The sequence below is a fragment of the Amphiura filiformis genome, chromosome 4, assembly GCF_039555335.1.
Source record: "Amphiura filiformis chromosome 4, Afil_fr2py, whole genome shotgun sequence".
In the NCBI taxonomy this organism is placed as follows: domain Eukaryota; kingdom Metazoa; phylum Echinodermata; class Ophiuroidea; order Amphilepidida; family Amphiuridae; genus Amphiura; species Amphiura filiformis.
Genome location: NC_092631.1, coordinates 18,246,225 through 18,523,092, shown reverse-complemented (window position 1 = coordinate 18,523,092; position 276,868 = coordinate 18,246,225). Strand labels below are relative to the sequence as shown.

General features: G+C 37.5%; 7 protein-coding genes and 2 long non-coding RNA genes across 9 annotated transcripts; 7 read left to right on the top strand and 2 right to left on the bottom strand.

The window, feature by feature from the left end:
- The first annotated feature begins 11,987 nt into the window (after positions 1 to 11,987).
- LOC140150639 (uncharacterized) lies at positions 11,988 to 14,760 on the top strand. The gene is made up of 2 exons (XR_011858826.1): positions 11,988 to 12,286; positions 13,626 to 14,760. It is a non-coding gene; the product is annotated as an uncharacterized lncRNA (long non-coding RNA).
- A 1,703-nt stretch (positions 14,761 to 16,463) lies between these two features.
- On the bottom strand, positions 16,464 to 22,478 carry LOC140150638 (uncharacterized). Its single transcript, XR_011858825.1, has 3 exons — positions 22,353 to 22,478; positions 18,963 to 19,092; positions 16,464 to 17,155 (listed from the first exon to the last, which is right to left on the bottom strand). It is a non-coding gene; the product is annotated as an uncharacterized lncRNA (long non-coding RNA).
- Positions 22,479 to 40,107: 17,629 nt separating this feature from the next.
- On the bottom strand, positions 40,108 to 217,683 carry LOC140150021 (germinal-center associated nuclear protein-like). The gene is made up of 32 exons (XM_072172025.1): positions 217,506 to 217,683; positions 209,512 to 209,662; positions 207,551 to 208,316; positions 204,020 to 204,273; positions 199,768 to 200,070; positions 198,325 to 198,545; positions 197,259 to 197,373; positions 196,676 to 196,795; positions 195,329 to 195,409; positions 193,524 to 193,663; positions 191,966 to 192,016; positions 191,252 to 191,463; positions 189,805 to 190,011; positions 106,134 to 106,247; positions 104,787 to 104,946; positions 103,492 to 103,641; positions 95,954 to 96,083; positions 95,055 to 95,161; positions 90,010 to 90,254; positions 87,675 to 87,854; positions 86,768 to 86,971; positions 84,694 to 84,873; positions 82,185 to 82,494; positions 79,985 to 80,158; positions 79,137 to 79,418; positions 77,866 to 78,154; positions 47,981 to 48,082; positions 46,572 to 46,662; positions 43,331 to 43,503; positions 42,548 to 42,665; positions 41,259 to 41,456; positions 40,108 to 40,544 (listed from the first exon to the last, which is right to left on the bottom strand). Exons 1-32 carry the CDS (start codon positions 217,533 to 217,535, stop codon positions 40,241 to 40,243), a joined length of 6,162 nt encoding a protein of 2,053 aa, XP_072028126.1. The 5' UTR covers positions 217,536 to 217,683; the 3' UTR covers positions 40,108 to 40,240.
- On the top strand, positions 68,330 to 77,478 carry LOC140150636 (monocarboxylate transporter 6-like). Its single transcript, XM_072172696.1, has 4 exons — positions 68,330 to 68,722; positions 73,135 to 73,275; positions 75,066 to 75,857; positions 76,557 to 77,478. Exons 1-4 carry the CDS (start codon positions 68,536 to 68,538, stop codon positions 76,670 to 76,672), a joined length of 1,236 nt encoding a protein of 411 aa, XP_072028797.1. The 5' UTR covers positions 68,330 to 68,535; the 3' UTR covers positions 76,673 to 77,478.
- LOC140150635 (uncharacterized) lies at positions 112,961 to 119,197 on the top strand. The gene is made up of 2 exons (XM_072172695.1): positions 112,961 to 113,315; positions 117,194 to 119,197. Exon 2 carries the CDS (start codon positions 117,227 to 117,229, stop codon positions 119,117 to 119,119), a length of 1,893 nt encoding a protein of 630 aa, XP_072028796.1. The 5' UTR covers positions 112,961 to 113,315; positions 117,194 to 117,226; the 3' UTR covers positions 119,120 to 119,197.
- On the top strand, positions 177,646 to 182,000 carry LOC140150634 (uncharacterized). The gene is made up of 2 exons (XM_072172694.1): positions 177,646 to 177,664; positions 178,213 to 182,000. The coding sequence occupies exon 2, from the start codon at positions 178,262 to 178,264 to the stop codon at positions 180,374 to 180,376; it is 2,115 nt and encodes a 704-aa protein (XP_072028795.1). The 5' UTR covers positions 177,646 to 177,664; positions 178,213 to 178,261; the 3' UTR covers positions 180,377 to 182,000.
- Positions 217,684 to 217,917: 234 nt separating the features above from the next.
- Positions 217,918 to 230,419, top strand: LOC140150633 (uncharacterized). Its single transcript, XM_072172693.1, has 5 exons — positions 217,918 to 218,081; positions 223,895 to 224,046; positions 224,640 to 224,761; positions 225,932 to 226,038; positions 228,200 to 230,419. The coding sequence occupies exons 1-5, from the start codon at positions 217,924 to 217,926 to the stop codon at positions 228,363 to 228,365; spliced, it is 705 nt and encodes a 234-aa protein (XP_072028794.1). The 5' UTR covers positions 217,918 to 217,923; the 3' UTR covers positions 228,366 to 230,419.
- Positions 230,420 to 231,998: 1,579 nt separating this feature from the next.
- LOC140150019 (uncharacterized) lies at positions 231,999 to 245,419 on the top strand. The gene is made up of 4 exons (XM_072172024.1): positions 231,999 to 232,041; positions 240,283 to 240,606; positions 241,041 to 243,403; positions 244,976 to 245,419. The coding sequence occupies exons 1-4, from the start codon at positions 231,999 to 232,001 to the stop codon at positions 245,228 to 245,230; spliced, it is 2,985 nt and encodes a 994-aa protein (XP_072028125.1). The 3' UTR covers positions 245,231 to 245,419.
- A 13,124-nt stretch (positions 245,420 to 258,543) lies between these two features.
- LOC140150632 (uncharacterized) lies at positions 258,544 to 271,391 on the top strand. The gene is made up of 5 exons (XM_072172692.1): positions 258,544 to 258,943; positions 264,704 to 265,063; positions 265,890 to 266,213; positions 267,704 to 270,060; positions 270,728 to 271,391. The coding sequence occupies exons 1-5, from the start codon at positions 258,835 to 258,837 to the stop codon at positions 271,055 to 271,057; spliced, it is 3,480 nt and encodes a 1,159-aa protein (XP_072028793.1). The 5' UTR covers positions 258,544 to 258,834; the 3' UTR covers positions 271,058 to 271,391.
- The last annotated feature ends 5,477 nt before the right edge of the window (positions 271,392 to 276,868 follow it).

Genomic DNA, 276,868 nt, shown 5'->3' with positions numbered 1-276,868 from the left:
GTTTATTAGATTTGCTATGACATAAAGAGCAGCCTATGTTATATTGTTGCAACAGATTTTCAATAAACATTTATTCCTTTGTTATAGAAAAGAAAGAACACGTTTCTAATTTGTTTTTGTTTTAAAATGATATGCATACAGAAATCATTATTATTATTAAAATAGGTCTTTGCGCCCAGCAGTTATTTCAATTAATGGTATTTTTGGCTCCTGATCAACTTGAGTCAGCTGCATGGTCGTGATATTGTGGATTGATACGAGAAGGATTAAAATAAAAGGATGAAAAAGATAGCAGTATCATGATGGAGCTAGGTTTTCTGGGTTATGATAGGTCTACGTGAGAAGTAACAATAGGCAAACTGCATAAACATTGACCTTTAGCAACATTTGTCATGTTACCGGTACCGTGCTCATGATACTGATAATTCATCACTCCTTTGTTTGATTATCAAAGATATTAAAGTCACGCTATATCATGATGATAAAAATTACAGTGCCTACACGCATAATGAAGACACGCACCCTCCTATGCATTATTTTGCAGTTAAGTCAATAATTTGCGCATCTCAGATAAACGGGGACGGTCTCTGGTTGCAGTGACGTCAACGGCTGGAATCTAAAGTTTCATAAAAACGTTCACGTTCACATACGCCTCGGCCTCCTCATAATATATATTACCCCCCCCCACACACACACCCCAACACCAATATATTGATAGTTGCTAATTGAAGTGAGGCACTTTCAATTGAAGGTGTTCCTCATGGCACAGTCGTTGGCCCCTTTTCTCATTCGATTCAACTTCCAAACCACTGTGAATCTTGCTGTCCTCTTTGAAATTTTCATTTCTGCATCAACATAAACACTAAATAACTACAAAACTCAGGTGTTAAAGGTAACACCGGTTGGAGTCAATAGAGGACCGCACCCAGGGGTCAGAGGATGATTTAAGGAAGCCCCATCATGCACTGTAAAAGTGTTATCACTAGAGTTTCAACTGCCACTTTACTTTTCAAATCCCATTGAACTCTGTGCAAAAGATGTTGTTTTAGAATTGCCCGTGTGTCATATTATTACTTGGTCGATTTCACATCTAAAGTGATGTATGCATGAAGGATAATTCACACCTTCTGTAGATAACATAAAATGTGAAATCGACCAACTTTTGAAGGTGTTTTTATTGTAAATATATCTGTCCAAATTCAAATTTAACCATGCACGTGTGTATGCAGTGGGCGGGCATGTTCACTCACACAGCTGTTGTCTAACCGCAAGACTTGCTGGGAAGTGCTTAAATCATCCTCTGCCCAGGGGTAGTGTTGTTTTGTAACACTTTTGGTGTTGAAAATGACACCAAGAGTATAAAAAGAGTGTCAAAATGACACAAAGAGTATAAAAATAACAACCAAAAGCGTTAAAAAGTAACACCCCTGGGTGCGGTCCTCTATTGACTCCAACCGGTGTTTCTTTTACAGCTTTTTAATATACCCGAGTTTTTGCAGTGTGATAGGCCTAACTGATGTTAAATTTTGAAATTGTCCTCTTTGTCTAGAAATGAAACTATAGACATACAAGATAATATTTTGAAAGTTATAGACTAAAAATAAACTAATGTTTGCATTTCATGTTGATCAAATTTATGAACTTTCTATTTTCATCCTAAAATACAAACACCGTGTGATATTTTTGAGCTAAGGGTGATGGGGTGGTGATGTTACATCACCCACACGGTGCTTATAAATACTAGTAACCAGGATCTGTGTATATTGATGGGCTATTATAGAAAATAAATGCACACCCCCTGTAGAGGAGTAACTTTTCAATCAATGATTAAAAGTCTGGATTTCCAGGTTAGCTTCCTGAACATGACTAGAATCAATTCAGTTGCAAATGTTTCTGGAAAAAGCTTGAAAATGCAATAAAATATATAAACAATCACGGAATTGTCCAAATGGGCACCCTCAAATTCAGGATTTTCGATAATGAATTATTTTTTGTTGGATTTTTTCTTATTTAGACACTTTGAAAGTTTGGATTTCCAATTAACTGGTCAAAAGTCTGGATATCCGAACTCCTCTATAGGGGGTGTGCATCTATTTTTTGGAATAGCCAAATAACATCATGGCATGACAGATAAAAGCTGATACGGAGACGGGTGTAAATAAACCTTTGGTCTCTGATAAACTATAATTGTGCAAACAGGAAAAACAATACTGGGTCCATGCCAGTTTAAACATTGTCATCAGTTAAATTTCCCAAAATAACTAGAGCTTTTAATAACAATAACAACAATATCAAATGTTGACGTTCTATATATATATCTTGTTTTGGTTTGAAAAAATAACAAAGTTATTGTTGATAAGTATAAACATGTGGGCCCTGATTTACACAATAGTTGGTAACACATATGAAGCGAAAGGAAAACTAATAATAATTATTATAACTATCAACATGTTCTGTGTATGCGTCAAGTTACAAATATAGTCGATATTGGTCAAGAATTGTAACACAATGTCACAGTTCCAAAGAATCCCAATTGAACCATACCCTAAAACGAAGATGCTAGAATCAAAAATGCTCCTTTAAATTAAGTCGTGTTAGCCACTGATTTCAATATTACTTGGAATTTTTACAAGGATAATATGTACCACCCCTTCCTGACCATCCCCCCACCTCATCGTATCATCACCATGATCACTTGGAGGCCCGATCATCATCATCATCATCATTGTCATCATCATCATCATCAATCACTTTTGTTGAATTTGACGGAACTGAGGAAAGTGTCTGCCTTTTAGGAAAACACTACAGAACTTCACTACCGCATATTTTCACGATTTACCACCATACCTATTGTATGAACAATCGGTTTTGAGCCGCCTTCAAAATGTTTATAAACACTCTTGAGTCACTGGCAAGTCTTAGCTCGATTCCATGGAAGAGCGAAAAAGTTTCAGCTATTTTGAAATAGTAAATATTTTTATCCCAGGGTAAAATAATGTTTACTACATCTCAAATTTTTATTGTGAAATATAATTCACAACTATTCAACATGTTTAATGTAGGTATTTATCTTTATGATGACGCATGGCGATGATGTAAGTAGGTTTTGTTGAAAATCGTTGCAATTTGTAAACACATTCCCAGGGAAAGTGCATACATTTAACTTCTTGTTATTGAAATTGTAAAAATAATAACAAAAGAAACATTCTGAAGGATACAGGCTTGAAGTTGTTAAGTGTTGCAGAGGTGTAAAGCAGTATACAGACTTTTTATTGTACGTACAATATTGTATGTACAATATGTACGTTATTTAATCTATTGCCATTCTATTTCCAGTAATGTTTAAGTTCTAACGAATGTTTGATGACGTAAAATCGATAATATATTTCTGCTAGATATTGTATGTAACATATTATCGATTTTTCGTCATCAAACATTCGTTAGAACTTAAACATTACTGGAAATAGAATGGCAATAGATTAAATAACGTACATATTGTACATACAATATTGTACGTACACTCGGAGTCTGAAGCGCGCTTAAGCTTCTTCTGGGATTTAAAAGACAACTACAGTCAAACCTACCCGCAAATAGGTTTTTTACCAACATAAAGTTCACTTGAAAAACAGAAGAGCGGCTGTATTGAACTATACACAAGATCAATAGTGTTTTTGGCAATTTTATTTTTAGGTAACAAATCAAAAGATCGATTAGGGGAGGGGGTAAGAATGTCAATTATATTTTCTCGTTTAACTTCAAAAATATCCATTTTAATTTTACCATAGGTTTTGAAAATCTATGCTTTTATGTTTTGTTTAACAAGGGGAAGGGAGGAAGGGTAAGCTTTATAACAAAACTAGTTACATTTATAGCACTTCATCGACCTTTTGGTTTGCTCCCTTACCTGGTTGTATAATTAGTTGATACAGGTCATTAGCCTCAAGGTCCAGACAACAGAATTTTAAAGTGACCAACCTTTGCTTATGACCCTATTGATAAAACCTCAAAACAACAATTCATAATAATAAATAAAGAATTTAGAGATAGCAATTCCAACATATACTTTACTGTAGACCTAAATAATCTCACATGTCATTCTAGTGGCAGAGAGGAGAGCAGTGTCGGCACTAGGGAGGGGGTACTTTTCTTGCCCCCCACACTTTTAAGGCCAATTGTCAGCCTTAATATATATATATATATATACCGTAAACATTCGCCTAATGGCGCTTTTGGATTCTTAGAAATGTGAGAGCGCCATCCTTGTAAAATCTCAACAGCATTAAGGATACGTGTATGTTAAATTGAGCAACCTGGACATAATGTCTCGGAAAAAAATATCGTGACATGACCCAATACTTTATATCACTAGGTTATGTTTGGGGTTTCTTTAGGTATTCTTTCTCAAAGTGCCATTGGACTTAATTTGTAAATCGATTCATACGTTATACCTAACTCATTTTGGTCAATCTTTTTATAACATTGTAATATCTTCATATTTGTTTAATATTCTTCAGTTCAAAATTACACCCTTCTATTGTCTGACCCGTTAGCTCAGTCGGTAGAGGGTGCGCCTTGAATGGTGAATGGTTCTTGCTCGAATCTTGATTTCTGCCCCCACTTTTATGTGAAGAAGGGTCAAGAAATGTTTTTGGATTTTGTCCCCATTTTACGAACGAATATTGTGAATTTTTTTTAATTTTATTTTAATTTTCTTATTTTTTGTAGATAAATAGGCACTGCGAACAAACGGCAACAAAAACCGCTGACAAAATTTGCTCCCCCTGCTACCTATCAATGCGTGATATATTCCACTACATTTAACAGTTAAATGACCTTTGAAAAATAGAACGGCCTCAATGTTTCAAATTGTGTAACTACATTACTTTATTCATTTATGCATTATAAATGATCAGCTATTTTTCTTTTCTTAAAAGGATCGAACCCAAGTAGATCAGACCATTGATCATATAACTATCAGACCACGAAGTAGTTACGTAACTCCGTGATGGTATCGGAACCAAGCACTGTTTGTATGGCGATCATTACGATCACGCTATTTTGGTATGCCTTTTTGTGTGCTGATTGTTTCGATCGTGGTTCATTACTTAAGCGCGTGATCCCGTTGACATAGTAACATTACGTAACTTCGATACCGGGCTTCGATACTGAATAGTTGTTGAGTGCACATAATATGGAAAGCCATTGGGGTATAATTGTGTGCCTTCCAAAGCGCTTTATAACATGTTCTCATTGAGCGTGTTTATAGTGAGCCAGATTATCCGGTATTTAGCGTATAAGTACATCTAATACGGTATTGGTCGCCACTATAAACAGACCAATAGCGCTATTTGCCGCACATATTATACGGAACTGATATCCTTCGATATCGATGGATATTGCAGTATATTTATTCCGAATACGGCCACTATAAACAGACAGGGATTAACGATACCGTTATTCAAGGAAGTGGAGCAGGGTTTATATAACTCTCCCAGCTCAAATTTGTCACTGTAATAACACATCACCTATAAAATATGGTACCGGTACGGTACTGTGGCAAAAATGTTAAAAGATATAGGCCGGTATCGTTTCGACGGCAAACTGTTTGAAATTGGCACCATATCCGGGTCTCCCACATTGCATTGCGGTGACCTCGAACACGCTGAGTTCAACCACCTCGGATTCAGAATAGCGCTATTGATTGCCACTATAAACAGCCGAGATAACGGATAAGTCACATTCCATCCTAATCCCATAATGCGTATAAGGATACCGTATAAATACCGTACACCACTATAAACACGCTCATTGTGTTGTGGAATCCTAGCCAGTATTCAATGATAGCTATGGATAGCTATAGAGGCCTTGCGTTTATCGATTGGCTCCAAACAAAGGATTTGAATCGGTTTCTTCCCCCGGGGGGGCCAGTCAAATATAATGATGTAAGCATGCGTGACCAAAAAAACGCGTGAAAAGGGGTGTTTTTTCTTGGTTGGGCACGTTACGCGCGTGACGCGTTAAGGGGGCAAAAAACTGTGATTTTCATGAAAAGGGGTAGTTTTAAAATCGTTTGTAACGCATTTAGGGTACCATTTTAATCCGCTTTTCAAATATATTTCATGACGTGTTACATGTGCTTTAACCATGGCCTCGTACTTCTATGTAAAATACCGTTTAGATTAAAAAACGTGCATATTAATTAATGACGTCATATAAATGTTGATTGAATTATGATGTGTATAGTTCAGTGGAAAAACGGGGAGACGAAAATACCCTATCATGTATTTCAAAAAGATTTTCAGGACCTCTATAGCGGGCTCTATAGATTCCTCACATTATTTACTACTCCTGCTGGTAGATTTGTGAGTTTTCCCTTCTCTGGATTACTTTAGGAAATTATATTTGCAGTAGAAAGCATGAAAAGGGCACATGATATCGGGACTCGATAATCAACTTTAGGTGCCGAATTCGGAACCAAATACGATGTGAATACTGCTTAACGTTGCTTCTGATTACATTCATTCTGAATAACTGAATTCATCGTGTCATTATTTATATTTAATTAAAGTGGTATGACAAGTTAGTAGACCTACAAAAATTGTTCAATTTGTCAAAATCCATCAAAACTTGTAAAGTGGGTCAAATTTAGACAAAAACTTGTTTAGGCCAAGGTGTCAAAATTAGACACTTGTTTAGGGGGTCAAAATTAGACAAAAACTTGTTTAGGGGGTCAAATATTTGGGGAAAGCGCGCTAAAAACTTGCTTAGGGGGTCATTTTGCTCACAGAGGAAAACTTGTTTAGGGGGTGTTCGAAAAAAATTTGGTCACGCATGCGTACACTCTCATATTTGAGTGGCCCCCCCGGGTTTCTTCCCCGTAATCATGGCGCAGTGCAGTCCATTCAATCAAATTATGTTGTCATCAACCTATTTGATCGTAGTGCATTTTGTTATGTGTGTGAAGCTGTGTTCACACATGCACTTATTACCGGTAATATTTTATCTAGGCTTATGTCCGATCGAATTAAATATATCCGCTAATCCCTTAGCGCGTCCACATTTGTCGGCAATAGCGCTATACGCTGTCGAAGTTACGTAATAATCGGATTAACTACCATAGCAATAGGTGAATCATGATGATTACTTGCACCTGTACGATTAGTATCTTTGAAAAGACCAGTATTGTATTCAATCTATATGTTCAAAATTGTTTTCATCTATTGCTATGGTAATTAATCCGATAAATTGCGTAACTTCGCCAGCGTATGTTCGACGTGTTATGTCCGATATAGCCTATTACCGGTCATAAATCCCTATTACCGGTCATAAAATTTATCCCGATTTTAAATTTTTTTCACTTTCAATTAACGCCCCTCTTTAGAAAAAATTACAGACCATGCGGTAGGTATGTCATGTAAGAAAAATGCAAATTCAAAAGTTCCAAAATTCAGACCAATTTTGTATTTATGTAGGTTCTATTATTATTATTATTATTATTATTATTATTATTATTATTATTATTATTATTATTATTATTATTATTATTATTATTATTATTATTATTTTAGTTTGACAAAGTAGTCCCAATTTACAGTAGACTTAGCTCTATATCGCATTTTATACATGTAGGCCCTACATGGTGGACATCTTTGAAAAATGACAAAAATAAAAAATAACAATGACTCCCATCATCATGCTATCTTTTTTCTTGGGGGGGTGTCCCAAATTTACAAAAGTGGGCTTCAATAAAATTGCGACCTCCCTATTTCGTCAGCAAAGATTTTATGCCCCCCCCCCCCCCGTTTGCACCCCCCCCCAAACAGGCATCAGTCTTTTGGAATAAAATAAACACACTATCTGTAGTCATGTTGTGTTGTGACTCCCTACATTTTGGTCATCAAAAATATTTTATGACACTCCTATTTTTCTTTCCGTATTTGGGACCCCTAATCATCTTATAAAATCCAATTACATGCCTTTCTGTTATCATGCTTATGGCTTAATAAATGTCATCTCCATCTACTTCCAGGGCCATACTGCCCCCCTCCCCCCCCCCCCCACCACCACCACTGAGCCCTCTGGAGGGTTTACATTTGCTATCCCCCCTAATAAGGATGGTCAATTGCTCCTGCGCCTGAACTTTTTACCCGATCATGGAGGGTGCGATGGAGAGTTTTCAGCCGGTGCCTTTATCTTCGCATGTACCTGCTCCCCCAACCGTATGGGGAATCCCCCCTTGTCATGTAATAGCGTGGCTATCTCCTCCCAAAGTTTTTTTTTTTTATCCCAGAAATACTTTCCGTGTCTCTCCAAATTTTGAGGATAGCCAATGTTTCCTTGTCATTCCAATTGACCCCTCTATTGCGTTTATTTATATTAACATTTGTAGCTGCAGCCATGATGACATCACGCAGTAAATTACTCTGCTCAGTGGCGTAGATTTCTTTTTGTTTGACATTGGGGGGGATGGAGTTGGGAAAAAAAATCAAGTATAGTCAGTCCAGCACCTTTTGGCGACAGAATAAGTTTCTGGTTCAATTGTGCGCGAAGCGCGAGAAAAATTTTGCTATTTTGAAGCTAAACTGATGAAATAATGGTGTAAAAGTAGAATAAATGCGCGCGAAGCGCGTGAAAATTTCACTTTGGGGGCAAAAAATGGGCAAATATGAGGTTAATTTGGTCAGAAACCCATTATCAGGCGTCAACATGGGGGGGGGGTGATTGTATGGACCATCCCCCCTTGGCAAAATATTGGGGATTTATCCCCTCCCCATCCCCCCGGGATCTACGCCTATGACTCTGCTTAAAATTTTGCGCGAGTGATATACTCCCAGTTATATCCGACAGCCCAATAGTGCTGCATGTCCACATGTAATTACTATTACCGGACGTAACGTTTCGATCGGTCTTAACAGCTCTTAACCCTGGATATCTTCAGCCTTAAATTTTCGGATTTAAAGCACATTACGTCGGATATAGTAATTTTTTTATATCCGACGCTCATTCACACTGCCACTTATATCCGATACTATTACCGACGTAATTTAAGTCCGACTGTGTGAACAAATTGTCGGATTTAAAGCACATTACGTCGGATATAGTAATTTTTTTATATCCGACGCTAATTCACACTGCCACTTATATCCGATACTATTACCGACGTAATTTAAGACCGGTAATAAGTGATTTAAGTCCGACTGTGTGAACACGACTTGAGACGAACTGTCGCGGTAGATGCAATCATGCTTTTGTTGAATGCATTTGAGTAGTCCGCCATATTTACGGGATGATACGTCATATGCACAGCCTCTATTCAGTTGGTCGTTGTATGATTTTGTTCGTTACATCCTCCGTGGAACAGTTTCAAACAAATATAGCTAGGGATTATTGGGGCAGAGGTTATTTTTTGAATCCTCTTAGAGGGCTATAATTTTTTTTTCGGAAGGGGGTCTCAAATTTACAAAAAGTCTGCGTCAATAAAATTGCGCACCCCCTATTTCGGCAACAAAAATGTTATGATTCCAAACCCCAAAATTGTATTGAAATCAGTCTTTTTGAATAAAATAACACACTTTCTGTGGTCATCGTGTGACTCCCTACATTTTGGTCATAAAACATTTTATGACCCACTCCTATTATTCTTTCCAAGACTTTATGACCCCCGTATATTTGGGACCCCACCCTTCGAATAAAATGATATACCTCTTATGACCACTGATGCATAGGCAAGGACACTCGCACGAATTGAAAGACTTGTCGTCTCACACACATAACAAATGCCTACACAATCAAATAGGTTCATTACAACATTTGATTGAACGGATTGAGTTACTTTAAAATGAAACGATAAAAACAAAGAATCATGAAAAAAGACACATACTAGATAAAATAATAAAATTATATAAACAATGTTAAAGATAAAATTAAGAAAATAGAGAATAAAATTTCCTCAAATCAGAAAAAGAAAAAAAAAATTGACAGACATCATAATCTGTCAGAAATTACTGCATGAGATTCGAACCATCAATCTTCTCCACAAGTTCTCTTTATCCTCTCACTAATGCTCTGCTCACTGGGCCACAACGTATCAGGTGAATGATTACCGTATTATCTTGAACAAGTTTGTTCGATCTTGTTCATAATTGTATGTGTCGATAGGTTTCACCCTTTAACTACACGTACCCTTAATGATCAGTGATAATAGTCGGCTTTTACAGGGATGGCGCTCTCTCATTTCCATGAACTCCATAGCGCCATTAGGCGAACGTTTACGGTTTCAGGCATATATTCCCCTCGCATCAAGGATTCCACCCACCAAGTTTGAGCCCGATCGGACAAAGTTTGAAATTTGACCCCTCCGTAATGACCTTTGACCTCGGTTGACCTCAATTTTATTTCGGGCATATATTCGCCTCGTATCAAGGATCCCACCTACCAAGTTTGGGCCCGATCGGACAAAGTTGAAATTTTGACCTTTGACCTTGACCTCCGATGACCTTTCAAACTACCCCATAAACGTGGAATGCCCGATACCTATCTATATCCGAAATATCGGAGCGATGTGTCGAAGCGCGGCGAAACGCATTGCCGGACAGACAGACAGACACACAGAGCTTACGATTTTATTAGTACTAGTGCACCTGCGGCTATGAGAGCCCAGATGCTGTGAGAGCACTGGCATGATAGCGATACTGTTTGACCCCAGATGACCTTTGAACTTGGATGACTTTGGTGCAATTTTTTTCATGCTCCCCTGAGTCTTAAGCCCAATAGGGCAAAGTTTAAATTTAGCCCCTACATGACCTTTGACCTCGGTTGACCTCAATTTTGTTTTGCGCATATATTTCCCTCGTAGCAAGGATTGCACCCACCAAGTTTGAACCCGATAGGACAAAGTTTGAAATCCATGACCTTTGACCTCGGATGACCTCCATATAATGTGTTTCATGCTCCCCTTATATGAAGGTTTCGACCCACCAAGTTTGAACCCGATCGGACAAAGTTTGCAATTTGACCCCTCCGTAATGACCTTTGACTTCGGTTGACCTCGCTTTTATTTTGGACATACATTTCCCTCCTATTAAGGATCCCACCCACCAAGTTTGGGCCCGATCGGACAAAGTTTGAAATCTGTGACCTTTGACCTTGACCTCCGATGACCTTCAAAACTACCCGGTAAACAGCGCACGCCCGGTACCCATCTATGTCCGAAATATCGGAATGATGCGTCGAAGCGGAGAAAGCGCATTGCCATCGAACACACAGAGCTCATTATTTTCTTAATGCTAGTGCACCTGTAGCTTTGCAGCAATGCATTCTGGGTAGACATTACAGTGCATTTCAAATTGGGCAAACAGCCAAAAGCTGAATGAAACTTGTCCAGAGTTGCCCATTACACATCTTTGTATCCACTTGCTGCTGCTTTTGCTATCCAGTTGGGGTATTTTCCCCTAGATGACCTTTGACCTCGAGGGGCCCTTGAAAAACCACCGGTTAACTTGCTTTTCCGTCACCTATCCATATCCGAAATTTCGGCTCGATCGTCGAAGCGGCGGAACGCATAAGCGGACAGACAGACAGATAGATAGATAGATACACAGATACACAGACAGATAGAGACCGCTTATTATTTTATTAGTACTAGTGCACCTGCAGCTGTGAGAGCCCTGATGCTGTGAGAGCACTGGCATGATAGCGATACTGTTTGACCCCAGATGACCGATGACCTCAGTGTAATTTTTTTCATGCTCTCCTCATACGAAGGATTCCACCTATCAAGTTTAAGCCCAATAGGGCAAAGTCTAAATTTAGCCCCTACATGACCCTTGACCTCGGTTGACCTCAATTTTGTTTTGCGCATATATTCCCCTCATATCAAGGATTCCACCCACGAAGTTTGAGCCCGATAGGACAAAGTTTGAAATCCATGACCTTTGACCTTTGACCTCGGATGACCTCCATATGTTTTTCATGCTCCCCTCATACCACACCACTAGCGAACAAAAAGGCGATTTTTCCCTAAACCTGCCTAAACTGACATTGGACGCGCCCCACGACACAAGTCGCACGCGTGCATATGTAAATTGCAGTTGATTGACAGGTTCAGCTTCAGTGCGGTAATTTTAAAGGATGTAAACAAACCAGTCAATGCGGCGTAAAACGACATTAGATCGTCAAAGACAACTTTGCTGTGTGGAAATAAGAGCAAAAATAAGGATTTAACGTGATGGCAGACACCGGGATACAACAAACATGACAAATACTTGGTTTTAGCTCAAATAATGAAGTGAGTATATTAATCATGATAATAAAAGCCTCAGCTTCAAGGCTCTAATTCACGAGTCTCAGTGAGTAAATAAAAGCTTGCTTCCCGGGCGCATGTCGGGGAAGTAAGCTTACGAAAGCATTAGTCCGAATAATCAGACCCAGAACAAAATATTAATTTCTGACATGATCGTGATCTGGGTCTGAACTGTTTTCATATGAAATATTGATGCCAAATTGGATGGCTCTTGAAAATAGAGAGAAAAACCTGTTATTTCTTGTCTAAGGGTGTTGAATTCGGCAACCATGGTAACAAAATATGCCAAATTTTACTAAGTATGTGTGCATATTTTTGGGCCGTACACTACAGACCACTCTAGATGTGTTTATTAGCCTCTAAAACACACCCAGAACATATTTCATCAAATTCAGCGCTGTTTTTGAATGGCACGTTTTAACCCTTGCGCAATTTGAGGACTGTTACAATTAGCATAGTAAAACTATTTTCTAAAAGCTTTTGATGTGGGAAATGCAAAAATGGAGTCTGTTTTGATGTAGGGTATTAAAGGCATTTTAAAAATAGGACCACTTGATCTTTGGCAATTTGGCAAAAAATTCCCTCTATAACTATATATTTCTTAGCATTGCCCCTACATCAGAAATAACTGCATTTTGGATTCCTCATGAAATTTCCTTTCAAAATATGTATACTTTGCCTATAGTAGCATGTACTGGTACTGAAATAATTAATTCTAAACAAAAAATGGTGCGATTTCCCAAAAATATGCAATGTCCGGCAAAAATCCCCCAACTCAAAACGCATGGCCAGAGGATAGTAAAAAAAAATTCCTATCGCTTTTTCTCATTCTTTAATAATTATTATTATTATTACTAAACACTGTTTTATTTACCAAAAAATAACTTACCGTCATGAAAACTCCCCTTTTTCTGAAATGAATGAAACTTGTTTGTAAACTGTTTTAGTTGCACTTGCACGTACTACGATCTTGTTTGCGTATTATTATAGAATGCGCTACATATTCGTGGGAACGTTCATCACACCGTACGTAGCTCGTCACACTACAGTACTGTGCAGCTGTGTTCATACAATAACTCAATTTAGCAACAAATGGGGTTGTGTGATTATATAATTATTGCGCTCAACCCGCTGATATTTACACTGTACATTGTAGTCCTGTACTCCTGTGTTCATGGTTACAAAATATTTTGTGGACATTGTCAACCAGCATGTAACCAGTGGATCATCCGCCCCTCATTTTCCGGGATCATTTTACAATAAAAACTTGTTCAACTTGAAACAATAAAAATATTTGATATTCTGTTTCTGTTAAAATTTACAGGTTGATGTGGTAAGGCAAGTGGTGAACCAAGCCCTTGAAGAAAAGCAAGCATCTTGGGAATCGGCGATATAAAGTCCCACATTGTGCATTTAATGGAGCCAAGAGCCAAGAATCATTCATTTGTGTATTGTAGTCAAGTTGGCAAACTGAATGGCATCACTCCAGAAACTCAATCTAAGCAGTGGACTGTGAAAACACATGTTTAAGGGTTAATATCATGCAGTTTGTTCGATTGGATAGACACCAGGATGAGAGCAAAATTTGTTTGATTAGATAGACAACAGGAGAGCAAAATCTGCTCAAAGTTAAAAACCCCAGGAAGAACAATACCAGTACCCCACTTCACTTGTGACTTGTGTTTAACTGTTTGTTTTTGCATGCAAATATCCACTTTCATACCATAAAATATACACCAGGGATGGGCAACCTTTTTAATTCTGCGGGCAAGAAATAAGCAACGAAATATTACTTGGGTTGCATTTTGGATTTTAGGACACACTAAGAAAGTGAGGTGCAGGTTTGGGAGTCCGTTCAAGTCGCACCATATATCACATGTCTGCCAAACAGTCAATAATAACCTTGACAGGAAATTTTGTTCTTCAGAACAAAGGGTGCTATTTGTTTCTACTAAAGTAGTAAATAAAAGAGCGCAATGTGCAAAATTGACATTAACAATTAAATAGAGAATGACTTCAATCAGACTTTGTTGAAAATGACCATGCTATATAAAAAACATTTTATTCAGCCTCTTTTACTGGTATTTAAAGATTCACATACATGTATACTTTAGATTATTGAAGGAAAATGACATTTTCTGTCAACTTGAATCTGATTACATGCACTGTAAAAGTGGAAATTTTAGCACAATACATTTTCAGGTTTTGCTAATTTTGAACTGTTCCCTGTTTTTTAAATTTGCGATTTTAAGTTTCCTTACATTGGCCTATGCCCTATATACACAAGGAATATTTTTGTGATAGCAACTTGGAATGCAAAAATAAATGTAGCGTGATAATTTCCACTTTTACAGTATTGCATAGTTGATATTACTACTTTAACACAAACAGTGGTAGTTGTTTTAATCTTGCCTAAGTTGTTAAACAATGAAAACAATAATAAATTACAAAGTACATCATTATTTTGCTTGAATTTGCTTCTGTGTTGAAATTTGAAAATGAATGCAAGTTTATACATGCAAGGCAAGGAAGGAAGGAAATAGCATGTATACAGGACCAGACCAGCGATACACCCCCACCCCCAATCGGAGGCGCATAGCAACAACAGGACTGGTTGATTCTAAGGGGCTGTGCAATAATTATGTATACCCCCGTTGTGGTGAATTATCAAAGTGGTCTGCCAAAAATTGCTTGCCCCCGGCAAAAAATCTTTGCCCTCCCCGTTTTGATGTGCCAAAAAACCTTTGCCCCCCCTTTTTTAATATTTGAAAGTGTTCCTAATGTTTTCCTAGTACACCTTTTTAGGGTGTAATATAGAAATGGTGCCCAAAATATTTGTGCCCAAAATTGCTTGACCCCCCTTTTGACCTGCCAAAAATTGCTTGACCCCCCCCTTTCGACCTGCCAAAAAAGCTTGCCCCCCCCTTTGGCCTGCCAAAAAATCTTTACCCCCACTTGCCACCCTGGGGTACACATAATTATTGCATAACCCTCTCATGTGTGAGATTTTAACCTTGGTATGATATTTACTACATATAACTTGGTGTATGTGTGATGTTATTACCTTGGTGTGAGAGTGGGAGAAAGCTGGTGCCAGAATGTGTGAGTCTCTATCAGGTAGCCTAGCCCTGCCCCTGTCTGAACAAAGGATACCCTTTGACCTATACTGCATTAATTAGGCATCCTAGAGATATAATTGTGACATCAGTTCGGGGGCACTCGTAATAAACGGACATCTCTGATTTCAAAGACGGGTCAGTGATATCACATACGTCGAGCTTTGTTGACAGCTCGGCACTCGATGCAGCACATCGGAACGAAGCTGAGTGTATTAGAATAAGATTTCCTATGTTTAGCAAATATCTACCTGTGCAAAAATTATATCTATCTGTGCAAATTCTGGCAAATGGTCCCAGAACACACTTAGATTGCAATGGCCAAAATTAAGTAAAAAAATCCCAATTTTACTATCCATTTCATTAATTGGATAGTAAAATTAGCAGGCACTCAACATGTGACATGACGCTTCAAGAGTATTTGATATCAGAGACGTCTTTGAATCAGCAGTGCCCCCGAACTGACATGGAATATGATCAGAAAGAGACACTTTTGGGCAAGTTATCAATTTGAGTGTCTTACAGTACAGATATTTTGCTCCACAACACCGTTTTCCACAATGGACATTCCTAAGCGAAGATATTGAGTTCGTAAGTGGTATTATAAAATTGAAAATTGAGATATCGGCCTTTAAAAATATTGTTGACAATGTTGAGAGTAGGAATGACCTTGAAAGATATCTGGGGTTAATACAAAATGCCAGTTATATTCCGGTCTGAAATTATGAGACAGTATTTAAACATTAATAACATCACCAATTTGGGTACAATTACCGAATAGGGTACAACTTGCTAGACTTGAGTCCAGTCCTCGTTTACGGAGTTTAGGGTTAGGGTTTAGGGTTGGGCAGTCTTGTAATAAGACTAGTAGAGTTACACCCTATTCGGCAATCGCTCCATTTTGCAACAAACCCAAATTGTGAAAAAATCGCCCCTATTTCTCCATTTACGATCCCGCCCAGTCTCCTTTCGATATACCACGTCACAATGACTATTTCCTTTTTACTCCTTGGGACCAGAGGAACAACTTGATTAAAAAGTACCTTTGATCTTAAGGGGGTACTACACCCCTTGCCAATTGTGTGTATATTATAGCACATTGGTGACAATTAAGATATGCATGTTGTAGGGGCAAGGACTACAACTATTGCTCTGAAAATTCAGCAACTCAATGCAAGTAGTTGTTGATTTATTGATCAAATACTGTTTTTCCCTCATTTTTGACTGCAACTCCACAACTGCTGTCTGTGCCGAAATAAAATTTCCAGTGGAGTAGTTGTAGTCCTTGCCCTTATAATATACATATCTTACTTGTCACCAATACGCTATAATTTTTGAGAAAAATGCAAAAATAGACACAAAATTGGACAGGGGTGTAGTCTGAGACTAATATACCTCGTCTCAGGGTGTAGTACCCCCTTAATGACTCAATTTGCCTACAAACCCTTCTCCATCACTTTTGAAGCAAAAAACATGAATTGGTACACAACTTCATGTTCATGGTCATACTGGGTCCTCAATGATCTGTCTGTATCCTTGATTATACTTGCTGAAGTTAGTATCAATTCTCGAATGCTGGTACGCACTTTATTAATTAATACCATTATTGAAAGTTGAATTGTTTATGACAAATACATTGGTTGAAAAGTCCATTGAATAATCAACAAGAATATGTATGGTATGTTCTCATCTTTCGATTCAAATTAACAGGTCCATTTCCAAATCATCATGCACGCCCCTGTAAAACAAAAAAATAATAACAAAAATAAATATATTACAAATCTTAAATTAAATAGAAAATATGTTGACATGTTTTTAAATAGGTCTGATCAAAACTGCCAACATGAATTTACTCAGTGTGGTCATATGTGTAGATCATGACATTCAGCGGCGTAGCCAGCCTTTCACAATCAGTGTGAAGGGACAGTCCCCATTTGTCAATTTTTAGCCATTTTAATGACACTTTACTCTTTGTCATCCCGATTTTATCCCTAAATCCCGAAAATTATCTGGGGCAAGGCCCCCTGGCTATGCCGCTGATGACACACATCATTTTGGATTGTAACACTAATTTAAATTTAACATTTGTGCAATAATATACCTAAATATGTAATTGCCCCAATGTGTCGGAGGAGACACACCTTGAAGTGATGGGGCGGGGGCTCTAATTGGGCGCTTTAAGGACACTTTTGCCCAAATCCCTCCTCCAAACCATGGCACATACCGGTATACAGGGTGTCCCAGAAAAAATTACCGAGTGAATAAAATTGAACGTAAGTCGAGAACTAGAAATCAAAATCAAAATATTTAAAATGTAGCGCATAGCCTATTTTATTGTGCATTACATACGTAATTTTTGTTTGATTCGGTTGAATGGTTGCGAAGAAATTAACAATTACATAATGCGCGCATCAATGCAGTTCATTCCAAGTTTGATCAACAGGCGCTTTTTTCATACTCGCTCACCAGGGTTGTGTATCTCATTAAATTAGTCCACATTATATATTTTATAATCAGACGGTGTTATGTTATTCATGTTTTCACTGAAGATGAATAACAGTTTGTCCGAAAAACTTTGATTTCTGCAATTGGAAGCTTTCTAACTTTAATTCTTTAGGTTGTGCAAATATCTTATATTTTAACTTTCCAAAGTACATTCGAGCCAAGAATGACAATGAACAAGTGCTTACAGATTTATGTGTGATTTTTGATACCATTCAACATTAATGTTGAAGTTTTAAAAGATTCAAACTTTGCATTACAATTTCTTGGAAATATCCCAAAAACATTAATGTGTGTGAGAATTTTTTCAAAGCCAGATGGAATTCTTTATGCAACATTTATATCAACATTAACGAAAAAGATATTTACAAGTACCGAGCATCATCTTATATGCAAGCTTTCATTTTCAATGTCGTGTAGGTTTTCAAATTTGAACAAAACCTAATCAAATGTTTTGCAAGAAACAGATTATATAAAAAGAACGAAAAGGATTTCACGGTACAAAATATGAAACCCATTGACAGTTAACCACTATTGCGCATTGTGTTGAATGATCTTTCTTTCAAACTTGGAATGAAGTGAATTGACGCATGCGTTATGTAATCGATCATTTCTTCGCAATCAGTCTACCGATTCCAGTAAAATTAGGGTATAAGATGTAGAATAAGATGGGCTACACGCTGATGTTTAGATTTTTGGATTTTGATGTCTATTTCTCGACTTACGTCCAAATTCATACGCCCGGTAATTTTTTCTGGGACACCCTGTACATTACCTTCAACCCACTCCCCCCACCACTGGGGTCAAGGTTATAGCTACGCTGGTCGGGGCCAACCTGCACTAAAAGATAAGTAATTTTTTTCTCCTATTTTTTCCCACAAATGATTTAATATTCATCATAAAAAGAGTAAAAAAAACAAAAACAAAAAAAACATTTAGTGAGTATGCCTATATTCCCGATCCCTCATGTTCGCTAAAAAGATTGTGCCCCGAGTCAGCGCTCAACTTTACTATACTAGACCGGTAGACCCTGCTAAACCTACCTGCCTATGTCGAATGGTGTCCTTGAATTGTATCTTCACAGGAATCCAAGATTGAACTTATTACATCGAACCATGGAAGTATGTGATCAAACCATTTTTACACATAGATCTCCATTGATATCTTAGTCACCTGTAAACCAAACACACACAAAAACAATAAATAATGCAGGATTTGCCAGTTGCATTGAAAGCTATTAAATGGGGACTAATATATCATGTACCTGGTATACATATTACAACTGGTGGCTACACAGATTAGGTCAGTTTCTCTGATCACAACACCCTCACCCTGAGGCTCCAGGTCACACATGGGGGAAAATGGTAAATCACACATATTTAGCAGCATTTCTCATCATTTTGCACAATTTTGCAGAATTCAGCAGCCTGTTTTAACAGATTTTGTTGTTATTTTAGAAAATCTGGCTGTTTGTGTGATCTCCCATTTTCTCCTTTGCAACATGGGGTCTTGTTTCAGATCATGATTTTACATTTGAAATCACTCACCTTACGAAAAAAAAAATTCTGCAGGGAGGGGGGTAAGTAGATGGGTGGGGTGGGTGAAAATTCGAAACGTTCGAAATCGCTCATATTTTCAAGCACTGGAATCTCAAGGCCGAAAATGTGTAGGATATAGCTCAATTGTGGCTCCAACTTGTATATTTTGCATAGGGTTCAAATTCAATGTAAAATTAAAACTTCACATGCATTTTTCTGAAATTCCAAGTGCTTTTTTCCTCTGGCGTCAAAAAAATAAAACTTGATTCCGGATTAAAGTTTCTTAACAATCTTGAGCGTATATATTACTTTGCGGACTTGAGATAAAAAAAAAAAAAAAAAGCGGAAATTAAAATCAAATTTTCTCCACAGCTCCAAAGTACACAATGTGTTTACACTGTGATTTGCCAGCCTACCTGTACATGTCCGATGTGTGAAATGCAGCCAATGGGCTGTTCCAGTTAAAATACTTACACCCTCTAGATGGAGGTCATGATGTCAATCTTACACACAGGAGTGTAGATATCAAATCTAGTCACCCATTCAGGCAACTCCATTTGATATTCACACTCCCTGTGTGGAAGATGTTTTGCAGGGTGGGGAGTATGGAATTCAAATGGAATAGCCCAACAGTTCTTCTTTTGTAAGATTTGAAGGATTTCAATTTTTAGGCCCAAGGTCACATGGGGGGGAAATGGTAAATCACACATAGGCAGCATTTCTCCTCATTTTTCACAATTTTGCAGAATTCAGCAGCTTTACAGATTTTGTCATTATTTTAGGAAGTCTGGCTGTTTTTGTGTGATCTCCCGACATGGGGCCTACCCTGGAATAGGTCTACGGTGGGCGGCCCCATATGGTGGGCAAAGTACGCGCCCGACTGGCGTGTGGAATTTTGATAAGTTTCTCTATTTGGCAAGTTTAGCCTGAAGGGTCTACCTACGGATTTACCATAGGGCCAGATGGGCCCGGGCCCTCAAATTGCCCTGTGCATTGTGCATCTTCCACTTTATTTTTAGCCGAAAAACACCATGTTTTGGACCAAAATAGGCCCGGGGGATCACTCAAATATGACATTGTACGCATGCGTGACCAAATTTTTTTCAAACACCCCCTAAACGAGTTTTTCCCTACCAGCAAATTTAGCCCCTTAATAAGGTAATTTAATATAGAATTTACCCCCTTTACTTTTTTGGCCTGTAAAAATGAAAAAATGTACCCTTTTTGGACTCGTAATTTACCAAAAATATGAAAAGGTACCCTAAACAAGTTGTTCAGTTTCAGAAAACTACCCTTATTCTTGAAAATCAGTGTTTTTTAGACCCTAAATGCGTCACTCGCGTAACTCGCCTTGCCTAAAAAAAACACCCCCTTTTCCTTGTTTTTTTTGGTCACTCAATTATGTGAGTGCCCCCCCCCCCGGAAAATAGGGTACAAGCAGGTTTGTCACCAGGACCAAAAAAGTACTGGTTAAAATATTGAAGGTGAAGCGTAGCAAGCAGAGCTCTCGCGCCTCGCACTATCTTTTTAGATTTGCAAACCTTGCCCCCGGCTTGCCAAAAATTGCTTGCTCACCAAAAATGTCTTCCCCCCTCCCCAATTTTACCCTCCCACCAGGACTCATAATTATTGCACAGGTCTAGAACTAGCCCATTCCACAAACCGTGACGCCTCACTATTCGAGAGGCGTCGCAGTTTGTGGAACAGGGCTAGTTCTACGCAGGCCTGGCTTTGGCTATGCTGCACCGGCTATTTTTAGCAAAATAGAGATTGACATTCTTTTGTTCAAGTTTATTGTGGATAAATTCACCAATTAATACTAGTGTCAACTTAATTGTTTCGGGAATTGTTTCTCCACAATTTAAGTTTTCATAGCTCCAGCTTTTAAAAGCTAGTTGCTCTAGCACTAGCAGTAGCACTAAAGCCTGATCATGTTATTTGTTAATTGTTAATGATTGTGTTCATAGGGTTTACACATGCAGCTGTAGCCTAGGCTAGGCTAGGCAGAGAATATGTAATTTTCTCTGGCCTAAAGCTAAGATGCATTTTTTTTACCAAGATTAGAGACTGACTTCTGCAAAAATCATCGATGTATTGCTGAAGCTTACCAAAAAGACGCAAAAGAGAAGGTAGTCTGAATGCATGCTCACGCTTGTCATGTTGAAATTCATTCATCCATTGACTTTACCGTACGTTGGCATTGGTTGTAGGCCAATGCCGATACACACAGTACACACCCGGTTTATGCATTGCATTTACCGAAATTTAAGCTTGACTCAATCTAATTTTGGCAAAAGTCTGCGATGCACAATGTAAACTTACCATAAGGTCACCGTGTTCATTTTTCTTCACAAATGAATTTTTTATCCATATTTTCACACGGGTTTTCACCGGGTTTCACAAATCCACTATACCACACACGTAAACAATGGGCGCCAGTAATTTGCACTGCACTGCAAACTCGCTTGCCAGTCCTGTACAGTACACACCCAGTTATAAATGCATTTTTTATCGAAATTTGAGCTCGTCCTCTTCTAATTGTGACAAAAATCATCGATGCATAATGTAACTTACTAAAAAGGCACACAAGAAAAGAGGACGAGCTCATTTTTCTTTTCTATTCAACTTTTAATCCGTATTTTCACACGGGTTTTACACCGGATTTACAAATCCCCTATACCAACGCACGTAAACAAACGGCGACAGTTCCCCGGTACACACCCGGTTATGATTGCATTTTTTACCGAAATTTGAGCTTGACTCAATCCAATTTTGGCAAAAATCATCGATACACAATGTAAACATACCATAAAGTCACAAAAGTAATTGAGTCAAGCTCATTTTTCTTCACAATTGAACTTTTAATCCGTACTTCCATAAATCCCCTATACTTACACACAGTAAACGATCAGCGACAATTTGAGTTTCGTGGCCAAATCGTGGGGGCGTGTCTAATGACGGCATTATAGAATCACCGCGGTAAAAACGCCGTTTGCATTAAATCAAGTTTTGTTCGCGTGTGGTGTGCCCTCATACGAAGGTTTCAACCCACCAAGTTTGAGCCCGATCGGACAAAGTTTGAAATTTGACCCCTCCGTAATGACCTTTGACCTCGGTTGACCTCGATTTTATTTCGCGCATTATATTCTCCTCCTATCAAGGATTGCACCCACCAAGTTTGGGCCCGATCGGACAAAGTTTGAAATTTTGACCTTTGACCTTGACCTCCGATGACCTTCGAAACTACCCGGTAAACAGCGCATGCCCGATACCCATCTATGTGTGAAATATCGGAACGATGCGTCGAAGCGCGGCGGAACGCATAGCCGGACAGACACACAGACGGACAGACAGAGCTTATGATTATTATAGTACTAGTGCACCTGTAGCTTTGCAGCAATGCATTCTGGGTAGACATTACAGTGCATTTCAAATTGGGCAGACAGCCAAAAGCTGAATGAAACTTGTCCATAGTTGCCCATTACACATCTTTGTATCCACTTGCTGCTGCTTTTGCTATCCAGTTGGGGTATTTTGCCCCTAGATGACCTTTGACCTCGAGGGGCCCTTCGAAAACCACCCAGTCAACATGCTTTTCCGTCACCTACCCATATCCGAAATTTCGGCTCGATGCGTCAAAGCGGCGGAGAACGCATAGCGGACAGACAGATAGACAGATACAGCCCGCTTATTATTTTATTAGTAAAGACTAGTGCACCTGCAGCTGTGAGAGCCCTGATGCTGTGAGAGCACTGGCTGACCTCAATTTTGTATCGAGGATGCCACCCACCAAGTTTGAGCCCGGTTAGGACAAAGTTTGAAATCCATGACCTTTGACCTTTGACCTCGGATGACCTCCATATAATGTTTTTCATGCTCCCCTCATATAAAGGATTCCACCTACCAAGTTTGAGCCCGATCGGACAAAGTTTGAAATTTGACCCCTCCGTAATGACCTTTGCCCTCGGTTGACCTCGATTTTATTTCGCCCCTATATTCCCCTTGTATCAAGGGTCCCACCCACCAAATTTGGGCCCGATCGGACAAAGTTTGAAAATTTGACCTTTGACCTTGACCTCCGATGACCTTCAAAACCACACGGTCAACATGCTTTTCCCGGCACCTACCCATGTCCCAAATATCGGATCGATGCGTCGCAGCACGGCGGAACGCATAGCCGGACAGACAGACAGATAGACAGACAGAGACCGCTTATTATTTTAGTATAGTAGATAGATAGATAGATAAAAATATATATTGTAGTGTCAACAACCTGGACCCTCTCCAAACCAATGATAATAATAATAACAACAACAAACCCAAGGTAGAAAATGGCAATCAGATACAAACAATAGAAAGTCAATAAGAAAGTGCTTTTGCCTTATCAAGTTGTAAACACAACTTTCCCACAGATGTGTTGTTATGAGTGCGAAAGTTGTCCATATTTCCCAACAACCAAACAATGTATAAAAGGACATATATATCAACACTAGAATTTCATAGATAAGAATATTATCATCATTATCAACAACCTGGACCATCTCCAAAAGCAAAAATGGATCAAAATAATCAACAACCCACCCTATGGATATCAGAAGTAAAGAATACAAATTTGATCAGAATTCCTTGAAATTGCTTTTGCCATGAGCAGTGCAAGGAAAACTTTCCCGTAGATTTGTTATGAGTGAGAAAGCTGTTCAGGTGTATTACCCAAAAACAATGTATGAAACATCAAATTTTGTAGCATCATCACAGTTTCAAAATTCTCCTATACTGAGATCCAAGAGACCAGGGGAGGGGCACTCAACTTTGGAAGTGACGGTATGTGCCTGTCAACCCCTCTTTTGAAGTCAACTATACCTGATGACCCCCTTATTTGTATTGAAAATTTGGAACAAGAACAAGAATTTTGCTCCATTAAAAAATTTTTTTCTACCCGATGATCCTTTTTTGAAATCTTATACCCAATGACCCTCTTTTTGCAAAATAGTATACCCAATGACCCATTTTTCATTTTGCTTGTACATGTACCCAATGACCCCCCCCCCCTTTAAAAAAAACCAAAACATTTTGTACCTGATAGGCCCCTACTTCCTGACGCTGGTAGGCACACACCCGTCACTTCTAAAGTTGAGTGCCCACCCCAGGCCAAGAGAACAATACATTACAATATATGCAAGAGAACAATACATTAATGAAATTACTCCCATCATTCATAACTGATAATCTGGCATCGAAAGAAAGTTCACATTTTCTCATTATACCAAAGTATGTGGGAGCTAAAAGTGATATATCACCCCAAAAACAACAACCTGGTCCATCTCCAAACCAAAAAAACAGTGTTGCCAAAACTTTTCAGTGCCAAGGCGTGGCGAGTTCGTTCGCCAGGCCGCGGCGAATGACTCCACAAAGTAGCCCAATTTTTAGAATTCCCAAAAAAGTGCCCAATACAGGATATGTGGGCACTTTTACTTGAATTTAGAACGCAAACCACCAAATTGGGTGGAAAAGCACTTGCAATTTGGCACTACATACACTCAAAACCTTGACAACTTGGCTAAATTGAAAGGATATGTCAAATTACTGCTGTTGCCTATAGCCCAAGTTTAGGCAGCAGTGGCATGGGGTTTTTTGAGTAGCGGCAAGTGATCCCCAAGTAGCCCAATTGTGCATTAAGGTGCAGCATTGGCATCACTGCCAAAATAGACAACAACCCTTAGGCAATCAGATGGAAAGAATACAACTTGAATTCACTAAGAATTCCAAGAACTTGCATACACCCCCAGTTGTAAACATGCTAAACATCACTTTCCCACAGACTTTCCTCTGAGAGAGGAAGCTGGCCAAATTACCCAACAAATAATAAATGTATTCAAGGGCACATTTACATCAACACTAATCCAAAGTTACCCTACATACATGACATAATTATACTGAGATTTCATGTCAACATACTGCTGAATTCCATCTACAAGCAAATATGCCTCAACTTGAAAATTAGTGGGTTTTTTTAAAAAGAGATGAAAGGCAGACACCCTGGAGCCACAAAAACATTATCATTTGGCGCAACTATAATATATTACTGATACAGGCGGCCATACAAACAAGTATTATTGTAAGACCAATCTATTGTAGTGTTTTAGTGGAGGGTGTCTGTCGTTTGTTGATGGAATTCGACGGTACATTATGGTTTGTGTCAGAGCAATACATAACCACTTTATTTACCCCAGAAAAGTTGAGATTTTGGCAATATTCTTCTTCTCGATTACTGGCGGGACTCGAACTTTGAGCATATAAGCCAGGCATAGAAGAAAGCTAATTATTTTCTTATTTCTGCATTCCCATCCAACTGTTGCCCATTGGATTGTTAGGTAAACTCAGATAACACCTTGGTTTTTTGGCGCCCTCTACGGAGGCGCCAAAATATAGGCATGACTTTGTGATTCTTTGTGAAAAGCTTCTAATTTCACTCTTGCTAGATTGACTTCGCAATTGTTTTGCTAAAATTATGCCCAGCTCAGAAATAAAACCACAATTTGCTTGGATTTTATTTTATTATTGTTTTCTGATATGCACAGGATAAAATGGTGAGCGTATATTCTTTGTTTAAAATACAAAATAATTACGATTTATAACAAGATATGTCCTTAAAAAAGACAACGCAGTGATTAAAGGAAACATGATGGATTTGCCTCGGTTCCGGAGCCACTGATTTAAAAGTAACAGGTTTTAAAGGCCCATTCGGCGATTTGCTCATTTGGACGATCGTATCGTGAGTCATCAAAATTCAGATTTTGGTACCTTTGCATTGTCATAGATGTGCTAACATAGTAATTCAGCTGAAAGCTATGTATTTAAGACAAAATTTACTTTCGCTGGAATCACTAAAAGCACTTAACTTAAGAGAAGTATAGAATAAATAATCTTTGAATGAAAACATGTCACATCTGAGCTGAGACGAATAGTTACATTCGTCTCCGTTTAATGATTTTGTCACTGCAGGTTTGTCTTCAATGTTGTTAATTAATATTAATTGAAAGGTCAGCACAGCATAACACTCAATGCCTAACAAAACTGAGATTTTGTATGAATTGAGTTACATGTAGATGCTGTAGGCCTATTTGACTTCACTTTAGTATATTCATATAAAGACAAGTAATTGAAATAACCAAGGGCAGCGGAACCGGGGGGCAGGGGCCAGTGGCCCCTCCACTTTTTGACTGGAGGACCTGCCCCCCCACTTTTAACCCATAATGTGCTGTGTGTAACATGTCTGGGTGAACATAAATAATCAAATCTCTATTCTAGACCTTAACATGCTTAAAGAAAGTGTAAAAATTATGCACAAAATGGCTTCAATTGGACCTTCATTTTGCAAAATTTTCCAACTCCCCTGTATTAGGACACCCAACACTAAAAGCAATAATTTATACAATTATAGTGAAAACCTATCCACGAATGGCTTCAATTTGGGCCTTCATTTAACCCATTTTCGGAATTTTCAAACTAAAATTGTACACAATAATAGTGCCAGAATGGTCCACCAAATGGCTTAAATTGGGCCTTCATTTTGCAAAAGTTTCTCACTTCTGAGGGGGGCACATCCCCCCTCAGACACCCCCTGTGTCGCGCAAGCGCGACGCGGTGGCCGCTTCGCGGCCATTATTTTAATTTTTTGACATCACCCTGACTGGCCCCCCCCACTTTCAACATCGTTCCGCCGCCCCTGGAAATAAGAGGTTGCTGGAATTGAATTTGTAACAATGTGTGATATCTGGTTTAGGGCCCAAGCCGGCAAATTTGTAATTGAGATCAAGGCAAAAATATGGTGTAGGGGCCAACAAAAATAACATTGAAGAAAATGGATACTACAAATCATCAGAACTCTACTAGAACCAAGCATATTGAAGTATGGCGGTTGCCCGGTAGGCCTAGGGGTCACTCCCATTGTGGCATGTACACCATCCGCAATAATAAAAACGCGTAAAACGGGTACTTTTTGTGGGTAGGCGCGATACTCGCGTTTCGTGTTTAGGGTGTAATAAACATGAAAAATTGGGGGAAAAGGTAGCAAAATTGCAATTGCTAATACGCGGAAATGAAATTTAGGGTATGAAATTTGATACAAGGAATCCCTGTTTAGGGTGTGAAACAGGCGCGTGTTACCTGTTTAGGGTGTCGTTTTTGCCAAGGGTTAAATCCTTGTTTAGGGTGCTTTCAAAAGTTGATTATCGCGGATGGTGTACAGGCGACAATAGGAGTGCCCCCCCTCCGGGAAATGAATTGTGAAAAATGCTTCCTTTGTTCTGCATGATCAGATTGTGTCACATATTTAATACGTAACTTCTGGAATTTCACAGACTTTGTATTGGGTTCAAAGGGTTGCTTTTAAATCAGTATACACATAACTTAACGGGAATCACAAGAATGTGGTTTTTAGTTTTCTTTAAAACAGCATTTTTGGAGTTATGATACTTTTTATCTGAGTAACAGGTTTGTAAAATACTTGAAACTATAATACTAACAGTTCACATAGATGAACGCGCTTTATAAATCATGTGTGCACCGGTAATATAAATAGGCGATGCACATACTAAGTACAGTAATATATAGATTTTTGTCAACTGAAAGCATACAAGACCCTGTAAAGGTCTATAATTATGCTGAAAGCAGCATACAGAGAACGTACATGTCAAGTCCACTGTGTGAGAGAACATGCACAAGGTCATGCGAATGTTTACCTTGGTGATGCTACAAGAAGCAATTAGTGCACTTGAGCTTGGGTTCATAAAAATCTTGATAACAAACTCGCAGTATGCACTGACGTGCTGACCTGGTCAAGTCATTTCGCATGGTAACCTTCATTAACCCCACTACTCCTTTAACCCCATCACAAAATGTTACGCCAGCCGTTATTCGCTGGTTTCCGATTACATCACATATAATAATATAATTTTATTAGAACAACGCTTTTATAACAGCGGCACACGTCTACCCGACGGTGCGTTCTTACATTAATATACGAGGAAACAAACAAATTTAAACAAAAACAACAACAAAATGAACCCCAAGAATAAAAAAAAAATGATCAATGAACTTCGTTGCCGATCCATCGACCACGTCTTTCCGGCGTATTGCAGTGTTCCAAAGCAAATTGAATGAAAAAAAAAATCATTTTGGGACCCCACAATGCACCAGAAAGCGAAAATCGATGGGTCAACAATAAAGTTTTGTAACGTGACAAAAAGGGTAATCACTCGGCTGTTTCATTAAAGGCCCTTTCAGTGATTTCACAGGAACATTAAAAAAAATGGAAATTTGTCAGAGTTGCTTAGAAATAAAGAATAAGTCTACAGAATTTCATTAAACCACTTTTCCCTGAATACATCGACAAATTAGTCAAAAACAGAAGTTTTAGAAAGGTTTTCTACTTCAAGTCAGATCGACTCGAGAAAATCGAGATTTTCGTACAGTGCGCCACCAATCGACTGGAAAAACTTCCTAGTCCAGTGTTTCTAACACGGGGAAGTAGAGTCTAAATTGATTTAAAACAGACGCTTAATTTTTGTAGTAGAAAACAAAATAAGCAATTAAACGTCACCGAGGCAAACTAACGGTCAATTCAAATATGAAAAACAGTTAAAATTGTGTATTTTGTTTAAAATAGTAGCTACTGATGTAATAAGTAGTAGAAACAATACAACGCGTGTTGGTATGGTGGAGAGTGAGCTTCTTTCGATCTCGAGTCGGACTTTTTGTACTGTCAGTATCAAAAGTCCAGATTCATGTAAATGCTTTATTTTGTTTAAAATACACGGCTTTCGACCGAACCACTAGCAGGCTATGTTAGCACATCTATGCCAATTACAAAGGTACCAAAATCTGAATTTTGATGATTTTTACGATCGTCCGGATGAGCAAATCACTGAATGGGCCTTTAACGACGCCCTCTCTCCACTCAATGCAAAGATTCCATCGAATTGAAGACGCAAGAGGGCATAGAGCAATGGGATGGAATTGGTGGAGAAGATGCTCGCGGGTCATAGGAAATCAAAGGTAAAGGCGTGTTATTTGAACAACCAGAGAAGATTCTCATCTTCTCTGGAACAACCAAGTGATTATGTAAATGAGAACAAAAGTATATCTACTCTACTTGAGGCATTCACTACGATAAGACCAAGCTCGTTTAAGGAGTGATTTACAAGTTAAATCAAAATATTTAGCATACAATCAACATCGATACTATTAACATCAAACAATATTTCACTTGAAATCCCAAGCATGAGACATGTTTTTACATTTAGATCACTGCATATAAAAAATTGCCATATAAGATCTAAGCTATTTACATTAAGTTGATACTCAAGATTATAGTATTCGGCAGTTCTGATATTTTGGAGTGCTTTACATACAAACATGAAATGTCTTATATCTTCAGTTCCATTCTTACATAAAGGACAAGTACTGTCCGCTCCATTGTTCCATAAACGAGTTCTACCGTTGAGCGGTAACGTATTTGAACGTGCTTTGAACTTAAGAGATGCAGCATAAAAGTCAAAGTTACATAAAATATATTCTTCTTCACAGTGATCACACGTTGTGTATAAAACGAGAAAATAAGTTTACTCCAAACCCGGAACAACAACCGGAGACAAAGACTTTTTCAATTCACGTGTCATCCACGTGCAAGCTGACCGTTTGACATTATCTGAACGTTAACTTAATGTCCCTCCACATTAAAGCAAAATATAGTCCCATGACAAACATTTCCTCATCATTCTTCATTATCTTCTTTGAATTGATTGTCAGCTTCAGTAGACCTATACAACAATTGTATACGACAATAAAACAATTTAACATTTCCCACAATTATTATTACACGTGTCTGCAACTCCATGTGCATGTCCACGTGACTTTGATCATTTCACGTTTACTGACCTCTATAGCTCCATGTCCCTCCGCATTAAAACCATAACAAATAGTCCCATGACATAAATTCGTCATAAATGCACGGTTATTTTCGAAATTTTACTGTCACTTTCATTGACAACAATTAATACAACAGTAAAATAAAAATGTCAGCGAAAATTTTACTTGACATGCATTATTTCTCAATCTAAAACAAATCACTTTTTGATGACGTCATATCTCTATCCCTACCTTTATCGTGAATTAAGTTATCCAACTTCAACTATGCCTTGTGCGAAGTAAATTAGCGGGGCTAAACTTTTCGAACAAATACAATACACTAGGACATATTATTACGTAGTACAATATTTGCCATTTGCGACATGCCTGGACATTGTGCAGATTTACAAAAACAAATGTTTCAACAGTTTAAATATATACGCATTATATCATCAAACGCAATCGTGCAACTTCATTTTACTGGAACTCTACTATCACTAAGTACGCCACAGCCTTATCAACGAACTTATGCATATGCAAATGAGCCCAATTCTATACAAAATTGACACCACGCATGCGTCTAGCTCAGTGAAGAGGCCAGAGAGTTTCTAAAAATAGTGTGTTTCTAAAAATAGTATATTAAAATGAATGTTTTTTCCAAATTATCGTACACAAACTCAACGCATATACAACAACAATGTTACATAAGTCAATCTTGTTATACATAAAGCTACCAAACACAAAAACAATTTCCACAGTCACAATTATGTGTCAAATAATTATATTTTATCTCCAGCAAATTCCGTATTATATCCGCCTGTGGAAAAAACACCAAATAAATCCCCGGGGGGGGGGGGTACTCAAGTTTGGTTTTGGTAGGGACGTGCCGCTGAGATTTTGGAAGTAGACCCATAAATATACCAATTTTTCAAGAAATTTGGACCCATTGATATACCAAAAGTCAAAATTTTCGGCAGAATTTACCCAAAATTGTCTTAGTTTTTACAAATTTTCCCAAAATTTTGGGAAAATTTTGAAAATTTTGGCTAGATTAATGAAAAATTGGGCTGTTTTCCGAAAAAATTGAGAAAATTTTGAAAAAGGACCCATTCATATACCAAAATAGGCTTTGAAAAAGGGTCATTGATATACCAGAAGGCTGAGAATGCGAGCCATGTTTGCGGCACGTCCCCGTATGGTCATTTGTACTGAGTACCCCCAGGATAAATCCTGACCTTTGTATGGGTTCAACCAGTTTACCGTGTGCCTTAGAAACCCGATAGACGGTGACATTTGACCATACGCTAGGATCCACAACATGCTCATCTATCATGGGAACAGTTCTTAAGCCCTAATACATTTGTAGGCCCTACTTTCATCCTTTGAAAATTTGGGTACACAAACTCATACTCTGCAACTTGAGGTCAAATTTTGCACTATGATTATGTAATTGAGGTTATTGGACTATGCCATTGGGATGGGACTATTGTGGTCCATAGTGATAAGATCAATTAACGAGGACTCTACTGATGGCTTTTGTTTGCTAATTACCATAGAATCTATATAGCGGTTATTGCCAAAGTTGCAATATGGTGGCACAATTGGGCGGAAAACTGTATGCAAACAACACGGCATATTAATTATACATGTTCTACATTGTTGTATTTTAAAACACTGAAGACCAAAATTGACGTTATTGCCATGATTGGATCATGGAGGTAGTAAGCCTACTACAACTCTGGCGGAAATTCGTTGCCACACCAGGGCCACACCAGCACGTTCTGGTGTTAAAAGCACGCAATCGAAGCTAAATATGGGATAGTTCCGTACTATTTTGTATAATAGTTGCAAATGCACATTCAGATTACACTTGCCCCTTCCCCACCCCCCCCCCCCATTTTCCAATGTTGGGAGACTGTAATGTAGAAATGATGACGATTTTGTCCAAATCAACATTGCAATAGGGGAGCGGGGAAGGATGTTGGCCAATTAACGCTCAGGTGTGTCAACATCTTTCGCCAAGGTTGTAGCTATACTACCTCCATGATTGGATTAAGTAAATAACTAAATCCTGTTATCTACCCAGCAATGTTTGCTTATCATAATAATTGTAACAAACTGTAGACAGAAAAGGCAAACAGACAGAAATTTAGAGTTTTAAATTAGAGAGTTGACAGGAAGTTGTAAGAGTTAAATTGTTATGGATATGATTGGTGTAAGAACGAAAAAGTTGAATGTCAGATCATAGTCATCCGAGGTGAATTAAGTAATGTCAATCACAAATTGTTACAGGTCATTTGAGGTGGACTAAGTTTATATTTGGATTGTCAGAACACCTTCCCCAATCAGACACATTTCTCTTGTTTGGCTTGACTTTGCAAAGAGCGTCTAATTTCGGTCTTGCTATAGATTTACTTCGCAACTGTTTTGCTTAAAAGTATGCCCAGCTTAGAAATAAAACCACAATTTGCTTGGATTTTATTTTATTATTGTTTTCTGATATGTTCGGGATAAAATGTTGTGCGTATATTCTTTGTTTAAAATACAAAATTAATGGACTTCTTTCTATGCTAATATTACATTATTGTTTTAAAGAGAAAAAAAAAGTATCCAAACACTTGGGCGCCCATTCCTTTTTTAAAGGAATTTTTATTTAAGTCAACAGCACAACAGGGTACATCAAAGCACATTACAAATCAGAATTTTGACACAATTGAGGGCATCCTTTACTTTTGGTATAATCCTTTTAAACTCATTATGGTGTTTTGTTATGTTGTTTCCTGAGTTTGTGTAGGGTTTTGTGTGTGGGGTGTGTGTGTGTGAAAATGGTCTTATTCCCTATTTCAAAAAAATACAACACTAATTTTCTTGAATCAAAAAAAAAATTATCCTGTTTTACCAAATCAAACGCAGCTAAAACCTAATCCTTTGTTTGGTTCTAACTGGCAATGAAAGTCAACTTTTAATATTTGGTAAATTTTTGGAAATAAGGGCCAAAAACATGTGTTTTTAGGGTGTTTTTTGTATGCTGTGACAATGAAGCCCACAGACTTGTACAAAGACTAATTTCAACTTATGCATTCTAACTTTTGGAAAACACATTTTCTAATATTTTCCATTACCAATGATCAAAATAAAAAATAACATAAAATATTAAAATTTTGAGCTCACTCTTGGCCTAAAATCAAGATTTTGAATGCTTTAGACTTGTGCCAAGACTTAGAATTTTGTGACTAAAATTGTATGAAAACGTGCAAAAGTGCACATATTTGCCCCATTTTCCTTCAAATTGTCCAAGTATTAGAAATTAACTTTTATTGCCAGTTAGGACTAACTAAAGGATTACTATTTACATGTAGCTATGCTTCATTTGGCAAAACAAGGTAATATTTTGTTAATTTAAAATAATAAATGATTAGTGCTGTATTTTTCTGGAAGAGAGAGAGTAGATCTGGTACTAATGTTATATGCAGACTTTAAGAAATACAGACTAAACCTTTAGTAGCATATTACAAAATAGTTTATTCTTTTGCATATTTTGCAAAATCACACATTATATAATACATGAGTTTTCATGTTTACATTGAGTGCATGAAAAGAAGCAATTTGCTTATGTACCCTTTTTTCTTTCTTTTTAAGGCGAGTCAACGTCTTCAGGTCATATTTTTCTAGATTGGTTTGGTTATTTTGTTGAAATAATTATGTTCATTTCATTGATCTTAAATGAAGTAAGTCAAGGAAGCCACTGGTAACATTTATATTTCCATTGGTGTTGCAGTTATTGAGTTATGCCAATAATACGTAACAACTTAAGTTTTTGCTATTTCCTCCTTCCCAGTGAAAAACATGCACATGGGGACCCATTACAATTAGTGACGGCGCTATGGGGTATGGGGGGGGGGGCATATATTTCCCCCAGTCCCCCCACTTTTGAGGCAAAACACCCCAAATCACACAAATTTCCACTTTTTGTGGCAATTTTGTACAAAATTGATTTTTTGCACCCCTGAAATTCACTTTGCCCCCAAAAAATCCTTGTGCCGCCACTGATTACAATGAGCCTTGGGATCTCACGTATTGAACCCATACCTTTTCCTGTGAGTATGCTATTTATTTTTCTTAATAGTTGTGGTGTGATCAAGCAGAATCAGTCTGAAGTTGGTCACATTCAATTTTCAGTTTCTTGTACCATACTATTAAAAAGATATGAGCAATTAAATTGTTTCCAAAACAAAAGGAAATATTTCCTTTATTTGGCTGTATTTCAAAATCAATATTTCCGACTTCCGACTGATTTTGCTTAATCACATCACCTTTGAGCACAAATATCTCTAGCTCCAGCACCACTCTGACTTGCCTTAACAACTAAGCTATAAGGTAAAGTTTGAAGATAAAAGTTTGGCTTCCACATGTGACCTCAAACTAAAAACAAACCATGTGGTGGCAGCACCAATATATTTTTTCTGGGGCAGGTGGGGGGGGGGAGGTAACTGAGGGGTTTTCATTGATTTTGAGTTCTGATGGGAGTGGGGGAATCCCAGTTGGGGGATGCCCCCAATGCCCCTGCTGTAGCGCCATTGACAAAACCAGAACAGGGCATGTACTATATGAATAAAATGTAAGAATTGTAAATTTAAGGTATATAATTCTTGGAGACTTGGTACAAATCAAAAGAAAAACATGTTGCAAAAAGCATATGAAATCCACATATTATATTACATCACAGACTTTGACAATAATGTTTACAGTATACACAACACTATGCAATACATGACAAAGTGTAGCAATATCAATACTTGTTGCATTATCAGCGTGCCAACATTGTACCATATCAATGACTTTATTACACACATTGACCTGAAGGTGTTGTGTTCGTAACAATTCAAGTGTTGGAGTATTGTTCCTTTTAAGATTGCATTATTACATGCAAGGTTATCTATTCTATCCCAAGGTACCTATTTGCACAACTGGGCTACCAGGGTTGTCAAAAAATTTCAGCCCGGATCACAGGTCAAATAATCAAAAAGACACCAAATTCTTTTTCTTAAGCATGGCTCAGTAAACCACAAAAAGTTGTGGGAGCCAATATCAAAAGGTAGCCCAATTTTTCTCTTAAATATTGGTCTTTATTGGACAGGAAAGTGGTTGAAAGTAGAGGTGAATATTTTCAAAAGTAGCCCAATTGGGCTAAAAAGTCATGGGTCTGGTAACTTTGTTTTTTTTGTGTGGAAAATTCACTCTATTTGAGTTTCCAAAGAGTGGAATTGCTCTTTATAGTTTGATCAGCTCGTAATCGGCGGGCCTTTTAACATTGCAGATTAATATCAATATATGTTATTTTGAGAATTGTCTTGTGACATCTCGCCAAAAGCATCTCAAATTAATTTTATTAACACACAAAATATAGACCAGATAGGTCAACTATATCACATCAGTCTACTTTACGGCATAGTGGTTAAATCCTAACAATTCCCTCTAATTACAAGCTAATCAAACTATTGGTGTTTTAGGCCACTTTATTGACCAATCACAATGCAGAGGATGTTTAGTGAACAGGTGGTCTTCTGCCCAATTGTGTGATTTTTTTTCGCCAGATTCAGTAAAAGCTCCCAAATGTAGGATTTGGGTGCCTTTTCCATTAACTAGAAATTGGGTTACTTGAACAGCACTTGCCATTGCAACACCATTAGCCTGAACAAAACTGTGGGACCCTGGTAATGAGTACTATGTTGACTCTATTAAATGTCTACTGCTCTGGGTATAAAGATATCCTTTATTGTACCCTTTCAACAAATGTACAAATATGGTGTTTTCTTTCCAAATTGAGCTCTGACATAATGCAGTATACTTATTGAGTCCATAAATATATCATTTCAAGGTTGTTTATTAGCAACATTTCCTTTAAGTTAGATCCATTGAAAGCAGGTGAATCAATGCATTACAGGAAAGCATTTTCTTTCCTGTTTTTTTGATTAAGTCTAGCACATTGGGACTATTCCATCTAAAATCCACACAACCCCTGTGGAAGATTTTGGAAATATCTTTCACAGAGGGAGTATGAATTGGAATGAACATATTAGGCAGCTCCATTTGAATTCCATGCACCCTCTGAAAGAGATTCAACCTGAATCTTCCAATGAGGGAGAGCGAGTTTCAAATGGAGCTGCTAATGTGTTCAGTCCATTTGAAATTCATACTCCCCCTGTGGAAGATATTTCCAAAATCTTCCACAGAGGTAGTGCGGATTTTAAATGGAATAGCCCAATATGTATTGAAAGCCAATTAAAATCTGATGTCATTGTTCTTAAGTAGCACTTTCAATTTGATGTTCCAAGTAAGTCTTTTATTATAACATAATATTGACTTAAAATGAAAGTCCGAAATAAAGAAACTACAATCAACGAAATATGTCTTGGAACGCTTGCGTGTAAATAACGGAAAACTCTCACCCCCTCTCCCCCGTTCAATGTTGAGAAATGCCAATGTCTTCAGTGGTTTCCCGATGTGTTCCAACATTGATTGATGGGGAGAGGGGAAGGGTAAATCATTGTTGTAGATGTCGTGCTTGTTTCCAGGCAAAATGTACGTCATTTCCATGATCATATGAAATTCTGCACGGGATTTCGACAGAGTGTACCAAGCGTTCCAAGGACTTTTTTCGTAGATTGTAGTTTACATCTGATGATCTTGTCGTTCAAATCATTGGTTAGTAGTGCGTAAAATGTGGGTTGATTATTCTGGTGGTGGACAATGTCGGTACTTTTTAAGGGATAGAATAGCAATGTTTCCACAGTGTGTTTTGTGGGACATGAGAGCATACATCAAATTGCATACGAGGAATATCCTTCTGATATCAAATAACTTTGATTTTTTGAAATTCACGATATAATACAAATTTTATGCAGCAAATTATTAAAAATTTATATTTTTGACATTTAACAGTCCTTGGAGTAAACTTTATAAAAAGCATATGTAGCTGGGAGGAAAAGCTGTCCATCATTTGAAAAGTTTGACCTTTCATATTGAAGATATACATTTTTTCAGTCTTTTTGGCAACAAAAATATGAAAAGTATCAATATTTAATAATTTGCCATAAAATGTGTATTAAATTAAAAAAAAAAAAAAAATCAAAATTATTTGATACCAAAAGGTTATTCCCGTATTCAGAATGCAATTTGGTGTGTCTGATGTGCTCTCAGGTCCCACAAAAAATACTGTGCAAACATTGCTATCCAATCCCTTAACAAGGTAAAAAGCAACTTTTCTAGATATTTGTTGACAAGGTGCCTTCAGCAAAGGAAGTTTCTTATTACCAAGACCTAACTTTTTTACCAACGTCTCCTGAAATTTCACTTATCACAACAATTGTTGACACAAAATTTACACACCATATCTGAGTTGACAGGTGATTGCAGACATGAACTAGTATCTTTATTCTTTACCTAATATCTTTATTCTTTATTTCAAGTTTTGCTTTCTTCAGCTTTGGTGAGGTCAATTGTGACACATCTCTATTACTGATACGTGTATCAAAAACACAAGCACAGGTAATCCCAACCTTTTCTGGAACAAATGATGTGACACCATTTCTTCAAAGTTAGCCCACTCCCAACTGACTCCATTTCAAAATTGTTTCACATGTTCCCCCATTAGTGTTGCAACCCCACATGATAATTTGAGATAACCATTAGTTAGAAACACCTGGTCTTAGTAGGCAGCAAGGGGGTCAGGAATGGTGGAATATGTGCCCCCCCTCATCTTGGCCTTTCCCCCAGTCAAATTAAAAAATTTAAGTTTTTGGCAATCCTTCCCTTAAATTTTTTGGCCACACTTTTTTGCCTTACATGTGTGCAAAGTAACTGGGCAGTTTTTTTCGGTAAGAAAATGATATTTGGTGACCGTAATAATGATGATAATGTAGCAAAATGAAACTAGATTATATATGTTCCTGTAAAAACGCCCACTGAACTCTCTTCCAAGTTTTTTTCGGGGAATAAACATGCCCAGTAGCTACAATCAAGGAAAATAATGTTGGCATACTAATGCAGGCATCAAAGGGAGTCTTGATCCTACCCTCCTCAAGCACTTTACCTTGATTCACTCTTCGAAAATTATTTTTAGGCAAAAATTCACTTTCTGTCCAAATACATGATCTGTGAGGGCTGGTTCACATGTATAACAATATACACAAGGGCAATGATTAGTCAAAAATTCACTTTTGCGATTATTTGTTTGCTTGAAGATTCACCGCATCTGAAAACTTGTTGGCTGAAGATACACCCTATGGTTTATTCCAGTAGTATAGGGTAAAGATTAGACGTATTTTCACCAACGAATTGGTGAAATCTTGAAGAGGGTAGGGTCAAGATTCCCTTTGACTTCTGCATAGATGTAATCTGCCACTACTCTTCCCCTAATTCAATGTTGATGAAAGCACTTTGGGCTCTCCAGTCTCCCCAAACATTGATAAAGGGGGAATGGGAGAGGGAAAGCTAAAGGGGAAGGTTTGTACTTCTAATCAAACATAGTTATACTAATTATACTGAACTAGCAGAGTGGCAATCGGCTATTCCAGTTAAAATCCATACACCCCTGGAAGACATGACCTTAATCTCCCACACAGGGAGTATGAATTTCAAATGGAGTTACCCAAATGGGTAACTTAATTTGAAGCCTACACCTTTATCTGGAATGATATTAGCTGCTGACTCCTCACTATAAATATATATAAAAAAGCTGTTTTGGTAATTTACCAAAGTGGGTACATATTTACACACTGCTCTTCAGTTTTGATCTTGGTATATGGCCAAGGTGATACATGTCATTTTTGTGATACATCTGAATTTGATTCACTGTATTAACATAAACAGCCTCCACTTTTGTGGTAAATATATATACTGTCATCAGGTCATAAGCAATGTCGGAACATTCAGAAATTTTCCAATCAATACGCTCAATTACATTTCCAAATGTGACATGATCTGAACCACTCAGAACAAAGTTGAAATTTAGATATTTGAGTTATTATCGTCAGTACCTAAGTTTACTGACGATGAAATCTGTAAAAATGAGATTGTGGCACATTCTAATACAAAGTTAAGTCCGATTCAGACTCCACATCGCAGCACTGTGATCACAGAGGAGTAAGATAGACAGAGCGCGTACCACCAGTCAAAGTCCCCGTGTATTGTATGCTACCAGTTCTCGCATATTCATGAGGGCCGATTGTTCGATCGTGCTGTGTCTAACAATCACGCCAGCGCTGCGTGCCTTCGGCGATATCGCGATAGAGCGTTGCGTGCTTTCGCGATTACGCAATAGACCATGAAAATACGCGGTAATTGCGTAGCAGTCTCGCCTGTCGCATTTCATGGAACAATCGGCCCTCATTATTGGATGAGGCGGAGACTTTGACTGGTGGTACGCGCTCTGTCTATCTTACTCCTCTGTGGCTGTGATGCTTTAAAACATTACAGTATCACACGATAAAAGCATGGGGGTCTGCATCTCCTAATATGGTCATTCTGCCGACCTTGATTTTCCAGCAGCTGATCACAAGCTTGCACGGCCGCAATATCGTAGTACGATGCGAAGAAAGTTGAGCAAAGTGCAACTCTCATCGCAGACAAAATTTCCACCACGCGATGACAATTTTCACCGCCGAGCTCGTAAAAACCTGGCTCAGATTTCAGTTTTAAAAGCACCATCGCATCTCACACTGCGATGTTGAGTCTGTTTATGCATTTTCTACGTGTCCATTGTCTTATATTATTATTATTTTTTGTTATTTGTGCCTATTATCTCAATTTCAATATTGCTAACTTCGGTTTGATTGGATCAAATCATGTCACAAAAGCAGTTTTAATTAAGTGTTTCATAATCCAAGTAACTGAGCCAATCTCAACTCTTCCAATTCTTCCGCTCTCCTCTCCGTTGCAATCTGCTGCTTCAGCTTCGCCAGACGTTCTGACAATGTCTCCTCCCCTCCACCTGACGCACCCCTTGTTTCATCTCGCCTCACTGCGCTCCCATCCACTGCAGGTATTGTAGCCTTCCCATCATGCCACTGGGGTATGTGTACTGTCAGAGGGGTTCCTTCATCAATGGATTCCATGCTAGTGTTCAGGTCAATTTGGGGTGAGCCGTCACTCAACCAGGAGCTCAGAAGATCTTCGTACCTGTACAACAGAAGTAGAGAGATTGAGACTAGTGAGCACAAACTTGGTTATCTAATAACATCAATGAAACATGTTGCCACCAACCGAGTCTCTCCTCTAAAGAACTCGAATTACGCGGTTCGTAATTAAGGTGGCCCCCACACGAAGGTGTGTAAATAACAAAGGTTTGTAAATATACAAATAATATGCAAATAAGCTCATTAATATTCAGAAATATGCAGCACATCAGGGCACCATAAACTATCAAAATACCAAGTTTGATCGGTTATTGCATTTAAACTGCAGAGTGATTTAATGAAAATGTAGGCAAAATATGCAAATAAGCTCATTAAAGGAGTGTTTTGTGATCCTAGCATCTTCTTTTTATGACATTTGTCAGTAGATGTCCACGAAAAGAGTTTATTCCCAAAATTTCAGTTGATTCTGATTGTGCGTTTGCGAGTTATGAATGATTATGTGTATTACACTGCTCCATAGACAATGTGTTGTAATTTCGTTCTGGTATACCAGAACGAAATTCAAATTTCACGATATCTTTGCTAAACAAATTAATCCGCAAGAAATTTTTGGTACATAAACATTATATAGCCAGAGGTTTCCAGTGATATAAAATTCTCAACTTTTTTTGAAAGCGCTCGATAGTAAGCACATATGCTAACTGTCAAGTTTTTTACGGTAAATAAACAAACAAGAAAAAAACAGCTCTTATCCTACCTCTGAGTTTCTTGCTTCTCAGCATGGAGCCTGATTTTCAGATATTCTGCTGTGTCTTTTGCAGCAACCACTGAAGGAGGTTCATCTTCTAAGACGATCTTCGGAAAGGAACCTTCATGGGTAATGTTATCAGTGGAATGTGTTTCTGCAAGCTGAGTCTGTCTTTGTTGTACTGTCTCTAGGACTGATTGATTGAAGCTGCAGGAAGTCAAAATAGTAAATCCATTAAGAATATCAGGCAGGAAATCTTCTTTTAAGATCTTAAAAGATATATTTGAGATGTGCAAGTGACTAAAATTGCATCTGACAACAGTCTATTTATCGAATTGATTAATTCGAATTAAACAATTCATCGAGTGGCCATGGGCAGCGCCATTAGACATTTTACAAGACTACCAAATGACATGTGATGGACCGTACACACACAAAAGAAAAGGCACATTTTTGTTAATTTCCACCAAGGTTACTCAAAAATTACCTAGCTAATTTATTATACAGCAGGGGTCTCTGCCTTTTTAATATGTTATGAAAAACTTAATTAAAAACATATTTACCGACGGAAATAAAAATCCATTGACGGATAGTCTTGTTATGCTCTCACAAACTTAGAAAACAATCTGAAAAATCCAAAATTTTGGTCTAAAAATTGGCCACGGTTACTGCTGTCCCATTCAAATGCACAGGAAGACCACCTACAGCGTTGAGGTCAACTTTCTAGACTTCCTGTCTACTGGCAGTAATGGCTACTACCCACTGCTAACATCAATGAATTGTTTAATTCGAATTAATCAATTCGATATTACAGACTGGACAACGTGTCCTCTATTATTGATATAAGAATAAGTCCTTAGTGGACAGGTTAACCCCAACTGCTATTGGAAGGGAAAGAAGAAACAAAAAAGGAGAGAAGATGAACAAAGAAGTCATTTGGTATCCCCTGGATTTGAACCTCGGACTCCTCGCATGCCACGCAGAAGATTGCCGACCTGTAGCCACACGGGTGACGCTGACCAGCGATTCCCTGGGTATTATGACTTAGGCTGATTGCGTCATTGCATCACGTGCAATACATGCACAAGCAGTGGTTTTAATAGTGAGATTTAATGAGACCTGGTTCAGTTAGGATTAAAAACAAATATTTATAAATATAATTTGTGTAATATAGGTCAGCGTCCCCACTTATGTGCAGAAAATTAGAAAAAATATGTCCGCATTTGGATAGTTAGTATAAAGTCCCCATTTGCCGGCAAATAACTGTAGTGGTGTGTGGGCGAGTGTGGCGTACATACCTGTTTGGATGTGTAAAAGTATCTTCTCTGGTAGTAGTTCTTGCATGTTTCCATTCTTGAGGTGATGTGAACGAGTCAAATTCACTCTTAAAATAGTAGATGGTCACTGGATCATCATCTGTAAAATTATAAGCAAAACATTCATAAAACTTGAGGGCACTTTGTACAATCATTTAGCAATACTTATCAAGAAGTTACAAGAGTCCACAGAGGCTGATTCTTAAGGAATGGCAAGCAGAAGGATTATGTGATGCGATCAAGCAAAATCATTCGGAACTTGGAAATATTGATTTAATTTTGTTTCCTGCTGTTTTGGAGACTCTTTAATTGCTCATATCTTTGGAACTGGTTATTCAATTTCAAATTTTATATTTCTGAGTTCCAACTGATTTTGCTTGATCGCATCACATATGGGACACTCAGGGGTTAACATCCTGCTCTACATAGTACACTTAGTACAACTATAGAGTGTGTATCAAAATAAAGTAAACAGTTTGAAAAATGACACTAAATTAAAAGTATGAGATATTTGTTAAAAATTATCTATTTGATAGCTTGAATCAACATCATGTCTTCCCACAACTTTAAAATCACCATTAATTAGGACTCAGTGGTTATTTTTGTGAGCCTGGTAAGCACTCATGATCATCACAATACACACATAATCCATGTATGTGTAATGCAGGCTCCTATAATGCTTCACCATGGTATATGTCTTGCAGTAGGCTCGCAACCTGGCATGTCATAGGTCACATAAGGTCAAATGTTGATCTTATTACTTACCAGCATAGTTGTCATCTTCTGCACTCATGACAGTCACCATATGTGTAATGCATGCTTCTATGATGCTTAGCCATGGTATGTGTCTTGCAGTTGGCTCGCAACCTGGCGTGTCATAGTTCAAATAGCAAGTATTCTGGAATGATCTTCTGCTCCGATCTAGCAACCATTGTACTCTGTCAAAAACACAAGGTTTACAATAAATTTATTCACAATGTGTAATAAAATATTCAAAACTGATTTGGCAAGTTATGTAGGGCTATATTTAAGGGTATTTTTCCTACAAAAAGTGAATTATCTTTCCCTTTTTACAGTCAACTGCTTAAGGGTATTGTTGGTCAAAGCAGCCAAAAAAAATATGATTTTCATTATCTGAATCAATATTTTATTGAAAAATAACACTTTGGTGTTTTGCAAAAGTTCATTCTAACAAATCATATACTTTGAAAATTTGCTTAATTTATTGTTGTTAATGAGTTATGTACGTTTTACAAAAGTGTTGTTGTTTCAGCCCTCTTTACAACATAACTCAAGAACCACAGGACCTACAAAAGTATATCTGTGATATATGAATTCTTCTACACACTCGCTATGAATTGAGCAATGCGATTTTTGCTAAAGCTTACTACCATTTGCAAGATGCTGTGAACTACTAATTTTTTTTGCTTTTTCGACCAACAATACATCATATACCCTTAAGTTAAAGAATACAGTCTTCAACATTTGCATAGAAAACAAAAGAAGTTCTGGAGGAAATATTGGTTTTTGAAGACCAACAAGCCATCCTAACATGTTTGTATGATTCCAAATGGTAAAAATTTTAAAATCTGGAATATTTCAGAAAGTTATTGTCAACTTTATGCTCTTTTTGAAAGAGCAGGTTATTGTGAGTTATGGCTTTCTGGTTTTCAACCCTCGAAATGTAAACAAATCAACAAATCATGAATCCACATATTGTAATAAGAACATAAATAAGATTAGCTAGGGTAAATCAACTCAAAAACAACTTTGACTATATTGTTCTCAATTTGCTTGAGAGGGTCTCATCTTTTAGTCACAAGAAGTGGCCCAAATTGCCACCATATGTACATTGCACACAAACAGTATAATACACTTAAGGGAACGGGAATGAGCCTTGGCGTTTTGAGCATTCGACAGTATTTTTTGTGGGACATGAGAGCACATCAGACATATCGAATTGCATTCTGAATACGAAGAATGTCCTTCTGATATCAAATAATTTTGATTTTTGAAATTAGCAATGTAATACACATTTTATGGCAAATGATTAAAATTGATGTTTTTGATATTTAACAGTACTCGAAGTAAACTTTACAAAACATCAAAAAATTTCGGTCTTTTGGGAAAAAAAATCCATATCTTCAATATGAAAGGTCAAAATTTTCAATTGATCGTCGGCTTTTCCTCCCAGCTACATACACTTTAAGAATATATCATTAGATTTATAAAATTTACTTGAGGACTGTTATATATAAAAATGTGAAAAATATCAAATTTTAATAATTTGTCATAAAATTTGTATTATATTGTGAATTTCAAAAAATGAAAATTATTTGATATCAGAAAGACATTCTTCGTATTCAGAATGCAATTCGATAGGTGTGATGTGCTCTCATGTCCCACAAAAAATGCTGTAGAAACGCTCATCCTAGTTCCCTTAAGACAAAAGCAATTTCTTTAAGACACTAAAACTAAATTGCAAAATAAAGTAATTGATGCGATTTTATTCCCCTAAGTTATACCATTTAAATGTTGAAAGGTAAGAGTTTCAAACAACCTATCGTTATCGAGTTATCGTACAAAAACATCATTTTGGGGTAAAATGTCACTTTATTGGTTGTAACAGGGAAAAAAAATTCCAACTTCCTCCGATTTTGATAAAAGTGGTGGCAAATTGTTCGTAAAGCTGTCCGCTGACACAAATCTGTTTATATAGCTTTGCTATGTAATGTGATCACCTAATGAGATAATCTTTTGTAATGAGATACATTTTGAAATATCAACAAACAAGCAAACAAATCAACAAACAGATCTTTCTTAAAGCTTTCCAAAATGACAGGGCTCCTAAGTTCTACCATAAACCATAAAGGCAATGTATCAAAGTGTGCCCTCAATCATATCCGGAAATGTTCAGATTTCACAGATAAAACAAAAATACACTAGAGGGCTTCAAACTTAAATTGATGCATGCAGCAAGATAGTATCATAATTTCTGAAATGCCGTTTAGTACATAGTGTTATTTCCCATACCATAACTGTGTCAATGTTCTGAAAATTCCCTAAGCTGCAGACTTAAGGAATCGGATAGCAACGTTTGCACAGTATTTCTTGTGGGACCTAGGGCTGAGTTCACATAGGAGTATACTACGTATACGGTGTTCACTACACGTTATACGCTATTCGACCAGGCGTGTATAGGTCAGTTTGCCAATTTTAAAACTGAACTTTCGTCTAATCAAATGCTTGTAACTTTACTTTTTGAGGTTACATTGCATTCTTTGGCCCATGATGAAAATAGCCATTGGGATAGGCTACGCCAATATATATATCACTACTGTTCTTGAGTAGTATACTCAAGAAAACGAAGATGGAGCTTGATGTTCATGGCAAGCGACCTTGGTACTAAACTAGCCCTACCAGAAAAACAGCACCCGATCTTACCGCACTGTTCTCCAGCAGTTTAAGGACAAAGTCCGGCCGGAACATTACTCACAAATGTTCTTGAAAGACCTGGTATTAAACCTAACCTAACAAATGCCATGAACACCAAGATATGAGTAACTAGAAGGGGAAGAACGGAGCAATATCTCATCATGATGAAAACAAATGGCCAAGACATTTGAACATATTGGCCGTTCAACCTGATGGTTTCCTTCGCCCTAAAGCTGGCATGTTCAGCAACTGAGCTAGGGAGGCAGAGAGCGCTCATTCCCTCACTCTGGTAAAATACCAGCCTGCACCTGGGAGCACCCAATGGGAAATCCAACACCAGAAACAGCATATTAAACACCGATTCTTTGCAACCGGGATTGCAGGTGTTGGCAAAGGTAATTTTCAGCTCCCCGACACTGCAGCAGTGTCTCCCTTTCACTATTCTCGTTATAACACTCCTCGTATATTTCTTGATCTCTTTTGTAAATTTGGTGATATTTGGATCAAAACATGACAGAGCCTTACAATATACAACATAGCTAAAGATATGCATATTCCAAATTATAGATACCTTGATATAAGAGGTGCCTTGTCCACTTCCCTGCCTGGTAATAAGTCTAATACATAGTTGTGAAGAGACTCCCAAACAACCTTCCAATCACCTAAAAAAGAACAAAAACAAAATTCACTCCAATCATTTGAAATGGTTGATAATATGTAAATGTGTATATACGGCGACAAAAAAACCCCCCAAACCAAACCTGTTTTATGGGCAGATAAACTTTTCAAGTAGGGTTGGTCTGGATTTCTTTTTTTCGGGAGAATAAAATATCATTGAAAGCTTGAACAGTTAAAATCAATACATTTTTGCCCCAAAAGTTTTAGCAAAAGTAAAAAATTCTCCCAAAATCTGGGTCGGTTAGGCCCGTAAAGCAGGTTATGAAATCGCAACTCACTATGTAGCTTGCATCTGAAATGTTTTTCAAGCTCATTTTGACCAAGTTTAAGTCAGGGGAGAAGAGAGGAAAAACTGCATTTTGAATTTGATTTGATTGATTTGTTCTGGTTTTTGCTGGATAACCAAAAAAAAGCCTCTAATTGAAATGTATTTCCATTGGGGTCCACTTGAATCCAGGAACGGGTTAACACCCTACTCTTTTCAAAACTAGCTGCGGGATACATATACAGGTATGGCTCTCTGTATACGGGAACGACAGCTTAACATCCCCTCCGAAGGATGGAGTACTTTCATGATTCATTTACTCAGGGGTGTGAGTGACCTCTATTGAAAAGAGGAAAAGCACTGAAATATGCTCAAAATGGGCTGAAAATGAAAGAAAAAGCTAAAATTTTGCCTCAAAGAAATTTCCAAAAAAGAGGAATTCAGCTTAAAAGAGGAGATTTCACACCCCTGTTTAGTCATGTTCACATTTTGAGCTACACCAAGTGTAAATTTATTATGCTAACAGTGATAAAAATTCTACAAATATTTTCCCTACTCCACACCTCGCCTACTCTTAGCACTATGCTTACCAGTTCCACCAAGCATTTACTTCTGGTCGGCGTAAACATCGGCTACCACTTCCGGTGTTTCCATGACTTTTTCAACCACACGAAATGTAATGTCTTAGCTTCCAACCAAAAAAAGTTCAAACTTACACTGGGTGCCAGGTGTAACAGCCTTCACGATGCTTAATATGCCTGGCTGAGATTAGACCTAACAAGTCATAAATAAATCTTTAGATGTTTGCCTGGCGCAACTTGTGCAGACCATTTTCACATTGCCACTTCTCCTACCGCTACTCCTAGCAACTTGCGCCGACCAAGTTCCGCCCGGCAAAAATCCGACAATGTGAGCGGAACTATAGTCTAGTTAGTTGAGTCAGTTATGACCTCTTTTTTTTTTTTTTTAAAATATGAAACATTGTTTAAGGGAACTGTAACATAATACCAGGTCAAAGTTCACAGCGTTTCACTTACAATCTTGATGTACATGAGGCACATCAGGCAGCCGCAGTCCAAGTATTCTATCATTGAGTAGTCTCAGAACTTTGGGTAAGTTCCAGTTCGGTTTAGGCAACTCTGTAAGGTAAAAACACAGAAAAGAAATATTACTATTAATGCTCATACCACACTGACTGATTAAATGCACCCTGACACACACACTGTCCTCTGCACCCAATTTTGCAAGAAACAACATCACACCCTTATCTGGGAGTTAACATAGCACACAACATGAAGTGAAACAGTCACATCAATACTATTTCTGCTAAAGGCAATAGAAATTGGGGTTTCAACAAAAGAAACCTCAAGGCATGCACAAAAGACATCTAAAGAACTTGCATATTTCTCACTTGTTAGACCTTCATTAGAGTACTGTAGTACAGTATGGGACCCATACACATCAGAGCTTATTGAATAAGCTAGAGGCTGTCCAACGGTTAGCTGCCTGTTGCACTAAAAATATGAACGGCAGGGTAGCGTCACCAAGATGTTGCAGGACTTAAGACTGGCAAACCTTTACCACCAGGACACAAAACACCAGAAAAAAAACCTGATCGCCACTGGTGGCAAGAATTTTGGCACCACTATATATACATAAAAATTCACTTTCGAAAGGGCGAACTGTAGTTAGGATAAGTTCCTGAAGACTTTGTTATTATTATTGTTATTATCCTTTGTAACTTTCCATAATGTTGTTCTCTTTTTATTTATTTTTTTATTTATCTTTTTGATATTTCATTATCAGTTTTATTATGATGCCATATCTTTCACCATTACTCATATAAATGATTCCCATGTTCTACGTTTGTTGACTTACAATAAAAGCATGTTGACATGGCACAGGATGCCTGTAACATGGAAACATCTCCACCCCACCTTCATATATGCTTAGTCAGTAGTAGGTTGTAAGCTATATTAATTGACTTTATTATGAATTCATTATTATAATTAGTTAATTTTGATCTGTTTTGTACACATGATTGATGAATTGCATACAGGCGGTGTCTACTGTCTTTGATATTTGTCCTACTTGTGTGATGTTTTGCCTTCTGTTCCTGTGCTTCTCTTTCTCAATTTGGGTGAATTGTTAGATCTTGGTATTCATACCATACCACAAACTACAGTGCAACAGAGTGCAAGTAGGCCTATACTTCATAGACATTTCCTTAAGCTGCTCAGCCTATATTGATATCTACTGTACTTATTTATATTTGACAGTATCTTACATTACTGATGACATGTTCAGTTGATATTAATTCATGATATTGGGGCATATTGATAGGCGTGTACATACACTTCCCAATTGTTCTTTCATTATTCTATATATTTATGTTCATGACATGTTGAGTATATTGATCATGTTGAAGTATATTTCTTTGTATTAGCCAACATCCAGCCATTACCCTTTTATTATCAGTATTTACTATTATCCCAGCCCACCCCTATTCCCTCACATTTTGGTATAAGTGAGCTTGACTCATCTGTTCCAACTGTTTTAATTTACTTTTATTTCTAGATAATCCAATTCCTATTCACTTTGGATTGTATATATATACATATATATATATATAACACAAGAGTTATATCAGTTGCAGCAAAAAGTGCTCGATGCATTATTGCAGAGAAAAAAAAAAAAAAAAAATTAGGTATTTATTGCAACCATTGGTTTCACATGCGTTTGCGGCGATCATCAGGCAAAAAATTTTTGCCTGATGATCGCCGCAAACGTATGCGTGAAACCAATGGTTGCAATAAATACCTAATTTTTATATTATATATATATATATATTTTTTTTGCATTGTATATTTATTATTCGTTATGTCTACGTCTGATTTGTCCGATTTTATGTCACATGTCAAATTCAATCCATCTACTTTTGATAGCACTTTAAACCCAAATTCATCAACATCCGATCAATCATGTAATATTGACAACACCATGATTACTGATTGCAATTACTTCGACATTGAGCTTTTCAACTCAACTGATTTCAACAACACTGAAATTTCTCTTTTCCACCTCAATGCATTAAGCCTTAATAAGCGTGCCAATGATGTACCAAACTATCTTTCAGCTATTGATCATCAGTTTGATATATACGCATTCACCGAAACATGGTTTAGGTCATCTGAGGACGCGGATCTCATCGATCTCAATGATTATTCAAACAAAAATTGCATCAGGCCAGGAGGAAGAACTTGCAAAGAGATGTCTCTTTTCATTCATCCTAAATTCCATTATCGTATTAGACATGATTTAAAAATTGATTGCCCTGATTGTGATTCATTATTTATTGAAATTACCAACAACTCCCATAACACCATCGTAGGAGTAGTTTACAAACCTGATACAGTTGTTATGAATGATTTTATTATGCAATTAGACAATACACTGAACATCGTCACTAAAGAGAAAAAACCCTGTTACATCACTGGTGATTTCAACATTGATCTCCTCAAATATGATTCTAGGCCTGAAGTAAATACTTTTGTCCATCTTTTTTACTCGTACCAATTCATCCCATGTATAGATAGGCCTACACGTATTAAAACAAACAAAAATGGAATCACCCGTGTTTCCCTCATTGATAACATTTTCACCAATAACATATCACAAGTAACTAAGTCTGGTATTTTTGTTACCGACCTCTCTGACCACTTTCCAATATTTTCCCTCGTTAATAGGAATTCACGTCCATAACACATCCAAGAAAACATCATTTAAAAAGTCACGTCAAATGAAACCAGATAACATCAGAGGTTTTAAAAGTGCTCTTGCACTTGTGGATTGGTCATTCATTACAAACAACAATGACACAGAAAGTGCTTATAATGATTTCAATAACAAATTAACCACCTTGTTTGATATTCATTGTCCAATCAAAATAACTAAATTATCTAAAGAAAAATCACATCGGAAACCATGGATTACAAGTGGCCTAATAAAATCGATTAAAACTAAAGACAGACTCTATAAAAAATATATCTCTAAGCCCACTGTGGAGAATAAATTAAAATATAATAAATATAGAAACTACTTAAACTCACTGCCTCGTACCTCAAAGAAACTGCACATCACATCCGAAATTGAATTTCACAGTCATAACATGAAAAAAATGTGGCAAACTCGAAATAAACTCTTAGGTAGGAATAAAAAAACGAAATTTCCTGATTTCTTTACTGATACCGTTAACGGTCATAAAGTCACTAATAATAAAGACATTGCATTGGAATTTAATGAATTTTTCACAAATATTGGACCATTATTGGCAGAAAAATTCGGAACCCGATAATAATTCCCGTCAACCTTCAATGACTTTTCAAACAACAAAAGCCTCTTCCTTTCTCCAACATCAATTGAGGAAATTATCAAGCTCTCTTCCAAAATCAACAACACCTATAGCTCTGGTGTAGACGGAATAAGCTCCAATCTTCTAAAATCAATCATCTTGAAATAAGTATTCCTCTCACCCACATCTTCAATTCATCTTTATCATCCGGTATTGTACCCTCAAAACTAAAAATTGCTAAAGTCACACCCATTTTTAAAGCAGACGATTGTCACAATTTCTCTAATTATAGGCCTATATCAATTCTACCATCAATATCAAAACTTCTTGAAAAAGTTATTTATAATCGTATTTTAAATTTCATTTCACTTCATGATATTCTAAGTCCTCATCACATTGGTTTCCGGCCACAAAGTTCCACATATATGGCCATTAATAAGCTTTATTGCAAAATTGCAGAAAACCTTGATAAAAAGCATCATGTTGCAGGCATTTTTCTTGACCTCAGTAAGGCATTCGATACCTTAAACCACAACATCCTCTTGAACAAACTCGATCATTATGGTATCAGAGGTCTGGCCAATACATGGATTCGAAATTATCTCAGTGATAGGAAACAATGTGTGGTATTTAATGAAGCAGTTTCTCCTCTCACGAATATCACCTGCATGGAGTTCCACAGGGGTCAATTCTTGGTCCCTCCTCTTCTTATTATATATTAATGACCTTCCCTGTGTTCCAAAATCCCACATTTTATCCTTTTCGCAGATGATACCAACATACTTTTTTCGCATGAAGATCACCATCACCTCGAATCAATCATTAATGCTGAGCTTATTTTAATATCAAATTGGTTTAAATTAAATAAACTTTAAAAAAAAAAAAAAAAAACTAATTATATGCTTTTTAAAAATAAATACAATAATAAATCTGAAATCAATATAAAAGTACTAATAGATAATACAGAATTAAATCTGGTTCATACTACCAAATTTCTAGGCCTACTTATTGATGATAACCTCAGCTGGAAATCACACACTACACACATCACTAAAATTGTGTCAAAATATAATGGTATTATACGTAAAGTCCGCCCTTTTCTACCGGAGGCCTCTTTGCAAACCTTATATAATACACTTGTGCTTCCCTATTTAACTTACTGTGCAATTGTCTGGGCAGATAAAAACAACGCCAATCTGGATTCTCTTTTCTCCTACAAAAACGAGTTGTTAGGACGTGCACAAATTCTTTGTGGCTCGCCCACACTGACCCACTTTTCCACCAATTAAATGCCCTTAAGATCCATGACATATTCAAATTTCAAACAGCAATTTTTATGCATAAATTTCATTACAAAATGCTACCAAATGACCGCTGCGGCAACTTCTTTGCTTCTAATGGCGACATCCATACACACGATACCAGACATTCTAAAGACTTTCACATCCAATTATTTAATACGGTTTTTGCTAGCAACACCATCAAAACACATGGTGCTCTCCTCTGGAATGATCTTGACCAATCCCTTAAACTCACCCCGTCTCCTACCGTATTAAAAAAACATTCAAACAAAACCTCATCAATGGATATTTACATGATGATGTTTAAAGTGCTTTCTCCTGCATGATGGATTTACATGCGCTGCTTTAGTTCGCATTTTATGCTTCATTGATTTTTCGGACTTTATGTTGTCTGTCTATGGCATTCATAGAATTTGTAACCTTATAAATATCGAATATTGTATTTAAGCTATAGACTTGTCTGTAACCTTCAAATGGGTGCCACAACTTTGCACGCTTATGCGTTTCTGTGGCATCCACATCTCTCATACCACATTATTAAAATATTATTTTGTAATATTAATATTGGTATCTCAATTGTAAATTATTTGGCATTGCATTGTTACTAATTTATTACAAATGTTTCTTTCTATATCATGTTATTTATATGTATGTGTGTTGAGATGAAAATAAAACTGAACTGAACTGAACTGATAAGGACTGGTAAGAAAGTCTACTAGATGAAATCAAAAGGTCAAGCCATTCAAGAAAATAAAACTGGCGAAATGACTAGAAGAATATCAAGTAAACGTACATGTACAGCTTATGTAGCTAACGTCAACAAGGGGTCACCAGAGAAAATATTATCCTTTTATATTGGAGTAACACCACAGCTACATGATTTTTCACAATAACAGTAATGGCCAGAAAAGTGCAAATGTTCGTAGTTTATCGGAACAAATAATTTGGTCAAAAAATGACATCACAGATGTAAACATCAATCTTCTACAGTCGCCATTCCACCAGCTAGCTATTAATAGCAGTTTGTCTGAAATCTGGCAAGATTTTTGTGATAGTATGAAGATATGTATGATAGCATAAAAAGTTTTATACTGCCAATAACACTAAAATTTACCATTTTAAAGGTGATTTGGCTGATGTAGCTCATGAGCCATGTAGGTCATTCAACTGCGCTGTGATTAGTCAGCTGTGTAACTCATGAATATTCATAGCAAGTTATTAATATGCACATAGAGTGATACACATATTATATGGGAATGTTGGGCTATTCCATTTGAAATCCACATTCCCCAATCGAAGACATGACCATTAATCTTCCACACAGGGAGTATAAATTCTTAATGGAGTTAACTGAATGGGTGACTCCATTTGAAGTCTACACCTCCCTGGGTGGGAGATTAAGGTCATGTCTTCCATAAGGGGTGTATGGATTTCAACAGGAATAGCCCATTGTCTATATTTTAGTTAATACACATTCTTTTAACCAATTCACCATGAGTTTGGTACTGAGGTATGTAGCTGCGTATTTCGCTCAAGTCACAGTTGCATCCAGTAATAAAAAAAAAAAAAGTGGTACACGCCATGGCTGATAAAGACAATGCCAAGTCGTGGATAGTACTGATTGGAGTGACATTCATCGTGTTTTTCTTCTCTGGATGTATCAAAAGTTTTGGTGTGTTATTGCCAGATTTGACCGAGCAGCTTACAAGTGACACATGGATTATTGGTTCGTGCGTATCATTGATGATAGCATGGGGATACACTATTGGTAAGTGGTTTTGAAGGTTCATTATATCAAATCCAGTAGTAAAAGATAGTATATTTTTGGGTAAATAATCTATCATCTTCCTCAGACTGGTAAATATACCATCTTTTACTACTGGATTTGATATAATGAACCTTCAAAACCATTTTGATGAGTGGGTATCTGGGTAAACAATCCAGATGAGTAAAATCTATCATCTTACTCAGACTGGCAACCCATACCCTTTTGGCGAACGCCATAGTGGGCGTGGTGATGAGTTGGTCAAAGATGTTATGTAACTTGTAGGCCCCCTCGTCTTTATTGAGAATATTGTCACCTCTCCTCCTAACCCAGATAGACATGACCGTTAATCTTCCACACAGGGAGTATGAATTTCTTAATGGAGTTAACTGAATGGGTGACTCCATTTGAAGTCTACACCCCCTGTGTGGGAGATTAAAGACATGTCTTCCATAAGGGGTGTATGGATTTCAACTGGAATAGCCAATTGTCTATATTTTAGTTAATACACATTCTTTTAACCAATTCACCATGAGTTTGGTACTGAGGTATGTAGCTGCGTATTTCGCTCAAGTCACAGTTGCATCCAGTATTTTGGAAAAAAAAGTGGTACACGCCATGGCTGATAAAGACAATGCCAAGTCGTGGATAGTACTGATTGGAGTGACATTCATTGTGTTTTTCTTCTCTGGATGTATCAAAAGTTTTGGTGTGTTATTGCCAGATTTGACTGAGCAGCTTACAAGTGACACATGGATTATTGGTTCGTGCGTATCATTGATGATAGCATGGGGATACACTATTGGTAAGTGGTTTTGAAGGTTCATTATATCAAATCCAGTAGTAAAAGATGGTATATTTTTTAATCTATCATCTTCCTCAGACTGGTAAATAAATATACCATCTTTTACTACTGGATTTGATATAATGAACCTTCAAAACCATTTTGATGAGTGGGTATCTGGGTAAACAATCCAGATGAGTAAATCTATCATCTTACTCAGACTGGCAACCCATACCCTTTTGGCAAACGCCATAGGGGGCGTGGTGATGAGTTGGTCAAAGATGTTATGTAACTTGTAGGCCCCCTCGTCTTTATTGAGAATATTGTCACCTCTCCTCCTAACCCAGATAGACATGACCGGTTTTGAACCACCGACCCCTCAGGTGCCAGACACATGCACTGTTCTACCTTGCCACAGGGGTGTAGCTTTGCCGGCGAAGCTTTTGGCGAGCATATGACTAATCGCATGATGATGCAATCGCATAACGTGGGATACCTGCCTGTGCATTATATGCTTTGTGAATTGGGTTTTTTGATGTACGGTTAGGGTTAATATACACATGTAGGGGGAAATTCATGTGTTATTAACCCTAACGTCCTAGCTTCTTTATAGCGAGGGGGAAGGAAAGAAGGAAGGAAGACAGAAAGAAGAAGAGAAAACTTTTTTTCTCGGGTGCGGTTTTGAACCACCGACCCCTCAGGTGTCAGACACATGCACTGGCCTACCTTGCCAAGAAGGTGTAGCTTTGCCGGCCAAGCTTTCCGCGACCATATGACTGTTTGCATGATGATGCAATCGCATCACATGGGATACCTGCCCGTGCATATGCTTTGTGAATTGTGGTTTTGTGCGGTTTAGTACGGTTCGGGTTAGGGTTAATGAAAGAAACCCCATCTATGCGGGACGGGACTTAATATTTACATATGTCATTATGTTAAAATTGCTGTTGACAAACACAGCAAATTTGATTCCATTTAAAAACAAAAAACAATTTCATATAAATAAAATTTAACATTATGACTTTACAGGCAAATCAAGTTCAAGCAATTTTTGGCAGGCTGGGCAGTGTGGTGGGGGGGGGGGTCATGCTGTATGGATATTTTACCTGGGGGCTCATAATTATTGCACAGCTCTGATCATGGACTGCACTGGGGTAAAAACAATATAGAGTAACATTTTCAATATGAACAATATTTTTAATTTCAGGTCTTTTAACTAATGCTTTGGTAGTGAGGTTCGGTCCTCGGGTTGTAGCGGTTGGATGTGGCATAATTGCAAATGTTGGCTTGATAGTTTGCGCATGTGCACCAAATGTTTACACTTTCCTAATTGGTATACTTCTAGCAGGTAATGAATTATAGCTTACACAGAAGTAAAGACACTCCTATACAGGGTGTATCAAAATAAAGTATACAGTTTGAATTACTAGATTAAGAGTATGAGGTATTTGGTCAAAATAATTTAGTTGATAGCTGAATTAACATCTTGTCCTCATACAACTGTAAAATCACATGCGGGTGATTATTAATAACGACTCGGTGGCTATTTTTGTGAGCCGAATAAAAATGCAGTTGTGCGAAGTCAATTAAAATAAGATGAAAATCAGAGTTTCACCACTTTCTTTACAGAACAATTTGCAGATTGATTTGAAGTATCATTAAGGGGAATGGCCCCTAAGATCTCCTGATCTTACAAATCTGAATTTCAAAGGTTTTTCACAAGTCCTCCTGCAGACCTTGACGAACTCCAGAGACACATAATTACACAAGTTGACATCCCCAGGCAGGACGTCTTATCTCTCATAAGACGTGGTGTGAATGCCATGCTGAGGAGAGCTGATATCTGCATACAGAGGAATGGTGGCCATGTCCTGATGCATGCCATGTGGAAGACTATGACTGTCAATTACTGTAAAGAAAGTGGTTATACATATGATTTTCATGTTCCTTTGATTTTAATTGACTTTGCACAACTATATTTTTGTTCGGCTCGCAAAATAGCCAGCGAGTCATTATTAATGGTCACACGCCAGTGATTTTACAGTTATAGGAGGACAAGATGTTGATTCAGCTGTCAACTATGGCATTTTGATCAAATACCTCATACTTTTTTAATCTATTTTTCAAACTGTATACTTTATTTTGGTACACCCTGTAGTATCATGCAGTGTAGTAACGTATTGCACTTACAGCTTAATTTAAATTTTATATGAATGGTTTGATTAGGCCATGTTAATAGTTCGTCTCAAAGACCTACCCATGCATTTTTTAAGAGTTTATGTGGTGGAGAAAAAAAGAAAAAAAAACAGCAGAAAAAACAACTGAATAACACACAAAAAGCGGGTGATTTTACTAATGCTCACAGAGGTATTGAGACGAACTATTAAGATGGCCTAGTACCAAGAGTTTATTCAAAAGTACGATGACACCGTTTCAATGAACAGTAACATGTTGCAACGGTTCAGCTAAACAGCCAGCACAATAAATTAGGTAGCAGTTCATGAATATGACCAAATAGCCAAAGTGAAATTTCGAAAATCAAGGTGATTATAATGACCATGGCTTAACTAGGGTTGGTAGCGTCAGGGGTAAGAAAAACAATTGGCGCCCCTACCCCCCTCCCCCCCACACCCGAGAATATCTTATTCTTATATCAATTCTTGAAACAATTTTGGATAAATAAGGCCTGCCACTAATTAATTTTGGTTACTAGAAATGTTCTTTCAATTGAATTTGTGCTGAAATGCACTTTCATCGCTTGGAGGGGCGCAGAATCAATGCTGAATTGGTCAATTATTTGGTGCCCCCCTACGGGTAGCGCCCGGGGCACGTTGCCCCCTAGTTACGCCACTGTAAAGACCGCAAGGATGTTTTTTTTAAATTTGAGATATCAGTGATGGCAAATGATGCAAAAATAACCCAAGTTATCTGTATAACCTTTATGTAACATTTACAATAGTGCAACAGATGTGATATGCAGTAAAATGAACATTCATTTTCATCTGAGAATAAAGTTTTTATTATTTTATTATCATTCTTTTAGGATGAGATAAAATATGAAAAAGTAAAATTTCATGACATTTTGCTTTTAATGATCTGCTAAAATGACACAAATTAAAAGCCATAGCCATAATGTGTGGTTTGCTCCACAGCCACGCCCTCCAGTTTAGCGTAAGTCTTCCACAGAGGGAGTGTGGGTTTCCAATCGAATAGACAACTGGGTAACTTCCATTTGAAATACTTACTCCAGTTGTGGATATTGGTAAAGCCAAAATACAGGGGGAGTATGAGTTTCAAAATGATTTATTTGGTCTGCCTCAAATGAGAGGTACAGCTCAACTTACCGTACTTTTCCTAACCAGACAGTCCATGCCAAAATTGTTACTACACCTTTACATTTCATCGAATCTCTTTTTGATGTCTGTCATTTTGAACATCACACTTGAAAGATGTATGCTATGTAGAAACTTTATTTTGCAATTTCATAATTTGCATATTATTAGCATATTTGCAAGAAAAAACATGAAAATCAATAAATACCTATATTTTTCACAATTTCAATATTTTATTAGTTTGTTATGACTTGATGAATGAAGCTGTTAAACAGATTTTGATATTTTTGCTTATTTTTCCTTTTTTGCCCCAAAATGTGTAAAAATCAAAAAATTTTGGATGACCTATATTTTCTTTGAATATTTATAAAATTTCTTAATTTAGGTATAATACAGTGCAGAAAAAGATGTCAAAAAATCTGTTAAACAGATTTCCAATAAATTGTTCCATTTTCCATTTTGGGTTAAATACTCAATTTTCATGCTGGATATTTGAAACATAAAATGAAAACATGTCCAATGCACTTTTTCCTCGAGATGTCTAATAATATCAAGGTTACGGATATATTATAATCCCTTCTTATCTTCACTGATCCATCAGATACCTATTGTTATGAATGATCAATAAAAGGTTCAGAACTGGGCTACTAATGGTCTGTCAAGTATCTATAGTTATTTTCATGACTGTGTCAACTCAAAAATCATGCAAGGTCGAATGTAGGAAAAGTACGATCAGTTGAGCTGTATAAGTTATAGTTGTCACAACAAACGGATCATAACTCTTTGCCTCAGACTCAATGACAACGGAATGCTTTTATCTGTCAACAGTTCTTTGTGCATTCCAAAACATCTCCATCCTGCCTCAGACTGGTGGTGACAATAGAATGCTTTTCTTTAGGCCAAAAAAAAAGGTTTGTCTCAAAGCTCACGAGTGGTTTGAAAACAAATGCGAAATGCGATTTTTTTTTTATTCCCGACTTTTTTATGGTATTTTGAGAATTTTTTTTTTTAAATAAAAAAATTCTGCATTTCTTTTTTTTTTTCAAATCTCGCGATTTTACATATATGCGCGTGCGAGCTTTGAGACACCTTTTTTTTTGCCTGATCAACAGCTCTTTGTGCATTCCAAAACACCTCCATCCTGCCTCAGACTGGTGACAATAGAATGCTCTTCTTTATCAACAGTTCTTTGCGCAAAAGTATTTTTGTTTCTCTTTCCAGGTTTCATACTTTTGCAAGAAACTGTCATGATAGGCGTGGTGCCACAATACTTTGAAAAACACTACCAAACAGCTGTCAGCATATACTGTTGTGGAACCGCACTTGGAATCACAATCATGCCAATGTTGACGCAGATTTTCATTCAAAATTATGGCTGGCGTGGTGCACTATTACTGATCTGTGGAATTGGTCTACACACCATACCATGTAGTGCTTTGTTACATTCAGAAAAAACACAAGAACAAAACCAATTAGAAACCAAACCCTTGATTGGCATTGACGTCGGAGATTCGATGATTACAAATAGCAAAGACACAACACAAACATCACATAAAATTGTAAATTTGCTGGCAGATAAGCCAATTGCGGCTCGCGTTTTGGTGCCCGGATTTGTGTACGGGTATGTGTTTAACGGCTGGCTAATCTACATTGTGTCCTTTGCTATCGCAAACGGGGCATCTTTGAGAGATTCATCGATAGTGGCAAGCTGTGGTGGAATTGGTGTGTTTATAATTAGAATGAGTCTTCCATCCCTGAATAAGAGACTGACATATAAACATATCATGTACTCGTCATCATGTTTGGTAGCGGTGTCGTTAATTTTAACGACCATGTTCACCAGCGTTACAGGAATGAGTCTGTCTTCCATTTTGTTTGGCATCGCATCAGGCGCTCTTGGAGCTGAAATCTATATTATCAGTAAGGATGTCGCGGATGAAGACCAGTACTATAACGTGATTGCATTGTATCATTTATTCACTGGGTGTGCTTCCATTGTTAGTGGAGTCGTTACAGGTAAAATAAACACAAAAGTAACAAAACTTTGTTTCCATTGATGAACATCAAAATAAATGGTTATAATTTTCAGGTGTGGAAACCGAGATAACAGTAAAAAAATTACTGTGATAGTACGGCAAACCCACACGTTTTTCAACAGCTACGCATGGCGATTTTGTTTCAGATAGGCCAAGCGACACAGGCTAAGCATATCACTTACACAATATGAGATACCGCAGCGTTTCCATTCATACATGTTTTTACGATTGGGATGGAAAAGGGAATGGAAATGGGAGGCGGGTGGACATGAGAATTGATATGAGAATGGAGATGGAGAAGGGATATGTGAATAACAATGTTGATGGGAACAGAGATGGGAGATGGGAATGCAATTGGAAATGGAGATGGGAGATCGGGATGGAGATGGAGATGGGAATGGAGATAGAGATTGGAGATGGTTATGGGGATGGAGATGGGAATGGAGATTGGGATGACAATAATGACAATGACAGTGACAACAACGGTGATGATAATGATCGCATGATGATGACATGTAATCCTTGTTTGATCTCTTAATGATCACAACTATCCCCTTTTCATCCCTCACATACTACAGGTTTGATCTATGATGCCACTACAAGCTTCACCCTATCATTTAACATTTTAGCTGCTGTATCTTTAGTTGCTGTGATTTCACTTGGATTAGAAAGTAGCACAACATGAGTGAAAAAAAAACTGCCTGCAGAAATGGTCTTTGGATTCATGAGACAAATGAAAGGGTCAAATTCACTGAAACCAATACTGACACATTGACGGCGGTCACAGTTTAGATAAAGTTTAAAAAAAAAGACATTTCAGAATGGAAACGATGAAGAATGTGAAATTTAAGCAATGTGACAAGGTTTATCAGAGCGATTGAAGTCTTAATATAGGTGACCCCGGAGTGACGTCACAAGCCGTTGACCTCCGTTGACAACAAATCCGATTCAGAAGTCAAATTTGTAGTTTTCTGTGGTTTGTCACTTTTCAAATCGGCCAAAATACTACCATTTCTGTAACTTCTCGACATGGGGCCTCCAGCCAACAAAACAAAATAAAGACTCTCCTCTACATGTTCATGTGTTCAGCTTCACATAAAATGCAATTTTCGTCAAGTATTTAACCTTTATTTTACTGAAATCGGCCCAGAAATTAGCTTGATTCGAGTCAAAACAAAATGTAAACAGTCTGAATCAGCCTCTGCTACAAGTCTTCAACTAGTCGCACAGCTCCACGGTCTATTGTGGGTTGAAAAGCGTAAGTGTAGGCACTGTAGCATCATGTAAAATAAGTACCCGGATGGCCGGGGTCACCTATACTTCAAATCTATTGAAATCCAACATTTTATTCTATTCATAAAAAATAAAGCATAATGTAGGGTACGGGTTTGAACTACGGGTACAGGCATTTATGGCCAACCATTCATTATTCATAACCTCATGAATAAACATGATATATACGATCCAATCATATTTTATTATTGGTAAAAACGGAAACACAATATAGAGGTCATTAGTATTTCACAATTGACCGCAAAGTGTGTATTGTTCCAATCGTAAATATTAGTAACGTAACCTCCACCCGCGCTGTGTTGTGTGTCAAACAAACTGCGAGCACGCTGTTGTGATTCACACTTTTGTTATTGGTCGACCTGTTTTAAAGTACAGTGGGGGCACCGCAGGGGGGGGGACATGAGGGGCAAATTCCCCCAGTCAGAACTCTTGCCCCTACCGCATTGCCCCCAGTAAAAACACCAAATTAAGAACATTTCAAACTTTTTGCTGTAATTTTGCGCAAAATTTGTTGATTTTGCTCCCCCTGAAATTCACTTTTCCCCTCAATGCCACCCCCTGGAAAAAAAAATCTTGGCGCCGCCACTGGCAAAGTGTAAAAATTGTTTGTTTTAACAAACTTTTAAGGACAAGTTTGTGATATTTTGTAAAGTGAAGAGATGAAAGTGACGGTTATGATTGAGGTTAATAAACTTTGCATCGGGAATATATTGGGCATTGCGAAAAATCTAAACATTTTGCTTTGGACCTCCCAATATTCCTCGATTCCAAAATGTTTAGATTTTTCACAATGCCCTCCAAATAACCGATGCACAGTTATTAACCTCTAATCAGTTGGATAAATTTAGCATCCATTAATTGGAAGTTATAATTCAACATGTTCAACAGTTTATGCATTTAGAGAATTCATCAAGAGCATTCTTTAGCGAGAAATCAAAATATACGAAATAAAATTTCACTTATTACTTCCAATTAGCAGGAAATCACTTCAGCAGAAAATCACTTAATTTACAAAAAAATGCAAATCATTATCACTATATCACTTAAAGGTCGATTGACAACATCATCCCCTACTTAACCCCATCAAAATGCAGATTTTGGTATCAGGTGAAAGCTCAGGGTTGCTTGATTTAAATCATGTTGAATTAAATCACATGATTTTTGCCAAAAAAATAACTGATTTAAATCAACTTTTTCATTTTTTACCATATTTGGTGAATGCAAGTTAATTTCTTTCTTAAATTGTTTTACTTTATTTCTAATACTGCTACAACTTTTCGATACAATTAAAATACCTACATGTCATTTTATCTAGAGCTAAAAATTCATCTTCAAGGTGCAGAATTCAACAATGTTTTTTCCTATAATTTTACAATTTTTCTTTGAAATATTCACATGTAAAAGACCTCTTGATTTTTTGTACATACAGGATAATATTGCGCATAAATGTCTAGCATTCCACTCTCTTTTGACTTGATCATGGAGTATATTAGCAGTTCTTGGAATTAAATAAAAAAATCTATTTAAATAAAAAATAATCTGATTTTAAGGGCTGGGGTATGAGCGTTTGGACAGTATTTATTGTGGGACATTAGAGCACATCAGACAAAGCAAATTGCATTCTGAATATAAAGAATTTCCTTCTGATATCAAATAATTTTGATTTTTTGAAATTCGCAATGTAATACATATTTTATGGCAAATCATTAAAAATTGATATTTTTGATATTTAACAGTACTCAAAGTAAATTTTATAAATCTGATGATTTATACTTAAAGTGTATGTAGGTGGGATGAAAGGCCGACGATCAATTGAAAATTTTGACCTTTCAGTATTGAAGATATGGATTTTTTACCCAAAACACCAAACAAATTAGGTCTTTTTGGGAAAAAATCCATATCTTCAATTAGAAAGGTCAAAATGTTCAATTGATCGTCGGCTTTTCCTCCCAGCTACACACACTTGAAGAATATATCATTAGATTTATAAAATTTACTTAGAGGACTATTATATATCAATTGTATTATATCGTGAATTTCAAAAAAATGAAAATTATTGGATATCAGAAAGACATTCTTCGTATTCAGAATGCAATTTGATATGTCTGATGTGCTCTCATGTCCCACAAAAAATACTGTCGAGACGCTCAAAACGCTCATTCCAGATCCCTTAATAAAAATCCAATTTTTTTTCTTTTTTAATTTAGAAAAAAAAAAAAAATCAGCAACCCTGAGTGAACTTCATATGGTACCTGCCATAATATTCAATCAAACCCAAGAAGAGCCTTTGTTAACAAGGCCTACATGAATAACTTGTGAATAACAAGATGCAGTAGACCGTATCGAGAAATTATTGGGTTGAAAAACCCACATTGTGCACAAAAGAATGTACACTGTACATTGTACAGTAGGCCTATTAGACCATTGGCATGAGTGATTTCTGAACAGAACAGATTAATTAATGTTGAATGGATAATAAAAAGTTATAAAATAACTTGACTGCGTGCAGTTACTAGCATTATTCAGAAGCAAATTTAGAAGTCTTTTAAAAAAAAAAGGCTACTAACATACGTACAATGGCTGAAAAAGACAAAGCTAAGTCATGGCTAGTGTTAATTTGAGCATGGAAATAGTAGATGAGAAGGAATCACAACGAAATCGATCGCCTGTGACTAATCCCGCTTATCTATTCTTCATTACAAAGGAAGAGGACTCAACAAATTCCCTTTTGAGGACACTCATATTGCCGCCATCAGCGTGATTTGGTAGCATAACTGGACATTCATAGCGATAAATCTTTGCGCACAAACAAATTGTGAACCGGTTGTTGTGACCTTAGTTGATGAAGCGCACTTTTAACGTTCATTTAGACTGGAATTTATAAACATTTGCAACAGATTTTTGCATTTTCAGATGCAGAGAAGTCAAAACAATACAAATATTGGGAAATTTAATCAAAATCGTTGTATTTTCGACTAAAACGCTTTAAAAAAGTTTTACATTTTGTAAGGATAATCGTATTTTCGCTGACCCCAAATTTAATTAAAATGTAAAGGTATAAAACAAGTTGTTCCGATTGTTTCCGAAAAATGGGAACAGATTCTATCATAAGACAAGCGGAAAATCAATTCTATCAAATTGCCTTCACATGTGCCCCAGACCGCCCACATAGGTAAATTTGCCCCTAAATGTTTCAAATATATGACTTTCGACTTCCGATTTTCGTAATACATCCTTCCCACAAGGCATTATTTTTGGCTATGTTATCCCATCTGTCCCATAATGCATTCATATTTCCTGCCCTTTCCTGCTCACAAGGCCGCATTTAGTCCATAAGCTATGGTCTCTTATCTGCAGCTTTAGAATTGAAAATGTCATGTCATAGAAATGTTCGTCACCGATGACCATCGTGTTGGGATATAATCCCGAGGATTATGATATAACTATAGCGGTTGGACGTGTATAGAAAGCGTCAATGTACATGTCGGCAATGTGTTTGGAACTTTGATGATGGTTAGTTGTGATTCCTTCTCATCTACTATTTCCATGATTTGAGTAACTTTCAGTGTGTTTTTCATGATTGGATCTGTTAAAAGTTTTGGTGTGTTATTACCCGAGTTGACTGAGCAGCTTACAAGTGACGCATGGATTATTGGTTCGTGCGTATCATTGCTGGCAGCATGGGGATACACTATTGGTAAGTGTTGGCGTGAGTAACTGTTATTAATCAAGTCTTAAAGACTGTTGTGGTGGTTTAAAAGTCAAGTGACAATTAGAAACATTGTGGTTTTTAATGCGAGGCATCAATTGAAATGCTAGCAGCTAAATGTCAAACTGTATGAGTAGTAAACAAACATACCCTCAAATGACCTTTAACCTCCATATAAGACCTTGATCACCACCAATAGCAGTGGCATTAATGTGGCTGCTCCTACCCCGGGGGTGGGGGCTGGAGAAAAAGGTGCCCCTTTCAACATCCCAAAAAGGTTGACCCAATTTATTTTTTTGGTGGTTTAAAAAAGTGAAGGGCAAATAACAAACAGTGAGTACCCTAAATAAAAGAAAGTTTTTCAAACATTTTTGACAATTTTCCGCCCTTTCTTCTTTAATAACTGCATTTTTTCTTTAATAACTGTTTTTGTCGCCCTTCTTCTTCTGCCGCCCCTTCCTTTTCGCCGCCCTCCGCTTTTACCCCGGGGGCCAAAGACACCCCCAAAATACGCGCATGAATAGATGAGGGTTCTCATAGTCCAGCTATGACCCAAGATTGGTTGCATGGATTTTAACTTAAATATGAGACCAAATTTTATTTTACAAGTTGACCTCAAATGACCTTTGACTTCAGTATATGACCTTGAACACCCCCCCCCCCCAAATGAGCCAAAGTTTCTGACCATGGCCCACCTATAGCTATCCTGAAAATTTGAATCAATCCGCCTATCCATTCACAAGATACATCATCTGGAGGTACATGTATGGAAGCATGGTTCTAGCTGTAGGCCTATACCTCTTTTCTTATCATTTTTCTTATCTTTTCGTAATATCATTATGCATTTAAAGTGTATTTTGGTCAATCATACATAGTAATGTTATTCTAATTTAATTATATTGATTTAATTGTTACTGCCTAAATGTATTGAGATTTATTTATATACCAATGACTCTTGTTTACATTTAATGTTATTACTTTGTTGAGCTATTAAGCTAGCTTCAGACTCCGTGTATTATGCGTACAATATTGTATGTAACATATCTCGTTATTTAATCTATTGCCATTCTATTTCCAGTAATGTTTAAGTTCTAATGAATGTTTGATGACGAAAAATCGATAATATGTTACATGTAATATCTAGTAGAAATATAGTATCGATTTTACGTCATCAAACATTCGTTAGAACTTAAACATTACTGGAAATAGAATGGCAATAGATTAAACAACGTAGATATGTTGCATACAATATTGTACGTACAATAAAAAGTCTGAATACTGCTTTAGTATCACTTGTATATTGATGTTAATGATTGATGAAAATAAAATATGAATGAATGAATGAATCATAAATAATGTACTGCTTCTCTTGAGTCACTGAAATTCCAGTGTACTGGATTCCTTGCTCCTATAATATACATGACTTTTGCAACCAGTGTGTTATTATTTTTTGAGAAAAATGCAAAAATAGTCACAAATTTATCAAGGGGTGTAGTACACCCTTAATGACTGAAAAAAAATGAAGAGGAAGTCATTCTATATTTTTATCATCTAAATATATATTTTTATCATCTTAAACTAAATTTAATAGTCCTAAGTCTACCTGTAACATGTGTAATAAACTATATTCTTAGCTATACTGAATTTACGGGTCATTTGATCATTATGAAAATTATTCATGTGTAGGCCTATATTCATGAATCAAGTAGTCATGGAAACCTTTGAAAAAATAATGTATACATAAATCCCAGTTACAGGGTGTCCCCCCAAAAAAGAGGCCCCTCATTGCGTCTTCTTTTTCTCCTATTTCTGAAAAGTTGATCAAATATATTTTAGTATGTAAATAAACCTTGAGTCGTTAGCTTTAATAAACCAAAACAACAGGCTATGTTAGCACAGCTATGACAATTTCAAAGGTATCAAATCTGAATTTTGATGATTTTTACAATCACCCGGATGAGCAATGGGCCTTCAAGTGCTAAATGGAGTGGCAGATGATTGTACTATGTATATCCCAACATTGTTTGGAGAAAGAGAGAGAGAGAGAGAGAGAGAGAGAGGAATTTGTGGATGGGAAGGGGGCATAGTGATGACACCTCTGACAAAAGAAAAATGAAAGAGAAAAGTGCAATTCACCCGACAAAACACCCGAATGATGTGGTTCATTAATTGTGACTAACAACATACAGTAAACGGTATCAAACAAGTATTGAAATAAACCAGCTGCATTTTGCAGTTTAAGTGTACTATTAGAATGGTAATTTTCGGTACAGATATATTTTCATAATTTCCAACACAGAAGACTTTTGTGTGTGCTGATATTTTTGAGAAATTTGCGTCAAACGTTATCATTAATGTACAAAATCTCACATTTGTGTGTTGTTAAATTTGCGATAATTATAACCTCTATTTGTGAATTTCGCAAGAATAAAACTGTCACAAAAATTACAGGTCAGCATTGACATAAAAGGTCTTTCCAGTGAAAAAAGGTCATACATCAGGGTTGCCAAACATGTGATTTGGTAACCCAATTGGGTGACTTTTGAAGATTTTCCACACAACTTTTGACAATTACCTGTCCCATAACATAGATATGCCCATAAGTACCAATGGTTAAGAAAAAAATTGGTGACTTTTCAACATTGGCTCCTGCGACTTCCGGTAGTTTCGTGTGATCGTGTCCCATAGAAACCAATGGTTAAGAGAAAAATTGGGTGATTTTTTTATTATTTGACCTGCGATTTGGGCTAAAAAGTTTGGTAAACCTGTTAACAAACCAACAACTGAATTGAACAGATTAATCTGAATTGGATAACAAGCTTGTGCTTGCTTGAAATGAAATAGACTACCAACTATGGCTGAAAATCTGGTTATGCTTGACTGACTGCATGCAACTACTGGCTTGACTTTGACTGCATGGAATGGATAATACGCTTATGCTTGCCTGACTGCATGCATACAAATGCTTGCATTATTCAGAAGCAAATTTAGAAGTCTTTTCCAAATGAAAGGCTACCAACCATGGCTGAAAAGGACAATGCCAAGTCGTGGATAGTGTTAATTGGAGTAACATTCACTATCTTTTTTGTGGTTGGATCTATCAAAAGTCTAGGTGTGTTATTACCTGTGTTGACTGAGCAGCTTACACGCGACACATGGGTCATTGGCTCGTGCGTATCACTGATGGTGGCATGGGGATACACTGTTGGTAAGTGTTTGGTGTGAAAGCAGGGGCGGAATGGGGGGCACCCCGGCGCCCCCAAATTTTTGCAGACCAGCACCTGACTTTGTGTGGCCCGCGGCTTTAAGACTTTGGGGGTGGGGGTTTCTCCCAGGCTGAAGGTCACAGGATGTGCCACAGTTTTGGGGTATATTTTCAGCGATCTTGGTACATCGATGGGTGGGTTTTCAGTGAAGACCAGTTCCAAAAGTTCAGCACTACACTCCGCACACCCCTACCAACATTTCAGTTGTATATACCCCAACATGGCTTGGAGAGAGAGAGGGATTGGGGGGGGGGGAAGGGGGCAGAGTGCCCCCTCTGACTAACAAGTTGGTTCTTGAACCACAAGTCTTGCCTGCTTTTGCCACTGCTTGCTTTTAACCTTGGGTAACAAAAGGTTTACTGGACCGAACCCCCAAATTACCACAAATTGATGTTGACATTTTTGATCTTGCTTTGGTGGTCGTTCCCGCCAAATTTCATGAACCTGCAACAATCTATGGCAATTTGACCTTTGATGACTTTGACGTTTTTTTTTTTTCATTCCCAATTTTCATGCACATGTGACAATATTGCAATTTGACCCGGCACCACCCTGAATGTGTGCATATGGTTCCTTCCAACAAGTTTCACTAGCATATGCTGATGGATCTTGAGATAATCTGTCCACAAACTCTGCTGACCGTACACCACAAATGTTAAATGCTACATGTATCTCATTTTGATAACACTAGTCAAGCACAATATAGACCAGAAAGAAAAATTATATAGTTGACCGTTCTGGTTTATTCATCTCATCTTTCTGGTCTATATTGTGCATGTTGAATAAAGTAGACAAAGTATAGGACTTCAATTAATGACACCTCTGAGAAAAAAATTTAAGAGAAAAGTGCCCCTCTCCTGACAAAAAAATGAAAGAGAACTTCTGGAAGGCAAACAAAAAGAAAAGGGGAAAGGAGTCTGTTTCAACTAAAATTCACCCTTATCATGGGCTAAAATAGTGTAAAATTAACACAATTTTTGGCACTATACACACATTATATCCCACCAAAAATACCGGGTCAAAATGATGCAACCATGAAAATATTTTTGTCTTTGCCCCGCCTCCACCAAAACCAGAAAGAAAGTTTTATACCCCCCAAACAAGAAAGCTGGCTACACCCCTGTACATTGTTTCTTCTGTCAAGTGTCCCAACACATTTCGTCCAACATTGTTGCTTAATAAAAAAATGGGTCCCTCCAACATGTTTTTGTTTTCACATAAACACACATTTTGTTGTATATACCGGTAATTGACCGACTCTCCAAGCTGGTAATTTAAAACAATTGCACTATGTATTACTGAGAAAATTTGGATGGGTCACATTTGACCACCAATGAGGGTTAATACAAGATGGGCTCTTGGTGTTGGAGACTGAAAAAGAAGAAAAGCACTAGCCTGGGCAGGATCTGGAAACTGGGATGCCTTTGGAGAAGTCCATCCCTGTCAATCGAAACAAGAATCAAGCTGTTTGAGACAACCTGTGTTACTGTCATTTATTCATTCATTCATTTCATTCATTCATTCATATTTTATTTTGCTGTCTTGCTGTACGGGTGCGAGTTATGTTAAACATCAATCGTGTGGATTTGATTCCAAATGAAATAATTAAAATCTGAACAACACCACTGTACTCCACTGGTTGCCAGAGTCAAGATTCATCAACTCACATTTCGCCACCATATACTGCATCTTAAAGATGACGAGTCTGTGAAAGAATATGCCCTTTATATTCCACCACATGGGAAGAGGAAACCGGAGACGGCCATGCACACTGTACTTACAGTATGTCTAGCACCTCCTGGGAGATACTGAAGGGATGCTGCAGCCAAACAAAATTGTTACGCTTGCCCAAGATCGTAATAGTTGGAGTAAGCTTGTAGTCGCCTGCTCCGCAGCCGACTGATGATGATGCAATCCACAAATATATTGGTCAAGGCATGAGTTTTTATAAAATGTTGATTGACAAGCTAGCATAATGACATGCACTATAAATGGAGGGAAGGGAGTGCCAAGAGACTGGCTATGGGGGGGGGGGGAGCTCTGGTAGCTGGTTGATTTTGCATGATTTTTCACAAATTTGTGCATATGACTTAAAAATATGGGGGAATTGGAAGTTCGAAAGCTCCCTGTAAAAAGTCCTGCATGCGCTTGTGGAAATATAGGCCTATAGAAAGAGCAACCAACATACACAATCACAATAAATAGATACATAGTACATGTATACATAATAGTGTCATGCTTGATTTTGTTTTCACAAATAATAAAAAATACATCGGTTGTGTTTTATTATCATGAATTCATGATTATATCATATTGTCAATGCCATTGCTAACTTCATAATGTTATGCAATATGAAAACTATGATGATAAAATGCAACAGATTATTATGAACATGGGCTGAAACAACTACTGTATATGCCAATATTTTTGTGTACAGATATTTTTGCGGTTTAAGTATCACTGACAATTTCGTGAGGTATTAAATTTGCGGTTGTTGGCAACTTATATAATGAAATACATAATAAATTTCTTCATTTTAATATATTCGTGAGTTATTTTTTTTGCGGGAACATATCAATCTGCGAAATTCGCAAAAAATAAAACCACCGCGAAAATTTCAGCGTATACATCATCATCGTAGACGCTTTCCGGCTATGTTGCCATTGCGTACGCTACTACTGCTCTCCAGGCTATTCTGTCATTGGTCTGTGTAAGAGTTTGTTCATCTACTTCTTTCTGCATTTGCGCCACCCACATTGGTTTTGGGCGTCCGACAGGACGCTTAGTTTTTCTTTGAAATTCAGCTAGGGCTTGACGTGCTGGAGTTTCTTCTGGGAGTCTGTATAGATGACCCACCCAGTTTAGTCTTCTTCTTTTGATGGTTTTGCTCCATGGTTCAGCATTTGTGTTTGTATATAGATCAGCATTTGTCATTTTATCTAGTTTTGTGATGGATATTGTTCTTCTATTAAGTAGACTTCTTTGAAATACATCAAGTTTTGTTGTCAATGTCCATAATTCACTATTGTATAGAAAAATGGATCCTACATACGCATTAAAAATTCTCATTTTGTTGTAATGTTTGCTCTTTTGCTTTGCAGGAAATGTTTGAGTTGATTATATGATGCTATTGCTAGACATTTTCTCCTTTTTATATCTTTGTTAGTATCTAGTAATGTTCCTAGGTATTTACATTTTTTCCAGTCTGATGGACCATCTTTGTGTACTTTGTATTGTTCTGTTTTGTCTTGATTTTCAGCGTATACAGTATGCAATTTCCCTGATTTCTGCACAAACAAAAATAAGCTAAATTTATAAGATATTCCATAAACTTGGGGGAAGAATGAAGCCTCAAAACACTGTAGAAATTAAACATAGACCAAGAAAGAGTAAACAACAGCTTATACTAATAGGCCCACATTAAATAGTTTCATGCTTGATTTTGCATTCATATTTCTATTTTTTATTATAGAACCTATATATCAATGATTCTTTCAGTTCCAAACTGCATTTTGTTCAAATTTAGTAGTCTAAAATCTACACATAAATTTGACCAAGTTGCACATTTTTTTTCTTCAAACCATTGATTTTGACCGAGGTCAAATGTCATCCATCCAATTTTTGTTCTTTAATATATTGTCCCTACATAACCCCTTCATATACGGTGTAAATTGTGTATCTCATATTCCTGTGGGAAAGTGGTTTTCTGAAGGAGGGTCCATAGACAACCCTAATAAACACATGCGTTCATGAAAGGTCATGACCCAAGCGATCCAGTGACATTATCAGAGATACCATTCAATTAGGAGTCAGTTGGTTTCACTATGTGGGTATTCATTGTGCTGTATTCATTAGAGGTGTGACTTTACAGGTAATTGTGTAACTCTTACTCCCTCTCCCTCCCTCCCTCTTTCTTCCTTCTCCCTTCTCTCTTTCTCTCTCTCTTTCTTTTTTAAGACCCGGGGGAAGTCCTCGAATTAAGGATCTGAAGGGGCATGGCAACATTTTTAGGGCAAGTTGATAATTGCCTTGGATTTTCACTTAAAAGGCAAGGCAGCACAGCAGTGCACCGACGGCTCATTAGAGGGCATGGCAAGTGACCGCCTTGGACTTATTTTGAGGGCATTACGGCAGTGGGTAAGTGAATTCGGGCCCGGTAGGACGTCAATGAGTAGGGACCAGGGTACCCGGGTTTTGGTCACTGTCTTAGTGTTCATCATTCTATTGAAATTCTTACTGCAGACTAAATGTGTGCCCAATGAAATAATGTACTGATTGATGTCACTGACTGTATTATATATATGGAGTAAAAACATTAAGATTCAACCTTTCCAATATTATTTTTATTTTACAGGTCTGTTAACCAATACCTTAGTTGGGAGATTTGGTCCTCGTGTTGTAGCGGTTAGTTGCGCTATAATCTCAAATGTCGGCTTGATAGTTTGTGCATGTGCAGAGAATGCATACACATTTCTGTTTGGTATACTTCTTGCAGGTAATATATTTTTTAGCTTCCATAAGAGAAATATGATTCAATAATTCGCCAGCAAAGTGGTTATTACTTAACTCCCTGGTAACCGGATCACACACCTTTTGGAATTGATAGTACATGCCATAGACTTTGTGTTATGATCATTTCGATCGTGGTGCAGAACTCAAAAGCGTGATCCAGTTGACATAGTGATAATCGGATTACACGTAACAATTCGCTGGCAAAAAGAGGTTATCCACTTTACTCATGTGTGACTTATTAAAAGGCGCTGGTTCCCCTAGTCATGCTAGTATACCTCATTCAGACTAATTCAATGCACGAGTTACCTGCATGACTTTGGCGGGCTATTTTGAAACAGTCATGGTTGCATGTGCAAGTACTTCTTTTGAAAGTCCTAAACCAGGTATAGCAGTCACTGATAGGATATGCAGCTTATTGAACACAAATAACCTCTATTGTTATATATATGTGTCACATTCTGAACACTAAAAACTCTTCAAACTTTAAACAAAATTAATTTCTTAAAGACTCTTAAAACTAAATTTAGAGTATAAAGGTATTGTTTTTAGCCCCCGTAGTGCATCTTTAATTTCATATAACATGGCAACATCATTATTTTAAGTAGAACAATGAGGCAAAGTTATGTTTTACTGATGTTGACCATGTTATATGAGACAATAGATGCCTGTCACTGTCAGGATCTAAAAACAATACCTTTATTTTCAATCTAAAACACTTCAATTCAAATTGAAATATTAATCATAAGTTTACCCTTTTACCTTTATTCTCAATCTAAAACAATTCAATTCAAATAAAAATTATTAATCATAAGTTTACCCAATTTTTATCAAATTAGATCCTTTACCTACGGCTTAGAATCAATCGGTCCCATTCGCCTTCGATCAGTTCAAATTACGCATACATGTATCACATCGACACGCACAGGCTGAACCGTGTTGTATCATGTCAAATGACATGGTTAAGAACCAATAAGATTGCAGGAACTTTCTCAAGTGTTTAAGAATATACAAAATAAAGTGGTCAATATACATATGTGACCCGGCAGCACAAATGAGCCGTAAATTCCCTAAATTGTATTCTGAGTTACGATGTAAAATGTGTACGAAGGTCATATTCACCGGTAACTTAAGCTGGCCCGACATCTGTCTTATTTTGATAGTCAAAAACTAATCAATAATCCTATTGTTGAAGTGGATAATAAGCTTCTACCTTATATGGCTATAGAACTTTTAATAGCTCTGGTCTTTGTTTGCTTTTGCTAAATCCTGTTCAAGTGGTGGGTTACCAGGCATTGTATTTTGTACAGGTATGCATAACCAACAATTAACAATGAGAGAACTTTCTTAAACCTCGTTGACTTGGGGATGATTTGAAATGACCGCCAATTATGACTGTTTGATATTTATTGCCAGCAATGTGGAAAAAGAGACACATGTAAAAGCATAAAAAGCTATAATTTTGTTGAAGGAGCAAAGTTTAACAAACCATAACCCGCTTCTGGATATCGTTTGAAGTCAAATGATATACCATTTTTAAGTTTATGATGTTTATTTTTAAACACGAAATAAAACAAAATTGACCGGGAAGGAATTTACGGCTCATTCGCCGTGGACGGTCACATATGGAGAATTTTGTTCTGCATATTTTGATACCTCATTTGGCACAATGAGACTTAATTCTCCCAAATTTTGTTCTGCGTAATTTATATCTCAACTGGCAGAATGCGACTTTATTCCCCCAAGTTATACCCATTTGTTTATTTCTCTTTTCAGGTTTTCTACTTATTCAAGAAAACATCATGTTGGGTATTGTACCACACTACTTCGACAAACACTACAAAACGGCTGTTAGCATATACTGTTGTGCAACAGCATTTGCGATCACAATCATGCCGATGTTGACGCAGATGTTCCTCTCCACATACGGCTGGCGTGGTGCACTATTACTGACCTCTGGGATTGGTCTGCATACCATACCATTTAGTGCGCTATTACATTCAGAAAAAACTCAAGAACAGAACCAAATCGAAATGAAACCATTGATTCGTAAATCGGATGATTCCAAGACGAAAAACAGGGATGACACAACAAAAACGTCACACATGATTCTACGTTTGTTTGTAAATAAGCCATTCTTGGCTCGTGTTTTGGTGCCTGGATTTGTGTATGGGTATGTGTTTAACGGATGGCTAATATACATTGTGTCCTTTGCTGTTGCAAACGGAGCATCTTTAAAAGAATCATCGATAGTGGCAAGCTGTGGTGGAATTGGTGTGCTTATAATCAGAACAAGTCTTCCATCCCTGAATCATAGACTGACTTATAAACATATCATGTACTCGTCATCATGTTTGGGAGCCGTATCATTAATTTTAACGTCTCTACTCACTAGTGTTGTTGGAATGAGTCTGTCTTCCATTTTGTTTGGCATGGCAATAGGCGCTCTTGGAGCTGAAATCTATATTATCAGTAAGGATGTTGCGGATGAAGATCAGTACTATAACGTGATTGCATTGTTTCATTTATTCTGGGGGTGTGCTTCCATCGTTAGTGGAGTCGTTACAGGTAAATGGAATTTAAAGAAATAAACTTTATTTGTGTTCAGAAACTGAATCATCAGGACAACTCGTAAACAAATAGTCTCTGAGTTTGATTGACAAATGAAGGCAGACATTAACTTGTCTTTTTAATTCGGTCTCCGCTTACATCTATTTATTTCTTGTTTGAGCTCTGGCATCATTAAAAATAAGGATGAGGTGGAGGTGGAGGAGGAAGAGGAGGAGGTGGAGATGGAGGTGGAGGATGAGGAGGAGAAGAGGATGCAGAGGAGGAAGAGAGTATGATGATAGGAAGAGGAGGAGAGGAGGGAGGACAGGATGATCCTCTCTTCCTCCTCATCGTCCTCATGATGATGACGACTATGATAAGACAATGATGAGGAGGAGGAGAGAATGACAATGAGGAGGAGGAAGAGAGGAGGATGATGATGATGATGAGGAAGATGGGGAGGATGAGGATGAGGAGAAGGAAGAGGAGATGATGATGATGAGATGATTATGATGTGATGAAGTGATGATGAGGAGGGTGAAGGATGATTGTACTGTTGTCAATAATGATGACAATAATTATGATGATGACGATGACAATGGTGATTATAATGAGGATGATGATGATGATGATGATGATGATAATGATGATGATTATGATGATGAGTATAATAATGATGATGATGACCACTGATCTTCTTTTCATTCCTTACTACAGGTTCGATCTATGATGTGACTTCAAGCTTCACCCTATCATTTGACATTTTAGCTGCTGTGTTTTTAGTTCCTGCTATTTCGATTGGTTTAGAAGATTTGTGTAGTCCAAGGAAGTGAAATATGCTGATCGTAAACAGCATTGAAAAGGGTCAAATTGAACAAATCTCACTGAAGCAAAATGGTTGAATCAAACAAAATCTCTGTTGTTGAAACATTTTCTGCAAGGTACCAGTTTTAACTTAAATGCAAAGGAGGAAAATACCATATCAAACAAGACAGCCATGTCTGGTGGACAGACAGCCACACTGACAATAAAATCGATAGTCAGAGCCAGATAAGCAGGGAAATATTCTGAATAGAAACAGGCTGATAATCTAGCCTAGCTGTCTCGTCTCAAGTTGAGAGTAACATCATGTTGGATTTCACAATGGCAGATACGAATTGTGCATGCTAATCTAATCCTGTAGGGCATATATATGTACACATGCGTAGAAAGGCGTTTTGTCCGTAACCTTTTATATACTCCGATTTGAATCTGCCACTGCGAAATCTACATAGTGTTACTCTTAACTTGAAATGAGAAATACTATACCCAGCGCACAAAGCTGAATCTTGGTTACAAAGTTACCACAAAGAATTGCTTTATTCCGTGTGGTAGTAACTGGATAGTTGTCCAAGATTCTGTTTGTTGCATAGCCAGCCTGTCAGACACAGAAATAGACAGCCAGACACAGATGGTCTGTCCGATGGGAACATCTACCCAGACACACTCGCACACAAATAGAAACACAGATAGCATGACAGACAAGAACACTGAAAACACCCACTCATCATACATACACACACGCCTCTGAATGTGGATGCAGATTGTGACTATGCAAACGCGGACGTCTGAAGGTGTACTCACTCCACATACCGAGGAAATTTTTATGTGTATCAATGAGTACGTGTATAAATATGAAATTTCATAGTATGTGTTTAACATACAATAGAGGATGTATCATGCAAACCCATTATACAGGGTGTATCAAAATGATTGGTACCCCTCAGCTTTATTGCCTGATGAAATGCATGCTTCTTCCAAATTCAACATTAGATCCTCTTGAAATGAATACTATGACCTTTTAGAACAAATAATTACAAATAAGGTGGGTGTTATGTTGCATTTTGATGTGGCATTCTTGGCCATGCTTACTGGATACTGATCAATTTTGATACACCCTGTACATGCAATTGTGGAAGTTGCAGATCTCCTTGTACCGAGGACGGTCCACGGTTTGTCCTCATTTGCCAGTAAACACCCCACTTACCATTTTCTCTCTGTGCCACGCCAAACTCCATCAACGGCCACGACAAATCCATCAGACTCCGTGAGCTAGCTACAGCAGCCAGATGTGCCACAACAGAATTATACAAGGACACCACATACTGCGCATCTTGCTCTGGTAGGCCTGCTTTACGACGTAGCTTGGCATCTTCATGTAGTGGCATACTGAACATCTCCATGAGACCGGTGTCTATGTATCCTCTCACGGTGTCTTCGGTTACATGAGGAGGAGGGGGGCAGTGTGTGGCCAACCACTGGAGGCCTTCTGATAACTGAAAAAGCAAAAATTAAAATATATTTTACAAAACTATCAATTAATTGTAACAGTTGCTGAAAATCTTTGTGATTTGTCTTTGGCTCGTACCCATTCGCTACTTGCAGTTCCGCCATTATGCACTATGTGCGGGGAGAGCCTCGAACTGGCAGCATACATGAATGGGAATTGAACTAGTCATAACGTTCTGTGTAAGGTTACATAATTCTTCCTTTCATGTATGCTGCCAGTTCGAGGCTCTCCCGCACATAGTGCATAATGGCGAACCGCAAGTAGCTAATACTGCTCGTTGGCTCTCCTTCAAACCAATGGCTGTCACAGTCAACAATAACAACATTGTCAATGTCAAGACTGTGACTACTGCTCTCAAGATGTTATAGACAGCTGAATCATTTCCATTCAAGCTGGCTCCTCCATGTCAATAGACCTCGGACAACCTTGGGTCTTCAACCCAACTGGTTTTGGCCGCAAGGTTGGTGATTCCATCTAACCAAAAAGTGAGTTTTTACTGGTTGACCAGATTTAATTATAATTACAATTGAACCTTTCCCAAGATTATACATAGTGTTATAACTCAATTTTACGACTGTCACCTTTGATCTGGTTGGATCAATGACACAATGGGCTATTCCAGTTGAAATCCATACACCCCCTATGGAAGACATGACCTTAACCATCCACGCGGGTAGTGTAGATTTTAAATGGAATCACCCATTCAGGTAACCCCATTTGAAATTCACACTCCCTGTGTGGGAGATTAAGGTCATGTCTTCCACAGGGTATGTATTTCAACTGGAATAGCCCAATATTTTGTTTTTGTATTAAACTTCGTCGTGGGCAGGAAAAAAAAAACCCATGTGTCATTGGCCCCTGAACATGTTTAAAGCAAAACCCCTTATGTAACTGGTTGGCAGTTTTGTTTTACACATGTTCAGGGGCAACAAACACATAGGGGTTTTTCCTGCCCAACGATGACTTACTTCTTCACTAGCCCGAGGATCCTCAATGTCCACTGCCAGTGACATCACATGATACACTGACAACAAACCACCATGCTGAAGGTATGGTAGCCTCAGACCTTCCTCGCACAATGTCTGGACATTACTAGTATTGCACTGGTCACTCAGGATGACCACCAACACAGGGATGGGTGGGTTGACTGGCTTGGCATCAACAAGGCTGACTAGTCTCTGGTATGCTTCAGACCAATCAGTCTGAAGGATGGGGGAAAATACAGGGACGGAACTTGTTAGATGATGGATCTGATAACATTAATTTAGCATTCAGATACTCTGATCAGCTTTGATATAGAATATCATACACACAGCTTGGCGCAGCACCTACGTGAACTGCGCTTTTGTGAATTAAAGCGTGCATGAGTTAAAACTTTTTTGACTCATGTAGTAACAAAAACTCTCCCCTATTACAAGCTAATCATAGTATAGTTGCAACTATAAGATGAGTAGCAACTTTTGACAATGACCTACAGTGTCTCATCTCAAAAAACTCCCCATGTTGGATTTCACTGGCAGATTTGAATCAGTGTGTTTAAGCGGTTGCATCTCCAGCGTATGGATATTATCATCTTTCTTTGTGTTTAGATTAGATTAGTGCATGCAATTCAAATCTGCCGCTGCAAAATCCAACATTTCATTATGTTACTAAGTTTATCTGCGAGTATAATTCCATGGTATGCATAAACCAGCACAAATGTACACATATCTGAAGGGATATTGCCATTTTAAAACACTTTTTGTGCACTCCATTAAATTTAAATTAAAAGAGTGGTAGGCCTACATGCTATTAAATTTCATTGTTATTCATTTACCTCCTCTAGGTCATCTAGTACAAACAACAATGCACTCGTCCCAAGAAGTTGATTGCATCCTAATTCATAGTCCCTCACATGACCTTTGGTGACCTTAGTGCAAATGCTCATTGGATGACTCTGATGCCCCGGCTGGGTCTCCACCTCTGCTGTATACAGACTGAGGGTCTGAACCTGAAAAACAGAAATTAAAACATATTAAATAAGAAATTTTCAATACATTCTGTCATTGGCATCCAGGGATAGAAAGAAACTTTTTATAAAATTTATTAAGTTATATAAAATTTATCTACCCAAAGAAAATTGTACCCTACTGAATCTTGGGGCAACGCTTCCACATCACAGATCTCGGCCCAGGATTAAAGCCTAATCTGGATATTGTACCCCTCCGTTACTACAGTGGTCTTCTCACTCGCTTCTCACCACTGTGGCCCGGGTTCATTTCCCCGCGGTGCCACATGTGAGTTTGGTTGCCGATCCATGCTCGTCCTCGCAGGTTTTTCTCCGGGTGCTCCGGTTTTCCTACTGCTTCTAAAATCGGACCTCTTCCCATATCCCTGTCCCGTCATATCTGGAGGCATCCCTTGAATTTAGTAGCCTCTGAGCACTATTTATTGGGTTTTGCCTGGCTTTGGCCGAATGTTATAAATAAATAAATAAAATAAATAAAACTACAAAATCATGGCACAATTTACAGCATGTCCCCATTTGTCCATCAGATTGGCTGCTAATACCGTAACCACTCGGGTATAAGCCCACCCCCTAGATGGCAGATTTCACTTCAAAAATGGGGTGGGCTTGTAACCGAGGAAGAACTAGTGCTGGAATTTTAAAATAAGAACAATTATCCCTCATCTGTATATGCCCAATGTACCAGTAATTTCTATCTTTTATGTCAATTTCTTAAAATTGTAAGTGTGGAATGTTAATTATCAACTGATATGTTTTGAATTTGTTCTTAAGGTTATTAATTATTTTAAACTGTTGTGATTGAGAAGAATTAAAATATCACAGATACACTTTTATAGGTGCTGCGGTTCTTGAGTTACGTTGTAAAGAGGGCTGAAACAACAACACTTTTGTAAAACGTACATAACTCATTAACAACAATAAATTAAGCAAGTTTGCAAATTAAATAATTTGTAGAATGAACTTTTGCAAAACATCAAGGCGTTAATTTTCAATAATATATTGATATAGATAATGAAAATCGATTTTTAGGTTGCCTCGACCAACAATACCTCGTCTACCCTTAAATATGAGAGCAAAGCATTGACTTGGCCAAAATTTAGTACTGGGCTTATACCTGAGTGCACCCTTGTTCCCAGAATGTTTTGAAAAATAAGGGGTGGGCTTATAGCCGAAGGTGGGCTTATACCCGGGTGGTTACGGTACTAGTAATTCATCAAACTTTTATCTTCTAAATTTTTTGGAAAAATTATAAAAATTAGTGCAACATATGTTACTGCAGAAAGATTCACCTTGATAGGTATCAACCATGTACAATTGCCTCCACAATGAAAAGACTAAGGTCAGTGCTTGTTCTTAACGATCAACAACAAACATTGGCCACCATTTACTTCAAGGGAGTCAAACATACATATTGGGTTAACCAAGACATTGTCATATTGGACAGAGAATCACAGCGGTTTGAAAGAGGTGTGAAAGAAGCTGTGTATGTCTCTAAACAGACGAGAAGGTCTGCGCCACAACCTGGCGGGGCCTACAGTTTTGCTATTAAGAAGATCCCTTGACAACTCAATTCCTTGACCCCGTCACAGATCAATAACCAATCACCGCCGAAAAATCAGACGGCTTGGGCTTGGTAAGGAAACATCTAGAATAAGATGTGAAACTGTCAGTTCAAAATAGTATGTCCAGTTGAATAGATCATAATTTTCAATTTGATATGTTAGGTTGACCAATATTACACAGCATGATCTCTGCAAAATTGCAACTTTTCAAAGTACACCAATTTTCAAAAACCTGGGGTAAGTTTTAAATCTCTCTATTAAACAAATTGAGGTATCAAATTCAAGCTAATAAAAGTCTTGGCATATTTACATCAATTTCAATGTTGTTAATCAATCAAGCTAAGAATTCTGACCACTCATACAAGTGTGGATTTTTGTGTGTGCGTGGTATTTATAAAATTAGCCATCACTATGTCAAGACTGTTCATATTAAAAAAATGTTATACCTTTTCAGAGTCATGCAAGGTCTCTTCACAAAATCTATCTTGCAGTTTTCCTCTCTTCAGCTTGGCTTGCAACCAATCAAAACTCTCGCTCCAGTCATGTGACATCTGAGGTCCCACTTCGGGAAGTGACATCACAAGTTTCCAGTACAAGTGGTTGATTTTGAGTTGTGATGCATGCTGGGATTGATGTAGGGTGTTGCGAAGCATTGTGGGTAGGTCAAATGAAGCCCACGCTTTCTGTTTTCTAAGGCACGTAAGGTAGTGACGGCGAAGGATGGTTTTTGCGACGGTTTCCTGACTAGATAACACACTGTAGCAAAAAAACCCAAAACAAGTGAAGTAAAAGGGATCAGCCTATTTGTCTTGGATACTAAATGGGGGCATGATTGAGGCACAGTGTCCTATACTAGTGTATAGGCTCTAACTCATAATTGGAGGGTTTCGGGTTTGAAGCGCAGTGGTGGTACTATTGTGTCATGCCCTTAGACATATCAACTGTCTCTCGTTGTGATGGAGGAGTCTTGGATAATAAATGGGGGCATGGTGAAGGCACAGTGCTATACTAGTGTATGGGCTCTAACACATAATCGGAGTGTTTCGGGTTCGTAACCCGGCGGTGGTGATATCATGTCATGCCCTCGTAGTGATGGAGGAGTAGCCGACCTCCCACAACAACATTATTCCTATAGGAGTCTGGGCCAAAGTCGCTTCGAAAGAGGAATGTGCATTCGGCCTGTAAAATATAGGCATGAACATTTACGGTACAATTACTTTACCTTACTAAATAACAAGTTACAGTGTCTCTTACTTCACCCCAACGTTTGGATCTTCCAGATATTCAACAAGAAATTCATTCCACAAAATGAAAAGATTAAACATGTGGTATTTAATGAATGGGCTGCAAATTCCAAGACATTTCAATGACCAAATCACAAAATGGGCTATTCAAGTTAAAATCCATACTACCCCTGTGGAAGATTTTGGAAATAGTCTTCCACAGCACAGAGGGGGTTAGTTTTTCAAATGTAGAGTCAATCATTTCAAAACCCATATTCTCCCTGTATTATGTCTTTACCTATATCTTCCACAAGTGGAGTGAGTACAATGTATTTTAAATGGAAGTTACCTAATTTGTCTTATTCTAATCAAAATTCATATTCCTTCTGCAGAAGACTTCAGCTAAATCTTCCACAGGGGTAGTGTGGATTTTAAATGTAACAGCCCAATACGATCGATATGACAACATATTTGAAATCAGTTTCTAACCTTGCCTTCCACTTCTTTTTTTTTACACTCATTTTTTTTCTTCATATTTTGCATTAAACTTTGAATAAAGTTTTTCCTGTGACTTTTAACCTCTCTCTGGAGTTTTCATGACCGATATCAACATACTTTTGCAATTTATCAAAATTCTAAGTCTGTGGGAAACTGGAACAAAAAATGTTTATATATACATAGCTTTAAATGCAGTTTGGTAAAAATCAAAATGGAGCATTAATCTCATGCCTGTTTTAGAAAACATAGTTATTCGGACAATTATGGAGCCATTTTTCAAAAACTAGACGGACCGCGGTTCTCGGATGTCGCGGTTTTCGATGCACAGCGTCGACCGTGATGCCTCCACTAAAGGGAGTGATGTGGAATTCACAAGTTGATACAAAGCTTCAAGCCTAAAAGAGGAGACTGAATTTGACCTTAGATGACACCTGGATGACCCCAAAACAACCTTTCAATGACTCCTGGGTGACCCCTGATGACCCCAAAATTTGGCTCTAAATGTTGACTGTACCCACCAAGTTTCATGCCCATATAGTAGTTTATACTAATTTGACCTCAGATGACCCCTGGTGAGCCCAAAATGACGTTCCAAAAATTTGGCTATAAATGTTAACTGTACCCACCAAGTTTCATGCCCATACGATAGTGTTTACTAATTTTACCTCAGATGACCCCTGGTGACCCTAAAATGACCTTCCAAAAAATTGGTTCTAAATGTTGACTGTACCCACCAAGTTTCATGCCCATACGACAGTTTTTACTAATTTGACCTCAGATGACCCCTGGATGACCTCAGATGACCCCGAAATGACCTTCCAAAAATTTGGCTCTGAATATTGACTGTACCCTCTAAGTTTCATGCCCATACGACAGTTTTTACTAATTTGACCTCAGATGACCCCTGGGTGACCCCAGATGACCCCAAAATGACCTTCCAAAAATTTGGCTCTACATCTTGACTGTACCTACCAAGTTTCATGGCCATATGACTATTTTTGCTAATTTGACCTCAGATGACCCCTGCATGACCTTGAACCTCACCCAAAAAAAAGTAGCCAGAGTTTTTGACCATGACCCACCTATCCTGAAAATCTGAAGTCAATCCGCCCATCCATGCCCGAGATATCGCATCCGGACGGAAGGACGGACATTGCAAAAACAGTATGCCTCGCGGTGGAGGCATAAGAGGCATAAAAATTGAACTCAGTAAAATTTTGAATCAAACAAATACCTAAATGGTGTATCCAAGGTAATGCCACTTATTGATTCCTGTCCCCTGCCTGGCTGCTGTCTGTCTCTAGAGGGCCACAGACCTTGTAACTGATCAAGTAGCGAATGGTTTGGTGGCGCTGCAGGGAAAGTCAGCTGCGACCTCTTTAGCCGCACACGTAATGTGTAAACACGCTGCCATCTGTTGGAACAGTACAAAATACTTGTATATGTGAGACAAATATCTATCAACTTTTGTAAAGAAATAAATAAAATAATTTTTGGATACAAAAGTTTTGATCTTGAACCTTTTATTAATTATAAAATTTTATTGGGGAAACCACAAATTTAAAGATTCAACATTCAGAGTAAGGTCTATATTAAGTGTGTACGGGTTTTTTCTTTGGGGTTTATCAAATGGATGTTCATCAACAAGGTAATTTTATGTAATATTTGATATTGATTTGTAAATGTGGCACAATCTGGTCCATGAGGCCAAAGGTGACAAATTTGAAATTGTGTACAGTAATAATTATAGTAACTCAATTCCCAAAAATGCCTCATTTGACCTCCATAGACCAGATCGTGTCACAAATTTATATGTTTGTTAATTCCCTGCATGACATAAAAAACAAAACTTAATGCTTTGACATCAGCAAAACCAGAACAGAACAAAATGCCCAGAACTGCCCAGCTTATCTTATCTTATTGCTACCCCAAGTTCAATCAATTAGGAATATCCATACTGCCCTCTATACATAAATTGTTCCCAATAATTATGTGAAAGATGTGAGGGCACTAATTATATTATTGTACTCAGACAATAGTACTATATATGTGACACGATCAAAGGAAATGAGTCGGATGTCGCTAATATTGATTTTGAGATATTGGCAAAGAAAGTGTTAAAATTCTTTTGTTTTATATTGTTTTTAGTGATTGATAAATTGACGTAACTTCACGAAGAAAAGTCGTATAAACATGGTGTTTTCAGTTTCTGAAAGCTCTAAATGTCCTCTTTAGAAATCTGTGTAAAACTCATTTTCGACCAGGGCGGACATGTGACTCATTCCCCTTGATCATGTCACATATGTTTACATATGCAGTATATCTATTATATATACACATCAGTGCAAATATTATGAAAGATAAGTATGATTGAATACTAAGTCCAAATATTATTGATACATAAACATTACTCAACTGAAGTAAATATAAGATAAGATGAAGGTGTTGAGGAAGATAAATGATTGAAAGTGAAACAGAGCCTTATTATTTACTTTTGTTTTAATGTAAAGATTCCAATGTATGATTCCATTATTGAGTCAGGTTCTAAAAATAGGCGATTTGTTCTAAATCATTCGCTAACATTGATAACATTTTCCTTTTAGAATACAAACATCAATCAATTTATCTGGTACCACGTCATTGCAGCCAGTGGTGTAGCATCATCAGGGCATCCTCCAAATTGATTTGAAAATTTAGAAAACCTTTAAGAAGATTGCCGCAAAATGACTTGTGCCCTCAATCAGGCCTGGTGCCCCCCTCATCATGGGTGTTCCCCCAGGACGACTCATGCTATACCACTGATTGCAGCAGCCCAGTAATTTTTTCCAGGGGGAAAGCATTGTTTAGAGGGTACAAAAATCTCAAAATTTGCCTACCATAATTATTGGCCTAAAAGGTGAAGGTTTCACATTTCTAAATTTGACATGAAGATTCAATTGAGGAATTAAGCAGCTTATGGTATAAAGTTGTATAATTCTTCAATAGAAGATTTCTGTACTAGGCTGTTTCTGAGCTCTTTTATACAAAGGGCAATCCAACATTGGACATCTGATTTATACAATGGGGGACTGCATCGCCTTTCATTTCTGAGCCCAATGAATACTGCCTGCTGATTGGCTACAAGAAGTCTATAATTTAATGAGCCAATTTGGCAACATGGTAAGAATTATTGAACAGCTGAAGAGGATTGAGCTGAAATATTTAAAAGCTGTATTTTAATTGGTCATTCAGATTACCATATCCTGAATTAACCAATCAGATACGGTGTAAGAAGGGGAGTAGTTCTTGGTGGGTTAAATAACACTCACTTTTGTAAGTATCTTGCAGTGCGACTCATCAGTATACATTTCTCAAGTTCCGCTAGTTTCTCATCCCTCTGTTGTATAGCCATCTGGATGACATCGTCTGCAAGGTGATGACACTGTTCCAGTAAGGTCTCCTCAAGGATCTCAGAATTGATGACTTCTGAACTCCTTGCGACTGATTCTTGTGTCAGTTGAGCTTGGACTTCCCTGAAATCATTAAATATCGAAACATTATTTGCACAGTTTACACATGGAATAAACCAATAAGGGAAGGCTTCAAAACCCAACCGCTGATTGACCACTGACGTTCAGCCAGAACTGGTGGTTTAATCGTATTCTATTCGGTTATTCCAGTTGAAATGCATACACACCTATTTGAAGACATGACCTTAATCTTACACACAGGGAGTATAGATTTTAGATGGAGTCACTCATTCAGGTAAATCCATTTGAAATTCACACTCCTTCTATGGAAGATTAAGGGCATGTCTTCCATAGGGAGTGTATGGATTTCAAATGGAATAGTCCATTGTTCTGAACAATAGAAATCAATGAGGGCCAACCGTTCCATTAAGTGCAACACACGGCTAAGCCCATACCACATAATATTTGCGTCTTTTGCATAACTTGTTAGACATGGACGATCGAATGATCGACCCTCATGAATATGCGAGAATTCTATGTGCATACAAAGCACAGCTGGGACTTCGCATGTTGGTGAATAATCTGTAGCTCTTCAATCTATGGGTTCTACATACACTGACTCTCTGTATAGACTCCTGGTGCAGTCTTTCTGACATATACCTAAAAAAAAAAACTGATGATGACTATGTTCTGTGACTCCTTCCTCACAAATTCAACAATCTCTACACTGACTCTACATGTAGACTCCTGACACAGTCTTCCTTACCTATAATTGATGATGGCTAAGTTATGTGACTCTTGTGCAACAACTTCATCTATGATGTTCTCAATAGTCTCTGCACTGACTCTATCTATAGACTCCTGGCGCAGTCTTTCTCTTTCTTGCATTTGTCTTTCCCTCTCTTGCATCTGTCTTTCCCTAGCTGCAGCCTGCTCTTTCTGTTGCCTGTGTTACAAATAATAAAAAAAAGTCATCAGCATACTTTGGTTACAGCAGAGGCTTACTTAATTGTAACACAGTCCATATACTGATTATATAGAATCCTTGCGCAGTATTTCTCTCTCTTGCATCTGTCTTTCCCTTGCAGCGACCTGATATATCTATAGACTCTTATTAATATAGACTCCTGGTTGTGGCCTGATCTTTCATTCCACAAATAAGGCAAATACGAAAATATAACTGAGTTTTTAAGGTAAAAAGCTCATTTTCAAGGGAAGCCAGCTGCAGGCAATTTGATTAAAATCTGCTGATAGGGCACCAAGGCAATCATGTGCTAAATAATGTGTCCAAAGTTACACATTTTTGGGGGATCGGTGTAAGAACACCAAGACAAAGACATGGGACACCCAATACAAATGCCTTTGCTGTCTCTGGTAATTTTGTTTCCCCAAGTTATCATTAATACATCATTGCATCAGAGATGCCAATAGGTTATGAAAAAAAAATCTGAAATTTGCGAACGTAGGGAGTGAAGCGACCGAAGTCTCGCCCCCACGGCCGGGGGTCCAGGGGCCCGCTTAAGGGCCCCTGGTGGGGTCCAGGGGCAAAGCCCCGGTGGGGTTGAGGGGGCGAAGCCCCCCAAAGCCAGAGGGTTTCTACACATTTTACACTGCAGGAGACACCATTTCTGAGGGTAAAATTACATTCAAATGGATTAAAAAATAAGGTTATTTTGAGAAAACAAGCCTAGATAGCAGTATTGAAGACTATCTATTATACATGTAATATTCTTCAAGGCTTGTTTTCTCAAAATTATACCATAAAATATGCCAATTAGGTACCTAAGCCCAGGCAATTTTAGCAGAACTAGCACCCCAAAAGGCAATTTTTAACGTAAAAACCAGTTTTGGACTTTTTTGAAAAAATGCTTCCTTCATCCCAAAAAAGTGGTTTTAAATGTTCAGTTTCCTATACTTTTGTACATGAGCGACATTTTCCAAAGTATTTTTTTGGCCTAATAACATGGCCTACATGGCTGAAATGGATATATATAATGCGTAATATAAAAACGATGATTCATCAAATTTTTGACCCCCCCCCCTATTTTTTTGTTAAATTTTCAAAAAAATATTTTTGGCCAAAAAAGCAAGTTATATGCCCTAAATTACTTGTTATTTAATGTTGGAAACCATAGAAATACCGCTACTTCAAAAAAAAAAATTGCCAATTTTATTTTACAAAGTTGGATAAAGTTGTACATTTTAATTACTTTTACTTCTACTGAACAGCTAGCAATGTATATTAATTCAATGTGTTCCTGACTGTTCAATAGAAGCAAAAGTAATCAAAATGTACAACTTTATCCAACTTTGTAAAATAAAATCGGCAATTTTTTTTTTTGAAGTAGCAGTATTTCTATGGTTTCCAACCTTGAATAACAAGTAATTTAGGGCCTATAACTTGCATTTTTGGCCAAAAATATTGTTTGAAAATTATTAAAAAAAAAAAAAAAAAAATTTTTTTTTTTTTTTTTTAGAAAATCTGATTTTTTTTGGAAAAATACAAAAAAAATCGGAATTCCGATTTAAATCGGAAGATTGGCATCTCTGTTGCATGGCTCAAAGATAAATGTTCATAGATCGTTTTCATTTTACAGGGGCTATTTTAGACAATACAGGGACAAATAATACCATATTCTTTGAGCTGTGTATCAATGTTTAGTTACAATATTCACAACGTCCCTTATCTTTACACCTGATCTTTTTGCCTCAATTTGGACTTCCAAATGTCTGGCTTTGTCCTGATGAGTGGAAGTGATCACATCAAATCTTTGTTTCCTCTATACCTGTGATCATTTTGTTTAATCCTAACACCACAAAATACTACAAGGATAACCACTGCGCATGTATACATCCCATATGATGACATATATATGCACATAATTGATACCTCTGTGGCTACAGGTCGGTGATCGTGAGCTTGGCACGCAAGGAGTCCAAGTTTTGAATCCAGTGACTTCTTTGTTCATCTTCTCTCCTTGTTTATTTCTTAACTTCCGATAGCAAAAAACCATTGGGAAGTGTTAGGGTTAAGTGTATGAAACCAAGCTCTGTCATTTTCACACTTTCAATACTCCCCAAACCAAAATGTCCATACATACCTCTCTTGTTCCAACCGTCTCTGTTCAGCCAGTCTCTTCTCTTCCACTCTTCTGTACTCCTCCCTGTATGTTTCCATGGCAACCTCTCTGCTAAGGTCTGACAGACTCTCTCCCAGGACCTTGTTGACCAACTCAAATGAACCGGTCTGGACAAAGTGGACCCACTGCAGGAAATTCTGGCTGAGTTCTTTGGCCATGTCGTTGATAACTTCGATGAACATCTCTTTAGCCACATCTTTTACAGCCTAAGATATAATATTCATTATTATAATCTTTATACAAACATTTCTTTACTTCTCTCAGCATTTGTGCATTCTTCAATAAGATTATGTAATACCACAAAAGAGCAAACTTCAGAGAGGAAAAATATTGTTGATTTTCAAATCATGCACTATGCTCTCTTGATCAATTTGAATATTATAAATTTGAACACTATAAATTATAAAGCAGTTACGATTAAGAAACTGAGATTATCACATAAAATATACAATGGCTTAAATATGAATGTGATTTGTATATTTCCTTTTTGAAACTATTATCCAAGAGGTTTGTTTTTATTTTCACATAAAACTCTCCTCATTGCACATGCCAAATATGTACACTTTCTTTAACAGATGAAGCTCAATAAAAAATACATAATATAAACACATTACAATTGTACAAACCAGAATGAATGATTGCTATTGTTTGTAAATATAAATAAAACATTTCAAGCATTCCATTTTTAATGAAACATCAAATATTTCACAGAGTAAAGAATTGGGGAGTGCTTTCCCAAGGATGTCTTTGCAGAGGACAGTCTAGCACAATGCATATCCCTATGAGAAAACCCCAAATTTCTATAAATATTTCATGTGCAGCCATTATCTGTTTTCTTTACTTAATTATCTCTTTTATTGCAAAAAGTACAGATATTAATCCTTACAGGAATTGACAAAACAAACCCAACAGACACGTGCCAGTCATCAGAATACCGAATCAGAAGTGGTCACCTAATGAAACAAAACCAGTAGGTGAGCGTTGATACAAGCTGCTACTTCTTCATCAGCCAATGAGTTGTAACATAATGGAAAAGCCTATCAGCTAATTCACTGTTAGCTCTATTAAGCTTCAATAACTTTAATTCCAAACCTTTCTATGTTACAAAAGCCACACTAAGACTCTGCTCTACCCCTAAAGGACCTAACAATTTTAAAAGTATGAAGAAGGAGGAACAATGTAGTACTTTATGCCAAATTTGGGATTTACTGTATGCAAAATCCACAAAAAGTGATGGTGGTGTAGGAACTTGATATCAGAATCAGCTCACGTTCTCTCTGGCTGTTGACTTCAAGGGTGAAAATAAGGATGTCTCAGCCAGGAGCCACTTTTCACCCAAAGTGGCTCCTGGTTCACAGGGATTTCATGCAAACCAGGAGCCACTTCAAGTCCACAAGGAGTAAGTCCAATTCAAACTTCTATTATTTGTTACCAAAAGTGGCACACACCATATAGTCTTAGAATCAAAATTAATCCAATCAAGCTTACTTGATTCATCAAAGGGGAAGTTTAGTTCCACATGGGCACTGTTTAATTGAGTTAGCTTGAATTCCCCCGGACAAGGAACTTACTGCTAATTGTCTCGTTGTAACCCGTACTAAACTCGGGGAGCTGATCTTGGTTGCGAAGGTTATTTATGGAAAGTCTAGCGTGTGTGCTCTTGAAGCAGCAAAGTCCCTGATTTGTTGTTAAATGGTTTATGGAATGATGTGGGCCCGTAGTGGTCAGCGACAACCTGTAAAGTGTCCTGAGGCTTGTGGATCAACGTCCAGGCGTTGTGCCTGTGCGTAGCGCACTATAAATCATTGCGCTTTTTTTTTTGTTTAATAATTTCAAGGTGAGCATGGGTGCAAGTTATGAAGGTCAACAGCCAGGAGCCACTTTTCTGCCAAAAGTTGTCTCTTGGTTCAGGCTTGTTTGACAGGAACCATCTTAGGTTTCATGGGAGCCAAATGGCTCCCGTCTCCCAGCTTAATTCAGCCCTTGGTTGCCTTATACACAGATCATGTACTTAAATTGATCCAAGCAGCAACATGACCAGTTGAGTGTTGTTAACACTCTACTCTTTTCAAACCTGACTATAAGAGAAATGCAAAGTTGTAGCTCTCTGTAAACAAACCTCACAAATTAAGCTTTTTTACATCTCCACTGATGGACGGGGAACTCTCATGGTTCAATAACCTGATTCTAAATGTACCACAGGGGAGAGTGGACATCTGAGTGAATGTTACTATAAATTTAATATTTAATAATCCCGCTTATGCCCCACAGGGCATAAACACAGCCATCATGCACCAGTGACATGTTCTCAATAACTACTGCGCCATACCTCCAGAAGTTTGTTTAATTTCCAATCTTGTTGTCAAAAATTGATCATCGAGTTCAACAGCCTAAACACAATGCTATTGTTGCGTTTGTTTATGCATTGAAATATCATTCTACGACACAATATCAGTTAAGATGTACTTTAGACTTGTCACTAAACAAACATTTCATGTTAAAAAGATTTCCATTTGTTTAAAGAAAACTAAAAGAAATATTGTAGCGCAAAGAGCAGTTCTACCGAGTAGAACACACTCTTCTATGCTTTTATGAACAAAGTAATATTTTGTTCCAGTTGGCCCTCCTTCTGAATTGACTCAGTACAGCATCCTCTGGGCAATGAGTGATATCACTTGTAGCCAATTGTATTTAGAGTAGCTACAATTTGCCCTAGAACAGAAGTAACAATATAGGGCTTTTCTTCTGAGCACCCCTATCCTGGAACTCCTTAGGATTTGGACCCACCAGCATAAGAGGCTATTGAGAACTACCCTGGGTAATTTATGAGTGGCTCCTCTAAAGTTGCTATCATTTTTATCACAAACGGCTTGGAACAAAGGGTACTTGGCAGGTAAAGCGTAGATCAGTTGATATCAGTAAACAAAATGAAATAGGTATAGGTTTTATTTTCCATTTCATCACCTGTGTAATGTCTACTACGTGTATGAGATTTCAATGATGATTTGCATAACAATTTAGTCACCATCAATGTCTACAAAGTTCTTGTATAAATACTAATATACAATGACATTTATCAGGCACAGCTGTGGGTGAGTGAGACCCTGCGCTTGCAAATAAACAAGTACAACATCCAATTTGATAATGAGGCATCATATGATCTTTTTGTAATGTTTGTTTACATTGAAACTGTTAAAAAAAGTTGGTACAAGTAACCCCTAAGTTGGCAACAAACAGTTAGTAGTGTCCTATTTTGTATCACATGGTTATTGATTCTCATTCCTGCTACATTTGTAAATGGAACTTTGTGGTCTGAACTCTGAAGATGTTAAAAAGAGGTAGAAAGGACACAGGAGTTTAAAATTTGTGGGCTTGAGTAGCTTTTTATTGTATTGTCTGCTCACATGTTATAGAATACTGTATCAAAATTGCCACCCAACCTTGGGTTTTATAAATGTATTGCTCTTTTGATGTTCGTTGATTCAGCACCTAGGGGATTCAGAATTTTGACAAATTAATAAATTATAATTGATATAAAGAAAAATGAAGTAAACAAATCATTGTTTCTTTCTGCACAAAATCATGTGAGTTTGTGCAGGCAAGCATGCACATGGAAGGTGTGCTTTCCATTAGGGTTGAGCGATGAAGCCAAAGTTAGTCGTAAGCATCAGAGGCTTCGGAAGATTTTGAACATGGGGGGAGGGGGCCAAAACTTTTGGCTTACTCTGAGGTGCTTTGCGAGGAAGCTTTTGAAATGCATACATTTTTACATGAATTGTACCCTACATTTTGAATTATACCCTAAAATTATGAATTTTACCTTAAAATTATGAATCTAATCCTAAAATTGTGAATTTTACCTCAGATTATGGGGGGGAGGGCTCTAGGGCAAAATTATTGAAGGGGCCACCCCCCCGGTTCCAGAGCCACTGAGCATGTGTAAAGTTCTGTCACACTTCTTTACATCCCTAGTATGTCAGAAAGACTGTCGGATTTTGGTCAAATGCGGGCTCTATAGTTTGATCCGCTCATTATCGGCAGGAATTGTTAGGCTTTTACCACAACGCCGAAAAGTAGACCCACATTAAGAGTGATATAGTTGACATGCAGGGATGTAAGTAACCCTGAAGAAAAAATACGGAAAAAAGCGCGTAAATTCGGGCTAAAAAGCCCAAAATGGGCTGAAAATAAAAGAAATTGCGTAAATCTGGACTACAAATATTACAGAATTCTGTAAAAATACAGAAAACTTACATCCCTGGACATGTCTGATCTATTTTGTGCGTGTTAAATAAAGCAGATAGAGTATAGGATTTGAATTAATAATTTGTGATACATCTGGCGAGATGTCACAAGACAACTCTCGAAATCAAATATATCGATATTACTCCATGATGACAATCAAGCTGATGTGGTATATGATATTTCATGCCAAGAATACAATGCCTCATATATCGATGAGACCAAACAAACTTCAAGGGCTTAAGACCTTGGAACCATCGTGAGGGTTCCCCAGTTGTTGAACACTTAAAGACAACTAGACATCATCAGCATCACAGAGGCCAAATTCATTGACCAAGAAACATTCTGGCTTAGTAGAGGGGCATGTGATGTGGCACACATCAAAATAAGCAGCCGCCTCAATAGCGATGGAACCATCTACAACTCTCTTGAGTTGTGTGGAACCTTTGGGTGAAATTGGCTTAAAAGAGACAGCTCAGTGGCACCCCTCATGATGAGTCAGGTTGATGAAGACTTGGCGGATGCGAGTTGAAAGGTACTCATCAGGTAAGTTATTTTTAAGCTCTGTGAATCATAGAATTCTCTAATCACAAGCACATTATTAGATTTTGATCCATTATGTTCTAAAACAATGCTGAAATTTTAATCTACAGATACATCGTTATTGGAAAAAAAACCAGCATTTTTGATTTAATCTCAATGTAAATGTTTACTACAAAAAAGTACTACTGTCTTGGACTGAGGCTCAGTTTATATGTACATACTGCATTGGAATATTGATGAGTTCTTCTAACTGGCTCTGTCTTCTCTACCATTGATGTGGTTTCTTCTCCTACTGAAGACTGAATTTCTCCTGTTTCTTCTTCCTCCTCTGAAAAACAAATTGAATAATGTGGAATCAACCATTCATATAATGCATGAATTCAAAATTTCATAAAGACTCAGATCCAATTGATCAATCAATTTAAAATCAATCATTCAATTGGCAGACCGCATACCAAAGATTGATCCAATCAATCAATCATCTATCAATCCAATCAATCAACCAACTATCCAATTGATCAATTCAAGGCCCATTCAGTGATTTGCTGTTTCGGACGATCACAAAATTCAGATTTTGGTACCTTTGTCATTGTCTTAGATATGCTAACATTGCCTGTTAGTGGGACAGATGAAAGCTGTGTATAAGACAAAATAAGGCAATTAAATGAGTCTGTAATTTATATACTGACATTAATTAGCTACATGTATTTAAATGGGCTTCAACTTTGTCAATACTGCTGTTTTCTTTGTTTTTTGCCAAGTTTTTCATTTCAAAAATACAAAATGACAATTTCAAAAATACAAAATGACAATTACAATGACATTTAAGCATTTTTTAACACTTGCACTGGAATCACTGAATGGGCCTTTAATGAAGATTGATGCATATATTCATCCATTTTTGATCTAGATATTAATCAAGAAATTTATTACATATGTGTACTTCTGATTTTGTTTTAATATAATTAGAAATGACTGCCTTTCAGATTTCCCATCAATACATAATCAGCACTTATACAATGTCCTTTACAATTTTGTCCTTTCAGCAACAATGTTATTGTGTGTTTTCTAACTTTTCTCATTTCAATACTTCCAAGTCAAATACATCACAATTACTCACTCTGTGAGATCTCTTCATGCTGTAATGTAGTAGTTGATGATGTGATATCACCCTTGTATTGTCCCATCTCGTTAAAACTTGACATCGGCTCATGGATGTAGTTAGGGGGTAACAGACCTCCATTCACAATCTGTTAAAGTAATTAATTTATAGAAACAATGTGACTTTTGTAACAAATCTCTCAATTCTGAAAAACAAGCAAACAACAAATAAATAAAAAACAAAACAAGAACAAAGAATGTTCCTCTTTCCTCTCACAGTTCCTGGACTGTGGAACAAGAAGTTATCAGCATCATCATCATCCTTCTGCTGGGGAGCAGGCAACCACAAGATTTCTCCATGCACAGTGATCTTTAGCAAGTGTGGCTATCTGTTCTGTTTGACTCATGCCTTCATCATACCCAAGCATACACTGGATGTAAAGACCTTAAAAAGTAACTCAGTTGTTAAAAATACGCATAAAGCTGAAGAAAATTAATTATTATATTGGTAAGGAAATTGGCTTATGTACATACATTTTGATACCCCATTTGCAAATATTGTTCAATATTAACAATACAGCATGTACTATTTTTAAAGAAAAACCCAGAATTAAACCGTTATTGATTTGAATTCAGCAAGATGGCAGATTTTACATGAATGCCTCAATGCTTGCATTTAATAACCATCGATCACTGTAAACTTTAAAATTCAGGGTTATTCTTTAAAAATCTTGTGTTGTTAACCCTATTCTATTACCCCCATCAATTTTGTGCCATATCCATGCACGAAATGGCTTAATATGCATGAAAAAAATATTTACACAATTAAGGTCTTATCCTTTAAACAGTTTGATAATTTACCACTCTTTTTTCAACAAAAGAGGTTTTTTTCTAATATAATTACCGTCTACACATCATAAAATGGTTTAAAATGTTGGAAACTTGCATATTTTAACCATTTTTAGGCCAAATTTTACCCTAAAAATAGCCCCAAAATGTCCATAAACTTTTAAATATGTATAGTCCCAAGTGACAGATTTCTTTTTATTATATGTAGAAACACAACAGTTTATTTAAAACTGCATGAAAATGCCACATGATGTACACATTGATTGATACAGTTCAAAAATGTAAATCAAAATATTTTTTTCATCATATTTGGCTATGAGCTCATTAATTATTCATGAGCTAATTTGCATAAAATTTACATAATTAATTATTAAACTTGTTTTTCTAAAAGCTTAAAGTCCAAGCTTGCCAATGGTATGCCACTTATTGGTATTTACCCAACCGATAACACTGCAACGCAGTAGATAATAATTATGATACCTCCACACCACTCAAATATACCACTTTTGTGGGGGTAATGGAATAGGGTTAATATTGAACGGAATTAGGTAAACTGGGTGTTCAAATACTCGTACATAAACCATCTTTCTTTATATGTTCCAATACGGTAAATTGTGTGTCTTAATAATAGAAGGCGTATGGCATCCAGGTCTAATTTTTATAAAATCATCTCACAATCAGAAAATACACCTTTAACTTTATTTCTGGGTCACAAACAGTCTGCCTTTATGTGCCAATCCAGACGGTTGAACCCAATAATTTTGTTTAGCTTGCACGACTCTGACATTAATCAAATACTGAACATGGATGGTATTTATTATACACTTGACAGTGACATAGTTACTGGCAAACAACTTCAAATAGCTGATTGCTTTTCATACTTCTAACATTCACATCAGTTTTCAATCAAAATAACTTCTATAAGTTACATATATATGTTACTTTTCACATACATGGGAGTTCATTTCAATGCATGACTGCAGGAACATTGCAATTTAAATATAATAGCTGCTCCATGCAAAATACTAACCTCAATCAAACCAAAATAAGGTACAGTGGGACTGGGAAGTACACCTTAACGTCATAGATGCAAATGGCAGCTTTTGCATGTCTGTGAAAAGCCAGTCATGCAATGATTCCTTTAACCCCACATAACTAAAGCCACAAGTTCAAGAATATTCCTATTGTCAAAATGGTTCACTTCTAGGTGACACTTCAAAACAACTAGTATTTACATATAAATCATGTTTTTTATGTGAGTTTCATCATAATGGGAAATTCAAGACTTGCTGCAATACTTTCACAGCAGCGCACATAAAAACAGACTAAAGATGTTCTACTTTACTGTGACATGTCAAAACAACTACAATGTTAATAAATCATGATTTGTATGCGAGTTTAATCACAAATTGGGAGAATGAAGGCTTGCTTAAATACATTTTAAAGCAGATAAATCATGGAAAACAGACAATCTACCACATAAATTGGAAAAAAAGGAAAACAAGAATAGTAATGATCCACATAGAATATATGTGACATGATCAAGGGGAATGAGTCACATGTCGACCCTGGTCAAAAATAAGTTTTACACATGTTTCTGAAAAGGACATTTAGAGCTTTCAGAAACTGAAAACCACATGTTGATACATTAAAACCTAACTCTCCTATATTCAGGCCTTTTTCAGAGGGTGGCAAAGTGGAAGGAGGCAAGACAACTTTCAAGGGGGGGAGAATTTGACCAAAATGGTCAAAAATTGGCTAAAAAGTAAAGAAGAGGATTCCAAATCTTAAATATCAGGGCAGCCAGCATCCCACAGGGGTGGGGGCTTGGGAGGGGAAAGACTCACAGGGACAGCTGCTCCCCTCTTTTGCTACGGCCACTGACCCTTGTGCGCTTACCTACAACTCATTACCTGTACCCCAAAAATAACTATGACCTTCACTTAAGGGATGGGGTATGAACGTTTGGACAGTATTTATTGTGGGACATTAGAGCACATCAGACATATCGAATTGCATTCTGAATACTGAAGAATGTCCTTCTGATATCAAATAATTTTGATTTTTTGAAATTTGCAATGTAATACACATTTTATGTCAAATAATTAAAAATTGATATTTTTGATATTTAACAGTACTCGAAGTAAACTTTATAAATCTGATGATCTAAATGACTCATTTGGGGAACCCAACAATAATGTAACTCAATATCATGTAAGTTTCAGTTTACCCCATATGTGACCCCTCGGCACAACTGAGCCCGGAAGTCGCCAATCATCATTTTTGAGATATTCAACCAAAATATTCTGCTTGAAATTAAATGATGTATATCATGTCTATAGTGCTTGACATTTAAGTAGTGAAAAATCAATAAAACAGTCAATAAATCCTTTGTTTCCTATTGTTTATTGTTAAGTTCAATGGAGCATATCTCAATAGTGGCACTGGCGACATGCGGGCTCAGTTGTGCTGAGGGGTCACATATTACCACGATAACAGATATAACCATGATAACACCCACATACTACACCCTTGATAATTGGATGGAATAATTACACACCCTAATAATTATGTGAGTCATTCTGTACAAATTCATTGTTTTTACATGTAGAGTATATCAAAATGAAAACAGGCCAAAATAAGTAGATTTCTTTATAATGTTCTGTCCCATACCATGAATCAAAAATTTGTAACTGCAGAATTTATAGGCTGTTGTTGCTAAAAAAAATTTTTTTTTTTAAATTAAAAAATAATAACTTTTACATACATATTCTGGCAAGAGTAGCATAAAAATAATGAAAATTCATAAATAGGCCCACCTTTTACCAGGTTCCCTCTGCCCAGCCAGGAAAGTTGTTTCATGCACATGAAAGTTTGCCCTTATGACCAGCTATCACATATGCGGGGTGGTAATTTAGAATAACAAAAAAATAAGTGAAGAAACATAACTTGGCCATTTAAACTGGTATATTTAGAATCCAAACTGGTATATTTAGAATCAATAGCTACACTTCTAACATTTTTGTTGCACAAGGCAATTTGTGTGATATTGTATGTATTATTCATTTTATTTTATTTTATTTTATTTTATTCACATTATTTTCTTGAGATTTTTGTATCAGGACACAATGTAGCATAAATGTTTCTAATTACACACATGTTGAAAAACAAGTCGTTCATTTATTTACACCTACACATTAGTGGCATTCAATTCATGATAAACATAGGTATTTTGATCCTAAGGCACGTTTTCATTGTGTTTGTGTTAGGCGTAATGGCTTTGTGCTGTCAAAATTAGACTATAGGCATAAACATTCACAAAACAAATTGATTAATATCAGCCCCTAATGGAAACAATGATTCATTCATAGGACTGCCCTATTTGACCAAACTGATGAATTAAGGGCCAAAAACATACATTTTCAGGGTGTTTTTAACATGCTATAACAATCAAGTCTAAAGACTTGTACAGAGTCAATTTATGCATTCTATAACAAATCATTAAATTAAAATTACACAAAAAGTAAACATTTGAGCAAAATTTCCACATTTACTCAAGAATTTGAATAATTAGTCTTTGAAGTTTTTGTGACTCGATTGTCAGAAAAACATGTTAAAAATGCATGTTTTTGGCTCTTTTTTCAAGAAGTTGATAAAATGGTGAACTTTTTCTTTTTTCTTTTATCTCCAGTTAGTAATTAAATGAATGATTAGGATTGAGCTATGTTTCATTTGGCAGAACATGATAATATTTTTTTAATCCTCAAAAAATTAGTGCTGTATTTTTCTTAGACTTCTCCGTAGTCCACTTGCCCATTTTGCATGCTCTGGCTATTACATTTAAGCATAAAACTCTGATTTATATTGATTTGTGTGCAACTGATAGATTTTCACATCTGTATCTGATCTTTTCAGTCACCGCACTCCCTCTGTTTGTTGGCTTCCCAAGTGGACTACTGACTTTGCCTTGCGGTTAAGATTTTTAACACGAGACTCTATGGAGAGTTAGGCCAATTTCTGGCCTAACTAAAATTGGCCATGATGTAATGCATCTTTAAATGGGTCTGCCTTGTGATTGGTCGCCCATATCTCGCTATGGTTTAAATCTTCCGGGCCCGCGCCATTACCATTGACTACACCGTACACAACTGCCTGTGGTATTTGCGGCGCTTTTGTGTTGGCGCGAAAGTTAATCTCTCATCAAACATCTAGCGCGTCTTGTACTATACCATGTTATACCATCTGTTAATGAAGATGATGTTGTTGATCTTATCAATAAGTCTGCTAACAAAAGTAGTCTTTTGGATCCAATACCCACTTGGTACATCAAGCAAAATATGTCTGTTTTTGTACCTGTAATCCACCGTATTATTAATGTTTCTCTTACCACAGGGGTATTTCCAGACGCACTCAAGCAAGCTATTATTAACCCATTGATAAAGAAGCAATCCCTGGATCCAAATGTTATGAAAAACTATCGTCCTGTCGCAAATATTCCGTTCATTTCAAAACTGATCGAGAAATATGTTTTCAGATGCATCAATGCTCATATTGATAAGTACAATCTTGGTGAAGAATACCAGTCGGCCTATCGCTCTCTGCATAGTACAGAGACAGCGCTTCTCCACGTCAAGACTAACATCATGCAGTACCTTTACAACCAGCAAGCTGTGTTTTTGGTTTTACTAGATCTGTCAGCTGCATTTGACATGGTAGAGCATAGTGTTTTGGTTCATCGTATGGCTAATGAAATCGGCCTAAGCGGAACTGCACTAGACTGGTACAAGTCATATTTTACCAACAGAACCACCAAAATTTGTATCAATGGTACTTTTTCTGATCCTCATCAGATGTACTATGGCCTTCCACAGGGTTCCATCGTTGGTCCAGCATCATTCAGAATTTACATCATCCCGGTTGGTCGTATTATCAGGAAGCATCAAATCCATTACCATATGTATGCCGACGACATTCAGCTCTTTTAAAATTTCAATCCTTCTGATCCGATTTCCATTCAATGTGCTCTGTCAAGACTCTCAAACTGCATTAGCGAGATAAAACTGTGGATGACTAACAACATGTTGATGCTGAACGATAACAAAACGGAGGTTTTTATCGCTGCTTCACCAAACAATAGGCGCAAGTTACCATCAAATATTCATCTTCAAATTGATAATAATGTTATCATTCCCTCTGACACTGTTAAGTAATCTGGGTGTCCTCTTTGATGGTCAGCTTTCCATGTCAACCCACATTACAAGCTTGTGTAGTAATGTCACTTACCATCTTCGTAACATAACACGATACGCCGGTTCTTAGACAGAGACACATGCCACCACATCGTTAGGTCGTTAATTCTATCTCGTCTCGACTATGCAAATGCAGTTCTACTTGGAGCAAATACAACTGACATCGCGAGACTTCAGAGACTGCAAAATTGGGCGGCAAAACTAATTTTCTGTGCAAAGAAGCGTGATCATGCAACACCGCTCATCAAAGAGCTCCACTGGCTTACTATCAAGAACAGAATAACATTCAAAATCCTTGTCATTGTTTTCAAGTGCCTAAATGGCTTTGCTCCATCATACCTTGCCTGCAACTTGTCTCTGTACTCACCTACACGAACTGGCTTACGATCTTCAACTGACACTACCAGACTCACTGAACAAACTTACACACCTCGCACTCTTCAATCTGCTGCCGACAGATCATTCGCATATGTTGCTCCTCGGTTGTGGAACACTTTACCACCTGCTCTGCGCTCTGTGCCATCACTTCAAATGTTTAAGAAAGGACTTAAAACACACCTTTTCACACAATGATTTTCTCTTGTTCCACATTATTTGCTTGCTTTTATTTTTGTTTGTTATTTATTATATAGTGTATCATCACACACGCTGTGATATCTATGAAACAGCGTGTCATAAATAATTTGTATGTATGTATGTATGTACTTGTGGTTAATGGACTGATAAACAAGTATGCTTGACAGTGTGTTTTTAGAGAGCAAAGTCCCGGGGTAAAGTTCTGCTTAAAATTCAAAGTCCATAGTCGGATTTTCGGGTTCGCTATCAATAAACTGGTAGATTCCAAAATCAGAATTGTTCAGTATTAAAGTGAGCCATTATAATTATGCAAGATAATGTTGCATTCAATTACTTTTATTGTAACTAATCATCTGATATTTTTAACTCTTTATGACCATTTTACTATTGAACACTTTAATTTTAATAAACATGTATAATTGAGTTCAACGAAATGGGTTCATCATGACTAATAATAACATATTTTTAATAAAATTCGACTATGGCATAGTCTATATTTTTCTGGAATGAGGAGTAGTGATTAACAATACAGATAGATAATGAAGTAGCTGGGCAGCAGTGTACCTCTGGGGCAGCAGCAAAATGAATCTGGTACTGTATTTATCATGTTTATCGTGAGTCTGACACAAATATTAGATGCACTTTGAATCCTAGATATTCACCCATTGCATGGTTCTGCCATATGCGAGGAGAGCCTCTATCTGGCAGCATGCATGAATGGGAATTAAACCAATCATATAACATTGCAAAAGTTATGTAATTCTTCCTTTCATGTCATGCCAGTTCGAGGCTCTCCTTGCATCATGGCAGAACCGTGCAATAAGTGATTGGATTTGGTATTTAATCTGTTTTAAAGTCTCGGACAAATCTTCTCAATAATTACCTCTCCGATGGACTTGTCGTTCTTGGTTTCAATGATTGATATAGAGCGGAAGGCCACGATAGCAGACTCTGGTTCTAAGAATGAAGAGCGGCTGAACTGTACGGTACCATCGCTGACTGGTAAACCATGCGCCTCACAAAACTCTGTTGCCTGCAAGAAAAAAAAGCATAATTTTTAAAGTGATTAGAAGCAAGAAGTTTACAGAGCCCTCATAAATTCAATCCAACTCTATTATGTCTTTGGGGCAAAAATCTGGACCCTAAAGAAAAATGAGAACTGGCTCTTGATATTTTAAATGAAGTAAAATTATTGTACAAGTATATCAGGGCTAGGCGAGATCTGAAACACCAAAATCAGGGAGTTCCTGTGGATGAAATTGGTTTTATTTAATAACCAGCAGTCACCTTTGTACCATTTCAGAACAGTATGGCACAATGGTAAGTCCATTGACTCTGGTGCAAGAGGTCACATGTTCCATTCCCGGTGGAGGCAAACTTCTGAATCAATTATCTGCTCTCTCCATTACTGCATTTGAATTGTGGGGAAGATGCATTAATGACAACAAAGAACTCACATACACAGTGGGAGCTAGTAGCCTAATGAATAGAGCATCCATCTAGAGATCGGAAGGTTGTGGGTTCGATTCCTATTCCGGCACTTTCCCTTGATTTTTTCAAGTTGAGTTGTGTGCCAGTGGGGATTTGCGTTTATTTGTTGTCTTGTTTAATTGTATAACACTTTGGGCTAGTAAACTGTTCATTCTTTCTTATTAATTATATTCAGTTCCCTCTTGTAGCGAGCAATTGGTTCCCCATTGTGTTTATTTTTTGTTCTTGAGCAGGATGCGTAGACCCAATACCTACTTTACTTTTCTGTAGGGGCCTTTATTAAGTTGAATACCACATATCATGTATAACAAATAAAAAAATTACAACACCACATCAGACTCATTCTTATAGACGAATCCAACGAGCCAAGTCATGGTCAGCATTTGGTCGGCTATATTTGGGTACCCGCATGCACCAAACAGGTGTTGTGAGAACCCAATTGGGTGGATTAAACCCGCTTAAAATTCGATGTTAGATTCTTTTGTGTTGTAAACTGTCATCATTCTTTTGTCTACGTGTTACACAGGTTATAGAATGCAGTTTATAATACCCTTCAAGGCCGCATCATACCACATTTTAGGTGGGATAGTTGGGTACCCGTCGCGGCTAATAGCTGCCATTGAGGAGCAGGAATGCATGAAATTGGATTCGTCTATACACAGATTCTCTGCATCTTACTCTACCTACCTCGGCTTCTCCTTCAAACGCAAGAAGCCGTATGAGATCTTCCAGTGGGAACAGGGTAGTTCTAGGCCCTCTGTAGGCCTTGCTCATGACGAGTATAGCATTGTTACGCATCTGTGTGAAGTAGCGATGCATACTGCATGCGTTCAAGTAGGATGCCGATCTGAAGTAAGAAATGTTGGATGGCACTTTCATTATACGCAACATATCAACTGTTTCTATTCTCTACATAATATTTAAATAGAGAATTTTGCAGAGTGAATTTTAGTAGAAATAAACATTTTGAATTAAATGACCCCAAACTGAAGGATTAGGGGTGATGCAATAATTATGTGTACCCGCGGACAGCTGTTCGCTGCTTTCGCATTGTATGATAAGAGAATTTAAGGTTTTTAATTTGGGTTCCCAAAAGCTTGCATGTATAAAGGGAGGTGGGCAAAGATTTTTTTGCTCATCAAAAGAGGGAGCAAAGGTTTTCTGGCACATCAAAAGGGAGGAAAAGATTTTTGGCACAGACGAAGGGGGTGAGGGGTAGGGTGGAGAGAGGCAAGCAATTTTTAGCAGACCATTTCGAGAATTCATCATCCGGGGATACACACAATTATTACATAGCCCCAGATTAAGAGTGCTCAAATTTCAAGTATATTTCAAGTCATATTTTCTAAATTATTTCTGATCACAGATCCTGAATCAAATGTCTCAAAATTCAAGGTGTCAAAGATGTAATAAAGTTCAGTATTAGACTACAGGAATCAAAGTTAATTCTACATACTAAACTTGACACGATGGCAAATTTGCAAAAATCAAATGATTCATCCTCCTTCTTCAACTAAAAATAACAGCACCAGCATATTATTTGATAGATACATGCATTACCTAACAGTACCACAGAATTCTATACCATTTTCCAAGAAGTTACAAATCGCTTCGTGTTTGCTCAAAGGGCTAGCGTACACATGTAAGCCTCTAAAGATGCAGCATAAAAAAGTTGCCTCAATGCGTTGACATCACTGCCACATCAGGGTGAAAAATGGTATACCTACAATCATATGCCTCTTAATGAGAGTTTTTGTGATACAAGATGAAAGGCAGACACCCTCCACAATACATTATTTGGAGTTTGAGCAACTATACTACTGATACAGGTGGCTGTACAAACATGTATTATTGTAAGACCAATCTGTTATAATCTTTTTGTGGAGGGTGTCTGCCTTTCGTCTCTTTTGTCATTAAGAAGAGGCTTGCAGATGGAATTCAATGGTATTGGTTCTTTCTTCAATAATAAGTAATAAAGAAACAGGTTATGGTGATGCCTGGAAAATTTATAATATACCAAGTTTACACAATTACCTGACAAGTTTGAAGAACTTGACATAATTATTAGAGTTGACAGCAGAGAATGTCTTGATAGCAAATTTGACATTTTCAGAGCCTCTTACTTCTGGACGGTAATGCTGAACTTGTCTGAAAAGAGATGGGAAAATAAGAAAAGAAACAAAGTTAATTTTTAAATTCAGTACAATAGTTTGTTCTCGTGATGAGTTATACACTCTAATCCGACCAGTCCAAATGGGACAATTTTGACAATTTTGAGAATCAGTTGTATTTACTTAAAGAATATAATTATTACGAAAACAGTTTTGAGATGAATTTGGTCGAATCAGTTTTGTTTTTTATATCACACTGAGAACTAACATAAACTTTGATAAGTTGGCCTCATAATCTCTTGTAGTGTATATGCTTCTACACTTTTAAGTGTAGAAGCATAGACATGGGGAAAAGACTGTTACAATGTATCTCAAGTTAATTTCTTTCTTTTGCCTCAAAATGCCCTCATTTCATTATTTCAATATTTGTGCTCATTCTGCACAAGCAAAGGTGACAGATAGTAACATGTTGATTGAACATTTATTCACTATGGTATTGACATTAGGGACCGTTCACAAACACTTGTGGTGGGGGCTGACCCTCCTAAGGGGGGGGGGGCCTGAAAAAAATGACCACAAATTTTCCTGGGAAAATTGAGTTTATATGCTTTTCTATACATACATCATACATACATATATCATCATTTTATTTCATTCAAATCAGCATACAAAATATATATAAAAGACACAAAATTTGAATGAGGAGATGCTCAACAGGCCCAAAGGCCTGAAGCGAGCACCCCCTTACATTGCCCTAAGTTGCAACATACAATTACACAAACTTAACAAATAAAAGAAGAAAAAAAGAAAGAGGAGAAGAGCATGCAAAGAAAGAACACATTTTTATATAAATATTTATAACATTTCAATAAATAGACATTCCACTTGGGTTGACCCATAATTTCCACGTCAAAAGGGGAGCCCTGAAATTTTTGAGATCTCAAAAGGGGGCCCGAAAAATGTTTGCGATAAATTTGTTTTGCATCAGGCCCCCCCACAAGTGTTTGTGAATGGTCCCTTATTATACTTCTTTTATTCATGTCTTATTTACTAACTTCTTTTACGATTCTGCCTTAATATAAGGCAAAATGCTATCTATATTGTATATGCCAAGTCTGACACATGCCTCTTGTTGACGAATGTTAACATTAATGCACAGCTGTAGAAGGAAATCCGGTTTGCTCTTTCATCAGAAAAAATACCATGAAAATTGAGTAATTCCCGCCTTTTTTCTTTACAGGCCACACAAAGCACCTTTACTACTGAAGCTTCAGTATTACCATAATTGGGCTACACAGGACAGATCAATCAAGTATGGTAATGACCTCATTGCATCTTTTAGTCTCTAAAAGTGGCAACACTGCACGACAGGTGAAAATTTAGGGAATCCCCTTCTAAATGGGTGACTGGATTATGACCTTGAATCTACAATACTAGTATACAGAATCTGTTCAAAACTGGTAAACTGTGACATTATTTGTATAGCAAATTTTGAAAACACCTTTGGCGAAATGCGAAATATAAATATAATGGTATATTTAAAAAAAGAAATAACAAATAACACAATAAATTTATACCAGGAACTTTTGGTCTTTTGAAACTTGTGAGTGAATGCCATTTTAATGACTAGTATTCTTTTATGTGTGTTCTTGGTTATTTATTGTGTAATATCCTTCTTTTTTTATCCACCATTGCTCTAAACTGTGATAAAAATCACCTTTATTTTATTTGCTGTGATTTCCGTCTATACAACTTGAAAGTACATGAAAACAACCCCTCTACAACTGAATATTGAATTCACAATGTGAAAACTTTATAACTGCAAAACTCATCTTGCAAGGGGTTTCCAAGCAAATGCTTGCACCAAAGTGCATTTTGTTTCAGTACTAATCTGGCATGCAATTACGGAACAAGCCAAAACACAATAAACCAAGATTTAAGGACTAATTTAGACATGCTTATGCAAGGATTATGCAGAAACATACACTTTGCAAGTAGAACATCATTTTCACATGATCATGCAATTGCCTACTGAGCATGGATTTGTTGAACAATTTAGAACAAGTTTGTTGTCAAAATATGTTATTTTCAACTGATATTTCATACTATATTATAAGAATTTAATTTCTCCATGTATAAATCTTATTTAACCTTATAACGTTACAAAATGACATACAAATATGAAAGAATTGGTCTGAAACCAACAACAACAACAACAACAACAACAACAACAACAACAACAACAACAACAACAACAACAACAACAACAACAACAACAACAACAACAACAACAACAACAACAACAACAACAACAACAACAACAACAACAACAACAACAACAACAACAACACACCATCTACCAGAAAAGCCTGAATGGCTGAAACTCTTAAAATAGCCTAACTTTATTTTAAGTGCAAATTTTCTGTTATATGTGACCCGGCAGCACAAATGAGCCGTAAATTCCCTAAATTGTATTCTGAGTTACGGTGTAAAATGTGTACGAAGGTCGTATTCATCGGTAACTTAAGCTGGCCCGACATCGATCTCATTTTGATAGTGAAACACTAATCAATTATCCTATTGTTGAAGTGGATAATAAGCTTCTACCTTAGATGGCTATAGAACTTTTAATAGCTCTGGTCTGTTTGCTTTTGCTAAATCCTGTTCAAGTGGTGGGTCACCAGGCATTGTATTTTGTATAGGTATGCATAACCAACAATTAACAATGAGAGAACCTTCTCAAACCTCGTTGACTTGGGGATGATTTGAAATGACCGCCAATTATGACTGTTTGATATTTATTGCCAGCAATGTGGAAAAAGAGACATGTAGAAACGAAATAAGCTATAATTTTGTTGAAGGAGCAAAGTTTAACAAACCATAACCCCGCTTCTGGATATCGTTTGAAGTCAAATGATATACCATTTTAAGTTTATGATGTTTATTTTTAAACACACAAAAAAAAAATTGACGGGGAGGAATTTACGGCTCATTCGCCATAAACGGTCACATATATGCAATGAACAATACTTTTGTTTTTCAAAACCGAGCTACAGATCACTAAATCACAGGATGAATATTTAAATCTAATTGGCTTTGTTCCCTTATTATTAATTGGTTCATGTTGCACATGATTTATTTTCCTTGTTTGGCAAAACTGAGGTAAAATAACAATTCGTCGCTGTTTTGACATACTGTCGCATGACGATTTTTGGGCAAAATGAGTTAAATAAACTTCCAAAATATGTGAATGAAACTCTATACATTCCCAAAGTTTTGAGACCTAAATGTAATTAGTTAATGAGATATGGCACTAATTAGTGTGATACGACATGGTTTTTAAGTAACACGCCCAAAAAAGCCGTCATTCTGTATTTTGACATACAGTCGTATCATGATACGTCACCATAAGCCACCGTGTAACTGTAGTTGCCTATTATTTTGACATACTGTCATTATCACAATGTCGTATCATTACTAATACATAGGTTTTCAAATTGTGCATATTTTGGCATACTGTCGTATGAGTTTGCAGATTAATTACTTCTAATTAGTGAAGTTTGTATTGTGTTGAGAACAATTTGACAGATATATTATTGATTATATTCTTTGATAATAATAAACATATTTTACAATGGTGCTCTCCAGTGGGTCTTCAAAAATTGGAAAAAGTTTAAATGCTATTTTCTCAAAACGGCATTTTTCGTCATACGACAGTATGTCAAAACAGCAACGAATTAATGTCATTCAGAAATGCACCCAGATGTTTTGCAGATATTTGAAAGGATACTAGAAGTATCATCAATCAAAAATCAATGACATTTTATCTACAGATATATATAATTCAGAGAAAAATGATAATAAATAACCTTTAGACCAAAAAAAAAAAAAAAGGTTTGTCTCAGGACCCCGCGCGCATAGCTTTTAAAATGAGATTTAGCGCAGTGCATTTTTTTTTTGAATGATAAAACATTGTAGTTTACAAGAAAAATTACATTTTCGGCACAAACAATTGGCGATCATTTCTGACAAAATGTCAAAAATAAATACTCCAAGAACTGTATGACATGTTCGCTCTGAATACCGATCTGTTGAAACAGTATGCAAGTAACGGCTCTGCGAACAAAATAGCGGGACAATCGACTCTACTTGTAGATCTAGAACACGCCACTGGGAATTCCCCATGTGCAGAAATTTTACTGCTCGATGAGCGATTTCATCGGGGACTTCATATCGGTATACCAGAGAAAAGATCATCATTTAACTCATTTTCATGCCACGCCGAGTAAATATTGGAGTTTCCTCAACACATAAATGTCAACTTTTTGTACTCCTTACTTACGGTAATGTTTAAATGTAGGACAAAATAGCGGCGCACATCAATATTTGTGGTGCTGAATTTTGCACCAATTCATTGGCACTACTCACAACATTTACATTGTCACGTCGTGTGATCGAAATTTTTCAGAACTTGAATTATTTAGCATATTTTTAGCATAGGTTTGGGTTAAGGTTTTAGGTTAGGGGTTTTAGGAGGTGACGGTTAGCCTCCCAGAAACCGGGAGTAAGAACTACGTTTGCGTATGGCATGTTATTTGGGGTGGCGTTCTTGTCAAAACTAGAGCGGTTCTCGACTTGCGCGGTTCTCGACGCAAAGCGTCGGCCGCAATGCCTCCACCTTGACGCGTATCATTTTAACTGGTGCAATTTCACTAGGACCTGGCCATCTCTAGATGACAGTGTAGGTTTTAGAAAAGTGTAACAAATGAAAGATCCTTGACCCATTTTGTCTTCATCAAAATGGCTTGATTTTGGTACCAGAAGCAAGGAAGTATTTTGATACTATCCGAGTGGAATGTAAGGCCAAAAATGACCTTCCAAAAAATTTAACTTTATATGTTGACTGTACCCACCAAGTTTCATGTCCATACGACAGTTTTAAGTTATTTGACCTCAGATGACCCCTGGGTGACCGGGATGACCCCAAAATGACCGTCAAAAATTTGACTCTAAATGTTGACTGTATCCACCCAGTTTCATGCCCATACAACAGTTTTAAATTATTTGACCTCAGATGACCCCTGGGTGACCCCTGATAACCCAAAAAAGACCGTCCAAAATTTGACTCTAAATGTTGACTGTACCCACCAAGTTTCATGCCCATATGACAGTTTTAAGTTATTTGACCTCAGATGACCCCTGGGTGACCCCGGATGACCCCCAAAAGACTGTCCAAAAATTTGACTCTAAATGTTGACTGTACCCACCAAGTTTCATGCCCATACGACAGTTTTAAGTTATTTGACCTCAGATGACCCCTGGGTGACCCCGGATGACCCCAAAATGACCCTCAAAAATTTGGTTCTAAATGTTTACAGTACCCACCAAGGTTCATGCCCATACGACAGTTTTATGTTATTTGACCTGATGACCCAGGCTGGGTGACCCCGGATGACCCCAAAATGACCCTCAAAAAATTTGGTTCTAAAATGTTTACAGTACCCCCCAAGGTTCATGCGGAATCATGCCCATACGACGGTTTTTGCTAATTTGACCTCAGATGACCCCTAGATGACCTTGGGTGACCTTGACCCACTAACCAAACCTACTGGAATTTGAAGACCGCCAATGACCATCCCTCCACCAAATTGCATCACTTTACATCTTATCAGTTCCGAGATATTGCACCCGCAAGCTCGGACGGACGGACGGACGGACAGATGGACGGACGGACGGACAACCAGGAAACATAATACCTCCGGTGGAGGCATAAAAAAAAAAAAACAGCATAGGACATAGCCTGTTTAAAAAAAAAAAAAAATTAAAAAAAAAGCATACCACTTTGCTTTTTAGCCAAAAGGTCCAGAGACAAACCCTTTTTTTTTTTTTTTTTGGCCTTAGTCAGGACTATATAAAGTTTGTTACATAATCCAAGGAATGGCAGGAGTGATTAGAAGTGCTGTCAGTGGCATAGCCAGCACTTTTTCAGAGGGTGGGCAAAGGAGGGCAAGACAAATTTTAAGGGGGCAAACATTGACGAAAATGGTCAAAAATGGGCTAAAAATCTTAAATATCGGGGCGGCCACCATCCCATCCCACCCCACAGGGGAAAAGACCTTTCACAGGGCGGTGGGCAGCCTTTCCCTTTGCCTCCCCCCTGCTACACCACTGTGTGACATCTTTAACTCTTGGATCATCTTACACTTCCCATAATGCATTTCTCCCATTTTAATTTCCTGTACTGATTTGCTATCTAGTGCATCATGAGCCGATAGTGACAAAATGGACCTCAAAGAACAGAGCACATCCAGATCTTGCAAAATATGTATATTTCTTAACGATCAACCCATAACCAGTCTATCACAATGAAAATAAAGGGAACCTATACAAAGTAATGGCAGTGTCATTTGACGAAATCAGGTGATACATATATTATTTTACAAAGGATTCTGGGAAGGGTAAAATTCGTTGATTTTGCCCTCAAAAAAAAAAAAAAAATCAACACTTTGCCCCCCAAAAAAAAAAAACAATTCCTGGTGCCGCCACTCAATGTTCCATGACCAGCAGCCAATCTATTAGTAAAGCAATGTTGCACGTGTGATTTCAACCAATGCATCCTGGGAATGTAAAGAAAGCCCTTTATCACATCTTGTATACAAATCACCACAAATGGCAAATTAGGTAATGTTGGGGAATTCCCTTTATGTCCACGATTGCTACACATGTAGAAACAGCCCACATTGACTTTGATGTTCCTGCTTAGCACAACACAGCAGAGGTAGGTGGGTGCAGTGGCCCAGCACTTGCCTTGTAGTCTTTGCAAACAGCTTTTTTTTGCCACCAAAGCTTAAGGTTCCACCAACATCAGAAATCACATCTTGTCACCAAACTTTCTGAGGTTCTAGCATACCTGTTTGGTCTGTTAGGGCCCTGGAACAGACCCAAGACTCAATGTGGCCAAGGCCTTACCTGTGCCATTACTGTATTTTTAGTTTGGACATGGGAAACTATCTATGCAACTTGCAAGTTATAGTGGCTACTCGGAAGTCTTGGATTGCCACAGGGATACAGTCAACTTAAAAGCAACCACAAGAACCATTTTCAGGTAATTGCAGCTTTAATTTATTTTATATAGCTTGTCTTAGCAATGGAACAGGGCAGGGCTAGCAAGGCTGACAAATGTGTGGCAGCCATCGGCCATCAAAATGTGGGGCGACCATCAAAATGTGGGGTGGCCATCAAAATGTGGGGTGGCCATCAAAATGTGTGGTGGCCATTAAAATGTGGGGTGACCATCAAAATGTGGGGCGGTCATCTAAATGTGGGGCGGCCATCAAAATGCGGGCGGCGGGGGTGGCCATCAAAATGTGGGTGGCCATCAGGGAGGTAAGGGTGGCCATCGAAATGAGGGGCAGCCATCAAAATGTGAAGCGGCCATCAAAATGAGGGCGGCGAGGGTGGCCATCAAAATATGTTATACAAATTAAACCACGGAGTGACCATTTAAACAAACAAACAAACAAACACACCCCAGCTAAGTTTGTGGTCTATGACCACAGTTTGGGTCTAGTAGTAAGTATTATTTGAAACATGTAAATATGTTGTATGCTGTGATGCATAATGTTGCATTGTATTTATCAATGTTTACTCACCACACTGTTCTCTTTGAACCAACATGGAATGTTTCTGGTGTTTGATTTCAACCTAAAAAATGTCAAATTTTAAATTCTAGATTTTTTTGCTTTATGCAGATCATACGACAGGGTTCGAGGTTTGAGTACAGTTTTACTGCCAAAATGGGGGAAAAATGAAGTTCATGTTATCATAACATTATACATGTTTTCTGGACTAGAATTTTGTGCTGAGTCCATTTCTGAAGTTTTTAATACACAGGGTATCACCATTTTAAAGATATGTAACAAATTCTAAGCGCATGTTGTTTTTACGAAGAATGATATGAAAATGTTAACCAATCCTGGGAGTCTACTTGGAACACAACTGTATTTTTTAAAAGTTACAGAGCATTATTACTTCAGTTAAAGTTGTTTTGAATCTATAAATATGTTAAACAAACTATAAAGACTGCTTAAACACTGTTCTCATGTATGAAAATGAAATGATGTTGGTACTGAGGCCCCTGTATTCCGATATATTTAGTAAACATATAGCGGTCAGGTTTGGTGTCAAGACAATAAATCTATTGATGTCTAAACTCATAAAGAAATTATGTTCTTAAAGTGTTAATGTATAACTGATTACCTTTACACAATCTTAAAATGTTTATACTGAAGCATAGCACTTTATTCACCCCTGACATCAGAAATGGCTTGTTGATAGCGCAACTGAATATTGTGTGATCTAGCGGCACGGGCTGCATCAACTTTATTTTCTGATAAGTGGTTGATGTGATGAGCTGGTACAGAACTAAAGTTCTCTTCACCATACCACTTGACTAATACTTGTTTCAGTTTTCTCAGGATAGAACTTCTCAGATGTTCAGGTACATCAGTTGGGGAAATGACTTTAGCTGGATACCAGAAGCAACCATGCTTTGCCCATACTACATCTCCCGGTGTGAAAGATTCTTCATCATCGGTGGTCATATTATCATCAGATCATCCCTTTAAAATTACATATTTGAGGGCACAACATGAAAGGCATTGACTGTTCTTCCTGGAATAACTTTTATGGGTGTGACCTTTGGGTTTAAGGGGTTGATACATCAGAAAAATGGCATGAACCTCAAAATGGGGCAAAATCTAAGTCGTAAAAAAAATTATTTTGAAAAAAGTATACATGGCATCATTCCACAAATCTAATCGATTGTGGGGATTGGTAGAGTGCACAATCGATCAACTTTTCAGAGCTGTACCTCCATAAGTTTTTCCGAAATAATTTTTTTACAATTTGCCATATTTTTTTCACGCTTAGGGGTAGGGGTAACATTTTTGCAATTTTCTTCAATTTTTTTTTTTTATTATTAGTGTGTGGCAAATTGAAATATCATTAAAATGAGGGGTTAATGAGGTCTCTAGCCCCTTTAGATCAAATTTTATGGCGAAACTAAGATACAAATCTCTCGAAAATGACCTTTTTTGAGCTTCGTTTTTCACTTTCAAGTTCAACTTTATCCGGGTACATGGTATACAAAGTAAGCAATGAAATCAATTAAAAACAGTTTTATTTGAACAAATAAACCGTCAGGTAATACAAAATAACAGAGAAAGACAACATTTATCTATATAGTAGAAAATATGAGGGATTAAAATTAATGGTGAATTTTTTTTCACCTAAAACTGGTCATTTTCAGTAAAAAATGGCCATAAATCCATGTTTAACCCAAAAACGACTTAAGATACAGTATTCTAAGTTAGAAAAATTGAAAATTCAGACATTTTTACCTTAGAAATACTATATATGCTCATTTTTAGAAGTATTCTTCACACCTAAATATTTTTTTCACACATTTGGCAGTGAAACCGTACTCAAACCTCAAACCCTGTCATACCATCTGTACAAATTGGAAACCTGACACAAAAAGAATATTACCGGTATTGTTTAAATATTAATGATGCGCCAAATGAGCCAATCAATATCAAAGATCCATTGTGGAGTTTTTTATGAATAACTATTTAAAAATAGCTGTTGCATAGCGGTTGCATTTCATTGAGCGGGAGCCGGGATTGTATGCATCATCCACTTGACTAAAGGTTGTTTGTTATTGTGTCAATGAAATTAATAACAATGCAAACAATTTTAATAAATAAGCATGTTACAACTGAATGCAACATAATTTAAAAAGTTCACAAAAACAGAAGTAGCCGGGATGACTAAAATTTGCACATATTGTCATGACAATGATGTCATTTTTGATGAGTTGTACTCATTTGCTAAAAATACACACTAGGTTGGGGTACAAATAAACGGGCAAATTTCAGGTTTATCAGTAACTCAATGAATATCAGTGCTGTTTCTTGTTTACTCTTAAAGGCCTATTCAGTGATCCCAGTGTAAGTGTAAACAAATTGAAAGTGAACTTAGATAAGTTATTCAAATTGTCATTAAATATTTTTGAAAAAAAAAATTGGCAAAAAACAATGAAAACAGCAGTATCGACAAAGTTGAAGCCCCATTCAAAATACATGTAGCTAATTTCTCTACAAATTACACATTTGTGTAAAATGTTCTCTCTTTAATACATGGTTTTCAGTTTAACCACTAGCAGGCTATGTTATCACATCTATGACGGTAACAAAGGTGTCAAAACCTGAATTTTGATGATTTTTATGATCTCCTGATGAGCAAATCACTGAATGGGCCTTTAATTGTTTTCCTGGTTTTATGTATGTATGTTGCTTTTAAAATGTGTACAGCATAGGACTGATACTTTTTTCACTTCAAGGCTATATGCTATCAAACTGGAAGTACACACAATTTTCAACAAGAAAATTGACAGACCATGTTCCAATATGGTGTGATCGGATATCGATTTTTTTTTCAGCTTTGGAGAACCACTGCACCTATTCTGAGGTGCTAGGATCACTCACAGTTAATTTGAAAAAAATTGGAAAAAAAATTATGAAAATATTACAGTTTGTTATCCTTAATATGCAAACCATTAACTAATGTTTACCTCTTCATCTATCACATACTATAGATGCATTGGTTTTCCATGCATTTATAATATATGTGATAGATGACTTTGTGGTTTACATATTAAGCTTTTTATATTAAAGTTAACAAACTGTAATTTTTTCGTAATTTTTTTCAAAGTAACAATGAATGATCCTAGAAGCTCAAAATAGGTTTAGGGTTCTCCAAATCCGCCAAAATTTTTTCCCCCAATATTTCTTTACCGATATCCAATTTGATACCAATATAAAAACTACCAGGCGGATACAATATCTGATCGGATTATCGGTTGAGCCTAGTTAATGGGACACACTCTTATCGTTCCATTTTTTGTTAACTTTTTTATTCCAGTGCTACCACTAAGACCAACCCATCATCATCAGCATGAGATTGCTCCTCATCATCGGTATACCAATCTTCTTCATTGAATCATGCTTCTTGCTACTAACGAATGGATCACAAGATTCAAACCAACTCAACTACTGCAATGATACAGCCTGTGCTTACGAAGTACCAGCCGATTATGCCGACTGTAGGAGCCGAAACTTGGTCAACATTCCACCGCAATGTAGCAGTGCTGTTTATCTCGACATTAGAAAGAATGACTTGCATTATATAGGGAACACATCATTCTCTAAATTCAAAAATCTGAAATTCTTGTATATTGATGGAAACCACATTAAGAATATCACCCCACGAGCATTTGCAGAATGTACATCCCTGCGAAGACTTTTCCTACAAAATAATCCAATTTTTCTCGTTCGAAGCGAAGCCTTTGCTGGCCTAGTAAACCTGCGTGAATTGTACCTGAATTCAGCCGAATTGCAAATAATCCAACCGCATGCCTTTGATGATTTGAGAACCTTGCAAAACTTGTACCTAAGTGATAACAAGCTCAACTCGCTCCCTCCAAATCTTTTACAGAATCTTGAAAATCTGGAAGTTCTAACCTTGGCAAATAACAAATTGAACACCCTAGATGACAACATTTTCCAGGGCCTGATTCGATTGCAGTACCTAGACCTCAAACAGAATGGGCTTACTGCTCTTCCGAACGGGTTATTCAACGGCATGCCCATTCTGAGCCGTCTCACCCTGTCATATAACTCCATTCATATCATTGAGAAAGGAGCCATCGATTTCAATCAGCTTTCCAGGCTTGATACACTTGATATTCGCAACAATTCCATCACCACACTGAGAAACGTTTCCAAAAACCTTCCTTCCATTCCAAAACTTTACCTAGCAGGTAATCCAATCAACTGCACCTGTGACATCAATGGCCTTCTCTTATGGTATCAACGCCACCCCAACAATGCCAATGAGTCGGGTGCCTTTGTTATCTGTCACAGCCCACCCATGTATGCTGGTCAGCTCGTACGCGACGTCATAAATGTAACCCTGCCTTGTGAAAGAATCCCTGAACAAATTTCTCTAGCTCCTCACTATAAGACCATGCCTCTCAGTTTACCTAATGTGGACACCAGCTCTACTCGGTTGATTGATACTAACATACCCCTTAAGAAAGAAAAAGAGCATTTTCAAGATGAGAAACACCAAACCCCGGCGTCAAATCCTTATATGCACATTGCAATAGGCATACCTGTCCTCACTGCTGTTGTTATCATAATAGTTTTACTAATTGTGTTCAAAAAGTGCAATGCTCGCCACACTGCAACAGAGAAACCATCTATACACATCACCCCTAACCCCTTACACCAAAATGCGCGTACACCTACCAGTGACTATGAACCCCTCTATGAACCTATTGCAGGAGATGCTAAGGACCCACCGTCGAGCGATCCAGATCAACATTCAATCAACATGAATCCACAAGCACCACCTTCTAACAATAAAGGTGATTTCAATTCACAGCCTCCTCTTCCATCTGAAATTCCACCAACGATTCAACAACCAATTATATCCGCCTCCGGTTACATTTCCCTCCCATCCCTGATGACACACCTATCTGTGCCTACCAGTAATACAGCCACACAACAACACAGTCCCTTAGCAACACCATACGCTGTCAATCTTATTGGTCAAGAGGTGTCAACAGAGATTGATTGTAACAATAATACTCAGAATTTTCCATTGACATCTCACCACCATCCCATAGCTACACAGGCCTCGCCAGTGCTCCAGCCTGAAATACTACAAAATAACTCGTCACACTCATCCTGTGTGCCTCAACAATCCAAACTCAATACACATCCAAAGCAACCCAATTTGTGCCTGAAGGTCAGCCAGTCCTTTCATTTTGCCGATAACATATGACAGAGAAAATAAGCCCTGAACAAGGTTTTATCAATTGACGCGATTCCAAATACAGCGCCACCAACGACGGCAGTGAAAATTGCCATTTCCGTGTCTGGGGTCGACATCCTTTTCATCAACCATAGCTGACCATGTTTGTGATTATTACTCTAAAAACACAATGTTTTATAGTACTTTTTGAAAAATTTTAATTTTTTCTGTGTTGAAATGAAATATTGCAGTTTGATATTCACAGATGTCCTTTTCTAAAACCCGCAAACTTGATGTTGATACTAGGTGTTTCCTTTTTGTTATACATTTTCTAAAACCGCCCTTTTTTGTTTTTAAACTTTACTGAAGCTTTTCAGCCCGATACTGCATGAGCCTAGTCAATGCGGAGTAGGCCTAGGCCTGTCCTTTTTTAATGGAAAACGCATAGGTTTTATTTTGGTTATTAGAATAAATTGTTTTAATTCTGTCTGAATTTATTGTTTGTTCAATACGATAATAATATAACACTAGCATACTTAAGAACATCCATACTATAGGTGTTGCGTTTTTGTAATCGGCCTACATTTTCTAAAAATGTTTTTTTTTTTGCACGAAGACGCATAGCGGCCCGCCGCGCGGGATAGGCCTACAGCAAAGAAATAGTCAAGTAAATTTAAAAAAGATTCTTAATGTCTCATTACTTATAAACATGCATCACATTGGTTTGCCGTTTTTGTTATTATATTACTGTAATTGTTTGATTTGTCCTTATTTTATTTTTAGCCTAAATTTGTATTTTTTAATTATATTAGGCCTACTATCAAACATTAAAAATTACGATCATAATAAAAACACTTTGTAGGCATAGCCTACCGCATAAAAATAACATTTATTTTTGTTAATATTTCAATTTGAGACTTTAATGCCTAAGTTCAGCAATACCTCAGAGTTCTAGCATTATAATAAAGATGAAGAAAGTTTCAAACTGCAAAAGAGTACATGAATTTTAAAAGATCATTATTTTAAGGCATATCAAGAAAATATGCATGAAAAAACTTCATAACTTTAGAACCAAGTAGGCCTATGCTAAACCGTTGGTGTTTTCAGTTTAAAATGATAGCCTGTACGTGTAATGTATAATAATTACAGTAACACAATTGTCAAAAATGCCTCCTTTGGCCCCCATGAACCAGATCGTGTCAGAATTAAAGTTTAAATTTGACAATTGTCATGCCCGATTTTAATATTAATTCATGTTTCTTTTTCATATTTTATTTTTACTTCCGCTTTCTTGCATGTCATACCATCTTTATTTCATCTTTCCCCTTTAATAATTCATAACCCAAGGAAATTTACTCTTAATGTAGGCATAGGCCTACTCCCAAATAGCACACGTTGGTTGGAATGAGGTTTTTTTTAGTCATATTATCGGTCGGCAACATTGAAAAATCAAAAACTTTTTCGACTAAATATTCAATTGGACAATTTTAAACACCTAGGCCTAGGCCTATACATGTTTTTTTTTTAAAGAAAAAGAAAATGAGAAAGATTAAAATCTTTCCCATTTTCTTTTTCTTTTTCATGAAATTATAAGTCAACACTGTGAAAAGAACTGAACTGTAGTGTAGCCCAACGGCATTGTGGACTTTGGCCAAATTGGAAAGGTTTAAATTCGGAGGGTCGACATTTCTTGCATAATAAATAATGGATCAGGCCCATGGATCAAGGACTCAACCTACAAAGTAAAGAGGTCAAATCTGAGGATGGACGCATTGTTTAGGTTAGGCCTGCTTCATTTGAGACTGAAGGGGCGAACCGGGACACCCCCCCCCACAAACACACCGATTTACGGTGAAGGATATACTGTACAATAAGGGACAATTTGCAGTTGATGTTTTTGACAAAAACAAGATAACTTAACATGCTTAACAAATAGTTTGGAGGCCATTATAGGCCTAAATGAAAATGAAAACGTGCCTATTCATACAGAAGGGTAGGCCTATTCGAGCCCCCGCACCAAATTTATTGAGGGGGCTGAGCCCCCAGCCCCCGGTTCATAAGCCTATGTAATTTTGTTGACAGAATTGCACCACGAGAGTTTATTTTTAAAATTAACAGGTTTATTAATTTTGTTTAGTGCAAGCATATATTTTCTCCCGACATTATACATTGGGGCCAAAGTGTTTTGTTTATAGGGCTATATAGAAGGAAATGGCTTCTAAATTTACGACCTTTCGTGATCATACAGTAGGCCTACATCATGCTACAAAGAGCGTTTCAAAACGTCCCACGAAAAATGCTTTAAAACAATTAATTCATATTTATTAAAGTTTGTAAAAAGGTTATAATTGTAAAACATCTATAGGCCTAGGGAAAAAAAAAAAAAAAAAAAAAAAATAAGACAAGCGTTCAAAACTTTTATGAAAACCAAAAGCTTTGATCTTAATCATGTATCACGCATGGTAATAATTATGGGAAAAGTTATCCAAACAAAGGCACGAATTTGTGTTTTAGAGATTAAATTTCCTGTTTGAAATTGTCTTGCATCAAAAGCATTTGCTATTAGGCCTACCCAAACTCGAAAATTGACATTTTGACATCGGGTTTATAGGCCTAGATGGTCGATCAGAGACATCAACATTTTTGATATCGAGTTTTAACCGTAGATGGTTGAATAGGAATAGAGTACATTTTAAATTCGAAAACGTTTTAATCGTATTAAAAAAAATGCTTTATTGAATATTTCGTTATTATAAATATTGAGAATTAGGCCTACTTTACTTAAAACAAACAAGGTTTAAAAATTGGTTTTTTTTAAGGATATATGCATGAGGGTCTAAGTAGGCCTATATCCCCAATCATATTTTTTAAGTCAAGTCTATTATAGGCCTACTTACAACAAAGCTTAAAGACCTGAAAGTATTTTCTTTTCTTGTAAACGAGAGCCTAAAGTATTTTCCCAAGCGCCTCGGAAAGTTAGGAAAAGTTTGATTTAATTGATGCCCATTATTTTGTGTGGGAATAGGCCTAACACTCTGAATATTCACAGAGGTAGGCCTAAACCATGACTGTCGAAATTTACTTTAAAAAGGAGGCAGAAATGAAAAAAAAAATCGTCGGAGGGTTGAATCAACAGCTGATCATCATCAACGTAAATAAACAAAAGTGGTTGAGTAATCGATAGCAACACTCGTTTCCGTTTCCTTGGTCGATGGTTCGTTCATCGTCGACGCGTCATGGATGTCGACTTTTACCCATGATGCTCTGCGCGAAGTAGATCAGCCAGGCGTTATCGTAGGTGGCGCGCTGTATTTGGAATCGCGAGAATTGAACAGAATATCCTGGGGAGGTCGCAGGAGACACTAGGAACAGCCAATGGCCAGAGATACATAGTTTTTGTCCTGGTCTGCCAAGGCTTTGCCCAGGATTATCTCTAGGGTTTTGTGCCCAGGAATGTACAGCCATCCAAAAATCAAAGCAGAATTGTACAGTTCCCAAGTAAGGCCTGACAACAAAATCCTTAGAATAAAACTCAAATGTGTGTGTGTGGGGGGCGGTGGTGGTAGAATAATAACGGCACAAAGTGTATGTCGCTGTCTGTGTTGGCCAGTGGTTACGCATAGGTGGTGGTGCGTAGGTGTTTGACGGCGAACGCAGATGTTAAGTATGAAACTTTTAAGTTAAAACATTCCAACCACAGGACATTCCCTGTTTAGCTGACTGCAAGCAGCCTAAAATGCATTTGATAGTGTGTCCTCTATTTTAGATATATAAAATCAAAACCCCTGGTTGCTGGTGAATACAAGTGATGGTATAGTGTGTGAGTGTATGGTGACTGTGCCCCATTTTTTGAAAGTTAGGACACTTTGTAAATTCATGAATGTATACATAAATATCTTATAAATGGTAACATAATGCAAAATAATTTCATATAATGATTGCATTTACAACAAAAAGATGATTTGCATGAATATCAGATATTATTTCAGATATAAAAATTGATAACTGGGACATTGAAGTAATACGCATGCCTCTATGATATGCTAAGGCAATAGGAACAAATTAGTTCGATCTTTCGATCGACCATCGATGCTTGGTCGATCCTTATTATTTATGAAATCAATTAATTTACTATTGTTAATTGTGATGAAATAGTAATATGTGCATGTAGTGATATTGGCTAATATAAATTTAGTGTTAATTCTGATTAATTAGTTGGTAGTTCATTAATAACAAGCATCGAAGCAGCATCGACGGTTTGTTTCTGGTGCCTAAGTCCGGGTGCTAAGTGTAGTGAAACATAATGTGGTGTGATCAAGCAAAATCAGTCTGAAGTCGGTCATATTCAATTTTCAGTTTCTTATTGGACTAACAATTTTACAAAGCTACATTTTGCAGAAAATCCCATTGAACTTGGACAACCAGTTCAAAAGAAATAGCAGTTAAAGAGTTTCCAAAAGAATATAGGAAACAAAATGATATATTTCCTTTGTTTGGCAATATCTTAAAATCAATATTTCCGACTTCCAACTGATTTTGCTTGATCACATCACATAATTGAAATTCACTGTATTCAGATAAATTCAGGTGCTGTATGTGAATATCTATATGTTAGGCCTAATCATGGACCTTTTTTTTTTTTTCTTTCTTTTTTACACTTGTATATTAATAATGTATTGTTGTATTTTGCTTTATTTCTCTATACATGTACTTTTAAGAATGTGTATATTTCATATGTAATGTTTTAACCTTTTGATGTATTTTGTTTGAACCCTGGGCACCCATGGAAAACAGTGTTTTTACTGATTGGGTATCCGAGTCTAAAGAAGGTGTAAATAAATAAATAAATAAATAAATAAATAAATAAATAAATAAATAAATAAATAAATAAATGAAATTACATAAAGTTCAACCTCAGGAAAATATTGTTTTGTCACAAAAATCAAAATTGGGATTGGATTTGCCAAGAAGCACTACTTTTCACAATCTTTTTACATATATTTGGACAATAAGCCCAACTTCACCTCATTATAGCCATTTTATAAAAAAATTATGGTAAAAAAATATTGGTAAAAAAATTGGTAAAAAACATGCCAATTTTTTAAAAATTTGACAGAATATTTGAGTTTTAATGATACTACCCCGATATCCTGTTTAGGGTATGTTTTGAAAATCTCTGGTCATTAATATTTGATTTTTATTAAAAGCTATAATGCTGTTTATTTTTCTTTTATTTGGCATAATGTATGTCACTGATCTAGAGCTAAAACTGACACAATCCATCATAAGATCACACATTTGCTCTTCCATCTCAAGATCTGAGAGAGAACATTATCAGTTCGGTCTGACTGCACTGCCGGGTAACACTACCTGGCCAGGCAGCATGTTGCCTATTTTATTTTATGCTAAACCAAGAAATAACAATCTATTAAAGGATACTCTATTTGCAACAGAGCATTCCCTTATGAAAATGCCGAGCACATTTTGAGCTTGTATACGAGCTTGTTATGAGCTTGTTATATATGCTCGTTCAGAGCTTGTTACGATCAAGAAAAAGCTCGTAATGATCAAGAAAAAGCTCGTATTTGAAACAGAACGAGCTTATTTTTGAAACATTACGAGCTTGCATTTTGATGAGCTTGCAAATTACAAGCTCGATATTGGAACTGATGAGCTTATTTTGGAACAAAACGAGCTTGCACCCCAAGCGAGCTGAAACAAGCTCGCAGTTTCATTACGAGCTAATATATGCTCACAAATACGAGCTTGTAAATTACAAGCTCAATTTTGAAACAAAACGAGCTTATTTTTGAAACATATCGAGCTTGCAACATTTGTGAGCTGGAAACAAGCTCGCAACAGCAATTTCTATCGAGCTTACACAAGCTTATAAATGTAAGCTCACAAGCTAACTTGTTAACGAGCTTGTAACAAATGCAAGCTTGTTTCAAGCTCAATTGAGCTCCATATCACAAGCCAATATTCGTAATTTCTCGATTGTTGTCTTTTCCAAAAAGCACATTCTGGCTAATATGCAGGTCAGCTGATGGGCATCCTGTTGTCAGGTCAAAGGGCTTCATGTGGTCCTACACCTGTAGGTATATTATGATGTTTAAAAAAAAAATTGTGATTGACTATTGTAGTTGCAACAATAACAAGGTAAACAAACATCTGTATAAAGTTAAAGAACATTTAATTTAAAGAACATTTAAAAGGTACATCGAAATACAAAAAAAAGAGTAGGTGCAATATGCAACCTTTCAGTGCATCACCTACATGACTGATGTACATTTCCAGTTATTGAAATGTTTTTATGATAAAACTTAATAAATGCTTATTTTGCACTAAACTAAACCTATACCTACATTGTGTTTTTAGTTGATATATTCTTATGTGCAGTGACAGATAAAGCTACAGTATCTCAAGCTAGTTTGGGTGTGTAAATCCCTGGGGTGTAAATGCACTGGGTGTGAAAATTTAAGATATTTGTGTACAAAGTATAGGCCATGTGGGCAAAATCTGGGTGTGTATTTACAAATTTGAGTGTGTAAAACACACTCCCTACACGGCTGGCTGCCTACGCCCTTGCATCCAACGACCGACCTCGTTGAATTCACAGTTATGCCCGTACTGATACATGACCAAAGGTGCCAAGGCTGACGAATTCGGCAGTTTTCTTGCGACTCGTAATTTCAATTTAGCAAAAAAACCCTTAACATACACCTTACTTTTTACATATTTAGGCAATCGTGTGATTCTTAAATGTCTCGTTAACCATTCCTTTTAAAAATACTCTACACACACCTGTAAATTGGTTGAATTTGCGTGACAAATGCTCTTCAAAATAGTCACATACGTACGTACGGATTCCATAAACTTCCTATGCAAATCGTTGCTAAGGCTTGTGCGCATGCGTGGAGGTTAACTTGTCGGCTCGTTCTAAAACTAAGATCTTTCAACATAATATATTTGGTTAGTAATCTTTTATAATGTACAATTGTTGTTTTAAATATTTTTTTTTCGCATTTAAATATATTTTTATGTCAAAAATTGTGGCAGTTTTTGTTTATTGTAAATATTTTTTTTCAGCTGTAAAAAGATTTGTGACAATGCCAAATTGAAAATCCAAGATGTCAGCGCCCAGTACTGTTGAAAATATTTTGAGCCAATTCAGGTTTGTATATATTGTAAACTCACATTTTCAGGGAGGTAATGAAATGATGAGTGTTTAAGTAAGAGCTCCTGTACTGGAGCTTGTGTCAATTTGAGAATGAATGCACCATTCATTAATTTAAAGACAGCTGATGTCGAACTTCGAAGTAAGCTTAAGCCTTAAAATTGAATTGTGATTGATCATGTGATAAACAACAACTTTTTTTTTTTCTTTAAATGTTTTGTTGCATTTTTAGATAAACAACAACTTGTTGAATTTGAAATGATGCTTATTACAGGGAACCCCCGGTCCCGGCACTCCGTGCAGCGCATCCACAGATATATAGATATTCATGCTAGTCGGTGAAAAAACACCTTTTTTAGCGATTTCGCATGAATTATTTGCCCTTCGACAATACCCTTATTTCGCTAAAAAATGTTAATACATATATTGGAATTAAAAATGTAAAAAGTGATGTGATGACAGCTATGTCTATATGAATCATTCAAAGGAGAAATTGTCACTATCAAGTACAACATTTATGAGCTTACACTTTTACAAGCTCACAAATTATCATAGTAGAAATTTTACAAAAGTACAAAATTTACGAGCTTGTATGCGGTCATGCGAGCTCACATCAAATTTGCAAGCTCACAACATGTTTTAGAAATATGAAGTACAAAATTAATGAGCTTGTATGTGCTCATGAGCTCGCGCCAAATTTTTGAGCTTACAAATTTAATAGAAATTTTTACTTAAAAATGTACAAGCTTGTGTGAGCTCACATGTAAAGTTTATGAGCTCATGTGTGCTCGTGCAAGCTCACATATAAGAAACGAGCATTTTGAGCTCGTAAGGTTTGTGTGGGCAAGATCGCAATTGACTACTTGTGCTCGTAATTTGTTTGTATTGTGAGCTCGTGTTCGTAAATATGAGCTCGACCTTTCGACCTACGAGCTTGAAGGAGCTCAATGTTGCTTACACAAGCAAAATCAATCACATCTGAGCTCAAAATAAGCTCACTCGAGCTCGAAACAAGCTTATTCGAGCTTGTTTTTATGATTACATTTTCGTAAGGGTTGCATTGTGGTATGATACCATGTTGCCTGCGCAGGCTGGCTGGTCAGAAGTGTTTCCTGGACAAGCAGTTGGACTGCACTGATTATGATTGTTTTATATTATAATTATATGGATGATTGTTTGTGTACAATGTTAATACTGACATTGTTTGAACAATTTGCTTAAAAAGTTACCTTTTTCAGAGTCTTCATTGAGCAGCGACGTAGCTTGCGACACCATCACGGCGTCTTCATTCAGCGTAGTGATGTTTTGTTTGAACAATTGTTTGTAGATACCTTTTGTACATTTTATGTTATTAGCTTACATGCTTACTTTATGCTGCATTTTAGAGTGATTACTGATGACTGAGGCTGACACATTTTGTACTTTGTATTCATTAAGTTTGTAGTACTTCTTAAAAATGAAAGATATGTATAATTAAAACAGTAAAACAAAAAACATAATTACTCATACCTTTTTATTCATGTTGTAAATTGACTTAATTAATTAGCACCCTCACCTTTAATATATGAAGCACCCCCCTACGGAATTTTCATGTGACAAATGTCTAAAGCACCCTTTTCAAATTGCACCTGTGCAACCAAATTCCATCAAAATGTCCAAATAACATTAGTTTCTGAACCTTTCAGTTTAAGATAAGGATGATTTTCATTTTAAATGTTTATGCATGTAAATTCTCATTTGTAATTTTTTATTCATCATTTTAATAAGTTATTAGTAATAAGTGCTGGGGGGGGGGTGGGGCACTTGTAATGTATTTCAAGTTGTATATGACCTGCGTACAAGGATAATCGAAAAGTATTTAACATTAGGTGTAAAATGGTCCCAAAGCAAGTACTACACGGTTGTTTTCCTACCCTAAGCAATTGAGTATTTTAGTATTAAGAGTCGTGATGAACACACCTAAACTGCCGGTAGCGATCAGTCAAGAGGCCTGAAGAAAAACCAACACATTTTGAGGAGGAGTAAGATAAGTCTGTTGAAATATAATAAAGTAGTAGGATAAATCGACAAAATAGTAAAACAAAAATGAAGTATTAGGATAATGTGGCCAGGGGTCAATGAGCATGTTTCAGGTCACAGTTTACAAGTCATGACCCACGATGATGCTCTTCAAAATTGCACGGGGAGGGGAGGGGGCATTCCCCCATGCCCCCGTGTCGTCGCCATTCCTAATAAGAAAAATATGAGTTTTCTTCTGATATCCAAATCTCAGTATATAAGTACAATTTTACGCATAATTTTATCTTCAGTTCAACTGATTTTTGTCAGCATCTTGAAGCATAGTTTTAAAAAGATACCTTTTTCCAGTAACATCTGTGCGATTAAGGTACGCTTTTTCCCATTTTTGATACCCTAAGCGAGATACCCACATATCGCGCCTGGCCGTGAAAAAAGACACTTTTTACTTGTTTTTTTTTTTTTGGTATGCAGGTGATGCACATCCTGAAATAAGTTATTTTTGGAATGAATACCGTATTTCATCAAATAGTCGCCCCCCCTCAAATAAACGCCCCCACCACTTTTTTCAACCAAGATGTTTAAAAAATGCCGATATTTCCATGCTATCTTGTGTAGTAAGCTTACCAAGTTGCGCACATGGTCAATAATAGCGTCAATAATTGGCGAAAATCTGGATCAGAAACCCGGAAGTGAACCAAAAGTCAGTGTCAAAAGTTCATAGTTCGTCATTTTAGCGTGACTTTTAAGCTTACCTAATGATTTTAACGGGAATTTTCGTGCTGAAAATGACCTCTAATAAACGCCCCCCTCCCCTTGGGAAAATGTAACGCCCCCGGGGTAAATACGGTAAATACCGAAATACGGTACTTAAAATTAACCTTCATTGCATTTGTCAGATATGTGAATAAGTGTAAGAAAAATAAAAAGAGTTCTAATTGAATACTAAGACAGCGTACACAGTATTTGTTATGATTTGAATAAAAGTAAATAAAGGATGAACTACTGCTATCTTAAGTAGATAACATTAAAGTTTGTTTGACATGATGTACAGCTATCTTCAGTAGATAGCAATAATGTCATTGTGTATAGAATATTTGTAGGCAAGGCCTACTCTTACATTTCAGATTTATACATCACAATTTTATTCCAAAATAAATATTTTAATGACTGGATAGTATACGATACCAGAAACTTATGTTAAAATTAGTCAACTTGTTACATACAGCTCCTCGAACTCTTACCTGACAACCGTGTTTCTCTAAATATAGGTAAGTTGATTTGTAAAGTGCTGAGCTTTATTAGTATTACTATTATCTCGTGTTGTGAATGCTCTTATTTGACTAGAGATATTTGCTTGTGTTTTGTTTATTTGTATTACTTAGTACAGCTCATACCACTGCTCTCTAATACTGCATTTAGCACTTTTCTTTGGTTCACCTCAAGTTCGGTAGCACTAGGAACCCACAAAGGCGAGAAAGTACCCATTTTTGGTGAGAAATGGCAAGGCTTAAGGCGAGAGAGGGCAAGGAAAGATGAGGTAGCCTATTAAAAAAGACAAGGAATGGCAAGGTTGAGATAACTTAATTAAGTCTTGCTCAGATCCTGGGCAAGTTTGGCAAGGAAAGGTGTGAAATGGCGATTCTGGAATCGGGAGTAATTGGTGCACCATGGAGAAGTTCTACATCATCTGCCATCCAAAAATGGAAACTTTGAACAAAAGATCAGAATTGACTAGCACAAGCTGACATGCACCTAGGTTTGTCCGGTGTAGGCCCCTAGATATCTGAACATTACTAAATTCAGAAATATATCTAGTTGCCACATATGACAAGGGAGAGTGTGGACTAATGGTAAGGGTACTTGCCTTTAGTGCACAAGGTCCCGGGTTCAATTCCCGCCAGTGGAGATTTCCTGGGATATTGACTTGAGGAAAAAATGTCTAAAATTTATTGGCAACCTCTGTACATGTAGATTAAATTCAGACTTCAGCTTTCCCCAAAGTTCATTTAGAATTGGGTCATGAATCATGACAGTACTCCATCCTATGGAGGGGATGTTAATATATTTTCCCATTATGACATCGCTAAATAAATAACTATATGTTGATGATTTAATGTGTGCTATGCCTAAGTACCAGCACACTTCAACACTTATTCCACTGCCATTTGGATATATCAGAATTATTTTTGCAACAACAAGACTGCAACTATTGCACAGGTACTCTCAGCTGACTTATATTGTGATTACCTCCCCCATTTTACACCTGGGTGGAGTGAAGCAATTGGGAATTAAGCCGTTTTGCCCAAGGACGCAACGCACTGGCCATGGTGGGGCTCAGGACCCCGCAACCTTTCGTTTATTACCATTAGGCTCACATGTTATCATGCAATAGAGCTAAGTACAAGTGGGACTGAAAGGTAGTACCGGTAAGCATATATTTGCATAATCTAATGATTAGAAGTTAATGACTACGGATCAGATTTTTTGAGGGTATTGTGAAATATCTATAAATATGTACTTTTGAACCGAGCACCCCTCGGAATATTCCAAGGTCCAAAGCACAGTATTTAGATATTTCATAAAACATAACCGTCACTTTTTAATTTCATCTGCGTCACATTTTCCTGTTTTAAATTTGATAACAAAATACCATTTTAACTGTCATTTTCCCTGTAAAATTAGAATGGGCTATTCCAGATAATAGGTGCACACCCCCTGTAGAGGAGTAAATTGTCGAGACAAGAAATGTCTGGATTTGCTTCCTGAAAACGACTGGAATTCCAGTCGCCAATGTTACTGGAAAAAGCTTAGAAATGTAATAAAATGTATAAAAAATTAAGGAATTGTTTAAAATGAGCCCCTTAAATTTAGGATTTTCGATTTTGAACTAATTTTGGATGGATTTGTTTGTATTTAGATACTTTGAAAGTCTGGATTTCCAACAATCATGACTGGACAAAAAGTCCGGAAATCCAAACTCCTCTACAGGGGGTGTGTGTCTATTTTCTGGAATAGCCCAATAGCCGATTAATGAAATACCTCTATAGTGACCAATCACACTAGCATGCAATAATGTCCAGCTTGTCCACATACAGCAGCCAGCACTTGTGGCCTTAGGGCCTGCATAAACTGTTTGAATGCATAAAGCGTCATACAACTTGGTCATTGTACATTAAATCGTACTTACGCACATTGTACTACGTCATGAGACACTGTCATTATATATACTTTTTTCAACAACTTGCATTTGGGTCCGCGTATTCAAAAGTTCTAATCTGTGATTGGATTAAACACATCACGCATATTCATTAAGTTAGGAATATCTTTTATAATATGTGACACGATCTGGACCATGGTGACCAAAGGCGGCAAATTTGAAATTGAGATAAAGGCGAAAATATGGAGTAAAAAACAATAAAATACATAAGAAAATACACATCACAAAAATTCAGAACTTAAGAACCAAGTATGCTAGAGCTTTGGAATTTTCTGTATATGATAGCCTGATGTTTGTATAAGCAATGCCCCCCCCCTAGTCAGAACTCTTACCCCAGTAAAAACCCAAAATTACAAAAATTTCCACTTTTTACGGCATTTGTTGATTTTTCCCCCTTGAAATTCACTTTGCCCCCCGAAAAAAATTCCTGGCGCCGCCACTGTGTATAAAGTAATAGTAACTCAATTTTCAAAAATACCTCCTTTGGCCCCCATGGATTAGATTAGATTGTGTCACATATCATATAAAGCATCAAAGTATGTTTATTTATTTATTACCTTTTCTATTACCTTGATAAATGCATTAAATGATTGACACAGGAGACTATTGTTTCATATGTATGCAAACAAATAAGTTACGAAAAATGAGATAAATAATTCACTGACTCTTTCTAATTGTATTGATTGTAATACATATCATAGATAATAGATTATAATCAATCATATTGGATTTTTGCTTTTGTTGACAATATAATTAGTCTGTTTATGTGAACTATGATCAGATATCTATAAATGTTGGTGATCATGGTGAGCACATGGCATTTCACTTCACTCACATGTTACATGTATGTTTAATTATACTGATATTAGTGCAGTATATACCAGGGTATACATGCATCCCCAGGACTACCTACGACACACCGTTCTTGAGTTATAAGCAAAAAGGTCAAATCTTGGGAGGTGGTCAGTTTTTTTGGCCACACAGAAACCAAAAAATTAAAAATGCTCCAATTTCAACGAAAATAGTCTCAAATTACTCATTGCATTTTTAACTTATGGCCCCTGTATGGCCAAAAACTAACCACCCCCAAGATTTGGCCTTTTGCTTATAACTCAAGAAGAGTGTGTCATAGGTAGGTCAAACTATACTTTTTCTGAATCCTCTAAATGAGGAATAATTTGGTGTGGTTTTAACCGGATTTGAGCAAATTTGAAATTTGACCACTGTGTTGACCTTTGACCTTTAATATGGCCGGAGTGCTGGGAATTATTTTTTGTTAACATTTTTAAAGTGTTATAGGACCATAAAAGGAAGCAAAAACAGTTGATTTGGTAAAGTGCTGGGGGATGCACATTAAACCCTGGTATAAACTGAACTATATTGTACTAAAATTACAAAAGTGTTAGTGAAAATGTTTATATTATAAGGCAATTGTTACATTCATTAAGTCAATTTACTAGAGCAGTTCATGCCATTTATGAAAAATATAAAATGCAAGTAAACACAGTGGCGGCGCCATACATTTTTTTTTTTGGGGAGGGGGGCATTATGGGGCAAAGTGAATTTCAGGGGGGCAAAATCAACAAATTTTATAAAATTACCGCAAAAAGTGGAAATTTTTAGTAATTTTTTTTTTTTTTTGTGGGGCAAGAGTTCTGACTGGGGCATTCCCCTCCCCGTGGCGCCACCACTGGATGAACAAAATATAAGCCTCATTAGGTATGACGAATCATTGCTAGGCAACAGCACTATATGAGCAATCCTATCTGGGCCAATATTAGGACAGTGAAGAGAACCCACTGCTATCTATCTTACTGTTTTCCAAATTAAATGGGTTTAAATTCTATTTGCCAGCAATTATCGATGAACCACTGAAGTTGTACACAAAACAATCCCATTTATTTTTCAAATTGCAAGTGGTCATTGCTAGTGAAGTTGATTATGACATGATTTTGCAGTAAACCCTCTCTGACATGGTGGAATATTAATCACTGAATGACGTCATTGGATGTTTCGCTTTTGCACTAATACAGCATAAATGATTATTTGTTATCTCCTCTTTACTCTCATGCAAAATGCAAAAATATCGCTGATTTGAGATTGTATCACATTTGGTCTAGGACGGCCTTATCTATGACATGAAACCTGTGATAAGTTTTTGTTAGACCAAACTCAGGGATAAACTGCTGCTGAAAAGTGGTGTCAAATGAAAGAGAAAGAAGTTAAGAATGTATTAAAATTATTTTCCACACCGGGGGTGACGCTCATCATAAGACCCGGGTCAATATTCATATTTTGGGTAATTTTCATATCTTGAAATGCGAAGTAGGTATGAAAAAATGAGTGGTGTCGAATGAAAGAGAAAAAAGTACAAGAATATAATAAAAATATTATTATTATTATGATATTGACAATCCTCAAAAGACTTCAGTCAATATTCCAATTTTGGGTCCTTTTCATATCTAGATACCCTAGGTGACAGTGGTAAATCACAATATACTGCCAAAGCCCCATGGTTCAGCTGTGGTGCTGTAACCGCTCTAGTTTTTTCTTATCTCTATTGAGTTTGATAACAACAAGGAACTCCACAAAAGAAAAACAATTGCTAAATTAGCTTTAACCAAACTTGTTGAATGTAATACCTAAGTACATAATGGCAATTTTGATCCACTCACAGTCACCCATAAAAACAATATCAGTCACAATTGGACCATGTCCCAAAGATATATTCCAGGTGATCAACCAGATTTTCCATTTACACTGCCACTCTCCAATATCTTGGATACCTGGGATCCTGCTGTGGTAACGAACATATATTATGCAGGTGCTGAATACACAATTTAACTTCAGCATTTGGAATTAATTCATATTTCCTTTCTTTCTACATGTGGAGATCAAATTTATTTACCATTTCAAAAATTAATTAATCAGCTTTGATGAACAACCCAAGTTTCACTTGCTGTTTATGCACATGCACTGGAATAGAACTGTTCTACAACATTCTTCAACAGATACATTTTGATAAACTTTAAAACGGTTTGTTATGCAGACACTAAACTGTTGAAAAACATTCTTCTGAAGATAAATTTCGATAAACGTTAAAACGGTTTCCATGCAGAGTGCAGACATTGGAATAAACTTTTGATTCTAAAATTATTACTCAGATGAGCATTGCTATAGCTACCTGATTGGAACTGAGACAGAGGAATGAATCTCCGACTTAACATCAAAATATGGAACTAACATTCAGCATTACTGTGCTTTCAATGGAAGCTATCATTGCTGCTAAGAGAGCTTGGCATCCATATTTTCATAAACTTTAAAAACTGATCCAGCTCAATTTGCACTTTAGGTAAGCATCAACATTTTTGGTGTTCTTATTATGATTCGGAGATAAACTAATAGTATATAGTAAGCGCCCAATGGGCCGCCCATAGAACTTTTAGAAGATATGGAAGAAACAAGCCCTTATACCTAATAAAAAAATACTTACACCACCCCAGCAAATATGATTAAACTATTATAAAACATTTTCCCTAAAAGTTATACCTTTTTGTAATTGTTAAATGATATAAATGTTGAGTCTATAGGAAAGATACAGAAATCATTTTGAAACAAATATTATCAAAAAATGTTAAACCAATGTTATGTAAATGTCATTTAGTGCCAAACATATTAATAAAATATGTTTTATCACAAAAAAGTAAATCTCGGTGTTGAACTGGTCAAAAAGCTACATGTACAGCATTTTGTAATGATCTTTCACACTGCCTGATTTGGCGCAGTTTATGGCGTATAAACATGAAGTCATGTTCTCATTGGCTAATTGAATCATGTCATGGATCACATCAGCACCACATTTGTCAATAAATTTGCGTAGCATCGCATAATGCAAGCGTGATTTTTATGCGATCGACCGGCCAGTGCGATAAGTCTTTGTAAAATAGTGTAGTTGATCTACTTGTAAATGCATGAAAACACTGCTCTTAATAAGACATATGTTGGGAAATTACGCTTACATGGTAAAAATGCAAAAAGTGGGCCACATTTACCCCAGTCTCCCAGTGGCGGTGCCACGGGGGGGGGGGCCATGAGGGGGCAAATGTCCCCCAGTCAGAACTCTTGCCACCCAGTTAAAACCCAAAATTACCTTTTTGCAGTAATTTTGCGCAAAATTTGTTGATTTTGCCCCCCCCCCCCCCTTAAATTCACTTTGCCCCTCAATTATGCCCCCCCTGGAAAAAAAATTAATGGCACCACCACTGCAGTCTCCTCTCTAGATGTGATGATCTGATCCTATATGTCCAAAATCAGCAATAATTGCAATTATTGTGCTTGCTTTTACTGGATAAATTCATGGTGATACACATTAGAAATGTGCGTGTGGGTGGTGAGGGGTGGGGGACATTTGACCTGAACTGTCAAGTGGCTGAAAAGAACAAAAAATGGGTCATTTTGCCAACAGTGGTGGAAACATCTCCCCCCTCCCCTCAGGATTGATGGCCATGGTGATATTTTTTCATGATGAATTAAGCATCTAGACCCTATGAATTATTAAGAAAGTATTCCTTGCACACCCCACAGAACTGAAACAAACAAATAGGCCTTCACTGAGTACACTTGCGCAGGCGCGGATCCAGGCATGGGCACACCGGGTCTGTGCCCCCCCTCCCCCTTTTCGAGGGTCCTAATTATTTTTTTAATATATAATTTTATTGGAAAAAAATAAAACCCCTTTGTTTTGCTTTGTTTTGATATAAATTACATCGCATTTTGATCATGATCAATGATCTTTCATGTCAGTGGCGGATCCAGGCAGGGGCACACCCGGTCTGCACCCCTTTCATGTTAAAAACAACCTTATGTGGAAAAGAAAATAGAAAGGCTGTAACGGGCACAGCACAGGTTCACATCCTGGGCCTAACTATAGTGCAAAAATGGTCACCGAAATGTCTTCTATTCGACCTATATTTTCATGTTGTTCCATACTGAGGGAATGCATCCTCCCTCCGACACCCTCCCTCAGCGTATGGATAAAGAAGTACCTACTTTAGCTTTTGTTTTGGACCAGACGGATCAAGGGGGGGGCACAGCCGGGAAAAGAAAAGAGAGAAGAAGAGAAAAAAGTTAAATTGAACGTAATTGAGTAGGCCCAAGCCTACTTATCTGATTATTTTAGGCATTGTTTGAAGCAGGTCCTCAGTCCAAAAGCATGTGAAATTACTGCGGGCCCGTTGATACGCAGGGAGGGTCTGTCACATTTTGTTATCAAAGTCAGTATTACGACTGACTCCGTACTGACTTCAATGTAATCCAGGCATGCTTTAGTAGGCCCTTAAATTGCGAGTGTCAGTCAGGCCCAGTATAAGCCTGATATTTAAAATTGTGCAAATTGAGTTTGGGCCTTTTTTTGTTTAAAGCAATGATGATAGTGTAAAATTGATGCACCAAATGGCTTTCATTTAAAATTTTTTTCCAGTTTTCTCAAATTTTACACAATAATAGTGCCCAAATGGTCCACCAAATGGCTTCAGTTTATTAGATCTTCATTTTGCAAAAGTTTCTCACTGCTGAGGGGGGCACACCCCCTCAGACAACCCCCTGCACCGCGCAGACACCCCCTGTGTATGCATAAAGAAGCTGGTTTGGGGACCCGATACTTTATGTTTAAAGCAATAATTTACACAATAATAGCAAAAACTTGTGCACAAATCTGCCAATGGTTCTCCTTTTGTGTCTCCCCTTTTTAAAAATCCTGGATCTGCGCCTGCACTGCGCACACAATACTCCTTTAAGGCATATACCCTGATTTTTCAGGGTCTGCAATGTATGTTAGTGTTACAACTAACATTGGCAATTTTCCAAATTGATTTGAACTTTAATCTGGGTGCCATGATCAGGAAACATGTTTATTTTTAGTATGATAAATGATATAGTGTTGCCACTAGCAGGTGATTGTCTATTAAGTGACAAGTTGTGTTGTGGTGAGTTGTGGGCCAAGTTGTAGGGCAAGTTGTGGGGCAAGTTGATTTTGTTGTAGATGTTTTACCTGAATGGACGAGTTGTGGAGTGAGCTGTAGGCGAGTTGTATAGTGAGTTAGTTGATGTAGCTGTTGTAGAGGAGTAATTTGGGTCAAGTTTAAGTTGTAGATGCCAGCTGTTGTAGTGAACTTACTTTCAACTTGACGTCTGAAGAGTCCATCTAGACGTTAATCTTGAGCAAGATGAACACTATATTGGAGCAAAACAGTAGTGTTATTGTATTTTTCCAATAAGCAACTCCATTCACACCTCGTAACATAATATCATGTGTAAGTACTTAAAAATTTGACGATGGACTTTTCAGGCAATGGATGATCATATTGAAAGTATGTTCACTAGTCACCACACCAACAAAAATTCAAACTACATGTATAACTAGCTCCACTATCTACAACTACACAATCGCTACAACAATAACTCGTCTTACAACTCGCCCCACAACTCGCCCTACAACTCACCATTTAGCCATCCCCTAATAGCAGGTACATGATGTTGACCTTGAGATCATTCCGCTTCCCTGGGTATTACACAAAGGTGTTTACAGCGTTCATACTTTGAGGGGGTGGAGCGTCAGGGATTCCCCTACTAAATGTATATGGATTCTAATCATGTAATACAATGAAGACTTTTTTGTATGAATCACTATTTTTGTTGTTTAGTGTTCTATTATCTGGAGGGTATCATTAAAATTTGCTTTGTTTGATTGGTCCATTTCTGTTGATGATGGATGGCAGTTGTGTTTGAATCACAATACAGGGTGGTCCAAAAACAACTTTACCCAATTTCAAAGTTGTTTTTACTCATAGTTAAAAAGTCTGTTTCTATATTGGGTGTTCTGAAAGAACATCTTTCTAAGAGTGTTTGGTGAAAAATGACTGAAAAAGAATGTACAAATGTGGCGTCAATTTTAAAATCAAAATTAAGTTTGTCCACACGTAAGCCTATGGGATGTGTCATCAGTGGAGTACTTTTGAAATTTTGCGAGAATCAAGAGAATCAACTTAACTTACATTTGTACTGTGTCTGGAATAGGGATGAAATTAGGAGAATCAATTTTGAATCTCGCAAACTAATTTTAGGAGATCGCTGCGAGAATCCTGGGGGTATTTTTACATTTTGCTCTCACCGAATGCCCCTTAGTGCGAAAGTGCCAGCCCTACACCTATATCCATTTCATATTGAAGTGCCCCCGAGGGCGTCCAATGGCCGGGGTCCGGAAATTATTATTTTTATTTTAATTCTTCCTTACTATAAGGCAGCATGACTTGCGCATTGCACATGTCTGGAAAATGGATTTTCCGTGGAACTTAGCGTGCATGTGTCCCATATGGACCAACCTAGGTAAAGAAACAAGCAAACAAACAAACAAACAAACAAATGCAAAAATCTTAGTCATGATAAAATGCCAAATGGCACAGCATGATTTTTAAGTCACTTCTAAATAAAAAAGTTTGTTCTTTATTAACTCCCTGGATGTTTCACAAGAAATAAACTTTGTTTGAAATATTCTTTTCAACTTCAACACCTTTGTCCTGTTCAAATATTCAGGATTTCACTAAGATTTGAAAGCATTGTTATGTGATATGACCGTGACTAAAGTCAACGAACTGTAATATTTCATTATTTAAACCATAATATAATTCAAAAGTACACAGGTTTGTTCAGTTTATATTATTATTATTAATTTTTATTATGTATCCCAACACAACAACACATTCCTTCACGTTTGTACTGCACAAATGGCCAGGCGGGGATGTGCGGCAAACATGGGTAGCATTTTCGGCCATTTGGTATATCAATGACCCACTGTAGGCCAATTTTGGTATATGGATGAGCTCTTTTTTCAAAATTTTCTAAATTTTTTCGCCAAATTTCCCCAAATTTTTTGGGAAAATTGGTAAAAACTAAGACAATTTGTTGTAAATTTGACTTTTGGTATGTTGATGGGTCCACTTTCAAGTTCTCAGCGGCAAAATCCTTACCCAAAATAAAGTTGAGTACCCCCCCCCCCCATGCCAGAGTTTGTTGTTATGGCAGGTAGTTTGTTTAGAGAAGTCAAAAGCATACTGCAAATAGATAAACATTTATTCACCTCTGTCGAATGCCAAAGGCAGGATCTTCGGGCTTAGTGGGCTGCCCAACTTTGGCATGGGTAGGGCTACTGAGAATCTGAAAGTGGACCCATTCATCAACATTTACAGCTAGATTTGTTTGTTTTAAATGATCTACCTGTAGGAACTCATCAACAACCCATAATAGAAGAGGGTTATGGCTCGCACTACCATCCTCCATGGTCTACGTCAGGGTAGTAGGGGTTGTTTTTGTCCGATAAGCTAAACAACATCTGTAGTAGGGCCGGCCGGCGAATGATGTCATCTTTAAATGTCTTTATTCCAGCCGGCCCAGCTTGTCCTGGGAAATACCCCTAGCAGAGATGATGTAGCTTTTCTGCTAGGTGCTATTTGTGACCGTCCACCACAAACCAGCCGTAAAGTAGGCAAATTGTATTCTGAGTTACAGTGTAAAATGTGCATGAAGGGCGTATTCATAGATACCTCAAGTTGGTGCTACATGTATCTCATTTTGCTAGTGCCAGTCAAACACTATTTAATCTAATCAATAATCCTATTGTTGAAAAGGATAATAAGCTTCTACCTATATCTATAGAATTCTTAAATAGCTCTAGTCTTTGTTTGATTTGACTAAATCCTGTTCAAGTGGTGGGTTACAAAGCATTGTATATTGTCTAGGTATGTATAACCAACAATTAACAATGAGAGGACATTCCTGAACCTCGTTGACTTGGGGATGATTTAAAATGACTGTTTGATATTTATTACCAGCAATGTGGAAAAAGAGACACATGTAGAACCAAAATAAGGTACCATTTTGTTGATGGAGCAAAGTTCAACAAAACATAACCCCGCTTCTGGATATCGTTTGAAGTCAAATGATATACCATTTTAAAGCTTATGATATATATTTTCTAAACACAAAATAAAGCAAAACTGACAGGTAGCCGACTTTACGGCTGGTTTGTGGTGGACGGTCACATTAATAGTGTTGATCCAGGTATATTGATTTTTATAAACACAGATAAAACTAGAGGCAAATGGTGGTCATAGACCACAAACCTAGCTGGGGCATGTTGGTGTTGTGGAGGTATCTGACCCCTGCAAAATGTTCCAAAAATGTTCCCCTGTGATGAGGTTTGTTGTCACCGAGTTTTGAGTCGTGTACTCCTCACAGATGTCCAGAAAATGCAATTCTAAGATTTGACCCAGATGACCTTTGACCAGACACCTGCAAGATGTTCCATAATTCACCCCTGGTCATGAGTTGTCACCGAGTTTGAGCCCTGTACCTCTTACAGATGTCCAGATAACGCAATTCTAAGATTTGGCCCCAGAATGATGTCTTTTGAGCTGACCGGTGCAAAATGTTCCAATATGTTCCCCAGGTCATGAGGTTGTCACCGAGATTGAGCCCGTACCCCTCACAGATGTCCAGATATTGAAATTGAAGGTTTGACCCCAGCTGACCTTTGACCTGCCCCCTGCAAAATGTTCCAACATGTTCCCCTGGTCATGAGGTTGTCGCCGAGATTGAGCCCGTGCCCTTACAGATGTCCAGATATTGAAATTCAAGATTTGACCCCAGCTGACCTTTGACCTGATCCATGCAAAATATTCCAAAATGTTACTCTTCTCATCAAGTTTATTGTCACTGAGTTTGAGCTCCGTACCCCCTACATATTGCCAGAAAATGCAGCAATTCTAAGATTTGACATGACCCCTGCAAAATGTCCCCCTGGTTGTGAGGTTTGTTGTCACTGAGTTTGAGCCCCATAAATACCCCTTAGGGGGCTATTATTTTCTTTGGAAGGAGGATCCCAAATATACAGGGGTCATAAATTTTCGGAAAGAAAAAAATACGGGGGGCATAATACTTTTGATGACCAAAATGTAGGAGTCACAAGATGACCACAGATAGTGTGTTTATTTTATTCAAAACTAGCGGGAGCTAGTAGAGTAAACAGGAGCAGTTAGTAAACGGGAGTGGTTAATAAAGATGTTGAACGGTGATGATAAACATCCCAGCAAACACAAAAACGTAAACGTTTTAAATAAGTTATATTTTGGCTTTTGGTTTAGGTAAAACGTTTTAATAACATTAAAATGTCGGGTTATATAAAGGTCATGATAACGTTTTAAAACGTTTTGTATGAAAACACACTACAACAATATTTTTAAATGTTTTCAAAAATGTTATTGTAAACTATTTTTGCAAACATTTTTGCCAAATATTGTGTCAATACTAAAATAACATTATGTTAAAATATTTGAACCCAGGAAACACAAAAATGTTCTTCAAATGTTTTTTCAAAACCTTTCAATAACATTTAAATGTCGGGTTATATAAAGGTCATGAAAATGTTTTTAAAACGTTTTTGAAAATATTTTGGGCAAACATTTTTCGCAAAATATTTTTTCAACCCCAAAATAACATTCTGTTTAGAATGTTTGTATCAAGTTTTCAAGAATGTTTTTGGAATGTTATTAAAATGTTTTTATACCCTTTATATAACCCGACATTTAAATGTTTTTGTAAAACATTTTTGTTTGCTGAACAGTAGAATATCATAAAATGTTTTTTAAGGTTATGAAAACGTTTTATAACCTTAATATACCCTTTATATAACCCGACATTTAAACGTTTTCTGACAACCTTTTGCGAATGATGTCGAAAACATTTTGTGTTTGCTGGGATTGTGTCTTGGACTAAAACATGAATAGGAATTATTATTATTACCCAGGTATAATTCTGGTTTACCCTGTGCACCCTGTGTTTTAGGGTTTGGTTAGGGGGATGTCATTTTCTTCGTCGGGTGGGGGGTCGGTGACCGGAGTAAAAATTTTATGACCCTCCTATTATGCGGGCACAATCTTTTTAGACCCCCCTATGTTGGGTCGAAAATTTTATGTAAAGGTCATGATAACGTTTTAAAACGTTTTGTATGAAAACACACTACAACAATATTTTTAAATGTTTTCAAAAAATGTTATTGTAAACTATTTTTGCAAACATTTTGCCAAATATTGTGTCAATACTAAAATAACATTATGTTAAAATATTTGAACCCAGGAAACACAAAAATGTTCTTCAAATGTTTTTTCAAAACCTTTCAATAACATTTAAATTTCGGGTTATATAAAGGTCATGAAAATGTTTTTAAAACGTTTTTGAAAATATTTTGGGCAAACATTTTTCGCAAAATATTTTTTCAACCCCAAAATAACATTCTGTTTAGAATGTTTGTATCAATTTTTCAAGAATGTTTTTGGAATGTTATTAAAATGTTTTTATACCCTTTATATAACCCGACATTTAAATGTTTTTTGTAAAACATTTTTGTTTGCTGAACAGTAGAATATCATAAAATGTTTTTTAAGGTTATGAAAACGTTTTATAACCTTAATATACCCTTCATATAACCCGACATTTAAACGTTTTCTGACAACCTTTTGCGAATGATGTCGAAAACATTTTGTGTTTGCTGGGATTGTGTCTTGGACTAAAACATGAATAGGAATTATTATTATTACCCAGGTATAATTCTGGTTTACCCTGCACCCTGTGTTTTAGGGTTTGGTTAGGGGGATGTCATTTTCTTCGTCGGGTGGGGGGGGTCGGTGACCGAGTAAAAATTTTATGACCCTCCTATTGCGGGCACAATCTTTTTTAGACCCCCCTATGTTGGGTCGAAAATTTTTATGTAAAGGTCATGATAACGCGTTTTAAAACGTTTTGTATGAAAACACACTACAACAATATTTTTAAATGTTTTCAAAAATGTTATTGTAAACTATTTTTGCAAACATTTTTGCCAAATATTGTGTCAATACTAAAATAACATTATGTTAAAATATTTGAACCCAGGAAACACAAAATGTTCTTCAAATGTTTTTTCAAAACCTTTCAATAACATTTAAATGTCGGGTTATATAAAGGTCATGAAAATGTTTTTAAAACGTTTTTGAAAATATTTTGGGCAAACATTTTTCGCATAAAATATTTTTTCAACCCCAAAATAACATTCTGTTTAGAATGTTTGTATCAAGTTTTCAAGAATGTTTTTGGAATGTTATTAAAATGTTTTTATACCCTTTATACAACCCGACATTTAAATGTTTTTGTAAAACATTTTTGTTTGCTGAACAGTAGAATATCATAAAATGTTTTTTAAGGTTATGAAAACGTTTTATAACCTTAATATACCCTTTATATAACCCGACATTTAAACGTTTTCTGACAACCTTTTATAACCTTTTGCGAATGATGTCGAAAACATTTTGTGTTTGCTAGGATTGTGTCTTGGACTAAAACATGAATAGGAATTATTATTATTACCCAGGTATAATTCTGGTTTACCCTGTGCACCCTGTGTTTTAGGGTTTGGTTAGGGGGATGTCATTTTCTTCGTCGGGTGGGGGGGGTCGGTGACCGGAGTAAAAATTTTATGACCCTCCTATTATGGGCACAATCTTTTTAGACCCCCCTATGTTGGGTCGAAATTTTGTATGACCCCCCCACCCACTTCCACCTACACAGACTCAAGACAAATTATTCATTGCGGAACAAAGGCGAGAGCGCATCAAAACTTTAGAGCAAAGAAAGTGTGTGGAGGCGTTAAAATTTAATTGTGTGTGTAAGGAAGGGCTAGCTTATATGCATAAAATATCTGCATTATATAATGAAAGATTGTGTGCAAGAATACATGCACAGCGCTGAAAAGTTTGAGTCACCAGCCCTTAATAATTCTATAGCCACTATTTTGGGTGTTGAAAATTATAACCCCTATAATTGGTCTAAAATTCTATGACCCCCACTCCCCAGTATATTCATGACCCCTTTCCAAAGAAAATGACAGCCCTTATAATTTAAATTTAAATTAGGGTTAGGATTAGGGTTAGGTTTATAAACGGTGAGGATTAGGGTTAGGGTTATAATTGGGGTTGCTTAGGGTTAGGGTTATACTTGTTCGCAGGGTCTACCAGAATTATTCCAATACCCATGAATAGTCCTGTAACTATCACTATAGAATTAAATTAATTAAACTATGATCAGTCTTACCTTGTTAGTACTAGCTAGTATTTCTCATTCAAGATCACCATGATTACAGAAAACAGCAAATGGGTGATAACCATGATAACAATAAAATGTACTGGTACCATTAACTCACAGATTATAAACATTTATCCACAGATTATAGAAGGAATTTTATCATACCACGATGCACTAACCAATTCATCTAACACTGAAACCTTTTAGAAATGCAGTTTTAACTTGTTGTAGGGCATAAGGTTGTGCAATAAAAGTATTTACAATATTACTTGTATACCATGACCAATTGACCCTAAAAACAGCTCAAATGTTACAGTCCATGACATATATACTACATCAAATGTAATGTGGCACCACAATAGTGCTGCCAAGACGCACAGATATAATACCCAGTGGTATCATGAAGGGTACCTGCACTTCTTTTACAGTTACCAATTACTAGACTTTTAAAGGCTTTTATACTATTTTCCCCAACTTCATAAACAAAAAAAAAAGGTAGGGAAAACAAATGAATTCATATCCCGCATTCATGTAGGTCTATTCCATTTGCAAGCTATTTTGTGTTTGCATAATCTTAAACCATGTTTAATTTCCTGTAAAATACAAGAACACCAATTGTTAATGTTTTAAACCACACAAATTAGTTAACTGGGATTCAAATATATATTAATGCAAGATGTTTTAATCAAACAAAATAAGATACATACTCTAAGATATAAGTATAAAACAAAAACCCTAACATCAGAAGACAAGAAAATCCCCAACAATCATTTACTTAAGCAAAACATAGAGCCTGTAAACAAATGCTAGCTAGAGTTTGATATTAACTGCCATGATAATGGCACTGAAAGAATTAAAGTTCCTACTGCAAAGGAAACACATCTGATAGTTTCATATACCAGTACTAACATTGGAATTACTAATCAAGCCAAAAACACATTCATTACAAAGAAAGAGGCCAGAGAACACTTTCATTAATACAAAGAAAGAGGTCGGACATATAACCATACAGAAATAAATGCTAAACATTTTAAAGCCTGGCTCATTAATCCCCTGTTTCCAAACATACCACCAAAGTCTGTAAAATACGGGTGCAAAATCAAAATCAAAAGATAAGCCAGAGCCTAATACTAGTACTTTTAATAGTAAACATAATATTAAACCCATAAATTTATACTACAATTACTGTTAAGGAGTGCCTTTAACACACCTGCATGGTTCATATCAAAAATCAAATTTCTATTAAAAAACCTATATAAATATGCCATTACTGCTTATTTCCACTGCATTGACATTCAACCTTAAAGAAAACCTTTGGCTTTGCAATCACCTAAAGTTATTCACTTTGTTCATGTGCCCATATGCCATTATTTCAACTATTGCTTCCTACACAAACTACTGTCACTATTATCCAAGTTTTCTGCAACAACCTTTCAATTCCAACTAACTACATCCAAAATCATATTAGCCATCAATCCTCCCACACATATATTCCTGGGCTTGCAGAAACAACAGGTCATTAATTACCTTTTCAACTAATTAAGTGCCTTAGGTTAAATAACAAATTACAGTAACAAACTAACAAACACATTCATTCCTTTAGAAAAACAATGATTCAAAAAGACCAAACCATATCTTCACTAGTCAAATAATTCTTACATAGCATCAAGTCAGGGTTTCATACTCAAAGGGTAACAAAAAAAAAAAAACATGTGCATTTTCACTTTGTTGCCAGCGGAAGAAAACGGGAAGATTACAGTGGTTTGTTGCCAGCGGAAGAACCCGAACGATTACAATACCTAGCTGGGGGTGTAAACCCCCAGCTAGGTAATTGACTTGGACATAACCACTCATATCACTGTACTTTGACCTAGGAATAGCTTTTCAAACTTTCTACAATGAACTTGGATGTAAACAATTGAATAATGAATCAACTCAGGTGTACAATAAACTGGCAACCTTGCCTATGGTAGTACATGTAGTTGGAGTAATTAAGGTGGACTTCCTATTGTATGCTAAATAGGTGTGATTATAAGTCATAATGTCCTAGCCAATCAGAAGGCTGTAAACAGGAAAAAGTTTGTAGCGCCTTTTGGCTTAGGATTAAAACAGGTTATCAATTATGTTTGACTGTTTTCAAAAATGATTTGTTTACTTTGTTTCTAGAAATAATACAAGTCATACTAGATGCAAGTTGTGGTTATAGACCACAGACCTAACTGGGACGTGTTGGCGTTTTGGAGTTATGACATTTAACCTGACCTAACACTGAGGTTTTTTGTCACCGAGTTTGAGTCCAATACTCAGGGTTCGCAGGCTTTTGACACAGGTGGAAAAAACACCGCTTTAACTGCTTGGCAAAAATTGTTTTTGCCGGCAAAAATGGCAAAAACTAAAAAAGTGATTTATAATTCCGTTTTTTCATCTCAAAACAAATTATTAAATTACAAAATAATTTCCAGAGTGTAACAAGGCCAGATTTTGTAATTATTAATAACATATTAAGAAATTAAAGGCATGCGTTTTCATTGCTGAATTTAATCGAAATGTGACATATATCAAATTTGAAACTTTTTAATTTTAAGGACTTGATGAGACAAAAAAAAATATGTTGATGATTCATTAAAAGTTGTGTGCTACTGCTTATGTGCTTTTTGTGTTACTTTTTAATATTTGAGTGATAATGTGAGTTTTTGTCAGTTTTTTTCCATTTTTACCTGTTTAAATCAGACAAAAACTGGCAAAAACAGGTTTTTGCTGGTTTGCTGGCAAAAACAGGTTTTTACTGGCAAAAAACTGAACCCTGCCCATACTTCTTACAGATGTCAAAACTAGAAACGTCCCGGTTTTCAACGCAAGGCGTCGAATGGGATGCCTCCACCATGGGGCGATTTAAATGTGTACAAATCCATTTTAGTCATTTGACCTCAGATGACCCCTGGGTGACCCCGGATGACTCAAAAATGACATGCCAAAAATTTGGCTCTAACTGTTGACTGTATATACCCACCAAGTTCCATGCCCATACGACCAATTTGATTAATTTGACCTTAGATGACCCCGAAATGACCATCCAAAAATTTGGCTCTAAATGTTGACTGTACATGCCAAGTTTCATGCCCATATGACAATTTTTAGTAATTTGAACTCAAATGACCCCTGGGTGACCTCGGATGACCCTGAAATGACCTTCCAAAAATTTGGCTCTAAATGTTGACTGTACCCACCAAGTTTCATGCCCATACAACCAATTTTATTAATTTGACCTTAGATGATCCCTGGGTGACCCCAGTGACCTCAGATGACCCCAAAATGACCTTCCAAAAATTTTGCTCTAAATGTTGATGGTCGACTGTACCTTCCAAGTTTCATGCCAATACAACCAATTTTATTAATTTGACCTTAGACGACCCCTGGGTGACCCCGGATGACCCCAAAATGACCTTCCAAATAATTGACTCTAAATGTTGACTGTACCCACCAAGTTCCATGCCCATAAGACAATATTTAGTAATTTGACCTTAGATGACCCCTGGGTGACCCCGGATGACCTTCAAAAATTTGGCTCTAAATGTTGACTGTACCCACCAAGTTTCATGCCCATATGACAGTTTTAGTAATTTGACCTCAAATGACCTTTGACCTCAGTATATGACCTTGAACCCCACCCAAAAAAAAGTAGCCAGAGTTTTTGACCATGACCCACCTATCCTGAAAATCTGAAGACAATCCGCCCATCCATGCCCGAGATACAGCATCCGGACGGAAGGACGGAAGCACGGACATTGCAAAAACAGTATGCCTCGCGGTGGAGGCATAAAAATGTAGTTCTAATATTTAGCCCCAGGTGACCTTTGACCTGACCCCTGCAAGATGTTCCAACATGTTCGTGATAGTAAAAAACTGTGGAAAAGTATTAAGAAAATTATTCCAAGCAGTAAATCATCCACTGTGCCTGACATTAATTCTAATAATGATGTTCCAAATGCTAAGTATACAGCAGACACATTTAACAAGTATTTTACATCAATTGGTAATGAACTTGGAAACAAATTTGATACAAATGCAAATGTAAATTGTACATGTAATTCTATTTGCTCTCAACAATGTAATTCATCATCTACATTTAAATTCCAGGAAATTAGTCCTGAGTTTGTTTTTGATCAGATACGCAATATGAAGATTGATAAATCAACTGGTCCAGATGAATTTAATGTCAAGCTGCTCAAATTAGCTGGACCTTACATTTCAAATTGTCTTGCATATATTTGTAATATATCTTTAAGTAAGTCTATTTTCCCGATCTATGGAAAAAAGCAAAAGTAACACCAATCTATAAATCAGGTGATAAAACTGATGTTGGAAATTATAGGCCCATTTCTGTTCTTCCAATTGTTTCCAAAATTATTGAGAGGGCCATTCATGATCAATTGTATATGTTTATGACTAATGCAGGTCTTCTCTCTGAAGATCAATCTGGTTTCCGTCCAACCATTCAACTACCACAACTTTACTTAATGTAGAAGATTTTATTCTTAAGAACATGGATAGTGGATTTGCTACTGGTGTTATATGTATTGATTTAAAGAAAGCTTTTGACACGGTCAACCATGAAATACTTAAAAAACTTGAAAAATATGGTGTTCAAGGCAGAGAGCTTCTGTGGTTTAAATCATATTTGTATGAAAGATCTCAAACAGTTAGTGTAAATTCTTCTTTATCTGATTTTGAAAATGTAAATATTGGAATTCCGCAAGGATCAATCTTGGGTCCTTTGTTATTTATTATATTTGTAAATTGTATGCCTAATGCTGTTAACTGTAAAACCATTATGTATGCAGATGATACAAGTTTAATGTGTAAAGGAAAGAATGTTTTGGAAATGCAAGCTAAACTAGAGTCAAGTCTTCACAGTGTAGCAAATTGGTTTCACGCAAACAAACTTACTTTAAATGTTGATAAGACCAAGTTTATGATCTTTGGTACCAACCACATGCTTGAAAAGTTTAATGATATAAATCTAACATATGAGGATAGTTTTATTATAGAACAAGTTCATGAGTTTAAATATCTTGGAGTAAAACTTGATTCTAAACTTTCTTGGTCAGCTCATGTAGATTGTTTATGTAAAAATGTTTCTAAAAAAATTGGTGTCATTAGGCGTGTTAAATACTTCCTGCCTCGTCAAACCATTGTTATGTTATCAAATGCACTTGTTATGCCTCAATTTGATTATGGAAGTTCTGTATGGAGTAATTTTTCTAGTGAATTTCAAACAAGGCTGCACTGGGTAGTATATTAACCGAAGATGGTGGTAAATTTACTGATAATAACGAAACGGCACAGGAAGAAAAGTACTCCCATCTTGACCAAAACAAGGTTACCAAAAGTGACCAAACCATACTTCCGTTCATAGGGATTGGTTTGATTGTAGCTTGCGCCATTATTGTTGCGACATGTTTAGTTTACTTTTGTTGGGATCGTGGCACTAAAAGTGATGACCAAACTGAACCAAACCAACACAAACCTATACCTTCCAATAATCCTGAAATCCATTTAACAATGAACCCCCACACTCATGATGAGGAGAATGTTGAGGGGGTCGAGGTAGAAGAAGATGACACCTACGAGAAAGTTTCCCCAAGCCTGCAGCCATCATCACAACAGCGTTCGCTACCAACACCACCTCAAGAAAGACCAACCACCACATCACAGCCAAACTCTGGGTACATTACTGCCACGGAATTGCCTTTTCACTGTCAAAGACCACCATTTACGCATTCCACCTCAATGCCCACCACAAGAGGAGCTGACAACATGCGCACTCGTTCGCTAAGCCAGCCACTAAACATCCCTGCACTCAATCGACAGAGTTATCCATTTGCTAATACACTTTCATATCATGCTTGTTGTAATCAGCATATTGCACCTAGCATCAACCAAAATCCAAATATGCAAGACTCATTTCATGATCTAAATAATACCCAACCTATTCACAATCAAACTCCTGGTCAACACGGAATGGCTGTACACCACAGCCCCATACAGACAAAGATGTGTACAAATCCTTTCTGTCCCCTACAACCATTGCTTCTTAATGAACCTCAACATGACCCCACTTGAGTTCTGCTCTGAGGCAAGATCTCAGATCGAGTCCCAGTATGTACTGATAGCTTGACCAGATACACAACTGGTACTTTTATTAGGAGTATATCACCTCTAAAGAATATCTGAGGGTTAATGTGTCTAGATCAGTGGCGTATGTAGCCAGTGGGGGTCGGGGGTGGGTGCCCCCACTTATCATGGACCATCGGTACATGTTAGGCCATCGGTATACAACGATCCCTGGTGAAAAAAATTGGGGTCAACAATTTTGTGTGTACTACTGGTTGCAGTTGTACACTCATTTTGCCCAATTTGCAATGTGATCCTTTCCTTTTGCCTGTTATACCCGCATGCGAAGCATGGACGGGTATATTGCCATCCTTGGGTTTCATCTCCTTCTCCTTCTCCATCTCCTTCTCCTTCTCCATCAAACACATCATTCTGTCAAGGCTAGCGCTAAAACTACAAAGGCCCTGGGGCCCATATGTGGTACACTTATGGGCCCTACCCACTCAGAAGTGCCTTTTGCCCATCTTGGCCCCAGAGGTCAACGTCCACGGGCCCCAGGGGCCCAAATGTAAAAAACACAAACCATGCCATTTCTCATCAGATGAAGCAGCCTCAGGGCCCTGAGTTGGTACACTGATAGCCCCAGGGTACTCTATAAATACAAGTATACATGAGCCCCATATGTTATATATTATGGGCCCCAGGGCCCCAAATGTTAAAAAATATGGGGCAACAGATTGACAAGCCTAGCTCTAAAGCTACAAGGGCACTAGGGCTCATATGTTGCACATGTATAAGCCCTAAATTGTATATGTGCCTTTTGCCCATTTTGGCCCCAGATGTACAAGGCTAGAGGCCCCAGGGGCCCAAATGTTAAAACAAAGGGCCGGCCGTTTCTCAGCAAATAAAGTAGCTGCAGGGCTCAGATTTGGTACACAGATAGGTTTTCAGTATTATATTGTCATATGTATATATGCACCCCATATGTCACATAATATGGGCCCCTTGGCCCCAAACGCTAAAACATAGGGCCGGTCGTTACTCTGTAAATAAAGCAGCTTTAGGGCTCAGAGTTAGTACACAGATTGCACCTGAAAATCACATTGATATATGTACATGTGAGCCCCATATATTACATTATATGGGCCCAGGGCCCCAAACGCTAAAACATAGGGCCGGCCGTTACTCAGTAAATAAAGCAGCTACAGTGCCCAGCTTGAGTCTACTGATAGCACTAGAGAATTAAACTTCAACATATGTCCATGGGTCTCATAAGTCAAATATTATGGGCCCCATGGCCCCAAATGTTAAAACAAAGGGCCGACCGTTTCTCATCAAATGAAGCAGCTTCCGGGCTCATAATTTGTACACAGTAGCACCTGAGAATTATATTGTTATTAACACCCACATACCCCCTCCCCACCGTACACACGTTGGACTAAACAGACATATCCGTATTATAATTATTAATATAATAATTGGAAATACCAGCGTGAAGCGTTAAGGCTGTTCCAGTTAAATTACATACCCATTGGCTGTTCTATTTAATTTACATACTCCCTCTGAAATGGTCCCAAAATAGGCTGTTCCGTTTAATTTACATACTCCCTCTAAAATGGCTGTTCCATTTAATTTACATACTCCCTCTGGAATAGTTTTCCCTAATCATATTGCATAGCCTCACTGTGAATAAGAGAGACTGACAACAGCAATCTATGGAGAGACAACTCCCCTGGCAGGGGACTTTTTACAAGTTCTTTAAAAGTGCTACGAGAGTGCAACCTGCATTAAATTAAAGCTTGTGACTTGGACTTTCAATTTTTACACATTTTCCACCCAATTGGGCGACTTTTTACAATTTCTTTATTTTAAGTCCTCAGCAAATAAGGACTGTAAGTTTGGGTACACCGATAACATGCGGGTATAGCCGTATTTGTGTACAAATATATAGCCTTCTAGTTTACATTGTCATTCATTGAATGATACTGGTATATAAATGATATGTGTGTTGAATAATTTTTGTATTTTTTTTTTATCTTCACAATTTCTAATTTCTGTTGGCAAAAATATTCTGTTGATACATATATGTGACATGATCAAGGGGAATGAGTCACATGTCAACCCTGTTCGAAAATGAGTTTTACATAGGTTTCTAAAGAAGACATTTTAAAGCTTTCGGAAACTGAAAACCCCATGTTGATACGACTTTTCTTTGCGAAGTTACCTCAATGTATCAATCGCTGAAAACAATATAAAACAAAAGAATCTTAACACTTTCTTTGCTAATATCTCAAAATCAATATTAGCGACATCCGACTCATTTCCCTTGATCGTGTCACATATATATATATATATTATGTACATTAAAGGTGAACCTCATTGAAAATAAAGTTATATATCAATGGAAAGCTTATGATGCCAGGAAGCAGAAAAGAATATTTTTTATTTGCCTAACGCACCAGGATAGACATAATCTCCATGCAAAGATTGGATATTGGCACCCCCCCTAAATTACAAAACGAAATCGTTCAAATTGGGCGCTTTCGATGATGACGTCAACACGGGGACACACAGTTACTTCCGGGTTTGAGTGTAAACACAATGTCCATGCATTACTGTGGCATGCATCGGGCCAATGCACGAACTCAGTCATTGCCAACTTAATACTTTACATGAAAAATATCTTCAATAAAATAAGAATAACATGAAGGAAACATCATGATAAAATCAAGATTGAAGTTCCTGAATAAAGTGTGTGGATTAAAAAATGGGAAAAGTGCTGGCCGGGTGATTTGGGATAGGCCAAGCCATCCACGATATGCAGGGAATATTACAGTAAAGCACGAAGAGCGAAGATTCAGCCGAAGAACCGGAATGAAAACAGATTGCAAAAATAACTGCTAGTGCTACCAGTTCAGATCGTCACACCAAGTTGAGATGAACTTATCACAATGAGAAAATGAAGGAATAGAATAAAGTACATGTACAGGATTTTTAATTATTTCTTAACTTTACAACCGGTCATGTATGATAGGCGAACTCGTAGATACATACCGTGCGGGCGGGTGAACTCACTCAGTCGCCGAAAGTGTTCCGTATCCGCGACTGCACGTACTGTACTTGCAGACAAAATGACCGATTTGATATTCACATTCTGATATTTCCAACTTATTGCTACTTCATCAGCAAAATTTATTCCTGTAGATGTTCCAAATATAAGGGAACGATTGATCAAATCTGCTGAAACACGTTGAACTTGTGCTACCGGAGAGACAAAGCGAGTCGCTGTGTTTGCCCACCTTGATCGGCGCAGCTGCCTGTAATTTCTTCAGCATAAAAGCAGCAATTTACGCATCGTGTTCGGTAATCCATAAAACATGAATGTTTCACTTTTTCAGTACACTGATGGTAGTATCATTAAAAGAATCGTGACATAAGTGACAATATTTTAATTTTATTCAGATTTCAGAATTCCATCAAATACCGGTCTACTAAGCCTAAATTGTATTTATTTTATAATAAAGTATCTGTTTCTTTCAATCGTGATTGTGTGGAAAGAATGTACCGGAGAATGTATTACCGCAATGCGCTATAATATGAAAACCTTTATGGGCTGGATTTGATGAAATCGGCGGTTTTTAATTAATTTTTGATTACTACAAGCGATATTTTTAAATGAATCAAGAATAGGGAATGTCACAAACAAGTTATTTAATTTGTTATTCGATCATGTTTATTCAGTCCATGACATGAACGGTATACTGTAAATGATCCCAGCGCGAAATTCAAACTCAATTACCCAGTTATACCCAGCCAGTTATGACTGATTTTGTCAAAAATTTACGGAACATTTTCGTGTTGACAATAATTCTATTATTTCTAATATATATAGAAGGAATCAGCAACTTGAAGATTCTTCTCATTTCAAGCTTTATTGTGAAAATCAGACTTGCCGGGCAGCTTGCAAAGTACAGGAAGCAAGTCTTGTTTACATGTTTCCGAGTAGGATCACGTGACTCACGAACCCTGAGCTTACGTCACAAGCATTCTCAAGGTCAAAGACGATTGATTTGGGTGCTTTTTGGGCGCCTTAAAAAGACCAAAAATTCATTAATTTTTTTAATTTTTCAGCTTTATTGGCCATCAAAAAAAATCGGAAAAAATTATTTTTAATATCCTGATATCATAAGCTTTCCATTGATATATAACTTTATTTTCAATCAGGTTCACCTTTAACAAGTTTGTTGCCCCCCCCCACCCTCACAGGTTCCAAAAACCTGGCCATGCCACTGATCTAGATTGCATATTGGTTGCATTTCATTTGCCTGTTCAAACCTCGTATATACACAATATCAGAACTTGACTGGTGCTACCATCATAGACAGGTCTGTTAAGAACTTTCCGAAGTTACATCTCTCCAAATTCCACTCTACTTTTGAAGTTGAGATGTAATATCATTTGAAAATGGCAGTATGGGGTGCATATTTACTTTGAGTTTATATTACCAAAAAGTTACCTCAATTTATCAATCGCTGAAAACAATATAAAACAAAAGAATCTTAACACTTTCTTTGCTAATATCTCAAAATCAATATTAGCGACATTCGACTCATTTCCCTTGATCGTGTCACATATATATATATATATTATTATGTACATTAACAAGTTTGTGCCCCCCACCCTCACAGGTTCCAAAAACCTGGCCATGCCACTGATCTAGATTGCATATTGGTTGCATTTCATTTGCCTGTTCAAACCTCGTATATACACAATATCAGAACTTGACTGGTGCTACCATCATAGACAGGTCTGTTAAGAACTTTCCGAAGTTACATCTCTCCAAATTCCACTCTACTTTTGAAGTTGAGATGTAATATCATTTGAAAATGGCAGTATGGGGTGCAATTGAATGCTTATCGTTTAAAAACTTCTAAAATGTTGTACCCCACTTAGAAAGTATATTGCAAATTTGGAGTCCAAATTGCAATGCAACAATGGTTTATTCACTATTTGCACGGTTCCACCATCATGTATTATGTGCAAGGAGAGCCTCGAACTGACATCATATGAAAGGAATAATTACATAACTTTACACACAATGTAATATGACTGGTTCGATTCTCATTCATGTGTGCTGCCAGTTTGAGAGGCCGGTCGAGTGCAGATCCGTCGGAACACGCTTTTCAATACGGAATAAATGCTAACCTTATCGTGACAATCATCCAAGCAGCAAAGTTCATTTCACATTAAAAAGCGTTATCCAACGGATCTGCAGTCAACTATTCTGTGAGGCTCTCCTCTTACATTGTGCATAATGGCGGAACCATGCAAGTAGTGAATTGGAGGTCTGATCTGATCATAGCACTTACCTTGTCCTGACTTATTAGGTGTTGTTTGTATTAACTAATTTATGCTGTGCTACTTAATCCTAATGCCCAGGCATATTTTGGCAAGGGGGAAGGAATGAAGGAAGGGAGAAAGAAAGACAACTTTTTTCTCAGGTGCGGTTTGCAGGGACCCCTCGGGTGCCAGGCATGTGCTAGGGGGGTCTACCTTGGCTGGCAAAGCTCTCCGTGCCCATATGACAGTTCGCACAATGACACAATTGCATCACATGGGATATCCCGCACTTGCAGATGCTTTGTGAATTGAGGTTTTTTTAAGTTTGGTTCGGTTAGGGTTAATGTATGTTAACTCTAACCCTCTAAGTGATTTTAGGATATCGGCAAAGAAAGAAGGAATAAAAAAGTAGAGTAGATAAACAAAAAAATCACCCAGATATCTTCGTTCACAAAATTCTGGGAGTTGGAATTGACAATAAATAAAAAAGAATGAGAACCACTCCTATATTTTATTGAATGTTATAATGATACTACTAAATGTATCTGTTCCAGCTCTGGTAACACCTCATTAATTTCCTTTGAATGTATTGTAATGGGTACTATTTGCATTTTACTTTGAAAAATCCGGTGAACATATCCTATACCCAGAACAATATGCACAAGGTATCACGGGAGCTGGAATAGATAAAATCTCTTCTGGTGATAAGTATCGTTTGAAAATATTAATGTGGAAAAAGTATGAAGTACAAATTTGTGCTTCATCTTAAAAGCACTTTGACACTATAATATAAATGTTGGCAACAGTTGCCAAGGTGAAATTTTTAAATGTATTCAAAATACCTGTACGGGTCACACACTAATGCTGCATTAACACTTTTTTTTTTTCATTTCTCATATAATTAACCAGACAATGACATTCACTAATCACATAAATCACCTTCGCCAAACTATCAATTTTCAGATCAAGAATCTGTGGCGCATCCGTAGTTTCATCGACTTTAACACCTGTCATCATGTTGCACGAGCCTTAATAACATCAAGGCTTGACTACTGTAATGCTCTCTTTACTCATCTATCTGCCACAGACATCTGTCGACTTCAGCGTCTCCAAAATGCCGCCGCAAGAGCCATCTTTGCTGTCGGTCGGAGAGTTGATGCTGCCTCACTGCTGGTCAAATTGCACTGGCTCCCCATCTCCAACCGCATTACTTTCAAGCTTCTGCTATATGTTTACAAATCTATGCATAATCTCGCTCCAGTGTACTTATCTGACTGTTTCATTCTATATGTTCCTGGCCGACCTCTCAGATCATCGGGTGATACCACTCGCTTGGCAATTCCCAAAGCAAGTATCACTGCCTTTGGTGAAAAGCGATTTCACATCATTGCTGCCCAAGCCTGGAATGAACTCCCCATTACAATCAGATCAGCTCCATCCATTGATTCTTTCAAGAGACTGTTGAAATCATATTTATTCTGATGTATTTTGTATTATGTATTATGTTTTTTATGATATTTGTACACGCTATGGTACTTTTGTGTATAGCGTTCTAAATGCAGTGTATTATTATTATTATTATAATTATTGTAAGTGGAAAAGTTATAATATTAGGTATGTGAAATTGTGTAAATATATTATAAGAAATTCCACAACACACAAGAGTGTCGAAGTTGTGCAATTAGATTTACTTTGACTTTATATTGCCAAACACACAATAGTGTGGGAATTGTACACTTATATTTACTTTGAGTTTATATTACCAAACACACAAAGGTGGGAATTGTACACTTATATTTACTTTGAGTTTATATTACCAAACACACACTAGTGTGGGAATTGTACACTTATATTTACTTGTGAGTTTATATTACCAAACACACAAAGGTGGGAATTGTACACTTATATTTACTTTGAGTTTATATTACCAAACACACAAAGGTAGGAATTGTACACTTATATTTACTTTGAGTTTATATTACCAAACACACACTAGTGTGGGAATTGTACACTTATATTTACTTTGACTTTATATTACCAAACACACAATAGTGTGGGAATTGTACACTTAGATTTACTTGTGAGTTTATATTACCAAACACACAAAGGTAGGAATTGTACACTTATATTTACTTTGAGTTTATATTACCAAACACACAAAGGTAGGAATTGTACACTTATATTTACTTTGAGTTTATATTACCAAACACACAATAGTGTGGGAATTGTACACTTAGATTTACTTGTGAGTTTATATTACCAAACACACAAAGGTGGGAATTGTACACTTATATTTACTTTGACTTTATATTACCAAACACACAAAGGTAGGAATTGTACACTTATATTTACTTTGAGTTTATATTACCAAACACACAATAGTGTGGGAATTGTACACTTATATTTACTTTGACTTTATATTACCAAACACACAAAGGTAGGAATTGTACACTTATATTTACTTTGAGTTTATATTACCAAACACACAATAGTGTGGGAATTGTACACTTATATTTACTTTGACTTTATATTACCAAACACACAATAGTGTGGGAATTGTACACTTATATTTACTTTGACTTTATATTACCAAACACACAATAGTGTGGGAATTGTACACTTAGATTTACTTTGAGTTTATAAATTATTAGTTGAGTTAATTATTAAAGCACAGAAATGGTGTTTATTTAAAATTGAAGCTTGGACAGATATTTTCTTTCTTAAAAGAAGATATCTATCCAAGCCTTTTCTTCTTGGATGATTTGGGCAAACTAACAATAGTACATAACGTTTGCAAATTGCATATTAATTCATTCATATCAGTTGGAGATATTACTTTTTTCATGTATATTTATATATTATGTCTTAAAAAAAGCGGTAGCCAAGAAATCGGCCGACATATTTGACGTCATTTTTCAGCAGCTCATTTTTATTAATTTCAATGTTTAAATTAATTATAATGCTGATTTTTGTGTTGGAACTACTTTTGCTGCTTATTTCTTGTTTACATGTATGCCCCCAGCTGTTTCAACTACCAGTTGGAGATATTATTTTTTTCGTGTATGCATATACATTGCCTCGAAAAGAATGAACCCCAAGAAATTTGCAACTTATTCTTTTTTGTACAGAATCATTTGGTACTAGTGCTCATTTCTTGGGACATGCTAAATGTTTACACGTATGTCCCCAGCTAATTTGTTTCCCTTTCAAAATTATTGCAAGAGGTATTACTTTTTCATAATAACATATAAAGTTTTTTATTTTTATTTATCAGATAACTTTCATTACATTAAGTTCCAGTAAAAAGTTTATTGAAAACTGAATTTTGTATATATATATGGTATAAATATGTAATTTTAAGGATTTTTTTGATTTTACATTTCTGTAACAAAATTGTATGGATTCTTTGATTTATTTTTCCTGTAGTATACGTAGGGATATCGATTATGTTACCAGTTTTGGCTGGTTTGGATATGTCCCTTTTAATTACGTTAAGCCAAGTGTCTTTTCAATAGCCATGCCACAACCTCTTTTATTTCAAAGTGTATTTTTGATAGTATTGCATACTTAATTGTTTCATCTTCATTCCAGCAATGCTGAGGATAGCTAGCACCAAATGCTTGTAAATGGCTTCACAGTAGACTTCAAACTAAACAATGTGCCCTGATTTTGCCACAAGGGTTCAGAAAGAAAGTTGTAATAAATAAAGCATTATAGTTCCTGTAGTTAAAGCCATAATGTGTGATTTGCTTCACAGCGACGCCCTCAATTTTACTTGGATTTCTACTTTTTGCATAATTATACTGCCCATGGTATACTAAAATACCACGTAAAAGACTAAGTCTGAAGTGCTTTAATAACAGTAAAATTGATATTTTTGTATTAAAACCGGGTCGACCCGGTTTTATTCAGAGTTCAACGATCGAGTACTTGCTAACATGTACCGTGGATGTCGGCTTGATATGTACACACGTCGAGCGCGATGCCCCGTGTAGTTACATGCAATACGATCGGCGAGCATAGTACATGCATTGTTGGCGCTGGAATGAAATCGCAATTTTCTTCGTTATACCTCATTTAGTTGGCTCGAAATTAAAAGGGGATTATGTGATCAGTGAAAACAAACATTTAAATAAGAATCTATTAGATTCTATTCTTTATGCAAATCACACATTATTGCTTTAATTCTCGGACATGTACATTTGAAAGCATCACTTGAAGTGCGTCTCACAAGCGTACGACTTTGTGAACTATGCACTACTGGGAAAAAATTAACAAATCCTGCTACGTTATGTTGTTGCTAAGCATCCAGTCGCTAAGATAGAGCTTTTGTGAAGTACGCACATGCATTGACACAACACGTGGCACGTACACATTTATCTGAGAATTAATTATATACCAACAATAAAAGCTTTTACAATATTATAATAAATTATTATCATCATCAGAGAAAGCCATACACCCCTGCATACACCTACTAAACTAGTATAATGTCCCTTATTATAACAGGGGTGCAATGATTATGTATATAGTGTATTTATACGTATCAGCCTATGGGCATTATTTGTACTCCCGCATTGAAATGTCTTTCCGCACCCCCATAACCACAGAAAATGTTAAATTATAATGATACTACAAATGGAAAACGTATCAAACCTAACTGTCACTAAAATATAAACCCTTTAATCAATAACCTGGTACCATCATTTATTACAAAAATAAAGCAAGAAAAAATATCCTTATTTTTCGGTAAATTACACAGTAAAATTCCATTGAAAAAAGTGGCGGCGCTGTTTAATGAAGCTCATTTATGACGTCAATACCCTGTTGCTATCACAAAGTTATCATGATCAACTTGCAGTTATCCCGACTGCACTGCTGGTGATCATCAACAATGTTTGATACAAACGTTTTAGGGTTCGGTTGTTATTATTATCTTGGTGTTGGTTTTTTTTTCCGGCCGTCCAGATTTCGGGCGATTGTCCATTGAGCCATGAATGTCCTTTTTTCTCAAACTATATCGAACAGATCCCTCGTCAATATTCAATAATCTTGCAATTTCACGGTTAGATTTTCCTTCACTATGATATGCTTCTATCGTTACCTTATAGTGATCGGTAATTTTTGACATTTTGAGCCTGATCCGATGTTGAAACTGAACAATTTTGGTAGTCGAAATTAAACTATAATGCACTGCTAGATAGGAAATCCCTGTAGTGAGGCTGCACAATATTAACTGTATGGAAGTTATCTCTTTTGGATTGTGGCAAATAACATAATCGCATAACAATTACTAATCCGTTGTAATCGGGGGATACCTTTATTCCTCTAGTATCACAATTCATAACCTTATCATTTGTTATGCATCACATGTTTTAAAAAAGAGTTCAAATACCCCGGGCGTCATCTGTTGTTATGGTGGTCGTCATACTGACGTCATAATTAGCTAATTAAGCACAGTGCCCCCACTTTTCCTATGGGAATTTTGTACAGGTTTTTCATGAGATCATAAAAAAGTTTGTTTTGTTATTTTTCAGCAATGTTTTGATTTTGAAAAGTTGATTAAAACTGATTAAAGGTATTTATGATATTGAAGTAAATAAATAGGTTTCAAGTTAGTATTATTTGCTAAAAATTCAACAATTGTTATGCGTAAAGACATTGAAACACGGGAGTATATCAATATTCTTTCTATTCTATGATAATGTTTGTTTATACATATTAGTATTATTACATCTACAAAATACTAATGATGAAAAATGTAAAGATGGCATTTTCCAACTTGGTCAAAATATTTGACCGTTGAGTCGAGTGTCATCCCCTAAATGTGAAGTACCGTATTGGTCCGAGTATAGTCCCACCCGTTTTTTAGGTGAACATTTTTCACAATTGGGGGGTGGGATTATACTCGAATTAAAAAAAATACAAATGATCAATTTTCATATTAAAAACACAAAACATCTTGAAATTTTTTTTTTTTTTTTTTTTTTAGGTCAACCATGAATGATCCTAGCATCTAGGTCTAGGTCCAGGGACACTCCAAAACCAAAAAAAAAAAAAAAAAAAAAAAACTTAAAAAAAAAAAAAAAAAAAAAAAAAAAAAATGGGAGGTGGGACTATACTCGAATGTGGGACTATACTCGGACGAATACCGGTAATTTGTGATATGATTTCCATGCTTTTAGTAATTCCATGCATTGTACATTTCTGAATCTAGCAGTATCTAATATTAATTACGATTTTTTGTGTGTAACTTTCTTTCCATAAAACTCACTTGCTGTTGTATTATGCTTTTTTTGTGTGATAATGATGTCTTCTCAGTTTAATATTTTTCATTATATTTTTGTATTATATTGATTACAATTTGTTTTCATTACTAAAATTACTATAGTACACAGAATTCTATGAAAATCATTTCTTTATTCACAGCTGTAAATCTCAATCTATAAGTTTAAAAAAAAACATCTTGATTGTTGATGTTATATGTCATTGTTACATGTGTTTTCAAGTTATTGAAATATGCTATAGTATATATAAAATATTTATTATACTTTTAAAAAAAAAAATTTATTTAAAGAAGCTTAAAACATACTTTTGGTCTCTTCATGAATTTTTCTTTAGGGTCTGTTTGATGTTATGTAATTGTTATAATGTATTCAAGTTATGTAAATGTGCTATAGTTTACAAGTGATATTTTTTATACTGTTCAAAACAACAATAACAGCAACAACAACAATAACAGAAAAAGCTTTTAAAACATTGTTTTGGTCTTTTCTTGAATTTTAGTGCTCAGGGTAAGCTATTTGAATTTTTCTTTAGGGTCAGCTAGCTGTTTGATGTTATGTAATTGTTATATGTGTTCAAGTTATGGAAATGTGCTGTAGTTTACAAGTGATATTTTTTATACTGTTCAAAACAACAACAAACACAGAAAAAGCTGAAAACATTGTTTTGGTCTTTTCCTGAATTTTAGTGCTTAGGGTAATAAGCTATTTGTATTTTTCCATGATGCCTTGTATATTGCTTTATGGTAGTTTTTAGTTTAAGTCATAAGTTTGATTAGATCTTACAGGTTATCCATCTTGATTGTTGTTATATGTAATTGTTATTTGATCAGGCTATGGAAATATGCTATATTTTAATTATATTTGTATATGCTAATTGTTGCTTTTATAAGATCAATTTGATTGATGCTTAGTACTACATATTGCTTCTTACTTTTATGTTAGTGCACAACTTTGACTATGGTGTTGCTCTCCCGTCTGTTCTCTTTGTCTGATGTCTTCCTTGTGGACCACTTGTCAGGGACAGGGTGTTCTTAAATTTGCCTGTTTTGAGTCATGCACTGCATACTTTTTGTAGTATACAAGATATTTTGTGTAATTACGGTGGCACAGCGGTAAAGGCTTTGACTCATAATTGTAAGGTAGGGGTTCAAGTCCCTGCAGCGTCAGCGTGTTGCATTCTTGGACAAGACGCTTCACCTCAATTGCCTCACCCCACCCATGTGTAATGAGGAGCTGTTATGGGATAATTGCAATCTGCATTAAGGTTGTGCCCTTTTTGAAGTGAAATGATTCTGATTTATCTCAGTCATAACAGAACAAATTGTTCAAGTATGCTATAGGGAAATTAAGTAATTCTTGGCCAAGCTCTATTAACATACCTGTTGCATCCATGTAGCGTACTAAGCATGTACGCAATGTAAGGCATGTGCATGATTTCTTTTGTACTGAGCTATGTGCATGTGTGTTTATCGTGAAGGCACTAGTATTCCGATTGTTCGAGTTTGGCCAAGAATTACGTAATTTACCTTACATGTATATGTAACATGAATTTTATACCATAATTATATTAAACATTTTGATATGTCATCAGGTATTTAATTATTTTTGTTTATACTTACCATTCAATCTAATATTAGTACCCAGGGGCTAGAGTGCTTGATTCTTGGAGGCTTAATCCTAAAACCTTAAAAAACTGGAAGCTATACTACTAGGATGACTGTGTCGTGGATGCTAAAGCCAGTGCTGGTGCAGAAAGTGTAGAGTGAAGACGATCAGGAACCATCAGGATGCATAATGTTCGAGGAGCTGGTTGGATTTTTTAATCAGTAAGTCATCTGAAGGGGCACTTGATAATTATCCTATTTTAGTAAGTTATAATAATTATATGAGTTCTGCGAGAAGTAAATTGTAAACTGCTCATTTTTCATGCAAAACAATGTTGTACATAAAACACTAATTAATAATACCACCCCATGACAAACTGTCACAGCTAAAATTTGCAACTATATAATGAAATAGGGCAATTGAACAGATACAAGTAAGACAAGGGGTGCTAATTAAGTTGAATATGACAATTTGTATTTTATAATTAAGTAGTCTGATCAACACCTCTAAGGAGATCAATATTCATGTATAATTATAATATTATATACCGTACATATATATATGATTTATAAGTAAAATAACCCAAAATGAAAATTGTTGGGACAGTTGATGTTTTAAAGATCACATTCCTGTGAAATGAACATGAGGCTGGAACTACATGATACATGTACATTTCATAGCTCGTGTTATGTACTTGCTTACTCGATCCCCTTCCCCCCGAAACTAAGTTGGAGCCCCGGGGGTGTCACTCCCATTGTGGCCTGTACACCATCCACGATAATCAACACCGAGGACACACACACTTTTGGACTTGTAAAAATTTCGTCATTTTTTTTCAGGCCCTCGGAAGTATTTGTAATTCACGGGGGGTTTGCATGAATTTTAAACTCTGCCTGAAACTGTCATTAATTTAGTCACTGCAGCTGCCATTAAATATCTTACAAGTCACTAAAGACATTCATATTTTTTAATGTTCATTACAGTTAGCAGCCTGCACAACCGATTCTTTTGTTTGGCAAGGCTCACTCAGTCATTTAATGAGGCAATACAAACGATCGAATTTGGTGTTGAAATGAGCTAAATTTTTAGTTACACCTTTTCGATGTAAAATTAATTTTCTCGGCCAAATGAAAAGCAATCATTTTCATTTTTTCAGTAAATGTCAGGAAAAATTGTAGTGCTTGATACTGTATTTTTTTTTTAAATTCTAGTGTTAAACTTAGGCGTGAAATTTAGTCATTTAGTGTAAGATTTTCGATTTTGATAGGCTTAAACTCTGTCCGCAAGCCTTTTTTTGGATCAACCTTTTAGCTTTTCAAAGTAAGATAGTTCGCTAATGAAGGATTTTTCCCAACTTTCTAACGCACATCACCGTGAGCGATATATCATAGTTTTGTCAGAATTTGCGTTTTCATTTCACTATTTTAACTGCCGGCTGACCATTTTTCAAAATCAACGAGTGAAATCTAAGGCTAATACTAGCATTGTGGATCGATATCCCTGGGTTTAATAGGAATACCGGCATGGCTACAGTGTTGCTAGAACTTCAATATAGCAAAGAAATTCCCAGGCCTATAGCACTCCTACTGATCATGTTTAACCAGAACACTCAATTGGGGATTTGGGCTACCAAATCGCTGGTCGGGCAATTTGCTTTCAATGGAAAATTGACCTGGATAAACAACAAAGGAAATATCGACTATTTCTGTTGGTTGCTCTCGAGATAAAAGCACTGAGTTAGACATTTTCGGAGTATGAAGGAAAAAGGGTAAAATAAAAGCGGAAATTCTAACAAAACTATAATATATAGACCCCACGATGTGCTTTACAGAGGTGGGAAATATCTTTCTTTAGCAAACTATATTAGTTTGAGACGCTAAAAATGAATTGCGTAAAAAGCTCGCGTGCGAACTGAAGGCCTATAAAAATCAAAAATATCACACTAAAAGACACAATTTGATGCTTAATTTTAACACCAGGATTTGTAAAAAAAATGTATATCCAAGCACCAAGTTTTTAATTGACATTACTGAAGAAAAAAAAAATATTGCTTTATATTTGACCGAGAAAATTAATTTCATAGCAAAAAGGTGTATCTCTGAATTGTGCTGATTTTAACATGTATCGATCGACTTTCAGCACGACTAAGCATTTCTAAAGAATCGGTTGTGCAGGCTGCTAACTGATTAACTCAAGAAAAAACAGGAAACAAGTCACAAGAATGACTCTAAATTTTCAAAGAAACTTGTTGTGTGTATTGTCACAATTAAAATGTAGTTGCCCAATTTAATATTAAAGATTATACGTAAAAAAATTTGCTATTGACAGAAATAAAGGCTATAAGAAGAGTCTTCGTCTAAGCTGACTAAGCACTGCCAGTGTGGTCCAATTATTGGTCTTTGTGTGGTATCTTAGTAAAAATGTGTCTTCAACAGCAACTGTGTTGATTTCTGAAAACATACCCTATAAACTGGCACAAATGCATATAATGAACAATCAAACTTAAAGGAGTATTTCGTGATTATAGCATCCTCTTTTTATGACATTTTTCAGTAGATATCCACGAAAAAAACCTATTCCCAAAATTTCAGTTGATTCTGATTTTTGCGTTCATGAGTTATGCATGATTATGTGTATTACACTGCTCCATAGACAATGCATTGTAATTTCGTTCTGGTGCACCAGAACGAAATTCAAATTTCACGATATCGTTGCTAAACGAATTAATCTGCAAGAAATATTTTGTACATAAACATTATGTAGCCAGAGGTTTCCAGTGATATAAAAATCTCAACTTTTTTTGAGAAAAGTGGGGGGGATGAGGCTGTGGATCACGAAATGCCCTTTTAAAGGGTGTAACCCTATTGGTTTTGGATATGGATTGTCTTAAACTTACGTACAATGTCAAATATTGTCCCCTTTATGCATCCATGTAAAAAAAAAGATTACAGAATAGAAAGGGGAGTGGAGGGGAGGGGAGGGGATGGAAGGGGAGGAAAGGAAAGGAAAGGGAGAGAGGAGAGGAGAGGAGAGGAGAGGAGAGGAGAGGGGACAGGAAGGAAAGGGAGAAATTAGACAGGATTTCCAGTTTCAGTATCACTGTCACCAAAAGACCTGGTAAGTTTTTTCAAACTCATTTCTGCCCAGTCTAGTTAGTAAAAATAATGATAAATATTATGGTGAGAGAAAGAGGGCACTTCACCATTTATCAGCCCGATATCTAGTATCAGTATGATTGACAGCACAAATAATTCACACACCTTACTTATCAACGTCAAGTTACAGATCAACTCACATAATCGCTTGCATTTTCATAAGGGAACAACAGACTAACAGATAATGAAAATATATAAAAGACATACAGTCTACACACATACATTTTGTAGCAGGTGAAATTATCAGGTACAAATAACGCAGCTTTACAACCCAGTCAATGGAATTAGCTAAACCGCAAGACTGAAATGAAAATCTTTTGTCAAAAGCATCAAAACAATCTGAGGCACTGGCTCAAACAATACAAAATACCCAAAACTATTCATCCAAGTTATATGCTTGAGTAAATAATATTATTTATAATTCAGCATAAACAAGACCACGTCAAGCTGTGATAGAACAAAAAAATAATAATAATAAATAAAAATAATTTTTGTAGAAACCCAGGAGATAATAATAGCACAGCTTGAGAAGAAAAATAATAATGGATGTTTCTGTGATTGAAAATTAAATTTGTCATGCATGATGAGAAGCTCCTAACTGTGGTTTCTCACAATTGAAAACATAATTGTTTGTCATGAAGAAACTTCTGTTCATAATGTGCAATAAAGGGACACTGAAACACTGAAATGTGCAATAAAGGGACACTGAAACAAATTGAACTAGTGGCAAATGGTGGTCATAGACCACAAACCTAGCTGGGGCATGTTGGTGTTGTGGAGGTATCTGAACCCTACAAAATGTTCCAAAAATGCTCCCCTGGTCATGGGGTTTGTTTTCACCAAGTTTGAGTCCCGTACTCTAACAGATGTCCAAAAATTCAATTCTAAGATTTGACCCCAGATGACCTTTGACCTGACCTATGCATGATGTTCCATAATGTTCCCCTGGTCTTGAGGTTTGTTGTCACCATGTTTAAGCCCTTACCTCTTACAGATATCCAGAAAATGAAATTCTACGATTTGACCCCAGATGACCTTTGACATGACCCTTGCACAGTGTTCCAAAATGTTCCCCAGGTCAGTAAGTTTGTTGTTGTTTGAGCCCCGTACCCCTAACAGATGTCCAGAAAATGCATTTAGAAAATTTGACCTCTACATGACCTTTGACCTGACCCCTGCAAAATGTTCCCCTGATCATGAGATTTGTTGTCACTGAATTTGAGCCCCATACCCCTTGCAGATATCCAGAAAATGAAGTTATAAAGATTTTACCCCAGATAACCTTTGACCTGACCCTGCAAAGTGTTCCAACATGTTCCCCTGATCATTAAGTTTGTTGTCACCAAGTTTGAGCCCTGCACCTTACAGATGTCCAGGAAATGCGTTTCTAAAATTTGACCTCTGCATGACCTTTGACCTGACCCCATAAAATGTTCCCTTGGTCATGAGATTTATTGTATTGAGTTTGAGCCCCATACCCCTTACAGATGTCCAGATAATGCAATTGTAAGATTTTACCCCCTTAATGACCTTTGACCCCAATTCTGTGTGCAGGGTATGGGCACTGGGTAAAGCCGATGCACATGTGTAAGTGACGACATTGTGCTATGTAATATGTGGCAGAAGAAGCATTTTGAAGATATTTGGTTATATACCGAAAATGCCCTTTAATGACATTTGATCCCAATTCTGTTTGCACCCTATGGGCACTGGATATAGCCGATACATGTGTGCAAGTTACGTAATTGTAGGGTGTAATATGTAGGAGGAGAAGCAAGTTTTGTTGCCAGAAGAAGAAAGAAAGAACTAGTGGCAAATGGTGGTCATAGACCACAAACCTAGCTGGGTGTGTTGGTGTTGTGGAGGTATCTGACTCCTGCAAAATGTTCCAAAAATGTTCCCCTGGTTATGAGGTTTGTTGTCACTGAGTTTGAGTCCCGTACTCCTTACAGATGTCAAGAAAATGCATTTCTAAGATTTGACCCCAGATGACCTTTGACCTGACACCTGACCTCTGCATGATGTTCCATAACGTTCCCCAGGTCATAAGGTTTGTTGCCACTGAGTTTGAGCCCCGTACCTCTTACAGATGTCCAGATTATTAAATTCTAAGATTTGGCCCCAGATGACCTTTGGCCTGACCCCTACAAAGTGTTCCAAAATGTTCCCCTTGATATTAAGCCCTGTACCCCTTACAGATGTCCAGAAAATGCATTTCTAAAATTTGACCTCTGCATGACCTTTGACCGGACCCCTACAAAATGTTCCCCTGGTCATGAGATTTGTTGTCACTCGAGTTTGAGCCCCATACCCCTTACAGATATCCAGAAAATGAAATGATCAGATTTGACCCCAGATAACCTTTGACCTGACCCCTGCAAAAAGTTCCAAAATGTTCCCCTGGTCATTAAGTTTGTTGTCAGTGAGTTTGAACCCCGTACACCTTACAGATGTCCAGAAAATGCATTTCTAAAATTTGACCTCTGCATGACCTTTGACCTGACCCCTGCAAAATGTTCCCTTGGTCATGATATTTGTTGTCACTAAGTTTGAGCCCCATACACCTTACAGGTGTCCAGATAATATAATTGTAAGATTTTACCCCCTTAATGACCTTTGACCCCAATTCTGTGTGTAAGGTATGGGCACTGGGTAAAGCCGATGCACATGTGTAAGTGACATCATTGTGCTATGTAATATGTGGCAGAAGAAGCATTTTGAAGATATTTGGTTATATACCGAAAATGCCCCTTTAATGACCTTTGATCCCAATTCTGTTCGCACCATATGGCCACTGGATATAGCCGATACATATGTGCAAGTTACGTAATTGTAGGGTGTAACATGTAGGAGGAGAAGCATTTTGAAGTTTGTTGCCAGAAGAAGAAGAAGAAAGAAGAATCGGATAGCAAAACAGTACCTAGCTCGGGGGGTTGAAAACCCCCCAGCTAGGTAAGAATCGGAGAGCCTTACAGTACCTAGCTGGGGGTGTAAACCCCCCAGCTAGGTAATTACACAATAAAACCAACCTAGCACTTGCGTCTTGTGACTCAAAGTCACAATACATTTACATGTGAACAAACCATTGCAAATTGCTATTCGCCAGCAAAGTGTTATGTGTAGTCCGATTATCACTATGTCAACTGGATCACGCTTTTGAGTTCTGCACCACGGTCGCATTGATCGCAACACAAAGTCTATGGCATGTACAACCAATTCCAAAAGGTGTGTGATCCAGTTACCAAGGAGTTATGTAACCACTTCGCTTGCGAATAGCCTGTCCAGACCAGGTCCCAATTTACATAGAAAGAGAAGCCATTTTGATTCTGGCAACTTTTTGATTCCCTCTCACCATTGAACAAGATGATCTACTTTGATTCTCACAAAATTCTCTCTTTTAATTTCATCAGGAATTCTGACATAAAAAGACATACAAATTGGTCCAGAAGAATGCCGATGTCTACCTTCATTACTCAGCCCACGGTGTGCAATAATTATGTGGTGCAATAATTAGCTTGGGGTCAAAACGGGGCCCCAAACATTTCTCTGGCAGCTAAAAGGTCGCAAGGGGAGAAAGCAATTTTTGGCACAACATTTTGAAATTTTTGAGGCACCTTGTCGATAACATGCCATATAAGGTAAAAAAAAACATTCCGATTCTGAGGTGGTTGGTGCATAGGCTTGAATGCAAGTGAAACAACAACAAATGTCACACCCATTGCTCCCCCTTTCTCATTTCCAGAAAAATAAATGGCATGATCATCAGTGGTGAAATGGCACTTTCCCGACCAACACATTTCTGATATTCAAAGCAGATTAGTTATGCAACAATCCATCTCTCTGGTCAATAACTCCAGAGTTCCAGGTTGCATCAATGTTTTCACATTCCATGTTCCAATTTGAATACTAGAGTGTTCCTTAATTTAAAATCCTTCCCCTTAGCCCTTCCATCGTCTCCCATAGTTGCGAGGGTTGGGATTTAGATTGTTGCCCGTTCTTTTATTTCTCTGGGTCCGGAGGTACCGTCTTGCGTATGCTAGGCTGGCTGCGGCCCCATTAGTGTCATCATAGTTTATCCATCAATGAAGATTTAGGGCAGTCGAGGTAGGTGCCCGCATCCACCCCAAAAACATTCAAATACATGCAAATTATAGTTTGCTTAGTTTGCATCACATGATTAGACAATGCAAAGGGGGGGGGAAAGGTCAAATGTGTTGAAGCATATCAAAGAGGGGGGGCAAACCCATTTTTTTGCATGCTGTGAGTGATTTTTGGAAGGTCATTTTGAGAATTCCCCCCCACCCTGACACCCACCCACATGTATTATCTCACAGCCACATAGAAAAGTTGTAAAATGTGTTCAATATTAGGTGTGTTTAGACGGTAGCCTACTTTTGAATGTTACTTACAAGCGAGCCAGCAATTAAATTATGCTACAAGCGAGTGTGTGTCCACACGGGACTTACAAGTAAGCCAACTCACTTGTAAGAATGACCTTCACTGGTAAATCATGCCATGATTGTACACAACCAGAATAGGATTGGGTCATCAAGGTCATGCTTACAAGCGAGCTAACATGCAAGTCTTGTTCACACTGGCCTTACATTTGAATGTTGCTCGCTACATGTAAGATATCTTACATGTAAAATTGTCACTTGTAACTTGCATGTAGCTACATGCGAGTGCGTTTAGACGGGCACTACATACAAGTTTACATTTGAATGTAGTTACAAGCGACTCTACAAGCGATCGTCTGAACAAGTCTATTGTATGGGCTGCACACATCCCTTTAAAAATTGGCACTGAGTCAAGAGTGATAGAATGCCCTGGTAGAATATGCCCGCACTTTTTTTATTATGCAACCCTGGATTGAAACAGTTCAAACACTATTTTCTATCAATCAAACACTTCTTTGGCCAATTTCCTATGAATGTTTTCTATATTTTTTATTATAAAGTGAATTAAAAAATTAAGGCATAATGTGTATACATCCTACAAACTTGAAATTCAAAACAAGGGATTTGTATTTTCAAGGTCAAAATTGGAGGAATCGAATTTGAAAAAAAAAGTCCCTACACTTGTTTATTGTTTAGGTCATACATGCATGGCAACACTGTCAGTCCTACCTACCTCTAGATAAACCAGGGAAGTGGTAAAATCAAGTGCACACTGGGCGAAAGTGTATCCAAGTGTGCACTTGGCCGAGTGTTCAGTGGTTGCTGTCATTGGGATTTCACAGCCAGGATTTTTATACTGTTTTGATGAGACTTGGATTGTTAAAAACCTGTGAAAATGGTACCAAAAATTGCTTTCAAAATACTGTCTATGGAAGTTATAATAGCCACTAAAAGATCTTGGATCTCTCATCCATCAAAGTAATTGAAGGCCTATAGGATCTACATGTATGTTGATTGGTAAGTCACTAGGCTTTACTTTGAAATTGACATCCTAAATACTCTGGGTCCTTTTCTTGACTCCTCATCATTTCTTCTAGTCAATAGGTCTAGATATATTAGGATTGGGACACTCAGGTTTCAGGCAGAAAAACTGCAAGTTGTATTGTTTTCCTTAAAGCCATATTTGCTGAGGAGGACATCCTCAATATTTTTCAAAATTCTGTTTTTTACGCAGTTACCATCATTCAATTATTTATTATGATGGAAATATCAGTCGAACACGTACACAATGTTCATAGTACGTACATGACGATGCAGGACTTTCATACACACATCAAAGGTCTGTGCCGTAGCATGACCGATGAAGTGATACGCATTGGCGACATCGGTGCTGGTAGTACATTCCAATTTTCTTTGCTTAACCTCAGTAGTTCGGCTCAAAATTAAACACTGCAGGCCTATCTGACAGTAAAAGCTAACATTTTATGTAAAAGAAATACCTGGGACAAATACTCATGTATTTTTCTGGACATGTTACAATATGGCTTTATAGTAAGGGGGAGGGGTAGAAAATTAGTGGACTTTGCTCACAAGGTGCAAGCAGGTGTCTAAGGGGTCCCCCTGAGAGAAAATGAAATATTTTGGAAATAAGCCATTTGTAGTCCGACGAGTAGGACTTTTTTTCTCAGTTACCAGACTATACTCAGCTCAGACCATGATCACTATCTCACATAGCGCAAGAAAGACGAAAGTCCAGTGACCGCGCCGCGCCCCAGTCAGTGCTTTTTCATGGTTAATCTGTCTTGAGCAATCAGAGTCTGAGTATGGTTGGTAACTGAGAAAAAAACAGGTCCTACTCATCGGACTAGCCATTTGGTGCACGATTTGTAACAAAATAGATTTTATGTAAGCATAGGCCTAAGCAAATGAAATTTATGAAGTAAGGTAGACTTTTTTTGCACAATGAGTTTGCTCTCGCCTAGCCAGACAGAGACAGTGAACATCCGTGCCATAACATGACCCCACACAACACATAATTGTGGGGGCCAATTTTTTGTTTAATCACTCAATTTCAGATTCAGCTGTTTCAATAGCTTTCAATGTGGCAACAGGAAAAAAAACCCACCCAGACAACTTATTATTATTATGCATGGATAAACCTATTATGTTTTGAGTTCAAAAGAGCACAAAAGGTAGACGTTGACAATGAAACAGAAAAAAAATTAAATAAATAATTGTTTGCATCCTCACAAATATATACTAAGACAAAAAGCAACAACAGTATAATTTCTATAACCAATCAATTGTAATTTGTCAACTATGTGATTATTTCAGACAATTAATTTGATAGCACGCTATAATCCAAGCAGCAATAATTACTTTTACACTCTGAATGTGTCCACAAAATATTTTGTGCTGTAAAAAATAGTTCCACATAAACTGCCAAACAGGTATACATAATGTACATAATACAAAAGTGTTTACCAGTTTGGCTGCTCTGCGTGGGTGGATGGAAGCCTGGGGATGGACTGGGGATTTGACAAAATCACGAAATTACTATAAATAGAATTATATACTTCAATGTGTTCAATAGGCATATCCATCTTCTTGCAAAACAGGAATGACATGTACACGAAAAAAGGCTTTCCATTCATCATGCCATACAACAAATCTGAAGTCATATATGTCAGGTGATCAAGCAAAATCAGTCGGAACTCGGAAATATTAAATTTTCAGTTTCTCATAGAATAGTAAAAAGCATTCACAAAGCTGGATTTTGCAGAAAATCACATTGAAAATGAACAACCTATTCCAAAGATATGAGCAATTAAAGAGTTACCAAAACAAGAGGAAACAAAAGGAAGCATTCCCTTTGTTTGGCTATATCTCAAAATCAATATTACCGAGTTCCGACTGATTTTGCTTGATCGCATCACATATTATCTTTCATTCAATCTCATTCAAAATCTTAAAGAACATCAGATCATGAGACTATGAATCATTTATCAATTTTACACAATATAGCAAAATTACTTTGATTTCCAACTGATTCTTGCATCAATTTGAGACTTGGTGCCAGATCTATAGGCCTACAATCACACATTGTATGAATAGGCCTACAGTTTTTGTTTTCACATTCAAATTCAATTTCATACACAAATGATGCACTATTGATAATGTGAGCTAACATATTGATAATGGATAAAGTTTCCCCTGTCACAGACTCTTATATTACCACCTGTACAAACGATATTAAAGAAGAAAGAAACGGATATCAGTAAGCATCATCAGTCAAAGACATGATGTTGAAACAAAGACCTGCCAATCATTGAAGTTGGGGCAATCACATATAGAGTCTTCTCTCATCTGGTACTCATGTACATATAGCCCCTCCCCCCACATGATTGATTGATTTTTATTTGGAAATACCTGCACAGTAGATAGGATATTCCATTGCCTGGAATAGGGAGTATTATATTCATTTGTTTTGTGAATACTGTTTATTCAATCAAGTGTGGATGTCGATCTTGCAAAATTTGTTGATTTTCAAAATGAGGAACTAAATTATAGCATTAATTCAACCATGAATATATTGTTGTGCAATGGCAACGGTTTTTAAACTAAAAGAGGACAATAACAGATTTTCTGTACAAAACATTTGCTGTGAATGCCCCATTTGACCAATATGCATTTTATAGTACTATTTAGATCAATTCCAAAATAATAGCTATAGTGTATAGGCCTTTCATAAAGCCTTGCAAAAAACATGTAATTCAGTAGTCCATCACCAACTGCTAAACAATTTCTGCTCCTTGTGCACCTGGGAGCAACTTATAAAAGTTTGTATAAATTTTACTTTTATCCTATCTGAATGTCAAATGTCATATCATGGCTTTATTAGAAACTTTTATGGTGCGCTGGTCTAAAAAAATCACCAAGTGATCTCTTTCAATAATCCACAAATAACGTATTGTGGTGTAGCCGGTGGGGGGTGGTGCCCCCTGAACATCATGGGACTGTCGGTACACGACGGGCCTCTAAAACAATGCACGTACTCAGGCCGTTGCAACTCATATGCTAGCGCAATACAAAAAGGTGGCAACAGCGTCGGCTTTCCCTGTGTATTACCCTGCACTAACATGGCGTCCAATGGCGTCTCCCAGGCGGGGCCATTTTGGAAAAGTAAAGAAAAATGCTGCTGCCACCACGATAGTACTAAAAGCTATGTAAAAAAATATGCGTAGTGCTGTGGAGACTTACTTTACCATGACGTCACGAATATGCTAATTAAAGAAAAATGCTGCTGCCACCTACGTCCACATGTTGCAAGCGTGACGATCGCTGGCCTCACGTCGACGAAAGGAGTTTCAAGTCCATCGCACTACGTGCTCTATACTTAGTCCATGACGTACTGTACAGAATAAAGTGTATCAACACGTCCGTCCAAGGGCCTCAGATTGAGCGTGTTATGAATCTGCCACATATTAAAGTTAATATAAATGTGCACTGATATTTTTGTTTTTTGGAAATTTTACTTTGCACCACTCCCCCACCTTTTGTTTTAATTCTTGAGTGCACTGGGTACAAAAAATTGGCTATATGCCACTGTATAAACATATCATACCCTGGGCATGGGTTAGTTTACATAAGTCATGCTCAGACGCTCAGACAATTCTTAAGGAACAGTGTGCTAGAGAATTAGAGAATAAACAAAAGGAATTTTTGTTTTTACTATCCTCTACCATGTGATAGACGACAGGCAGGTCCAATATTTTGAGTAGTGGATACCGGCGGTGCACACTACGATAAAAATATTGGACCTGCCTGTCGTCCATCATAGGTAGAGGATAGTAAAAACAAAAATTCCTATTGTTTATTCTCATTCTTAGTCAGTTAAATATTACTTCAATGACTGTAAACTATTTTTTTAGCAAAAACTTAAGTTACCGTCATAAAAACTCCCCTTTTTATAAAATGAACGAAACTTGTTTACAACTTCACGTATTCTGTTGCGTGTACTGCTAGTGCGTGAGCGTATTCCGCACTAGTCTATACATACGACGCGATACATACACAAACTTCTACAAGCGTATTACACGTTATCAACACTCATGATGACGTGGGGTCGTCTACGACCTGATAGACGGCACCCGAAAGCATGCGATTGTCCAATCAGATTATGTGTCTACGAATAAGACCACTCCCACTGACTAAGAATTCTGATTCTTAAGTCAGTCCATGAGTGCGCGTCACCACGACTCCATTGAAAACTGGAATCCTCGAGTGTCGTAATGCCTGATGAATCGATGATGTCGGCTCTGGAATTACAACCGGAAGCTTTCTGTGACCTATCGAGTGGCATGATAAATTGAGTCGTATTACTCATTAAGAATTGCAAAATGTATCGTTCATATGGCGGCGGTAGCACTCAAAGATCACTCGAGGATCACTTCGGAAATCCCCTGAATTGAATTTGTTGGGGATCAATTTGGAGGCAATCTTTGGGGATTGGATTCCTGGAGACATTTCACACGGCAGACAGTTTACACGGCAGCAGTGTTTGCTCAAGAACCTTGCTAAAAGGTGTAGCCTATATGCCATTGTGCCTACTCAAACATTATTTCTGTTCACTTTTGTTTGAATGTCACAGTTGAATAAAAACATGATCTATCAAAATACAAATCACTTAACGCAACTTTGCCCTGCCATACAATACTTGTAAGAATTGTTTTTTGTCTGTGATCACCAAGCTGATACTGAACTTGCCTTGGAAAACAGTTCAGAACAAAATATAATTGCAAATATATTTTTTGAAGAAGGAAATAAAACACTTCACACCCTAATTTTGCATGCTACCTTTCAATGTGATCATGATTTGACACAAAATTTTGGAGGAAGTTTAGATTCTGTTATTTTGAGAATGATGCATCATCACGGAATAATAATATTCTAAAATTTAATTTGGAGTTTTCATATACAAAACCAAAATTTTTTGACACTGCCCTGACAGTTATGTACGTCTTGGGTGACATATTTCTTCAGAGTGATTGGTATCCCATTATCCTCTGTGCGGTGGTAACACAGCTCCAGCCCTCAGGTCAGTGTCAAAAATATTTTGGTTATGAATATGAAAACTCCAAATTATATAATTATCTACAAACCTGATGAATCTCTTCACAATATTTTAAAAGTTGTGACCAAATTGAGTTCAAAGAAAGCTAAGCAATTAATATCAAACTAAGTACTATATTACTCATGAATGATATAGTCAGACTATTTATAATAAGGAGAAGACAATCGGTCAATGCAAAACTGTATATGTTAGGGGTCTACATGTAAGTGAGTTACAATTTTTTTTTTCAAAGATAATGTTCATTTCAAAATAATGTTAGAACCATTAAATTGTGTGTAATTATGAGCGTCCTCCAACATTGACCAAAATATGACCTTTTACCCTTATTAGGTCTTGTTTGGTAACACTTGATGGATATGGTAGCACACCTATTATTGTATAGGCCTACTATTTACAAAAATGCAAAAATCTGATATTCATTAAGTTTTTTAGATATTCTAATTTTGCGAATCACTGATAAGTACATACCTCTAAGTTTAATTAGTGTTACTCTTTTCTTTTTATTTCTACAGAAGGCATAACCACCATCAGTTTACAACCAACTTTATATGTACCAACAAAATGTCTACCGTGGTCACTACAGTACTTGCGTATGGATCCTGCTTCATATTACTAACTATAGGCTTTGAACATCCAGCTCAATACCAAAACTGTAACGGCACAGTGTGTACGTACGTAGAATCCGCTGAGTACGCCAACTGTAAAAGCCGCAACCTGGTACAAATTCCGCCTCACTGCAGCAGCGCCATCTACCTTGATATGCGAAAGAACGATGTGCGGTTCTTGGACGGAACCTCGCTGGTTGGGTTCGTAAAGCTCAAATACCTGTACCTCGATGGCAACCAAATTCGCAACATCACTCCAGGCGCTTTCGCTCATTGCACCATGGTGCAGCAGATATTTCTGCAAAACAACCAAATACGCATCGTACAAAGTGGGGTGTTTATGGAATTGCGGGATCTGCGTCACTTATACCTCAACTCGGCAGAGGTACATACCATCCAAGAGGGTGCCTTTGATGATTTGTCAGCATTAGAAAGACTGTATTTAAGTGATAATGCTTTAAGTACCATTCCACACAACTTATTTCATGATCTGTCCAACTTGCAGATTCTGACCCTCGCAAATAACCATCTCCGATCTCTGGCCAGAGACGCATTTCAAGGGTTGTTTAATCTAGAGTACCTTGACGTTAAATTCAACAGCCTTACGTCAATTCCTAATGGGCTTTTTAATGGCTTATCCAATATGAGGAGGCTCATACTATCTTTTAACAGGGTGAATATCATCGAAGAAGGAGCCATAAATTGGGAAGAATTAACACAGTTTGAAACCCTTGACATGCGTAATAACTCTCTCAGTGACGTGAAGAATATTTCCAGTTCAGAAAGTCCCCCGATGCATGTCAAATATCATTTCGCAGGTAACCCAATCCTGTGTGATTGTCATGCAAAATGGCTGTTTGAGTGGTACGAATTCAACAATAATTCTTCAATTGTGGATGATTCCGGAGCAATGGTTATTTGCCAAGGTCCGTCACCTCTCACAGGTCTGCCCATGCGAACCATTTCTAAAAATTGGCTTGGATGCAAAACAAAAGAAAAACATCTCCCAAATACAAGCAAACCTCGTGCAACTCCTAAAAAAATCCTTACTGAAAGACCTCTTTTTAGTGGTAGAATAACCGATGAAGTTGTCCCAGCGACTCCTCTTTCTGTTGATAAAATAACTGATGAAGAAGTTGCCCCTGCTAAATCTATTATTGGCGGCGAATTGGCTGATACTAATGATACAGTACGAAATAAAACATACTCCTATCTTGACCAAAACAAGATTGCCAAAAGTGACGAAATTATTCTTCCCTATGTAGGGATTGGTTTGCTTGTAGCTTGCGCCATTATTGTTGCAACATGTTTCATTTATTTTTGTTGGGATCGTGGCACTGATAGTGATGCACAAACTCAAGAAAATCAACACAAACCTAAACCTCCCATTAATCCTGATGTCCATGTGACAATGAACCCACACGTGCACCCTTATGGTGATGATGAGGAGGAGGATGAAGGGGTAGAGGTGGGAGAGGATGACACCTACGAGAAAGTTTCCCCAAGCCTGCAACCATCATCACAACAACGTTCCCTGCCAACTCCACCTCAAGAAAGAGCAGACAACCCATTACATCAACAGCCCTGTTTGCAGCCAAACTCCGGCTACATCACCACTATGGAATTGCCCATCCACTGTCAACGTCCACCATTTACGCATTCCACCTCAACACCTGTCGCTACCAGTGTAACTGATAACACGCGCACAAGCTCACTAAGCCAACCGGTAAACATTGCTGCGCCTGCCACACCCAATCGACATAATCCTTTTGATGATCCACTCCCGTTTCATACATGTCATCATCAGTTGATTTCTCCAGGCATGAACCAAAATCCAAATATGCAAGATTTAATTCTTGATCTAAATAATAATAGCCAACCAACACCTTTCCACCATATTCCAGAGCAGTTTATTCACAATCACATCACTTGCCAAAATGGTATGAGCAGACATCAAAGCCCCATACAAGACTACAGCAAATGTGCATTTGGACAGAAAACTACATGTACAAATCCCTTCTGTCCTCAGCAACCATTGCTTCTTCAACAACCGCAACATGATCCCACGTAATTACAAACCATAGTTTGATCAGCTCGTAATAGGCGGGAATTGTTAGGCTTTTGACCACTACACCGAACCGAAAAGTAGACAATGTTAATATTGGTCTATATTGTGTGTGTTAAATAAAGTAGACAAAGTGTAGGACTTGAATATAATTTGTGATACTTCTGGCAAGATGTCACGAGACAATTCTCGAAATGAAATATATTGATATTAATCCGTGTTTTTACAAGGCCCGCCGATTACAAGCTGATCAAACTATGTGTCTGTGTGTCTGTTTGTGTCTCGCTCGCTCTTTTACAATCTTAGTCTCCATCTCCAGCTGTCGCCTTTAATATGTAATTGCACAAAAACTACCATTTTTTATTTATCTGTACCAAACTATCAAGTAATCATAATATTTAAATAATTATAAACAATTATTTTGTAAGCTGAAGATTGAAACTGACGAGTTGTAATAAATCAGTAACACTCTTAGTTGTCATCACTAGCCCTGTATACATGATGTGTCTATCTGCACTTGAATGGTGTTATCATAACACTTGCCTTGTACTGGAAGCACCCTGTATGCAATGTCTACAGTCTTGACTTCTGAGGTGATGGTTTGTGATATTACAATTTGTTAGAACAACTATGATGACTATTTAGTTATAGGTATTAATATAATCAACACATCCAAAAAAGTAAGTCCGAGTTTGAGTGTCTTAACTTTTAGCATAAATAATGAAAAGCAATAAGATTAATATGAACGTGTGGATATTTTGTTTAAGGGGACTCGATCTTTTGTGCGTAATTATAGAGGGCCAGGGGATTCACTCTATCATTAAAAAAGTCATTTGAAGAAGTCAAAGAACCCTAAGAATAAAAACTGTAGTGTAATTCACGTCAGACACAATTTCTTTATATGACAAAAAATAATTTTTGTAATCGATCAAAAAACAAACGTTTTATATCAATTTTAAATTTAGCCTGAATCCATAAATATGGTACCTCTCGCCCTTTTTTAGGTCAAGGCTGTTTTTACCATTATGCAGCAAACCATTGTTGAAGCTATTTCACATACATGTATAAAACATTCTTGAGAAAGAATGATGCCATATACTGTTGAAATATCTTTTGTTGATTTCGAATGATAATGTCATGAAGTCGTAAATTTTAAGGTCAAATTCCTAAAACCAAAACAAAACATTGCGACGCAGATATTTCCCGACTTACGCAATTTCATCATCACATCAGTGTCTTTATTATTTGTTTGAAACCTTTCCCAAACGTTCGTGCTCTTTATGCATAAAACGGCTAATCTATCTTTACAAAACGCATCTTTTTTAGTAAACAAAAGGCTAAAGATGGCATTATGAGATTTATCATTTATCATTACACTCCTCCACTCAACTGCCACCGTGGCGAACGGTAAAGCGCTAGACGCGTAATCGAAGGAAGTTTGAATCGCTGGTTCGAATCCCAACGAAGCCTGTGGAAACTTTTTTTTTCTTCAAAATTCATGATCGCAAGCCGTAATGAGTAACTTGTCGGTAAATCATGTATCGTATCCTTAACTTCAGTATGATAGCCCACTTGTGTAAAAACGAATGGGAATGATCGATATGTTGGGGAATAAACATACATTGGTGCATTTTGATAAGTTGCATGTAAAATTTCTTAGTCTAACATGTTCCCCTCACTTGAAGTGAGTGGCAGTCAGTGTAAGTCATCAGTTGATAAGAGCACATCCTGATTGCAGCCTTTTCAATAATATTACTTCATCTCCTATGGTAGATCTAAGTTAATAATGTGATGTAGCATATCAAAAGGGGGGACTTTATTGTGGCAAACTGCTGAATTCAAGATATAGATTAAAAATAAAATAGACACAAAAAAGAAGGAAAATAATAAGCATTTGGAATGCTTTTTCACTTGTAAAATATGAATACCTAAATGAGGTGTAATTTTAAAGCTTGTAAAAATAATGCTTTCAAAGCAGAAATACTCAATTCAAAATTGACTTCACCTGCAAAGTGCCCCTTTTTGATGTGCTGTATCACATATATGACTTTCTAAATGGATAATATTATTTTCCTTCATAAAATGGTTTGTTTCAAGTTTTCTTTTTTCAGTTCCTAGGCTATTTCCATATGTTACATTAAAAGGTGCAACTAGTCAACCCAAGAAAGGCTTACAGTGTAAAAACTGTGTGCAGTTTGAAACTCCAGCCGATGCAATTCTGTATAAATTGTACATTAGCTGATGAAGCTGATTTTTCTGTTTGATTAATTCAGGGATGGGGTATGAACGTCTGGACAGTATTTATTGTGGGACATTAGAGCACATCAGACATATCGAATTGCATTCTGAATACAAAGAATGTCCTTCTGATATCAAATAATTTTGAATTTTTGAAATTCGCAATGTAATACACATTTTATGGCAAATGATTAAAATTGATATTTTTGATATTTAACAGTACTCAGTAAACTTTATAAATCTGATGATTTATACTTAGAGTGTATGTAGGTGGGATGAAAAGCCGACAATCAATTGAAAATTTTGACCTTTCGTATTGAAGATATGGATTTTTTTTCCAAAACACCAAAAAAAAAGGTCTTTTTGAGAAAAAATCCATATCTTCAATATGAAAGGTCAAAATTTTCAATTGATCGTCGGCTTTTCCTCCCAGCTACATACACAGTAAGAATATAGCATTGGATTTATAAAATTTACTTCGATGACTGTTATATATGAAAAATGTGAAAAATGTCAAATTTTAATAATTTGTCATAAAATTTGTATTATATCGTGAATTTCAAAAATGAAAATTATTTGATATCAGAAAGACATTCTTCGATTCAGAATGCAATTCGATATGTCTGATGTGCTCTCATGTCCCACAAAAATACTGTCGTAAACGCTCAAAACGCTCATTCCAGATCCCTTTATACTGTAAAAGTAACCAAATACTGTAAAAGGTATCAATAGAGGCCGTCAGCCTTTTCCGCGGGATCCGCCATCTTGTGGGTACTGCCGTTCAGCATGTCATGCGTTAGACATTACGCACCCGATTACGCAGAAGACGCAGCGCGTGACGCACCTCTTCAGTCAAGTGTCAACGCGGTGATCTTAGCAACAAGGCACTCCGTACCCACAAGATGGCGGCGTTTACGTCACAATGACTCCCTCTATTACAGGTATTGCTTTGAAAAGTTTATTCAGCCAATGTGGAAACAGTAAGCGATGAAATCAGACCATCTTCCTTTAAGAAAATCTTGTAAATGCCCATTGTATAAAGGCCTCCTATTAAATTTGTAATACTTCATAAGTACGTAAGTATATTACTTTTTTTTGTAAAGTTTTGTTTATATGATTGTAAGCCATACATGTAGTTTATATATTGATTGGGTTTTTTTTCGTGTAGTTTTATTTTCTTTACTACTTACAAGCTAATAGCCATGAGCATCTTGAATAGTGTATGCAGGTATTCCATTGTAAATAATGTTTATAGGGAAAGCAAAAGTATGCAGGTATTACATTGTTAAAATGCTAAAAATAAAAATGTTATGTCTCAAAGCTCATGTCATTTCAAAAACGAATGTGAAATGCATTTTGTTTCTTCTTCTTTTTTTAAAGATTTTCTAAAACTTAATTTTGAATTTGAATTAAAATGTCATTTGCAAGTGTTCAAAAGTAATTTTGAATTAAAATGTCATTTGCAAGTGTTCAAAAAAGTACACAGCATAAAAATGTGTTTCATTTACACGAATAACATACAAATATCAATTGTTTTATACCTATAATCGAATCAAGTAAATTTTCTTCCAAAATATTTCTCAGAATGTCATGATTTGACAGCAAAATACTAAAAAATCTTTAAAAAAAGAGAGAAAAAAAAAGAAGAAAAAATGTGTTTAACTACATGTATACGAAAAACGAACATGCACAGGGATTTGAGACACAACTTTCTTTTTTAGCCGCTTGTTTGCTATTTTAGGAAAAAGAAAGTATAAGGTATTTCGTTGTTATGTTTGAAATGAGATATCAAAATACGCGAAACAAAATTTGCCATCTATCGATTACTTTAAGAAATGGCTTTTGTTTTAAGTGTGCAGATACATTTTGTGTACAGTAGGGATTTGTGCCAGAAGGACCTACCTGCAATAGCTGCCCTATAAACATTTGACAATTTCTGCATTCTATATTGTATGCAATCTAAAAAATATGGCACCTGACAGCTATTGTAGATACATGTAGGCCATTCTTTCTCTAAACCCTTATTATGTATTTTTAGCATAAAGTATTATCATCAGGGTTTTCTTTAACACACTTTGCTGACTCCTTCAAATCCAAAGTCCCAAAGTCCAACGCGTAAAAAATCTTGAAAACGTACGCGTTCAGATATTGCAAGATTTTAATAGAGAAACACCCGATATTGTGCATTTATTCTCGGCTTTTGGCATTTAGGACCTACTTCCGATATAAGGGCCCATCACATTTTGTCAGCATCGATCCATGCATGTTTTAGTGATTGCGAGTCTCTAAAATTGTAGAGTGTCAGTTTGAAATCTTGCAAATTGGGTTCGGGTCCTTTTTTCAATAATGCACCAAATGTCTTCAATTGGACTTTAATTTTGGAAAATTTTCCCTCTCAGGGGGGAACATCCCCCTCAGACACCCCCATGCGTAGTGGATAAACAAGTGACCATTTTCGCTTCTGCTTTCGACATTTGCCAATTTAGGCCCTATGTTTAACACAATTTATAGGCCTAATAGGGAAAACGTGAAAACGAAAGGCTTCATGGACCGTCATTTCACAATTTTCGGCTTTTCAAATTAAATTTTACACAGTAATAGTGCCAAAATGGTCCACCAAATCGCTTCAATTAGATCTTCATTTTGCAAAATTGTCCAAGTTCTGAGGAGGGAACATAACCCTGCGTAGTTGATAAACAAATGGCCACTTTCACTTCTGCTTCGACGTTTACCAATTTATGTTTAACACAATTTATAGGCCTACCATAATAGGGAAAACTTGCCGTCCACGAAAGGCTCCATGGACTGCTCAATTCACAAATGTTCGGCTTTTTTAAACTAAAATTTTACACATTAATAGTGCCAAAATGATCCACCAAATTGCTTCAATTAGGTCTTCATTTTGCAAAAGTTTCTTACTTAATTCTCAGAGGGCATTTTTAAATATTATTATTTTCTTTTAGAATTACCCCCACCCCCTTCTGACTGCTCTAGATCCGCCACTGCTCCAAACAGTGGCGTGGATTTCTTTTTGACGCGGGGGTGGGGGTGAAAAAAATGTCTTGAAGTATAGTGAATCCAGCACCTTTTGGAGAAAGAATAAGTTTATGGTACAAACAATTTTGCCATTTTGAAGCTGAACTGTTGAAATATGGTGCAAAAGTGGAATAAATTTTTGGGGCTAAAATGACCAAATATGAGGTTAATTTGGTCAGAAACCCACATGCAGGCGTCAACATTGGGGGATGATTTTTTGGACCATCCCCCTGGCAAAATATTGTGGGAGATTTCTCCACCCCCCCCCCTACGCCTATAGCTGCAAAAACACACATATTGTTAAAAATGTCTTCAAAAATAAAATTATAACTAGATGGACCGCGGTTCTCGGATGTCGCGGTTTTCGACGCATAGCGTCGACCGTGATGCCTCCACCAAAGGGAGTGATGTGGAATTCACAAATTGATACAAAGCTTCAAGCCTAAAAGAGGAGACTGAATTTGACCTTAGATGACACCTGGATGACCCCAAAACAATCTTTCAATGACTTCTGGGTGACCCCAAAATGACCGTCCAAAAATGTGGCTCTAAATGTTGACTGTACCCACCAAGTTTCATGCCCATACGATAGCTTTTACTAATTTGACCTCAGATGACCCCTGGTGACCCCAAAATGACCTTCCAAAATTGGTTCTAAATGTTGACTGTACCCACCAAGTTTCATGCCCATACAAGTTTTTACTAATTTGACCTCAGATGACCCCTGGATGACCTCAGATGACCCCAAAATGATCTTCCAAAAATTTGGCTCTGAATATTGACTGTACCCACCAAATTTCATGCCCACATGACAGTTTTTACTAATTTGACCTCAGATGACCCCTGGGTGACCCTGGATGACCCCAAAATGACCTTCAAAAAATTAGGCTCTGAATGTTGACTGTACCTTCCACGTTTCATGCCCATACGACAGTTTTTACTAATTTGACCTCAGGTGACCCCTGGGTGACCCCAGATGACCCCAAAATGACCTTCCAAAAATTTGGCTCTAAATGTTGACTGTACCTACCAAGTTTCATGGCCATATGACTATTTTTGCTAATTTGACCTCAGATGACCCCTGCATGACCTCAGGAGACCTTGACCCACTAACCAATATAAACTTGTTCTGTCTGGGGTCAAGATGCACCCACCCACCAAGTTTGAGGAACGTGCGACCCCAGTCTCCGAGAAAAGAGGTAAATAAGGAAAATGGGCCCTCTGACCTCAAATGACCTTTTACCTCAGTATATGACCTTGAACCTCACCCAAAAAAAAAGTAGCCAGAGTTTTTGACCATGACCCACCTATCCTGAAAATCTGAAGTCAATCCGCCCATCCATGTCCGAGATATCGCATCCGGACGGAAGGACGGAAAGACGGAAGCACGGAAGCACGGAAGGACGGACATTGCAAAAACAGTATGCCTCGCGGTGGAGGCATAAAAATACCCCTTGGGCAATGTTTTTGACTCCTTCAGAGGAAAAATTCACAATTGAAAGGGTCAAAAAAATTTAAAAATACCCCTTCAGCAAAATGCTTAAAGAAAACCCTGATTATCATATAGGTAAGAAAGTAGACATCAGGGGTTTAGTGCAAGAAATCCCTATCTGCAATAGCTGCTTTTAGATAATTTATGTACATTATAGAGTACCGAAGTGTGACGTCATAAAATTTTCTTTTTTGCATTTCAGCATTTTCATGACCATATTTCAGTAGAACATGATGAAAAACATGTTTTTCATCATGCTCCACCGATACATGGTATTCAAAACGCTGAAATACAAAAAATGTTTTCTGTGACATCATCACTCTATAGAATGCAGAAATTATCCAAATGTCTATGGGGCAGCTATTGCAGATAGGACCTTATGGTCTTATACCCTTCATATTTATTATGTTGATGAAAATGGTTAACCAGAGGTAAGTATTCAAAATCTGTGTGTGTGTGGGGGTGTGTTTGTAAATAATGTCAAAGTGCCAAATGAACATTACACCGTAATATTTAGACTACTTGTATAGAGCATAAAACAGGAAAGTGTTTTTTTTAATTCAATTCAGTCACTTTCCCACTGGAATATAGCATTGTAATGTGCAAAGCCAAGGGGTATCAGACATTTTTGACATGCATGATCAGAATTTTTGTCAAGCATATATTATAGGAGATAATGCTGACAAACTTCAACCATGCACATAAGTGACCTGGTGAAAGGGGTTGCCATAGATAGCTGGTCAGGGCATTTTTACAGGACGGGCAAATGTAGCCAAAAATCAGGCTTCTTACCCTGATCGGAGCTGACAGGAACAAAATCTTTTATCATGGGTCATGATCTGCCCTGCCTTTACCAAATGAGCCACAGGGAGAGTGGAATTAGATATTTGCTTTGGTCTTGTGGGGAATTGAACCTGGGTCCTCTCGCACCAAAGTCAAAGACCTTAACCAGTGTGACCTGCTTCTCCGCTATTATCAGTTTTTCTGGAATTTCCAATGCCGTTCGCTCTCTGTGTAGAAATTTCAATGCTCCTTGTCGTGTACAAGTGACTGATTTGAAAAAGCACTTACCTGTTTTGTGCTCAGGTGTAATAAACTGTCATTCCATTGGGATATTCCAGTTAAAATCCATACACCCCCTATGGAAGTCATGACCTTAATCTTCCATACAGTGAGTGTGAATTTCAAATGGGGTTACCTGAATGAGTGACTCCATTTGAAATCTGCACCCCCCTGTATGGGAGATTAAGATCATATCTTCCATAGGGGGTGTATGTATTTTAACTTGAACAACCCATTTTATAGTGTCTTGGCTAAATGCAGCTGCTATTAACTGAAATGTGTACTTTTTAGACTTTTAATACTTTTATACTAAATGTACTATAATTATGATTGAACTTATGAATTATAAGATCATAATCCAGTTTTTATAATGTGTTGCGGTTTATTTTGTTGTATAACTTGTATTTTTGTAACCATACGTTTTTAAAACATCATTGAAACAATGGATTTCAATTGGAACAGCCCAAAGTAAACTAAAGGAGGAATTTAGCAGTTATACCCAGCCTGTTAAAATGTGGTTGTTGGCAAAGTTTTTTTAATAAAAGAATAAAAACAAGAGATGAGTCTACTTGTGTTACTCACTTTGTCTATGGCAATTACTGATTTTATATGGTATTAGCTTTATGTGTCCAATATTAGATCTGAATACACCTATTTGCAAAGACCTTTCGCACTGCCCAATTTGGCTAAGTTTACGACATAAACACGAAGTCAGGTCCTGATTGGCTACTTGATGTCATCATCACATCAGCACCGCATTCGCCGATCAATTTGTGTAGCATCGCGTGACACAGGCATGACTTTTTTTATGTGATCGGTCAGCCAGGTCTGTGCAAAATAGTGTAGTTGTGACAATTTCTCAAAACTGTGTTAGCTTCCACAAATTGTGTCTAATAGACTAGAAAGTGCATATCCCAAATACCCCATACTACATACTACAACAAACCACTACAGCAAATCAGCTATAGTGGATTATCATAGACCAAAATATAGTGTACCTATGACCTCTACCTGTAACGGCCTGCCCAAACAAACAATGACTGGCGTATCCAAGCTTGAGTATAATACAGATTTATAACACATGCCCGGATGTCAGACCGCTAGAATCTATAAAACCTGCTCTGTGTTGGATGTCAGCTCTATGTATACATGTATGCGGGCCTTCTCGTGAACAATCGCTCTCACTTGACAGCGATCGCCCAAACCCAATTTTAATAAGGAATTTAACCACTCACCTTTAAAATCTTGATGCAAAGGCTGGGCTGTGAACGAATGCGTTTATGGTGCAACCGACAACTGTATCATTTTGATGTGGCACAATGTATATATGTTGATCTATTGAACTCAAGCGTGCACAACAGCAAACGTAACCAATTAGCGTCAGCATTAGGCGGATTCAACCTTTTCCAATGCTGTTGATGCATGTATCTTGATACTGGTAAGATTTATGCAGAGGAAAATTAATGTGAACATCAACTTGGCCGAAATGAAGGCTTTCTCAGATTCTTGCTGACTCTCCGATCAATTCCGACTCTTAGCCGAAATCCGGACCCTGTGATACAAGTTCAAATTTGAACTCAATTGAGGGCGAAAAATCATAACTTACCTTAACATATCTCCTTCATTCAAGTTCAGCAGCACATCATAGGTCCTAAACTCCGCTTCACTCGGACAGTAGATGCCCTCATTGGCCAGATCATGATAGAACTGTCTCAACGACTGCAGGCATTTTGTCAGATTCTCGTTGTTGATCTTCGGATCGAAGATGGCGCGGTCTTGATTGCAGAGACGATGTGCACAGAAAATGTGGAATCTGAGGGACAAAAAGTAAATAATATGTCAAACCAAAACATCCATGACTACGAAACAAATCACGATGTTACTATAAGCAGGCATAATGATGTGGAATTAAGCCTACCTCCAATATCTTTTGCTGCGTCCAGTACATGTATGAGCAATGAGATTTGTGACTGGCGTAAACTAGGCCTGTTATCGACTGTCGTATGTGTCGTATTATCGTCGATATGACCCTAAATCCGACATGTCAAAATAAATTGTCCTTTTTCGACACTTTACAACACAAATCAAAAAGAAAACAAATTAAATTTCCATGCTATTTTGTCCAAATAAGCTTACCGTACGATCATGTTTTCATCGGAAAGTCAAAAATTACCTCCCGCAAGTTGACCCGACCCCGGAAGTAGAACGAACCAGGAAGTATGTTTACACCGGAAGTTGGCAATCATAACTCATTTCGGCGTGATTTTAAGCTTATCTATCGACTTTTTATAGCATTTTTAAATCTCATTACGAGTTTCGACAAGTGTCGATTGTCATATTTTTTCCCCGACGAAGTGTTGAATTAGAAATCATGTGTCGATAACAAGCCTAGCGTGAACAATTCTACCATGCCACACACTCACTGAACACACTGTTGCTAGTGTGTGTTTCATTGGGATGTTATTGTTTACCACACGCAAAACCTTTTAGAATTATTTTCCAAATGAATTAACTGCAATGGTCTAATAAGCCACACAATCCATTTCAATATGGGCTAATCCAGTTTAAATTCATACACCCCTATAGAGGTTGTGCATGAAATTATTGACTGCTTCCAAACAAAGGATTTGAACCGGTGTCCTTCACCGTAATCATGGCGCAATGCAGTCCATTTAATAAAATATTGTCATCAACCTATTTGATCGTAGCGCATTTGTTATGTGTGTGAGACGAACTGTCACGGTAGATTGCAATCATGCTTTGTTGAATGCATTTGATAGTCCGACATATTTACGGTATGATACGTCATATGCACAACCTCTTTTGAAGACCTGATCTTAGGGTTACCTAAATGGGTGACTCCATTCAAAATGTGTGGGAGCTTAAGGTCATGTCTTCCACAGGGGTGTATGTATTTAAATGGAATAACCCAATGACAGAGGAGAACTTTTTTACGCGATAATCAGAAAGACTAGACGAACATCGCTGAAGGAATTTGCTGAATACTCCTCTCTCCAAAAGTCTTAATTTAGTGGATTATAAATCCCACCTACCTGGCACATTTCTCCATGAGTTCCACAGCAGACACATCACACATGTGCTGCTGGGTTATGTCTTTACGTATGGCCCTGGTTCGATTCCACAAGAAGTCGAACCAATCCTCCCATCTTCCTTCCTCTCCCCGGTTCATGATGTTGTTTATCAGATAGTTCATGGTCATCATCAAGACATTGGCTGGACGAAGCTCATGGGGTAATGGTTCCTCCTGCAAGGGTCAAAGGGGTTCAGCTTATAAGCGCTGGATTTCATTGGTTCCTTCTTGTCGAGCTTTGTCATCCGTCACATGACCAACTTAGTCAACAAGATAACAATAGTATTAAGTGGGTGATTATCTTGAGTCTGGGGCAGTTCTGGTCTGAGTGAGCTAAATCTCTATCAATTTATTACCTGGACATTCCTAGACACATACTACGACTTTCCTAGATCTGTCTGGATAAACTCACATAGGATCTAAGCAAGAATTTAATTATCTTCACCTGGACTTTCATGGACTACGTACTTTAATAGGCTACCTGGACTTTCCTCGCCTAACATTGCCTGACCTGGAATTTTCTCGCCTAAAATTAGTATTTACTAGATTTTGTGGGTTTCTAGTGCAAGTTAACTTATTTGATTTTGACTGGGACATGACTGGTCCTACTTTAGAAAGTGTTTTTACTTTATGATCCAGGAGCATCATTGTGGGTCAAAATCTCATGGATACATACCTGATCTGCTGATGACCTGCTGTATTCCTTTACTGCTGATGGATGATGAACCTTAAAATATCAAGAGGAAAAACCAAAAAGGCTTAGATGTCATGCATACTTATAAATTTGGGACACAATCTGATCAACTTGGACCAAAATTCAGAAATTTTGAAACTTGACTTACGCCCATTACTAACTTGTTCGGTACTTAATATCATAAGCTTATTGAAATCCCTGGAATATTTATTTGCAAAGTTAAGAACTTTATGTATGTCCATTTTCTAGTGTATTGTTTTGTTTTGTTTTGCTTTTTATTTTTATTTTGGTCCGATGGGATCAGTAAATGTATTGGCATTAGCCTCTGCCATGCATCTATATTGACTTATATTGTCACAAACCGCCCAGTCATCAGGCATAAATGCATTGAAGTACCCTTTAATATATCGCATTATCTTTGAGTGACTTGGTCCTGCCTAATCCTGTGTTGAAAAGTTAAGCACGTTAGGGCATATGCCAAAAGAGGCCTTCCCTGTCTGGTATATGACACTAATGCACTAATAATATACCTTGGGTGACAATATAACACAAGGTTCACCTCAAGTTCGGTAGTGTCGTCAAAGCTTTTCCGCGGTTGCACCTCAAGTGTGCTGACAAGTTGCCCCTGTACGCATGCATGGACGCTCAGTGCGTTTAACTTTACGCTCACCATTCGATACTGTGGCGAGCAAAATATGCACCTACGTCACTACCAAACTTGAGGTGAACCAAATTATATACCATTACTTTCAGGAGAACAATAAGGCCCAAGGTTCAGTGGCTTTTCCACTAGATGGTATTGGATAGGATGCAATTACAGGTTGCCCTGCACAGAAACTGAAGTGTACCACCTCCCCATTCTTCATCTCCCTTTTGTGTTTTTCTTTATTAATTTGCTTTCAGACAGTTTAGTTTATTTCTGATTTGTTTCAGCATAAATGTAGGGATGTTCATAAAATTTTGAAGTTCAATATTTTTAGCTGAAAGTTCTTTCATTTGAAAGAGAATTAAATTACCTAGACAATAAGGGGTCAATCATGTTTCTAGTGCATATACTTTTGAAGTTACAGACAAAAATAGTGTCATCAAATTGCCCAAAATTTTGTGTGTGAAATTGTGACAGCAGGCACATGTACAATGCACACTACTGTATGTGACCCCAGATGACCTCCTATTCTTTACTGTAAGAAAGCTGTTTTGGATGGTCTTGATTTACACACAAATTGCTTTTGAGCTAAATCGAGCGTCGACTTGGTGGAAAATGGATTGCACTATGTGATAGTTTATGAATCCACTATCATGCCAGTACCAACATAAGTCAACATCACTTAGGTTTTGGTTGTCAAAATTAGTTTTTAGTAATTTTCTCCATTGAGCCCCACAGTAAAGCCATTTTTGGACCGTACATGCACATTCCACTTCCCTATGGACGAATAGCGCCACCTATAGTGTGTGATGTGAGCTAGCCTAATAAATGTAAGCATTTCCCTTTGTTATCACCAGACCGGTAAAAGTACTTTATTTGTACAGTTTATATTACCTTATCCTGTGCATTCAGAGTCTCATACACACTAAGTCTCCTCTGGTATTCTCTCATGTAGCGCTCTTTCTCAGGACACATATCGGGACAGGTTCCCTTGACAGCTTGAGCAGTTGCCAAGTTAAATTGTTTCTTGTAGCCTAAGTAAAAATAAGTAAAAATAAATTAAAGATTTAAGTATTGAAGGACTAAATTTACAATATTAAAATATTCAAGAAAACGCATACATTTTGGCAAAAAGAAATCAGATGAAAAGAGGAACTCTCACACCCATGTGGTGGGCAAGCAAACAATGTTTTATTTGCCTTAGGCACCAGAAACAAATATGTTCTGTCTTTGGATCGACCATCGATGCTGCTTTGGTGCTTGTTATTAATTATCTATCAACTAATTAATTAGAATCAACACTAAATTTATATTGGTCAATATCCCTAATTACTATTTTATCACATTTAACAATAGTAAATTAATTGATTTCATAAATAAAAAGGACCAAGCATCGATGGTCGAAAGTTCGAACTAATTTGTTTCTATTGCTTTATAAGTATGACTGTTTCTCATGCCCTTAGTTTGAGCGATCACCCTCATTTGCTATCGCTTGCCTGAAGTTGACTTTGTCAACCTTATTAGATAGCTCGCTGTTATGTGAATTCAACGAAATGGATCCACTACATAATTTCAGTTGACCACTCGTTTAAATAATGTGATATATAATTACAGATTAATTTCATCCCTGTTGCCTATAGTATTGGTAGAGGCTGCGATTACATGTAGATGTTATCACAAATTGATATGGCGAGCTTATGAATCCCTCACTGTAAAACAAATGTGGGCTAGCAATGGCGACCGAGAGCAATCGTTCGCCTAAAAACTAAAGGTACGCTCATCAAAAGCAATATGAAACCATGCAAGATTATATTATCTAATATTAAACATGTTAATATCCAATTACTGTAAAAACTTGATAGTTAGCATATGTGCTTACTATTGAGCGCTTTTGAAAATACGAAATTTTACCAGAGTCCGGCGCTTTACCAACTGAGCTAATGGGTTGAGATACACTCTTGCAGGTTCATTTGTTCGTATATACGAGGGGGTATCCAAAAGTTTTTGACATCACACAGAAGTGAAAGAGCTATACCGATGAAATTTTGTCAGTGTAATCACCAAAAATGGTCTCATAAGTATGTTTACTTTCTTCACAGGTGGCGCTAGATGGGAAGTAGGCGCATAACCTTTTCATTATAAGATCCTCCACTTTCTTGAGTTTTTTCACTGTGGACACATCATCCGTAAGTGATGGACGTCCACTTCTTGGCTCATCTGTGAGGGACATGTGGCCAGTTTGGAAATTCTTTTTTCAAAAAGCAATAGTGCCATATGATGGGCAATCATCACTGTAGATTGCTTTCATTTCATCATAGATTTTCTGAGCATTGTAGGCCTAACCCTTCAAATGCAGGAACTTAATCACGCTGCGTGCCTCAATTTTCACAATCTTGAAGGTTATGCGTCTAGCGCCACCTGTAAAGAAAGTAAACATACTTATGAGACCATTTTTTGGACTATAATGTACATAAGGACCAGTGATTACACTGACAAAATTTCATCGGTATAGCTCTTTCACTTCTGGGTGATGTCAAAAACTTTTGGATACCCCCTCGTAACTATGTGTATCGATGATTTGCTCAAAACCCTTTACACTTTTGTGGATGGGGCTCTTCATGTTTGCATGTTTTAAAAGTGCTCAATAGTAAGCACATATGCTAACTATCAAGTTTTATATTATGATATAAATCCTTTACCTGGTCTGATCATCTTGTCTCTTGCCTCCAAGATGTCCATTCTCTCCTGGGCTGACATTCCTACTTGTTTCCTCAAAGAATCTGTCATCAATGATAAATCAATAAAATCAAAAGAGTAAGTTAATATAAACACTGTTGAATAAAGCAATAAATATGTGATGTGATCAAGCAAAATCAGTCGGAACATGGAAACGTTGATTTTGAGATATAGCCAAACAAAGGAAATATTTCCTGTTGTTTTGGAAAATCATAAATTTCTTATATCTTTGGAACTGGTTGTTCAATTTCAATAGAGTTTTCTGTAAAATGCAGCATTGTAAATGCCGTTTATTATCCTATAAGAAACTGAAAATATAATATTTCTCGAGTTCCGACTGCTTGATCGCATCACATATAGTTGGCCTTGTCTCAAGTTGAGACGTAACGCCATGTTGGATTTTAGAGTGGCAGATCTAAAACCGCGCCTGTTAACCTAATTCCGTGGGGTGTATATACATATGTGTAGGTGGTTGATTTGTCCATGCTGGTGATGCAAACGCGAAAGTGCACTGATTCAAATTCGTCACTGCAAAATCCAACATGGCGTTTACACTCTTTAAGTTGACCCGAGAACATAAAAGACATGACGACACAAACTTAGTCTTGCAGTGTTAATTTCTGTTCTTGTGGAAAAATTAACCCTGAGAACTACCTGTCGATTGGCCAAATAGAAGTTTTCATTATCAATTGGACCAATCAGCAATATTGTAATAATAATTTCACCACGCAAAAAAATTGGGGTGAATTATTTGCAAAGCTCCATTCTGATTAGTGATTAAAGTGAAGATATCATGTAATTGACCAATCAGAGGCAATGTTAGATTGGTAGGTAGTGCTCAGGGGGTTAAGGTAGCTTGAAAGTCCCCTGGACTTATTTTTACTGCTAACTGTCCTGGTATACCCGTACAAATCTCACGGAACTGATCCTGGCTGTGACGGTTTATGCAGGGTTGATTAAGGAATGGTTTGGGCCACCATCAATCCACGAAAAAAATAGTTGGCACACTTGCACTAAACAATGGAAATGCGTGCCCTATTAAAATTGGGGAGGCGAAGGAAACATGCATGCAATATATGTGAAGTACAGACTCTCCCCTATATCTCACCCTTCCCCACTCCCCATCTTTCAATTTTGGAGGGTCTCACGGACCTGCTGACAACATGGCTTGGTCCAACATTGAATTGGGGGAGCAGGGGCAGAGATATACCAAAAGACAGGCAAAGTGTGCCAACAATTTTTTCGTGGATTGATGATCAGCAGCTTGCTACAGAGTGTGCAGACCTAAACGGGGTTGGCAGTACGCTTACCTGTACCTCTCTGTCGTGGCTTTGGCTTATCCCTTGGTGCTGGCGCATTCTCGGTGCGGTTTTTGGGAGCCAACGCTCTTGTTAAAGTTGACTCCTTCAATGAAGGCTTCTCTGCTTTTTCTATAAAATGATAAATGATAGAAACATAATAATTATTGTCATAGATCAGTAAGTAGGTATCATATTTGATTCAATAACCACCCAGGGTACTTAACAAAGTAATCTTAAGGTGGGTGCTTATTTTTTACATTGTTTTCATAATTTATGTGTAATAAAAACTAATCACAGAAGAAGAGGGAGATAACCAGTACAAGCCAAAATGCCAGAAAAAGTACACAAACAACTTCAGCTCTCTGAATCAGTGCTCAGTGGCTTGCGTCAGATTTGCCTGTGTTAAGAGCCACCAGCCACCATTTATTATTTTCTTGTGTGTAACAGCATAACGGGCATGGCTTTGGGATAATAAGTGTCACCTGCTCCATTTTTTGTCATTTTCAAGCAACATTTAGGCCAGTCACAGGATAGTGTAACAGCGCCTGTCGTCAGCTAAATTTCAGCCTTGGTGCTAGTAATGGAAACTCACCTGACTGTCTGCTGCTCGGCCTGGCGCTTGATTCTGATTGGCTCCAGAATATCGTCACAGGTTTTGTTCCACGCATCAATATGCGCGTCTTCTTCTTTGCCATAGCTGCTGAATTCTGGAATGGATAGAAGTGAAAATGATAATAGTGTGATTTGAAATATACTTTCATAGCATCTACAACTAAAGAAAAAAAATTGAAAATGTGGAATAACCAGGGTTTGGATAGTGACAGCAAATACCTGTTTTTGCAATATTAAAACTAATACATGTAGTCAGCCAAATATTACAAAGTTACACAGAAAGCTCATAAACAGTAACACACAACCATTTTTATGACTCATTCAATATATTCTTTGTCTCATCAAGTCTTTACAATAAAAACATTCTGAATTTGATATAATAACACATTTCAGTTAAGTGCATTTGTGAGTAATGAAACCCCATTCCTTTAATTTCTCAATATGTTACAGTATATGTTACAAAATATGGCCTTATTTACACTTAAAATTATTTTTGTTGCTTTATAGTTTGTTTTGAGATGAAAAAAGTGAATCATTTATTCCTTTTTAAAGTTTTTGCCAAAAGCTGCTTCGTCAACTGGAAAAACACACAGTTACAAAACATGGTTTTTCCCATCTGTGACAAAAACTTGTAAGGGATGAAATCAAAACTCGACCGCCAGTTCCGAATGGTTCCGCCAGGTTTCCATTATTTAGAACAATAGCAACCGGGCGGAACCGCCCGGAACCAGCGGCTGACCACAGGTCGAGTTTTGATTTCATCCCTAAACCCTAAGAATATGCAATACCCTCAACCGTAAACTTTCATCTTAATCCTACACATCTTAAACCTAAAATCACAGGGTCTAAAGAATATTCTGTATTCATGCTGAAAATATGATGCAACAAAAAAGTAAAGGATATTACCAATAATCGATAGATTTACATGTACTCCCAAACACTCCTGGGTTATTGTATCTTCTGAATGACCCATCGGGAAGCATATTCTCTCAATATATATTTGGTACTTTTTTATAATTTTTATTATAAAAAACTCTTCTACTCACATGATTATCAAAATGGATAACAGCTGTCGTCTTGCTTGGCATGCTGTTAACTTTAGTAACTGTTCCGTACTCGGAGAAAAACTTCTTTAGGAAAGTCCTAGTGTTGGCCATATCAGGAACATTCTTGATCACAATAGAAGTCCGCTTACTGATGTCGTCGGCCGAGGTGAAGCGACGTCCCAAGGATGTTGCTAACGTACCGCTACTTATCTTGGAAGAACCTATCAAGATCCAACATGCCAGGCATATTAATTTCAAAGGAGTATCCATACACTTTAAACAAAAGCTACATGTATATCATAAAGACACAAATGCTGGTTTCATACTTTCCTGCCGCTTGACAAATTTGCTTCACTTTGCAATCGCACCAGAAACGCTAGCGGTATCCAGTGGCCAGGGTTGTAGCCACGCCGGTCGGGGTTGGCGCCGGTCGGCACGGACCGGCACAAATGATTTATTCATCATGAAAAGAGTAAAAAACCAAAAATTTGGGGGGGGGGGGTATACCCCCTTTCCTATTCCCCGATCCCTCATTTCGCTAAAAAGATTGCGCCCCGAGCCAGCACTCTAATTTTATAGTAAAATTAGCCGGCACTCAACTTGGTCTAGCTACAACCCTGTCAGTGGCAAGACAATATGTAGATCATTCCTCCGCGTTGCCCAAAGCAACAGATTGCTACATGTAGGAGTGAACTCGGAAGCAGCGCCCCCTCTAATGTATGAGAACAGGATACAAATCTTGGCCAATAAGCACAGAGTGGTGTTGAGCGGCAACACTGGCTTTCATAATCATGCAAAATGACCGAAAGCAAAAAAAATTCCATGCCACAGCATGTAAGCATTGAAAGTAAGCTTAACACTAGCATGTCATGATTGCGAAATTGCATGGACATGTCCTATTCTAACTTGCCCAGGCTAGGCATGGGGTTGGAGTCTCGCAACCTAGATGTAACCCGCCTCTATCCAACAAAATGGCTTGGGTAGCTCCCATTTAGCGGGCAGGGTTGGGTAATATACAGAGTAACTATAAACACCCTAATGCTGGTTTCATACTTTCTTGCCGCTTGCCGCTCTGAAGATGGTTTTACTTCCCTGCGAAGTCGCACCAGAAACGCTAGCGATATATCGATCACACCACCCCTGTGCCGCAGCGGCAGCACCACTGGGAGCTGAATTCAAATCAACTCGGAGCGGTGCTGCTCTGATGTATGAGAACAAAATACGATTTTGGAGTGGTGCTGAGCGGTAAGAGTGGTTTTCAGAGCCATACCGCTGCCGCTCAGCAGTGTGCCGCTCCGCTTGCAGACAAGTGCAAGCGGCATGAAGTGTCACACCGCACAGCGGCAGAAAGTATGAGACCAGCATAAGAGAGTAAATAAGGGTTACTGAACTAAACTATCAGAAACTAGACCATTTTGGCTCATAATGTAGACCTACACTCACCTGTCTTATTTTCCTCATCACCTTGCCTCCTGCTCTCCTCCTTATGCCTTCTGTCATCCTTTCCCCTGTCCTCTTCCCTTCTTCTTCTCCTGTCATCATCTCTCCTACTATCAGGACCTCTTCTATCATCTCCACGATCTGATCTTCTGTCTCCCCTACGATCCGATCGGTCACTTTCTCTCTTTGCGTCACCAATAGCTCTACCAAATAGAGATCCTTCCCTCAAGATCGCTGGCTTCTTGGGTTCTTTAGGAGGCTGACTAAAGTCGGCTCCAAAAGTTTCCAAGTCCGACAGGTCTTCCTCTGAAAATAACATCATGCAAACATTGGTAGTTTATTTAGACGCTTACTGGATGGATCGGAATACTTAATAACAAACCAAAGTTTTTGACACAGCTGGAATCTTTCCTGAATGTGAGATATTTGTTGACATTCATAGCTTTCATTTTTGCTGTTCTTCATACCCTAAATGAGATACTCCGATATCTCGCTTGGCTGTGAAAAAAAGACACTTTTAATTTGTTTTTGTTTTGTATGCGGGTGATATACAGCTTGAAATACAAGTGGCCCCTGGGCCTTCTGTACATGGATCGAATCCATGGGTTCCTACAGTCACCCATGGAAACAGGGTACTGAAAACCAGTACACCATGTTCATATGGGCCATGAGTTAGTTTGTTTACATTGCAGTAATTCCCTCAGAATAGACAATACAGATTCCAAACAGATAAAACTTACCTCAAATCAGTTTTAGTTGCCCTTAGTAACTCTAAATTGACATGACATTGAAATTTATTTGCTCAATTTCATACCAAAATCAAGGAAAACATGGTTTTGTTATTGCAAAATAACACAGAAATCACACAGGGTTATATCTGGTTACTGCAGTAGGCCACTTGAGGTAATCAAAATTGGTACTTAAATGGCGTGACTCAGTGACTTTCTGCTCATTGTAAGACAGATAGTGTTGTAAACTTGATTGCATAACATTACAATTACCAACTGATATCCTTTATATTTGAGTTGTCATTTGATGGTATTAGAACTGTCATAATGGATGTAAACATTAAAAAATGTCAACAAAACATGCTGCTGCAGAACTCTATGCCTGTGTGTGTGTGTCTGAGGGCCGATGACACACATTCGATGGGTGTAGGCCTTCTGTACACTATTTTGGCTTTATCATTCAATGTTAGCCAGCACAGAAATCTTCTATTGAATAATTATACAGCTTTATTCTGCAAGCTGTTTATTTCCTCAATGGAGTCTTTACGCTAGTCTAACTCATGAATATCTTCCACCAAGGATGTACCCTATGAGCGACACACATAACAATTCTCCAAAATCTTGGGGTATTTTCACATACAAACCTTACCTTGCGATTCGCTGAAAGGGTCATTCCATTCAGCGGTAGGTCTTTTAGTGTAGGTATCAGCATATTGTTGGGAAGAACCTACCTTGTGATTCACTGAAAGGGTCACTCCATTCAGCGATAGGTCTTTTAGTGTACATAGCTATCAGCATGTTGTTGGGAAGAACCTACCTTGTGATTTGCTGAAAGGGTCATTCCATTCAGCGATAGGTCTTTTAATGTAGCTCTCAGCATATTGTTGGGAAGAACCTTGTGATTCACTGAAAGGGTCATTCCATTCAGCAATAGGTCTTTTAGTGTAGCTATCAGCATATTGTTGGGAAGAACCTACCTTGTGATTCACTGAAAGGGTCACTCCATTCAGTGATAGGTCTTTTAGTGTAGCTATCAGCATATTGTTGGGGAGAGCCTTCCTTGTGATTCACTGAAAGGGTCACTCCATTCAGTGATAGGTCTTTTAGTGTAGCTACAATGTATCAGCATATTGTTGGGAAAAACCTACTTTGTGATTCACTGAAAGGGTCACTCCATTCAGAGATAGGTCTTTTAGTGTAGCTATCAGCATATTGTTGGGAAAAACCTACTTTGTGATTCACTGAAAGGGTCACTCCATTCAGAGATAGGTCTTTTAGTGTAGCTATCAGCATGTTGTTGGGCAGAACCTACTTTGTGATTCACTGAAAGGGTCACTCCATTCAGTGATAGGTCTTTTAGTGTAGCTCTCAGCATATTGTTGGGAAGAACCTACCTTGTGATTCACTGAAAGGGTCACTCCATTCAGCGATAGGTCTTTTAGTGTAGCTATCAGCATATTGTTGGGAAGAACCTACCTTGTGATTCACTGAAAGGGTCATTCCATTCAGTGATAGGTCTTTTAGTGTAGCTATCAGCATATTGTTGGGAAGAACCTACCTTGTGATTCACTGAAAGGGTCACTCCATTCAGTGATAGGTCTTTTAGTGTAGCTATCAGCATATTGTTGGGAAGAACCTACCTTGTGATTCACTGAAAGGGTCATTCCATTCAGCGGTAGGTCTTTTAGTGTAGCTATCAGCATATTGTTGGGAAGAACCTACCTTGTGATTCACTGAAAGGGTCACTCCATTCAGTGATAGGTCTTTTAGTGTAGCTCTCAGCATATTGTTGGGAAGAACCTACCTTGTGATTCACTGAAAGGGTCATTCCATTCAGCGGTAGGTCTTTTAGTGTAGCTATCAGCATATTGTTGGGAAGAACCTACCTTGTGCTTCACTGAAAGGGTCACTCCATTCAGTGATAGGTCTTTTAGTGTAGCTATCAGCATATTGTTGGGAAGAACCTACCTTGTGCTTCACTGAAAGGGTCACTCCATTCAGTGATAGGTCTTTTAGTGTAGCTCTCAGCATATTGTTGGGAAGAACCTACCTTGTGATTCACTGAAAGGGTCATTCCATTCAGCGGTAGGTCTTTTAGTGTAGCTCTCAGCATATTGTTGGGAAGAACCTACCTTGTGATTCACTGAAAGGGTCACTCCATTCAGCGATAGGTCTTTTAGTGTAGCTATCAGCATATTGTTGGGAAGAACCTGCCTTGCGATTCACTGAAAGGGTCATTCCATTCAGCGATAGGTCTTTTAGTGTAGCTCTCAGCATATTGTTGGGAAGAACCTACCTTGCGATTCACTGAAAGGGTCATTCCATTCAGCGATAGGTCTTTTAGTGTAGCTCTCAGCATATTGTTGGGAAGAACCTACCTTGTGATTTGCTGAAAGGGTCACTCCATTCAGTGATAGGTCTTTTAGTGTAGCTGTCAGCATATTTTTGGGAAGAACCTACCTTGTGCTTCACTGAAAGGGTCACCCCATTCAGCGATAGGTCTTTTAGTGTAGCTATCAGCATATTGTTGGGAAGAACCTGCCTTGCGATTCACTGAAAGGGTCATTCCATTCAGCGATAGGTCTTTTAGTGTAGCTATCAGCATATTGTTGGGAAGAACCTACCTTGTGATTTGCTGAAAGGGTCACTCCATTCAGTGATAGGTCTTTTAGTGTAGCTATCAGCATATTGTTGGGAAGAACCTGCCTTGCGATTCACTGAAAGGGTCATTCCATTCAGTGATAGGTCTTTTAGTGTAGCTATCAGCATATTGTTGGGAAGAACCTACCTTGCGATTCACTGAAAGGGTCATTCCATTCAGCGATAGGTCTTTTAGTGTAGCTCTCAGCATATTGTTGGGAAGAACCTACCTTGTGATTTGCTGAAAGGGTCACTCCATTCAGTGATAGGTCTTTTAGTGTAGCTGTCAGCATATTTTTGGGAAAACCTACCTTGTGCTTCACTGAAAGGGTCACTCCATTCAGCGATAGGTCTTTTAGTGTAGCTATCAGCATATTGTTGGGAAGAACTCTACCTTTGTGATTCACTGAAAGGGTCACTCCATTCAGCGATAGGTCTTTTAGTGTAGCTATCAGCATATTGTTGGGAAGAACCTACCTTGCGATTCACTGAAAGGGTCACTCCATTCAGCGGTAGGTCTTTTAGTGTAGCTATCAGCATATTGTTGGGAAGAACCTACCTTGTGATTCACTGAAAGGGTCACTCCATTCAGAGATAGGTCTTTTAGTGTAGCTCTCAGCATATTGTTGGGAAGAACCTACCTTGTGATTCACTGAAAGGGTCACTCCATTCAGCGATAGGTCTTTTAGTGTAGCTATCAGCATATTGTTGGGAAGAACCTACCTTGTGATTCACTGAAAGGGTCACTCCATTCAGAGATAGGTCTTTTAGTGTAGTTATCAGCATATTGTTGGGAAGAACCTACCTTGTGATTCACTGAAAGGGTCACTCCATTCAGTGATAGGTCTTTTAGTGTAGCTCTCAGCATATTGTTGGGAAGAACCTACCTTGTGCTTCACTGAAAGGGTCACTCCATTCAGCGATAGGTCTTTTAGTGTAGCTGTCAGCGTGTTGTTGAGACGAAGACAAAGGCCTCTTGGTAGGGCTCCTGCTGCTGGTAGGTGATCCCAAACCCTCACTTTTTGGCTTTGCAAATGTGAATTTATGGATCGCAGATGGTTCTGATTTTGGTACATCTGATTTCATGCCAAATACTCCTGCACTGTCTGTACCATGGGGACTATGTTTGGAACCTGGTTGCCTGAAAAATAAATGAAAAATACTTATTAAATACAATAAATTAAGTCATTTCAAGAAGATCCAATGTTGCATTTGGAAGAAGCAGGGTTTTCAATAATCATCAAAACTACCGATCATTTTGATACAGTTTGTACAAAGTAATACATGCCATGTATCTGTAATGTTTTTGTGGAGCGTGTCGGACTTTTGTCACTTCCATCAAAAAACACTTAGGGACGACAGCTTTTATGGTCTACTTAGCTCAGCAATGCTTTGCTGTCTTCGATAATGGTTCATGGAACAAGCGAACAGTATTCGAGTTTGCTGATATCTATCGGAGCGTTCAGCAGAGCAGCAGGATTATAAACACAGTCGATGGTACAACCATAATCAATTTCCTTTGTGTTCAGTAAGTACATAACGACCCACTCATCAACTACTCAAGTGGTCATTTTAAGCATGTCTGGGGCAGGCTTCCCGTTAGTGTGCGTCATTGCGTCCAGACGCGTATTTTACAAATTTGGACGCAAGTTCACATGGCTAATCATATTTTGCGCCCATGTAACATACATGTGGACGCAGACAAAACTCCTCAAATTTTATCATTAATTGATGATAAAGATAAGAAATTTTTATTCTTTTATATTTTTAAGATAATAAAAGCCCCAAAATTTTGACCCACCTGCTGAGAATTGAAGTAAATTCTGCAATATTTGTAAATGCAACGTCAGGAAATCGTGCACTTTTTGCATGCTTTCCGAACGATCGCTATGGCCTAGGGGGAAGTCCCGATTGATTTGTTTACATGCAAGCATGTGCAGTTAATGTTTATTTATTTATTTATCACAACCTGACAATATTCAATTTTTAATATTTTAAATTTATTTTCTCATAAATAATCTAGGTTTCCTTTATTAGTATTATTGTTACGATGAATAAAAGCAATTTTAAAAACAAAATCCAAATGATAACCCTTTTTCAGTATTATTTGTGGCAGGCGTGTTTTAGTTTTTGTAGCATCAACAGCACGTTAATTTAAAAACAGAAATGCGGAAGTGAAAGTACGAACGAAAATTGCTCAAGATTGACAGACTTTGCTCATGTTTTTGCACCTGTTTTTGACCACGTTTCGGACCAAAACTGACACAGAAATGAGAAAAATTATCATAGCGAATGGAGATGGAATATCACGCAAAAATGCACTTTTATTTTTTTTTTTAACAATCGACATTTGATGAGGTGTAGACCCGGGTACGTGTGTATCGTCATAATTGAGAATTTCAGATGGACTTTAAAATCTGTCTGGACGCAAGTTTTTGCAACCTTGTCAGCAAACTTGCGTCATTACGGACGCACATTTTTAAAACCTTAACGGGAACCCTGGTCTGGGGTCGTGTCTGCGGTCAATAGAAAGTGAAACTCAATAATGTGTGTAAGTTTATGTTTACATAAAGTGATGTTAATTCAAGCATGGTCATAAAATTGATTCAATTGATATTTTGGTCAATGCGTTGTATCGGAGCGGAGTGTAAAATTGAGCGGAGCCTGACAGAGTTTGCTACAGGCTTTTATGGGTTTGGGCTTTGATAAAAGCCAGGTACCTCTCCGATACAATGCGCTATCGAAGACAGCAAAGCATTGCTGAGCTAAGTAGACCATAAAAGCTGTCCTCCCTTATTTAGAGAAATGCATATTGTCATTGTATGCTAGTTTTGTAGACGGAATTCTATGGTGCATGTATGTCACTATCCTTGACAATCCAACAAAAGTTTCAAGTGACATGTACAAACACAAGATTTTAGTCATTCAACGTAAGGTTAGAATACATGAAATGAGCACTAAACAAATGTGACGTGTCATGTCAAAAGCAGACACTTTTGGGCAGGTTATCAATTTTGAGGTTTTTACATATCTCAAATATAGAGATATTTTGCTCCACAACGCTGTTTTCCCCAATGAAATCGGACATTCCTAAGCGAAGATATTGAGTTTGTAAGTTATGGTATTATAAAATTCGAAAAAGGCCGATATCTCAATGTTGAGAGTAGGAATTACCTTGAAAAATGTCTCACAAAATACAAGATGCCAGTTATATTCTGGTCTGAAACTATCAGACAATGTTTTTAACATTAATAACATCACAAATTTGCAACAAACCCAAACTGTGAAAAAATCACACGCGGGCAGAATTTTGGCTATTTCTCCATTTACGATCCTGCCCAAAAGTGTCTGCTTTTGACATGACACGTCACAAATATAGGCTTATTACCTTTTTACTATCTACCGCACCCATAATTGTGCAAATTTTTACTTGATACCAGTTTTGTTCAAATAATTCGGTCAAACCGTAAAATAGGCACAGACTTGAAACATTTCACTTTCCTGAATTTTAAAATTCCTGCCACATTCAAGACATACATTCATTCATTCATTCATTCATTCATTTTTTTTTCACTCATCAAATAGCAAAAAACATAGAATACATACAAAATCATAATACAAGTTAGAGTGAAGGAATCACAGGAAAGGCCAAGAAGAGGCCTGAAAGTATATGATCCCTTGATTGGTTAATTCATCATTTGACATGGCAGCAGCAGATTGTCATTTCAATGAAGAAGAAACAGGAAGCTGTCATATCTTGATATGAATTAACTAAGGCTCTCATTTTCGAAATTCGGCCCCGGCACCGAACTTTTTTCGAAGCGGAAATCCGGGTAATTGAATTGCAAAAAAAAAAAATTTTTTTTTTTTTTAAATTTTTTTTTCAAAGTTTTTTCGGTTTAGTAGTGTTTGGACCTAGAATGCTAGGATCATGATTGACCTTAAAAAAAAAAATTGAATTTTGCACATTGTTTGTGTTTTTAATCTGAAAATTGATACATGGTGTTCATGTCATACTCTATTAATGATATCAAAATGCATTCAAATTCAATGCATTTTGATATCATTAATAGAGTATGACATGAAAACTATGTATCAATTTTCAGATTAAAAACACAAAACAATGTGCAAAATTCAATTTTTTTTTATTTTTTTTTAGGTCAACCATGATCCTAGCATTTAGGTCTAGGTCCAGAGACACTACAAAACTGGAAAAACTTTTAAAAAAAGTTGTTGTTTTTTTTTGTTGTTTTTAATTTCGGGTACCCGGGCAGGGAATTTCCTGCCCGGGTAATAGGGTTATCGGGCGGGACTCGAATTCCCGGGACTCACTCAGAGCCTTAGAATTAACCTAAATACATTAGGTTAATTAGTCAAGAACGATATGCTTTTATGCTCTGCATTGTATTATACTGTACCTGAATGTAAATGGACTTGAAGATGATGTCTGTGGCCCACTGACTGGTCCCTGTGGAACACCAGTAGCTTGTGATGTACTAGTGGTGGATGTGCTAGCTGGCCCTGCTGTTGTCTGCTTGACAGTAAAACTAAAGTTACTGAATCCTTGTCCCGATTCTGAAGTTGGCATCGCAAAACTCTGCATCCCAGAAGGTTCTTGTTTGCCAAAACTTGATTTACCAAATACGGAAGATGAGGTCGGTGCAAACTTGACAGCTGTTGATGTGGGCGGATCCTTAGCCGCTGGTACTGCAAAACGGAACGTGGAAGAACCAGCAGAGGATGTCGTGACTTGACTTGAGCTCGGCTTACTGACGCCACTGGAGCTGATTTGAGTTACTCTTGATGCAAACGGATTCTGTTGTACCGGTCTCTCCTCCCCGGAAAGCGCTTTTGCAAAAATATTGCTACTAGTCGGGGTCTGCCTCACAGTATCCGCTGTAGTAGCCGGCTTTATGATGCCGGCATCAAAATTGCCGGGTTCATCTTGTCCGAAATGGCCGGTTTGTAATCTACCAAAGATACCACCTGTTGCTCCAGCCGGCTGCTTACCGGTGCTATCGCTATCAGTACCGGTATCAGATGACACATCTTGGAATGGCTTACTTATCACTAAATTTTGAGAACTATCTGATGTGTGGACGATGCGACGGCCTGCAAAGATGCTGCTGCCACTTGAATCTGAATCGCCACTGTACGCAGCGCTGCTCCGGGTCCTTTTAGTTTCTGGATAAAAGAACAATGACATTCAGAGACTGTGTGAAATGTGCTTTTGAACATGTTCGCAATGGACTCTTTCAGTTGAAATCCATACAACCCCCCATGGAAGACATGACCTTAATTTCCGAAACAGGGGGTGTAGATTTCAAATGGAGCCGTAAGTGCATATCCGGATAAGTGAATTGTGTGTAATTCTGCATTACCAGTATATCAAAGTGTTGAAATTGAGACAACAAAGGACTTCTCAAAATAGGGTATTAATAACACTGAAAGTTGGTACCGTACCAGTAATATATTTGAAGTATAAATATATGCACCGTATACATTTGTACATGTAAGCTGTCGCATCAACCTCTCTGGATCTCCTACGAGGTAGCCATGATTTTGGAAATATGGGGAGTATCGATATTGATTTCAAGTGGAATGAACACATCAGGCAGCTCCATTTGCATTTCATATACACGCTCTGAGAAAGATCCAACCTGAATCTTCAACAGAGGGAGGGTGAGTTTCGGATAAGAGTTGGTTATTGTGCTAATTCCATTTGAAATTCATACTCCCCCTGTTCAATTCAATCATATGTGGATTAAACTCTTCCACAGAGGGAGTGTGGACTTTGAATGAATCAGTCCATTGTTAGGGAACAACCCAAAAGTTTGATGAATTCCTTATAAACGAACGTCTTTTTGTTAAAAGGCTAACCCCATCCCCCTCTAACGTAGGTGTCAAATATTGAAAATTCCAACCCGTATAGGATACAGGGCCATCACTATGATGGATGGGGTTATGGAGGGAGTACGTCAATGCTAGGATATTGATCACGCTTATGGAAGAAACAAATATTCTATTTTATTTTAAAATATTTTTCTTCATACCTTAATTTAGCACAAAAAAAATAGGACTTGCTGGATTTTCAAATAAAAAAGAATCAAAGTGCGGTACAGCTGCTTTAAAAAATTAACTTACAAGTTGCAGGTTGCAAGTACTGCACTCTTTATTGATTTGAAATCATTTTGAAGCAACCGCTGTAAAACGTCAATTGAACTTCAGAAAATACTAAAATTTTAAAATTATATATTAAATTCTTAAAACAGATCAACTTTGACTGATGTTTTAACTACTTTTTGACGCCCTCCCTAACGAAAAAACTTTCGTTTATAGGACTTCAACGAACTTTTGGGTTGTTCCCTTCCATACATACCTCTGCTTCCTGATCTCCCTGGTGAGAATTCTTCTGCATCCTCTCTGGATCTCCTACGTGGTGGCCATGATTGTTTGGACTGGTCTGGTCTGCTTCTAGCACTCCTTGGCGTTGCTCCTTGCTGGGATAGACGCCTTAGCGCTTGTTTTTTCTACAAGGTAAATTGTAAAATAAATTATAGCCATATTGTAGCATTTGAGCTGCAAAATTCAGTTTTTTACATGATTATAATGTACTTTATTAAAACTAATATACCCTGCAAAAATCAAGACTAGGTGCTATAGTTTTGCCAAAATCCGAGATTTTGAATAAAACGCAGGAACTGTTGTTTTTATGATGGAAATTAGACGTTCGCCTTTCGTATCTCTTTACTTGTTGAAAAGTTATAACGTTGTGGAGATAGGAACATCCGGGTCCTACATGTACTCTGCCATGTTTGGCTGAGTAACGGTACATATGAACACAGGCTTTTGTGCCTAAGTACAAAATTGCTCATCTCTTTACGGCATGAAATAGACGACATTATGCCGATATTTGCAATGTCAAAGGTTACGATAATCAGGACTCTTCTACTTTACGGGGCAGTCCCGTCATTATGGACATTAAAAATATTTGGTACAAAAATTTCAAACATTTCTAACCTTCATTAAATTAAGCCATGTTTCGCTCTAAAAACAGTTTTTCTGCATCGACCATGTGTTCTGGAGTAGTTTGACACCATTTTTAGACTTTCAAAAATGTTTCCACCCTAAAGTCAAATGGACGTGACGATCGGTCGAAGCCCGAATGAGGTGAGGTCAAATAATGACAGATGCAATTTTTTACCCATAGTACTATTTTACCCATAGTACCCATATGATGGTCTATGTATCGTGTGCCACAAGCTACCACATAAACTCCCATAGACTGCAAAGCATTGTATAGGTATGCCAGGTGAATTCAAATTTACCATCAAACTGCATCATTTTATATGAATACCTGAGTGGAAGAAGGGCCCAACTCCAATTTTTTACAAAAATGAGTTAGACCCAGCATTTTATTGCTAGCAGACTGTTCTTCCTTGTGTGTGAAAGTTGAGCCAAAATCCACTCTCTAAATAGTCTTCCACGTACACTTAATCATGGTTTTCATGGAAGAAGGGCCCAACTCCATAGAGATGGACCTTTCTTCAATGAATATGGGAATTTTGTTCATCCATGAAATCTACTTTTCACTATGGAACTTTCTTGCTAACATATTACATGCTCCTACTTGTACAATTAATGGATAATTACCAAATTTCTGTAGCTATTTACAACACATCTGCTTACGGAACTGGCACTTGCAGTATATTAGTGGAATGAAGGGCCCAACTCCAGCTCGTATTAAGACCTGTACCGTTGCCATGGAAATATCAAATATAATTTCGAATGCATGTAATACTGTATGTCCTCTGAAGATGAAAACAATCTGTCTATAAAACTTTTCCAAATATTCAGTTTTTTCTTAATATTTCAAAAACAGTTTTAATGGAGTTGGGCCCTTCTTCCACTCAGGTATTCATATCAAATTAAAGCCCTTGAGTAAAGAAAGCCACAACTGAAAACCTTTTTGTCATGTAGCACTTTCCATAGCAAAGTTACATCTTGTCAAAGATTGACTTGAAAGAGCAAGAATTTTTTTTTTAGTGGGGTGGTACCCTCAAAGCTTATTCCCCGATCCCTAGCGTTCACTAAAAGGATAGTGGGCAATTCCACACCAAAGTGGACATGAGAAAAAAATTGAAAAATGCTTAGAACTTTGAAATTACAAATGCTACAATGACACATTTGGTATCAGATGAAAGAGTTCAATGTTCTCTGTCATTTGAGCTATCTTACAGATAATTTAAAATATGTTTACAATGAAATTTCTTCAAAAAACCTGTTTTTTGGCCAAATTTTGTGATTTTTTAAAGAAAAACTGCCTTACTTTGGATCCAATTTACACATCCTCATTAAGATGTTGTTACAGGTTTTTTGTACAAAACAGCTCGATGAAAGTTGAAAGTTTTACATACTGTGGTGTTTTTCATGATTTTTGTATAAATGTATTTTATTATCCCCTAAAATTTAGTAAACCTTTTGTCCTTCCGTTACTGTCCTTCCGTTACCATGGCTAATCCACTTAAGGCATTGTAATTATATTACCGAAACACATAAATTCAAATGAAAAGTGATATGAAGTAGCTAACACTCAAAGGATTACATTTCCCACATTGAAAACAATGTTGCCTTACAAAATTCACATAATTTATGCGAAAGAAATTTAGGTAAAAAATCCATGTCCGTTTTGCCGTCCTTCCGTTACCGAGCTCATTAATATTCATATTTCATACACGAAAGGTATTTCTGTGAAAAAAAGATGTGGAATTTGAAGGTAGCAGTATTAGTAATGAAATGGTAACATTTGTTTGATATTTCTAATAAAGGTGTTTTTGATTCCCAAGTTTGAAATGTCGTTTTAGAGTGCAAATGTCCTTCCGTTACCGTGGAATTGCCCTAGTGCGAGGCGCGAGAGCTTCGCTTGCTACGCTTCGCCTTCAATATTTTAACCAGTACTTTTTTGGTCCTGGTGACAACCCTGGTCTCATCACCATAAAAAATCATATATTTGGGTCAAGTGAAGTATAGACAACATATTTAAGGTTTCCTTGACCTACCTGTTCTTTTAAATTTCTTTGTAATATGTATACAAGTGTTCTAGGCGAATTTGGCTGACTAGCAAATGTGTTTTAATTAAAGTTTGCCTAGCATACATTGTAGGTAAGGAAGATTGTTGCAAATGGGAAAATTTATACCGCCCTCGGCGCATCAGGTCAAGAGGTCAAATCATGTCAATGGAGTAAATATCTGTAGAATAGCTCAATGCTTTCTAAGGCCGGTGTAGACAGGTCCTCTGTCGGAATCCTGTCGACAAAGTGAATTATGTCAACATATCGACAGAACTTCGTCCATGGTGACATAGTGCTAAGGCAATGGCCCAGTAAAACTTCGTCAGGCAAGCTCATTTTCACTCAAAATATTGGCCATTTCCAATGTATTTTCAACAAAATGCAACCAATGCCAAATCTTATCTTTTACCTACTATTTCGCCAATTTTTCATGTTATTTGCCTACAGGGGGCATACTTATGGCAGTATTATGCCTTGTTTTCCGGTGTAAATTGTAGGGGAGATTGGGGTTAGTTGAAACATTTTTCACAAAATCGTCTTTTTAACACAAACCAATTACTTTCAAGAAACACTAACCATATCAGTATAAACATATACATACATGCTACAAATACAGCCTTAAACTTTATTGGACCTGCTTATGATTATTCATATAATCCAATTTGAAAATTTGAAAAAAGTGTTTCAACTAACCCCACCCCTGGGGTAAGTTGAAACATAGGGTGAAGTTAGTTGAAACATGGCTTGTAAAAATTTCAAAATAATTATTATTGTGTTGTTAGGGTTATACTTCCCTTGAAGGCACCCTTTAACATACAATCAGTGTGTAAAAATGAATAAATAAATATGTGGGAGTGCTTGGTCAATACTTTGGACACAAGGTGACGAGTGTCACCATGGACCAAAATATGAGAAGCCTAAAATATTATAAAATGTACTTTCTGTGTGCACTTTTTGCTTGCATTATTGCTTTTTAACCATATTAAAGCAATATTGAAAAAATGGTAAACATGTTACAAATTTTAAAAAGTCAAATTTTAACCATATTTTTCTATGCGATTTTCACGTTTCAACTAACCCCACCTCAAAAGTTTCAACTAACCCCGATGCCTATTTTTACATTTCAAAGTTCATTACACAAAATAAGAAATACAATAAAACTTTTATTTAACATTATTCTGGGACTTACTACTAGTGCTTATGATACTCAAAAAATAATCCCCTGAATCTTCAAACAACATGGAGATAACGCATCTTTTCTGAGGGGTATAAAAATTAGTCAGTAAGTCAAAAACAGATATTCCTTTCCCAAGCCAACACTGGTGGGGCATCAGTGCTGTTGCTAATTTGGTGGATGACCCTTACTAATACCTATTACTAGGTGCCAGTATTTTACCAAATTAATTTTTTGTGTCAGAAAAAAATACAATGTTTCAACTTACCCCGCGTTCCAACTAACCCCAATCTCCCCTACACTTCATCGCTACATGCTCGCTATGAAGACGGCCATCTTGGAAATTTGCTGAAATTGCCGACGGTGTTTCTAGATATTTTTAGGTTACAATTTTTAAAATATTCCTAAAATCATGAAAAAAAGTAAATGCAGGGTTTTGCATAGCAAATCAACAGGGATCGTCGAATTGAAGGTATACTGGTAACAAAAATTGGTACAATATGGAGATGAATATCTCGAGGTTCATCTTAGGTATCGGTAGGGAGAGTGTGCATCAATCATTTTAAGTGAAAAATTGTGTTTTTTTTCAATGAATTTTCCAGCTCTCGCGGTATTGGTATGACACATGTATGTCAAGTGACCTCGGAACACAATGTCAATGAAAATGTAAATTTTGATCATTTATTTGTTCTGTTGCGTTCAAGCATGCTCAACAATTTTTTCAAGTAAAAACGGATACTATCACTGATATTCAAAAGTATCTCATTTTGGAAAATGGATCTCATATTTGTAATCGTCTCAAATTGAATAGATTTGAGAAGCAATTTGAGATCCAATATGAGATCCAATTTGAGTGACAAATTGAGATATAATCCACCCAATTAGGTTTTATTGGGTGCTAAGTTATTAACTAACTATTATAGTTGATGAAGTATGGTACTGTATGGAACCAGTGTCTAGACTTCTCATGGTCAAGTATGGGTTTAATTGCTGTTCATGGTCTTTTGAGTATACACAAGGTGACCATATTAAGGTAAAGTTGATCTAAAAATGTTTTTCTTGCCTTTCCAAAACAAAAGATCAAGAGAATGTTTTTCAAATTATTTAAAGCATCAGAATATCTCACAAACTTAAAATCAGAAAATACTCATAAAATTGCCCCGGAAAATCACAAACTCAATCACCAACAAAGGACTTACAAATTCCAGGAGGATAGTTGGTTTCGGGTTGTTTGCTACAAAAAAATTTTTTTTAAACAACAGCTATGAATGTGGAAATTATTCATGCAGTGAAAACTGAAGCAAAACCCTGATATTTAAATTGGGATACATAAATTTGAAGTTATGTATCAACAATAAGATGTTTCATACATGTAGTATAAGGCCAAGTAAAAAATAAAACATGTTTCACGTCCGGTTTTGAAAAAAAAGGAGGAAGAGGGGCTTTTATTTTCTATTTTTATCGCAAAATTGGTGTAAATACCCATACTTAGAGCTGTTTTAGCGTATACAATAATGCCTGGAAAAGGAGGAGGCCCTTTTTATTTGTTGTTCTGAGAGTTACACCCCTCTAATGATCACAAAACCTTTCTAAAGTGTTTCTTGTATCTTAACAAGGCTATAGAATGCATCCCAACTTCCTAGACATATTTTTTGAAAAGTTATAACTTAATTTCAAAAAATAAAAATATATTTGAGGAAACCTCAAAAAAGGAAGCGGGAGGGGACGTGAAACATGTTTATTTTTTTATTTGGCCTAATTGACCTTGTCTTCTTGGCAGAGAAACCTGATCTGTATGCAAGCACAAAATTCCCAATACTACTTCAGCTATTAAATTGGAGTAATTATGCCTTGCTCTGTCAAAAATACAATTTTGGTGATCCCCAACTTCTTTGACCATGAAATGACAAACATTTAGTAGCACCAATGTATTATTAAGCACCAATTGGGTGATTATGGATCTCATATTGGTACTCAAATTCATTCTCAAATTGGGTCTCAATTCTTTCCAATTTGAGATGATTTTCAAAATGAGATCCATTTTCCAAAATGAGATAGTTGTGCACAACAGTGTATGGCCAGACTTCTACCATGCTACATTGGGTTTCAGAAAAGACTGACGCGAGCAAGGGCGGCGGAACCTGGGGGCCAGTGGCCCCTCCACTTTTTTTGACCGGGGGGCCTGGCCCTTCCAACTCCCCTGTGTTAATACACAGTGTGTAGGCCTATGGATAAACAAATTCCCCTTTTCGCTTCTGCTTTGGACACCCAACACTAAAAGCAATAATTTATACAATTTATAATAGTGAAAACTTACTCACGAATGGCTTCAATTTGGGTCTTCATTTAACCCATTTTCAGATTTTTTTAAAATTGTACACAATAATAGTGCCAGAATGGTCCAACAAAATGGCTTCAATTGGGCTTTCAGTTTGCAAAAGTTTCTCACTTCTGAGAGGGCCACATCCCCCCTCAGACACCCCCCTGCTTTCGCCCTTTTTTCTGCTTTGGACACCCGACACTTAATGTTTACAATAATAATTTATACAGTTAATAATAGTGAGACCTTGTCCACAAGACTTCCACAAATGGCTTTAATAGCTTCATTTCACCAATGTTCGGCTTTTTCAAACTCAAATTGTAGTACAATAATAGTACCAAAATAGTCCATCAAATGGTTTCAATTGGGCCTTCATTTTGCAAAAGTTTCTCACTTCTGACACCCCCCTGCGTCGCGCAAACCGATGGCCACTTCGCGGCCATTATTTCGATTTTTTACTCCACCCTGCCTGCCCCCCCCCCCCCCACTTTCAAAATCGTTCCGCCACCCCTGGACGCGAGTGCCCAGTTAAATGAGCGACATACGCAGAGCTTACAAGTGTTCACTTTAAGCCGACCAATGATTTCAAGCACAATCGCCACCTCGCCGGCCAATCAGATTATTGGTCTGTTGCTATTATGTCAGACGATTCGATTAATTTAGCCAATCAGAACCCCACTTCCGTGTTTACACTCTGCAAGCTCTCAAAATGTAAACAAGTGCCGTTCTTCTCTGGCAAAAACTTTAGGGCTACCTCAAAACGTTTGAAATTTGTAGAATTTCTTCTCTGGCAAAAACTTTAGAGCTACCTCAAACGTTTGAAATTTGTAGAATTACTGTTAGAACTGTAAACCTTTCTGTCATTAGTGCCGTACTATTACGCTGCCTTTCGTATTCGCAGAGGAGGACAATTTCGACCTCCTCGTTTGTTTACAAACAGAGAGGTAGACAAAGGGTCTGTCAAAACTGTTCCGCTTGTCCAAATACTTAAGTATCAAAAGGATGGTCCACAATAGAGTGATTCACACAACATGAATAGGGGATTAAAAAACTGTGAAGTAGGACCATGTGCTTCTTTTGTCCAATTTGGCATCAGGATTTCGAATGGAAACAGTTCAGACCCAGAACACGATCATGTCAGAAATTAATATTTTGTTCTGGGTCTGATTATTCGGACTATTCTGTCATGCATTAATTTTAGTGTAACTTTTTTTACAAGCTAAAGTCTACGGTTTTATAGTAAGTAGGTATGCCAGGCAAACCTTAGTTAACACATTTGCTAGTCAGCCGGGCCCGGGGACCAAACACAATGTACATATTTACATAGAAATTTCAATTTTTTTCAAGAACATGTCGGTCAAGGAAACCTACATAAATATATGTTTTCTATACTTCACTTGACCCAAATATATGATTTTTTATGGTGATGAGACACTCTCACACATGGAATTTTAGAGGGATTTTGATAGCAGACTTTCTATTAAAAAAGCTGCTATCATCATGAGACTAAGATCTAGAAACACTGCTGTTTTGGGGAATTTTGCTAGCAGTAGCAGAATCTTTTTGATGAAAGTCGATCTTTGAAAAGATGTAACTTTGCTACGGAAAGTGCTATGACAAAAAAGGTTTTCAGTTTTGTCTTTCTTTACTCAAGGGCTTTAATTTGATATATAAAATGATGCAGTTTGATGGCAAATTTGAATTCACCTGGCATACCTACCTAGGCTATAGTAATATTACTACTAGTCAGTAGTAGTACTAGTAGTAGCACATGAGCATGGTAGTACAAACAAAGTAAGTAAGCTTACCTTTTTCTGTCCAAAACTCAAGCTACTCATTGTGATGAAACATATAAGAGCACCTCACATTAAATAACTCTTGGGTTGAGGAAAACTATCGATACACAGAATTTAATCATCCAGAAAAAACAATGAAATCCTGACAAATAAATACTTCCTACGACAGATGAAATTTCCCAAACTTCGCTTTAATTGATTGGTAAAAGTTTCTAGATCATAAGTTTTAATTTGTTTATTTTTACCAATATAATTTTTTTAAACTAAGTAAATGGATAATATTTATTTATAGTGTGTTATTAAAAATAGAAATTACAAATTTCTTAGTACTATTTTTTTTTAAATAAAAAAAGAGTAATATAATTTTAGGATCTTTTTTTCAGTTAGAAACAACTTCACCTTTGAACCGATATAGACAACTCGTCAACACATGCAATTTGTAAACAAGGCTGTCGGTAAGATTGAGACTGGCGTGTGTGAAAAGAAAACCTGGCCCATAATGTCACACAAAAGCAACTTGTTCCGACAAAAGAACCCAAAAAACAAGCAGACTAAAGTACATCTTGTTTTTGACGAGGAGAGTAGAAGGTAAGGCTAATGAAACTTGATGTTACAGGCTAGAAGCTAAGTTCCAGTAAGCTTACGACTACGGTAGCATGGTAGGGACAGGCATAAAAATTTCAAATTAATTCTATTAACATGAATTGTTGTTTATTGGAAGAGAGAACTTCTCAGAAACAATTTGACACCAAAACCAATCTTCTACTGTATTGCTAAGTGAAGTTATGACGAAATTACTGTCGGAACATTGGGCCATTTTCTCTGTCGATAAGACTTACCATAGGAGTGCATGCCATGGGGGGACTTGATAATTTTTGTGCCCCCCTGTCAATTTTTTGTTTTCACTGTAATTTAATCTAATTCTTGTTGAATATTATGAGTCATTCCATATCAAATCAACCAATGGGTTGGCAGGTCACCCCCTCAGATTTTGCTGAAAATCATTTCTAGCATACCTCTATGGCAATAATGAACACATGGAAAAAATTAGCACTCAACTCCAAGCGGTTTCGGAGATACGGCTTGTTAAAATTTCACCCAGACCCCCCCCCTTTTTGCTCTCGCGAGTCGTGTCGTTGACTTTCTCGTTGAATTTGTCGTGTTTTAGAACACTCATATTTTGCCTTTAGGAAAAAGATATTAAGCTGAAAATTGCTACCTAGAGTGACTTTCACCCAAATAAGCAGAATCTGGCCTTAAAAACAGTGTAGTGCTTCCACTTTAAAAGTTATGGGTCTTCAAAACCCTTTTCGTTTTGTCATATTTCACCATTACGTCACGGTTTCCAGAAACCCACTCGTACTCTTAAATAGATATCAGAGAATGTTCAAACTTCATATTTATGCTTAATAGGCCAATATCTCTCCCCTGAAACAATAACAGACCATTGACACCTTTAATTAGGTATTGGCTTGGACCCAAAGTTTGCTCTGCCAAATGAAATCCTGAAAACACCACCCCTACCAGTTGACCTTTGACCCTGCAGATGAAATCCGACACACTTGAAACTTACACTACACATACTTGAACATTTGATATCTACCTATACCAAATCTTAACTATGTAACTCCACCCCTTCTTGGTTAGAGTGAATTATGAAATTCGGGTATTTTGCCCAAATTTACACACATTGATATAGGATGCTGGCTAATCTCTGTTAAAAAATTGTGAAATTTGTGAATTTTGAAAAGTGGAGTTACAAAGCTAAGATTTGGTACAGATGTAGAATAAGTGTTTAAGCATTCATGGTGTAAGTTTCAAGTTTGTCGGAATTCATCTGCATGGGTCAAAGGTCAACCGGTGGGGGCGGCGTTTTCAGGATTTCATTCTGCGGAGCAAACTTTGGGTCCAAGCCACAATTTTATTAAAGGTATCAGTGGTCTGTTGTTGTTTCAGAGGAAAGATATTGGCCTATAAAGCATTTTTATGAAGTTTGAACATTCTCTGATATCTATTTAAGAGTACGAGTGGGGTCTGGAAACTGAACACGGTGAAATATGACAAAACGAAAAGGGGTTTTGAGAGACCCATAACTTTTCAAGTGGAAGCACTACACTGTTTTTAAGGCCAGATTCTGCTTATTTGGGTGAAAGTCACTCTAGGTAGCAATTTTCAGCTTAATATCTTTTTCCTAAAGTCAAAATATGAGTGTTCCAAAACGCGACAAATTCAACGACGCGACTCGCGAGAGCAAAAGGGGGGGTCTGGGTGAAATTTTGACAAGCCGTATCTCCGAAACCGCTTGGAGTTGAGCGCTAATTTTTCCATGTGTTCATTATTGCCATAGAGGTATGCTAGAAATGATTTTCAGCAAAATCTGAGGGGGTGACCTGCCAAGATTTTCAGCAAATTGGTTGATTTGATATGGAATGACTCTTATGTATGTTATCATTTTCAACACATCTGTGAAATTTTGTATGAAAATTCAAATTTTAAGGTGGTAAAAAAGTGATTTTTGTGCTAATTTTGGTCAAATTTTGCCATTTTTCGGCCATTTTGGGCCCATTTTAGGCTAAAACAATGATTTTTCCCAAGCGATAACAAAAAAGTGCTTTCTCCCAGCAAATAAGTAAACTGGAATTGGTATGTGAAAAGGATGAAAGTTTTTGTCAAACCATGTTTCCCTTTGTCAGAAGATGAATTTTGGGTCAAAATAGAATTTTTTCCCAAAAATGCCCCTTTTTGACCCCTTTTTTTAACAAAACGGTGATTTTCACCAAGGCATATCTCACGGAAAAAAATAATCAAAAGTGAAGTCAATGTTGCATTCTGCTTCCTAAAGCATTGAAACTGTTGTCAATGCAAACTAGAGCATCTGAAACAGATTAATTTTGGTTTTATTCATCATTTTCTCCAAAATGGTGTTTTCAGTGGCACAAAATGGCACAGATTTACATAGGGCTTTATTATCAAGTAAAATAAATAGCGCCCTCGCTCAGATGTGCCTGTCCCTAACTACGGTACGTCTTTAATACGTCGTAGATCCTTGTCGGTAGGAATCTCTTCATTAGAAGCAACATCACCAACTTTGAATTTGATAAGCTGCCTCATGCTGGTTTCATACTACCCTGCCGCTTGCCGCTGAGCGGCGTGGCGCACGCGTAGCCGTATTGCAGACAAACGGACACAATCACGGCTTGTTGTCATTGGTTGAAACGCCCTGCCGCAGCGGCAAGCGGCAGGAAAGTATGCTGGAGGCTTTAGCCTTGTCCAGGCCATGCTTACACTTACATTTCCATAATATTAATACAGTCATGACAGTAGGTATGAAACCCGAAATCAAATTGGTTTTATATAGGGATGTGATGAGAGTTCCTCTTTTCAGCTGATTTCCTCTTTTTTTGTTGCCAAAATGTATGTGTTTTTCTTTTATTTTCAGCCCATATTTGGCGTTTTTACCCTGATTTTACGCTGGTTTTAGTGATTTTCCTCGTTTTTGGTCTGTGGCCTCTCACACCCCTGTTTATATATCAAATTAAAGCCCTTGATTAAAGATAGTCAAAACTAATTTTAACCGTTTTGTCATAGCACTTTCCGTAACAAAGTTACATCTTGTCAAAGATTGACTTTCATCCAAGACATTTCAGCCAACATTCATGACATGATTTGATGAATCAATTGCAAAACAATTTAGGCGTTGTGCTGTCGGCCAGGAGATACGATCGGCGAGGGTCGAGCCTTGGGCTTGCCTTAGGTGAAAATTCTCTTCCCTCCCAAAAACTTCCTATATGGTCAGGAATCCTTCAATTAGGACCAGTTACATCACAGAATTTAATTGGGTCAGTCCATGTCTAAATATTTTTTGAGAAAAATGCAAAAATAGGCACAAAATTGGACAGGGGTGTAGTACCCCCTTTGAGTTTTGCTTTTATTGAAGCTCTATCTCTCTGGTTTGGCTCATTTGTTTCCCATGCTGGGTGAGTCTTGCCAGTCTCACAGCCATCAATATTGAGATATTTTAGGGATGATTTCCATATTGCATCATCTTTTAGTTTACTTTTCCAGAAGGAAAAAAACACAGCAGAGTTGATTAGGCTTTTATTTTCCATTCTGCTTTTGATGGTGGATTTATAAGCACTTGGAAGATCGTATTTGATGAGTAGTGTAAAATAGATGTGCCCTTTCAAAATTGCCTTGAAAGGGGTGCCCTTCAGAATCCTTATTTTGCCGCCTGCATGTCAGGATTTTAACATCACTTTCAGTGAGGTGCAATATCTCAAGGCCATAAAGGTACAATGTACCGTACCTGGGCTCCACATGTATGTATCAGCTTCCATGATATTTGGGGGTTAATACCATTCAGTCCATGTAGGCCAGCCCCCGTGAGGGCATACATGTAGGTACTGCGTCTGCCTGTCAACATTCTTGCTTGTATGACTGACTTGTTTGACAAATGTAAAATGCTTCTTTCAACTCCAAGGTGCATACCACTCTCTGCCACATTCACTTTGTCATCATTCAGAGATCATGGCTTTCCAGAAGGAGAAAGGAAGCTTTGATTTGACAGGAATTACCAAACTCTTCTGTGGATGGAGGATATATCTTTCTCTTTATGAGTAGATGGCTGCCTCATCAAGCATGTCTTGGAGTTCAATCATATTGTTGGATGCCAGGACAACATCGTCGGCGCAGGTTGGTGCTCCAACATAATATTGGCCAATCCTGGCCCCATACTTCTTCCCTTCAAGACGCTTGAGTAATGGGTCTACATAGCATTTGTAAAGCTCAGTTGATGTTTAATACTCTCCCTTGATGCACACCGTGAGAAAGCCAGAAGCAGCCAGAAGCAACCTTTCCATTTCACTTGGCTTGTAGCACCCTCATACCAATGCTTGATGATGCTCCAGACCTCTAGTTGAATTTCCTGATGATGTAGTTTTCTAAGAAGTGATGAGTGGTTTACGACATCGGAGGCTTTTCTTGCATCCAGTGTCGCAATGAATAATACAAGGAGTACAGTACTTTTCCAATGTGCTTATCAGCCACTGTTAAGTTTAAGTTGGCGTCCAACAAATTCTGTAGGGCGGATGAGGTAGTATTATAAAGGTTGATTGTTATTTGAGGTGATTAGCTACTGATTACCCATATTTCCATTCTTCTTTTTATTATAGATGGAATACAATTCTTGGACTACCGCCTCACCTTTATCTCTAAACACTGACTGGTTGATGTTACTGCAGGAAATGTCTAAGGGTCATGGGCCATCATTGTACTAAGCATGAACCCTGAGGGCGTTATAGTTCTTGAGCTAAATTGGTTTTAAAAATTTACACATATTGTTCCATGTAGCCTGTGACCTTTGACCTCTGGGGTTGTGGATACCTTAAGATACTTCTAGGGGTCATGGGCCATCAGGGAGCGCTATAGTTCTTGAGCTAGAGATTCAGATTTTACACATATTGCCCCCTGTAGCCCATGACCTTTGACCTCTGGGTTTTTTATACCAATGGGCCCTGAGCCTACTTCAGTGTTTCCACTAGAGGGGTGCAAAGAAGTGGTCTTATGAAGAAGGAGGAGGAGAAGAAGGAGAAGACTAAACACAACAAATACAATATATATGCCCCGTTGCACAGGCGTAGATAAAAAAGGCTTGAATATATCTGCTTTCCTTTGAAGAGATAATCAACATTAAAGTTTACAAATTTTGAAAGTTTGTGCTGATTGTTTGGAGACTATCGGTAGACCAGAATATACACCAATATTTCTCATTTTGATCACTTTCTGACATTTTAATGTTTCAAAATAATGCTGTGCACATCCTAACCTAAAACCCATGCTCTTACCTACCCCACCCTAACAAACAATGAACAACTTCGAAGTCAACCAACCATCGTCTGCATTTGGTCATGCATACAGAGTACTCGTGAGCAGTGAGCACCTTCTTTTAATTTTATTGTTTACTCTGATCTCCAGAACCGACATTTCAGCACAAGACACAGAAAAAAAAATTGACAAATTCAACTTCAGACTTTTTATTTAAATTTTTGTCATTTTTGGTTCATCCGTGTAAATATTGAGTACATATAACACCTCCTACGACCAAGGGCAGCCATTTTAAAATTTGGGTGCTTTTATAATGCATTTCTTTCATTTCTATTTTCTGTACTGATTTGCTATCTAGAGCAATATAGGTCAGAGCACATTCAGATCCTGCAAAATATGTAAATTATATTTCTTAGCTTTCGACCCATGTTTAGCCAATACAAAGGAAACCGATACAGGAGTGTTATTTGCTGTAATGAGGCGATTCCTCATGTTGCAAAGGATTCTGGGAAGGGTAAGAATATATCTTCCCTAAAAAAGAAAAAAAAAAAAAAAATAATGTTATTTTTGTCTAACAGGGACTTCTTAACTGGCTTCAGGAAGCGAAAGCTTGAGAGGAAAAAGATAGCAAGAGAAAAACTTGAGGAGAGAGAGAAAGAAGAAAAGAGACTTAAAAGGCAAGAGAGGAAAAAGATTCTAGATGAAAAACTTAAAAACATCAAATTACCAGGTAGGTCAATGGTCAATGGTTGCTTGTGTTCATCTTGCAAAAAGAAAGGGATTAAACTAAGAAGTTTACCAGTCTGGTAGCATTTATAACCATTATCAGAGATGTAAGTGAGGGTGAGCAGCCGAGCCAAAGGCGAGTCGTGCAATGGGAGTCCATGGGGCAGAGCCCCTGGCGGGGGGTTCACCCCCCTCACAAAAATTATTTTTGCTCTTTTTATGACAAATTATCATCATCCAATTCCGAAAATGTATTAAAATTTTTTTTTTTTTTTTTTGGCCCCATTTCCGGAATTCCCGAAGTCTTACATCTCTGCATTATTTTGGTAGGGATACATTTTTATTATTATGGAGTCACCCATTCCGGTAACCCCATTTGAAATTCACACTACCTGTGTACATGTAGAATATTAATGATGTGTCTTCCATAAGGGATGGATATCAACTGGATTAGCCCAACGTAAAGCACTTTGATGATACCTGTTCTATTAAAGGCGCTATAGAAATACCTGGATTTACATCTTTTAAAGTTCATGAAGCCATTCCAATGACTAAATCACTCAAATTCAATATTATAAAAATGTTCATTTATTTCAGAATTGCAAACAGAAGAGGATGATGACCCTGTTGTATTCAATCACCCAGAGCACACAGTAACTGTGACAACTGTCACTCAAGTGGACTTATTGGCTGAGCATGGGAGTGTAGGAGAGAATAAGGTATCACAGATTTGTGAAAAGAAATGACTCTTGTTCAGCCTAAATTAGTGCTGGTTTATATCTTTATGATTTCAGCTGGGGGGTACTCAGTACAAATCTGAGACGCAGGTACAAATGACGGGGATGATTCGCAAACATGGGTCTCATTTCTGGCCATTTGGTACATATCAATGACCTCTTTTTCTAGGCCAAATTTGGTATACGTATGGGTCATTTTATAAAAACTTGCATCCAATTTTGCTAAAAATTTTGAGTTTTGATGGTGAAGTTGTAAATAAATTTTGTTTATTTTAGAATAAAATTTAAACTTGATTTTCGCTCAACAAAATAGTTATAGTTATCTGACTAAGAATGAGAATAAATGATAGGAATTTTTGTTTTTACTATCCTCGTGTGACAGATGACGGCAGGTCCAATATTTTATTGCTGCTGTGCCGGCATCCAGTACTCAAAATGCTGAACCTACCAGTTGTGTATCACACAGGAGAGGATAGTAAAAATAAAAATTCCTATCGCTTATTCTCAATTCTTATCCACAGACATGTAAATCTTGTAAATAGGTCAAGGCCGGCAAGCATGACCAGATCTAGGTAGTATATCGTCGGCAGAGTGCAACAACATCGTAAGTGCAGTAGAATGCAATAGCTGCCATTTGCAACATTTCAATAAATGTACTTACTTTTAACCAATAACACTAGAAAAAACACCCAACTACAATGTAAAGGGTTAGCTTAGTGGCCATCAGGAAAGTATACAGAACATCAACACTTTATATAATGAGCATGATGAGGGGATTGTGCTGCAAACAAAAGGCAGCTATTGTATTCTACTGCACTTACGATAGTGTTGCACTCTGCTGATGATATGTGCAACGTCCGTGATTCGGAAGTCAGGTAAAGCTGTTGGTCTCGTGTACAGGAAGAGTCAAACCCTGTCAAACCCTGTGCAGTGTCAGAGCTATTCGAAAAGGGGCCCATCCCTGGTTGTGATATCTGTAATCAATCCTAGGTTTCAGGATCGTGCATAGGTAAACTGTGGACGTTTAAGCCTGTACGAAAAAAATTAAATTGAGGTATGCACGTATATAGGAAGAAGAAGAAGAATCAAAGTTAACAATACAACGGAACGGTACTGAGACTGTTTTATTTTGATTAATTTTCTCGAATATAGGTTGAATACGAAAGCGATTACTACGATGACGAGCCACGGTCTAAGAAACCTAATCTACAAGAATTAGCAGATGCTGAATCAGAAGAGAAGAGAGAGAAAAAGAAAAGGTAATGGGCTATAATGTATATTCCATCTGAAATCTATCCCGGGGGGCCACTGTAATGGTGAAGGGGGGTATCAGGCGCGTCCGTAAATTCACGTAAAAAGGGTATTTTTTTTCAGACTAGGAGTGCGTTACGTGCGTAACGTGAATAGGGTATCAAATTCATGTAAAATTGGTGTAAAAGGGTATGTTTTTTGGAGCTCAATACGTACTTAGGGTAGTTTTGCCAAGTTTGGGATTTTGTGCTTTCTCCTTCATTCATGAAAAGTGAAAGGAAAGTGTCTTCTTCCTACACCCCAAAAGCAGTTAAAAGCCATCTTTCAGCTGTCAGAGATGACAGATCCCTATACTGGCCCAGCTAGCATACTAAACACGAGGTCCCCGGACGAGGTCACAACTTGTTCAGAATATACAACCAATCAGCATGCTTTTTCTTAACTGTGGAGTCAATAAATTATGAGGAAAAATATAAGAGGATTTCCGATTGGCGAACCTCTTTAAACTCATCAATATTCATAGTCTTGGTGGCTTCCAGCCCAGAAAATTTGGTTGATCGGAACATGGTCTAAAGGAGCAACAAAGCAACCACGAACTTCTAGGTTTGTAAACAAGCTGTGTCAATGAACTTTTGACATGTGTGAAATTTTACCGGGGTATTTACAAACACAACGATTGAATAATTTGGAACTATTTTGGCTTTCTTAAAATATAAATCAATGAGTTTCAGAATTTTGGTTGGGGTTATCACTAAATCCAGTATGATAATTAATGCTCTAGGATGTTTTAAATTGAGAAGAAATTAGAACTTAACCAAGCTAAACTGGCCGTGTTTGCCGTCTTCTTCCAACTTCAATGTGTGGTTTGCAATCGCCATGGTCGTAATTTGCGTTGGACTTGCAGTTCAAAATTCTCTTGGATATGTGGAGAAATGGGTACATCCCAATCCCAAAGAAAAATTCTACAATATTTCAATAAAAAGGGTTGGACCTGTGATCCAAAAAGGGGAAATTATTAGCCCCAAAATCTTGAGAATATTGGACATACTGCATGAACTTTGAGGTAAGCTTTGAGCACCACGTAAACTTGTATGGCTCAAAATTCAGACGGCTTGCCACAAATTGCCAGCCCTATCATGCCACTCGCCGCCTGGGTTCTGTGTGTTTACTTGTTTAGGGGTAATAATTGCATCAATTACTTGTTTAGGGTTGGGGAAAAGACAACTACTTGTTTAGGGTAGCAAATCGTGCAACTTATACTTGTTTAGGGGGGAAAATTTCAGTCTCGGAAATACTTGTTTAGGGTGCTTTTTGAGAGTCCTCGGACGCGCCTGATACCCCCTCTTGACACTATAGTGCCCCCGGGAAATCTATACCCCCCTTATGGAAGATGTGAACTTAATCTCCAGCACATGGGGTGTCAATTTCAAATGAAGTCAGCCATTTAGGAACCCCATTTGAAATACACATTCCCTGTGTTGGAGATTAAGGTCATGTCTTCTCTATGTATTTGGATTTCAGATAGAATACCGGTAGCCAAATTTACATTAGGTCATGTGCCATTAACTGGTATGTCATTTAAGGCGGATATATTTCATTGTGAATTGTTTTCAATAAGAAAAAAAATGCCTTTCCTCTCAGTCAATCCCATCAAATAGGCACTTCTTTGAAAGCTTAAAATGTCTAATTTGACACCACAATGATCAATTTTGAATTTAAACAGGTATACCGGGCCACAGAGTCGAAGGGGGGGGGGTGGCAAAATTTCCAAATCGTCCTGCTGACCCACTACTAAAATGACCGGAAGTTGTCCTACTGCCAGGTTAAAATTTGGACAATTTTGACCAAAAACTGGACCAAAGGAAGATTGTACATTACAACTTTTGGTTAATTTTGTCCAGGTATTTTGAGCAACCTTGCCCAGTCAACATGCCTCTGGACATTAAAGGACTTAGCTTAAGAAGGCACAGGGTAGAGGATTGAGGTGGATCCGAGATGATGCCTTTAAAGGATGTTAGGGATTACTTCAAAACTCATCCCCCAGTTCTGCCAGAGGATGTAGATGGCAGTGTTATTTTGAGGGCATCCCTTAAGTATGCAGAAAGTGTGTTTATATCCATGTGGTTCTGATAATAATTTGTATTCTATTTGCTCGTTTTTGTTTCAAAGGATGTCAGCCATAAAGAAAGCAAACTCTCGGAAGAAATTCAGACAGAAAGCTGCAAGGGGAGCGGCACGGGAACAGAAGTCACAAATAAAGAATTCACATGGTAGAGAAAAAAGGAGATTAATAAAGGCACAGGGAAAACGAAGTGGCAAAAAGAAAGGAAAATAATGACAGATGATGATACTGGCATAGACTTTTGTATTTGCCCTTTGCACGGATCCGCCATCTTGCTACCAAAACAAGGTTCTCCCTGCAAACAAATGCGCAAAATGTGCACTTCAGTTTCTCATGCTTTCTAGCAACGTGCAAGAAGGATTTGGAAAGCATATTTGGTAATTAAAGCATGCGTTTGACAGGTGTATGCACACACAGCACACACTTTGCCGGCAGAACCTTGTTTTCAGATGACCGTGCGATCGGTGAATTGTAACATGATTTGGAATTGTGCTAGTGGATGCAGGGGTATTTTCTACAGGCCTGCACCTCCTGGTTTACGAGGAAAATTTGTTTACAAATATTGTACTCTGCCCTTTACTTTTTACATTTGTTTGTCAATGAAGAACAGCCAAAGAAGTATGAAAACAGTAGATAACTAGGAATTGAATACCTGAGTGGAAGAAGGGCCCAACTCCATCGAAACTGTTTTTGAGATATAAAGAAAAAACTTAATATTTGGAAAAGTTTCATAGCCAGAATGTTTTCATCTTCAGGGGACCTTTAATACATGAACGTACAATATTACATACATTCAAAATTATATATGATGTTTCCATGGCAATGGTACAGGTCTTAAATACTGAGCTGGAGTTGGGCCCTTCTTCCACTAATATATTGTTAGTGCCATTTCCGTAAGCAGATGTGTTATAAATAGCTACAGAAATTTGATAATTATCCACTAATTGCACAAGTAGAAGCATGAAATATGTTAGCAAGAATGTTTATTGTAGTAAAAAGCAGATTTCATGGATGAACAAAATTCCTCTTTAATCCAATATTTGTGGAAGAAGGGCCCAACTCCATGGAGTTGGGCCTTTCTTCCATGAAAACCATGATTAAGTGTACGTGGAAGACTATTTAGAGAGTGGATTTTGGATCATCTTTCACACACAAGGAAGATCAGTCTGCTGGCAATAAAATGCTGGGTCTAACTCATTTTTGTAAAAAATTGGAGTTGGGCCCTTCTTCCACACAGGTATTCAATTGATAATTTATAATCTCTTATTTGCAAACATTTTTGAATCGGAGGGAGAATTCCTCTTGGGGTATCCCTAAAAAAGGGCATCCATACATAAGGTACTGGAGATTTGGGTCTGTCTGCACCAAGCGCTAGACCAATACTTCTAATGAGATTGAGGAATGGGAGTGAAAAAAGAATTGTGCATTTGATTTAGATTTGAAGATGATTTGAAACGGTTTTCAGTTTTCTAAGAGTAATTCTCAAAATTCGGCCTGAAAGATTACAGTCAGTCGAAGCTTGCAATATATAAGGCAAACCCTGGTCCAAATATATTTCTAAAATATTTTTGGGCCCAAGAAACAGTGTACAGCTTTTCGTCCAAATAGAGTTGGTCTCATGTTCTTTTGACCAAATATACTACCTAAAAAAATATATTGGTCCACACATACTTAGGCCCATCAAAAATTTGATCCAAAAGTTATCTTGAAATCATGCATAAGGCACTTTCTCTATTGGCCACTAATATATGGAATAAAGTAAGGTTTTTTCACCAAAATAAAGGGGGATAAAATATGGTTGGCTGAAACACTGTTGGACTAAAGTACTTTGGATCAAAATCCATTTGACTGATTGTATTAAGACAAAGTTTGTTTCCCGAAGAAACATAACATACACACACATGCCCCTACACTATGTGTAAGCACTGGCAAATAATTACATGATAATGAGGCTATACTGCTCTCTTATGATGTTTTAAATCTAGAAACACCCGTCTTGGAACCATGGATGTCTATAATGGTTCCTGCGTGTCAACTGTTATACAGATTTCTCATGTGTATGACCTTGTTTGCCAGTGTTCACAAATACACGCCCACCCCTACAACCAGGGGTAGCATTAAGGCCCGAAAGTCTGGTTGTTTTCCCGTGTTTTTCACTAGGGGTAGGAGTAAGGTCCAAAAGTAGAGGGTCAGAGTTCGCCCCCGAGCTTGCACATTCCCAATATATGGAGGGTGAAAAATTAATATTTGTTCAATTCAGGGGTCATTCACCCCGATCGGGGTTACGCTACCCTGCCTACAACCCGCCTCCTCACATGCATGTTATCATCACATGCATGTATCAAAATATGGGTTCCCCCCCCCCCCCCCCCCCATGTTCTATCATTGCCTATGGACCCAATATATGACAAAATAAAGATGAAATTTGAATCAATTAATGTGTCTTGTGTTGTTGTGCAATTATTGTCTTTGAGTTGTCAGTGTTAAACCTATCGTGATAGAATATTATTGGGCTTACATGTATACAGTATCAATTACTAGATGTGAGTTTTAAAGCTATCAGCAGTAATGTAGTTTAATAACAGTAATAGTGATCAGAGGTAGTTGAGCACTAACTGTGATTAAAGGTAGTTCAACAGTGAGTAATTGAGTAATCAGAGGTAGTCCAACAGTGACTGATCAGAGGTAGTTCAACAATGACTGATCAGAGGTAGTTCTATAGCGAGTAATCAGAGGTAGTTCAACAGTGACTGATCAGAAGTATTTCAACAGTGACTGTGATCAGAGGTAGTTCAACAGTGACTGATTAGAGGTAGTGCATCAGTAACTGATCAGAGGTAGTTCAACAGTAACTGGTCAGAGGTAGTTTGACCATGACTATGATCAGAGGTAGTTCAACAGTGACTGTGATCAGAGGTTATTCAACAGTGACTGATCAGAGGTAGTGAATCAGTAATTGATCAGAGGTAGTTTAACAGTAACTGATCAGAGGTAGTTCGACCGTGACTGTGATCAGAGGTAGTTCAACAGTGACTAATCAAAGGTAGTTCAACAGTAACTCTGATCAGAGGTAGTTCAACAGTGACTGTGATCAAAGGTAGTTCAACAGTGACTGATTAGATGTAGTGCATCAGTAACTGATCAGAGGTAGTTCAACAGTAACTGATCAGAGGTAGTTAACAGTGACTGATCAGAGGTAGTTCAACAGTGACTGAAAAGGAAGTTCAGGGGTAGTTCAACAGTGACTGATCAGAGGTTTTAATAACAGTAATAGTGAGCAGAGGTAGTTCAACAGTAACTGTGATCAAAGGTAGTTCAACAGTGAGTAATCAGGTAGTTCAACAATGACCGATCAGAGGTAGTTCAACAGTGACTGTGATCAGAGGTAGTTCAACACTGACTGATCAGAGGTAGTTCAACAGTGACTGATCAGAGGTAGTTCAACAGTAACTGTGACCAGAGGTAGTTCAACAGTGACTGATCAGAGGTAGTTCAACAATGACTGTGATCAGAGGTAGTTACACAGTAACTGTGATCAGAGGTAGTTCAACAGTGACTTTGATCAGGGGTAGTTCAACAATGACTGATCTGTGATTAAAGGTAGTTCAACAGTGAGTAATTGAGTAATCAGAGGTAGTCCAACAGTGACTGATCAGAGGTAGTTCAACAATGACTGATCAGAGGTAGTTCTATAGCGAGTAATCAGAGGTAGTTCAACAGTGACTGATCAGAAGTATTTCAACAGTGACTGTGATCAGAGGTAGTTCAACAGTGACTGATTAGAGGTAGTGCATCAGTAACTGATCAGAGGTAGTTCAACAGTAACTGGTCAGAGGTAGTTTGACCATGACTATGATCAGAGGTAGTTCAACAGTGACTGTGATCAGAGGTTATTCAACAGTGACTGATCAGAGGTAGTGAATCAGTAATTGATCAGAGGTAGTTTAACAGTAACTGATCAGAGGTAGTTCGACCGTGACTGTGATCAGAGGTAGTTCAACAGTGACTAATCAAAGGTAGTTCAACAGTAACTCTGATCAGAGGTAGTTCAACAGTGACTGTGATCAAAGGTAGTTCAACAGTGACTGATTAGATGTAGTGCATCAGTAACTGATCAGAGGTAGTTAACAGTGACTGATCAGAGGTAGTTCAACAGTGACTGAAAAGGAAGTTCAGGGGTAGTTCAACAGTGACTGATCAGAGGTTTTAATAACAGTAATAGTGAGCAGAGGTAGTTCAACAGTAACTGTGATCAAAGGTAGTTCAACAGTGAGTAATCAGGTAGTTCAACAATGACCGATCAGAGGTAGTTCAACAGTGACTGTGATCAGAGGTAGTTCAACACTGACTGATCAGAGGTAGTTCAACAGTGACTGATCAGAGGTAGTTCAACAGTAACTGTGACCAGAGGTAGTTCAACAGTGACTGATCAGAGGTAGTTCAACAATGACTGTGATCAGAGGTAGTTACACAGTAACTGTGATCAGAGGTAGTTCAACAGTGACTTTGATCAGGGGTAGTTCAACAATGACTGATCAGAGGTAATGCATCAGTAACTGATCAGAGGTAGTTCAACAGTAACTGATGAGAGGTAGTTAGACCGTGACTATGATCAGAGGTAGTTCGACAGTTACTAATCAAAGCTAAGGTAGTTCAACAGTAACTCTGATCAAAGGTAGTTTGATAGTTACTGTAATCAGGGGTAGTTAACAGTGACCGTGATCAGAGGAAGTGCAACTGCTGTGACTGTGATCAGAGGTAGTTAACTGTGACTGATCAGAGGTAGTTATACTGCATTCATTTTTACATTGACAGTCGCAGGGCCCAAACTAGCTAGAGTGAACACATTACACAATAATGCGACTTAAAATATATGTAGTATAACTGAAGAGGAAGTTCAACAGTGACTGATCAGATGTAGTTTAACAGTGACTGTGATAAGAAAAAGTTCGGCAGTGACTGTGATCAGAGGTAGTTCAACAGTGACTGATCAGATGTAGTTCAACAGCGACTGATCAGATGTAGTTCAACAGTGACCATTATCAGGGGTAGTTCAACAGTAACTGTAATTAGAGGTAGTTCAACATTAAACTGTGATTAGGTAGTTCAACAGTAACTGATCAGGGGTAGTTCAACAGTGATTGTGATCAGAGGTAATTCAACAGTGACCGATCTGAGGTAGTTCAAAAGTAACTGATCAAAGGTAGTTCAACAGTAATTGTTATCAGAGGTAGTTCAACAGTGACTGATCAGAGGTAGTTCAACAGTGACCGTGATCAGAGGTAGTTCAACAGTCTCTGTGATAAGAAGTTCAACAGACTCTGTGATCAGAAGTAGTTCAACAGTGAGTCAGTGACTGATTAGAGGTAGTTGAAAAGTCACTGATCAAGGAAGTTCAACAGTGACTGATCAGAGGTAGTTAAAAAGTGACTGATCAGAAGTAGTTCAACAGTGACTGATCAGAGGTAGTTCAACAGTGACTGATCAAAGGTATACTGCCCACTCAACAGTGACCGATCAGAGGTAGTTCAACAGTTCATCGCTTTTACGGCATAGTGACATATGAGCATTTTTTCACAAAATGAGTTACGTTGATATTCATAATCTATGAATCATTCGTTTTTATTATACACATGATGAGATCAATAAGCAATTGTTTAATTAATGTTATTCCATAATTTAAATACTGTGAAAATAATAACCTACAAAATATTGGTCAATACCACATATAGGGCATAGTGACCTATGATATGTCATGTGACCTGATATATGCCACTATGTCGTGGAAGTTTTATTGCAAAACTCAACTTATAACTGTCAAACTAAGTCTAGGACATACCGGCATATAACTTTAACCGTTAAATTCAAGTAATCAATGTGTTTGAATTAATTCAATTTTATAATTGAAATAATTTTTAAACATCAGTCAACTATATGATTGATGCTATTAATCAAAAGCATTAACTGACTGAGTAGGAACAATTTTTACGTATGGCTAACATTTAAACACTGAATTGCAAGAAACGCTGTTTTGACATAGGTCACTATGCCGTAACGGCGACGAGTTCATTAGACTGCGCTGCATTCCTTTTTTTTGGGGATAAACAATTCATACATTTCCATGCATGAAACCATTTAAAATCTATGACGAAACACATCACATCTCCAGTGACTGCCCTGCCTTTCTCATGGATATCTGAGCTGTTGAATCAGAACAGGAATGATGAGTTTTCCATGGTCAGGTCAGAGAGATTAATTTAGGGAATGATAAATTAAACTGGTCTACTACAGTAGACTACGAGTTCATCAGAGGAAATTCAATGTTACACTAACTGTTATTAGAGGTAGTTCAACGTGCAACATTAAACTACATGATTAGGTAGTTCAACAGTAATCGATCAGAGGTAGTTCAACAGTGACCGATCAGAGGTAGTTAAAAGTAACTGATCAGAGGTAGTTCAACAGTGACTGATCAGAGGTAGTTCAACAGTGACCGATCAGAGGTAGTTCAACAGTAACACTGATCAGTGTGCATCGTTTTGATACAGATAATGAAAATCGATTTTTTTTTTGGCTGCTTCGACCAACAATACCTCGTATACCCTTAATAGCCTTTTTAAAGTGATTCCTCCTGCCCTCGTGGTGTGCCTAGTGGTTAGAGCGTCCGCCTCACGATCGGGAGGCCATACCAAAGGCTTTAAAAATAGTACATACTGCCTTCTTGCCAGGCGTTCGGCATTGAAAGAGAAAGTTAAACACATGGCTACCAGTGGACTACCCCCTGCTGTAGCTTTTCTGCTTGCAGACATGTGGCCTAGGGTTATGAAACGGAGATTTAACTTCTTCTTTTTTAACTCCTGCCCTCTATATACTAAAAGTTGGTTACAATTTGTTGTAAAATATCCTAACACTCAGTAAAGACAATTGATAACTGATCATGATTTCTTCCCGGTTTTGGTGATGGGAGACGAACAAGAAATTCCGGTTGCATTATTTTGACCCTCCCTTGGTAGGATATTATAATATACCGTACTTTTTTAGACACTGTAGGCCTACATGTTAAATTTTCGACTCGACTTCCCAAAAGGACTCATTGGGGCAATGACCCGCTAAAAACGGTATTTGACACTATTTTGGCCCCGTGATCGAGGTGAATTGGTAAGACAACGGCTGCACCGGTCAATTTGGGAAGCTTCTCTCATTTTCTTTCCTTTTTTTTTCTCCTCTTCTTTTCCGTTTTTTTTCTCCTTTCCTTTTTCTTTTCCTTTGCCTTTCCGATTTTTTCTTTCATTTTTTTGCCAGGAGATCACTTTTCTTTTTCCATTTTTTGTCAGGGGGTACCTTTATTTTACTTTTTTGTCAGGTGCCACTTTTCTCCCGTACGCTACTACGCACTGCGGGATACATGAAGAAAAGAGCACCAGGAACAAATGACGAAAATCACTGTACATTGCTATTAAAGGAGGATTTCGTGCTCCTAGCATCCTCTCACTTTTCGCCAGCCCATTCGGGGCTGGTACCTGTTTCAGGTTTGGGGTCAGTTTACTCAAGAGATTATATTTTAGTGGTATTGGAATGATTTTTTTTTTTTTTTACTTTTTGTGGTTAAATTTTTTTTTTAATATTTTAATTCGATTTGTTAGGAAAAGTAAGTATGTTTTGCCGTTTCAACGAACGAAAACGAGTGAGTATTACCAAAGTTATGTTTGAACTAATTAATTATGACTTTAAAAGTTTAAAGGCCTAAATGTAACAATAATAGTTAATATATATAGTATCATATGGTCAGCAGAAGAAAATCTGACATCACCTATGATGTCATGTCAGTGTCCTTGACCGGGGGTCCTTACTCCTTGACCACTGAACAGCGTGATATCATGTTGATAACAGATCTATAGAATCAAAATCTTCATCATATCCCCGGATCATATCACAGATTCTCAACAATCTGTGATCATATGGACCATATTGATGTGAAAGTAGTTATCTATCATATCCTGTGTCGTTTTATGGATAAAAATGACTCAAAATGTTATTGATGAAATGGTTGCTATCATAAACATCAGTTTTGTCTTTTCAACAGGAAAAATCCGATGCAAAATAAAGTTTTTAGGGCCTAGCTATAATATGGGCATAATTTATGCATATAGTATTGAACAATGTACCCCATTTGACATGCACTTATAGATAAATAAATTGTCTTACTTTATTAATTTAATAACTTCTTTATTATAAATAAAATGACACATAACTATTTGATTCATAAAATTACATTCAACAAAATGATTGAAGAGAAAACACACAAGGCACTAGGCAGACTGTTATAGAATGGAGTATGTAAGATGCCATGTCCATAGCTTCGCAGGAGTTTCCGACTAGCAATCAACATGATCAGCACATTCAGAAAAACACAGTTTAAGAGTGAAGATTGTAGTGAGTAACCAGTCCTTTATAAATGTGCTGGCCACTATCTATTATAATATAGTAGGCTTAAACTATACATTGCGAATTAATTAAGTTATTTTAAAATAAAATGTACATGTAAGTTAACTCAAACCGGCAGTGTATATATCGAAAGCAGTGAAATCGGACATTCCTAAGCGAAGATATTGAGTTCGTAAGTTCTGGTATTACAAAATTGGAAATTGAGATATCGTGGGTAAAAAGCTGAAAAGACAAAAAAACCAACGACAACAACAACAACAACAACAACAAAACAAACAGACCAGAACAATTTGGAGTACATGTAATGAATTAAAAGAGTTGACATGAGATTAGGAATTAATGTTTTCTGCTGTTTCAGTGTGCATGTTCTCATCGTTGATGGTTTGGTGGACTGTCATGTAGATGTAAGCGTGATCCTAAAAATGCCTTTCACATTGACCAAAACTAATTACAAGACCTCTTCTACATTGAGGCTGGCTTTCCCTTTTAAAGGGAATTTTTATTATGACATTGTCCAGTAGATAATATCCACGAAAAAAGCTTATTCCGAAAATTTCAGTGGATTCCGATTTTGCGTTTGCGAGTTATGCACGATTATGTGTATTACACTGCTCCATAGACAATGTGTTGTAATTTCGTTCTGGTGTACCAGAACGAAATTCAATTTTCTCGATATCTTTGCTAAACGAATTAATCTGCAAGAAATTTTTTGTACATAAACATTATGTAGCCAGAGGTTTCCAGTGATATAAAAAATCTCATTTTTTTTGGAGAAAAGTGTGGGGATGATGCTGTGGATCACGAAATGCCCTTTTAAGACAGACAATCGATTAATCAAAATTATCGACGTTGGCTCAGGCGCCTTCTTCAGGGACAAACAACAAATTGTTAAATCAAACTTAACACCCAGACCTACAGAGTGTTCTAGAATTGAAAATTAAAAAGATAAAATCAACAATGTGTTGAAAATTAATAACGGCAATAAAATGAATTATTTGAAAGAATAGACGGGAAGGAAAATAAAAGATGTCGGGTCTCCCCCAACTTAAAAAGTGCCGCCCTATTTTTCCTATCCTTGCAAATCATGGACGTATAGTTGCCGTCAAACGCTTGGGCTAATGAAATGATTAGTTTCCCGTCACATTTATTTCAGTGCAATTATGAGGTCATGATTTCATTATTCATTATTTTGGAAAATTTCATTATTGTCAAAACTATCAATTACATGGCTATTACCTAGGCCTATATTTTTGACGAAAGACCATCTCAAATTAGGAATTAATGTTTAGATCATCATTACAGACCTTTTGCAATAGATTGAGAAAAGATTTGAATTTGTTTTTATTAAAATGAAAAGAAATTTGCCATTTTTGTAATCACTAGAAACATGATAAGGTAATCCTTAAATTTCCATTATTTAACACACCCTGTACCCGTACAACTAAGAAAAACTGCTGATTATGAGCAGCAGGAGATATCAGACATTTTGAGAGTTTAAATTTTGATTATTTCTATCTCAATTTTCAGACTGACTTTTATATGAAAATAATGAAAGTTTTGGTCAAATTGAAAAAGTTATGAGGGCGGGTGACGGGAATCTAAAAATTTCATTACATAGGCCTTATCATAATCGATGAGAGACCTCGCCTTTCCCCGACCTTTCCATTCATTGCTAAATATTTTTATAGATAGTTGGAGCCTACCTTTAATTGATTTACCTTATGATTATGGATTGTTATTATTAATATCATCTTCCAGTGTTTATGGCTAAATAGAATCCCACTTTTGCGTATTTCGGACGTCGTATTATGCATAAAATGATCAAATAATACGGTTGATGATTGATCTCAAGTTGAATTTTTGTGGATTGTATATAGGCCTATATTTATTTATATATTTTGAAGATACACTTTTCAGTGGCACACGCCTAACCAGCAGTGCGTTATATAGGCCTATCCATTTATCAATATATCAATTGAACACCAAAACTTCTAAAATCGATAAAGTCTCGCGAATGCGACCTTACAACGTATTTAAAAAGCAGCAGTTCTCTGTGAAAACATTGACATCATTTTCTCTGTCGGACCAATAGTGAATTCATATTTAGTCAATTTGCAATTGCCAGCATTATATTCGTTAAAAAAAACTGGAAGAGAGTGTTTTTACTTTATCTCAGAGAAGGCGGTTATCTACTCTATACTCGTGTCCTATAACTTCATCAATTTTGATGTGGTGTTGATTGTTGCGAAAATGTTGTCTGCTACGTTGCGTGCCCATCCAAAGTGTCACAGATTTTTGTTAACTTATCTTCTACCCCGCTCAGTGTTTTTGTTGGTATTGCTTGGTTTTGGCGTTCATTGTCAGTCCGATTCAACAGGTATGTAATCTATCATTATATCAGTAGCATTTGGGGTTCTACAGGCATCGTATTCCTGGATCTTGTTTGATTACGCCATATGCGATTTTTGAGAAATAAAACATGTGAAGATTTGAATTTTCTTGATTTTCTTTCAAATTCGGCCAACATTTGGAGTAAACTTTACAGGATATTTTACCTATATTACACAAAATCTAATTTGAAAAAAAACTGGAAAAATTCGTTGAAATCTAAGCAAGACACGACAAAAAAAAAATAAATAAAAAACAACAACCGATTTTGACTGTGTTTACATCTCCTGGTGTTTGGCATTCAAAATAAAAACGAAAAAAATAAAAATAGAGGTTATCCACTTTACTCATGCGTGACTTCTAACAAAAGGCGCTGGTTCCCGTAGTATTCCTCATTTAAACTAATTCAATGCACGACCTCGGAGTTACCTGCATGACTTTGGCGGGCTATTTTGAAATAGTACTTCTTTTGAAAGTCTTAAACAAGGTATAGGTGTCGCTGGTAGGATATGCAGCTTATAGAACACGGATAACCTCTATTGTAGGCATAGATAGCCATAAAAGGGAACATTTGAGCTTATTTTGACCTTTTGTTTGCCGTGGAGGGAATCAGATATCCCGCTTGCACTAGCTATTCCACTCCCCCCAGAACCCACCAAGTTTTACGAACTTTATAAATTGTTTGAAATAATTAAAGGATGTCTCCGGCAATCACAACATTAAATGCCTTATATGTTAGAAAATTAATTATCAAGCACAAATCACGTGGTTTCATTTAGCACAAACTCATATTGACCATAAAGATGATAAAACGAATTAATACAGTCGTCTCTCAACAAGCGATATTCAAAATTCCCGAGCGCCGAAATTGTTCAGTGCAATGACGTCCCGGTAATACAATGAAGGCTGGCGACAATTGAGCACAAATAACCATAGCGTCAGTGCACTAGACAAATATGGTGCGGGAATTTTGAATATCGCGTGTTGAGATCCGGCTGTCTTTTATTCGGTTTTATGGTCAATATGAGTTTGTTTTAAATAAAACCATGTGATTCATGCTGGATAATTATTTTTCTAACATACAAGGCATAATGTTGTGATTGTCGGCGTGTTCCTTTAATAGAACAGCTAATCATGTTGATTACAAATATTATTAATAACTTTAAAAGTGACTTCGTTTGTTTCTCTTCTCTCTGTTCTTCCTGTCTGCATGATCTTGTTTTCTCTCCAAGTCTCTCTCTCCCCCTTCTATTATTTTTCTTCTTTTTCTCTCTTCTTTCTTTTTATCTCCGTGTAGATTTAGCTGATGTAGAAGTTCGTTTGATAGATGGTCTCTATCCTGGAGATGGCTATGTTCAGACCAGATTTCCAAACTCCAGCGACTGGGAAACATTCTGTTCTTCAGATTGGGACCTACGTGACGCTAATGTAGTATGCAAGCAACTTGGCTTCCCATATGCACATGGTACTGATCCAGAAGGATCTCTTACCACAGGCTTAGGAGATGTTGCCATCAATAATGTATATTGCAGTGGAGAAGAGCAGTCGATTGGAGAATGCCGATTGGAGAACGCCCATTTGGACTGCTTCAATGCACGCCCTGCCGTACAATGCGCAGAAGGTACGTTGCGTTAAAGTACAATGTCATAAATTCTTTTTCAAAGTTATTTGCCTTTAGTCAAACTTATAACGTGCGTGTACGTGATCGTCTGTAACTTGTTGTTCATGTACACAGGGCTCATGGTACAAATTCGTGACTTATATAATACAGAGCGCACTGTAACACCAAATATTTGTGATACCGAGTTTAGAAGTGAAAATAATTATTAGAGCACGTCATATCACTCCTTTTCCTTCTTAAACTCGTTTCTCTTCTTCCTCCTTCATCATCATCATATCATCATCATCATATCATCATCATCATCCATCATCATCATCATCATCATGCATCGATTTACACCATTCGGTTGCCGCTTGCTACATTGTCAGACTATTGTAAATGCAATCCTATCAACAGTAATAGTGTGTATCATTTTTCCACATTCACCATTTTAGATTACAACATTGGCGGTTTGGCTTTTCCAATCTGCGGACAACACCACTGCGCACATCCTCAGTCTATGAACCCATTCAACAACCCACGAGAATACTGCAAGTGCGACTGCACATGTTTGTCCATGGGAGACTGCTGTCCAGACTTTGACTCTAATATCCACTGTTCCTTAGACGATCCGTCAGACAATACCATCAACGGCGTCAGTATGGACTATTATGAATGTGTCGGAGTGCCTGGAAGCGAACGAAACATTAAGGGGCTCGTTTTAGTAGCAAAGTGTCCAGATTCATGGAATGATATCAACACCAGACTGAATTGTGAAATTAAGCGCAATGTCTCAGATATTGTAGGACTAATTCCAGTTCATGATGCACACAAAGTTGTCTATAAGAACATATATTGCGCATTATGTCACGGTATGTCCATGGACGATGTTACATTTTGGACAGTGAATGCTGCATATGACCCTTATAGAGGTTCTGGAGTGATTGATCCTGAATTGGGTATATTTGAGCCTGAAGGCGAATTTGTCGGCTACGCTGTGAATTGGCCTGATGCAGCTGTCAGACCTCGTAGTTGTCCTGTTGGCTTCATCAAAAATTGTCCTTCTGATTTCAAGGACGCGAAGATCATTTCTGCCTGTCAATCTTACTTCGCTCCCATCTATTTCAATCAGTTGTTGTACACAGAATATCCAACACCATATAAAAACCCACATTGTGCATTGTGTAACGGAGTTCCGGAAAATCTTTTAACGAAGCACTGTATTAACGGACCATGCATCCCGGGAAGATGTTCCGCTGAAATGCCAGAGGCCGAATGCAATCCGACACGCTGTAGAGCAGGTGGTTTTTCTGGTTTTTTCTTAACAGTCGAAGCTTTGTTCAACTTCAATGATTTGCAAAACGACGCATTCGGCGACCCAAACGCATGCCCAGATGATGATGTCTATGATCCATTTTTAAAGCAATGCCGAAGTCTTTCTTGCCCTCCAGAATTTATTCTGGTCGATAACACCTGCAATCCTCTCAACCCTCCTGATTCTAAGATCACCGAAACTGAAGTAAAAGGCACAGACATTTCAATAAATGGCTTTAATTGTCTATTGGATATCATTGGATTCAAATCATCTTCAGAAACAGGAGCTACACAAATAATCACCACTGAAATGCACCAGAAGATTATAAATTGCGTAGCGGAAAATATAGGGTGCGTTGTATCAGAAACATCAACCGTCTCCCTTGCGTTTCTCTTTCAGGAAGATCCAGAATTATCGAACTTTGTGAATAAGATAGATTTGGTGTTAGAAAATCTTACTGATGAGTCGACGACAATATGTAATGTTACAAATGTTGCAACTTACATAAATTATTCGGACAAACACGTTCTTCCGCTTCATTGCGATCAATTCGCAAGTAATGCAAGTGAAATATTCAACATTACGGATAAGCAGGTACTGTCTTACGCTCAATATGATTTCAACACAAAAAATATTAGTGCTGCGTACACCCGCCCGTCCAAATCATGTTTGATTAATACTGAACTCAATTGTACTGTTATGGTATCACTCAACCAATCGGATTACCACATGATGACTAATGACAACAGCATCTTCATATTGGCGGCAAATGAAACGCTCACAAAAGATCAATATCTGCTTCTGGCAGATGGTACCATCCTTATCTGTTTCTCCGCAATGTCACCAGCACGCGTCATTCGAAGTGCCTTGGACATCACTGCTGCTGTGTGTGGATGGCTTTCAGTTATTGCCCTTATAGCTACTGTAATAACTTACCTCGTGTTTACATCTTTAAGGAACCTTGCTGGTAAGGCTGTCATGAACCTCGCCATTGCCTTATTATTCGGATATCTCGGTCTTCAACTGGCTGGTTTTTTTCTGATTAGTGACGAAGCATGCGCAGCTTGGGCTGTAGTGACACACTTCTTCTGGATTGCCGCATTTACATGGATGATGTTATTTGCGTTCAATATCGCCAAAACATTCTCAAGTCGAGGTGTATCCGCTCGACGCAATTCCGGTGGGAGTTCGTTTTGGAAATATTTTTTTATCGGCTGGGCAATTCCAACCGTTGTCATCGCGGTGTGCATCGGGATGCACTTCTGCAACTGTACACCTATGACCTTTCATTATGGAAGCTTGGAAGAAAACATCTGCTTTCTACGGAGTTCAAAGGCAGTTTTACTTGCATTTACTGTGCCTATAAGTGTCCTATTGTTCCTGAGTATATCTTTCTTCATTTTTATGGCAGTCAATTTACGGCGGCAGCATAGTGCTGGCAAGCTGGCACGAACAGGTGGAGCTGTAGAAGAGATTGCATATGAAGTTTCTATATATTTGCGGGTAAGAATAACTATCATCATTCAAGTTAGCTATTATTGCGATGAAGTTAAATTTCAGTAGGCATGGAATTGTGTTGCGTATGTCCAAAATATAATGTAATAAGATAACAATAAGCGTTTGATCGTTTTACCACTGTAATCAAACACTTTGCGATTCAGCTGATCTGCGTGAGAAAGAAATATATTTGGCGACACATTTTAATTGATAGGCTATATGATGCAGGTTGACGATGATTACGAGAAACCCAAAAGGAATATGAAAATCGGATGGTATAGGGTGATTTGGGTGCAAAATTCGAAAAAAATGACGTCATTTAGAGTTTGCCTTGAAATGGCCTAAAATGAGAGCCTAAGGACAGGTATACGGTCTACCTTAATATTGGATCTACCGCGAATCGGCAGGGGAATGGGTGGGGGATAGCCGTTTACTATTATACAGGAATCCGTTATATGTTTGCATGTCACTAATTATTGTATACCAAGAATATTTGGAACCAATTCATCAACTGACCTTTCAGGCTCGTATGCCCAAATCAAGTTAGATCAAGTCTTAAACTTTCGTCGTCGTCGTCGATCTACTCATATCTGAGTATTCGTGACCTTTCTGATGAAGTTTCTCTACTCATGTCGATCTTGTGCTTTGGTGTAACAGCTGTAAATTGACATTTTGGTCTTCCTCTGCTTCTTTTCCCCTCAACTTTTCCGAACATTATCACTTTCTCTAGATTGATTCCTTCTCGCCTGGCAACATGTCCGAATTACTGTAGCTTCTGTTTCATCACTGAGTTGACGAGTGAGACTTTATATCCTATTTCATGCCGAACACTCTCATTTGTCCTTTGGCGGTCCATGGGATGCATAGAAATTTTCTCCAGCAACACATCTCAAACGCTTCAATCCTTCTCTGATATGCCGCATTGATCACCCACGTTTCACATGTATATGTTGCAATCGGGAAAATCAAATTGTAGACAAGTCTAATCTTTGTTGACTTACTGATGCTTCTGTCCTTCCATAACTTGATGTTTTTGACATTGCTATGCAACGTCTGATCTCAGTAGAGCATCCGCCTTGATTTGAAAGGAAGTTGAACTGTTCGATAACCTCAATTGCTTGGTTTCCTGCATGAATAGTGGTGTTCTCTTCTTGTCATCCAGAGAGAAATAACCTTTGCCAGTCCATCTTAAACTTTAAACCTAGTCTAAATAATGGTGGGTACAACAACTGCACCGTCTTCACCACGCTTGCTTCCTGTGGGGCAAAATACTACACCTCTGGATTAGTAGTTTGCGTCTGACGTCAGGGCAAATGTGCGGCATGATTGGTTGCTTACCTGTGCAGTACGGCATGATGTCGTACGCACACTAATCTCTTTAATTCGGTCTCGAATTATAGTAGACGATGTGAGAGCAATTGTGCCTGTTAAAATCATGACAGCATTTGCATTTGAATGGGTTCTATTGTACACAATAGGAGGGTAATGTATTTATGGTGTAGAGCCATCAAAATTGTGAATCTTTATCAACAGTAAGAATTAACCATGAACCTCTTTTTTTATTTATGCTTTTCACAGTTAAGCTGCGTCATCGGGGCTACCTGGATCTTTGCATACTTGTATATTCTCATACCAAACAGTATTGTTGTAAGCTATATCTACATCATCTTGAACTCATTGCAAGGAGTCTTTATCTTCCTGGCATTTGGGATTACAAGTCGCGTACGGACTATGTGGAAGAAAAAATATCAGGAAATCACATTAAGTATAGGTACTAAATTAACAGGGACGTCCACATCAGGCTACAGTATCCCTATGAATAACATCAGTTAAACACGACTTTGTAAATGATTTTGTGAAACTGGTTACGATGCAGCCTAATTCCGTATTTTGGATCACCAAACATGTCCAACGGATTAAAGCTGACCACCTCCAAATTGGCTCAAATTTGGTGTATGAGGTAATTTAGGCTGAGAATGCTGAAATGCAAAGTTATTGCCCCATCGGACCAAAAGTTGTTGTGTGTTACGATCCGCCATTGGGGGGGGTTGCGGTTTTGGCCAAAATGGGCTGTTCCATTTAAAATCCACACTACCCCTGTGTAAACCCCTCACCCCAGTTGTGGATGATATTAATGGTAAAGCCAAAATACAGGGGGAGTATGGGTTTCAAAATGTCAACCCTGACCTTGAAAATACACTCCCCTTGTGGTAGATATTTCCAAAATCTTCCACAGGGGTAGTGTGGATTTCAACTGGAATAGCTAAAATACCTGTAGCTGCCAATTTTCAAATGACAAATGATATCCATGGAAGAAGTTGGTCAATATTGCTTGGAAATGTAATTTCACAAGGATTCCACAGTAATATCTTCCATCATTTTTGATGTAGGAGCTACTAGGATGACGACCTTTAATTTGACCTTCAACTTGACTATTTCTCCGCGGGAAAATATCCGTGTTTGTTTGTTGTTTGCTCTCCAGCTCTTCTCAATCTTGGTATACTTAGCAAACCGTGTAGTCTTCTTTGCTGCATGATTCAAGCAACTGACTGCAACAAAGTCTGTACGGTTTGTAGTCATAGAATAGGAATATCACATTTTCGCATCAGTATGCAAAGTTCAAGAAGAGCTGGTAAGCAAAGACAAAGCACTGTACCAGTCCACTTTGTTGATAGGCCTATTTTGTAGAAAACATGTTGATGTATATTCACCAAAGTTAATCTCAAGATCACGTGATTTCCATCAACTTCATATTAATTATACATCATTGTATTAAGGGGTACTCCTCGATAAATTTGTGTCTATTTTTGCATTTTTCTCAAAAACTAATAACACAGTGGTAACAAAAGTTATGTATATTATAGGGCAAGGAATCAATTACTACACTGGAATTTCAGTGACCCAAGACAGGCAGTTTGTTATTTATGATAAAGAAATAAGGTACCGCTCTAGAGGATGTACCTCGTTTCCTATCGTATATACTGAACCTCTTGTCTCGAGTCACTGAAATTTCAGTGTAGTAATTGGATTCCTTGCCCCAATAATATGCATAACTTTTGTTACCAGTGTTTTTTGGGTTTTTTTTGAAAAAAATGAAAAAACAGTCACAAATATACCACAGGGGTGTAGTACCCCCTTAATGGCAGATTAATTAGATTCCTTGTATATATTAGCTTTCCAAAAACACTAATAGTATAAATGTGTCCCACTACGGTTATGGAGATATTATTGTCATCCAACCCCCCCAATTAATGAATGACGATTACTCCAAATCGGTTAATCGTATGACAGATTTGAGCTGATTTGGGATCTGTAGTCGAAGCAGAATTTCTTTCTGCGTATTATGACAATATTGATGTCGCAGCATATATGTTGTGAACAATATGAATAGATATGGGCAAAGAAGAAATATGTACAATTGTTTTGATATTTAACTTGACCAGCTTTTTGGTAAATTCAAAATTGTAAAGAAATATTCATCGCATAAGTAACAAACGAAATTATATAAAAGTAAATGGCACAGCTGTGTTTGACCAAACACGAATATCTATGCCCGTGACTTTAACCCTAACACCCCTTAACCCACCATGACAATAATTAACCTACCCTCCCAGCAAACACAAAAACGTTTTAAACAAGTTATATTTTGGGGTTTGATTTAGGTAAAAACGTTTAATAACATTAAAATGTCGGGTTATATGAAGGTCATGAAAAAGTTTTAAAACGTTTTGTATGAAAACACACTGCAACAATATTCTTAAAATGTTTTCAAAATGTTATTATAAACTATTTTGTCAACACTTAAATAACATTATATTAAAATATTTGAAGTAGGTTATAAAAAAATGTTTTTTAATGCCATGAAAACGTTTTATACCCTTTATATACCCTTTATGTAACCCGACATGTAAACGTTCTCTGATAACCTTTTATAACCTTTTGCGAATGATGTCGAAAACGTTTTGTGTTTGCTGGGCTAACACCCTATCACCAATTAGACTCTCCCTGACACTTCTGAACTCAGCAAGACAAAAGGTGAATCGTGAGTAGTCTTTGACAAGGACTAGAAATATACATGCTAACTGCTACATCTAAACTTTGAAGCGAATACAGGATGAGAGTCTCACAAGCAATTTCTCCACAATATTAGGCACTACTTCCTCGGCAATATGACCCAGAAATTGCTTGTAGACAGGCAAAGCAGCAGTGAAATCGGAGTTACATCAGGTGTTCCACAGGGCAGTGTCCTCGGCCTCCTCCTGTTTCTTGCCTTCATAAACGATCTTCCAGCCAGAAGCTCTGTCACCCGCCTCTTTGCAGATGAATGCGTCTTGTACAGACGCATTTCAACCCATCAAGATACCAAACTTCTCCAGGATGATTTAGATGCCTTGCAGGAGTGGGAACGCACTTGGTTAATACAATTCCATCTATCCAAGTGTCAGGTAATCGATGTCACCAACAAAAGGAAGCCTATCACTAGTGCCTACAACATCCACGGCGCACAGTGTCATCGCCCCGATATCTTCATGGCAGAAAATGCCATGGTAGGTATGATCCAGAGCCACGCATGGCCATTGTGTTCCCACCCCGGGTTCCCACCTGTAATGCATAGTGGGCTGAAGGACATCCGACTAAGGTTAATGACATTAGCCTGTGACTGACCTCTGTATGGTCAGCGAGCATACATTCGCCATTGTCATCTGCTTATAGACTGCCTCTACGATAGTCTCCTACACAGCCAGTTTGTGTAAGTCGGTCTGACACTCGTCAATCCTGTATGTTCGTGATAGCCACATACAGTCTGGCCCGAGACTACCTCCACGAGGGTCTACGCTGCGCTATTTAAAATCTTGAATTTTGGTCACTTTTTCAGCTCAAGACGCACGCTACTTTGTCACGCTAACGACGATAATATCCGTTGAACATATATGTTCAAGTGCATGGAACCAGGTCTGGTTTCTTTATACGAAATCATTTACGGGATATATTCATAATTTTCCACCCCGGTATCCAAAGATTTAACGTCTGAATATCAATCGTGCATAGCACAATTACGTGTATCGATCCCGTGTATTCATGTCAGTGTCTCTGGTTGTATAATGTAATTATTAACCAGGCGATGTCGGTGTGCGGCGTAACCCTTGAAAGAGGTGTCCTCTGCAAAGTACCTGGGTCTGAACATCGACAAGCAAACACAACTTCAACACACATGTTTAACATCATCACCAAGAAAGCTAATGGAACCCGTGCCTTCCTTATTGGACGTAATTCAATCGCTGCAACAGGAAAATAATAATAATACTTTATTTTTATAAAGCGCATTTACATCAAACAAGATCACAAAGCGCTGAACAATATTAAAACAAAATATAATAGTACAGATAAAATATAAAAACATCAATAAAAAGTACAGATAACATTATCATAAAAACAAAATAATATGAAAAACAAGATAATCACGAGATAATATAAGATAAAAGAAAAATACAATAACACCAAGATGGGTAATGCAATGAAGGAATGATTAATGAGCAGCAGATGCAGAAACACATTGCACACTGGCTAACAGCAAAAAGCAAATTATGTAGGCCCGCCACAACAAATTCACGAGAGTAAAAAACAATCAAAACTAAGCGGAGTAACACCAAGAGCAACAAACAATATGAATGAATAAAAATATATAACTGCGCAAAAGAAACTTAAACTAACACCTAAAATGCAATCTGCACAGGAAACGGAAACACGAGAGCAAAGGCCACAAAATTAACTGTGCAGAAAGCAAAAAGGAAAAAAAAATTTGAAGCAAAATTTACCAACAAAATATATACTATTAGACAAAAACCGTGATGAGAATTGCAAAGGAAGAGGTGAACGAGCAAGAGCAAAACAATAACAACAATGCAATTACCATCGGTCTAATATAATAATAAGCAAATACCATCGGTCTAACATAATAATAAGCAAATACCATCGGTCAAACATAATAATAAGCACAAGAAAAGCAAAAAACTAAAACAGCTAATAATGTAGGCCCACTACAAAACAATCACGTGAGCAAAACAAAAGAAACAAGTGGGCATACATCAAAAGCAACAAAGCAATTATGGGGAAATAATGTAATGCAAAGCAAAAAGAAAATGATACTAATTAACACCGAAAAATGCAGTGTGCACAGGAAATGGAAAACACGAGCGCGAAGACCAAGTAACGAACTGTGCAAAATGCAAAAACAATGATATACTTTGCTAGGATGCACAACAGCAAGATTCACGAGAGCATAAATCAAACAAAATGAAAAGTATTATGCATCAAAGCAATAATAGGCCTGTAAAATAACAAAAATCAAATAACATTGTAAAAATTACAAATCAAACAAGCAGGAGAATATAATTATAATACAAAATGATTAGAGTAAAAACGCCAAAAATCAAATATATACACTGAGTAAAAAAATATAATTGTCAGAGTCAATTTCAGATGATGTTCGAAAAAATGCGCGTGTGAAGACAATGATGATGACCATAATGCACGGAGTATGTGATGAAGAGTTGTAAAATGTAATGAGATGATAACAATCTTGCACGGAAAATAATTCGCGGAAAAGCAATCCAACAAAATAATATAATATACCAGGGAGAGGTTACTAGCACATCACCCTGGCATTTGTAGAAAATAACAAAACATTAAATAACACAATGGCGGAAAGGATGGGGTTTCTAGCGTGATTTGAACATCGGTAGATAGAGTTGTTGCAATGCAATGCGAATATCAAATGAGATGTATCTTGGCGAATATCATTGAGATGACGAAAAATAAGGATCACTAGAGGAGAGGTTACCAGCACTTCACTCTAGTGATTATTGCACAGAAAACACATAATATTGGAATGCAGAAACAATATCTCTCGATGACAAAAACGTAGAAATGCAAATATAACGCCATTACGTTGCAAAAATATGATGAACAATGCACGGAAATTAAATCGCGAAAAATATGATATAGGGGAGAGGTTACTAGCACATCACCCTGGAAATTGAAATATATTATAAAACACTAATTAAAACATTGGCGGAACAGATGAGTTTTCAGGCGTGATTTGAACATCGGCACAGTTGTTGCTTGGCGAATATTAGTTGGTAAGCGATTCCAAAGAGATGGTGCGGCATATGCAAACGCTCTTTCTCCGTAGAACTTCGTGCTCGGACGGCTGGTTTTCAGTAGATTATCACGCGAAGATCTTAATCGTCTTGAAGGAACATAAGGTTGTATGAGATCACAAATGAAGCCAGGTGCCATGGCATTCATAGCCTTGAAGGTGAGCAGAAGGATTTTAAACATAGCTCTATATTCCACAGGAAGCCAATGCAATTGGCGTAGTAAAGGTGTGATATGCTCACGGCGAGATTTGCATAAAACTAAACGTGCTGCGGTGTTTTGCACGCGTTGGATTTTGCGACTTCGGTATGCGTTAAACCGTACAACAAAGAATTTGCAGAGTCAAGCCTAGATGTTACGAAGGCGTGGACGAGTCTAGCGGCAGTGTTTTCATCCAAATATTGGCGGATCTGGCCGATCTTCCGGATAGCAAACATCGCCGACTTGCAGATATTATTTACGTGGTCACTCATGCACAAAGACGCGTCCATGATGGCACCGAGGTTACGCGCTCTTGGCGATGACAACACTTCAACCTCACCAATGGATAGCTTCGCTTGAACAGGAGATGTGGATGAACTGTTGAAGCGGGAACAAAAATGAATAAGCTCAGTCTTGTCATCATTGAGGACTAGCTTATTAAATGCACACCATGTTTTGATATCAGCAATGCATGCTTCCAACTTTTGGAGAGCTGAATCACGATCCTCAGGGTTGAAAACGAGGTATAACTGAGAGTCATCTGCGTAAAAACACAGTTGATGCCATGCGACTCAATAACATCCTGGAGTGGCGCACTGTACAGGGTGAACAAAAGTGGCCCAGCTACCGACCCTTGCGGAACACCATAAGATAATGGAAGAGGATCAGATTGCACGTCGTCTATCAGAACCGATTGCGTACGATCAGCCATGTAAGACTCGATCCAGTTTAAAGCTGTACCTTTTATTCCATAGCGTGTACATAGACGGTCTAGCAACATACCATGGTCGATCGTGTGTCAAAAGCCGCCGAAAAATCTAAAAGGACTAGCATAGCCTCTTTCCGTCGATCAAGAGCAGATAATATATCATTCTGAACACGTAGGATGGCTGTTTCGGTGCTATGATGTTGCCTATATGCAGACTGCGAACGTGCTTGGAGGTTGTTTTCAGATAGATATGATTGCAGTTGTGATATGGCGACCCTCTCAATTACTTTGCCCAAGAAGGGGAGGTTGGAAATTGGACGGTAGTTAGCATATACGTTGTGGTCGAGTCCAGCCTTTTTCAGCAATGGTCGAATTACAGCATGTTTCAGGCTCGATGGAACTACGCCGGTCTTCAGCGACTCGTTCACAATGGTTGTAATTGTTGATAGCAATTCCGGCAGACAGGTTTTAAAAAGCACCCCAGGGAGGGGGTCCAAGCTGCAAGATGTGGTGGAGGCAGACTTGATGATCTTGAAAACGTCACCCTCTGTTACTGAAGAAAACTCGGAGAATGAATGAATGCAATCCTTGACAACATTAGGTGTTGCAACGTTACTTGCAAGGGATCCACGGAGTCTTGTTACCTTATCCGCGAAGAAGTTGGCGAAGCTATCACCGAGCGACTTCGGGCAATCATGAGATGGCAGAGCTTGGTCAACTTTAGGATTTGAAAGCTTGTCAACCACACGAAACAGGTCCTTCGAATCTGTTTGACTAATCTGTGTACGATGGTAGTCAGTTTTTGCCTTATACAGGAGATCTTTGTAAAGATCACATTGGTCTTTGAAGTACTCTTTGTCTACAGAGAGTCTAGATTTAAGCCACTTTCGCTCCCGACGACGTTTCTCTTGCTTCGCTTCTCGAAGAGCATCTGAATACCACGGAGCATGTGGTCTAAGCATCACAGTTCGCTTGCGTAGGGGTGCGTGGGTATTTAACACACCAGTCAATGAAGATGAATACTCCTTGACGAGGCTTTCCAAATCAGGAGCCGGAGCAGAGAGCAAAGGTGAAGCACGAATGTCGTCAATAAATGCGTCAGTGTCCACACCTCGAAGTCTGCGAGATTCAACATGTTTAACACTTAGTCCTGGGCGAGCTATATTGACAAAGCATCTGACGGCATGGTGATCTGATGGTAGTCCACGATGGATCGATGGTGAGGAAACAAGATCTTCATCTTTTCTGGATATGATGAGATCTAATGTATGCCCCTTCTTATGAGTCGACCCGACGATATGTTGTTGCAAACCACATAGATCCAACATGTTTAGAAACGCCAACGCGTCACGATCATTGCAATCGTCGACATGGACATTGAAATCACCAGTGATCAGTAGCCTGATAGGTGTCGCAATCACTGACTCCAGTAAGGAGGAAAACTCATCAAGAAACATGTTGAAAGTTTGCTTCTTGTTGGCATATCCAGGTCTGTAGATGATCAGGAGACGCACAGAATTTGATTTTGAAGAGACGGTAATATCAATGTATTCGATTGATTTGAATTCACGAGTTTCATTGATGTTGAATGACAAACCATCACGAACAAGAATGCCTACTCCTCCAGCTCTTGTCAAACGAGGTACATGATAGAGTTTGAAATTAGGAAGGGTATTGTTTATATCAGCAATTGACCGATGGTCCTGTACCTTTCCTGTGTACCAAGTCTCTGAGATGGCCATGAGATCTAACTGACCAGTTATAACAAAGTCGCAAAATGCAGCAGACTTGTTCTTGGCATTCAAGGATTGTGCATTCCAGTGGCCGAATCGAATGCGAGGTGCATTCTGGGATTCAGGATTGATAGTTTTACTTCAATCAGGTTACCTCTGTCAATGTATCGGCTCATCGTTTCAACATCCCGGCATGCATTTCTTTGGGAGATGGTCTCGATAGTTTTAACGCCATCAAGGACACCAGTTGGAGGTGTTTGCAATGACTTGTGGGATTCAAGGAGAGCAGGCTTGATTTCAATAAGATTATTATGGTTAATGTGTCCAGCATGAGTTTCGACTTCCCAAGATGCTTTTCTACAAAAGGGATTTTCGTAAGTTCTTGTACTCATCACAGCATTTATCGACCTTTTCTTGTTTTTACCAGCACGACATCCTCGCGTGGTTGCGTTTGCAAGGATGTTAAGTGTGCGTAATTGATTCCAGGTCTCGGATGGTAATCGAGGAAAACGATTGTTTATCACACCTTGTTTTAGAAACATCAACATACTTCTAGTATACATGATTGGTGTCATAGTAAAATATACACAAGTTCTATAAATGGTGCGGAATTCAACAGTTTAGATCCGCAATGCAGTACATATAGCGTAGATGAGTCAAATTATAAAAACAAAATGTATACAGCAACGATGAACGACAAGTAAAATCAAATCATATAGGTAAAACCTATCAATGTTTATCAGGTGAACTTACTCAAAATTGCGAAGAAATTCGATGTAGAAACACAATAAAACAAAATATTTGCTGGACACAAAAATCAGCCTGCAGCCTTACGGCGCATTAATATATAAAAGAGGCTACATACAACACCTATGTGAGACCAATTAATTGTAGAGTACGCTGCAGTGGCCTGGGATCCCCACACCCTGTGCGACATCAAGAAGGTCGATCAATTCCAAGAAGTAGTACGCGAGTCGTCCCCAGCAAGTATGATCGTAGGACTAGCGTCACATCACTTCTTAGTGATCTCAAATGACCGTCACTCCAATCTAGACGTTGCCGGCCAAGCCAGAATCTCCACCATGCTGTACAGAATAAGGTACAAGTTGGTCGACATCAGCTCCCAGACTTACTTGGCTTCCTTCTTCCCACACACCAGTAGGGAATGGAACGCCCTTAGGAAGGACCCAGGAGACTTCACCTCGCTTGATGCCTTTAAGGCAGCATTGAGCGAAGTCTCCACGTAACCAGCTAGCATCCTTATTTATTGCACGTCACCATTGCATATATTTGCACCTGATGCTACCTGCAGCCATATTCGTCATCGCAGGTACACACAACTGCAGTATGGAACTATTCAGTTGCTGAAGCACACACTTTGCAAAAAGAAGAAAGGTCTAACCTAAAAGCATTGAGAGGCGCTGCCATTGAAGAATGTGAACATGGTGAAGAATGTGGCATTTTCCTTTTTTGAGAGGTCGCTAGTGACAGAATTAAACTCGGGAAGTCCAATATCAACCATTTTAAGTTGGTAAACATTTCAAGCAAACATACCTGAATTGGCGGATATCTAAAGACATAAAAAAAGGGCAATTGAGCTACAAATGCATGAAGTCAATAAAATAACCAATATTTGGATAATTTGGAAATGGTGTCAACTTAAATATCAGAATAATTGTACAAATTTGCTCTTTTTCAAGTGTTTTCCTCACGATGATATTTGTGAGAGATACGATGGTTCAAAATGGTAAATTGGGACACCCATGAAACTCAAGAATCTAAGCTAACAGATGCAGAGGCATTATTGTCTTATTTATTATAATATTATATAATTGTTGAAAAAAGATTATGTTTCAGGATTATTTCGCTCTAATGAAAATTTTCACCGAAAAGATCGCCTCGCATTAAGCCACTAGTATATGGTCAATTCCAGCCAAAGGGCCAAAATTCTCTCTGGGGGCCATTTTGAAAATGTTTTCCTTTTCAATTCTAGACTTATCAAATGAGACGATCATGTCTAGTGAATCATCAGGTGGAAGTGCCATCGGATTGAAAAATAACTTTTCTTGCTAGACCAAATAAAGTGTTAAATGCGCATATGCATGTTACCCACGAATTCAAGCATTTTCACCTGTTGTACGCCATAAAATGTCAGTTTCTTTAATATCTTTCAATATTTTATGTGTGACTCATATACACTAGAAACCGGTGAAGACTTTGAACGTAAAATAGAATTTTATTACATATATCTACAAAGAAATATTTTGGTTATTACAAATTTTAAGAAAGAACCAGGTGTACAGTTAAGATTGTGTCAATTCTTCGAACTCTTTCCAAAGTGGCTGTCATTTAACATTACTGTATTATTTCGAAAGATTAGAATAAATGCTTCATATAAATATAAAGTTAGATTTTGTATCTCGTCGCAGGATGAGGATCTCGGATGGATTCGTGGGTAACAGCGTCTGGAAAATAGCAATTCCTATTAAATTTTTTTAATAAAAATAAAAAATACTTTTCCGTGTGTCAATAATTCAGGCTGCAATGGCACTAAAATGAATTTTAATCAAAATACAGACTACATGGAATATTTAGAATGGATCATTATGGCATTTTGGGTATAAAAGTTTTGAGAATAATGAAGTTGCCAAATTCAAATAGACAGAGCAAACAGTTTTATATTATTATTTTAGTAAAATCATTCTATATTTTCATGCAGCAATATTCTATTAACTCGTGTTTGACAGGTCCTATGAACTAAAACACTATCAATACATTGTTAACTATAATTTAAGTAGGGATTCGTGGGTAACCAAAATGTTCGTGGGTAACACATATTTGAAGGTATGTATTGGTAAGCGGCAAAATAGAAACTATTACAGAAGGTTGGAAACCACCATGCGGTTATTCCTCCATTGTGTTTCAATGATTCCGTTTCTCTAACTAATTGCATTTACCCAAAAAATGGTAATTCAGGATAATCAATCAAAACTTCATGATGCAGCTTCAGTATACCTTCAAGAGGACGTTATTAAACAGGACTGTTTTGGAACCTATTTCGCATGTTTTCAAAATGTTAAGATGCATAAGAAACATTATAATTTACGAGTAAATCCTTGGATTCGTGGGTAACGCCGGATTCGTGGGTAAAGCTATAAGTACTATAGTACCGTTTGGGGTTTGCGTTTCTTAGGTGTATAAACTGTAAGTACTGTCAAAATTATAGCATACCCATTGCTTGAATATGTGCTGATTTAAACTTAAAATAAACAATCTCCTTATTTTTCAAGGTTAGCATCTATTCGGGATTCGTGGGTAACAAAAGTTTAAACCGTCGTAGATTCTTTTTAAAGCGGTGAACGTATTTTTACGATTTACAATTTTAAGCGCTTGTCAAACTAAATTCAGTGTCCAAAGTCATTAAATGTTAATTTAAGTTATGGCGATTATATTTGCTAGACTCGTGGGTAACAGTTGATACGTGGGTAACGTCAAATTTGATTTTATGGAATTTTATGGGTAAAACGTATTTGCATCAAATAATCACTTGGACCTCAGAATTATAGAACGAAACTTCGTTTCATGATATAGTCATTTATGGCATATTCACTTAACATTTTTCAGAACGATCATTTTATTTTTGATACGCGGGTAACAAAATTATTAGCCAAATTGACTTAATGGCCTCTAGAGTCCACAAACTAAATTGGTGGAATTCAATCGTTTTACATATGATGAGAGATCATGCAAACGTCTTTCTAACGGTAATAATTTCATTTTGATTGAAGGACATTCAATGACATATATGGTGCTTTATCTTTGAATTCGTGGGTAACGCCAAATCATTTAAGCTATCATAACTTGTCCCCTGGTATGACTTGCTAGTAAAGGCCTATATGCACAAAGAGAGCACATCTGTAGTTAACGATATTATCCATCAATAACGTGATTTCCTTTATTAATGACATTTTAAAGTGGAAAGTTAACATAGAGAGAATTTTGTCCGCTTTCGCTGGAATTGACCATATACTTAATGGTATTTGCTTTCCTTTTGATTACCGCACTTAATTATCCGAATGGCCATACATTCCATCAACAATTGTGGTTTCCATGCAAACAAGCGTATACATTATTATTGAATAGTGCGCCTTTGGAACCATTTACTGATTTCTAGGCAAACAAACACCCATAATGAATATGTTTGCCCGGTGTCATTTTTTTTTATTTATTTAAAAACTCTATCATTGTTTTATGTTGCATAAAGCCACTAATTAATGCACTTAATGACATTGCTTAATTTTGCTAGGATTACTTAGTAATTATTTTAGTAATCAGCATCGAAGACAGTGGTTGCGATAAAGTTTCAGCTCGAATCGCGGGCCTTCACCGAAATGTCGCACTACCCCGGCGCAATTATGCCAATCAATTATTTTAAATTATTGATTTCTATGCAACAGATACCAACACTCGCGTGGGTCGATGTCACAAAGTCTCCCAATTTTGGTAATAACAATTGAATATATGAATACAAAAGCCACCTAAGTCCATACTTTGGCCAAACTGAGTTAAGCATGGGAAATTGTTGCTATACATAGGCCTGTCATATGTATGAAAGAACAACTCAAATTCATTCTCTGTGTCTATTAAGCATGTGAAAAATAGCATGTATGAAAGAATTACCCAATTCCATGATTTGAGTCTTGTAACACATTGATTGAAATCCATTATGTATAAAAGTCCACTTGTAACACATTCATTGCTAGAGAGTGACTTTTGAACAAAAAATGGGTTTAATAAAGGAAAGTGTGTGGTTTATATTACATGGCAGAATGCTTATCAACATTATACATACCTGTGTGCTTTATTTTGTATTATCTTACTAGTGGTAATCTCATTCTAACATTGTTGTCTTTGTATATGATTCAAACAACCACCTAAGTCCAAAATTTAAAATGAACCCCACGAAGTCCCTGAAATGCTAATCGTCATACCTAATACAGGTTAATCCACTCATTTGCACGTAAAACTTACCATATTGACCAGGTAAATCTAACTGAAGGAATTAAAATGATACACAGGTTTTTCTCTCAAAATCACTTCCTATGGACTTAGGTGGCTTTTGTATTCATGTATTCAATTGGTTTCAATGATTAATGTTTTTATCAAAACACGCGTACGTCATACTATTAAAATCCACACATATAATTGTTGTTGTTCATTCTGATCCGGTAAAGTAGTTCTGGAGTAGTCTTCATAGTTAAGTCGCTCTGTTGAGCATCAGCCAATTAAATACATTAATTCTCCTGCAGCTCAATGTTACGATTACGTTGATTTGCTATGGGTAAGCACTGGTCGAGTATGGAAGTTCAAGCTTCGTGGTCACCCATTACGATTAGTGCAGTGACGTAATTTCTAGTCAACATTCCAGGTCATTAAAGATGACAGATTTCCGTAATATGTGACCGTCATCTATTGATAACAATAACGTGGACAATAAAGACCATTGTTGCATGAAACTATTAGTGGTAGTATAATACTTACTATACGAACAGTGTGTTGTTACCTATTGCTCTACATTCGAATCCTATTAACTTAGATTTGAAGCTGATGTGTTGATTTATATCATTTTTGTGACGATGTTGCTGAGTGATCATCCAAAGTGTCGAAGAGTTTTGTTCGTCAATCTGCGTTCAGTGTTTATGTTGGTATCACTTGGGTTTGGTATTCAAGCTCAGTTCGATTCAGGTATGTAATCTGTTGCATATGCTCTACTATATATGTACAGTCGATTTTCTAATAAAATTCTCAATTTTCTCAATTTGGATGCGGGAGGGAAACAGTAAACTAAAAATCAATTGTAAAGGGTATAAAGGGTATATACCGTTTTCATTTAACATTTAAAACATTTCTTGCAAACCTACTGGCAAATATTCCAACATAATGTTACTTTTGTTGACGAAACATTAATTTTGACAAAAAATGTTTGACAAAAAAATTTGCGATAACATTTTGACAATATTTTACAAATATCGTTGCAGTGGTTGTTTTCACACAAAGGGTTTTAAAACGTTTTCATGACCTTTATGTGACCTGTCATTTGATGTTATTAAAACGTTTAGTGCTAGACACAGGTGGAAAGAAAGAGGGGGAGCTAGGGGGTCCATAAAGTTGTCCAATAAAAACACATACAAATGAACCTATTTTAAAAACGTTTTGTCTTTGCTGGGTCATTAATATCTGGAATTATTATGCTAACAGATTTCTCGAGGGGACGCAACTTGTACGGTGACAGGTCATATGTCTATACCGGCATTTGGAAGTAGGGGCTTATCGGTATAAAATGTTATTTAGATGAAATTGAGCTTTGTGGGGACACAATTTCGGACCATACTGCAGTTACTGTCCGTTTTCCTATACACAATACACAGTGCTCTTACCATTTACGCGTAATCTCTACAAATAGCGTATGGTAGAAGTATGGGTAATTGCCTTGTTAACGTCGCTGTGTGAAAAATAACCGGCCAATATTAAAAGTACTCTTCTAAAATTCTAGAAAATATAGTTTGTAACAGTCATGTCCTAAATTTTTAGCTAATTTAGATGTTTGGAAATATTCGCACTTTGTGTTCTAGTGTATGTTATAGGTAATAGTACATTGCCTACTTAACGTCGCTGTGTGAAAAATAACCGGCCAATATTAAAAGTACTCTTCTGAAATTCTAGAAAATATAGTTTTGTAACATGTCCTAAATTTTTAGGTGTTTGGAAATATTCGCACTTTGGTGTTTTAGGAAGGACATGTAAACGACAGATAACACCAAAAAATATGAAGAAATTATTTCCAAACCTTGTTACGGCCCACAGCCATTATGTTTCTCATTTTCAAGAATGTGGTTAACAATATGCACAGCATTGTCTCATTTTGTGAACAAAGGCTACACAGTAATTGTTACCTTGCGTTTTGCTTTATAATCGCTCACCCAACTGAAACTATAATACCAGCTCATTGCTCATCACACAGGTTAAACAGACACATGTGTGTGTGGATTTAACCAGAGAAGATCTGATGTAACATAGTTGAGCTGTTTTCAATGAGTGTTATCTTGGTTTAATAGCTTTTAATGGGGTTTAAGTCCTGCAAAGGTCGCGGTAAATTCTACTGTAGACATGACTGCATCATGCTTTATGCAACGTGGTTCTGTTATTATCAAATGTATAGGGGTTTGAGGTGATGTTTCTTAAACTTCATCAGCAACTGGCATTCATCACAGCTGAAATACACTTATAATGTGTCAACTTTTTGAGCAGGGGAGGAGCTTAAACATAGGGCTCTTAAAAGCTGTACGTACTCAGAAAGTTTGAATGGCCCACTGGGGTCAAATGTTATAAACTTACGGTACAAGACCAACTGTGCGGATTCCTGGTTGTCCAATGAACTCACGTTGTTTATTTGTGTACAGTTAGTTTATAACATTTGGCCCCAGGGGACCATTCAAATTTTCTGAGTGCATACCACTTTATAGAGCCATAATTTTTAAAGCTCCTCCTACTTTCAAAACTGGTAGATCACAGGTGCATATTAATTCTGACGAGCACTTATTGGTATTTAGGCTCATTAAAATTGCCTCAAACCTCAATAAATTTGATAATATTAGAATAATGTTGCTCAAATTCAGAAATTTTACCCCGACAAAATTCAAATTCACTCTCCTTAAATCCGCCATATTAGGCTATTTACTATATTATGAGCGCCATAATGTAAACTAATGGAAAGCACATTTTCTGTCCAACAATTATTTTACACCATCTCCCGACAAACCCCAGTTAATATTTAGCCCGTGCCGTTTATGCAGACCTCTACCAGACCAGTCTTGGAATTTTGCGAAAAAGTATTCCATATTAAATGTCAAGTCTGTATTTTGAAAAATGGGTCATCGGCATGAAAATGGTAAACAAAAATTCATCAAAACTCTATTTTTGTTTTGTTCTCAATTTGCTAAATTTACAATAGGATTTAAAGAAAGAAGAGTACTTCAGTTTCCTTAATATTTTATGGCATTTCTCAAAAATAATTTCATCTTTACATAACAAACTCTTGACTTGATGAGGCAATAACGAGTGCCGATAACGCTTTATTCTCTCTTCACTTGAATATAAACTGTCTTTGGCAAATACACATTAGCCCTTGATTTTAACTCCGATATCCTTATAGCAATAAAACAAACAAACAAAACATTTTGTTTTTGAAGTAATTTTCATAATTTGATTATGTTCAGTTTAACTAGCTTTTTGACAGGTGGTGGTCGCCGTGCATTCTCTAAATTCAGTAAATTTTCATCGTCAACCGTGTAATTGAATGGGATTATTTTGAAATTTTAAAACGCTTGAAATATCACAAACAAATAGGCCTATGTTAATAAATAAATAAGTTGCCGGCTCGATCATGCCATTCGCCGACTGCTTTTTGACACATATGCACACTGGCAGAGAAAAAAGATATGAGTGTGAACAATTTCCGCCTGGTCAACCACCAATCTCCATAATTGCTTACCATGCAGTCTCTTATCCGTCCATGATCATGGTCCAAGGCAATGAACTAGTGACGTCAATGTGACTCGTTCCCACACTAAAACCGGAACATGTAGTCAGCACAATAAATAATTTAAACTGTAATCGGCTTACAGTCGGCGAAAATTATTCGGTTTTTGAAGTTGCTGCGCTCGTCAATAAGGTCCCAACTTACGCATGTGTAAATTCACATATTCGCGCGCCAGCCAGTGGCGTAGCCAGGGTGGGGCAACGGAGGGCAGCTCCCCCTGTGAAAAGTCTTATCCCCTCTTGCCCCCCTCCATGTGGGATGCTGGTCGCCCTGATATTTCAGATTTTATGCCTTTTACGCCACTGACGCCAGATAGACGCAACTAGAGTTAGTGCTACGCACATTTGTGTGCACGACATTCTATATATACACGATGATATCATGGTTATGAATCTGATTTTTTCGTCAATTAGGTCTATAAGCCGAACCAACTTTATCAGTTCTTATACCATGACCTTCACAGCCGAAGTGAGGGTCGAGTTTGAAAATCAAGGTGAGGTGACCATAATGACCATGTGGTGCACGGTTGTTTGATGATAGCATGTAAATATATAGTCATTTTTAAGTAATGGTGAACACTGATGGCGCTATTTATTTTAAACGTAGTTTTCATCTTCACAAGGGGTAGACAGAAAAGGCGTAACAAATAGCAAGACAATTTGTAGCTAAGTTCTATAAAACATATCCATGTACAAAGTACTCACATTTTATGGAGACTCGACATTTCAAAACCTACTTGTCTGGTTTCCTAGTCATGAGTGATGACTTGATCCAGCAACACTGGTGGTGTTTCTAGAAGATGTAGTGTTTATCAAATAGTCATAAATGTGACTAAGTTTGAATGCTGCGCCCCCTTTGTTGTTCGCAGGGGACACAAAGCAATGACCAACCAAGGGGGCGCAAAGGTCAACAAACTTTTTTACAGGCTTTTCCAACATGCTCCGATTTCAAATGGTCTCAAATTGTTTATCCTTATACATCGATTATCGATTAATAACTACATTGTTTGATCATGGAGGTATATAAATAAATGGAGAATGATCGCCAGAATTCTAATCTCTTAAGTGGAGATTATCCGATTACCTCTATTCAATGAGTCACCAAACTTGAATGACTAGCCACTTCAGCCAAGCTATTGATATCCACGATGGTTATGAGACTCTACCATGGTTCATTGATCGTCACTCCCAAAATTTCCTCATAGGAATTGACCCTACATTGACCCGTACCGGAAGGCTTGTAAAAGAGACTGTATAATGACGTCAGCTAGTCAATTAGCTGTTCAAAGTCGCCAGTTTTGATAGCTTATAGTTTCAATGTATGATTGTGCGAAAACCCGATGAAATTTGGATGTTCTGTTCTCAAGTTATGAAACTGTTTTCAACACTAGTTGTGCCGTAACTTGACAAATATACTTAGTTTTCATGTTCATATATTAAGCTTTTAAGGGGTCTGAGGGAGTTCAAATATAGTGCAAATGAAAGCAAAACGTTGTTACCTTCCGATTGCGAAAAAAAATGATGTTGGGCCAATTTGGGCCAATTGAGTTAAGAGCGAGTAAAATTTACCGGAAGTACTTCGGAATTCAGCTAAAATCTTTTCATCATCATTAAACTTCTCATTTTATAATAAATAATTATCAGTATTTAGGCCTAAATGATTATTAATATTATTAGGGGCCATCATTTTCTTTGGAGGGGGGTTCCAAATAGGCCTATACCGGGGGGGTCATAACTTTTGGAAAGAAAAATAGGGGTCATAGCCTAATTTTAATTTTTCAAGAATCATGACCAAAATGTAGGGGTCACAATACGACCACAGATATAGGCCTACAGATAGGGTGTTTATTTTTTTCAAAAGACTGATTTCAATGCAATTTTTGGCGAAAATGACATTTTGATATTAAATTTTCTGAAACATGAGCACTTTCCAATAAACATTATAAGTAACTGCATTTAGCACCCCATTGAAATAAATGACCAGTGAAACAGACTTAACAATGTAATCAGCTTATCATAATCAATATCCCCTGAAATTGCCTATTCAACAATAATTGGTCATAACCAACGTAGTACAAAAGATGCTTGGCTAGATCATTCTCCATTTATTTATATACCTCCATGGTTTGATTATATAGGCTGGATTTCAGCGTTGCGAGATGTCAAAGGCCAACCACCATGCACCTATGTTTCCAATGGACATTTTATTGTGAAATGTCATTGTACAAGGAATACATAAAAAAAATTCCACATAGCCCCCGCATGAAAAGTATTTAAATATCTTTGTAAACGCTCAAAAAGCATTTTGTGTGAATTTTACATCCGAACTAGAGGCTATTAAATTTTTACGAGCCTTTTTATTTTACATGTAAAGCCTATGGGAGTGACGATTAGAAATGGACGGCAATAATGAAAAACCCTCATTTTGGGCCATTTTAGACACTAAAATGCCAATAAAAAAAGAATAGCCTCTAGTCCGGGTGTAAAATTCACACACAATGCTACCTGAGTGAGTACAAACATAATTAAATACATTTCATTCGGGGGCTATAGCAAAAACAAAAAATGTCCTATACCTTAATGGTTATGGAACAAAGGTGCATGCAACTTACATTACAATATTACTATACCGCATTTGATCCTAAACCTGTCAGCGTGATATGGCAGTGACGTCAACACGTTGAGGCAACTGTTTCGCCGCTCATCTATGCAGCGTCTTTAATCGCGTGCGTGTACATGCCAGCACTTTGAGCGAACACGAGCGATTTGTAGCTGCGTCCGATGAAATGCGCACTGACGTCACTGCCATATCAAGGTGGAAATGATATACGCTATGTGATTACTTGTACAATTGATATAAAGTTTACTAATTAATGTTACTTTCTTTAAAATGTATTACGTTTGTAGGATACCAAGCACTGGAATGGCGGTTAACCGGGGGAATGGTGCCCAACGAAGGAAGACTAGAAGTCCGCGTTCAAGGGCCTGATCCAAACGTATGGCATACGATTTGTGCCGATACGTTGTCTGACAATTATCTAACGCTTGTATGTGCCGCTATAGGGTTTCCATTTCATCCTCTACCATGTTCCATGAAAATGGTACCTACCGAGGAGCTACCTGTGAGTGACCTGGGGCAGATTCTTTCCGTGTTTGCTGTGTGTCCCATCACTGGGCGGAGTTTTGATGATTGCGTATTTGTTAACTTATTAAATGCGACCGAATCATGCTCCCACGACAATGATGTTTGGATAAGATGTTTAGCAGGTAAGATATGATAGGATGATAATGATGTTATGGTAGAGAGATTCCAATGTTCCATACGCCGTAAGTGCGTTCACACGTGCGTTCATAACGTTTGGCACGAGGCTGTACATCCCGGCTGTACATACTCAAACAATGATTTTGCATATGTCCCGGGGCGTAATTTTATTCTGCAACCATAACGGGACGCAAACGTTTATTAAAACCTAACCCTAACCCTAACACTTACCCTAACCCTAACACTTACCCTAACCCTAACACTTACCCTAACCATAACCATAACTCTAACCATAACCCTAAACCTTACCTATGTGTTCCTATGGGTTATAAAATTTTTGCGTCCCGTTATAGTTGCAGAAAAAGCGTCCCGGGCATACATTTGTTTCCAAATGCTTGTTACCTACATTTGATCACATCAAGACGCCCATACTGGTTTCTTACCGATCATAGGGCTTTTATTTGGTTGATCCAATGTTTACGCCACCCATTTCTTTGCTTTAAGTTAGGATTGGTTAAAATACTATAATTATAATAAACCAAATAACTATGTTGCTTATAAAATAACTATTAATGATCTCCTCTCTATCATTTCTATCCCTGTCTCTCCCTCTTTCTTTCTTTCTTTCTTTCTTTCTTTCTTTCTTTCTTTCTTTCTTTCTTTCTTTCTTTCTTTCTTTCTTTCTTTCTTTCTTTCTTTCTTTCTTTCTTTCTTTCTTTCTTTCTTTCTTTCTTTCTTTCTTTCTTTCTTTCTTTCTTTCTTTCTTTCTTTCTTTCTTTCTTTCTTTCTTTCTTTCTTTCTTTCTTTCTTTCTTTCTTTCATACCCTACAGATGCAGCTGATATTGAAGTACGTTTGATTGATGGCCTTTATCCAGGAGATGGCTATGTCCAGACCAGGTGCCCATACTCCGGAAACTGGACAACATTCTGTTCCTCAGATTGGGACCCACGTGACGCTGATGTAGTATGCAAGCAACTTGGCTTCCCATATGCGTACGGGACTGAACCACAGGGATCTGTTACCACACACTTAGGAGATGTTGCCATCAATAATGTCTATTGCAGTGGAGACGAGAAGTCGATTGGAGAATGCCGATTAGAGAACGCTTATCCGGACTGCTTTTATGCACGTCCTGGTGTAGAATGCACAGAATGTGAGTTGAGAAAACAGTTTCAAGTGTCGGATCACAAATGAATACCTGGGCGCAAGAAGACCATAAGTCCACTTGTCCTCTCAACATGTATACACTAAAGTTGCATATAGTTTCGTATAGTTATATATGTGACCCGGCATCACAAATGAGCCGTAAATTCCCTAAATTGTATTCTGATTTACGGTGTAAAATGTGTACGAAGGTTATATTCATCGGTAACTTAAGCTGGCCCGACATCCGTCTCATTTTGATAGTCAAAAACTAATCAATAATCGTATTATTGTTGAAGTGGATAATAAGCTTCTACCTTTATGGCTATAGAACTTTTAATAGCTCTGGTCTTTGTTTGATTTTGCTAAATCCTGTTCAAGTGGTGGGTTACCAGGCATTGTATTTTGTACAGGTATGCATAACCAACAATTAACAATGAGAGAACTTTCTTAAACCTCGTTGACTTGGGGATGATTTGAAATGACCGCCAATTATGACTGTTTGATATTTATTGCCAGCAATGTGGAAAAAGAGACACATGTAAAAACGTAAAAAGCTATAATTTTGTTGAAGGAGCAAAGTTTATCAAACCATAACCCCGCTTCTGGATATCGTTTGAAGTCAAATGATATACCATTTATAAGTTTATGATGTTTATTTTTAAACACGAAATAAAACAAAATTGACCGGGGGAGGAATTTACGGCTCATTCGCCGTGGACGGTCACATATAAACAACTTTTTCACAACCTTTCATGATGTTTTCGCCCTGGAACATGTATTAAACATTATAAAACCCTAAGAAACTATACGTAACTTTAGTGTACACATTTTGAGGGGCCAAGTGGACTTACGGTCTTCTTGCGCTCAGGTCTTCAAATGTAGCATCTTACATTATTTTCCTCCGTCTATGTTTCTCTATCTCTCTCTCTTCCCCTCCTCCCCGTCCTCCTCTTCATGATCCTTATTATCATCATCATCACCATCCATCATCAAATAGTAAATCCAGATCTACAATTACAATTCTAAATTTCATAGTCTTACTAGCAGGATCACAAACGTATCCATCACCATCATCATCATCATCATCATCATCATCATCATCATCATCATCATCATCATCATCATCATCATCAAAATGATCAGTGTCAATATTTTAAGTATGGACACACTTTACAGCATGAACTCCAGCTCTGTTTCTTATTTTGTGTACTTGATTTTAAAAAACAAGTTTTGTTTGGATAAAGTACGAATTATCATACCTCACCTCACCTCACCTCAGCTCATCTCACCTCACAGGCTGTGCCACCCACTGCCGGATGTAACTCTCTTCAAGTAAATTTAGCGTCCGTTTACTTCTGTTCATTATACAGTACATATGATTTCAATAAACCATAAACATATAACATTGATTTGTTCAATTGTGTCGTGCTATTATCCAACTATAGCGAAGTAAAGATATCAACAATAAAGATTGTTTGTCTATATTCACAATTTTAGATTACGACGCTGGTGGCGTGGCTCTTCCAATTTGTGGCAATTACCATTGCGCACATCCTTTGTCTTCCCACCTATTCAACAACCCACAAGAATACTGCAAGTGTGACTGCGCATGTTTGTTCATGGGCGACTGTTGCCCAGATTTCGATACCGATACACACTGTTCACTGGACAATCCGTCAGACCATACCATCAATGGCGTCAACATAGGGTATTATGAATGCATCGGACTACCTGGACACGAACGAAACAATTACGGTCTTGTTTTAGTTGGAAATTGTCCAGATTCATGGAAGGATATCAACACTAGACTGAATTGTGAAATTAAGCGCGATGTATTAGATATTGTAGGGCTAATTCCAGTTCATGATACAGAAAAAGTTGTCTATATGAACATATATTGCGCAATATGTCATGGAAAATCCATTGATGATGTCACATTTTGGACGGTGACAACTGAATATATCCCTTTTGGCGGCACTGGAGTTATTGATCCTGAACTTGGAATATTTGTACCTGGAGGTACATTTGTCGGCTATAAAGTCGAATGGCCTGATGAATCCGTAAGACCTCGAAGTTGTCCTTCTGGCTTCATCGAAAGTTGTCCTTCTGATTTCACGGACGCAAAGAGCATTTCTGCTTGTCAATCTTACTTCGCTCCCGTCTACTTCAGTCAATTCCTGTATCCAGAATACCCAACCCCATATAAAAACCCACATTGTGCATTGTGTAATGGAGTACCAGAAAATCTTTTTACTGAGTACTGTAACGGACAATGTGTCCCCGTAAGATGTTCCGCTGATGCACCAGAGGATGCGTGCACCCAGACATCATGCCCAAATGAAAACAATTTTTTAACTGTGGAAGCCTTGTTCAACTTCAATGATTTGCAAAACGACGCCTACGGTGAGCCTAACTCATGCCCAGACGACGATGTCTATGATCCATTTTTAAAGCAATGCCGAAGTCTTTCTTGTCCTCCAGAATTTGTTCTGGTCGATAACACCTGTAACCCTCTCAACCCGCCTGATCCTAAGGTCAATGAAACTGAAGTAAAAGGCACAGACATATCTATTAATGGCTTAAATTGCATGTTGGATTTCATTGGATTCAAATCATCTTCAGAAACAGGAGCTACACAAATTATCACCACTGAAATGCGCCAGGAGAGTATAAATTGCGTAGCGGAGAATATAGGGTGCGTTGTATCAGAAACATCAACCGTCTCCCTTGCGTTTCTCTTTCAGGAAGATACGGAATTATTCAACTTGGTAAATTCCATAGACGTAATGTTGGAAAATTCTACTGATTCGACGTCTATTTGCAATGTTACAAATATTGCAGCTTACATCAGCTATTCGGACCAATATGCTCTTCCGTCTCATTGCGCTCCGTTCGCAAGCAATTCAAGTGAAATATTCAACATAACGAAAAAGAAGGTATTGTCATACGCGCAATTTGATTTCAATACAACAGACGTTAATGCCACGTCTGAACGCCCTTCGAGCTCATGTTTGATTAATACTAAACTGAATTGCAGTATTATAGTATCCATCAACGAATCAGATTACACCATGAGGACGTCACCAAATGAAAACAGCATCTTCATATTGGCGTCAAATGAAACGCTTTCAAGAGAACAATTTCTGCTTCTTGCAGACGGTACTATCCTTATTTGTTCCGCCACAACGTTGCCACCAGCAAACGTCAGTCGAAGTGCCTTGGACATCACTGCTGCTGTATGTGGTTGGCTTTCAGTTATTGCCCTTATAGCTACTCTAATAACTTATCTCGTGTTTACATCTTTAAGGAACATTGCTGGTAAGGCTGTCATGAACCTCGTCATTGCCTTATTATTTGGATATCTCGGTCTTCAACTAGCGGGATTCTTTCTGAGTAGTGATGTAGCATGCGCAGCATGGGCTGTAGTGACACACTTCTTTTGGATTGCCGCATTTACATGGATGATGTTATTTGCGTTCAATATCGCCAGAACGTTCTCAAGGCGAGGCGTATCCGCTCGGCGCACTTCCGACGGAAGTTCATTTTGGAAATATTTCTGTATCGGCTGGACAATTCCAAGTGTTGTCATCACGGTGTGTATTGGGATGCACTTCTGCAACTGCACATCTATGATATTTCATTATGGAAGCTTGGAAGAAAACATCTGCTTTCTACGGAGTTCAACGGCAGTTTTATTTGCATTTGTGGTGCCCATTAGTGTCCTACTGTTCCTGAGTATAACTTTCTTTATTTTGATGGCAGTCCATTTGCGGAGACAACGTAGTGCTAGCAAGCTGGCACGAAAGGGTGGAGCTGTTGAAGAGATTTCATACGAAGTTTCTATCTACTTAAGGGTAAGATTTAATACATTATATAGAGTAAGCATGTTAGGGTGCAACGTTAAATAGAAAACATTACGACCAAGATAGTGTTACGACTCCATTAAACAGCTGTTCACCAGAAGAAAAAAATTAGTGGCTTCAAATTTGATTGATCTATTTGATGTTTCACACGAGGAACTACTGTTTAGAGAAATAAACATCGGTGGTTGAAAATCTGAAAATAAGAATAACAAAATAATGAGAAATTCAGTTATTTAGTGTTGGCTACGTCCTCTATTATGGCCTCCCCGTGCAATGGTGGAGGGGGAGGGGATTGAGCTGGAGGTAGATGTCCCCCAGTGGCGTAGCGTGGGTCATCACATTGGCATTGGGGGGCACCGACCATGATTGGGGGGGGGGCATGGGTCTGAGGGGGGCACAAGTCGTTTTTCGGCACTTTTCCTATGATAAACGTGGAAGGTTTTGAAATACAGGAATTTTACATGAATATTATCTTTTTCGGAGCTTAGGATATTTGCGTACACTCACCAAAATGGTGGTCCGCCCTCTCCTTTTCCAGGTTCCGTTATATATCTAGAATGTTGGGAGACAATTCGTAGTCTGAACTTTAAAATTCGTAAAGGTATAATATGCCTATAAGTATATAAGAAATAACTCGAAAACTCTGTTCTTTTAATAGTTAAGCGCTGTCATCGGAGCGACCTGGATCTTCGCATACTTGTACATTATCATACCAGGCAGTGTTGTTGTAAGGTATATCTACATCATCTTGAACTCTCTACAAGGAGTCTTTATCTTCGTAGCCTTTGGGTTTACAAGTCGTGTACGAACTATGTGGAGGAACAAACTCCAAGAAATGACATCTAGTACCAGTACTAAATCAACGGGAACTTCCACAGGAAAAAGTGTGCCTATGAAAAAGACTGCTAGTAATGAAGTACTCAACACGGATGCGTCAAACACATCAGTAAATTTAGATACTGGTAACCATGGTAATACAGATCTGTAAATAGTTTAAGAAACTGGTCATATGTCATGAATTATGATAATATTTTTATGGTTAATGTGCATTGAATTTATGATGTTACCTTAGGTACCACAATGTAATACTTTAACAGGCTTTTAGATCAAAATTAAGGATTGTACAATTGCTCATGGCACATATATGACCGTCCACCACAAAACACTCGTAAAGTTGCCCCGGTCAATTTTGTTTTATTTCGTGTTTAGAAAATATATATCCGGGGGGAGCACTCCAACTTTGGAGGTGACGTGTATGTAGGGCTATTAAGACCCTCTTTTCAGCGTCGCTATCACCCATAACCCCATATTTTTTATGAACACATGTTTCCCATTTGATCTGTCACCCAAAGACCCTTACAAGTTCAATTTTAACAGTAACTTTCATTTATCACTGATTTTGTCATTTATATTGAAAAAACAACCAAAGAAATTCGAAGCCATTTAGAACTAGAAATTCGATATTCGAAGTTTCTGTGGCACTGTTTCGGCTCTCACCACAGAATTAGATAAGGAGAACCGAGACTCCCTATAACGGCACTTACAATCGCGCCGTCAGCTATGGGGAGAAAATTGGGGGTATTCGGGTCCTTGCCAAAGGTGCGCGGAGACGAACGAAAACAATTCTGCATCTCATCTGAAGCGTTTTGGTACTCGCGTGCAGGTCGCGTCAAGTGCGTCTCTCAAATGCGCCCTTCATCCATGTCGCGCTTGCATGACAACGAATGCCTCGAATACATTCCGAGGCAAACCGAATACCCCAATTTTTGCTACATGTCTGTATCAAGATGGCGGTCGAGTCCCGATTCTCTGTCTTTAATTCTGTGGCTCTCACCCAAATATTCCCTTTAAAGAAAAGGTCATGTTCTAGCTTGTTCTTACCCAATGACCCCACATTTTTTACATTTTTCTCTCACCGAATGCCAAAATCATGCTCTCACCCACTGACCCCATATTTTTCACATTTACCTCTCACCGAATGCCCCTTAGTGTGAAAGTGCCAGCCCTACACCTAAATCCATTTCAAATTGTAGTACCATCTCCCCCGGGTATATATCATGATCTTTAAAATGATATATCACTTGAATTCAAATGATATCCAGACGTGGAGTTATGGTTTGTTAAACTTTGCTATTTTAGCAGAAGGGTACCTTATTTCGGTGCAACATATGTCTCTTTTCCACATTGCTGGTAATAAATGTCAAACGGGCATAATTGGCGGTCACATCAACTCATTTCCAAGTCAACTAGGTTCAGGAATGTCCTCTCATTGTTAATTGTTGGTTAACTCAACACTCGAGCAGGATTTAGCCAAAGCAAACAAAGACTAGAGCTATTTACGAATTCTATACATAGATAGAGGCTTATTATCCTCATCAACAATAGGACCAATGATTGGTTTAAAAGGCGTTTAACTGGCACTGGCAAAATGAAAAACATGCAACACAAACATGAGGTACATATGAATACAACCTTTATGAACACTTTAAATCTTAACTCGGAATAAAATTTGCTGGCTCTACGAGCCGTTTGTGGTGGGTGGTCACATATAGGATCCCTTGACATAGCTTGAATTTCAGACACAAACTAAAACATTGTACGTAAAATTTACCCTAAGGCAAAGGTGCGCCATATGGCAAATCTTTACGGTATTCGCATATAGGTAGTGATTTCAAAATTTCCCAAACCTTTGGTCCTGTAGAGGATTCCAGGGTTTTGAAACGGAACCATTTTGGAATGGAAATGTATCCCCAATACCGGGCAATTTTAATGAACATCTTACAAAAATATACCCTGACGAATCCATTTTAATTAAAATTATTCCAAAGGATCTCAACAGGGTGACTTGGACAATATTCGGCCCGGCAACCACTGATACTTGACCACTCTCCAACTCGAACAATGTAAAGGAAAACGATAGAAACTAGTGTGTATTCAGCCCGCAGACATACATGTTTGACATGTGTTTGGCCCCGTTGTACCCAGCGGCGTGGCAGTAGATAGCTAGACATGATATTTGGGCATGTTTGGCTTCATTCATGCATGGATCCAGATAGCTCTCCGTTTATCCAAAATTACATAGTGCACTTATGTCCACGGCAAATTCACCGTGACCTTTCCAGCCATAAACCCGCTTAGTGAAGATCAAACCGAGATATGCAGTACTAAAGCCAAATTGGTCAAGCTGGGAGATTCCATGTTTGTTGATAGAAAGACAGCTTAGGCTAATAGAAATTGGCACTCCATTCGTGGTAGATAATAATAAAGTTTAAAACATGTAGGCCTAGCCTATGTCCGGCACTAGGGTGATTCTTTGTTGGATTATTTTATTTGATCCTATTTGTGACCTTTTTCCTTTTCTCACAAGTCTGAAACATCGAGTCGTAGTACCGTCCATTCGAACTTGGATGTAAGCTTAAGTGAGTTTAGGCCTACAAGCTACATGTTGACGCAAATTCAAGAAAGTAGAAAACTTGGAAGTATGACTATAATATCCCGGGACTATATCTGCCTCTGTATTTTGCAAATTAAAACAAGAATAGGGCCTACTCTATTAAATAAATACGAAAATGAGAGTAGGCCTATGACTGAATTAATTTAGATGCCAAGCCCAAGACACTGAAACTGATATCGTAAAAGTCACACCGGCGCTTGCACAAAGTTTATGAATGAATCAATGCCGTACAATGGTTTATACTCATCACATGTATATCGCCATGGTCGGGGCGCGTATGTAGGGCTATTTGCATGCTTGTCATGGGTAAAAATCCTGACGTTTGCGGGCCGAATGTGGCAACCCAAAATTTTGCGGTCGACCTGGGAGAAACCGATTTACAATAACTTAGGTGGTCTATCGTGTGCGATACGCTATTTTTGGTCGACCTGGGATTTTTTTTCTCCCAGCTTGACCCAAAACGCAGTACTAAACCATTATAGTAATCGATTGTCCAACCCAAATTTATTACCACGTGATAATATTAATCCAATGAGCGATCGAATTGTCAGCTACGGTCGACTAATCCAATTGATAATGACGCTATTGACATGTACAGGCGGAGCTCCACCAATGTCCACTGACTGAGTTTTGGGATATTTTTCACTGGTTTGCTGTCATTTACTCATCAAGGCGGTCCACCGTTACTATAATGCTAATTATTTAAAGATTGACATGTAGAGAATAAACCATACTTGATTGACAGAAAGTACTAAATTTGTACCTATTACGGTTTCGTGACACCCCTCTTGCAAATGTGACCAAGTCAGGGCGGCCTGATGAAGCGTTGGAATAACACGGGAGTTTGGATATAGATGGTATATTTCTTTCTCATACAAATGTATGGTCCCCCGTTATTAAAGCTTGTACCGGGTTGAAAATTCAGATATAATTCAAACATAGAGAAAGTACTAAAATCATAGCTTTTGTACTTTTTCATATATGACGCTAACTAGTTCATCTCGTATATCTACAACACAGCGCTACCAGTAGGGCTCAATTGCCTATTGTGAGTGCCCCTGTGTTGTGTGTATATAATAACTGCATGATGATACCTGTAGCGGGTTTACGAAATTGTCAAATCACAGGGATTGACTGAAGGCTAAAGCATCTCCTCCCCTCCTCCTCCTCCTCCTTCTCCCCTCCTCCTTCTCCTCCTCCTCCTCCTCCTCCTCCTCCTCCTCCTCCTCCTCCTCCTCCTCCTCCTCCTCCTCCTCCTCCTCCTCCTCCTCCTCCTCCTCATCATCATATTATAGCTAAGCAAAAACAAAAAGATAAAGCAAAGCTATCAAAACAAATTATCATTTGCACTCTTTGTCTAATATTCACCATTTTAGATTACGACATTGGCGGTGTGACTCTTCCGTTTTGTGGCAGGCACCATTGTGCACATCCTCGGTCATCGGACCCATTCAACCACCCTCTAAAATACTGCAAATGTGATTGTGCATGTTTGTCCATCGGAGATTGCTGCCTAGACTTTGACCCTGACATCCACTGTTCCCTAGACAATCCGTCAGACCATACTATCAATGGCGTCAGCATAGAGTATTATGAATGTATCAGAGTACCTGAAAGCAAAATTAAATTATCCGAAAATTACGGCATTATTGTAGTTGGAAAGTGTCCAGATTCATGGACAGATATCAATACTAGATTGAATTGTGAAATTAAACACAATGTTTCGGATATTGTAGGACAAATTCAAGTTCATGATTCAGACAAAGCAGTCTATAAGAACATATATTGCGCATTATTTCACTGAAAATCCATCGACGATGTTACATTTTGGACGGTGAAAATTAAATATTACTATCATGATAGTGGTCGCGGACCAGGAGTGTTTTATCCTGAACTAGGGATAGATGAGCCTGGAGATACGTTTGAGAACTTCGAAGTAAACTGGCCCGATGAATCCGTCAGACCTCGAAGTTGTCGTTTTGGATTCATCGAATTTTGTCCATCTGATTTCGAGGATACGAAGATCATTTCTGCCTGTCAATCTTACTTCGCTCCCATCTACTTCAGTGATACAAACTATCCAGCACCGTATAAAAACCCACATTGTCCATTGTGTAACGGAGTACCTGAAAATTTGTTAACGGAGTACTGTAATTACAACCCCCTCGCATGCGATACTATCGATAGAATTTGTCAAGGTGGAGATGGATTCTTAACCGTAGAAGTTTTGTTCAACTTCAATGATTTGCAAAATGACGCCTTCGGTGTCCCTAACTCATGCCCAGACGATGATGTCTATGATCCATTTTTAAAGCAATGCAGAAGTCTTTCTTGCCCTCCAGAATTTATTCTGGTCGATAATAGCTGCACCCCTCTCAACCCTCCTGATCCTAAGATAACCAAAACTGAAGTAACAGGCTTAAATTGTCTGTTGGATTTCATTGGATTCAAATCATCTTCAGAAACAGGAGCTACACAAATAATCACCACTGAAATGCGCCAGGAGAGTATAAATTGCGTAGCTGAGAATATAGGGTGCGTTGTATCAGAAACATCCACCGTCTCCCTTGCGTTTCTCTTTCAGGAAGATACGGAATTATCGAACTTTGTGAATAAGATAGATTTGCTGTTAGAAAATCTTACTGAGTCAACGACTATTTGTAACGTTACAAATGTTGCAACTTACATCAGCTATTCGGATAGATATGCTCTTCCGCTTCATTGCAATTAATTCGCAAGTAATGCAAGTGAAATATTCAACATTACCGATAAACTGGTATTGTCTTACGCTCAATATGATTTCAACACAAAAAATATTAGTGCTGCGTCCACCCGCCCGTCCAGATCATGTTTGATAAATACTGTACTCAATTGTACTGTAATGGTATCACTCAACCAATCAGATTACCACATGATGACTAATGACAACAGTATCTTCATATTGGCGGCAAATGAAACGCTCACAAAAGATCAATATCTCCTTCTGGCAGATGGTACCACCCTTATCTGTTTCTCCGCAATGTCACCAGCACGCGTCACTCGAAGTGCCTTGGACATAACTACTGCAGTGTGTGGATGGCTTTCAGTTATTGCCCTTACAGCTACTCTAATAACTTATCTCGTGTTTACATCTTTAAGGAACCTTGCTGGTAAGGCTGTCATGAACCTCGCCATTGCCTTATTATTCGGATATCTCGGTCTTCAACTTGCGGGATTCTTTCTGATTAGTGACGAAGCATGCGCAGCTTGGGCTGTAGTGACACACTTCTTCTGGATTGCCGCATTTACATGGATGATGTTATTTGCGTTCAATATCGCCAGAACATTCTCAAGGCGAGGTGTATC

What these genes read in the sequence shown, in the direction of transcription:
- LOC140150636 (XM_072172696.1), top strand. Translation starts at nt 68,536, where the DNA reads ATGGCTGAAAAGGACAATGCCAAGTCGTGGATAGTGTTAATTGGAGTA. An exon ending in GTTTGGTATACTTCTTGCAG is followed by an intron (nt 73,276 to 75,065) that starts GTAATATATTTT and finishes TTCTCTTTTCAG; the next exon opens with GTTTTCTACTTATTCAAGAA. An exon ending in CGTTAGTGGAGTCGTTACAG is followed by an intron (nt 75,858 to 76,556) that starts GTAAATGGAATT and finishes TCCTTACTACAG; the next exon opens with GTTCGATCTATGATGTGACT.
- LOC140150635 (XM_072172695.1), top strand. Translation starts at nt 117,227, where the DNA reads ATGAGATTGCTCCTCATCATCGGTATACCAATCTTCTTCATTGAATCA.
- LOC140150634 (XM_072172694.1), top strand. Translation starts at nt 178,262, where the DNA reads ATGTCTACCGTGGTCACTACAGTACTTGCGTATGGATCCTGCTTCATA.
- LOC140150021 (XM_072172025.1), bottom strand. Translation starts at nt 217,535, where the DNA reads ATGAGTAGCTTGAGTTTTGGACAGAAAAAG. An exon ending in AGGGAGATCAGGAAGCAGAG is followed by an intron (nt 208,317 to 209,511) that starts GTATGTATGGAA and finishes TCTTTTATCCAG; the next exon opens with AAACTAAAAGGACCCGGAGC. An exon ending in CCCTTTCAGTGAAGCACAAG is followed by an intron (nt 200,071 to 204,019) that starts GTAGGTTCTTCC and finishes TGTTATTTTCAG; the next exon opens with AGGAAGACCTGTCGGACTTG.
- LOC140150633 (XM_072172693.1), top strand. Translation starts at nt 217,924, where the DNA reads ATGCAATTTGTAAACAAGGCTGTCGGTAAGATTGAGACTGGCGTGTGT. An exon ending in TAAAAACATCAAATTACCAG is followed by an intron (nt 224,047 to 224,639) that starts GTAGGTCAATGG and finishes CATTTATTTCAG; the next exon opens with AATTGCAAACAGAAGAGGAT. An exon ending in GGAGTGTAGGAGAGAATAAG is followed by an intron (nt 224,762 to 225,931) that starts GTATCACAGATT and finishes TCTCGAATATAG; the next exon opens with GTTGAATACGAAAGCGATTA.
- LOC140150019 (XM_072172024.1), top strand. Translation starts at nt 231,999, where the DNA reads ATGACTATGATCAGAGGTAGTTCAACAGTGACTGTGATCAGAG. An exon ending in AACAGTGACTGTGATCAGAG is followed by an intron (nt 232,042 to 240,282) that starts GTTATTCAACAG and finishes ATCTCCGTGTAG; the next exon opens with ATTTAGCTGATGTAGAAGTT. An exon ending in AAGTTTCTATATATTTGCGG is followed by an intron (nt 243,404 to 244,975) that starts GTAAGAATAACT and finishes TGCTTTTCACAG; the next exon opens with TTAAGCTGCGTCATCGGGGC.
- LOC140150632 (XM_072172692.1), top strand. Translation starts at nt 258,835, where the DNA reads ATGTTGCTGAGTGATCATCCAAAGTGTCGAAGAGTTTTGTTCGTCAAT. An exon ending in TGGTGTAGAATGCACAGAAT is followed by an intron (nt 266,214 to 267,703) that starts GTGAGTTGAGAA and finishes TCACAATTTTAG; the next exon opens with ATTACGACGCTGGTGGCGTG. An exon ending in AAGTTTCTATCTACTTAAGG is followed by an intron (nt 270,061 to 270,727) that starts GTAAGATTTAAT and finishes TTCTTTTAATAG; the next exon opens with TTAAGCGCTGTCATCGGAGC.